General features: G+C 39.8%; 4 protein-coding genes, 1 non-coding gene and 3 pseudogenes across 6 annotated transcripts; 5 read left to right on the top strand and 3 right to left on the bottom strand.

Annotated features, from left to right (window-relative positions):
- The first annotated feature begins 54317 nt into the window (after positions 1-54317).
- Positions 54318-110593, top strand: VIRMA (vir like m6A methyltransferase associated). 2 transcript variants are annotated; one of them, XM_037058742.1, is made up of 24 exons: positions 54318-54434; positions 63193-63308; positions 70363-70449; positions 71818-71866; positions 73554-73722; positions 77387-77509; positions 79455-79727; positions 80870-82010; positions 86023-86514; positions 87479-87633; positions 89826-89908; positions 92225-92318; positions 92456-93000; positions 93528-93763; positions 94458-94710; positions 96653-96870; positions 101381-101513; positions 104038-104190; positions 104627-104787; positions 105587-105683; positions 106920-107086; positions 107841-108172; positions 109506-109649; positions 110248-110593. In XM_037058742.1, the coding sequence occupies exons 1-24, from the start codon at positions 54372-54374 to the stop codon at positions 110400-110402; spliced, it is 5439 nt and encodes a 1812-aa protein (XP_036914637.1). In that variant the 5' UTR covers positions 54318-54371; the 3' UTR covers positions 110403-110593. The 2 variants fall into 2 exon arrangements, with proteins under 2 accessions (XP_036914637.1, XP_036914638.1); XM_037058743.1 differs by lacking the exon at positions 104038-104190.
- Positions 59030-59500, top strand: LOC118995568 (NADH dehydrogenase [ubiquinone] 1 beta subcomplex subunit 2, mitochondrial-like; annotated as a pseudogene).
- LOC118995618 (uncharacterized) lies at positions 68984-69088 on the bottom strand (annotated as a pseudogene).
- A 1167-nt stretch (positions 110594-111760) lies between the features above and the next one.
- Positions 111761-111863, bottom strand: LOC118995642 (U6 spliceosomal RNA). The gene has a single exon (XR_005068337.1). It is a non-coding gene; the product is annotated as a U6 spliceosomal RNA (small nuclear RNA).
- A 6062-nt stretch (positions 111864-117925) lies between these two features.
- RAD54B (RAD54 homolog B) lies at positions 117926-204056 on the top strand. The gene is made up of 15 exons (XM_037058740.1): positions 117926-118015; positions 122526-122676; positions 125726-125894; positions 161975-162169; positions 167037-167318; positions 170382-170544; positions 173450-173675; positions 173941-174148; positions 185401-185540; positions 191341-191631; positions 194244-194419; positions 197005-197266; positions 198618-198684; positions 198874-199074; positions 203705-204056. The coding sequence occupies exons 2-15, from the start codon at positions 122542-122544 to the stop codon at positions 203923-203925; spliced, it is 2736 nt and encodes a 911-aa protein (XP_036914635.1). The 5' UTR covers positions 117926-118015; positions 122526-122541; the 3' UTR covers positions 203926-204056.
- Positions 139844-147137, top strand: FSBP (fibrinogen silencer binding protein). The gene is made up of 2 exons (XM_037058741.1): positions 139844-140287; positions 146487-147137. The coding sequence occupies exons 1-2, from the start codon at positions 139914-139916 to the stop codon at positions 147010-147012; spliced, it is 900 nt and encodes a 299-aa protein (XP_036914636.1). The 5' UTR covers positions 139844-139913; the 3' UTR covers positions 147013-147137.
- Positions 141673-141790, bottom strand: LOC118995622 (uncharacterized; annotated as a pseudogene).
- A 65561-nt stretch (positions 204057-269617) lies between the features above and the next one.
- On the top strand, positions 269618-281527 carry GEM (GTP binding protein overexpressed in skeletal muscle). The gene is made up of 5 exons (XM_037058739.1): positions 269618-269697; positions 271064-271403; positions 277727-277803; positions 278600-278804; positions 280204-281527. The coding sequence occupies exons 1-5, from the start codon at positions 269677-269679 to the stop codon at positions 280479-280481; spliced, it is 921 nt and encodes a 306-aa protein (XP_036914634.1). The 5' UTR covers positions 269618-269676; the 3' UTR covers positions 280482-281527.
- The last annotated feature ends 1246 nt before the right edge of the window (positions 281528-282773 follow it).

Raw genomic sequence — 282773 nt, 5'->3', positions numbered from 1 at the left:
ACTTCAGCTGCCACCACATTCTGTTGTTTAACAGGCTCTGTCTCACGACTTTCTATGCTGATCTAATCCTTCTTATTGCAGAATGAACCCATTTTCTTTGTCTTTTCCTCAGTGAAAGAAGGAGAAGAGAAAGGTCACCATTTTCTGTATAGCAATACTTTCATATACTGCAAGGTTATTCTCAAATAACTTTTCTAGACTAAATTACTGCAAGCACTTTAAAGCTTTCATCGTGAATCATTTCCTCAAACCCTTTTCTTCTTACTACTTTCAGAGAGCAGCTCTTAGAACGGGCGAAAATCAAGTGTCCACTGTGACCTGACCATTGATACAGTGGTGACTATGTCACATTCTTACTCCTTGTGGTTCGTTCCCTTTTTGCAACCACAGTAGCAGCACTACCCTTGCCGGCTCCCACTGGATTTGGGTTTGAGACCTCTAGGCCTTTCTTAGAGTTCTCAATTGCACACACCCAGTTGTTCTCTTGTACCTGTAAAAATAGATGCTTCAAAAGCGAATCAAAGTATGAAAATGTTCTTTAATTAGATAGGGGCAATGGTTGCACAAATGTAACAGTACTAAAAACCACTGAATTGTGCCCTTTAAAAGCGTGGACAGCATGGTATGTAAATTACGTCTGTTTTTTAAAAAGCAAATCAAAATAAAAGCCCGTGCTGTGAGGCTACCACAGGCCCTGACATTTCTCGGTTATTTCTATGAGATGCAGTCGTGAGAGAGATCACGTTTTGTCTGCACTGAACAAGCCCAGGCTCTTTAAAGTGAAGGAGAGCTGGGTCAAGATAGTGAAATACATTACAGTTTTCTGTGAATTACTCTGCGCATTACACATTCGAACAAATTACTGGTCTGCACCTTTACTATAACAATTATGATGGACAGTCTGTGTGGGCAGAGCCCTGACAGTAGCTACCTCATGGCCTTGGGTGTGTTTTCAGCCTCACGGGGACTCTGTTTCTCACCTGTAAAAATGGGGATGACGGACATGTACACTTTGTAGGTTTTAAGGAGAGAAGATACGTGTAAAGATGTGTTTTCCTTAAAGAAAAGAAACCCAAGAACCAGAAAGATTACTACTCCAGAGCAGTGATTTTCTGCTGGTGTGCCACAAGAATTTTAAAGACATGCGATACCTGACTACTTACTTAGTCAGGGGCACTGACCTCTTTTCCCTTAGTTTGTCAAGTAAAGAAATGATGGCAGCCAACACAATAGCTGTCCATTGTGAATGAATCAAAATTACACCTATTTTTCGCCCTGGCTGGTGTAGCTCAGTGGATTGAGCATGGGCCTGTGAAGCAAAGGGTCGCCGGTTTGATTCCCAGTCAGGGCACATGTCTGGGTTGCAGGCCAGTTCCCAGCAAGGGACACACAAGTGGCAACCACAGTGATGTTTCTCTCCCACTCTTTCTCCTTCTCATCCCCTCTCTCTCTAAAAAATAGATAAAAACAAAATTACACCTATTTTTTGTCAGATCAGCGAAAATATATGTTTTTGTTGTGCCACAGAATTTTAGTAGTTCGTTTGTGGGTGTCATGAGATGTAAAAGGTTGAAAATCACTGCCCAGGAGGAATCTCCATGTGGGGAGGGGTTTGGCCACACGCCCCCCTCCCCACACACCCAAACAGAAAAGCCATGAACCCTCCCTCTGACATTAGCTTAGACTAAAGACCCCATCAAGGCAGCCTAAGACATTTAAACAGGACTTCACTGACCATGTGTCATGGGGAAATACACCTGGAATCTGGACAAGACAGGTCTTCTCCGTGGGGAATGTAGAACTGATCCATTAACTGGGCATCCTGGGAAATGTCCCCCTTTACTCCTGGCCTCATGCCCTTTGCTTAAAAGTAGATAACCTGTTCCTCCCAAAATCCAGTCAGAAACTGAAGCAAAATAGCAAACCTTATCTTTGAAGTCAAGGCGGGTTGACAGGAGTGGGTAAAAAAAGATTTAAGAAGTTTTGATTCTCTCAGTAAGTTCCTCTGCTTTCCTATAGTAGGCATACTTGTCCTCCCATTTGATTGTCCCTTGATAAAGGGCCAGTTTTGTTATTCTGGCAAAATGCAACCCATTGTTGTTACCTGCCTTGTGTATGAAGTATTCAGTGTTGTTAAGTTGAGGTAATACATTTGGCAGATACTACCATCTGGAGTCAGTGACGATAAATTTAATGATGGTCCTGTATCTCTTTCATTTGTATGTCAGTGCATTCTCACCTACAGATTTCTAAGTGACTCTGCAAGTCTGTACAGTGTCGCATCTGATGGATACATTCAGTCATTTCTTTAACAAGGACTTATTTGCACTAAACTATGCACCAGGCAGAAAATGTGTTAGCCACTAGAAACACAATAGTGAATAAACACAAACACAGTCTTACCCTTACTGAGTGGGGTACACGACCACAGAAATAGATTGCTATGAACAGTGATAAGTATTCTAAAGGTCCACTGTACACCAAGAGGACATAAAAGCAACCAGGGAGACAGAAGAAAGTTCAGAGGGCAGTGGTATTTGAATTAAAATCCACAATAGAGATGATATGCTTGAGAAGATGAGACCTCTAGATTCCCCCTGGACTTCACCTGTGACCAGTTGCTCACCAAGTCCCTTGGCGTTTTCCCCAGCGACACCATGCTTGGGTCTCTCCCCTCCACTGCTTATGTAACCCGTCTGACCCACAACTATAGAATCTTGCCAATGGTTGCAGCTGTCCTCTGCTGTATGCACTAACCTTTTCCATACACCCAGCAGTTTCTGGGAGCGCTGGATTTCACAGATCTTTTAAACCAAAAAGGAGGGAAGGGCCCTGGCTGGGTAGCTCAGTTGGTTGGAGTGTCAGCCCAGTATGCTAAGGTTGTGGGCTCGATTCCCACTCAGGGCACATGGGAGAATCCCCCAGTGAATGCATAAATAAGTGAAAGAATAAATTGATGTTTCTCTCCCTTTAAAAATCAATTTAAAAAAAGGAGGGAAGGGCAACTGCCATAGAAAGGATTTCATTTTTAATTTTGCCAAGAAGGATATGTCAAAACAAAACCAATTACTATTTACTGTGCTCTTCATTTCATAAAAGAAAGGCGTTTTAACACCAAAAAGAAAAATATATTAATTTCAGAAAAAAAGAACAATTTTTATGTTAGTTCTATGAATCAGCTTTATGCAAAATTTGCCACATTGGCTTATATTTCTTTTTTGTCTCATTCAACCTCCCTTGGCGAAGAAAGTGATCATACGCCAGGGTTTGGGAGCCACTGCCTTGATCCATCTGAAAATCAGCAACAAATTGATTTTCCTAAAGCTCACTTGCGTTCTCTGAAATTTCATATATATTTAGTTAGATCAAAGTCATACTAGTGCAACATTGTATGTCTAATAGTTCTACATGGCTTATAATAAAAAAATTGTAGTCACCTGTCTCCCCCGTGAACTCATTCTTGCTGCCCAGAGGCAGCAAGTTCCTATCTACTTCCAGCTGCCTTTCTATTCTTGTAGTTTCCTCTTCATTTGTAAATAACATGCACTTACTAATATTGAAAACATTGCCCTGGCTGGTGTAGCTCAGTGGGGTGAGCACGGGCCTGTGAACCCGACAACTGCAGTTTGATTCCCAGTCAGGGCACATGCCTGGGTTGCAGGCCAGTTCCCAGCAGGGGACACATGAGAGGCAACGATACATACATTAATATTTCTCTCCCTCTCTCCTTCCCTTCCTCTCTAAAGATAAATAAATATTTTTTTTAAAAAAAGAAAGCCTTTATTAAAAAATTCTAAACCTACTTCAATCCTGTTGCTCTCTTCTAAAATTAAATTGGAGCTATGGAATAAAATACATACTCTTCAAATCTCAAATCCATCTGCAGTGTTTCCCCGATGTCGAGACCTCGGTGATGACCACTGTAGACCATAAATGTAAAGTGCTGTCCTGTGTTAGTTATTTCAACCAGGCCGTCACTTTTTTTTTTCTTAAAATTCTAGACTCTGTCAATTAATGGTCACTTTGCCTATACCTGCTTTCATGTTTATCATTAATGTCCATACTCGATGGACAATTGAACAACCAGTGGAATTTGCTCATGCTTAGAAGTTGGGAAAGGGCTTTGGTGAGGGTATTCATCAATTATGCTGGCAGTTGAGGGAAGAACAAACACTTAAAAGGATTTCTTCCAGTAATAGGGCATCTCTTGTCCAAATCTGTGTTCCTGCCTTAGAAAGTGAAAGAAATATCTGATTTTTAAAAAGATTTTATTTATTTATCTTTAGAGGGAAAGGGAAGGAGAGAGGGAGAGAAATACCAATGTATGGTTGCCTGTTGTGAGTCCCCTGCCAGGAACCGGCCTGCAACCCAGGCATGTGCCCTGACTGGGAATCGAACCGCGATCATCTGGTTCTCAGGCTCGTGCTCAATCCACTGAGCTACACCAGCCAGGGCAGAAATATCTGATTTTAATTAGAGTCCATTTCTGTAAATATTTTAAATCAGAGGATCATTTTGGAAGGTGCTACAAAAAACCATTAGCATTTACTCCCTCTGAGGTGTGGATCCATGAAGCTGATGGGAGAAAGAGGAGCAAAGAGATCTTTCTCTTTATGCACATGCATAACAACAACAATAAATTAGCATTTATTCATTGATTTGACACTATATACCAACGTGCCATTCAAAGCCTTCACAAATATTATTTCATTCTCACAACCCGCCCTCCACACACACATACTTTATAACCAAGGAAACTGAAGGTTAAGGATAACTTGGGCGGCACCGACTCCAAAGACTGTACATTTAGCCACTGCACTGTGCTGAACCTGCACCACTTTTATACTTTAGAAATCTTATTAATAAACTGAAATAGGGCAGACTGTCACAAAGCAAAACATTTCCCTGTGATAGCCTGACTACAGTGTTGTGCACATGGCCACAAAAACAAAACTACAGTCAGCTCAATACTTCAGTAATATCACACCTTCAACTTTGTAACCCACAGTGTCCACCTCAGCCTGCTTACAAGGTAACCACCCCTTATGAAGTATCCTTGAGACCCGTGAAAGAAATGACAGTCTACGATAGTTATAAATAGCGTGGTAGTTAAAATAAGCATTCAATATGTCATCAAAGCTTATTATTTTCACATTTGGAAGAGACCTTTGTACCTTTTATTTCAACTCCCTCTTTTCACAAGAGGCCAAAGAAGTCAAGTGACTTACTTGCCCAACGAGGGTGACACAGCTAATTAGCAGCAGGACTGCACTTGGAGCTCAGGTCTCCTGGCTCTTTCCCTGCTGTATCCATGACTACCCAGATAGTGCGCTCCCTCTGAGAATATAATAGGCTTTCTAGATGGGACTCAGTGATGTCTGTGTGGCTAATTTTGGTTAGCATTACCTTTCTTAAGGTTTTGGTCAGGAAAAGACATCTTGGTTGAGAGGTCTTCACTGAAGCTTGGGATAGAAAGAATAGTTGGGTGTCCCCCTCTGATGCTGAAACACCTTGCTATTTTGGAGTCTGATTCTGGAGCTACTGCCAGATGCATGAGAATTTAGAAGCATTTTGATAGGGGGGTAGAAGCTGGGGGTGTCGATTTGGATGAACCATTGAAAAAATTAAAACTTTTCAAAGAAATTTTAAGGCATGCATTCTTTTGATTTTGGTAAATCTCTATAGAAGATATAGATACATAGGATGGGGTCTCTGCCATCAAGGAGCTTGAAATTAATGAAAGAAAAGCTCAAAGAACTTGCCCAACTGGTGTGGTGTGGCACCTCAGTAGTGTGTCCCCAGCCCAGAGCAAGCTCAAGAAGAATGCTGTAGCAGATGGTATTCCATGGTCTTTATTAGACACTCAGACTTCAACTACACTCTTCAACCTGAAGCATTATCTTTACCAACAATGGTTGGATTAGCAGGGTATAATGACCTCAACTAACTTCCTTACCTCCCTCCACTCAAAACAATGCCAGCAATAACCACAGAGGAGGGGAGGGGTAACAATATGTTTGGTGAGGGTCTGGATCAGTTATTCAGTATCCTGCCCCATCTATCTCCAGTTTTCTATTCTTCATACCGCCAACATATCAGCCGTATAAATGAAACTCTTACTTTGTTTTTTCTTTTTCCAGCTTCCTTACTTTTCTAGGAAGACCTGATCATTTATTCCTCTAGTTTCCCACAACTGTCTATACTTCCAATCATATGGTATTTAATGAATCTATAAGCTCAGATGGCTACACTGGTGAGTTCACCAAATATTTAAAGGAGATTGACACTTCACAAATTCTTCCAAAAAATAGAGGGGGAAGGAACACTTTCCCAACTCATCCTATAAGGCCAGTATTACTCAGATACCAAAATCAGACAAACATCACAAGAGAAGTAAACTACAGACCAATATCCTTTTTGAATGCAGAAAATAAAGCAAACTGAATATAGCAACATGTTAAATAGATTATTATATACTGTGATCAAGTGGCACTTATCCCAGGAATGCAAGGTTGGCTTGACATACATAAGTCATTGTAACATGCCATATTAATAGAATATAGCACAAGAATGACACAAAGTCATCTTAATTAATATGGAGAAAGCATTTACCAAAATCTAACACCCTTTTATGATAATAAAAAAACTAAAACTAGGAATAGGAGGGAACTTTCTCAACCTGATAAAGAGTAGCTATGAAAAAGCTACAGCTACCCTCATACTTAATGGTGAAAGACTGAATGCTTTCTCCCTAAGGTTAGGAACAAGACAGGGATTTCTGCTCTTGCCATTTATTTTCGACACTATACTTAGTGTATACCGAGGTGGCAAACACAAGGCCCACAGGCAGAATCCGGCCCTCCATCTTGTTTTATCTGGCCGGCACCTTGTTTCTACCGGGCGGCAGCGCTGAGCTCTCCCTTAACTGTTAAGGAATAGTTACATTTATACAGTCCTAAAGTTGCATTCGGCCCTTTGAAGGCAACTGCCAGGCTGATGTGGCCCCCCATGAAAACGAGTTTGACACCCTTGCTATACTAGAAGTTCTAGCCCAAGTAATTAGGTAAGAAAATAAGAAGTATCTATATGGGAAAGGAAGAAATAAAACTATTCATAGGTGGCCCTGGCTAGTGTGGCTCAGTGGATTGAGCTGGGGCCTGTGAACCACACGATCGCAGTTCGATTCCCAGTCAGGGCACATGCTTGGGTTGCAGGCCAGTTCCCAGCAGGGGACTCATGAGAGGCAACCATACATTGATGTTTCTCTCCTTCCCTCCCCCCTCTAAAGATAAATAAATAAAATATTAAAAAAAACTATTCATAGGTGACATGATATTATGTATAGAAAATTCTGAGAAATCAACTAAATAAATTACAACTAAAAAAATTCAATAAAGTTGCAGAATATAAGATTAACATACAGAGATCAATTGTACATTTTTATATTAGCAATGAAAAATCCAAAATTGCAAGTAAAAGAGCTTCTATTTAAAGTCACATCACAAAGAATAAAGTAATTAGGAATTAATTTAACAAAAAGTACAAGATTAATATAATGAAAATGATATAGCCCTGGCTGGTGTAGCTCAGTGGATTGAGCTCGGGCCTGCGAACCAAAGGATCATGGTTCGATTCCCAGTCAGGGCACATGCCTGGGTTGCAGGCCAGTTCCCAGCAGGGGACCCACGAGAGGCAACCATACATTCATATTTCTCTCTCTCTCTCCTTCCCTTCCCTTCTAAAGAAAAATAAAATCTAAAAAAAATAAATAAATAAAATTATTTAAAAAAAAATGACAAAACATTATTGAGATAAAGAAGACCTATATAAATGGAAAGACATTCCATATTTATGTGCCAGAAACCTTAATATTGTTAAGATGGCAGTACTGCCTCGCTGGTGTAGCTCAGTGGATTCAGCGTGGGTCTGCAACCCAGGGGCTTGCAGGTTCGGTTCTCAGTCAGGGCACATGCCCAAGTTGCAGGCCAGGTCCCTAGCACAGGGCTCATGAGAGGCAACCACACATTGATGTTTCTTTCCCTCTCTTTCTCCTTTCCTTCCCCTTTCTCTAAAAGTAAAATCTTAAAAAAAAAAAAGATGGCAGTACTACTCAAATTGGTCTATGGATTTAATCCCTATTAAAATCCCAGTGGCCTTGTGGCAGAAATTTACAGACTAATCCTACAATTGATGCGGAAGGGCAAGACACTAGAATGATTAAAACAATCTTGAAAAAGATGAAAATGGTTTGAGTATTCTCACTTACTGATTTTTGAACTTACTACAAAGCTATAGTAATCAAGGCAATATGGTACTGACATATGGCTAGACATATAGACCAGTAGAACAGAATTGGGAGTCAAAAAAGAAACCCTTGGATTTATAGTCAGATTATCTTCTACAAGGGTTTAGACACCATTCAATAGGGAAAGAATAGTCTTTTCAAAAAGAGTGTTGAGCCCTGGCTGGTGTGGCTCAGTGCACTGAGTGCAGGCCTGTGAACTAAAGGGTTGCCAGTTGGATTCCCAGTCAGGGCACATGCCTGGGTTGTGGGCCAGGTTCCCAGCTGGTGGCGCACGAGAGGCAACCACACATTGATGTTTCTCTCCCTCTCTTCTTCCCTTCCCCTCTCTCTAAAAATAAGTAAATAAACTCTTTTAAAAAAGAGTATTGAGACAGTCAATAACTATATAAACAAGAGTTAAGTTGAACCACTTCCACACACTATACAAAAATTAACTTAAAATGGATCATAAATCTAACTGTAAGAAATGTGTTAATTCATACCATGTAATATTATTCAGCTATAAAAAGGAATGAAGTACTGATACAATCCACAACTTGGGTGAAACTGAAAACATTATGCTAAATGAAAGAAGCCAGTCACAAAAGCCCACATATTGTATGATTTTGTTTATAGGAAATGTTCAGAATAGGCAAATCTATAGAGGCAGAAAGTAAATCAGTGGTTATCAGGGCCTGAGAGGTGCAGGGGAATGGGGAATTTCTGCTAACAAACCTAAAGTTTCTTTCAGGGATAATGAAATGTTCTAAATTTAGATAGTGATGTTGGTTTCACAACACTAATATATGAAGAAAACATTGAACTGTATACTGAAAAGGGATGAATTTTGTGGTGTGAACGAAAAGTCAATAAAGCTGTTTTATAATAAAAAACCCTATCGTATAGCATTAAAATTGTGTCTATATATGTATTTCTCCTACTAGATTTAGACTATGAGCTCCCTTTATCCTTACACACTGTGGGTACTCAAAGAATACAAGGACTACTTGCTGAGCCAGTGATTAATTCATTGACATCTTGGAAAGAAGTTTAAGGCTTTGACAGGCAGTTGGGGTTGGGGGAAAGATTATTGGTGGCTGAGCCAACACAGTAAGAAGGAAGAGCACCAGGTTTGAGCAGCCAGGAATTCCCGTCTGGCTAGGAGCCACAGGAAAGGAGGCAGTCCAGATGTGGGTAGTAAGGTTGGTACTACCTGCCCTCTGTCCCATTTTTACTTGCTGTTAAATGTTGTTACCTGGTAGTTTGCTAACTAAAAGTATTTTCAGATGACGTGCTGATTCCACCTGTCTCCCCTATGTCGTTTCCTATCTTTTTAGTTTAGTCAAAAACTACAAGGGAGGTTGCCTCCATTGGAACAAAACAGAAAGAAAACTGTTTCATCTTTGGCTGCCACAGCCAGCTCTGCCCACCCTGGAAATACTGCTTCAAAAGCCTAAGGTAATTATCACGCTTCATTCCCACAACTGCTCTGCCCTACTTTTACACAGTTCCAAAGGCAGGAACCTGCTCTCAGCTACCCGTCCAGCTTCATTCCTTCCTTCCTTTATTCAACAAATATTTATTAAGCACTTACTTTTGCCAGGTCTCTTTGCCAGGCACTGGATATGGCAGCAGATAAATAAACGAAGCTCTCAATATATGTCATAGTATCTAATTGAGCTGAAGCATTTCTATTGCTTACATTATAGGTAGTGTAAACTTGAGAAAGAAGTTCCCTCCAAAAAAATGCTCCCAGAGGCTAACTGGGCTCAAATGAAAAACAAACAAAAACAGAACAAAAAAACACCAGGACCTACCAGCCATCACTACACAGGATGCTCTTATGCAAATTGCACTTAGGAAGCCCGCGTTGAACTGCCTGCCTGCCTGCACTGAGTTTCTACCCTGAGCCAGCCCTTATAAAGGAGTTCCTGGAGTCCTATTTCAACCAATAGGACTGAGATTTTCCCCATTCCATCAGAGCTGCAGAGCTGTATCCCCATCATCTTCTTCACTGACCAATCAGAGTGACTCCATTTTGAGCTTTCAGGAGAGTGCTTTCTGGATCAATCAAACTGAGGATTTGGAGTTTTTACTTGCATGAGGATAAATCAGCGCGGGTGGAGAACTGGGCAGGGACCTCTGTCTATATAAGTCAGCTCCCCTCTGGCTCTGAGACTGCACTTTCCACTGAAGACAGATAGTTTCCTGGCCGAGATGTTTCACTGGAGCAGAGCAGCATGGAGCAGGGGGCCACCTGGCCCTATGGCCACCCCTAGGGCTGCGTCACAGTCCTGCTGTGTAACAATTCAGTTGTTTCACAGTCAAGCTGTGACTAGTACAACTGAGCTGTTTTGCACTGAATTAAGTTTCCTTCTTCACCACACTACCAACTGGGGATTCCTGATGACCTTGAATTGGCACCAAGCCCAATGACCATTGATCATCAGTTGACAGTAGCAACATTTTAGAAAGAGCTTATAAACTAGGCTCTAGTGAATGTGTGAAAATACTGTCTTGTATTTCAACACAATAGAACTATGCAGTATTCAAGGATTTCACGTGCACTGTTCCATTTGATACTCAAGTCTATTAAAAAGAAAAGGAGTAAGACAAGTATTATCTTCATTTTGCAGATGAGACAAATGAGATTTGGATAGGTTAACTGAATCCTTCAAGTTCACACAGTTAATGAGATGAAAAGTTAGCCTGGGACCCTAGCTGTTACTTCTAATTGGTTGTTTTTCTCTAATACCCCTCACTGAGGCTGGAAGGTCTGACTTCTTAGGGGGCAGCTGCCTCCGTCTGTGTGTAAACAATGAAGGCAGCAAGGAACTGTTAGATTTGCTCTTTTTAAATTTTTAATAAACCATCACTCTGCTTTAATCAATTTTATAAACAGGCAGCCATCAAGAAGCAAATCCAGATCACGAAACACCAGCTTTCTGAGTAACAAAAATGAAAATATAAGATACACATCAGATACTGTTAAGTCAGCATTTAGAGGAAAATCTCTGCTCTTAAATGCTTATAGTGGTAGACCCCTTTTTATTTTATATTTTATACACTATCTTCTTTTTTGTAAAAATTATTTTATCTATTTATTTTTATAGAGAGAGGGAGGGAGGGAGAAAGAGAGGGAGAGAAACATCCATGTGTAGTTGCCTCTCAGGTGCTCCCCTACTGGGGACCTGGCCCACAGCCCAGTGATGTGCCCTTTGGTTTGCAGACCAGCACGCAATCCACTGAGCTATACCAGCCAGGGTTATCAAATACTTTTTAATGACAGGAATATTATTTTGGTAGCCATGAAGATAAACACAGCAGAAAATAAAAACAGGCACTTATCAAATGATTAATAGAACAACAACAACAAAGCCACCATTTTATATGCACTGTTGCTGGGAGTATAAAGTAGTAGAACTTTTTATGGAGTACCATTTAGAAATATCAAGATTTTCTGTGGCTACCATTTGACAAAGCAATTGTACTTTAGGTAGTTTCACTAAGGAAGTGTTTGCATATGAATGTTCAAAAAAAAAAAAAAAGGAGTAGCCCTGGCTGGTGTGGCTCAGTGGATTGAGCACTAGCCTCTCAACCAAAGTCACTGGTTCGATTCCCAGTCAGGGCACATGCCTAAGTTGCAGGCCAGGTCCCCAGTTAGGAAGCACAAGAGGCAACCACACATTGATGTTTCTCTTCCTCTGTTTCTATCTCTAAAAGTAAATAAATAAAATATTAAAAAAAAAAAGAAGTAGAAGAGAGATTGTTCAGCACATACTGTGTTTTAAAAGATTTTAAATTTTTTAAAAGATGCCCCTCACCGGGAACCTGGCCAGACATGTGCCCTGACTGGGAATCGAATCGGCAACCCTTTGCTTCCAAGTCTGGTGCTCAATCCACTGAGCCACACCAGCCAGGGCTGCCACATGCTGTTTTTAAGAATGAAAAATTTAGAAACTATCTATATTTGATGAGGCATAGAAAGAGTATAATTCTGTGTTTCAAGATAGTGATGGCCAAAATCTATTAATAAGAGGAAAATGCAGGTTACAAAAGGTATGTATGTATGTATGTATAATCGAGTTTTAAAAAAAGACTGAGAGGATGTACATGCAACTGTTGACAGTATTTATCCCTAGTGAGTGAGATTCAAATACTTCCCTGTTACAGTGACTAAACATGGACAAAATCAATGAAGATACTTTTGTTTGGGGAAAACTGGTCACTTGACTCAAAACACTTTAAGAAACTTTCCCAAACTTTCAAAAAACTATAATCCCTGTATTACATTACATTATATAATCCTCATATGTATTACATTATATTACTATTTTTTATTTATTTCTTCTAAGGTGTTTTTAAAAATATTTCATTTATTTATTTATTTTCAGAGAGAGCGAAAGGGTGGGAGAAAGAAAGGGAGAGAAACATTTATGTGTTACCTCTCGGGGACCAAACCCACAACCCAGGCATGTGCCCCGAATGGCAATTGAACCCAAGACCTTTCACTTTGCAGGATGACACCCAACCCACTGAGCCACACTAGCCAGGGCTATACTACTTTTTTTTAAAAAGGTGAGACATGTTTTACAATTTTGCTTATTTTATGATTATTTTTTCAATTTTATTGGGGTGATTGACAAAAATTGTATATATTTAAGGTATACCATGTGATGCTTTGACATACATACACATTGTGAAAGCGTACTACGATCAAGCTAATTACCATGTCCATCACCTCAGATGGTTATGATTGTATGTGTGCATGGGTATGTGTGAGTATGTGTGTGTATGTGTGTGTGGCGAGAACACTTGAGATCTACTTTCAGCAAATTTCAAGTATGAAGTACATCATGATTAAATATAGTCACTGTGCTATATAAATGAGGTCTCTGGAACTTACCCATCTTGTCACTGAAAGTTTATACCTTTTGATCAATGTGATGTGCGTGTGGTTTCGATCCTAAAAACTTGACAAGGATAATTAGAAAGAACAAAATCTAAAGGTTAACCCTGTTTCTGAATGTGGGTGCAACCCAGCTCAGCTGCACTTGGTCCAGTCCTCCCCACCTCGTCTAAGCAAGCTTGTGCCACAGGCATCACGCAAGGCAAACGGCCAGCGCACTTACCAGTCAAAATAAACAGATCCTTAGCCCTGGCTGGTGTAGCTCAGTGGATTGAGCGCGGGCCTGTGAACCAGACGATCGCGGTTCGATTCCCAGTCAGGGCACATGCCTGGGTTGCAAACCGGTTCCTTGCAGGCTAACTACCAGCAGGGGATGCACAAAAGGCAACCATACATTGATGTTTCTCTCCCTCTCTCCTTCCTCTCTAAAAATAAATAAATAAAATCTTTAAAAAAAAATAAAATAAAAAAAAAAATAAACAGATCCTTATCTCAACAGATTCTGAAAGGCAGGAAATAATATTCACCATTGGAAAACTCAAGCATAATGTGGTTATTTTATTAACATAAAATGTAAGTGTATGCGTATAAAATGTGGCAAAACATTGAGACTTGACAAAGGTGGGCAGCGTACACATTGACATTCATTACATCGTTACACTTTCAGTATGCTTGAAAGATTTCATAATATTGGATTGAGCGTGGGCCTGCGAACCAGACGATCGCGGTTCGATTCCCAGTCAGGGCACATGCTTGGGTTGCAGGCCAGTTTCCGGCAGGGGCCAGTTCCCTGCAGGGAATGCACGAGAAGCAACCATACATTGATGTTTCCTTCCTCTCTCCTTCCCTTCCCCTCTAAAGATAAATAAATAAAATATTTAAAAAAAAAGATTTCATAATACAACAGACCAGATGGCGAAAAATTATATATATGTGTATACATATGTCATTGTATTTTCAAACCTTCTTTGTCAATAAGAAAACCTTTTCTTGGGTTTCTTGGACTCTTGCTAAAGCCTTTGCTCTTTTCAGAGCTTCCAAAAAAAATAGCACCTTTCTCATCCTCCTTTCCCAGTTCCTGTTTCACACCAGCAATAATCTTCTAGGTTTAGGTCCCCACGCAGAGCTGAAACTTACCCCAGTGAGAAGGTGCTAAATCTCACGGCTGCTGTTTTGTCCCTTTGTACATGGTGCATCACTGCCTCTTCTGCTTGGTTTCTAAGGGAACAGTCTGTCCTGGTCCTCCTCTCCCCTCTTTGGTCCGATCTTCTCAATGCCCTTTGCAGATTTCTCACCCTCTGAATGCTCTCTCTTTCCACCTTCTTTCTCCCCGTCCACTGCCAGGACTCCAGCCACAGTTGACTTATTGATGATTCCCGAGTCTCAGGACTTCGGTAGAGACCTCTCCTCCCAATTCTAGTGCTGTATCTTCCAGGTCAGAGGCTGGGCTTCCACCCTAATTCTATTACCCACCTTAGGCAATTCATTTAGCTTATTGATTAGTGGTTTATGTCATCTGAAAATAAGAGCAGCTCTCCAAAAGAGTCGACACATAAGGTTTGTCAAGTACTTACACAGTATCTATCAAAACAGTGCTAGCTGACATCTCCACTCTGCTGTTCCAAATACAGGTTCCAAAGTGAACTCATTACATTCACAGGTAGAACTCAGGTCTACCTGTGAACCTATACTCATCTTTCTAAACACCCTTCTGGGCCATGCTGGTTAGAATCCTGCATCAGGCTGGACTTTTCTTCTTTCCTGTCACCCTTCACATTCAGTGTATTCTTGGTTTTTAAATTTTGTGTCCAGTGCTTCCTCTCCCTCTTTGCTTCCTCTTGCCCTCCTCTGCTCATCTCATCTATTCCAAGAGCCTCTGAATCTGTCTCACTGGCTACAGTTGCCCCCTTAACTTCATTCTCCACCTCCCTGCAGTGACCTTGCTAAAACTCTTCTCTTGACAGTGTCAGCCTGTCTCTAAACCCTGCAGTGCTTCTGAGTTACCAGGAAAACTACGTGAAGGGAAGGACCCTGACCAGTAGTACAGTCCAATGGCTTCTTGCTGAGCTCTCTTTCTCCCCACCGAAAGATATTTTTATTAGTTCTAGAGTTCCTAATGGCAACTGAATTCTTTGTGATTAACTTCACATGCCCCATCAATCTCTCTGAAACTGCAAATATTACAGGGAGTGATAGAATAACTTCGTGATGCTTAGTTGTATAGAGTCAGAGAGAAAGCCATTGTATGGGTCTCCCTGAATGGGGCCACTGAGGAAAAAGCTTTGTGGAAGGCAGGGACTTTGTCTAGCAATGTGCAAAGAGTTTGTAAGAATGTTTTCTTTCCTGATTGGACTATCTGTTTAAAATACATTAGGTCTTAGGGTACTGGTGGCCTTTCATCTGAATACGAGGATAGATGCTGGATTCCCACCTGATGCCACCTGCCAGATTCTCAGGCCCACCCTCGGTGTGGATGGAGAGGGGAGGAGGGAGAGATGACGGCCAAGAGACTGGGAGGAAAAAAAAGAGCCCAAGGTCTGAAGGTTTCGGTAAGACCAGAGAGAGTTCCTTTAGAAGGAAAAGAGGCCTTCTAGGGTCTTGATTAAAAGGCACGCTTGGGAGCCCTAACTGGTTGTGTCCATTTAGCAGCTGTGGGATTTGGAACAAGTCACTTAACCTTTCTGGGCCTAGGATTTCTCACCTGTAAAATGAAAAATAACCATAGAATTGCCATGAGGATGAAATAAGCTATGCTCCCTTTACAGCAGTTAGCAAAATGTCCAGCACATTATAGGTATTTCATTAAACTGTTATTTTCATTAAGAAATCTGGAAAGCTTGTCACTTCTGAAAGAGTTCAGATTTCAGATGTAGAATCTGGGCATGGCGTCCTCCAGGTGCTTGAATCTTGAGAACCACATTAGAATCACCGGGAGAGTCTGTAAGAATTCAATCCCAGACTGCCCCACAGACCTGCTAAACCAGGATCCTAGGGCTGGAGCCCACTCAGGCCTCAGTGTTGCTAGAGCTCCTCGGGTGATTCCAACATGCAGCCAAGACAGCCACCCTGGGCTCATGCTAATATAAGTGAGGGCTATTGTTTATTCAGCACTCGTGTGCCAAGCACTGAGCTTCTCGTTTACGTTTGCATATAACTCTCACAACAACTCTAGGGCTTTAGTGTTACCATCCCCACTTTAAAGAAATTAATATTAAGGTGTAAGGTTTGCATCTTGCCCAGAGGCGCAACGTTAGTAGAGCCAGGATTCTAATCCAGGATTTTCTGACTCAAAATCAGAGCCACAGCTCCCTGCCCACGGCCAGAATACAGCATTCTGAGAGCTGTAGGTGGTGTACGGTCAGTGGCAAGGTGAGACTAGAGAATGGCCTATATCCTCCCCAGATATAAACTCATCCTCCACTTTGACCCTGACCTGTTGGGGCTTAGGAGTAGGGTGTTATTACTGCCATGAGAATTAGCTTTGGGAAGAGCAACTGCTCTTTCTTCAATGTTTTCCACTCTATTTACATTTTCTGTTCTTCACTCGTTCCCTAATGAGAGCCTTCTCCCTCCCACTGTTTAAATCACCCCGTGCAAACTCTTGCCTGGCTGCATGAAATGAAATCACCTCCCTTCCTAGTTTGACAGTCATTCTACACAGGTCAGATCCCTTCTCCACCCCTGATTAATCTCCCCTTCTCTGTGGGCCAGCAAGTACAGGTCTTGCCACTAGTAAGGGCTGAGTATAATTGCATTATTGGCGGGCACAGCAGCCTCGGGTCGGTTTGATGATAATTTCCTGGCCCATTAGAATTCCCAGCCTCCAGGAAAGATGCCAGATGAAGTGTCCTAACTCCTTATCCTCCACCGAGATCGGCCTGTCTTCCCCCAGCATTCCACTACACCTGGCTAGAAAGACTTGTTTCTCTAGGGTCAGACAAAACTGAAAGTGACTTTAGAGAGGGAGTTTTGAGTCCTTTCCTTTTGTTTCACAGGTAAGCAAACAAACTGCTTGAGGTCAAATGGCAAGTTAGTGATGAGCCCAGACGGTAACTGAGGTTTGTTTTTTTCCCTCTTTATACCCCCAGTAAAGTACTCCTGCATCAGGAAGCCCTTTCACCGTGGAGACTGGTCTGGACTAGAATCGCAGTCCTGACCTTCCAGCAACAGCCGTACTAGGCTTTATTGACTGCCTTGCTATTTTTTGTTAATACTTTAAAATTGGGTATTAATTAAAATGTGGTTATATTAGAACAATGTAGCAAAAATAAGAAAAATAACAATCAAGAGAAACAGACTGAATGGAAGTTGGGGTGGGGAGGGCAGAGAGAGAAGCAACCCCAGAGAAGAGACAGGAGAAGGACAGAAAAAGGGAAAGGGCAAATAAAGATTGAGGTAAACCCTAGCTGGCTTGCTCAGATGGTTATAGCATCAGCCCGATACCTCAAGGTTGTGGGTTCAGTCCCCGGTCAGAGCACATATAAGAATCTCTACCTCTGTCTCTCCCTCACTTCCCCTCTCTCTAAAAATAAACAAATAAAAGATTTTAAAAATAAAAGTGAATATATTATTGGTTTTTTTTTTTTAAACTGAGGTGTGGAAAAGTCTTGTGGTCAGAAGCCTTCAGCTTCTGGTTCTATCACACTAATAATTACTTAAGAGAACTTTGCCATTCCCACAATCAACCCTAATTGCTCTGCCCCAGAATACGGCTGTGTTACTCTTCCCTCCTTTCCCAGCCTTCAGCACTGTCCCCCACCAGAAGCTGAGCCCCAAAAGTCGGGGAAATCTCAGGGTATATGTGTTGAAATACCTGGCTCAGAAAAAGAAAAATTTCGCAATGCTCATTATAATTTTAGGCTCTTCTGGTTCTCAGCGTATGAAACACTCTGGGAGTTTAATTATTCTGGAGAACCTATTTTTTGGCCTGATTGAATAATATCTTCCAGGGTCAAGTTTGGATACATACACCTTCATTTCCAACTCATTCAAAGGGTATTGAGTCAAACTGGCAATTTCAAGAACCAGGCCATATTTCTTCCCATTATATTCTGGGGAGGTAAATAATGCACAGGCAAGAACCAGGGACTAGAAACACACCCTGACTCATTCACTTTTTTAATTGAAACTTTTATTGAGATAATTACAGATTCATACGCACTTGTAAGAAAATAAGCAGAGAAATCCAGTGTACCCTTTCCCTGGTTTCTTCCAATGGTATTGTTGTGTAAAACTATAGTACAGTATCATAACCAGGATGTTGACACAGATGTAATCCATTATTCAGATTTCTTCAGTTCTGCTTGTACTCATGTGTGTGTATTTAGAGCAATGCAATTTATTATTTGATAGGGACATATCTACCCACCATCGCATTGGAGATACTGAACAGTTCCATTTCCACAAAGATCCTTTGTGTTGCTCTACTATAACCACACCCACTTCCCTCCCATCCCACTTCCTTCCACCATACCTAACTCCTGGCAATTGCTGTTGTGCTTCTAAAATTTTGTCATTTCAAAATTTTTATACATTGGTAAATGAAATCACGGAGTATTTAAGCTTTTAGTGTTAGCTTTTTTTCACTCAGCATAATTCCATGGAGAGTCATCCAAATTGTTGCATGTATCAGCAGTTTGTTCTTTTTTTGCTGCTGAGTTTATTAATATTCTTTTACTCTGTTACTGTGAGCTGGTCTCTGAGAAGTTTCTACTTTTCAGCCCGAAGGACCCTGGGCATTGTCTTAACCCTTCCAAGCCTCCATGTATTCATCTACTTTTTTCTTTTCTTTTCAATGGTGGGAAGTTGATAAGAGCATAGTTTCTCCCAGGATTGAAATAAAGGTCAAATAAAGGAATAGACATAATGATGCATTGTGAACTGTAAAGTGATTGTACATGTAAGATGGTATTAAAAGGCCTCTTTAAGGGAAGTTAATATTTAAAATTTTCTTTTTCCTGCTTCTTCCAGACAGATCAAATTATTCCCATTTTGGTTTTTTCTTCCAGCTAGCTGAATTTAAGGGGTATGGGAGATTTAGCTCTCAGGTCTTTTTTGGAGGAAATTGCTACCTGAGCAGGGAGAGAGAGAGGTGGTGGGTGTAGGGAGAGAAAATGAAAGGGAGGAAGAGAGAGAATGAGAAATAGAGAGAGGGAGGGAGGCAGGCAGGCGAGGAGGGATAGACATTAAGAGGAGGAGGAGCCCTGGCAGAGTAGCTCAATGAGTCATGCAATACGTGACTGCAGTTCATCCCCAGTCAGGGCACATACAAGAAGCAAGCCATGAATGGATTAATAAGTGCAAAAGCAAATCAATACCTTTCTCTCTGTCTGTCAAAATCAAAAAATAAAAATTTAATAAAAGAGGAGGAGGAAGAGAGGGGAGAGAGAGAGCAGGTAGAGGGTGAGCATGAAGCTTTCAGAGCTCATTTCAACATTCTCAAACCTGTTCTGATGGTGGAGTACCTAAAAGCTACATGAAATTTGTATAATGCTGTCAAAATTACTAAAACACACACACACAATTTCAGTGGCAGAAAACTCCTCCAATTTTGCGTACACAGGATCAAATCTCAGTCATGAGCACACATACCCATGAAAAAGGGCAGGCTGTCTGAGTATGGTGACCTGTTGCTGGCTTTCTCAGTACATATTCATTTCGTTTTCTACTGAAGTTCATCAGAAAAGTGGTGGCAAACTCTACTTTTTCCTATAAAGAAAAAATGTAAGGAAGGGAACTTAAAATTTGAATGTTCTACCTATTAACTTTTTTTTTTAACCAGGACAAAGGTATTGATTCTGTTTTGGTGGGAATGTTCATCTCTAGCTGTTGTACTCTAATTGCCTAAATCAGAATAACTCAAGGAGCTTAAAAAATATGAATTGCATTAGTAAAAATTAAATTGAAAACTAATTACAATAAAAATAACAATTCTATCCACAGTTTTGCTTTCAGTGGTTTTAGCTACCCATGGTGAACTGTGGTACAAAAGTATTCAGTGGAAAATTCCAGAAATAATTCATAAGTTTTAACTTCTGTGCCGTTCTGAGTAGCATGATGAAATCTCCTGCCCTCCCACTCCATCCCACCTGGGACATGAATCATTCCTTTGTCCAGGATATTCCCGCTCCCTCAGTCTCTTAGCAGCTCTCTGGGTTATCAGATCAACTGTCACAGTGTCCAGGGAACCCTTATTTTGCAAAAATTACGGAATATGATCCTTGATGGAATGCCCCATTAAAGTCATCCAGATGGTCACCAAAGGATTACAACCTCTTCAGCAACACCTTGATGAGTTAAAAAGAAACAACAAGTTCTGATTACAATGTTCTTCCAAAAACTAGTGACGAAAAAAGGGGGAAACAAAACAACTTCAACTATTGAGGATCCCCAACCATCATCCTCATCTGGTCCTGACATCCAGTCACCAACATGGTCGTGGCTTGGTGATCTAGAAGCACCCGAAACATATGGCCCCTCGTATATTGTCAGAAGGTCAATACTAGCTTAGTGCTATGTCACAAGACCTGTGTTATTCACCTTTCTCTGTCTCCTCGTGTTGGCATTGTATCACTTCACATCCTCAGAAGAAGAAGGGTGAGTACAGTGCAGTAAGACATTTTGAGAGAGAGAGAGATCACATTCATATAACATTTATTATAGTATATTATAATAATTGTTTTATTTTATTATTAGTTATTATTGTTCCTCTCTTATTATGCCTAGTTTATACATTAAGCTTTATAGGTACACATGTATAGGAAAGACACACACCATATATGGGGGTCGGTACTATCTGTGGTTTCAGGCACCCACTGGGGGTCTCGGAATAGATTCCCCTTGGATAAGGAAGGACTGTTGTATGTGTAACACTCCAGTTCCCATTTCTGCTAATTCAGTAGACCTGGGAAGGGACCCAGAAACTTATTTTTTTGTCTTGGTTTCTAAGCGTCTCAGTGATTCTGACATTCAGCGAGATTGGGAACCTCTTCTACCTGGGATTCGTCTTCAGTGCCCTCAACGGACCTTTTCCAACATATCTGGGTACACTTCTCTTCTGGATGATCTGTTTTCACAGAAGTTTTCCCCATTGTCAAAAGCACGATTCCAGTGGTTTTCAGCTTCCTCAGTGCTTGGAACTACCCTTGTCAAGGGTCATTGTCAAGGTCATCATCACCTCTCTTTCTCATCTCACTCAACAGATCAAGACCCCAACAGCCTCAGACACAGTGGTACACCCTCTGAGCTTGAAGTACACTCCATTATTCATTTCCACGATGTTAGGCTGTCCCATCTCTCAGGTTCTGACTTTTCAGTTCCTTGGCTGGCTCCACTCACCTGCCTCACTCCTCAAGGTCTTGTACTTGGAACTCTGGCTGGGCTTTTTGCTGCCAGGTCTGAACTTTGTCCCTAGGTGATCTCATTTAGGCAGCTGACTTAAATATTATCTTTATGCTGATGGATTTACAGTTTCACCCCTGACCTTCATCCAGAGCTACCTACTTGACATCTCTATTGGATATCCCATAGGCACCTAAAACTTCACTGCCCCAAGTAGAACTCTTGTACCCACTACCCTAAATGACCAGCTAGTTCTGAAGTCTTCCTCATTTCATGTAACGCCACCTTCATCCACAGTCATTTAAGCTAAACACCTAGAAATCATCTGTGCTTCCCCTTTCCTCCCTCACCTGCCTACAAAATGAACTTGAAATCTCTTTGCTTCTCACCATCCCTTGGCTACTTCTCTCATCCATTCCCCATTGTCTCTCATGGAAACTATTAAATTGTGCCCTAACTGGCCTCTTTGCTTCCATTCTTGCCTGCCTTGATGCCTCACTGAGCATTATTAAAATGTAAATGAAGCTCTGACCAGGTGGCTCAGTTGATTGGAGCTTTGTCCGTACGCCAGTAGGCTGCAAGGTTCGATCCCTGGTCTGATCATATACAGAAGGCAACTGATCGATGTTTCTCACAGTGATGCTTCTCTCCTGCTCTCTTTCTCTCCAACATCAATAAACATAACCTCAGATAAGGATTTTTTAAAAATGTAAGTCAGACAACTCTGCTGTTTAAAACTCTCTAATGACTTTGATTGCAAGTAGAGAAAATCCAACCCCTTGTTTTGGAGCTTTAAATAACACGGCCCTGTGCACTTGCACTGCTGTCCCCTCTGTGTGACAGTCCTTCCCATAGATCTTTACAGTGCAGACTTCTCAGCATCTAGACCTCGATTCAAATATCACTCTCGGAGAAATTTTCCTGAGCATCTTATTTGATGATTCTTCTGACCTGCCCAGTTTTTCCCTTTCTTGGTATCTGATTCATTTGCTCCATTGCCCTTTCACTATCTGACAGTTTTACTTATGCATTTGGTTTTTTACTTATGTATCTTGCTTATGTATTGCTGGTTCAGCCGGACTAGAATGCAAACTCCAGCTGCACAAAGCAGATGCTCAAATAATATTTGTTTAATAAGTCACTCATGCCTGGCTGGTGTAGCTCAGTGGATTGAGCGTGGGCCTGTGAACCAGACAATCACGGTTCGATTCCCAGTCAGGGCACATTCCTGGGTTGTAGGCCAGTTCCCGGCAGGGGCCAGTTCCCAGCAGGGGATGCACAAGAAGCAACCATACATTGATGTTTCTCTTCCTCTCTCCTTCCCTTCCCCTCTAAAGATAAATTAATAAAATATTTTTAAAAAAGTCACTCACTTGCCCCATAGTATAAACAACGGGGGTATTTTAAGTATCCCACTTGGGGGGGGGAGCATTTTCACTGGGATCAAAGCTTTAAGATCAGGGAAAAGGAAGCTGAAATTTTAATAATCAATTTACTGACCAGGGAGAATTTTTTCACCATGCCCCTGAAAAATCATACCTCTTACAGGCCACCCCCACTTTCTGTCTGTGCTTACTTCTGGATCACATCCAACTTTCCTGGGAGGTTCCCTTGGAAAACTGTTTTTCCCGCGCTAGACCTATTCCCTCACCCTCAACAGATGTTTAAGTGTCCAGGGTTTCAGATTCTGGCTTTCACCTTGGGTGCTCTCATCAGAGGCGACGCCAGGTCCCGCAGATCAGTGGAGCCTTTCCCAGCCTGCCTCTCAGCAGTTTTCAGAAGCCTGCAGTCACCTCAGCGTTACATCCCTGGTTGTCCACACCCTTATTCCTGTCTACCAGCTCTGCTGAGCCCATGCTTCCTGTGCCTTTTTAAGCCTATATCTTTTCTTGCTTTTTTACTGGCTAGATGCCTAATTCTGCCTCCAGCTTCTCCATTTCTGGAAACATTCCACCATTACATCTGTTGCAATTCTGCCCCCTAGTAGCTGAAACTGAAAACACATTTCTGTATTCAAGTCATCTTCTCTACCACACTCCTTCAATGGTATGGTCCTTTTCCCCCTCCATGTTCCTTGTTTTGGACAGGACGAGCAGTTACTCCCAGGACTGGATTGAGAATTTGGTATCCCTTTAATTTAACAGATATTCTGCAAATGTTCAGTATTTATTTAGTGAGGGTGGAGAGAAATTAGTTTACCAATGAAAATTACTCAGCCCTGGCTGGTGTAGCTCAGTGGATTGAGTGCGGGCCTGCAAACCAGATGATCACGGTTCGATTCCCAGTCAGGGCACATGCCTGGGTTGCAGGCCAGTTCCCAGCAGGGAACATAGGAGAGGCAACCCTACATTGATATTCCTCTCCCTCTCTCCTTCCCTTCCCCTCTAAAGATAAACAAATAAAATCTTTAAAAAAGTTTAATAAAAATTACTCAAATTAAGAGATGTATAACTTGTAATTTTCTGAACCAGAAAACTTTCTGGGAAGAATAATTATTTTTGCCTCCGGAGATAACCACAATTACTTCAAATTAGATTTGCCTGCTGTTGGACTTCATATAAATGGAACTATATGATAAAGGCCATATAAAATGGCCTTTTTTGGGGGTCTGGCTCTTTCACTCAACATGTTTTTAGGGTTCATCTATGTTGTTGCATGTAATAGTTCTTGTTATTGCTAAAAATATATTATTGTATGAATATACCATAAGTGTTTATCCATTCCCTTATTGATGGACATTTAGACTGTTTCCAGATCTTTTCAGGCTATTATGAATAAAGCTACTATGAACATTTGTGTACAATTCTTTTCATGGAGGTATGTTTTAATTTCTTTGGGGAAGTTAGCAGAATTGTTGGGTCATAAGGCATATATTTACATTTATTACAAATTACCATCTTTCCAAAGTGGTTGTGTCATTTTATATTTTGGGAGACACACAAAACTGTGTAAAACTTAGACAATAAAGTAACTCACCTTCTGGTGACAAGCTTTTACACTTAGAATTTCACTGGTTGTGACCATCAGGCTCCAGGAAGCTGTCAGCTGTAAGGTCTTGGGCCTGAAGGCTGATCTTTTAGTTGTATTGTACAAAGTGTGCATTCAGTTCACCAAATTGGTTGCTCAAGATTGGTCAGTTCTAGCAAAGCATGGCTTTCTATTTCTCTAAAAAATGCTGTGTACTTTTGGTCAGTTCTGTAAGGAGTCAGGTAAAACCCCAAGTTAACTGGTACAATATTTCCAATTTATACCAGTGATTCTGGTGTTCCTGTGGATCACTCCTCGGAAAAGTCAGGGCGTAAGGCTGCGTTTCTCATTGTTCTCTTTGTTTTGGGAGATGGGGATGGAAACACCTGTACTGCACCATCAAAAATCGAAAATCTTTTTTGGGTTTAACACAAATAGTTTTAAAAAGCATAAAACTACTAAGTTATTATAAGGCAAGGGCCCTTGTAATCACCCTCCAGGCAAAGAGACTCCATCCAGGTAAAGAGCCAGGACCTTGCCAGCCACTCCAGAAGTTGTTCCTGTGTCCGTCTCAAACACAAATCATGCCTCTCCACAGACAACAGACACTGTTCTGACTTTATGGTCATTATTACCTTTGCTGTTTTTTTTAAGATTTTATTTATTTCTTTTTAGACAGGGAGGGAATGGAGGGAGGAAGAGAGAGAAAGAAACATCAATGTGTGGTTGCCTCTCATGTGCTCCCTACTGGGGACCTGGTCAGCAAACCAGGCATATGCCCTGACTGGGAATCGAACCAGAGACCCTTTGATTCATAGACCTGCGCTCAATCCACTGAGCAACACCAGTCAGGGCTCATTGCTACCTTTTTCTTTTTTCTTTTGAATTTTATTTATTGATTTTGAGAAAGAGAGAGAGAGAAAAACATCAATTTGTTGTTCCACTTATCTATGCATTCATTGGTTGGTTCTTGTATGTGCCCTGACCAGGATCAAACCTGTAGCCTTGGCATATCAGGACAGCACTCTAACCAACTAAGCTACCTGGGCAGGGTGTGTATTGTTGCTTCCTTTTACTTGCAGTTTTTGTATCCAACCATGGATTTCTAAACACTATAGCTTTAGTTTAGTTTTTTTTTGTAAAATATATCTTTTGTGTCTTTTAAATTTCTAGGTTTGCCCTTCATCTATTTTTACCTCTTGCAATTTGTTTGTTGAAGAAACTGGGTTATTTGTCCTGTTGAGTTTCCCACAGTCAGAATTTTGTTGACCATGACCTTAAAATGTAGTTTACCGTTATTCCCTGCCCTCTGTTCTGCTTGCACATGGATAGTTCCATCCAGAGGCTTCATTAGATTTAGGTTTGATTTGGGGGGAGAAGACTCCTTTGTAGGTCATTTGTCTTCATCATCAAGACATACAGTGTCCAGCAGCTTTTTTTTCGTGTTTCTAGAAGGCTTTGAGGCTCAATTCATCAGGGGCTGCAAAATGGTTGTATCCCAATCCCATCATCCCTCCTTCATCTACTGCTACAATGCTTCTACACAGTGCAACTTTCCCTCGTCAGTTACTTGGCTGCCCCATGGAATATTCATGGGAGATGCAAGATATACTCTTGAGTAAATACATTTTTATTTGCCAGTTTTCAAAATGAAGATTTGACAACATTTAAAAAATACTATTGTGCAACATATGGACTTAAACATATTTTTTACTGATATTCAGACTGTCCCATCTTGGCCAATGGGCAACCTCTTCAAATTACCTCTCATCCTTTTAATATAACTGTCAATTTTTAATAGATTATCTTTCTCTCTGTCTTACATGACATGATTTCTTAGGCTCATTTTGCACATTTTCAGCCTTAATCCTGGAATCAGCTTCCCCCTCCCCCAAGAAACTTTGTTTTTATTAGTGGGAAATGGTATTTCAAGCTCACATTGGGGTGTTAGAGTTGTTCATTGTTGTTGGGTTGGTTATTGTTTCTTTTCTCTCTTTCTCTCTTTCTTTCTTTCTTTCTTTCTCTCTCTTTTTCTCTTTTGATATAATAGTTCATGGGTCATACTGGTACTTTCTTTTTTTAATTTTTATTTACTGATTTTAGAGAGAGAGAAAGAGAAAAGAAAAAGGAGAGAGAGACATCTATCTGTTGTTCCACTTATTTATGCATTCGTTGGTGGATTCTTGTGTGTGCCAAGATTATGGAACTGAATCCATAATTTTGGCATATTAGGACAATGCTCTAACCAACTGAGCTACCAGGTCAGGGCCATACTAATATTTTCAATCCAAATTCAGAACTCATCTAAAATAAACTTTTCCTGTAGCCTCTTCTTCTGGTTTAATGCTTCCCTCCTCTCCATCACTCTTTTCTTCCTCACACTTCCTCCTTCTCATCTCTTCTTTCAGCCTATCCTTGATAGTCTGCAGTTGTATTTCTAAATATAAATCAGTTTATGTAATTCTGCTGTCCAAAATTTTTAAACAATGTGTTACTGTTTATAGGATACAATCTGAACATATTTGAATCCTATAAAAGGTGTTTTTCACATTCTAAAATACACTTGCAATTTTTCCAAATAAGCAATGGTTTTTCCTTCTTGCATATGGTTCTCTTTTGTTGATATGTCCTTCACACTCCTCTGTCCATAAATTCCTCCTGCTCCTTCAGGAGACAGAGCAAGAGCTTCCTCTTCTGTGAAGCCTGTCTTGATTTTCCTAGACAAACGTGGGATTACTCTCCTTATACTCTCATTATGTGTTTTACATAACTCAAACATGTTTGTAGATATAATCCTTGTTACTTCCCCACCCATTTGTGGAAAATATACTTCTTCGGAGTAAGAGCCACATCATGTTTAGTTGTACTTTCTCATTGCTAACATGGAGACTGGCTGTATCAGTTAGAGTCTTCTGCTATTTAAAAATGGAATCCGAAGATCAGCCTAAACCAGAAGGAATCCACAGAAGGACTGTCAGATCATAGAATCAAAAGCAAGAATGGAGAGCTACATGTGGAAGTAGGAGGGTCCAGGTCTATTCTTGAGAGACAGAAAACAGAAGTGGAGAAAACAGTCTTGTGGCTGGATGAACTGGATGAAACTTCAACCATTTTTGTGTCTTTAATTGGGCAAAGTGCAAGAAAGGAATATTTCATTGTCCTACCTATCTATGTTCATCCCCAGCCATGAGAGCAAGGCCCCTGATGATGTTCCATATAACAAGCCAATGGGGATGAGGTAATTCTACCCCCCCCTTTCTAAGATAGAGAGAGTTTCAGTTTCTATACTGAGGTCTGTCCAGAAAGTATCCAGTCATGTACATGAAAAATAGATACATTTACTGAGGAAGATTCAAGAAACACTGTACACAGGACAATGACACCTCAGTCCCCTTCAAAGTAGGCCCCTTGGAACCTCACACAGTTCTCCCCGTCCCCATCAGCTACCCCACTGTATTTTCCAATCTCATCAATGGTCTGAAATCTCTTCCCTTTCAGAGGTGATTTTAGTCTTGGGAAAAGCCATAGGTTGCAGGGTGCCAAGTCTGGGCTGAAGAGAGCTGAGTCTCCTGGGTGTTTTGATGTTTCACAAAAACCCCTGCATGAGACATGATGCGTGAGCCCCCATGTTGTCCTGATGAAGTTGCCAATCATCAGTTGCCCATGGCTGTGATCTTCTGAATCATCCAAGTAGTTTCCATGGAGGAATGTTCAAACTTAACGAAAAATCTGAGGCAGACTCGTTGCCCTACTGACTCAGTCATTTTGAATACAACAGCCACACAGTACACATGATTGCTCAGTGGCGTCTACAACCCCCACTGACTAGCACAGTGAAGTCGTCATTATTCACACATATGCATTCCAGTCCACTCTCCTTGGCTGCCATGTTACATAGATGTGGTGCAAACTATCCTTGTTATATTAACAATGGCTGAACTTTTTCTGGACAGACCTTGTAATTATAACAGTACCTATCAGAGAAATATAGATATATAAAATGCCTAAGTCATATAAAGAGAAACATGCCCAAAGGAAAGAAGACAATTAAATATTTTAAATTTCAAAGATTAGGAAGACAAAGGAAAGACAACTCTGAACAGACACTGTTATGTTAATAAATACAATTTTGCCCTGGCTGGTATAGCTCAGTGGATTGAGCACAGGCTGTGAACTAAAGGGTTGCTGGTTCGATTCCCAGTCAGGGCACATGCCTGGGTTGCAGGCCAGGTCCCCAGTAGGAGCCATGCAGGAGGCAACCACACTTTGATGTTTCTTTCCCTCTCTTTCTCCTTCTTTCCTCTCTCTCTGAAAATAAATAAATAAAATATTTTTAAAAAGATAAAATATAAGCCCTGGCTGGTGTAGCTCAGTGGATTGAGCACGGGCCTGTGAACCAGACGATCGCAGTTCGATTCCCAGTCAGGGCACATGCCTGGGTCGCAGGCCAGTTCCCAGCAGGGGACACACAATGCATTGTGTGTCCTCGGCAGAGGCAACTATACATTGATATTTCTCTCCCTCTCTCCTTCCCTTCCCCTCTAAAGATAAATAAATAAAATATTTAAAAAAGATAAAATATCCAACCCACAAAGAAAATTTAAGTGTAGTGATAAGCCAAATAACACAACACCAAAATACATAAGTAAGAACCACAGGTAATACAAGGGGAAAGAACCAGAAACAAAACAGAATTAATTTGCCACTCTTGGCCTATGGTAGATCCTTTAATTTTTTTTAATGGACAAATCTGGAATAATCTGAGCAACAAAATAAAGTAGTATTGAATTATAACACATAGTATAAAGTAATACCCACCATGAATCCACATTGATAAAAATAAATCTTGATCAAGATAAATGTATTTTTCTCTTCTTCAAGAAATTTTAACATTTCTTGTAATACGGGTTTGGTGGTGATGAACTCTTTTAGCCTTTTCTCCTCTGGGAATCTGTTTCTCCTTCAATTCTAAATGATAGCCTTGCTGGGTAAACTAGTCTTGGTTGTAGGTCTTTGCTTTCCATCACTTTGAATATTTTGTGCTAATTCTTTCTGGCCTACAACGTTTCTGTTGAGAAATCAGCTGACAGAGATGAGGTAATTTCTGAAAGGGATAAAGTAGGGTTGGGAAAGGTAAATGGATACCTGATAGTTAAACAGGCTACATTGATTATACTAGCACATAGAAAGCACTCGGTAAACATATTAATGTGACTCCATGAATGAATACTTAAAATTTTGATTTCCTGCTGTACCAAAATGCAGCCATTCACTGGATGCTTCAAATAACCTTTGACTTCTCCACCTTCACCTGGCTGCACCTCTGATTGGTTGGCCTTTTCTCCTCTTCTCTGCCTGGGAAGGGATTTGTCCTCTAAGAGTCACCTTAAAAGAAACAATCTCCTGGACGCTCTTCATGTATCGTCCTCATCTTGTGCTCTTCCAGTATGCTCTGTGTTTCTCCGGCATGCTGCTTCATCAGCTACAGTTCCTTGGGCATAGGCTCCCCGAGAGCTCTCCTACCTTTTATGTTCTAGAAGGGAGACCCATATATAGTACTGAAATGAAGCTTTCACTGTTCTGGGCTTAGCCACTAATGTCCAGTTTGGGCCAGTTGGGCTATTGAACCACCAATTTTAAAAGTTTCTATTGAAGATATTTTGCTGAGTTCCTAAAACTAAGTAATAATGTATAAAACACATGATATTGTAAGTTGTGGGCTGTGTGTGTGTGTGTGTGTGCGTGTGTGAACAAAACTACTGTACTGTGAGGAACTCCTGGAAGAATAAAACCTGCTTTCTGGAGAGNATAGGCTCCCCGAGAGCTCTCCTACCTTTTATGTTCTAGAAGGGAGACCCATACATAGTACTGAAATGAAGCTTTCACTGTTCTGGGTTTAGCCACTAATGTCCAGTTTTGGCCAGTTGGGCTATTGAACCACCAATTTTAAAAGTTTCTATTGAAGATATTTTGCTGAGTTCCTAAAACTAAGTAATAATGTATAAAACACATGATATTGTAAGTTGTGGGCTGTGTGTGTGTGTGTGTGTGCGTGTGTGAACAAAACTACTGTACTGTGAGGAACTCCTGGAAGAATAAAACCTGCTTTCTGGAGAGTTTTTATTCTTGTCATCAGTAATATACATTTCTATTGTAAAGTAGAAAGCATTTAAGTAACTAATTATTACAAAAGGCAAAACATACATACAAAAACATAGGGCACATAACTCTTGTGAAATCTTAAAAGGAAAAAAAATATTACGTTTTACCTCACTTCCATCCCTCACAATGTCTGCTACTGTGATGTTCACAAAAGAGGCTCAATAAACAATTTCATTAATTCTCAGGTATAGAGAAATTTCCTTTTTTAAAATTTTATTTATTTATCTTTAGAGGGGAAGGGAAAGAGAAAGGGAGAGAAATATCAATGTGCGGTTGCCTCTCATGCGTCCCTTGCCAGGAACTGGCTTGCAACCCAGGCCTGTGCCCTGACTGGGAATCGAACCACGATCCTCTAATTCGCAGGCCCGCGCTCAATCCACTGAGCTACACCAGCCAGGGAGAGAAATTTCTTAATAGTGTTGTTAAAAGCCTCAGTAGAGATCAATAAAAAGAGAGGAGTTCAATGTAAATGAATACGTTGTTGAAATGTCATATAGTAATAGAGGAGATGATGCCTACTTGACACCTTAAAAATTTCAGTTTGAGATGACTGCTAATGCCTTATATATCATTTTAAATATAATATCATCTCAGTACTGACTCAGAAGGAAATTTTTTCTTCCTGAGTCACCTATATTGTGTCCCTCCCTGAGCACACTTGGTTTCCTCTGAAGTTTTGCAGATGTGTCTGGTTTAGTTATGCCCAGAAATAAAGTTAGTTTGGAAGAATAGCATTAATAAATCAGGTTCCATTTAGAATTTTTCTATTTTTCATTTAGTTTTTTTCTATATAAAATATTTTTTATATAAAATATTTTTAAAGGATTTAAAATATTTTTGTGTGTTGTATTTTAAAAATCTCTTTTCAGACCACCAAGTTCAGGTGTGAAATGGAGGAAATGAATCATCTAGGAATAGGAGTTAATTTTTGCAACAAAAAAATATTACATATACTTCACAATTTTTATTTGAGGCTTAGAAGTTAATTCTTTACAGTTAAATTAGGATGCTTCTCTCAAAATCTGAGTTCTAGCAAAAAATAGGAAATCAAAAAAATTTTTGCCATGTAAAGTATGGTTTTGAAAAACTTTCATTTATTGACATTTAGAGAGAGAGAAAGGGAGAAAGGAACATCAATTTGTTCCGCTTATGCATTCATTGGTTGATGTTTTTTCAAAAATGTATTTATTTATTTTTAGAGAGAGAGGAAGGGAGGGAGAAAGAGAGGGGGAGACACGTCAGTGTGTGGTTGTCTCTCACACGCCCTCCACTGGGGACCTGGACTGCAACGTAGGTATGTGACCTAATTGGGAATTGAACTGGTGACACTTGGTTCACAGGCTGCTGCTCAATCCACTGAGCCACACCAGCCAGGGCTCATTGGTTGATTCTTGTACATGTCCTACAATGAAAAGTACGTTTTGGTTTACAAAATGCTTTTGTGGGATAGACTGGTGTATGAAACATCCAAGTTTGGTAATTGCCAGATTGCACATACTCAGACAACTACTTTCGAAAACTCGTTAAAGGAGTTTCATTGTGGATGCCTGAATAATTTTGTGGTTATGTCATGCCCAGCTTAATTTCAGAAATCAATTAAAGCATGATAGGGATTAGAAAAGTAAGCAACAAAAGATCAAAATGTAAAAACGTCATGTCCAGATATGTTTTTTAATGCTCAATCCAGAAGCTTTGACTTTTACCCTCTCCTCTTTCCAAGCTGCCAAACTGGCTTTTCTGGAAGCAGACTTGCTCCAAATGAGTGGCAGTTGGTGATATTTCTGTTTGGGTAAATATCTTTTGAATTTTTGTTATCTTGCTCCTTCCTCTCACTCTTTAATCCTTCTCTTTTTAACATTTCTTTTATCTCTTTGTTGTGGTTTCCTCTGGGCTCTGGGCTTGCAGTCTCCAGTATTCCCGGGGAACTCTTCCTGCCCTCAGTTGTCCTGCTTCCCCGAGGCTGTCTAGTTAGTTCTGTACATGTTTTCCTACACAAAGTGTTTTAGGAGGTGTTTGGGAGTGAGAAAGTAAACAGCAAACTTCAGTTTTCAACTGCCCTGGGTCAAAGGTTAATTAGTTTGACAAATCTTTTTTTTTGAATTCTCTGTTTCTTTTTAAAATTATATTGTTGACACTATTACAGATATCCTCATTTTGTCCCCCTTTGCTCCTTTCTTCCAGCCCCTGTACCCTCTTTCCTCTGGCCATCACCACTCTGTTGTCTGTGTCTATGGGTTATACATACGTGTTTTTTGTGTAAGGGTCTTCTTTTATCCAGACCCTCCTCTCCCCACCCATTGACACTGTTAGACTTCCCCATGTATCCACGCCTCTGTTTCTATTTTGTTCATTAGATTCTACATATAAGCAATATCATATGGTATTTGTCTTTCTCTGACTGGCTTATCTCCCTTAGCATAATAGTCTTCGAGTGTGACAAATCTCAACAAACACATACAATTGTTGGTAGTGTGCCTGCTAAGGATACAGAGAACATAAAAGGTGGGTGTCTCTCATACCCAATAGGATGACTATTATAAAAACAGAACAAATGGAAAACAATTGTTGACGAAGATACAAAGAAATTGGAAACTTTGTGCATTGCTGGTGGGAATGGCTAATTTCCATTGTGGCTACTATGGAAAACATTTTGGTGGTTTCTCAAAAAGTTAAACAAAGAATTACCCTATGATCTAACAATTCCACGCCTAATCATATACCCCCCCAAAATTAAAAGCAGGGACTTGAACAGATACTGTATGCCAATGTTCACAGTAGCATTGTTCACAATGGCCAATAGGTGGAGACAAACCAAATGTCCATCAGCTGATGAATTGATAAACAAAATCTGATATATATATATATATTTCACTTTACATATAATGAAGTATTAATTTTTTAAAGATTTTATTTGTTTATCTTTAGAGGGGAAAGGAAGGAGAGAGGAAGAGAAATATCAATGTATGGCTGCCTCTCGTGTGTCCCTGCTGGGAACTGGCCTGCAACCCAGGCACGTGCCCTGACTGGGAATAGAACCGGGATCCTTTGGTTTGCAGGTCTGTGCTCAATCCACTGAGCTACGCCATCCAGGGCAAAGTATTATTGTTATTATTTAATATTTTATTTACTTATTTTTAGGGGGAGGAGAAGGGAGAGAGAAAGAGAAGGAGAGAAAGATCAATATGAGAGAAACATCAATCTGTTGCCTTTCACGTGATCCCCAACTCGGGACTGAACCTGCAACCCAGGCATGTGTCCGGACCAGGAATCAAACTGGCAATCTTTCAGTTTGCAAGACAACGCCCAGACAACCGGGCTGGGCTTGACCAGTCAAGTCTTGGCTGGAACTTTTGCACATGAGATTATCCTCTTGATTCCTCATTTGTAAAGTGGTGGGTAGGACTCAGAATATGTTGGATTTGTCATTTATATTTTAGTGTTGCTTTTGGTATGGCTGAAGCTCTGTTAATCTTTTCAGCATCCAGGGCTCCTATATATTTTTTCAGCCACTTCTGAGAATGGTGTATTTGAAGTGTAAAAGAAGCACACATTTGTGTGAAAAGCTAAGTTTGTATTGTTTTTTGCTACTTGATCTACAGGAGCACATCAGCCCACAAGTAGCGATCAGAACTTAGATCCTTAGGACCTTACCTGTGCTTAGAACACTCACTTTGTCACACTGGCCCCTTAACTACTTTGGTGGAGCAGCAAATAAACATATCATACTCAGGTAGTATATGATATGAGGAAAACAGGACTGGGCTGTCTTATGCAATCTGTTACCCTCATTTAGATACATGTTTGGATTGGAGCCAGTCAATGGTAAAGATTATACCTACAGAACAAGACTGCAGAAGTTCCGCTGACAAAATAGTCTCAACAGTTTAGACTCCCCCCTAGTGGCCACATAAGTCACTATAGTAATTTGGAGAATTAAACTCTACTCTCCTCCCTGCCTCTAGTGTTTTTTAAAAAAATTTCTCATAACTTTACTTTTTTCCCATTTTTAAATCATTTTCATTTTTCAATTACAGTTGACAGATATTATTATATTGGATTCAGGTGTACACCCCAGTTATTACACATTACATAACTTACTAAGTGATCATCCCCATAAATCTTGCACCCACCTAACACCATATATAGTTATGAGAATATGATTGACCATATTTCTTGTGCTGTACTTTACATCCCTATGACTGTTCTGTAACAACCAATTTGTACTTCTTAATCCCTTCATCTTTTTCATCTGTATTGCCAAATGTCTCCCTTCTGGCACCTGTGAAAATGTTCTCCGTGTATAAGTCTGTTTCTCTCTGCTTGTTTGTTTGTTTTGGGGATTTGATTGATGGTAGATAGGTTTTTATTCCCCTTTCTTGTTCATATTTTTGTCTCCTTTTTCTTCTTTGTCTTAAAGAAGACCCTTTAAAGTTTCATATAATACTGGTTTGGTGGTGACAAATTCCTGTTGGTTTTTCTTGTCTGGGAAGCTCTTTATCTGTCCTTCAATACTAACTGATAGGTTTGCTGGATAGAGTAATCTAGGTTGTAGGTCCTTGCTTTTCACCACTTTGAATATTTCTTGACACTCTGTTCTTGACTGCAAAATTTCTGTTGAGAAATCAGTTGACAGTCCTATAGAAGCTCCTTTTTAGGTAACTAACTGCTTTTTCCTTGTAGCTTTTAAGATTCTCTCCTTGTATTTTTTTGAAATTTTCAAAACTTTTATTTATTTATTTCTAGACAGAGGGGAAGAGAGGGAGAGAGACATCAGTGTGTAGTTGCCTCTCAAGTGCCCCCAATGGGGACCTGGCCTGCAACCCAGGCATGTGCCCTGATTGGGAATCAAACCAGCAACCCCTTGGTTCTCAGGCCAGTGCTCAAACCACCGAGCCATACATAAGCCAGGGCTCTCTTTGTATATAAACTTTGGCATTTTAATTATGATGCGTCTTGGTGTAGGTCTCTTTGGGTTCATATTGTTTAGGACTCTGCCCTTCATGGGCTTGTATGTCTATTTCCTTCACCAAGTTACAGAAGCTCTGTCATTATTTTTTTCAAATAGGTTTTCAATGTTCTGCTCTCTCTCTCCTCCTTCCAGCACCCCCTAAAGGAAATGTTGGTACTCTTAAAGTTGTCCCAGAAGCTTCTTACACTATCCTCATTTTTTGGATTATTTTCCTTTTTGCTGTTGTGATCCATTGAATGATTTTGCTTCCTTATATTCCAAATCATTGATTTGATTCTTAGCTTCATCTACTCTACTGTTGAATCCCTGTAAATTATTCTTCATTTCAGTTAGTCTATCCTTTGTTTCTGAAGGTTTTTTTTTTATGCTGTTAAAGTTCTCAGGTCACTGAGCTTCCTTGTAACCAGTGTTTTGAACTTTGCACCTAATCAATCGCTTGCCTCCATTTTATTTAGTTCTTTTTTCTGGAGTTTTGATCTATTCTTTCTTTTGGGACATGTTTCTGTGTCTCCTCATTTTGGCAGCTTCCCTGTGTTTGTTTATATGTTAGGTAGAGCTGTTACACCTCCCAGGCTTGGTAGAATGGCCTAATATTGTAGGTGTCCTGTAGGTTCCAGTGGCACAGCCTCTCCAATCACTCAAGCTGGGCCCTAGAGGTGTACTCCCCAGGTAGGTTGTATACACTCTCCTCTTGTAGTTGAGCCTTGATTGCTGTTGGAATGTCAATGGGGGGGGGGATTTACTTTTAGGCCAATGAGCTGTAAGGCCTGTCTTTGACCACTGACCACCAACCTCCAAGCACCATGGAGGATCAGCTATGTAGGGGCCCACTCCATAGAGCAAGATTTACTTCAGCAGGGCTCAAGCTGGTGATTTACTTCACCAGCTTTACTTACTGGTGCTGAGTCTACCCCTTGTGTTGCCTGTAGAGGTAGTTGGGTGATATTGCTTCCAGGTGGTTAAAGCTGTCCCCTGGGTATGCTGGCTCTGGGGCCTCCTGGGAGGTGCAGACCAAGGTCATCCACCAGCTGTGTTCAAGCCCAGCCACCTGGCAGGAGCTACAAAGCAATCTGCAGATGGCTGCTACATGTGCTGGGCTTGGAGGTGCCCTACTGAGGAGGACGAGCTGTGAACCAAGGCCAGCTGCTGCTAGTACAAGGGCTGGGGCCACTTACCCAGAGATATGGATGATGCTGAGGCCAGGTGCTGCTTGTTTGAGATATTAGGAAATCTGAAGCATAGCCAAGATGAACCATTTGTGTAGGAAGGCCACTGGAAAAAGCTTGCAAGGGCCCGGAAGTTGGGTGGGGCAGGGCCTCAAGGAATCACTATCACAAGGGCAAACAGTGTGATCTAGGCTGATGGAGTCTCAGACATTGCACCCTCATTCAGGTTTTGTGGGTGTAGGGCTCATCAAAGGAACAATGGCCTCTGCCAGCACTTTTTTTTAAATGATTTTATTTATTTATCCTTAGAGGGGAAGGGAAGGAGAGAAGGAGAGAAATATCAATGTATGGTTGCCTCTTGTGAGTCCCCTCCTGGGAACTGGCCTGCAACCCAGACATGTGCCCTGACTGGGAATCGAACCGCCGTCATGTGGTTCGCAGGCCCGCACTCAATCCACTGAGCTATACCAGCCAGGGCTGCCAGCACTTCTGTATGGAAGAAAGTTGCCTCGTTCCTAGTCCTCCCCCTGATACTGGACAATTCAGTTCCTCCCCATATGTCCCTGATGCCTTTCAAGCTGCTCCCCCAGCACTGGAGCTCAGAGGCAGTGAGTCCAAGTAAGTCCATCCCCAGGCCTTGTACAAGAAACTGTCTGGGACTCTAGCAACCCTCTAACTCCCTCAGCCTCAATATCCACTGATTTTTACAGCCAGAAGTTTCAGGGACTTCTCATTCTGAAACTGGAACCCTGGGCTGGGGGGCCTGGTGTTAGACTGGTACCCCTCGCTCTTTAGGGGAGACCTCTGCAGCTGAGATATCCCTCCCAGTTTTCACCCACCACACATAAGTGTAAGACCAGCCTGTTTGGCGTCTCTGCCCTCCCACCAGTCTCAATGTGGCTTCTTCTTAATTCCCATGTTGTAGGATTTCTATTCAGCCAGGTTTCAGGTGGTTTTGATGGTTTTTCTACAGTTTAGTTGTAATTTTGATGTGGTTGTGAGATGAGGCTAGCTGTGTTTACCTGTACCACCATGTTGCCCGGAAGTCTCCTGCTGTTTGTTAAAGTTCCTTTAAATAGACTCCCTACTGAGGAGTTCTTTGTATGAAGGGTGAATAGTTTCTTTAAAGCTTTTGTTTTTGAGTTAAAGAATCCTATCCTAAAAGTGGAAATAATGTCAGCATCTTAATTTGAAGGCAGAAAGAACAATAATAAAACACAAATTACAGGTTCCAGAGAATAAAATGTAGTTAACAGTTGGGGCATGTAGGAACACTGCCAAAATTAACCACAGATGTATGAACCAAGACAAAAAACAGCAGTTCCGGAAGAAAAGAAATGCTATTGCCACGATGTTTTCACATAGTCAACAGATAGGAAAACTGTACCTTTTTATGCAATTAAAGTGTATCAGTGTTTAAATTTGTGCTTATAGGTAGTAAACTCCCTAAGCCCCAGAACAGTGTCAATGTGTGTGACAGTTTTGGGGGCAGAATTGATGCCAGTTGCTCTTTTAAAAGAAAAGAAATACTGAGTTTTCTAGAATGTTAGATCCCTCTGAAGTAATACAGAAGTCACATTTTCCCCTCCTACATAGAAAAACAGACTGTTGGAAGGCGCTGACCAAACTCAAGTACTGAAGCATAGAAGCCTTGGCAGCCGAGCAAAGTTTTGTTTTTTTTTAATAATAGCATTGCTACATGGATCTATCAGAGGGTGTGGCTTGAGCTGTAACCAAATTGGGACAGAGGCTGGTCATAGTTGAATACAGTCTCACCACGGCAGGTCCTCTGTGGGCAAATGAGTTGGCTTTCCTTTGAGAGTCTGCACCTCTAAGAGCCAATCTGTGGCTACGGCAACATTCCTTCTCGGATCGGACACCGAATGCATGTAGTCCAGCCTTAGAGCTTCCGTGCATAGGCTTCCTTCTCTAATAACATTTCCCCCCACTTTGCACAGCACTGGTTTTCTGGCCTTCAAGTTTCAACTTAAGAGTTACTTAAGTTACTTAAGTTACAAAATGCCACTAATCAAAAACAAAACAGCAGATGTGTATCACTGCAGTGGAATCCAGGAGGCTTCAGCTCATATTAATTTACACTTCTAGCCTTTGCTCATAACCTAAGGCTCTGCCACACACCTCTGAGTGGTTCCCTCATAAACTTTCGTTTCAGTTTTACTGAGGTACAACTGATATTCAGTAAACCGCACACACTTAGTGAACACTGCTGAGCGTTCACAATGTACACTGTAAAGCTACCACCACCATCAGTGACATATTTTTACCTCAAAAGTTTTATTAAACATTCTTTTTTTAAAAAAAATTATCATTAAGCCCTGGCAGGTGTAGCTCAGTGGATTGAGTGCGGGCCTGCGAACTACACGATCACGGTTCGATTCCCAGTCAGGGCACATGCCTGGGTTGCAGGCCAGTTCCCAGCAGGGGGCTCACGAGAGGCAACCATACATTGATATTTCTCTCCTTCCCCTCCTCTCTAAAGATAAATAAATAAAATCTTTAAAAGAAATTATCATTAAATATTCATGAATTAAAACTTTTGGATGTGCCATCTCTTTTCTGGGTAAACCCTGATACCTGGGTCTCAAAAATTCATGTTTTCTTACTCTAAGTCCAGTGATCTTGTTATACTATGTTCTACAGGTTTATAAACAGTCGGGTTATCAGTTTTCTAATACTTTTGTTTTATTTCTACAGCTCTGTTAGTTCATTTAATATTACTATAATTCATTTTGTTGCATACATCCCATGGAGCTCAGAAGAACCCTTTGTAAGCAATTGTTTTATCTAGAACTATTCCTTTGCAGGAAATGGAGCTCTACTCAGACTATTTAATTAAATATGAGGGGATCGTAGTAAGAAACATTAATCTCAAACAAGAGCGGTGATACATTGGGCCTTCCTCGGGGAATCTGCTCCTGGACTCAAGGCAGGTCTGGGACCTCAGCATAGGTAATCATCAACACTCATTCTAGTCTAGTCTTTTGTCATTAAATAATTCATCCTTTTATCCTACTTCCAGCTGGTAATTTCACTCTGGTCTCTTTTAAGTCAGGCCACATACAAAGTCAGAGGTTGCTGCCAACTGATGACTCTCTACTACAAGTGACCTTGTGCCAGGTGACCCTCCCTGGAGCTGGGAGACCAGACTGTTGCCACCATACACTCTGAGGGAGATTTAGATGTGGGCAGAATCTTTGATGCTGGGGTGTAAGTGGATCCAGAGAGACAGAGAGAGGAACCTAATTAATACTTGCTCATCAACTAACATAAAGTTTTTATAGAAAAGTAAGTTTTTTGCCAACTCAATTCATTCTACCAGTGATCTTTAAATCCACCTAGCCTTTGTATTTATGCTTGTATTTAAAAGTGTTAAGAGAAAGAATAACCCATAAGGCTGATGCCACTAACCCTTAAGCCTACAGGGGTATCCAACCTCTTTGCGTCTCTGGGCCACACTGAAAGAAGAGCTGTCTTGGGCCACACATTAAATACATTGTGACACATAATCACAAACAAATCTCATAATGGTTTAAGTAAATTAACAATTTTGTGTTGGGCCTCATTCACAACTATTCTGGGCTGCATGTGGCCCACGAGTATAGAAATAATTGAAGTTGTAAAGAGAAAGTTTAGATTAAGCTGCAATTGCTTTTTTGTGTACTTCTCAGATAGTATGCATGTTGAAGCTCTAAGAGGGAGACAAGATATACAGGATTTCCCAAATTATTTTCAATCACAAAATTCTTCTCCCATGGGGCTTCTTCAGGGACTATACTTTGAGGCTTGGGACCTGCCATATACAGTAGAACAATCACAAAAAAGGAAAAGTGCCACATGTAAGGCTGATGGTCTACACAGTGCACGCTCTGCACCCGAGGGTGGAACTGAACCACAGAGTTTTGGCTGTTTGCCTGTCTTTAAAATACACATGATCCCAGAGTGTTTTGCTTTTATGAAGCTGGAAAAACGTTGGAAAATGGCAGGGGTCATTTAATCTTTCACAACAACTGGCACTAATTGGTTGCTTATTTCAAGATAGTTTGTGTAGATAATAGTTTACAATCTGTGGTTCTCACATCTTTAGGTAATGTCATACATCCTGAAGAATGATGGGGAAGTTTCACAGCAAACCCTTGATTGTGGGGCATTATCATAATCCAGTCTCATGGACAAAGGGTGGCAGCTGTTAGTTTTTATCAACTCAGAGAAAATGAAAGTCCTTTTTGTTAGTGCTGGTGGATGGATGTGTTGCATTTGGCAGTTTGCCAGACTCCCAAATCCATTGTTCTTGCATTTGGTCTCTGGAGACCTTGAAATGTCTGAGTTTGCTGAGATCCCTCCTCCTCCTGTATTCTGGAGTGCACTTGGTCACTTTGGTAAGGAGCTCATCTGTTACCAAATGAATGCAACATTGAGTTATTGTGGTGGGATGGCTAGCTTGTTCCACTATCTTTACAAAAATTGCTTCACATTAGAGATAATTTTCCTTTTTCTTCAAATTGTACTCTTCACTGTAGGGTGATGGAAATCAAAGAAGAAAAGACATGTTGGTAAAACAGGGGTAGCTAATATGCACTGTTTACAGAGAACTGTCCCATGGGAAGTTATAGTCTGATGAGCAAACAGTCAAGAGTGGAAGTATAGTACAATCTAAGCATTTGATATATAAAACATGCACAATATATAATTCTATATATAATTTCAAAGTGAAGCTATATATATCTTCATAGTGAAAAAGAAATAAATTCATTCAGGAAACATTTTTGAGTATTTACTATGTGCCAGAAACTAGAGACATATTGGTGAAGAGGATATAATCACTTGCAGGGCACCAAATCCGGGCCGTAGTGGGGCTGAGTCACCTGAGTGATTTGATGTTTTACCAAAAATCTCTGCATGAGTCACCATGCATGAGTGGGCACATTGTCATGATTAAGCTGCCAGTCACCAGTTGCCCATAATTTCGGCCTTCTGAATTATCTAAACAATTTCCAGGGAGGAATGTTCAAACTGAACACAAAATCTGATGCAGATTCATTACTCTACTCAGTCATTTTGAATGCAATGGCCACATAGTGCATATGTTCACAAAACGGTGTCTACTGCCCCCACTGACTAGTACAGTGAAATCATAACTGTTCATGCATGTGCATTCCAGTCCACTCTCCTTGGTTGCCAGCTTCCCTGGATGTTGCACAAACTGTTCTTGTTATATTAACAATGGCTGGACTTTTTCCAGACAGACCTGGTATATACCACATTTTGTTGATCCATTTATTTGTTGTTTATCCACTTATCCATTTATTTGGGATGTTTTCACTTTTTAGCCATTGTGAGTTCTGCTATGAATATGTGTGTACAAGTATTTGAGTACCTGTTTTCAATTCTTTTGGGTCATATGGCAATTCTGTTTAACTTTTTGAGGAACTGCCACACTGCTTTCCACAGTAGCTGTTAACAGTTTACTTTCCCACTAGCAATATACGGATATTCCAATTTCTTTACATCCTCCCCAAGTCTTATTTCTTAAAAAAAATTATAGCCATCCTAGTGGAGGTGAAATATCTCATTGCAGTTTTGATTTACCATTCCCTAATGACTAAAGATGTTATTTTTATTGTATTTATTGGCCATTTGTACATCTTCTTTGGAGAAATGCCTATTCAAATCCCTTTGTCTATAATTGGGTGTTTTATCTTTTCATTGTTGAGTTGTAAGTGTTTATACAGGGGTGGGCAAAAGCAGGTTTACAGTATTCATATGGAAAAAGACATACAGGTTGTAATTCTTACAATAGTTTTATTAACGCAAAAGAATGTCACAATACAGCTGTAAACCTACTTTTTCCCCACCCCTGTATATTTTGGAGTAGACCCTTATCAAATTCATACACTGTGAGGGAAGCCTGGCCAGGCACACGTACCCGCACCCCAGCCCACAGTGGTGACTCTCGGGGAAAGAGGGCTCTCAAATGGACCTGGATTCTCTCGGTAGGGTGCTGGGGAGAGGCGCCGGTCTGGATCTTGGGAGAGTGCTTGTGAGACTGACTGAGTACATCAAGAAGGGAGAAAGGCCACACGAATTGCCCCTCAGCCTGCTGCAGCCAGTGAGACCAGAAAAACTGGATTGGCCAGCTGGAAACCAACAAGAGATGGAAGCGGTGAACACCAGGATACCCACTGGAAGAGGAAACCCAACAACCAAGGAACCACCAACAAATAGCAACAGAAGAAGGTAAAGGAGAGAGTGGAAACCACACAAACCTCAATCCAAGACCTATCTGGAAATACAATTACACAGTAGAGAAACTACCCAGTGCAAACAACTGAACAAGAGCAAAAGAGAATCCTCAAAAACCTGTATACAGAGAAGAACTAGCTTCAACACAACCCACCCTCACCAGCACAACAAATTAAAACGGGTAGTGGACAGAGGGACCAACAGTTCACCCACTGGTGGGAAGGACCCACAAAAGAAAGACCCCCAAACAACCAAAACCCAAAGACAAACTCAGAGCCAACGTAAAGGACAGCCCAAGACCAGTGAACTGGAGAGATCAAGGAGACTACACCACTGAATCTCACAGGTATTATACCACAGAAGTTCACACCATAAACCCAGGAAGCCAAAACAAATCAATTTAAGAAGCTGAAGCTAACAAGAAGAGTCTCACAAACAATGGGAAGACAAAGAAACAATTCCCAAATGAAAGGAAAGGAGGAAGCCTCAGAAAGAATGCTAGATGAAACAGAGGCAAGTCAGCTATCAGATATTGAATTCAAAGCACTGGTTATCAGGAAGTTCAAAGAGCTCACAATGAGCTACCAGAAACTACAGGAGAATTATACTGAACTCACTGCAAATTATATCAACATGAAAAAGGAAATAGGAACTATCAGCAAGGGCCAAGAGGAAATGAAGAATGCAATTTCTGAACTGAAGAACACAGTGGAAGGAATCAAAAGCAGGATCGATGAAGCAGAAGATCAGATCAACGAGTTGGAGGACAAAGTGGAAAAAAACTCCCAGAAAGAGCAAGAAAAGGAAATGAGGCTCAGAAAGAATGAACAAGGATTAAGAGAAATGCAAGACAATATGAAACGTAATAATATCTGAATAATAGGGACACCAGAAGGAGAAGAAGAAGAGTAAGGGATAGAAAATCTATTTGAAAAAGTAATGATGTATAACTTCCCTAATTTGATGAGAGAAAAAGTCACACAAATCCAGGAAACACAGAGAGTCCCAATCAAGAGGAACCCAAAGAGGCCCACTTCAAGACACATCATCATTAAAATGGCAGAATTCTAACACAAAGAGAGAGTCTTAAAGGCAGCAAGGGAGAAAAAGGAAGTAACATACAAGGGAATCCCAATAAGGTTAGCTGCTGACTTCTCAATGGAAACACTCCAAGCAAGAAGAGAATGGTAAGAAATATTCCAAGTAATGAGAACCAGAGGCCTGCAACCAAGGCTACTTTACCCAGCAAGGCTCTCAATCAAGATAGAAGGCCAAATAAAGAGCTTCCAAGACAAAAGAAGTCTAAAAGAATACACCTCCACCAAACCAGCTCTACAAGAAATACTAAAAGGACTGCTTTAAGGAAAGGAAGGAAAAGAGACAAAGAGAAACACAGGTACAAAAATGACAATGAATAAGGACCTATTCATAATAACCTTAAACATAGGTGGATTAAATGCTCCAATCAAAAGACATAGAATAGCTGAATGGATAAGAAAGTATGACCCACACATATGCTGCCTACAAGAGACTCACCTCAGGACAAAAGACCTACACAGACTAAAAGTGAAAGGCTGGAAACAAACTTTCCAAGCAAACAGCCAGGAAAAAAAAGCCAGGGTAGCAATACTCATATCAGACAAAATAGTCTTCAAAAAAAGGGCCATAAAAAGAGACCCAGAAGGTCACTTCATAATACTCAAGGGAAGAATCCACCAAGAAGACATAAACATTGTAAATATATATGCACCCAACATAGGAGCACCCAAATACATAAAGAAAATCTTAGAGGACTTCAAGAAAGATATTGACAGCAACACAATTATAGTTGGGGATTTTAACACCCCACTGTCAAAACTGGACAGATCTTCCAAACAAAATATCAACAAAGATATTGTGGCATTGAACAATGCCCTAGATGAAATGGACTTAACTAATATATATAGAGCCCTTAATCCAAAAGAGGCTAAATATACACTCTTTTCAAATGCTCATGGAACATTTTCAAAGATAGAACACATGATAGGACACAAAATGAGCCTCAACAAATTTAAGAAAATTGAAATCATCCCAAGCATTTTCTCCAACCACAAGGGACTAAAACTGGAAACCAGTCCCAAGAGAAAAGACCCAAAACGCTCAAAATCATGGAGATTGAATAGCATGCTAGTAAACAATGAATGGGTCAAGAATGAAATTAGGGAAGAAATCAAAAAATTTCTGGAGCCCTGGCTGGTGTAACTCAGTGGATTGAGTGCGGGCCTGCGAACCACATGATTGTGGTTCGATTCCCAGTCAGGGCACATGCCTGGGTTGCAGGCCAGTTCCCAGCAGAGGACTCATGAGAGGCAACCATACATTGATGTTTCTCTTCCTCTCTCCTTCCCTTCCCCTCTAAAGATAAATAAATAAAAAATCTTTAAAAAAAAGTTTCTGGAAACAAATGAAAATGAATTCACAACAACCCAAAACTTATGGGACACAGCAAAGGCAGTCCTGAGAGGGAAATTTATAGCAATACAGGCTTACCTAAAAAAGACAGAAACATTTCAAACAAACAGCCTAATTCTACACCTACAAGAACTTGAGGAACAACAACAAAGACAGCCCAGAGCAAGTAGAAGGAGGAAAATAACCAAGATCAGAGCAGAATTAAATGACATACAGACTAAAAGCACAATTCTAAAGATCAATAAATCTGGAAGCTGTTTTTTAAAAAAGATAAACAAAATAGACAAGCCTTTAAGCAGGCTCATCAAGAAGAGAGAGGACCCAAATAAACACAATCAGAAATGAAAGAGGAGAGATTACAACTGACACCACAGAAATAAAAAGGATTGTAAGAAGTTACTATGAAGAACTGTATGCCAAGAAATTTGAAAACTGTATGCAAATAAATTTGAAAACCTTGGTGAAATGGACACATTTCTAGAAAAATATAATCTTCCGAAACTCAATAAAGCAGCAGAAAGCCTGAATAGACCAATAACAGCAAATTAAATTGAAGCAGTAATCAAAAATCTCCCAACACACAAAAGCCCTGGACCAGATGGTTTCACAAGAGAATTCTACAAGCATTGAAGGATGAGCTAACCCCTATTCTTCACAGACTATTCCGAAAAATCCAAAATGATGGAAGACTCCTAAACTCTTTTTAGGAAGCCAGCATCATCCTAATCCCAAAACCAGATAAAGATACAACAAAGAAAGAAAACTTCAGGCCAATATCACTGATGAACATAGATGCTAAAATCCTCAACAAAATATTGGCAAACTGCATCCAACAATACATTAAACACATTGTACACCATGACCAAGTGGGATTCATCACAGGGATGCAAGGATGGTTCAATATTCACAAATCAGTAAATGTAAACAAAAGCAAAGACAAAAATCACATGATCAGATCAATAGATGCGGAAAAAGCTTTTGATACAGTACAACACCCATTTATGATAAAGGTACTCAGCAAAGTGGGAATAGAGGGAGCATTCCTCAATGGGAATGCTCATTCCCTTTATTATTATTATTCCTCATTCCCTTTATTATTATTCCTCAATAATAAAGGCAATATATGAGAGACCTACAGCCAACATCATACTCAATGGGCAAAAACTAAAATCTTTTCCACTAAGATCAGGAACAAGACAACGGTGTCCACTTTCACCATTTCTATTCAATACAGTATTGAAAGTTTTAGCCACAGTGATCAGACAAGAAAAGGAAATAAAAGGCATCCAAGTCAGAAAGGAGGAAAAAAAACTGTCATTGTTTGCAGATGACATGATAGTGTACATGGAAAATCCTACAGACTCTACCAAAAAACTGCTCGAACTAATAAATGAATTTGGCAAAACAGAGGGATACAAAGTCAATATCCAGAAATCAACGGCATTTTTGTATACCAACAATGAAACAGCAGAAGTAAAAATCAAGAAAAAAATCCCATTTGATATAGCAAGAAGAAAAATAAAATACCTAGGAAAAAACCTAACCAAGGAGATAAAAGACCTGTATGCTGAAAACTACACAACACTGAAGAAAGAAATCAAGGAAGACACAAACAAATGGAAACATATACCGTGTTCATGGACTGGAAGAATTAACATCATCAAAATGTCCATACTACCCAAAGCAATTTACAGATTCAATGCAATACCTATGAAAGTACCAATGGCATACTTGACAGACATAGAACAAACACTTCAAAAATTTATATGGAACCATAAATGACCCCGAATAGCAGCTGCAATGTTGAGAAAGAAGAACAAAGCAGGAGGGATCACAATACCTGATATCAAACTGTATTACAAGGCCACTGTAATCAAAACAGCCTGGTACTGGCACAAAAACAGGCACATAGACCAATGGAACAGAATAGAGAGCCCAGAAATAAACCCAACTCTCTACAGTCAATTAATATTTGACAAAGGGGGCAGTAACATAAAATGGACTAAAAATAGCCTCTTCAACAAATGGTGTTGGGAGAACTGGACAGCTACAGGCAAAAAAATGAAACTTGAACACTGACTTACACCATACACCAAAATAAATTCAAGGTGGATAAAAGACTTAAATATAAGTCTTGAAACCACGAAAGTCCTAGAGGAGAACATAGGCAGGAAAATCTCAGATATTTCATGCAGCAACATTTTTACTGATATGTCCCCTAGAGCAAGGAATATAAAGGAAAGGATAAACAAATGGGATCTCATCAAAATAAAAAGCTTCTGCATGGCTAAAGAAAACAGTATTAAAATAAAAAGAGAACCAAGTGTATGGGGTAATATATTTGCCAATTATATCTCAGACTAGGGTTTAATCTCCAAAATATACAAAGAACTTACATGACTCCACTCTAAGAAGACAAGCAATCCAATTAAAAATGGGCAAAGGACCTGAACAGACACTTCTCCAAGGAGGACACACAGAGGATCCAGAGACACATGCAAAGATGCTCAGTTTTGCTAGCTATCAGAGAGATGCAAATTAAAACTAGGAGCTACCACTTCACACCGCTGAGAATGGCCATTATAAACAAAGCAACACACAGCAAGTGTTGGAGAGGTTGTGGAGAAATGGGAACCCTAGTGCACTGTTGGTGGGATTACAGACTGGTACAACCACTATGGAAAACAGAATGGAATTTTCTCAGAAAAGTAAAAATGAACCTGCCTTTTGACCCAGCAATTCCACTGTTAGGATTATATCCTAAGAATCCCAAAACACCAATCCAAAAGAACTCATGCACCCCAATGTTCATAGCAGCACAATTTACAATAGCCAAGAGTTGGAAGCAACCTAGGTGCCCATCAGTAAACGAATGGATTCAAAAACTATGGTACATTTACATAATTAAATTCTATGCAGCAGAAAGAAAGGAGCTCCTATCCTTTGCAACAGCATGGATGGAACTGGAAAGCATTATGCTGAGTGAAATAAGCCAGGTGGTGAAAGACAAATACCATATGATCTCACCTTTAACAGGAAGCTAAACAACAAAACAAATAAGCAAGCAAAATATAACCAAAGACATCGAAATACAGAACAGGCTGATATTGACCAGAGAGGAGATGGTAGAGAATTCCAGGGGAAAAGGGGAAGGACTTACAGGAACTAGTATAAAAGACACATGGACAACAACTAAGGGGGATGGAAATGGGAGGGAGGTGGGGAGCACTGGGGGGTGGGCTGGGATGGGACAGAAAACTGTACTTGAACAATGATTAAATTAAAAAAATTAAAAAAATAATAAATTGCTAATATTTTCTCCCATTATATACATTTTCTCTTCACTCTCTTTAGTCACTTGATACACAACAGTTTTTAATTTTCATAAAGTCCAAATTACACTTTCTTTTGTTGCCTGTGTTTTCTGTGCCAAATCCCAGGTAATTATTCTAATTGCCAAATCCCAGGTAATTATTTACCCCTGTATCTTCTTCTAAGAATTTCATGGTTTTACTTCTTATATTTAGGTTTTTAATCTATTTTGAGTTCATTTTTGTAGATAATATGAAGTATTCTTTTCCATGTAGATATCCAGTTATCCCAGTAGCATTTACTGAAGAGATTTTTCTTTCCCCATTGAATAGCCTTGGCACCCTTGTTGAAAATTAATCCATTTTGTATGTAAAGGTTTATTTCTAAATTCTAATTTCTAAAGGTTTATTTATAATTAAATTCCATTGGGTCTATATGTTTATTCTTATTCCATTACCACAGTTTTGATTACTGTAATGTTTTATTTTATTTTTAAAAAAATTTTATTTATTTATTTTTAGGGAGAGAGGAAAGAGGAAGAGAAGGAGAAAGAAAGGGATAGAAACATCAATTTGTGGTTTTCTCTCATGCACCTCTCACCAGGAACCTGGCCCACAACCCAGTCATGTGCCCTGACTGGGAATTGAACCAGTGAACCTTTGGTTCACAGGCTGGCACTCAATCCACTGAGCCACACCAGCCAGGGTATGATTACTGGAATTTTTCAAAAAAAGATTTTATTTATTTACTTTTTAGAGAGAAGGGAAGGGAGGCGAATGAGGGGAAGAGAAACATCAATCAGTTGTCTCTCACATGCTCCAAAATGGAGATCTGGCCCACAACCCAAGCATGTACCCTGACTGGAAATTGAATAGGTGACCTTTTGATTCACAGGCAGGCGCTCAATCCACTGAGCCACACTAGTCAAAGCTTTGTTACTGTAATTTTGTATTAAGTTTTTAAGTCAGGAAGCCCTGGCTGATGTAGCTCAGTGGATTGAGCACAGGCCTGCAAACTAGAGGATCGCAGTTCAATTCCCAGTCAGGACACATGCCTGGGTTGCAGGCCAGTTCCCTGCAGGCCAACTCCCAGCAGGGGGCACACAAAAGGCAACCATACATTGATGTTTCTCTCCTTCCCCTCTAAAGATAAATAAATAAATAAAATAAATAAATAAAAATAAAATAAATCAGGAGTGTGTATCCTCCAAATTTGTTTTTTTTAAAAATATATTTTATTGATTATACCATTACAGTTGTTCTATTCCCCCCTTCATTCCCCTCCACCCGCACACTCCCTCCCCCACCATTCTCCCCCCCTTAGTTTATAACCACGTGTCTCAAGTTCTTTAGATTCTATATTTCCCCCACTATTCTTGCCCTCCTCCCTATCTATTTTCTACCTACTCTCTATGCTATTTTCTGTGCCTTCTCCCCCCTTCTCCTCCTCCCACCCCCCTGTTGCTAACCCTCCATGTGTTCTTCATTTCTATGGTTCCACTCCTGATCTAGCTGTCCTCTTGGTTTGCTTTTGTTTTAGGTGTGGTTGTTAATAACTGTGAGTTTGCTGTCCTTTCACTGTTAACATTTTTCATCTTCTTTTTCTTATATAAGTCCCTTTAGCATTTCATATAATAAGGGCTTGGTGATGATGAACTCCTTGAACTTGACCTTATCTGAGAAGCACTTTATCTGTCCTTCCATTCTAAATGAAAGTTTTGCTGGATAAAGCAATCTTGGCTGTAGGTCTTTGGATTTCATGACTTGGAATACTTCTTTCCAGCCCCTTCTTGCCTGTAAGGTCTCTTTTGAGAAATCCGCTGACAGTCTGATGGGTACTCCTTTGTAGGTGACTGTCCCCTTATCCCTTGCTGCTTCTAGGATTCTCTCCTTCATTTTAGTCTTGGCTAATGTAATTATGATGTGCCTTGGTGTGTTCCTTCTTGGGTCCAACTTCTTTGGGACTCTCTGAGCTTCCTGGATTTCCTGGAAGTCTATTTCCTTTGCCAGACTGGGGAAGTTCTCCTTTATTATTTGTTCAAATAAGTTTTCCACTCGTGGCTGTTTCTTTCCCCCTTCTGGTACCCCTATAATCCGGATGTTGGAATGTTTAAAGATGTCCTGGAGGTTCCTAAGCCTCTCCTCATTTTTTTGAATTCTCATTTCTTCATTCCTTTCTGATTGGATTTTTCGTTCTGCCTTCTGGTCCATTCCATTGATTTGAGTCCCAGTTTCCTTTCCATCGCTATTTGTTTCCTGTGTATCTCCCTTCATTTCAACTAGTTTAGCCTTCATATGTTCCTCCAATTTGTGACTATAATCAACCAGTTTTGTTAGCATTCTGATAAACAGTGTTTTGAATTGTGCTTCTGAGAGTCTGGCAATTTCTCGGTCGCTGAGAGTTATCAGCTCTGGGACTTTGAGTTCTTCTTGTGCCATCTTTTGGGCTATTCATGCCTGTTAAGTAGCAGGATCAGAGCCCTAAGGTGTTCACCAGAGTAGGGCAACTAAGTCACTGGGTTGTGATGTTGTATGTGGGGGCGGGGTCAACGAGGAACTACGGCCGACCCGTCTGCCACCTCCCTCCGCGGCCCCCAAAGATGCTGCAGTTGCCACTGTTACCGGCCGGAGAGCGTTTGGTCCCACTGCACGTGAGTGTGCCACCGCCGTCAGCCCTCGCCCCTTGGGGCCTGCGCGGTCCGTCTCACTGTGCACGAATGTGCGACCGTGGTCAGTCTGCCCCAACCCCAACTGGTTCCCAGCTGCCTGCGCGCCTAGGTCCGGGGATCTGTCCTGCCTGACCCTGCTGGCTGCTGGCTCCGCCCCTCTTACCGTCCCCTTTGAATGGTTAGTGGTTGTCAGACTTCCGTATAACTCAGTTTTCTGTTTTTTGCTGTGTCTTTGGTCTCCAAACCTTTGTTGTATTCAAACTTGGTTGTGGGAGAAGGCACAGTGTTTCCACCTATGCCTCCATCTTGGCGGAAGTCCCTGGACTGGTTTATATCAGATCCATTTCCCGGCCCCAGAAATCCCCCGCTGTCCTCACAGCGGCTTCCACGGCTGGCACAGGCCACCCGGGGACAGAGATCACGAGCGGAGAACTGCCAAATTTGGTTTTTCAAGATTGTTTCCCTACTTGGGGCCCCTTGATTTCCATATGAATATGAGGATCAGATTTTCCATTTCCAAAAGAAGGGCTGTTAAAATTTTAATAGAGATTGCATAGACTCCATAGATCACTTTAGGTAACATTGTCATTTTAACAATATTGTCTTCCAATCCATAAAAATAAAATGCCTTCTATTTAAGTCTTTTATTTTTTTTTCTAGGAACATTTTATAGTTTTCAGTATACAAGGCTTTCACTTCCTCTATTAATGTTATTCTTTTGGATGCTATTGTTAACTGTATGTAGATTTTTGAAAGCCATATTGAGGGGGTCACAGGCAAAGCAGGGAAAACAAGTAAGCAAGGCCACAATGATATAAAAATACCTCTGTATTAAGGGAGCCATATTTAGCTGGGAAGGGCTGAATCATCAAAATTGCATGGTAGGAACAAGGTAAAAGACTAAGTAAAAAGTGAATTTTGGGCCTTATGCACTATGAGAGGTGATGGATAGATAATCAGGGACTGTGGACTTTCCTAGAAGTCTAGTTAATATGTTCTCCCTTTTTTGACCTCCTATCCATCTTTTTGCTCTTTTAATCATAGTGATCTCAACAGAAACCAATAAAAAGGAACTCCCTTATTTCAAAATCATAATTCCCATGTGCATGTGCAGTACCCATGGGTTCCTTATTGTCTCTGGTTACCAGGGAGCAGGTATTCTTCCTAGCAAAGGTCACTTTCTACTTGTTTATCACGTAAGATGTGCTAAGATGTGCCAAGGACGAAATGTAACCAAATCGATCATTTTTATCGTTCCCTTGTACCTGCAACTTTTCTTTTTTGTTATCTGTAAGAAATAATCACTTAACTAAATGTAGAAATAGTGAGAACCTTCTTTGATGTAATGCGACTGGAAAACAATAAAAGCCTGTCCAGGCAAGGGTCGAGGTGCTCTCCCCTTGAGAGAGTGGCAGTGCAATCCCTTTGTCTCCACAGGACTCTGCAAACCGTGTGAATTTGTTTACCTCATCCACAGCACACAGACTCCGGAGGGCGGGTCTGCATCAATCTGTAATAGTGTCAATAACAAAAAAAAAAAGAAAGAAAAATGTTGGAAATATTGAATATGAATTCAAAAACTAGTTCTTTGAAAAAAAAACAAATAGTAAAAGAGATAAACTGTCAGTGAATGGAGGAAATTAGCTGAGGAAGGGTGTAGATGGAAAATTTACTTAAAAAGATTAATTTATTATTAAATATTTCAGACATACCAAAAGGCATACGTGTGAAACCACGACCAACCTAATTAAATAAATTACCAAAGCATTTGAAGCCCTTGAGCACTTTTGGATTAAATCTCTCTGGTTCACCACTATCTTGAAATTATTGCATTTATCATACCAATGCATTTCTTTATAATTTTATAACATATACCCCTAAAAAGTTATAATTTTTGTATGTTTTTAACTATATAAATGAGATTGTATAATACATATTCTTCAACCCATTTAACTTTGCTAAGTATCCATGTTAGTAGACAGGGCACTAGTTCTTTTCTCCCACATGCTATATACTACTACATTACATAAATATATCACTTTTTACTTATTATTATTATTCTAGTTAGTGACAAGTTTACAGCCTTTTTACAGCTATAAAGTGCTGCCGTGAACATTCTTGTATCTGTATTTCTTTGAGCACCTGTGCAGGAATTTTCCTGTGAGATAGGCACATGTAATTTCACTAGATAATTCTTAATAGCTTTCCCAGCCTTCGTGCCAATATAGACTACCAAACAGTTCCATTTGCTGCAATGCTCATCAACGCGGAGACAGGGAGATTTGCTTTTTATAAGTATAAGTACATTTTTATACTTATATAATTCCTTAAATTTTATTTCAATTAGTCCTCACAAAAAGTCTGTGGGTTAGGTATTGTCAGTCACATTTTGCAGATGAGAGAACAAAAAAACCCCAGATATCTCTGTTTTGAGACAAGTTACTCTTCCTTTTAAAAGAGCGTCTTACTCTTCCACTTGGCTCATTGCAGCTTTTTCCTGCCAGCCCTGGAAAGGCAGCTTCCGGGCGGTTTCACTGGGTACGCTTCCAGAGGTGGGGCGTTCCCCACCCCACCTTCACTCTCTACAAAGCCTGCTCCGCACTCAGCCAACCTGAGGCCGAGGTGGCTTTGTAACGCGGTGGGATGACAGGGTTTGGACCCTTGCAGCCACCGTAGGACCGCCCTCTTCTCTCCGCTGTCCTGAGCGTTCAGAAGGCGACTCCGCCGCGCTGGAGAAGGCGGGGCCGGTGCTTCCGGATAGGTTTGCGGCGCTAGCGCTCCGGTCGCCGGAAGTGCTGCCGTCTATTCCTCTCCTGAGCCGCTGTGGCCGGGGGTGTAGGGCTGCCCCGGAAGTCCTCCCCTGTCTCCCGCCCTCCGCAAACATGGCGGTGGACTCGGGGATGGAACTGCTATTTTTAGATACTTTTAAACACCCGAACGCCGAGGTAAGCCTTCGATTCTTCATTCCAACCCTGCTACTCGACTTTGGGACCCTTACGAAAAATCTTTAGACGTGCCTCGACTTTTCTTCCTGTCCGCGGCCGCTTGGATTCCTCACATACACACCCCCTCCCCCCAGCTGGGTGTGGGCATCGCGTCTGAGAGAGGGCAGAGGTGGCCACCTCATTTCCCTGCATTATCTTGGATCTCTGCGTCTTTGGTTGAGTTGGCTGTACTGTTGCTTTGCTCTTTTTGAGCCACCCCCCCCTCAGCCCGTCAGCTTTAGGCCTTGAAAATGTCTTGGTTCTCAGCTTTACCTCAGGCGGTGACTGGGAGGGGGTCTTAGACAGCCTGTGTTTGACAGTAGGAGATGGTGCAGGTTCCGTTGGCTCCGTAATTCCTAAATTCCTTCTCGTAGGTACCTTTTCTAACGGGAGTTAGGTTACCCAGATGTGACACTCATTCGGTTTAGGATTGCGGCGCTCCCCAGTTTGTCTTGCAACTTTAATACTTTTCTCTCGGTAAGATTTCACAGGTTGGGATGTGAAATATTTGCAAGGAACGGTTTTAGCGAAGAGGGGGAAACTGAGACAGTCGTCAAAATGTAGTACAGTCAGCCAGTCCTTTTGAGGGGTGGGGGTAGGGAATGGTGGAGTAATCTCGTAGTAAACTGGGTGCCCCTGAATGTCTGACTGGCTCTGCAGTACGTAAATTGAGTATAGGTAGATGCTAAAGATTCTCAGAAGCCGGTCAAGAGTGGTCATTAATCAAGTCCACAGAGAAATTAAAAAAACGCAGAACCCGCATTTTCTTTCATTGTAAATGTAATCATTTTAAGGAACTATTCTTTGGAGATAGTGATGATAGTGGGTAGTGGTTGTATCTTAACGTTTTACTTGACAAAATAAAAAAGTCAACTACGTTGTTCTAAGTAACGAATGGTTTGTAAGTCTGTAAAAATAAAAAGTTTGGAAACTTCATATCTTACTAACAATGAACTCATTTGTGTTCTTTCATTTCATGTAGGTCAACTAGCTCTGTTCAGTGGCCATACTTTTCTAATCCTAGCTAGGCTTTAGAAGAATCACGATGGAGGCAGTAATTGCATCAGAACAAACCTATCACATACAGAAATAGAGAACAGTTAAAAATGAAAGCAAGAAGCATGCGATGAATTAGTTTAGTAGTATTTTAGTTTAGGAAAATTGGCTTTCATTCACCTATATACTTAAGAATGTAGTATTTCTTCATTCTTAGACAAACAAGGAGGACCATGAGAGGCCAGGACCACTAGTATGGGTAGTAAATACCTTGTTCTGGCAGTGATTGGAAAAGGCTTAGTAGAGATCACATTATGAACTGAGTCTTAAAGGAGAAGGAGGGATTTGTGGGTAGATATGGAATATTGAGATGTTTGTTCTCAAGGAGTTTATAACTAAGTATTGGGGATTTGGTCCACAACAGTATGATTAAAATTAGAATGTGATGGATGCTTAAAGAGACAGTGGAAATTCCTTGGGGTCTGTCACCTTTATTTCCATAATGCCCATCACTTTCTGACCTTACTAGGACCTCAATCAATATTTTAGTCCCTTTGGTGGTTCAAATAAGGGCTGTGTAATTTTAGGTGAGGGAGAGATCACTTTTCATTTGCGAGTAAGGGAAGAGTCTGTCAAGGCAGTTGGCATAGGAAATTGGCCTTTTGTGGAATAGGATATGTTCCACAGTTACAGACAGGAGGACATTCTCATGGAGTAGTCAATCTCTGTAGTGTACGGTATACTAAAAATAGCAGTGTGAAGTGATACCTAAATGGCAGTTTGAAACCAGATCGTAGAAGTTCTTGAATGCTCAGCAAAGGACTGTGGACTTTATTTTGTAGGAAATGGGTTATTTTGATGTTTTGGAAATGGGAAATTGTATGATTAGTAAAACCCATTAGGTAGATTAATTGACCAGTAATCAGTAATACCTAAAATGGTTCAGAAAAACTAGAAGTGGTAAATGAGGATGAAAAGGTGAGAGGCGTAATGAAAACTGGAGTTAACAACGGGCAGTGATCATTATTATAATTTATTGAGTGATTATTTTGTGCAAGACTGTGCTTTGGCAATTTAAAGGCATTATATATAATCCTTTGATCAATTTTGAAAGATAGTTACTCTTATATAGATGAGGAAACTGATCATGAGAGGTTATGTGACTTTCCTAAAGACACATCGGCACACATTTCTTGACTTTATTTATTTATTTTGAATCTTCACCAGAGGACCTACTTACTGATTTTTAGAGAGAAGGGAAGGCAGGGGAGGGAGAGCAAGTGAGAGAAACATTGATCGATGAGCCCCAACTGGAGACTGAACCCACCACCTAGGCGTGTGCCTTGACTGGGAGTTGAAGCCAAGACCTTTTGGTCCATGGGATGATGCTCCAACCAGCTGAGCCGCATTGACCAGGGCCAATTTTTGTGTTTAAACCAGTGCCATGCTGTGTCCTGTGGAACTAATTAGGAGAGAGGATAGATATAATAAAATTTGGGATGTAAAGTTGACAGGATGGCAAGTGATCCTGTGAGGAAGAATGAGTAGCTAAAAAATGATAGAATTCTTGTTTTAGAGATAAAGAACTGCGGGACCATTGAGAGTAATAGAAAAGTCTGGAAATGGGTTTGAAGTGAGTTTAAAGGGAACAAGTTAATTTTAGTTTTTAGGTTTTTTAAAAACATTTTATTTATTTATTTTTAGAGAGAGGGGGAGGGAAGGAGAAAGAGTGGGAGAGAAACATCAATGTGTGGTTGCCTCTCGTGTGTCCCCTACTTGGGACCTGGCCTGCAACCCAGGCATGTGCCCTGACTGGGAATCAAACCAGCAACCCTTTGCTTCACAGGCCCATGCTCAATCCACTGAGCTACACCAGCCAGGGCTAATTTTAGTTTTTGATATATTTAGTGGTACACCAGATACATTTACACAGTGAAAGTTGGGGATTTGGTTAACATTTATTTATGAAAAACACTTTTGAAGGTGAGGTGTAGCTCTAGGAGGGGCAATACAAGCAGCAGCAACAACAACAAAAAACCATTGCCCTTGCTTTTAAAGGAATTTGTAATTTGGTGGGGAAGACAAACATTTATTCAAGTTTCACAAGGGGAATTCTCTTTTTTTACATTGAAAAACAGAATAGTAATTATCTTTATTAATTGTAACAAAAGGAATTCTTAAAGAGGTTTGAGAGTGCTGAATGAATTGCAAATTGTGTTTGTGATTTGTCTTCCACTTTTTAAGAAGTAAATGTTACGTTAGTAAATTTTATTATAGAAAAATATAAAAACAAAGGCTTTCATAGTTCCACTTAGTCCCAGCTATCATTAGTTTAATTTTTTTCCAAATCCTACAGTAAATATATGTTTAAATGTATACACCCATCACCCACACTAATGGACTGATACTGTAATATTGTCTTGTGTTACAGTTTTTACCTAACAATGTGTTGGCATCTTTATAAATGAAGAAGTAACCCTATGTAACATTTTTAAAAGCAAGTTTCATTTAAAAATTTTTTTTGACTAGGTAATACATGGATGAGATACAAATTCAAAAAGTACAAAAGGTGATACAATAAAAAGCAAGTCTCTCTCTCATCCCTGTCCCCAAGCCATCCTACTTTCTTTCCTAGACAGTCTGTGTAATATCATTTTTACACACTGCATATTATTTTTTTAAGTGGTAATGCTATTTATATATTAAATTCTTATGCATTTAGGCTTCTGACTTTTTACAGTGATGTGATATTGTTGATGCTAAATTATTTTATATATCTTTAATTATTTCTTTATTTTCAGAATGGAATTGCTGGGTTAAAATTAAGTCCTATGAAAGTGGTTGATGCTAGAAAGTCCTACTTCATTTCAGAATTTTTTAAGAAACCAATTTGGAACTCATCTGAACAGAAGTGATCATGAAAATGGTAGGAATAGATGAGATAGCCTTAGTTTACCCTTAGAAAAGAAGGGGAGACATCTGTACTGTGACCTTTGAACACACAATGACTCCTGAATGGATAGAGGTGGCTCAGTGTTGGAATCTGACCAATCTGTTCTTCACAATCCTGTTAGCTTCCTAATCATGTAATAACCCTTCCATGATGTTCAGTCTGTTTCCTACGTTTATGTTTTCTTCTAGATATTTTAAGCTTCTACTTCATTGTAATTTAAACTCTGACAACACAATAAGCTTTTATTAAGCATTAATAAATGTCCTTCAATCATTAAATTAATACACTAAGCACTGTGAATATTGAGTAAATTCAGATTTGAGTCTTGTCTTTTTGAAACAACAGTCTAATGGGAGAGATGAAGGAGGTGACTATAGTTTAGTTTGATAGGAGATTTTGGAAGTATAAAGAAGAAGCACCTACTTAGACTTGATCTGGCTCATCTTTCGGGAGAAAGTTGACATCTGAAGCATTACGACAGAGGAGTGTAGGTGGATTCTAAGTAGGGACAGTAGCATGATAAAGATGAAAAAGAGCATGTTGAGCTATACATTTGGAGTGATAAAGAGCTATACATTTGGAGTGATAAAAGGGAGCCATACTTGCTTTTAAGATCAAGAAATTCTCCTGACTTGCGCAGGCATGTTGGCTGTGACGAAGCTGGCGACTTTCATGCGAGGTGGAGGCAGCCTCTTCAGGGGCCTCTGTGCGCAGGTCTCTGGAAACGGAGTCTGTCTTGCTGGTGGTGGTGTGCACATCAGAGCCCCAGTCCAGACAGTTTCCCCAGCTCACCAGATCCCAGGTGAACCAGGCTGAGTTCTTTAGTGCAACCATGTAGTTCTGGATTCTCGGGCACTTTTGGAACGACTCAAATGCTGTCCTGGGTCACTTTCCATGTCCAGATCCTTCCCAGTGGACAGATGAAGAATTAGGCATGCCTCCTGATGACGAAGACTGAAAATGAGAACTATTTACAAGAGCTAGGTGAGAAGTTCATGAAGTTATGGACTGCAATTCATATTGGATATTGAAGTTGTAAAATAAAGTGTTCTGGTCAAGAATGAGAAAAAAAAAAGAAGAAATTTGGCCTGGGGGTAGTACGGAGCAGGGATAAGATTTACATTCCAAAGAGACCGCGTTGCAATAGGAGAATGAGTTGGAGCAGGGCAAGAAAGAAGCACAAAACCATTTAAAAGGATCCTATTGCTGTTTTTTAGATTAGAGTGCTTAAATTAGAGTGCGTAGTATATAGAACTAGAGGGGATGACAGCAGGAATGGAGGGAATTACATAGATTTGGAAGATAATTTAGAGGTTTAATCTGTAGGACTTGGTGGATGTTTAGGTGAATGATTTAGGTGAGAGAGGACAAGAAAGAAGCCATGGGTGATTTCTGAAGCCATAGTGGTTTCTGTCTTGGCCATTGTATGGATGGTGGTGCTATCACTGATATAGGAGAGTACAGTTTTGGACTTGCTGTGTTTGTGGTGTCAGAGGGCTACTCAATTGGAGATGTCCAGTTGGCAGTTGGATATAGTGGTCTGGGGCTCAGTAGAGAGGTTGTAGATGGACATAATGGATTTGGAGTTGACTTTTGGAAGTGGATGAAAATCTTATTTCTTGTAATTCTATTGATTGTACTTGGCTACTCTGCGCTACTTCACGCCCCTATTTTGCCCTGTAATTGTGGTGAATTACGCTTGCAGTTACTTGACCCTTCCAAATTCTTGCTTGCTTTCCTTTTGTGTGTGCTTCTTCCTTTACCTGGAAGACTCTTTCTTCTCTTCCACTGATTGTTTTCTTGAGGAATTAATTAGCTAAGGTGCTACTTCTTTAGGGGAACCTTCCTGACACTATTTCCCCCTCACAAATTTGAGTTAGGTAAGTACCCCTATGAATTTTCATAGCTTCCTGTGTGCATCTGTATCATAGCAATTTGTCACAACAGATTGTTCCTTAATGGCAGAGATTGTCTTGTCGTTGTATCCATAGAACCTATATAACTTGGAACATAATAAACATTTAATAAACGTGTAGAAATAATTATTGAATATAGTGGTAGTGCCTAATACAGAAACTCTCCTATTTACAGACAAAATAGATTTTGAAAGGCTGTTTTTAAAACCTTAAGTTCATTTCTGTAGGTCCACAATGACTATATCCTAACTACTAAAACCATCCATTAATTAGTGGCGGGCAGGGTAGAGGAGGATAGAATTGATAAACTTTTGTTTTAAGTTCCTTTTGTAAATATTAATGAGACTTTATGACCATTTAAGTAAAATAGCTTCTATGTACAGTCATGCCACATAAAAACATTTTGGTCAGTGACAGACTGGATATGTGATAGTGGTCCTATAAGATTATAATGGAGCTGAAAAATTACCATCATCTAGCTCTTGTGACGTCCTAGTATAACACATCACTCATGTGTTTGTGGTATGCTGGTGTAAATAAACCCACTACATTGCTAGTTGTGTAAAAGTATAGCACAGTTATCTACAGTACATAATACATGATAATAAAGAGTATATAATACTTGATGATAATATTACTGTTTTATGTATTTATTATATTATACTTCTAGTTATTTTAGAGTATACTCTTTCTACTTACAAAAAGTTTGGTGAAAAACAGTATGCTGTGTTATGCCAGCAGGAGATTCATACATGTTGTGTTTATTCATCTCTTGATTGCATCATTTTTTCTTTTGCTTCATTAAATCTCTTATTTTGTTCATCACAGCCCCTAAATGTTCGCACAGTGATGAAATCACATAATAACACATTTCTCAGAATTTGTCCCATCATTAAGTAACACATGACTGCAATAGACTTTTTAAGTAGAGCAGTTCTTTATTGGAAGGACACATAGCACCAACGTTTGAGGCAAAATGCTTTTTTATATAAGTCTATTGAAGTATTTGTTGAATATGTACAGCATATTTGTAATAATTAGGATACAAGTTGAGCTGCCATCACAAGTCAAAATAACAGTGGATTGGATGATAGAATTTTCGCTTTCAATAGTCTGGTTTTAAGTATTCTAGGGCTAATATGACAGCTCTACATTCTTCTGTATTATTCCCCTGCCATCTTTAGGGTATTGACTCCCTTGTTCATGATAGCTTATTATAACTTATATATTCTAGAAAAGCAACAGAATATTAGAAGAAGAGGTGGAAGGAATTTTCTGAAGTCGAAACCTTACCATTAAAGGACATGACCCGTAGTTGTCTGTATGATCTTCATTTTCATCCCATTTATCAGAATTTAGTAATCATGTTCACACTGGTCTTAGGTTCACTTCTGCCAGCTCAGATTTCTCTACAGGAAGAAAAAAATTGGCATTGGAAGACAACTATCAATCAGACACACTTGGAACTCACCCTGTTTCATTTATGTGTTTGAGACTTTAAAGCATTTGAATAGTAAACATTTTTTTTAATTTAACTTTTGTTCAAGTACAGTTTTCTTTCTTGTATTCCCAGCCCTGCACCTCCCCAATGCTCCCCACCCCCTCCCATCTCCGCCCCCATCTTAGTTATTGTCCATGTGTCCTTCATACTTATTCATGTGAGTCCATCCCCTTTTACTCAATAGTAAACATTTTATTAAGATTTCTAGGCCCTATATATTTAATTATAATCTCTGAGTTTAAATTGCAAAATTGGGAAGTCATCCTCTTACATTTTAGGGAAGACAAATTTACCAGTCTTTTGGTCTGTTGATATGCATGATATTCTTTGCAGCTTTAAGAGACTGAAGACTTGATCTGTCTTGGTGCAAATAGTGTATGAACCATTCTTCTCATTATGAACTTTGACCATTGGGTAATGATGGTTGGCTGAACTGCTACGAAAAGTTGATATAAAATAGTCTAAAAACAATGTGAAAAGTTAAAAAATTCTTGATCACAAGAGCTTCTTTTGTTTGATCTTATGTCAAATGATAACAAATAAGTATATACTACATTTATGCTATCCATTTCTTTTGCTTGTGATCACAATACACAAACTTAGTTTGTGTATTTTTTTTCTCTTTTAAATTTCGAAGAGGGTTTACCTCAACTATTCAGTATCTATATGGCTTCTGTTGATATTTGTTGGTATTTTAAGTTTAGTGCAGATCCACAATCCCTTACCTATAATTCAGAAATTCTAAAATGGCAGAGAAATCTGCCCTGAATTCATTTGGCCATGTAGTCTGATCTGAACTGACATGATACTAGTTAGAATCTTTATTTATTTTCAAATTTTTTTATTGTTGACACTATTACAGATGTCCCCTATTCCCTCCACCTTTTGCCTATAGAATTGTTTAAATATGTGATGGCAGAAATATTAATGTTTTAATTATAAAGTATTGTTCCAGAAGCCACTAGGGGTGTTAAATAATAAGCAGCATTTGTATTATATTACTTTTCTAAAAATCTGAAGGGTCAGGATTCGAAAAGGTTTTCAGTAAGGGACTGTAGGTCTGTACTGGCCTAAGCAAAACACCAGGGAGGAAATACGCTGTAAAAAGTGTTGTTATGCAAATGGAGAGATTTAACCAGGTACATTTTAGCATCAGCTATTTTTAGAGTGATTTATATAGCATTATAAGGACTAGAATTGCACTGTTTTAATGATATGGAGAGTATTTTAAGATTATTTGTGACATTCTGAATGAAATAAATTAAAGATAAGTAAATTTTTTGAAGATCAGTAAGTTTTGAATAGACAAAGTATTTTGCTTACAATATGTCCTTCTCCCCCATCTTTTTAAAGCAAAGTTCTCATATAGATGTGGTTCGTTTTCCATGTGTGGTTTATATCAATGAAGTCCGAGTCATACCCCCAGGAGTAAGAGCCCATAGCAGCCTGCCTGACAATAGAGCATATGGGTAAGTCAACTTTCCTTTTAGAAGTATTTTGGACTAAAAGGTTTTCCTTGGAACAGATCTCTTATTTTTTTATAATTTATTTATTTTAGAATTTTAATTGAATTTAGTGAGGTGATATTGGTTAATAAAATCATGTAGGTTTCAGTAGAAACATATTCATAAGTGCAAAATTTTAAAGTAATATTTTGTAAGTTAAAAAAATCCCTAAAACTTTATTCAGTTGTAGTTGCTTTATAAAGTGACTCTAGGTTTTCTGTGTAATCCATGTATCATTATAAACTTGAAAAGAATAATTATTTGACCTAAGTACTAGATTAAATAATTATTTGACCTAAGTACTTTCTTACCCTGGCCTTCGTGGCTCAGTTGGTTGGGTGTCATCTGCAAGACGAAAGGTCGCCAGTTGGATCCCTGTCAGGGCATATACCTGTGTTGCAATTGGTCCATGGTCAAGACTTGTGAAAGGCAACAGAGCAGTCGGTGTTTCTCTTGGATTGATATTTTTCTCTCTCTCTTTCTCCTTCCCTTCCCCTCTGTCTAAAAATAAATATATAAAATCTTAAAATTTTTCTTTTTTTTTTAAATTAGAAGAAACAGGTTTATAATAATTCCAAAATATTCTAGGGTGGCATAATGTAGTAGGTGAAGTATTTTTAACCTTTTTTTTTTCTTGAAAATAGATAAGAATTAGTCTGAATATTTAGAAATACATTTTTGTTGTTACTTTATTACACTGTTTTATAGTAATCAGTTTTCCTTAGTGACAATCTTCTTAGTCTGATACATGTGTCTTTTTGAAAATATGTAGCTACACATTAACCATTGGCCGTATTGAGCTAGTTTATTATTTAAGGCTTTCTCTTTCTTAGGTTCTGTGGGAAAATAAAATGTAAGACATGGAGTTGTTGATAACTTTCTTGTAACTGACTTTATTTATTTATATTCCTCTATTCTATTCCTTTATTTATAATAGAGGAAGTATTATTTCTCTATTATAATAAAATAGAGGAATGAATAATCATCTTTTGATTTTAATTATATATCAGTACCACATTTTCTTATGTGCATGCTGTGATAGCTCATTTTCTATTATGTGAATGAGTTAAATAAACTATTTAGTGTGAGTGTTATGGTACAGATTCAAAATTGAAGGGCTCATTTCTTCATAAATGTGAAAAATAGAAGTAGATATAAAATCTTCAGATGGCTCTGGCTGGTGTGGCTCAGTGGATTAAGTGCTGGCCTGTGAACCAAAGGGTCTCTGGTTCGATTCCTGGTCGGGGTATATGCCTGTGTTGTGGACCAGGTCCCCAGTAAGGGATGTGGGAGAGACAACCACACATTGATGTTTCTCATCCTCTCTCCCTCCCTTCCCCTTTCTCTGAAAGTAAATGAATAGAATCTTTTAAAAAAATGAATTAAAATCTTTAAAAATATCTTAAATGTTTTCAGGTAATTCAAAAGAAAAACAAATGCAAAACAAAGAAATAAGAATGGTTAATATTTATAAGAAGAGATCACGATTGATTTCATATCTTTTTTCCATGTTTAAGGAAATAAAAACTTATGCTTTTTATAATTTCTTTCTATTTTTTAAAGATTTTATTTATTTATTTTTAGAGGGGAAAGGAAAAAGAGGAGGAGAGAAATATCAATGTATGGTTGCCTCTCATGCGTCCCCTGTTGGGAACTGGCCTGCAACCCAGGCATGTGCCCTGACTGGGAATCAAACTGCGATTCTTTGGTTCGCAGGCCCGCACTCAATCCACTGAGCTACACCAGCCAGGGCTCTTTCTACTTTTTTTTATAAAGGGAGATGTGTGTAGAATGGAAAAGGAGAAATGATAGTGCATCCTACAGTCTACTCTAATTGTACTGCTTTTGGTCAAGAAAGTCCTATTCATTATCTCTTGCACATAAAAAATTAAGTGAAGTTAACAGCATTCATTATTTCACACTGTTTTCTTTTTTTAAATTTTTAATATATTTTATTGATTATGCCATTACAGTTGTCCTGTTTCCCCCCTTCATTCCCCTCCACCCTGCACACCTCCTTTCCCATCATCCCCCCCCCCTTTAGTTTGTGTCCATGTGTCAGAAGTTCTTTAGGTTCTATATTTCCCATACTATTCTTGCCCTCCCCCCAGTCTACTTTCTACCTACCATCTAAGCTACTTACTCTCTGTACCTTCTCCCCCCTTCTCCTCCTCCCACTCCCCTGTTGCTAACCCTCCATGTTATCTCCATTTCTGTGGTTCCACTCCCAGTGTAGCTGTCCTCTTAGTTTACTTTTGTTTTAGGTGTAGTTGTTAATAACTGAGTTGGCTGTCCTTTCACTGTTCATATTTTTTGTCGTCTTTTTCTTAGATAGGTTCCTTTAACATTTCATATAATAAGGGCTTGGTGATGATGAACCCCTTGAATTTGACCTTGTCTGAGAAGCACTTTATCTGTCCTTCCATTCTAAATGAAAGTTTTGCTGGATAAAGCAATCTTGGCTGTAGGTCTTTGGATTTCATGACTTGGAATACTTCTTTCCAGCCCTTTCTTACCTGTAAGGTCTCTTTTGAGAAATGAGCTGACAGTCTGATGGGAACTCCTTTATAGGTGACTGTCTCCTTATCTCTTGCTGCTTCTAGGATTCTCTTCTTTATTTTACTCTTGGCTAATGTAATTATGATGTGTCTTGGTGTGTTCCTTCTTGGGTGCAACTTCTTTGGGACTCTGTGAGCTTCCTGCATTTCCTGGCAGTCTATTTCCTTTGCCAGATTGGGGAAGTTCTCCTTTATTATTTGTTCAAATAAGTGTTCCACTCGTGACTGTTTCTTTTCCCCTTCTGGTACCCCTATAATTCAGATGTTGGAATGTTTAAAGATGTCCTGGAGGTTCCTAAGCCTCTCCTCATTTTTTTGAATTCTTGTTTCTTCATTCTTTTCTGGTTGGATGTTTCGTTCTTCCTTCTGGTGCACTCCCTTGATTTGAGTCTCACTTTCCTTTCCATCACTATTGGTTTCCTGTGCATTTCCCTTCATTTCAATTAGGTTAGCCTTCATCTGTTCCTCTAATTTGTGACTGTAATCAACCAGTTCTGTGAGCATCCTGATCACCAGTGTTTTGAACTGTGCATCTGATAGGTTGGCTATCTCTTGGTCACTTAGAATTATTGGCTCTGGGGCTTTGAGCTGTTGTTCTTGAGCCATAATGTTTTGGTCTCTTCACGCCTGTAAAGTATGAGGGGTGGAGCCTTAGGTGTTCACCAGGGCGGGGTGACCCAGTTGCTGGGTTGTGACAATGTATATGGGGGCGGGGTCAGAGAGGGGCAGTGGCGGTCCCCTCTGCTGCTTCCCTCAAGCTGCTGGGGCCTGCACAGTCTGTTTCACTGCTCGCTCCTTCACCTGGTTTATCTGTGTGTGGATGTGTGACCGTGCTCAGCCAGCTGCCTTGCGCCCTCACTGGGTCTATCCATTGCTACCCTACGCCCGGGATCTGCGAACCGCTGCCTTCGCTCCTGGGTTAGTCTGGCTGATTTCTCCTGCGAGACCTCACTCCACCAGCCGCTGGCTCTGTCCCTCTTACAGGTCTGGCTGAGCGGTTCGTTGTTTTCGGACTTCCGTACAGTTCAATTTTCTGTGTTTTGGTTGTGTTTTTGTTACTAAAACTTTGTTGTCTTCAAACTTGGTTGTGCGAGGAGGCACAGTGTTTCCACCTACGCCTCCATTTTGGCCGGAAGTCCATCTCACACTATTTTCAAGGGTCAGGAACGGGGGCGTACCTTAGTTGGCTTAAGTTCCCTCATTAGGTTATGGTCAAGATATGGGCCTGGCTGCAGAGTCAGAAGGTTGATTAGGACTGGAGAGTAGGCTTAGAATCTCACTCTCACTCTCACTCTCACTCTCACTCTCACAGCTGTTGGCAGATTTCAGTTCCTTGCCAGGAGATCCTTTCTATGGGGTGCTCATGTCACAACATGGCTTCCCCAAGAGTTGAATAATCCAAGAGTGAGAGTGCATGTTCAAAAAGGAAGTCACAGTCAGTGTGTTTTATAACTTAATATCAGAAGTGAGTCACTTTTATTATATATTTTTTTGGTTACATTCTACTGGTACAGTGTGTGTGGGGGGAACTACACAGGGCTGTGAGTATCAGAAAGCAGGAGTCTTTTGGGGCCATTTTGGAGGCTGGCTACTATAGCAGGCCAATTGGATCTCTACCGATAGCTGCAATAAGAGTATTAGTTACATTTTCCTTCTTATCTGTCCTTTTTCTTAGCTGTTCTTCAGGGTAAATGGCTGTTTATGTTGAAAAACTGTTTTTAATTGATTTTTTTTTGGAGAGGGAGAGAGGAAGGCAGAGGGGAGAGAGACATCAGTTTGTTGTCCCACTTATTTATGCATTCTTTGGTTGCTGCGTGTATGTGCTGCGACCAGAAATCAAACCCACAGCCTTGGTGTATCAAGATGACATTCTAACCAACTGAGCTGCATTGTTAGGCCTGTTCATGTTTTAATAATTCCAAACACGAAATTGGCAGGAACAACTTTATATACAATATGTTACAAAACAGTAGAATTAAGTATTAATTCAGTTACACAAATGTAAGCTGTCAGGAAGCCTGACATCTGAAAGTTTAAAGTAATGGTAGGTATCAAATAGTGTCTGTGCCGCATACTTTATAACTGTTTCATTATAAAATTCAGAATTATATAGGTAAAATTAAAATTCTTATAAACCCTTTATCCTGAGAGAATCCTAACATGATGCATTGTTTTTTAACATGTCTTTTTATATATGGCTTGTTATTTTTTTGTAAATATGGTACCTTACACAAGGTTAGGTTTGACTCAACAAGCTTTCGGGTTAAAGTCTAGTGCAGTGAAATTACCATTGATTCTTTAAATCACTTTTCAGTGACCAGGACCTGAGTCTTTGGTGCCTCAAAAGTAACGAATTTACTATCAGCCCTTTTCCCTTTTTCAGGATGCTGGAAACCAGGGTCTGGTTGGAAGAGGAAGGGTAGGAGGGAGAGGACTAGAGTTCTTGAGTGTGTAATAGTTGAATTTGGGTGAGGTAAATAAATGTATGTTGCTAATTTGACCTCACTGTATACCATTCTGTGTATTCCTTTATTTCATTTAACATTATGCTAGGACTACTTTTACATCATTCAGTTTTATTTGGAAGTATGATTACTAATGGCTGCATAATCTAATGAAAGTAGTTATTTGACTCTTTCTTCATGTGGGGACCATTAGATGGTTCTAATGAATATCTTCTTTTTTTTTAAGATTTTATTTATTTATCTTCAGAGGGGAAGGGAAGGAGAGAGGGAGAGAAATATCAATGTATGGTTGCCTCTCGTGTGTCCCCTGCTGGGAACTGGCCTGCAACCCAGGCATGTGCCCTGATTGGGAATCGAACCGCGATACTCTGGTTCGCAGGCGCGCTAATGAACATCTTCTTGAAGAAAAATCTTTGTGTGTGAGTGTTTCGATAGATACACTTACTAGAAAAAAAGTATTTCTGGATCAAACATTGTGAATATTTTCTCAGTTTCCTGAATTTTATTTCCATAATTATCTTTGAGAATATCATACTTGTACTTCTGCCAGTAGTGCATGAGGAAATTTTTGTGATAGTACTTTGGGCATTACATTTTTTACCATTTGGAATTTTTTGTAAATTAACAACAAAGCAAGCAGTGTTTAAAATCAAGATTTTATTTTTTAAACTGATAAGAATAGATACTACACTTGATCTTAGCCAAAAGGCCGAGAAGCGATGATTTTATTATTTATTTATTTATTTTATATAAGTGCCATCTTTTTTTTTAAAGCATTTTTTAAAGATTTTATTTATTTATTTTTAGAGGGGAAGAGAAGGAGAGAAATATCAATGTATGGTTGCCTCTCATGAGTCCCCTGCTGGGAACTGGCCTGCAACCCAGGCATGTGCCCTGACTGGGAATCGAACCTCGATAAAATCAAAATTTTAGATGAGCCTAAGGAATTTCAGCTAAGGATTCTGTGTGTGTGTGTGTGTGTGTGTGTATAAAATGTAGCAAGATTTCATTGTAATGCCAATTAAATAAATTTAATTGTAACTGTAAATCTACAAAAAATAAAAATATTTTGTGTAAATTATTGCCATGCAAATTTCAATTTTAGGCTTTAAGTCACAATTTAGGGCTTTGATGCTTAAATTATCAGTTTGTATTAATGTGGATTAAGTTGAAATTGAATTATAATATTCAACTTGAAGTTAGTTAACTTCTGGTTTATTTTGCCAATGAAAAAATAATGATACAAAGAATTGTATAACTTTATAACACTATTACTGGTAATTAGACTTTGCCTTTAAAATAGATTAATTCTTTTAAAAATATTTTATTTATTCATTTTCAGAGAGAGGGGAAGAGAAGGAGAAAGAGAGGGAGAGAAATATCAATGTGTGGTTGCCTCTAGCACACCCTGTCCAGAGAGGACTCAGGCATGTGCCTTGACTGGGAATAGAACTGGTGACCTTTTGGTTCACAGCCCCTGCTCAATCCGATGAGCTACACCAGGCAGGGCTGATTAAAATTTTTATTTATTATTTATTTTTTAAAGATTTTATTTATTTATCTTTAGAGAGGAAGGGAAGGAGAGAAATATCAATGTATGGTTGCCTCTTGTGAGTTCCCTGCTGGGAACTGGCCTGCAACCCAGGCATGTGCCCTGACTGGGAATCGAGCTGTGATTGTGTGGTTCGCAGGCCCGCACTCAATCTACTGGGCTACACCAGCCAGGGCTGATTAAAAATTTTAAAACTTAGGTATTTCAGAATGATCCCAAGTAGCAAGTAAAGGATGCTTGATGATTTTAAAAATGATACTGGCTACTTGAGAATTGGATGTAAATAAAATTACAGAAAATACTACAATTAACTGTATACTTTTGTTATTTAGATCAGGAATATTTTAATTCTAGAATTGATTTTAAATCTATATGTACTTTTTTTTAAAATTTAGGAACTGTTTATTACAAAGGCTGACATTTCAACTTTGTTTCATTTATAGGGAGACGTCTCCACATACATTTCAGTTAGACTTGTTCTTTAACAACGTAAGCAAACCAAGTGCCCCAGTTTTTGACCGTTTGGGAAGGTATGTACCTACTAGGTAATTTCACCAGAAACTCGTGAATTAGTATGCAAGCCTTTTTATTCCTTTTTTTTAATATATTTTATTTATTTATCTTTAGAGGGGAAGGGAAGGAGAGAGGAAGAGAAACATCAATGTATGGTTGCTTCTTGTGCAAAGAAGTGAGTCCCCTGCTGGGAACTGGCCCCTGCCAGGAACTGGCCTGCAACCCAGGAATGTACCCTGACTGGGAATCGAACCGCGATTGTCTGGTTCACAGGCCTGCGCTCAATCCACTGAGCTACACCAGCCAGGGCTCCTTTTTATTCTTTAGATAGAATAAATTGGGTGGTAGACCCAAGAACTCAGGGTTAATTTTTTTCAGTTGGTGGTATTAAAGAAATGACATGCCCCTAAGAAGATGTTGAGTTTATGTACAAAATAAAACTTTAAATGTGTGAAACATTAGCCGTGTTTTGTTTGCTTTTTATGGGTGTATGCATTTCTTATACATATCATGATTTGATGATAATCTAATTTGGAAAAGAGTGCCTTTTGATTCTTAAAGTATATAAATACAATGAGAGCTAATGTTGTGTCTGTCTTTTGTATCTCACTACTGCATAATTTAAAATTCTATAGTCACATTTTGCAAAATGAGAATTTTGTGAGTAGAGATTCCATTTTTGGATTATTTAATACATGCTAAGTATTATTAAAACCAATTATTTTGATATTTGATATTCTTTTTAAAAAAAGATTTTATTTATCTTTAGAGCAGTAGGGGAGGAAAGAGAGAGAGAAATATCAATGTATGGTTGCCTTTCTTGGGTTCCCTGCTGGGAACTGGCCTGCAACCCAGGCATGTGCCCTGACTGGGAATCAAACCAGCGACCCTTTGGTTTGCAGCCTATGCTCAATCCACCGAGCTACATGAGCCAGGGCTAAGCTTGTATTTTAAATGATGGAAAGGTAAATAATCTAAAGCAGCTAATTTTTAATATTATAGAATGTTTTCTTTATGTCAGTACCTACATGATAAAAATAGGTGCCTTTAAAATTTTTTCATCCCAGTATAGTACATTTTTTGAAGACTATGATGCTATGGTTCTCTACTCTGGCTGTACATCAGAATTACTTGGGGCTTTAAAAAAATACTGATATCCACACTTAACCCAAATCAATTATACCATAATTTCTAAGAGATTTGTTTTATACTTTTTAAAAATAACATTTTTGGGGTAGTCAGTAAAACCCAGCCTTTATAGTTTATTAAATCAAAATGAAAATTTAGCATGATTTTATTAAAATGCTTGAATCTAAGAAAGAATTCTTCAAGAACTGTGATGGTCAGTATTTGAACCCACATATTTATCCCTTTTCTTTTGGCAGCCTGGAATATGATGAGAATACTTCCATCATCTTTAGACCCAACTCAAAGGTAATTCTAGAAGTCAGTTTTCACCTTATTACTGTTTGTTTTCACCTCATTCAGGGTTTTTGACCCAAATAAACCAGTGATGCAGGATGTCAGCTTACTTGGTTCTCACTCTGCAAAATATCATCATTACTTGTCTGATTCTTCTTGTGTTCATGAGCAAAGGCATTGTAATGTCATTTTCACCTGTAAAGCTCTTTCTTCTAATTTTATACTTGAGTTAGGAAGAAGAGGGCAAGTCCAGAACATGATAAGCAGGTAAATTACTAGACCCCATTGTGTCCTAGTTAAGGTTTCCTAAGAAACATATGTCATATTTCTTACTTTCATATCAAAAATATGCCTGTTTTTTCTTGATGTATCAAATGACATTCTAGAAGCATTTAGATCTGAATCATGGAAGATCTTAAATCCAAAAATAATTGTGATCTCATAAAGGACTACTCAGCCTGTTGTTTGTTTTTGGTGGGATACAGATATTTAATCTTTTGCATCCTGTTAGGACTAAAATTCTTCTTCCTTATCTCTTATCTTCTTTTTAATGGGATTTCTGTATGGAGTCTGTCACTCCCTGGGCATAGTCTATGAGTGTTTGTTCTAGTCCCCAGTTTCCCTTTACTAGAGTTTGCTAGAGTTAGCAAAGAGAGTAACAGTTTGGTCCTTACTGTGCCTCTAGAAGGGATCTAATTGCCACTTACACTTTTATCTTTACCTAGCATGGTAGACTGTAGAGAGAATTCACAAGTCAGGGGCGCTTTGGTTTCTAGTCTAGGTTCTTATAACTAACACTCCAGTTTCTTATTTGTTGATAATATTTGCTCTGACTACATTTCATAGTTACTGTGAAGATAAAGGAGTAAATGTAGGTAAGTTCTGAGATAACTTCTTATTTTTATTTTATAAGAATGCGTTGCAGGTAATGGCATTGGTAAAGTCTTTGATCTTTTTATAACAAAGTTTTTAACAAACGTTCTGTTTAATGTTTTTTAAGTACAATGTGAGAACAAAAAACATACTTGCATGTTTGAGTTGGGCATGTAAAAAGAATGCTATACAATTTTATGGACTTTATAAATCTTGAGACTGGGCACAATTTGTACTTTTGTTCACCTCCATATCCCCTGTAATTATTGGAGTTTATTTCATTAATTGGCAATTACTCCCACTTAATGTCATTCTCATTTTTATTCCCTTTGTTGGGAATTTGGTTAAGCTTTTTTTTTTCAGATTTTATTTTTATTTATTTTTAGAGAGAGGGGAAGGGAGGGAGAAAGAGAGGAAGAGAAACATCAATCAGTTACCTCTTGCCCATCCCAAATGCCCCCAACTGGGGAGCTGGCCCACAATTCAGGCATGTGCCCTGACTGGGAATCCAACCATCGACCTTTTGATTTTCAGGCTGGCACTCAATCCGCTGAGCCACACCAGCCAGCAGCACTGGCTAAGCTTTTTGAACATGTTTGGCATAAGGTATGGGACTAGGGAGATGCATTGTTGAGACAGGCCTAAGTATTGTAATTCTAGAGGGCCATATAAAAGCTGTGCTTCTGGATGATTTTTCACCAATATTGACCTTTGCATTTTCAGCATACTTTTAAAGACTTAAGTTGAACCACAAAGTAGTTTGATACCAGTTTACTCTGGCATATTAAAACATTAATTTGAAAGATATTTTTCCCTAACAAATCAGGTGAATACTGATGGTTTGGTGCTAAGAGGCTGGTATAATTGTCTGACACTGGCGATATATGGATCAGTGGATAGAGTGATAAGTCATGACAGAGACTCTCCACCACCGCCACCTCCACCTCCACCACCACCTCAACCACAGCCAAGTTTGAAAAGGAACCCAAAACATGGTAAGAATTTGAAATTTGCTTTTGTCAGTGACATCTATGCTCATTATGGCAGGAAAAGATTATTCAAAGAGCTCTTCTACTTCTTGAACCTTGCTTAAGACTTGACAAAATAATCTGTCAGCTTCCCATTCTTTTCTGTTCGAATTTCTTTTTATTTTGATGGGGTTACATTTTCTTTTTTTTTAAGATTTTATTTATTTATCTTTAGAGGGGAAGGGAAGGAGAGGAGGAGAGAAATATCAATGTATGGTTGCCTCTCATGAGTCCCCTGCTGGGAACTGACCTGCAACCCAGGTACATGCCCTGACTGGGAATCGAACTGCGATCATGTGGTTTCGCAGGCCCGCGCTCAATCCACTGAGCTACACCAGCCAGGGCCATTTTATTTTCTTTTTCTACTTTTCTAGAATGCTTTTTAAATTGACCTGAGGTTTTAAAAAATTGAAATATGCAAATGATAATGTAATCTAGTGGTTACTCGTAGCTTACTATCAAAATGATCTCTAAAAGGATTTAAGAATAGTAAATTTAGTATATATTTATTTTTATGCTTATTTTTTAATTTTTAATTTTTTTCTTTTTAATTTTTGATTTTAGAGATAGGGGAAGGGAGGGAGGAAAAGAGCAAGAAACATTGATGTGAGAGACAAACATTGAATTGGTTCCCTTCTGTATGTACTCGCTCAGTCATTTTGAATGCGATGGCCACATGGTACACATGCTCACTCAGTGGGGTCTACAACCCCCATTAACTAGTACAGTGAAATCATCATTGTTCACCTGTGCATGTTCCAGTCCACTCTCCTTGTTACATTGATGCGGCACAAACTATTCTTGTTATATTAACAATGGCTGGACTTTTCCAGACAGATGTCATATGTCATATGCAAATAGTGACTTGTTTTACTTCTTCGTTTTCAGTTTGGAAACCTTTTGTTTCTTTTTCTTGCCTAACTACTGTGGCTAGAACTTTCAGTGCCGTGTTAAATAAAAGTGGCGAAAGTGTGTACCCTTGTCTTGTTTCTGATCTTAGAGGAAAATTTTTCGGCTTCTTACTGTTGAGTATGTTCCTAGCTTGTTACATATGTTCTCTCTGTACCTAGTTTGTTGAGATTTTTACAATAAATGGATATTGAATATTGTTTTAACACTTTTTCTGTATCTATTGATGATTATGTGATTTTTATCCTTCATTTTGTCAGAGTGGTGTATCATATTGATTGATTTGAGGATATTGAACTGTCCTTGCATCTCCAGGATAAATCCCATTAGATCATGGTATATTATCCTCTTAATGTATTACTGATTTTGGTTTGCTAATTTTGATAATTTTTGCACCTATCTTCATCAGTGATATGGGCCTAGAATTTTCTTTTTTTATGGCACCCTTGTCTACTTTTAGTATCAGAGTAATTCTAACTTTATGAAATGAGCTTGGATTGGTTTCCTCTTTTGTATTTTGGAAGAGTTTGAGAAGGGTTAGTATTATTTCTTCTTTGAAAATTTGGTTAGTGAAGCTGTCTGGTTCTGGACTTTTGTTTACTGGGAGGTTTTTTATTACCCATGCAATATCCTTACTAGTAACTTGTCTGTTTAGAATTTCTATATTATCATATTTAATTTTTGATAGGTTGCCTGTTTCTGGGAATTTATCCATTTCTTCTAGGCTCACTTTGTTGGCATTTTTAAAAAAGATTTAATTTTTTCAGAGAGGAAGGGAAAGAGAAAGAGGGAGAGAAACACCATTTGGTTGCCTCTGACACACCCTCAAGTGGGGATCTGGGCCACAGCCCAGGCATGTGCTCTGACTGGGAATTGAACTTGCAGTCTTTCTGTTCACAAGCCAGCACTCAGTGCACTGAGCCACATCAGCCAAGGTGGCATATGATTTTTCATAGTAGTCTCTTAGGATCCTTTATATTTTGGTGGTATCAGTTATAATATTTCCTCTTTTATTTCTGATTTTATTTATTTGAACTTTCTTTTTTCTTGGTGAGTGTAGCTAAGGGTCTGTCCATTTTGTTTGCATTTTCTAAGAACTGGATTTGAGTTTCATTGATCTTTAGTTTTATTACAGTACCTAATGTGTAATAGCTACTCTAAGAATTTTTAAAATTTACCGACTTATTTACAGCTGATACTTTATGCACTGTATGTATATGTGTATATTTTTAACTTTTTATTTTCATGTAATTATAGATTTATAAGAGTTTGCAAAGAAATGTACAGGGACATTTCTGAACTCTTCCCCAGCTTCCCCCAGTACTAATGTCTTTTACAATTGTAGTACAGTGTCAAAAACAAAACAAAACATTGAGTTTGGTATGGTCTGTAGAGTTTGTTCAGATTTCATCAGTTACACATGTACTTTGTGTGTGTGTATGCTCACAATTGTATACAATTTTATGTCATGTCTGACCTTTCATAAGCACCACCACAATCAAGAAACTTGATTATACCATCACAAGATTCCCTGGTGTTACTCCTTTATAGCCATACCTATTTCACCCATCCCTAACTTTGGCAGCCACTAATCTATTTTCTATCTCTATAATTATATTATTTCATGAATGTTACCTAAATGTTTCATGCAGTGGGTATTGTCTTGAGATTTACTTCTTTTATTCAGCATAATTAATTTGAGGTTCATCCATTTTGTTGCATGTATCAGTAGCTCTTTTTTTATTGCTGAGTAGTTTTACATGTAGACAATTATACATGAATGTATAATAGTCTATTTAACCTGTCAGTCATTGAATGACATTTAGGTAGTTTTCAGTTTTTGATTGTTGCACAAAAAGCTGGTATGAACATTAATGTACACCTTCCTGCAGGGAAATAGGTTTATTTCTCTGGGATAATGGTTAAAAGTATATGTACTATATATTTTGGTATGTGGGAAGTCAGAAATTCTTTTTTTTTTTAATAAAGATTTTATTTATTTATTTTTAGAGGGGAAGGGAAGGAGAGAGGGAGAGAGAAATGTCAATGTATGGTTGCCTCTCATGGGTCCCCTGCTGGGAACTGGCCTGCAACCCAGGCATGTGCCCTGACTGGGAATTGAACCGCGATTGTGTGGTTCGCAGTCCAGCGCTCAGTCCACTGAGCTACACCAGCCAGGGCTGGAAGTCAGAAATTCTGTTTCATTAATATAAATTAGCACAATTTCTATTAGACATCAGAACAGAAAAGTAAATCAATAAATCCTGAAGATGAAAAATGCAAATGATAAGCACTGTTATTGTCATGCATTCATTTCTTTGTACTTTTAATAATTTGAACGTTCTTTTTCTGTCTCTAATAAAACTGTAGCTGATGGGGAGAAAGAAGATCAGTTTAATGGANGTTGCCTCTCATGGGTCCCCTGCTGGGAACTGGCCTGCAACCCAGGCATGTGCCCTGACTGGGAATTGAACCGCGATTGTGTGGTTCGCAGTCCAGCGCTCAATCCACTGAGCTACACCAGCCAGGGCTGGAAGTCAGAAATTCTAAGTTTCATTAATATAAATTAGCACAATTTCTATTAGACATCAGAACAGAAAAGTAAATCAATAAATCCTGAAGATGAAAAATGCAAATGATAAACACTGTTATTGTCATGCATTCATTTCTTTGTACTTTTAATAATTTGAACGTTCTTTTTCTGTCTCTAATAAAACTGTAGCTGATGGGGAGAAAGAAGATCAGTTTAATGGAAGCCCTCCAAGACCACAGCCACGGGGACCACGAACTCCACCAGGACCCCCTCCACCTGATGATGATGAAGATGATCCCATGCCTTTGCCAGGTACAAATAAAATCAGTGCTAGTTTTTTTTAACACTCTCGATTAATGTTAATAGTACTTTTTTTCTCCTCTAAGATTTTATTTATTTATTTTTAGAGAGAGAGAGAAGGAGGAAGAAAGAGAGGGAGAGAAACATTGATCTGTTGCCTCAGGCACACACCCCGACTGGGAACTGAACCTGCAACCCAGGCACATGCCCTGACCAGGAATCAAACCAACAACTTTTTGCTTCGCAGGACAATATCCCAACCAACTGAGCTACACCAGTCAGGACTATATAGTGCTTTTTGATGAAAGAAAAACAATGCTAGTAATCAAATCTTGATGAATGTTTCTCTCCCTTTCTTACTGTGCAGTAGTATTTTCTTGGGTTTTTGATGAACTTATTTTTTAAAAAAATCAATTAATTTGTAGCTGTACCAACATTGCCTTGAAAATAAAGGGTTAATGTGCTATAGTGGTATATACAAAAGAGTACCAGTAAAAATGAGCACTATGTATTGAAAGAGATAAAAGTCCTCATAGTTACTTAATAGGTAAACAGTAAAGGACTAGTTTATTGTATATATAAAGTAATATATTTGATTCTCATTGTATATCCTAGCCACTAGGCCACCAGGGAGTCCTGATTCTCACTATATAAAGTTTTGCAATGTATACTCAATATTTTTTAAAAGCAACTTTAAAAAAATAGTATTTTTTAAAAAGAAGCTAAATCATGTAAAATGTTATTATGTAATTGCAATATCCAGTCGTGCTGCCTTATGTTATTTAAACTATTCAAATAAACTCTGCCTTAAAGACCTAAATAGATGTTTCTCAAAAAAGGATGTGCAGATGTTCAATAGACATGAAAAAATGCTCAGCATCACTAATTATCAGGAAAATGCAAATTAAAACCACAATAAGATATTACCTCAGACCTGTAAGAGGATCTGTCATATCATCAGAAAATGTACAAAGTTTGTGGATGTGGAGAAGAGGGAACTGTCATGCACACTTGGTGTGAATATAAATTAGTGCAGCTGCTATGCAAAATAGTATGGAGGTTTCTCAAAAAATTACAAATAAAGCCCTGCCCAGGTGGTTCAGTTGGTTGGAGCATCATCCTGTACACCAAAAAATTGTGGGTTTGATTTCCAGTCAGGTTGTGTACAGGAGGGGGCCGATTGATATTTCTCACATTGATGTTTCTCTTCCTCTCTCTCCCCCTGCCCTTCCTCTCTGTCCAAAATCAATCAACATAGCCTTGGATAAGGAGTAAAAATACATTTTAAAATAGAACTACCATGTGACTCACCAATTCCACTTCTGGGTATTTATCTAAAAAAATCCAAAACACTAATTTGAAAAGATATATAGAACCCTGTTTTTATTGCAGCATTATTTACAATAGTCAAGATGTGGAAGCAATCTAGGTTTCCATTAATAGATAAATGGATAAAGAAGAGATGGTACATATATACAGTGGAAAATTAACAATAAAAAGAATGCAGTCTTAACACTTGCAACAACATGGATGGATCTAGAGGTATTATGCTAAGTGTAATAAGTCAGACAGAGAAAGACAAATATCATGTGATTTTACTTATATGTGAAATCTAAAAAACAACTGAAGAAACAAAATACACTTACAGAGAACAGATGGCTGCCACAAGGGAAGGATTAAGTGGATGGGTACAAACGGTGAAAGGAACTAAGACTTAGAGATTACCAGTTTCAAAGGTAGTCATAGGGATGTAAACTACAGCATTGGGAATGTAGACAGTAGTATTGGAATAAATATGTATGGTGTCAGATGGTTACTAGACTTATCAGGGTGATCACTTTGTAAAGTGTCTAATTACTGTACATCTGAAACTAATAATAATATTGTATGTCAGTTGTAGTTGAATTAAATAAATACTCTGTGTAGTTAGAATTTAAAAAAATAATCAATTTTTCAGTATCCGGTGACAAGGAAGAAGATGCTCCACATAGAGAAGATTACTTTGAGCCCATTTCTCCTGATCGGAATTCTGTTCCCCAAGAAGGTCAATATTCTGATGAAGGGGAAGTAGAAGAGGAACAGCAAGAAGAAGGCGAGGAGGATGAGGATGATGTGGAAGTGGAGGAAGAAGAGGATGAGGATGAGGATGATCGACATACAGTGGACAGTATTGCTGAAGACGAAGAAGAAGACGAAGAGGAAGAAGGTGAAGAAGATGAAGAAGGTGAAGGTGGGTTATATTAGCTAGGACTTTTCAGTTTCAAGTGCCAGAAGCTAACTTGAGGTACCTTTGAGCAGTGCAAACAAATTTATAACAAAGGTAGACTTTCAGGAATCCCAAGGGTTGGAATATAACTGGGCTTGACTAGAGGTGGGATTTCCAGCTTTTCTTTATGTTGCTACTTTATTTTCTGTCAGCTAACTGTTCTTTTTCTATTCACCCCATAATTTTAATCTCTTCTTTTTAATCAGTCACTTACCTGGCTGTGTCTCGGTTCCATTTCCAGTTTCTTGGGAAAGATAGTCTGTTTGACTTGCTACAATATAAGCTGCCCCTTGGTACCCTCAGGTTTGCTCAGGGAAGCAGGGTCATGCAGCAAATACATAGTGACTAGGAATATGGTGGGCTGTTTTCAGAGTTAGGAATGGTGTTGTAAGCTGGCATCTAGATATTTCAACAAAAAGCTATGTTGTTTTTTAGAAATTCAGCGGAGGGGAAGATCTTAGTTTAGGTATATGTGATAGCATGATGCTAAAGCCTACTTTAATTAGGCTTACTTTCTTTAGAAGCAAAAGTGAGAGATATTCAAGCTCTTTGATTCTTAATTTGTCCAAGAAATGGTATATAATGTTTAAAGCATTTGTGCAGAACAACAGTTAGTCTGCTTTGGTTTATTCTATGTGAGTGAGGCTCATTTCAGTATTACAGTGATACTTATTTACATTAGGTGATACTTTTTTAGCATCCCTCTTTACTCTTCCTCTCCTAGATCAAGTCTTCTTTTTAGATGTACTGTATTTGACTGTCAAGTAATAGTAGTTAGATTTCAGGCAGGCTGTTTTCTTAATGAGAGGACATTTTAGAGAGGGGGAGAGGAGGTGGCAAGTTTACCTCTAATTTTATTTAGGTTAGGAAAAGATATCTGTAGCATATTTAGTTGTAAAGCTGAACAGATATGATAGAAGACTTTGCTTATGAAATATCTTCATAATTATTAGAAATGATAAATGTTAGTAATTGGGGAGGACGTTAATTTTGTTGAAGTCATTCTTATTTTTTGCCATACTGTTAAACTGTTTTCTGATTAATCAGATATTTTGCATTAAGTAATAATGATATAATATTTAAATATTACTAAAACTAATTTTCAGGGGATGATGGTTATGAACAAATTTCCAGTGATGAAGATGGAATTGCTGACTTGGAACGTGAAACATTTAAGTACCCAAACTTTGATGTTGAATACACTGCTGAAGACTTAGCTTCGGTTCCTCCTATGACGTATGATCCATATGATAGGGAACTTGTGCCACTTTTATACTTCAGCTGTCCGTATAAGACTACTTTTGAAATTGAAATCAGTAGAATGAAAGATCAAGGTCCAGATAAAGAAAATTCAGGGGCAATAGAAGCCTCAGTAAAGTTAACTGAACTGTTGGATTTATATCGGGAAGACAGAGGTGCAAAATGGGTAACAGCTTTAGAAGAAATTCCAAGTTTAATAATAAAAGGATTAAGTTATTTGCAATTGAAGAACACAAAACAAGACTCCCTTGGCCAGTTGGTAGACTGGACCATGCAAGCTTTAAATTTACAAGTAGCCCTTCGCCAACCCATTGCCTTAAATGTCCGACAACTTAAAGCTGGGACCAAATTAGTGTCCTCCCTAGCAGAATGTGGAACTCAAGGTGTTGTGGGACTGCTACAAGCAGGAGTGATCAGTGGATTATTTGAGCTCCTCTTTGCTGATCATGTCTCATCTTCCCTTAAGTTAAATGCTTTTAAAGCTTTGGACAGTGTCATTAGTATGACAGAAGGAATGGAAGCCTTTTTAAGAGGTAGGCAAGGTGAGAAAAGTGGCTATCAAAGACTTCTGGGGCTCATACTTTTAGATCAGACTGTGAGGGTTGTTACTGCTGGCTCGGCTATCCTTCAGAAGTGCCATTTCTATGAAATCTTGTCAGAGATTAAAAGACTTGGTGACCATTTGGCAGAGAAGACTTCATCTGTTCCTAACCATGGTGAACCTGATCATGACACAGATACTGGACTTGAAAGGACAAACCCAGAATATGAAAATGAGGTAGAGGCTTCAATGGATATGGATCTTTTGGACTCCTCAAATATAAGTGAAGGAGAAATAGAAAAGCTTGTTAACCTCCTAGAAGAAGTTTTCCATTTAATGGAAACTGCACCTCATACAATGATCCAGCCTCCTGTAAAGTCTTTCCCAACAATGGCGCGTATTACTGGACCTCCAGAGAGGGATGATCCATATCCGGTTCTCTTTAGGTAAGACTTTTTTGGTTTGGGGAAATTATTCACAAATCACTGAAGGCAATTTTATGTGATTGATTTTTTTATGTCTGTAGATAATGCTTATCTATGTAAGGGTGCTTGATATTTCAAAATAGATAGTTGTGAAACAGAAGTATGTTACTATGGATGAGTTATGTGAGTATCTAAAGTAGTAACAGCAAGTTAAATATAGTAATAATCAACAACAATGCTTATATAAGCAGATCTGTGAGCAAGAATAAATGAGAAATTGCTGAGTTGCTTCTAGGAAGGTGGTATAAGAGGATGGCATAGGAGGGAGAGCTTTTCTGTGTGAACCTTTTTTTACTTTACCCCTCTAATATATTATAATTTAAACTTATATTTTACTAACTTAATTTTACAGTCCTGCTTAAACATATCTTTAAGGGTCAGTTAGCATTTGTTTCTGCCATCTAACTTGCTAGTTATCTGTTGATACAGTTTTGCCATTATTAGTATCAGCACTTGTAGGAGATTTTAAAATTTTCTGTTAATTTTTTGAGACTTGTTTTGACATTTTGTCTCTAAATAATTTTTTAACTAATGGAGAAATACCATTTTTATTACTTTATTTCTTACATCTGTGATTAAATTGGCCTTTACTTGGGGCATAATGTAGTAACAGAAAATAGGGTATTTGTTCACTCTAAAGACCGTAGAAGACCTACCTGTTCTTATTTTTAGCTGAAACAGATCGGTCCCTAGTCTGAGTTCTTACAGAAGAGGTAATTGCTAGAGCAGTTATCTGGTAGGAGATGAAGTCAAAAGTTCAAGTGTAGGGGTTTGGCTTTGATCAAGAGAGAGGAAACCTTATCAATATACATATATAGATGCATATATAGTGTGGAGGTGGTAAAAGAGCCAAGGCACTTCTCACTGACCATTTTTAGTAAAGTAGGAGGTAAAGCTGTGCACTGAGGGTGACTGAGGTGGTGAGTGTAGGAAGGAGGTGATATTTTGAAACAGTTACTGAGGGAAAACAAGTAATTAACCACCATGACAGTATATTAAATACTGTCATGTCCCCCACCCCCTGCCTTCACCATAACTGGAGGAGGTATGTTTGCGTATCACACTTTGGGAAATAAGGGGTCTGGAATAAGGAATTTAGATTTTGTTTTTAGAATCTGGAAAGATCTTGAATATCTGATATGATCAAAGTCATGTTCTAAGATGATACATTTCAAGATGTATTGCAATGGAAAAGAAATTGGAGTTATTAGGGTAGATAAGCCAATTTGAAGATTGTAGGTAGCAGGTTTTGTCTTAAGCACTTGGCCTAATATAGTGGCACTTACAGGGAAAGGAAAGACAATATTACTGTGTTACTATTGAGAGAATTTGTAAAAGAGCAGTTACTAGGACTTGGCGATTGAACCTGCTAGGTAAAAAAAAGTTAAAGATGTTTTAAGGTTGTTAGCCAGGGTAACTATGGACCTGGTTTTATTGACAGAAACTGGTAAATAGGAAGGAGAATGGATTTTGAAAGGAGACATAATTGCATTTTGGAAGTATTGTTTTGAAATGATGGCAAGGCTCTAATGTTCTCTGTTGTGGTCTCCAAGATTACCCCCAAGATTTGCTAGGACTCACAGGACTCAGTGTTGTACTCACCACTATGATTTATTAAACAGCAAAAGGGTACTAATCACGGTCAACAAAGGAAGAAAGTACATAGGGAGAAGCCTGGGGAACTCGATAAGCTTCCAGAGTCCTTTCCCAATGTAATCAAATAGGACCCAGTTAATTCTCCAGAAACAAATTGTGACAGCTTGTGTGAAATGTTGCCTGCTGACGAAGCTTATTAGAATCTCAGCATCCAAGCTTATTATTGGGGGATAGCCACATAGACACCCAGTACATAACATATACCAGAATTCCAGATTCCCAGAAGGAAAGTTTATGTTCAGTATAAATTATGTATCATTTGCATAAACAGTTTAAGAATACAAAGAGTATTCTTAATCAGGTGGGCAGTGGACACCCTCCCAAAATTCAAGTTCTCAGATGCCAGCCAAGAGCCAAACAGGCAAGCAGTCCTTTCTAAGAATAAACACTATGGGGCCTCCCATGTTAACTGTTTTCTGAATGAATAAGGTGGTTAATGATGTTTTTAGAGCATAGAAATTAGGGAGTTTTGTCTTCCTGAAAGTTCTTTTTGCCTTTATAGTTATGTTTCTAATGGTATTTACTGTCATGAAGTAGAAGCCTGAATTTAAGCAATAACATGAGGGGGAACCCCCAAACTCCAGAATTATCATCTGGAGGTGGGCCCTTTGTAGTAGAGGCTTCCCCAACTGGGTGAGTGTTATAGGAACCCACTGGTATCAGTGTACCACCAGCTGGCATTGTTGTAAGAGGCTGCCTTCGGCTTCAGTGAATTTTTTTTGAAGATTCTCTTACTGTGTTTGCCCATTTCATGATGGATGGTTTACTGGCGCACCTGCCCACACCATGTTGAGTGTTCAGCAGTTTTTGACCAAAAATGCATGACCGCTTCCCATTCACCTGATCTCTCCCTGAGCAGGGTTTTGGGGTGGGGAGGGTGACTTTTTTTTTTGTTTCCCTGGATGAAAAAAAGTCCTGAAAGGGAAACATTTTGCTGATGTGGAAGAGGTTAAACAAAAAATGGCAGAAGGCATCAAAATTGACAAGTTCAAAAACTCTTTTGAGCAGTGGGAAAAAAATCTCAATAGGTATATTGCCTCAGATGGATGGTACTCTGAAGGTGACTGAAGTTTAAACATGTAAGAATAAAACACAATTTTTAATAAATTCAAGGGGTTTTCTTTATTCCCTCCCTTATATGATTGAAGAGGCAATTTTATACTTAAGATTCTAACTGTATATAGCATTCTGGAAAAGACAAAACTATGGAGATGGTAAAAAAGATCAGTGATTGCTAGGGGTTGGTGGTGAATAGGTGGAGTGTAGAGTATTTTTAGGACAACGAAAAGACTTTGTGCCCTGGCTGGTGTGGCTCGGTGGATTGAGCGCTGGCCTGTGAACCAAAAGGTTCCATAAGTTCAATTCCAGCCCAGAGCACATTGCCTGGGTTGTAGGCCAAGTCCCCAGCTGGGGATTGTGCATGAGGCAGCCTATTTATGTTTCTCTCACACATGGATGTTTCTGTCCTTTTTCTCCCTCCCTTCTTCTCTCTCTGAAAATAAATAAAAATCTTTAAAAAAAGACGACTTTGTTTCAGCAGCAGTTATATCTGTCTTGAGGTGTTGAGTAAATTCAGATGTTTTCTACCACTACTCTGTATGCTAAAAAATGGTAAACTAGTTAGTAAAAATTAATAATCTGAATTTTTTTTCTCTAGAGGTATTAAGATAGATATGCTACCTCTAGTAAATCTGAGTGTATTATATATATATTTTATAGTATATGTCCTATGTTTTTCTAGACCTCCTAATTTAAATAGCCTGTGGATAAACTAGGACTGTGGTGAAAAACAAGCATTTGATAAATATCTTGTAAAGAAGGCCCAGAATTTATAGTCAGGGTTTATCCTGGAAAGAGAAACTTGTTAACAGTTATTTGTTCAACATCTGTTGAATGCCAGCTAGGAAAAAGCCTCAGATTTTTCACGCTTGTTTGGTGCAGTGGAGAGAAGACTTGATGCTTACATTATGATTTTTTCTTAATATTTTATTTGTGTTTAGAGAGAGGGGAAGGAAGGGAGAAAGAGAGGGAGAGAAACATAGATTGGTTTCCTGTCATACACCCCCAGCCAGGGACCTGGCCCACAACCTAGGCATGTGCCCTAGGTGGGGATTGAACCAGCGACCTTTCTGTTCCCAGGCTGACGACACTTATTCCACTGAGCCACACCAGCCAAGGCTCACATTATGTTTTTAGTTAAAGCAGTTAATTGCTGAGGATAAGGGTTATGGCCATTAAAGTATTTACCTTTCCTGTCTAATGACTGTTGAGTAAATGAAGAATGTTTTGTACTGAATATATACCAATTTTTCTACAGGTATCTCCACAGCTACCACTTCTTGGAGTTGGTTACCTTGCTCCTGTCAATTCCAGTAACAAGTGCCCATCCTGGTGTACTGCAAGCCACAAAAGATGTCCTAAAGTTTCTTGCACAGTCACAGAAAGGCCTTCTCTTTTTTATGTCAGAATATGAAGCAACAAATTTGTTGATCCGAGCTTTATGTCACCTTTATGATCAAGATGAAGAAGAAGGTCTGCAGTCTGATGGTGTTGTTGATGATGCATTTGCCTTGTGGCTACAGGACTCAACACAGACATTGCAGTGTATTACCGAACTGTTCCACCACTTTCAGCGTTGTACAGCCAATGAAGAAACTGACCATTCAGATCTCTTGGGAACCCTTCATAATCTTTATTTGATTACTTTTAATCCTGTGGGAAGATCAGCTGTTGGCCATGTTTTCAGTCTTGAGAAAAATCTCCAAAGTCTTATTACTCTAATGGAGTACTATTCCAAAGAAGCCTTAGGGTAAGTTCCCACTTACTCATTAAATTTTCCGTTATATTGGAAAACTATATCGTTAATGCGCTAGTTGTTTAGAAGGTGTTACTTGACAGTAGAAGCTATGATTACTTCTTTTCATAACACATAACTTACAAATATAAGGATTAGAATGACAGAAATCTAAAAACAGAAAATTTGGCTATGAAGCAATGAAATGGCTCTTTTATCAGCTTCTTCCTAGTTCCCCATGATGTTGACAAAGATTGATTTGCTAATGCTAAGGCACAGAAATACATATCTTAAGAGTAATGAGGACTATGTTGCTGTCTTCTGCCTCTGAACTATTCATGGTGTTCTGGTTTCAGAAGTACTTTGGGTGGGAGGGATTGAGAATAATACTCGTTTCAAAGGCCTGTCCAACAGGGCAAAAGGTTTTACGTATGAACAGAGAAATGTAACATGCTGCTCTTGGCTTGTGTCACACAAGGTAGTGGCATCCAGGTAACTGGCCTCGTAGTGGGGTCTTGATACAACTTTTTGAGTGATGGGTCTTTTAGTGAAAAGCAGGCAACATTGGTTTCTATGTCACGCTGTATCTTATCAGCTCTGTAGTGGAATCCTGAATAATGATGGCAGTAGATTGATTTATCGTATTTGTTCCTGTTTATCCAGAGTGGACAAACATTTTAAGGGAAACCAATGAAGTGTACTTCCTTATGTTTTTTTGCTAATCAAGTATATTTGTTAATTGCTCTTAATAGAATTTCACTTTCCATTATGGTATATGTGCTTTGTTTGTATACTTTTAAGTAGTGGTTTTAGGTAAGTTGAGGCGAAATTTAAAATCTGATTTGTCATCTGTAGGAAATTACTCAGGTTTCATTGTAAAATTTCTTGGTCTCTTTAAAACCAAGTAGGAAAAAATGTTTAAAATTGTTCCTGAAAAATTGTTTTTGTACTAAAAACTTAAAATCTTATTTTGTTTCAGTGATTCCAAGTCCAAGAAGTCAGTAGCTTATAATTATGCATGCATACTTATTTTGGTGGTGGTTCAGTCTTCTAGTGATGTCCAAATGCTAGAACATCATGCAGCATCTCTCTTGAAGCTTTGTAAGGCAGATGAAAACAATGCTAAATTGCAAGGTATGGAACTTGAGTTATTTTAAGCATTTATGATATGTGAAGGAAAAAAACCTCTGAATGTCTGTAATTAATGCTTTATTATAGTTTGGTAATATACCTAGTAATACTATTTTTTAACTCCCTGAAAGTACCTTTTATGAAGGTGTTTTGTATGGTACTCTTATACAGACTTTTAGGAAATTGCTGAAAGTACCTTTTCTGGAAAGTCATGGAAATTGGATAGTTGAAGTTCTTAATCAAAATGGAAGAAGTATTTTAAAGATGAATTCAAAAATTCAGTTTTGTGTATAGTTTGCACGTGTGTTTTTTTTCTATATATGTATTTTTAAGTACAGCACTGCTGTAAATACAGCTTAGCCACAACTTTACCATTTATGGTTAATTAACACGTGTGCATTTCTTAAAGTGTAGAATAATGAATGTGAACATCATATTCTAAAGTATATAAATATGTGGAATGAAGTTGATGGCAAGCCTTATGAGGGCAGTCTGGAAAAGTTTAAGGTATCTAATTACAGTTGTTTATTATTTTATTTTGGTTCTTGGCTTGCTGATCTTACCAAGTAGAAAATTTGGTAACATTGAGTATATATTATAAATAGCATGTGGTTTTTCTCTTTTTATTCCTAAATTTTTTATGTGATACCACCAATACAAGTTGGGTAGTAAACTCAGCTTCCAATCTGTAAATAGATTTTCTTTTTCTGAAGTACACCTCTATAGAAGGAGGGCACACAGCATCTTCAAAAGTATTGTTAATGCTTTTACTACTTATTCTGGATGATAGGCACACTTGTATTTTTTTTATTATTATTCTTTATATTTTCCATTTGAGCAGCACACTGTATATGAAATAGTATATGAAAGAGTTCATTTTAAAAGGCATAGGAAAAATACTCAGGTGTACACAGTTATAATCCTATGGAGGAGTGTAGAACCAAGGAAGACATTACTGTTTTTAGTTTTCCTTTTGTCATTCCTGTAAAATGTCTGGAATTGGTATATTGCTTATAATAGAAGCCTTTTGTAGCCTTGGCTAGTGTGACTCAGTGGACTGAGTGCTGGTCTGGAAACCAAAGCATCTCCAGTTTGGTTCCCATTCAGGCAGGGTACATGCCTGGGCTGTGAGCCAGGTCACGAGTAGCTTGAGAGGCAACCACACATTGATGTTTCTCTCCCTCTCTCTAAAAATAAGTAAATAATATCCTTTTAAAAAAGGTTTTTGTAAAAATATACTTGGTGATAGGTATAGGTATTGGCCATAGCTTGTATGAGAATTTTGAGTTCAGTTGTAAATGGTACATTTCATTTGTGTTTGTTTTATAAACAAAGTTTCCTGTTATTATTTTGGGTGATAGTGTACTTTTAATTTTATAAGACTGATAGGAAAATGACAGAATTTAAAGTTCATGTTAATGGAAAAGGTACTCAGTAAATGTCTCCCTTACAGGTTTGATTCTGTTAGAAATTCGTGCATGCTTCTCTAGAGTTGGGAGGCAGCAACACCATTTAGTGAATAACCTCTGTTATTTGTTTATAAGCAGTCAGTTTTATTAAAAAGTTTCTTAATATTGCAAAAACAATTTAATTATATTGTCTTGTTCGAACATATAAATGTTCAACTTTTCAGAAACCAAATACTAATATACACTTCTTCTAAATCAGTATTCTAGGGCATTTATATTTTCTTTCAATTTAATTTTCTTTGTGGGGCCTGGGATGTATTGCTACCACAGGGTGATCAGTGGAGCCAGCACTGTTTTTTTTTTTGTGAACCATTTTTTAATTGTATTTTTTCCATGACTATTTATCTCCCTTATACCCTCTTCCACCTGCAACCACCACACTGTTGTCAGTGTCTGTGAGTCCTTTTTCTTCTTTGCTGGCTTCCTCCACCTTTGCCCCCTGCCCATCCCCCCTGCTCTGTATGTATGAGTCTGTCTCTATTTTGCCTGTTAGTTCAGTTTGTTTATTAGATTCCACATATGAGTGAAATCATATGGTACTTGTCTTTCTTATATTTCATTTTAAAGTTTAAGGACTTAGCCATAAGTTCATACCTATGTGAAATTTAGATTACTGAAATCAATTTGTGTCTGATAATGTTTTTCTTTGGAAAAGTAGCTTTGTTTCCTTTGTTATAAAGATTTTTATTTTAAAATATATTATAAATTACTCTTTCTGTTTTTAAGAACTTGGCAAGTGGCTTGAACCTTTGAAAAACCTTAGGTTTGAAATTAACTGCATTCCAAACCTAATTGAATATGTTAAGCAGGTAAGTAAAACTTAAAAGTGCCTGTTTTTTAACTATATGGTAATATATAGAAGTAGTACTTGTGTAGATGTAGTAATTATTAAGTGTATTGCTTGATTTCTTAGACTTTGTAAGTACAGATTGGTATATGAATGTAGGTGGTAGGTGTGTGATTGTGTATATACATGAATGGACATGCACACAACCCCATGTTTTCTGCTTTTCAACACCAGATTTTGTTCTATTTTTTCTCTCAAGTCAGAGTAATATCACCTACCATTTTAATGACATTCACAGAAGTTTTAAAGTTAAATGTTATGAGAATGTAACATACAATTGTTTTCGGTTAAACATAGTGAAAAAGAATTTTCTGTCAAAGTTTTACGTGAAAATTGATGGAGGCAAGTCCAGATAATTGCAGTGGGGGCTAGTTCTATTTTTGTTAATTTGGGATAGTCAAATCTGCCATTGAAATAATTCATAAAAGGTAAAAAATCTTAAAATTCATAATATTACAGTTGAAAAATTTATATACAGTTCAGGTAATTTATAATGAAAAATTCATTAAAATCATTGCATTGTTAGCCCTGGCTGATGCGGTTTTATTGATTGGAATGTTGTCCAGTAAACCAAAATGTTGGAGTTTCTATTCCTGATCAGGGCACATAGATTGTGGGTTTGATCCCCAGTCAGGGCAAGTTTTTGAAAGGCAGCTAATCAGTGTTTCTTTCTCACAGTGATGTTTCTTTCTGTCTCTTCTTCTTTCTCTAAAATCAATAAACATATTTTCAAATTAAAAAAATCATTGCGTTGTTAGTTTTAGAAGTTTAAAAATTTTTCTTTGCTTCTTAGTTAATACAATGTGTATACATACACGTTGGGGGCTAAAAGTGCTCATAGATGCATAAAAAGTTTTATGCTAGAGGTGCAGAATAGACCTTGAGTGATCTTTCATTTAACAGATGAACTGTGTGTATGTGTGTGAGTGTTGATAAACCATCTTGGTCTTGGAATTGAAATGTCTGTAGTATATTGTCTAATCTATTGCTCTTCTGACCTAGCAACAAAGTACCATTTGGGTTTATCTGCTTGGGTTTTCTTTACTGACTTGTCTGCCCTTATCTTATTTTTTTACTCCATCTCTCCTGAGAGTACTTTTATCTCCCATAGCACCATCATATTCTTCTTTGTTCCTTACTCTGTGCCTCAGATGACCATTTATATACCTTTTAATTATATTCAGTCTTTAATTTAGCAAAAGTACAGTAATGTCCTGTAAGTGTAGATGGTCATGTGTTCAGGATACTCATGTGTGGTCAGGAGAATATATAAAGTATCCAGTAAATATCAGATGGCCCAGTTTTTAAAAGCTTTAGTTCTAGAAATTTGAATTCCATGCTGTAATTAAAAGATTTTTAAGTTTTTATGTAAATCTTTATCCCACTAGTTGTTATTATTATTATAAGTGACTCTCATTGCAAGATATATTCAAAACAGTCAACCTAAGACTGAAACTTCACTCTGTGGCTCCCTGCTACCTTATATAATTAGTGGAATTATTGAAAGTCAACAAGGAAGAAATTAGAGAAACCTAAGGTCCAAAACTATGAGGGAAAGGAATTAGTTTATTTTTAAGTTTTTCCTCTGAGTTTTAGAAGTTGAAATAGTACCGTTTTAAAATGTTTCTTCTAAGTTTTTAAAAGCCATCTATATGCTGCTCTGTGGAAACTACAAAAAAAAAAAGAAATTTAGCATTACTATTTGTTGCCAGGAAACATAGCATTGGGTAAATGCTAGGACATAGGAAAATGTCTTTTTTTTTCCTGTAACCATGTCCCAACTGACCATCAAAACTAGACCCTGTGGTATCTGCATTATTAAAAAATTGTATGTTATATAGTTCTAAAACATTTCCTGTTCTTCAGTTTTGAAAGAGGTTTATTACCTCTATGGCTTTGTAAAATTAGAGTCATTGGTTCATTGTTGGGAGAGAGTATGCATAGAAAGAGTATACAAAAAAGGAGCTATTTAAACATTTTAATACAGAGAGTATCATACATTTCTTTATGTTACTTTTGTTTTAGTACTTTTTAATATACTTGTACTTTGCAATTATTCATTTTATTTACATAATATCATATGGTAACAACATGCCAAAGATCAAATAACCTCGATAAACTTTATTAGCCTCTTAAATTTAGTTAAGAAATTTTAAATGACGTACCAGTAAGTATTTAACTTGAAACTCATATTTTTACCTAATGCCCTCTCTGGAATTATTTCTTGATATGATAAGTACCAAGAAATTCAATTTTTTGTTTATTTTTATTTTTAAAGAATATCGATAACTTGATGACTCCAGAAGGAGTTGGCCTTACCACTGCCTTGCGTGTTCTCTGTAATGTGGCATGCCCACCACCCCCTGTTGAAGGTAATGTGGATGATGTACTTTTAAAACTATCATTTTTAAGACTAGTATGAATATCATTTTTTAAATAAAATATTCAAACATCTTAACTATTAACATACAAGTAATTAGTTTTTCTTTTCCTCTTGTCCTGTATAAAGGTCAACAGAAAGACCTCAAATGGAATCTTGCTGTTATTCAGCTTTTTTCTGCTGAAGGAATGGACACCTTTATTCGGGTTCTGCAAAAATTGAACAGTATTTTGACTCAGCCTTGGAGGCTCCATGTCAACATGGGGACTACACTTCACAGAGTTACTACTATTTCAATGGCTCGCTGCACACTCACTCTTCTTAAAACCATGTTAACGGAACTCCTGAGAGGTGGCTCCTTTGAGTTTAAGGATATGCGTGTTCCTTCAGCACTTGTGACTTTACACATGCTCCTGTGCTCTATCCCCCTCTCAGGTCGTTTGGATAGTGATGAACAGAAAATTCAGAATGATATCATTGATATTTTGCTGACTTTTACACAAGGAGTTAATGAAAAACTCACAATCTCAGAGGAGACTCTGGCCAATAATACTTGGTCTTTAATGTTAAAAGAAGTACTTTCTTCAATCTTGAAGGTTCCTGAAGGATTTTTTTCTGGACTCATACTCCTTTCAGAGCTGCTGCCTCTACCATTGCCCATGCAAACAACTCAGGTATCACTTCCATATAACATGAATCTTATAAATGACTGTAGTAACACTTTTTTAAAAGCCAGTGGTTTTGTTAAAACAAAAACAAAAACAACCCTCATCCCCTTCCCCTAAAAAACACAAAGTAACTGGATGAGGGTGAGATAAAACTGACACAAGTTGGTCATTAAGGAAATATGGGGTAATATTTTAAATAAAATTTTGTTAATGTGAATTTTATAATGCTGTTATGTATACTTGTACTTTTGTTATTTTTAAATCCTTTTTTTCCTCCTGTGTTAGAATTTGTCATTAACTAGGTTGCTTCATCAATGGACTCTGCTCTACTGACTGCTAACCTGAGAACAATATTCTTTAGTTACATTGAATTCAAGCAAATGTTTAACTGTATGGTAGATGTTTTAAGCATCTTAAATGTTTTCAGCGTGTAGTAAAGATGTTCTTTTCATAACAATTCTTCCTGAACAGTTTTTGTGACTAAAATAAATATTTCTAAATCTACGAACACATACATTATACTTTTTTAACAGGTTATTGAGCCACATGATATATCAGTGGCACTCAACACCCGAAAATTGTGGAGCATGCACCTTCATGTTCATGCAAAGTTGCTCCAAGAAATAGTTCGCTCTTTCTCTGGCACAACCTGCCAGCCCATTCAACATATGTTACGGCGTATTTGTGTTCAATTATGTGACCTTGCCTCACCAACTGCACTTCTGATTATGAGAACTGTGTTGGATTTGATTGTAGAAGACTTGCAAAGGTATTTTCTTCTTTTTTTAAATCCTCATCCGAGGATATGTTTATTGATTTGAGAGAGAGAGAGAGAAAGGGAGATAGAAAAACATCGATCGGTTGCCTCTTGTATGTGCCCTAACTGGGGACTGAACCTGCAACATAGGTGTATGTCCTGACCTGGGGTCAAACCCACAACCTTTTTGGTGTATGAGCCAATGTTTCAACCAACTGAGGCACCCGGCTAGGGTGGTATTTTCATTTTGCCTAAAATTTTTTTTAAGTTATTCTTGACAACAAGGTACATTTTTTTTACTTAGAATTTGTAAACCAGGGTTTAGAAAGCTCAGATAAGATACATACATACAAATATATACATACACATACGCATATACACACACCTATACATATATTGGTATAGATTATTTTTAATCAGAAGATTTTATTTCATATCTCATGTGCAAATTACCTCGGAGGTCTTGATTTTATGTATTTGAAAGATGAACCATAAAAGTACTTTGATTTGAGAAACTATATTTTTGAAAACCCAAATTTATAAAATTATATAGTAGTTGTAAAATTCCAGAAAAGTTGTCATACCCAAGAAATTAAGTGTTTTATACAAGATTGTTCTGAATTGATATGTGTTGAAAAATAAATATTAGTAAATAATGCCCTAAAATCAAGAACTTTGTTTTCTAAATGTATTGATTTTATTTCAGCACTTCAGAAGATAAAGAAAAACAGTATACTAGCCAAACCACCAGGTTGCTTGCTCTTCTTGATGCTCTGGCTTCACACAAAGCTTGTAAATTAGCTATTTTGCATCTAATTAATGGAACTATTAAAGGTGATGAAAAATATGCAGAGATATTTCAGGATCTGTTAGCTTTGGTGCGGTCTCCCGGAGACAGTGTTATTCGCCAACAGTGTGTTGAATATATCACATCCATTTTGCAGTCTCTCTGTGATCAGGTATTTACAGTTACTTTGTAAATTCTGTGTGTGTGTGTGCGCCTATGTGTGTGTCTAAAAGCTGTTCATGTAACTCTTAGCTGTGAACAAGGATATCACCTGTTTTATCGCTCCTGCTATTGTTTAGGGAGGTGAATTTGACTAGGAACCAACATTAAAATGGTTTAGTGCTTCAAAGCTTCATTTGGGTTTGTACTTCACAGGTGTCTTTGAAGAACTCTCCTTTTTTAATGAGATTTCATCCTTGGATAGTTGCTTTATGTGCCATAGTATTATTAGTTTCAGGTATACAACACAGTGACTAAACATTTATAAAACTCAGGAAGTGATCACCCAGATAAGTCTAAAGCCATACATAGTCATTTCAATACTATTGGGTATGTACCCTATGCTATACTTTATATCCCATGGCTATTATTATAACTGGCAATTTGTACATCTTCATTCCTTCCCCTTTTTCACCCATCACCCAAACTCCCCTTTCCATCCAGCCACCATCAAAATGTTTTCTGTATCTGATGAGTTTGTTCTGTTTTGTTTGTTCCTTTATTTTTTTGATTCCATGTATAAGTGAAATCATAGAGTATTTGTCTCTCTGTCTGACTTATGTCACTTAGCATTTTACCCTGTAGGTCCCATCTATGTTGTTACAAATACCATCAAGGTTTTATTTTTTATGCCTTAGAAATTTTTGTTAGGACAGTTTTTAAAGGCATCACAGGCTACTACAGTTTCAGTGTTTTTCAGACTACTGTGTAGCTGCTGATGAAAAGTAGTAGTATTTCTCCCTGCTGTCTTTATTACTGACTTTCTGCTTATAATTTTGTGATTTAGTGTGAATTGTTTTAACTTTGGAAGCTTATTGTGATTGGGATCTTTGTAGAGTTTTATGCTTAATCAAATCCTAACTTGTCAAAATGCTTCTGCTCTCTAATCATCAGGTGTGGTTCTTTTTCAGGTAGAACATTTTTAGTAGGCTCACATGTTGGAAGGTTACCTTCTTCTAGCTAACAAAAGTTCAGTTTGTATGACTTGTTTTCATGAAAAGGGCACCTGGTGGAAAATAGTTTTGGAACTGGTAGAAAGAATATTTTAAGTTCATATACATCAAAATGTCCATTTGACTGGTATTTATTATATAATCCACGTTAACTTTTATGACTCTGCTGAAAAACACATTAGCATACCAGCTGCTTTGATCACATAGACATTCTTGGCCTCAATTATTATCTTTCCCTTCTGATTCTAGTTTTATAGTTTTAACGTAAGTTGAACACTGGTTTGCAGTGTGTTGAAGTTATTAAAGGATATGAAACATACCTAAAAATGTTCCTGTAAAATACACTTCTATAAAAAGAGTAGTGGCAATTTTTAGTTATTGTTGGCTAAACTTGTTTAATATTGAAAAACTTGAATTTTAAACATATAAAAGCAAGAGGAAGATATTTAGTTGGAGGATTGTGTTCAAATGTTTCATTTGCTTCATCCATCCCTTTTTGTGATCAAAATCAAATAATAGATATATTTATTAAAATTCATTTCTCTGAATGATTTTTATTCAAATGAATGAATAATACAGTGATCTAAAATATTTTAATACCAAAAGTACTTTAGTTAAGCGGTTGAGATTACAAACTATACTTAGTGCAATACAGAAGGAAAAATATTTAAGAGATGTTCTTTTAAAAATAAAAATATTGTAAAGTAAAATATTTATTTTTAATTTCTTTAGGTATGTGTTCTTGTATTAATTTTTACAAGAGGGCATTGTGACTCCTTTGTTCTTAATGTGTTTGAATATATGTTTAGGATGGGCATGTAAATGTTTTCATGTGTTAATTACTAAGGATTAAATGCTATGTGTTTCTGAAATAAAAATGCTAAGTGATGATGATAATTGTTTTTAAAAATTATTTTTTCCTATTTCCCTTCTCCCTCACAGGACATTGCACTTATTTTGCCAAACTCTTCTGAAGGTCCTACTTCTGAAGTAGAGCAGCTCTCCAATTCTCTACCAAACAAAGAATTGATGACCTCAATCTGTGACTGCCTACTGGCTGTGCTAGCTAACGCTGAGAGCAGCTACAGCTGTTTGCTCACGTGTGTCAGAACGATGATGTTTCTTGCAGAGCATGATTATGGGTTATTTCATTTAAAAAGGTAATGTTTTATCATATTTAATATACTCTTAGGTTTAATTTTTTACTCAATTACCCCCATATTAATTAATTCATAGCTCTTGTAGAAGGTTGAAGATGTGAGGTAAAATTTTATATTTATGGAAAAGATTTATCAGCAGTGGAGTGTGCCAATAATGAAATCTTCAGGATTAAAAATACAAATTGAGGCCTGGCTGGTGTAGCTCAGTGGTTGAGCACGGGCCTGCAAACCACAGGATCGCGGTTCGATTCCCAGTCAGGGCACATGTCTGGGCTGCAGGCCAGTTCCCGGTTCCTGGCAGGGGACGCACGAGAGGCAACCATACATTGATATTTCTTTCTCTCTCTCTCTCTCTCTCTCCCTCCCTCTCCTTCCCTTCCCTTCTAAGATAAATAAAATCTTAAAAAATAATAAAAAAATACAAATTGAATAGACAGGCAAATTAATATGGGCATCTTAGAGTATTTAAGGAAATCTGATTGTTTCAGGGATGTTAATTCATGTTTAAGGTAATTTGTTTTGTTGATGTGTTCACCTTAGTCTTTCAAAGGTAATGATAGTGTGATATTATGGACCCTAAAGTTAAAAGTGCTCATTCTCTGTTTTTTATGTTCTAGAGGAATAGCTGAGGTGGAATTAATTTGAAATGATACTGAATGTAAACCTTGTGCCACTTAGTCTCTCAAATGTAATTTCTGCTCTGTCCATGCCTTTCTGTTCATGCTGGCTATTACATAGATTTTCTTGGGAATTTGTAGATGTAAGGTTACGATACAGAAAGGAGGAAACACTATGTACTTCTTATTAATTCTTGTAACATTGGTTCAGAAGTTAAGTTCCAGTACTGTGTTTGATGCTGGCTCTTTCTTTCTCTACCTCTTTGTCCTGATAAAACTGTCTCCTCTCCTGTATTTTCTTAGTTGGTGACACCTTAGAATACCCAGGTTTTTTTTTCCTACCCTCCTTATTTCTTAGTCTCTCACCAAAATCTTTAACTTTACTTCTTGACTGTCCTTTTCCCTGTTGCCTAGATATTTACTCCATGTCCTTTAAAACTCACCTTATACTCTTCCAAGAAAGTGAAAAAATGTTTCCTGATCCGTCCACTGCTGGCTGGCTTAGATGCTCTCACAGATACCCTTTGCACACCTCTGCCATATTATTATATGTGATGTTTTGGCTTTGCTTGATTCAAGTTTCTGGTCCTTTTTTTAAATCTGTAATTTTTTCCTAAGTTATGTTAACCTTTTCTCTTTTCTCCCTTTGGCTCTGCTCATTATGCTAAGCTCCAAGTAACCCATATATCTGTTTGACATCTCTATCTGTTTGACATGGCTATCAAATGGGCTTCTCAAACTGGACAGATCTAATGCAGATCTCTTAATGTGCTTGCTTCAAACATGTTTCTGTCTTGCTCATGCCAGTAAATGTTATCACCATCCACCCAAGTATACTACCAAAACTTCAAGATTCTTGAGTCTTCTCTTTTCCTCACTCTTTACATGCAGTCCATCAGTAAGCCCAGTGGATTATACCTACAGAATACATCCTGAATCTGATCGCTTTTTCCACCTTCATAGTTACCACTCTTGTCCAGTGTTCACTGTCAGTTCTTGCATGAGCCGTTGGGATGGCCTCCGATCTGTTCTCCTTGCTTCCACTATTGTCCCCTTGAAATCCATTTTCTCAGTGCTCAGGCTGAACTTTTTAAACTTAAAACAGATACATGTCATTCTCTGGCATAAATTCTTCTGATGGTGTCCAGTTGCACTGCAAATAAAATCTAACCTCTATGATGATCTTTAAGCCTCTATACAGTTTGGTCCTTGCTCATTTCTTTGTCTTACCTCATAACTATTTTATCCTTTGTTTTGCTCTCTGTCAAGCTAATTTCTCTCTGCATACTTCCCCTTACCCCCCCAATATTTTTCCACTAGATCTTTCTAGAGTTTACTTTCTCACTTTGGTCAGTCATAAATATATTTTTGTCTAAAATAGCCTGTCCTTCACATCCCCATTTCTCCCCGTTTCTTATCCCTTTTAATATATTTCACTGCATTTATACTGTTTGATATTATATAGATTTGTTGCTTATTTGTTTGTCTCCCTCACTAGAACACAGTATACACGAGGACAGGGATTGTGTCTTCTTGACTATAACCTTTCCATCACCTAGAGACCTGATACATGGTAGGCACTCTGAAGGAATAAAACCTAATACTAGATCACTTGGTCCACAAATGTTTATTGAATGCATTCTCTAGGCCAGACAATTTCCTAGGTGCTGGGATTCAGTTAAAAAAATTGTTTGCTTTCTTGGTGCTTTCATTCTACTAGAGGTAGACAGGCAATAATCACATAAGTAATATACATAGTATGTTATAGAAAAGCATGAAGTAGAACAGCGGGATAGTGAGTGTTAAAGTGAAGGTGCAAGTTGTCATTTGAAATAAAGGGAGGTGATTAGGGAAGTCCTCGCTGAGAAGGTGACCCTTGAAGAAAGACCAAGACCTAAAGGAGGCGAGGAGTAAAACATTAATACCTTGGCAGAGAACAATCAGACATAGCATGTCTAATGTCTGAGAAATAGCTGTGAGGTCACAGTGGCTGCCCTTCGAGTGCATAAGCAAGGAGAAAAGTGATAGGGCACAGGGTCAGGGAAGTAATGGGAGGGTAAAGAGGGAGGAAAGGGTAAAATGGGAGGGTAAAGATAGACAGATTTTATCTGTCAGGGGCCTTGAGGGGTTATAACGACCACTGAAAATTCAGTTTTGAGCGGAGGTGTAGCATGATCTGGCTTTTATTTGTGTTTTTTTGTTTGTTTGTTTTTAGTTTTTTTTTTGTTTTTTTTTTGGAATAAGCGAGTCTTTTTTTTTTTAGTTTAAGTGAGTCTGTGTATACTTTTACTAAAAGTCCTCAGAACAACCCTGAATCAGGTGCCACCTAAAAATTCTTTTGAGATAATTGTACACTTTAACGAGAATTGCATAAACAGTAGTATATAGCATTTATTTATTTGTGTGTATGTGTGTGTGTATTGAATCAGTTTGTACTGATAACTTGAATTCCAATCCATATCAGGAAATTGACTAACCTTCCCCCTTTCTTTGTAATCCCATTCATGTTTTATGATATACAGTTCTACGCACATATTTGTAGATTTTGAACATACATATAGATTTAGCAAATGCATAGAGCCGCCCTATGTTTATCACCGTAGTTCTATCTATAAAGAGCAAATTCATGACCCCATATTCCAGTGTTTCCATCCTTTTGTGGAGAACTTCTTTATGAGTTGAGCAACAAAATACCAGAACTTAGTTTTGCTTATTTTTTTAAAGCTATTCCCATAGGTGTGTAGCGGACCATGTTTTTTGATAGACCATGGAAGTTATGTTCGTTTGTTTAAGGTTCTAAGTAGAGGCTATTAATTGGTATAGTCCAGTTTTGAACAAGTAGAGACTATTAATTGGTATAGTCCAGTTTTGAACCCATCCTTTTTTCATTAATCATATTATCTTTGTATTTAATCTTATTTCTGTTTGTTTTGAATTGTCCATTTCATTATTTTATAAAATTCTTAAGAGCAAGAGTCCTATTTTTCTCTTTTTGTATTGCTTCAGCAGAATGTTGTATGATGGCTTGTTTTAGAATTTAGCCACATTTTTCCAATACAAGTACTACGTGTTTAGTGTTAATATACTTATTTTTATTTTGGCCAATTATATTACAAGTAAGAGACATAATTGAGTATTAGAGTACTTTACCCTTGAAGCTCTCTTTTGATGAACTAAGAACTGTAAATGCAGCAGATAATTTTAGCAGGACTGTATGTTGTCATGATTGTAGATACGTATCATCTGGATTGTTGTGCTTGAAATTCCTCTTTATCAGTGGTTGGCAAACTATGGGCCACAGGCCAAATCCAGCCTGCCACCAGTTTTTGTAAAGTTTTGTTGAATGTACCCAACATTTATTTATATGTTGTTTATGGCTGCTTTTTTTGCTACACCAGCAGTTGAATACTGGTGACTGAAGAAATTATATAGGGAAAAACAGACTGATGATACACAGATAAATACTTTGTGTATAGCCTGCAAAACCTAAATTATTTACCATCAGACTCTTTACATAAAAAATTTGTTGACCTCTGCTCTATACCTTTGATTTTCTTAGGTCAGATTATGGTGTCCATATAGTTGTTCTTTATAGTTATTCATATGTTAGGTTTTTAGGTCAGATTTCTGAGACAGCTAAGTTTTATACCTTTATTATTTAGAGGGTGAGGTGTTTTTTTTTTTTAAGAGCTTAAAGTGTATCTTTAAGAGGAGATGTCCACTATAGATAGTGCTTTGTTACATGACTTGTGTAAACAGACACACAAAAGTACTTTTTACATTTTTTAAAATGGTGGACTAAATACTCTATTTGAATTGAAGTAGTTCATTTCTCATACCAGATTTACATGCTCAAATGTTAAGACTTTTCCCTTTTTCTTTCTTATTTGCAGTTCTTTAAGGAAAAATAGTAATGCACTGCATAGTTTACTGAAACGAGTGGTCAGCACTTTTAGTAAGGACACAGGTGAACTTGCATCTTCATTTTTGGAATTTATGAGACAAATTCTTAACTCTGACACAATGGTAAGTATATATATATATATACCTGTGTATTACATGTATTTATATTTCTTAAAGTTACAGACTTTTTGTCATAAGTTAAAAAAATCACTTGGGTTCAAAAATATCTTAAGAATAATGTTGTTTAGAACTTGAAACTTAGAATCATGTTTTCATCTGTGTGTCCTATACTCACTATAAAATCAGATTTTTAATTTATTAAAAAAGATAGATGTTTAAGTGCAGGCTTTATTGAACTCTAATTTATTAGACATTAATTTATGAGTACTACTACGATTTTGCAACTTAAATAGAGAAAAATGCTATCTACAGTGTACTTTTTACATTGAGTTACCTTGCTGGGGAGACCCAGAATAGTCAAGTTTTATCCATCTGTTAATCAAGTATTTACTTAACTGTGATTTAAATGAGCATTTACTGATTGTGTTTTGGCTGCTGTGATTTTGGGTGAATGCAAAGTTTATTATGCTAGACTATTTTGGATTCATCTTAGATATGGATTAAAGATTATTTAACTCTAAAATCTTATTAAGAGTTTCTCTCAATAGTCTTTTCCAGAATTATGCTATATATTGTAGACACAGTTCAAGAAGACATTAATAAGTTTGGAAATATGTACCCTGATGGAACCTGTGTACATTAGTATATTTCAAGCTCTAAAAGGTCCTGGATCAATAGAAACTTGCTTTATTGCAGTCTAACCCAGTTTTGTCCACATGTCCTCTGAATATTTTAAACTCATTTACCTTTAAGTATTTTTTTAATACAGCATGAACTAGACAAACATCAACCTAACATTAACTCCCTACCTCCAAAGAGAACAAATAAAACTCTTGTAGACAATAATGGTTTACTGAATTTCTTATTAAAACTGTAGGCCCTAGCCCTGGCTGGCGTAGCTCAGTGGATTGAGCACGGGCCTGGGAACCAGACGATCGCGGTTCGATTCCCAGTCAGGGCACATGCCTGGGTTGCAGGCTGGTTCCTTGCAGGCTAACTACCAGCAGAGGATGCACAAAAGGCAACCATACATTAATGTTTCTCTCCCTCTCTCCTTCCCCTCTAAAGATAAATAAACAAATAAATTCTTTAAAAAAAACAAAAACTGTAGGCCCTCTTTCTTCCTCAGTCTAGTGTTTTCTGAAAGGAAGCAACAGTGTGCTTTAGGCACATTATCAGTTCGAGTGGGAATCTGTTAAAAAATTTTTTTCTTCTTCTTTTATGTTAAGATTTCATCTACTTATTTTTAAAGAGAGGGGAAAGAAGGGAGAAAGAGAGGGAGAGAAACATCAATGGATGGTCCCCAACTGGGGACCTGGCCCGCAACCCAGGCATATGTCCTGACTGGGAATCAAACCAGCGACCCCTAGGCTCTCAGGATGGTGCTCAATCCACTGAGCCATACCAGCCAGGGCAGTTGTTTTCTTTTTATTAATTTTTTTGTATTTCAGTTACACTTGACATTCAAAAATAAGTTTCGTTTTTCATTGAAATTTGTCCACTTTTACAGGTCAAATGATAGGCGCTCCAAACAAAAATTTTTTTTCCCCAAACAAAAGTTTATTGTTAATGCCTCTTTAAAAAATGCTAAGTCCTGCTTTTGGATTGGTGGGTGTAGTTTCCTAAGAAACCATATTAATTTGGAACCATTTAAAACAGAGCTGTGTTCTAAAGATTTGAAGCTACTAAAGTGTCCTTTCATATGTGACAATATGGATGGATTTATTGTCGTGATTCAAGATTTGCTTTGCTGGATAACTTTCCTAGTATTGAATTATTACCAATTCAAAATTTCTTTTATATTGTGGCATACTTTTGAAAGTAAACTTTGCATAAATGCCCTGGCTGGTGTGGCTCAGTGGATTGAACGTGGGCCTGCGAACCACAGGATCTCGGTTCGATTCCCAGTCGGGGCGCATGCCTGGGTTGCAGGCCAGTTCCCAGCAGGGGACTCATGAGAGGCCACCATGCATTGATGTTTCTCTCCTCTCCTTCCCTTCCCCTCTAAAAATAAATAAATAAATAAATAAAATAAAATAAATGAAAGTAAACTTTGCATAAATGAATACCTACTTTTCTGCATGACAGAATATAATTTTAAATATGATAGTTACTATTTCTTTAGTTGTTTGCCTTATCGCCAGAAAAATAAATTCCATTTTTTTTGAAAAATAAATTCCATGAGTTTTATGTTATAACAGGCATTTTATTAACTTGCGAATCAGTCGGTATATTATGTGTCCTGCATGTACCAGTGTACCTGTCCTAGGATATTTTTCTTAAGAAATCTTGGTGCCAGTAAATTGAGTGCATGTGTTTTTCTATTTATCTTTTAAGTCTTACTTAAAGGAAACTTACTTCAGCTTTGAGCTGACTAAATCCTTCTTGAAACTAGCTATTTATACTAATATAAACCCAAAACATTGAGGGGAAGATTGCAGCAAATGGCTTAAATATCTGAATAAGTTTGGGAGCATCTTTGCAAATTTCATTGTTCTCAAATTTAATTTGATTGTGACATTTACAGGGATGTTGTGGAGATGATAGTGGTCTCATGGAAGTAGAGGGAGCTCATCCATCACGGACGATGAGTATTAATGCTGCAGAGTTAAAACAGCTTCTACAAAGCAAAGAAGAAAGTCCAGAAAATTTGTTCCTTGAACTAGAGAAACTTGTTTTGGTAAAAAAGAAAAATAAAAACAGTACATTTTCCCAAGACATATTCTCTTCCATTTGACTAGCATAAGTTTTTAGTGACTTTTTAAAGACAGTGAACTCCTAGTTGGGTATTTATACCATTTGAAGTAACTCTTTGAATTAATAAGGGGTAAAGTCCTTCATACTCGCTATGAATCTTAAGGAGTAAATGAAGGCAATACTTTTTGAATGATTTATTGTTTGAATGCAGGTGTTCTGTGCCACCATTTTTTAGAAATAAAATGACAAGTGTTTTTGGTGTTTTATTTTAATATGTTAAGTCGATAATTCCATGATGGTGCTCTAAATTTCTAAGTATTGAAATAATACAAACTTTTCTACTAAAGAATTAATAGATTTGGGGTGTAAATGTTCTGGTTTTACCTGCATCTTCTAACTCTGTGTTTGTATGTACTTAGGAACATTCAAAAGATGATGATAATCTGGATTCGTTGTTGGACAATGTAGTTGTACTTAAGCAGATGCTGGAGTCATCAGGTGATCCGTTACCTCTCGGTGACCAGGATGTAGAACCAGTACTTTCAGCTCCAGAATCTCTCCAAAATCTGTTTAATAATAGGTAAAAAACAAAAACAAAAAACCAGTGTTTTCTGGCTGAGTAGATACTGTGTATTTATTGGGTGGGTTCTAGACAGGGCCAGCTCACTTTTTTTTTTTTTTTAAATTTTATTTATTTAGCCCTGGCTGGTGTGGCTCAGTGGATTGAGAGCCAGCCTGCGAACCAAAGGGTTGCTGGTTTGATTCCCAGTCAGGGCACATGCCTGGGTTGTAGGCCAGGCCCCCAGTGTAGGGCATGCAATAGGCAAGCACACATTAGTGTTTCTGTCTCTTTTTCCCTCCTTTCCTCTCTCTAAAAATAGATAAAATCTTAAAAAAGATTTTGACCTTTACTGAAAGGTCAAAATTTGTCACACAGGATTAGTTTCCAAGTAATTGGTTTTTAAGGATACTTAATTTTTTTTAATCCTCACCTGAAGATATGTTCATTGATTTTTGGAAAGAAAAGAAATGGGAAGGGAGAGAAACATCAATATGAGTGGAATCATTGATTGGTTGCTTTTCATACATGCTCTGACCGGGGATGGAACCCACCAGAAACCCAGGCATGTGCCCTCACCAGGAATTGAACCTGCCACCTTTCTGTGTATGGGATGATGCTCCAACCAACTGAGCCACCTTGCCAGAGCAAAGATACTTAATTTTTAAAAAGCTCTTTGAAGAAGTGTACTTAGGTGCTAGTTTTACTAATACATATACAGGGCATCATTTTTAATTGTACCTTCCACAGATTTTACTTAAAATGTCAGCTAAAAATTCAGTTTTGGAATTCTTTTTACCAGATACTTTTTCTGTTCCAGGACTGCATATGTACTAGCTGATGTCATGGATGATCAGTTGAAATCTATGTGGTTTACTCCATTTCAGGCTGAAGAGATTGATACAGATCTGGATTTGGTATACTTTTATTGCTAAATATTTAGAAAAAGTCACTTTTTAGTTTCTTTGTGTATTGTTAGCAAAATAGGTTACATATTACATAGCCATTGAAGTTCATTTGGGGATCAGTACTGCATAATTTTTATGCGAGTCACCTACTTCATGATGTCCAGGACTCAGTTTTTATGCTACTTGTTTTGCTTCTTTCTGGTTAATGATCTGTATATATAAGAATGAGACATTTTAGGTGAAAATCACATTTTTTCTTAAGTACACAAAATTACAGTTATTTCTGTATTTGTGTCTAAAGAGAGGAATGGTGCTGTGGTATCTGCTCTTAACTGGGGACATGTAAAGAATGTGTTTGTTGGAATAACATGGTACTAATGGGAATTGACATCCTTATAATATTGAGTAATGGAAGAGGATATTTGCACTGAGACTGAAAATTTTAATGTAGTGTGTTTCATGCTTCTTAGAGATGTATTAGGGAGGATGATTTCAGCCACACATCTCTTGGTACCGTGTATTGTTTTTTTCTTGATCACAAAAATAAATATGTTTCATATTTTCTGGTCTAAGAAAAGGCTATATGTATCATGTGCAGTGAAACTAAAAAAATTATTCACATTTAAAGTGTATTTAGTTCATTTGAAGTCTGTTTTTCCTTCTTTAAAAGATCACATACAACTAAATTTAGATTTCATTAAAGAATTTATTTCTTTTTTCTTTGTAAATTGGTCATTGATTCTTTAGAACTGTGCTATCCAGTGGAACTAGGCAGTGACAGAAATGTTCTATGTCCTGTGCAGTATAGTAGCTACTAGCCTCATGTGACTAGTAAACAACGAAATGTTGCTAATATGATTAAGGAACTGCATTTTATTTTGATTTAACTTTAATTCATTCGAATTGAAATGAAATAGGCACATATGGTTAGTGGCTACCATATTTGGCATCACGGGTCTAAAACATTTGTGTTACAAATTGTTCTTTTTGTAACTTTGAATTACAACTGTGTTGTGATGGGGATTGTGATCTTACATGGCTTAGGGAAATTCTAGGTCTTTTAGGTTTGATAAACTTGAATAAAATCTAAGTAAATGTAATTTTCATTTTTCTGCAACTAAAACTTAGATTGCATATAAATGCATATAGCTTTGAAATGCATATAGCTCATTAAATGCATATAGCTTTGAAATTTGTGGCACAAAAAAGATCCCTTTTCATTTCATTTAATTTTTATGATGGCAGGTAAAAGTCGACTTAATTGAGCTCTCTGAAAAATGCTGTAGTGACTTTGACTTGCACTCAGAATTAGAGCGCTCGTTTTTGTCAGAACCATCATCTCCAGGGAGAACCAAGACCACTAAAGGATTCAAACTTGGGAAGCACAAGCATGAAACCTTTATAACTTCAAGGTAAAATTTATTCTACCGAAGACCTTGATTGTGGTCATGTAGGCTTATTTATTTTAATGTATTGTAAGGTACACATGTCTATTAAAGGATAAAGGAAGTTGACATAATACTGGAATCATGGATATTGTTTGGCCAAGACATACCCAGTACATTTGTTTATTATATTGCTTTATGAGAGTTTGGAAGGTTTGAACAAGAATAAACTGAATTACTTTAAGTAGTTGTTAGTCACAGTAGTAAAATGTGAGTTCCATTGTTAGCTAGTTTTATTGTATTTCAGTGGAAAGTACAGGTATACCTTGGTTCAGTTCCAGACTACTGCAATAAAGTAGGTATCATAATAAAGTGATTTACATGAAATTTTTGGTTTCTTTGTGCATATAAGTTATGTTTATACTACACTATAGTCCATTAAGTATGCAATGTCGTGTCTAAAAAACAGTGTACATACCTTAATTAAAAAATACTTGATGGCTAAATGATGCTAATTACCATCTGAGCCTTCAGATTAAGCCTTCTTAATCTTTTTGCTGGTGTACAATGTTGCTTTCAATTTGTAAAAAAAATGCAGTATCTGTCAAGTTTAGTAGAGTAAAGCACATTAAAGCAAGGTTTGCCTGTTAACAAACCTGTAAAATTTACCAAAATTGGAATAAGAAATAATTGAAGTGTAGTTCTTAGTATTGCAAAGATTGACTTACATTTTCAGAAATATGAAAAAAAATGTTTTCATGGAGTATTTTTGTTTTAATAGTGGGAAATCTGAATACATCGAACCTGCCAAACGAGCTCATGTTGTGCCACCACCAAGAGGAAGGGGCAGGGGAGGATTTGGACAGGGTATACGACCCCACGACATTTTTCGTCAGAGAAAACAGAACACAAGCAGACCACCGTCAATGCATGTGGATGACTTTGTTGCAGCTGAAAGTAAAGAAGTGGTCCCTCAGGATGGAATACCCCCACCCAAACGGCCGCTCAAAGTATCACAGAAGATTTCTTCTCGTGGTGGATTTTCTGGCAATCGAGGAGGACGGGGTGCTTTTCACAGTCAAAATAGATTTTTCACACCGCCTGCCTCAAAAGGTGATTAATTATGTGTGTTTTCTAGTGGGTTAGAACAGCAATTTTCAACCAGTGTGCCACAAGAATTTTTTAAACATCCAATACCTACCTGCCCTGGCTGGTGTGGCCCAGTGGATTGAGCGCTGGCCTGGGAACCAGAGGGTCGCTGGTTCGATTCCCAGTCTAGGGCACATGCCTGGGTTGTGGGCCAGGTCCCCCCACCCCCCTTCCCCCACCCCCCTTCCCCCACCCCAGTAGGGGGCGCACGAGAGGCAACCACACATTGATGTTTTTCTCCCTCTCTCCTTCTCTTCTCCTCTCTAAAAATAAATAAATAAAATCTTTAAAAATAACAGACATGCATTACCTGACTATTTAGTCAGGGGCACCACCCTCTTTTCCCATAGATTGTCAAATAAAAAGGTGACAACAGCCAACACAATAGTAGCCATCTGGTGTGAATGAATCCAAATTATATTTTTTTGTCAGATTGGGAAAAAATACAGCATATTTTTTGGTGTGTTGCAGAATTTTAGTAACTAGCTTATATGTGCCATGAGCTGAAAAAAGGTTGAAAATTGCTGGGTATAATTTTGTCAATTAGTGTCACCCCAATAAATTTAATTAAAAGGAAAAAAAGAATATTGGAATATTAGAATATTGAGTAGAAGTGATTTATGTGATAGTGATTCAGATAAAGTATTTTTGTTTTACTACAATTAAGCTGCCTCTAGGCCTGTAATACTATTTGCAGAGTACTTAATTGAATAGAAAAAATTTTTAAGTTCACTTTTGTTATCCTTTCTGAATAGTAATTCAGGTATTATTTTCCTAGATATACTTAGCAACCATTTTCTTAAGATTGTTCTTTATGTTCACCATTGATTCTCTCATCTGCTTGATTCCTAATGTTATATTTAAACTGTTTCAAGATTTAGAAACTGAGTTTATTCATAGAAATTATACTTCACTAGTGTTTTCCTGGTCTGAGTGAGGAGGATTGGGAATGAAAGAGAATAGGGGTTTACATTAATAGTAAACACATAACTATGCTAGGAACTGTTATGAGCACTCCATATGTGATATTTGCGCATCAACTCCATGAGGCAGCTCCTGTTGGTACACCCACCAGCTGACCTGCTGACTGGTAAGAGTGATAAAATCACTATACGAAACCTGACAGTTTTGCTCCAGAGCTTCTGCTCCTAACCATGAATGATACTGCCACTGTACAGTATATTTCATCTACAAAAGTTTCCATTTATTTTTTGTTACTTTTGAAGATTATGGAAAACTTGTCAGGTCTTAATCTAACTGAAGTTGTGAAAAAAGATTTTGATTGTGTTGGCTTTAGGAAACTACAGTCGTCGTGAAGGAACAAGAGGCTCCAGTTGGAGTGCTCAGAATACTCCTCGAGGAAATTACAATGAAAGTCGTGGAGGCCAGAGCAATTTTAACAGGGGCCCTCTTCCACCATTACGACCACTTAGTTCTACAGGTATACATTCTTCTAATTGATACTGCTGAGAGAGGAGGGTGAATCCTTATTTTCAAATGGTTGAGTGTCATGTACTCTGATTCTGGGAGAGAATATTTTAGAATGTAGATGTGTAATTCTAAAGTGAATTTAACTTTATGTCTTAATTAGTGCCCGATGTAGATTTTCTATAGAAATAATAAAAATTTCAGATTCTGAACTTTGTGTATAATCTAAGCAATTTCATGCTGATGTGCTCTGTTTTTATATTTCAGTAATAAAATCCTTAAGGTACGTTTTTGACCAGAGTATTTTAATAATAAGAGTTATCTTCATAGGGTGTATTCTGTTTTTGATTACAGTATTGTCTTGTGTATGTAAGCATATAGTACCCCTTAACAGCTTTATTTGAGATGTTATTCTCACAAATGAAACAATTTAGCTATTGAAAAAGGACAATTCACTGGTCTTGAACACATTGACAGAACCTGTACATGGATTGTAAAGGAGTAAAGAGTAACTTCCATCTTCCTTTGAGCTCAGTGTTATAGAGGAATATTCATATAATAGAAAAGGAAAGGATGTTGCAACTAAATACTGTATTTTTTTTCTTTTATAGGTTACCGTCCGAGTCCTCGTGACCGTGCCTCAAGAGGTCGTGGGGGACTTGGACCTTCCTGGGCAAGTGCAAATAGCGGCAGTGGAGGCTCAAGAGGAAAGTTTGTTAGCGGAGGCAGTGGTAGAGGTCGTCATGTGCGGTCCTTTACACGATAAATTCTTCTGGGGACATCTTAAGTATATATGAACATTTTGTGACAACAGTAAACATAAAATAAGACATTGATGGACCAATTTAGACTTAGCAGTTATCTGGAGACATCTGAGAGAGTATTTTTATCTGAAGAAAGCAGATTTTGTTTGATACCTAACACAAAATTTCAATAAAAATCCAAACTTTGTATGTATGTTTTTATATATTTTTTCTCCTTCTTATAAGACTATTTAGAAAATTTCTTAGGTAGAAAATGAATGATGTAATGACTTTTGTCTTCATGTATATCTTGCCTACACCACACATGTTCTCAATACTCCTCAGCTCATGGTGCCCTCGAATGTTTCAGTAATTTTTTTACAGGGCATCTGGGACAAAAGAAATACATCATCATACTTCCATTTATTAAACAGTCTGGTCCAAACAACTTAGTAAGAATTTACATCATAATCACTAATAACTGTGTACACTGCACAGCTTCCCAAACCTTGGAATCAGCTTGGATTGACATTGCTACTATCATTTCCTGTTCCAGTATGCTTTGCACGGTACTTTTTATCATAACTGCTGAAAACCCAGTTTTGCAAAGATACACAGTCATGGAAAGAAATATAGTGCTACCTAATACTGGAAATGTAAACTACCTCAAACTAGTAGTTTGTGTAATGTCCAACAGATCTATTCTAAAAATTTTAAAATAAACTGTGTCACTTAATTTACTAGGTTGCCCTGGTACATAGTTTTGGGAACCTTCTAGGCTGTCACAAAAGAAACACAACACTTTTCTCCTGTATGTTACAAATTTGGAAATGTGTACGTACTTTGTGTTTCAGCTTTATACCTTCATATGCTATTTTATCACATAGTTATTTAAAGCCTAAAATGAGGCGTATCCTAATAGTTATTTTGGGAAACCAAAATAGCTAATAAAATCTGGACTTTATATACAGAAATAAAGTTTATAACAGAAAATAGCCATATTTTTTTCCAAGAGATAACACAGTGAGCCTGTATCACTGCGAAATACAGAATTCTCTTAAACAACAAAGGAGTGTGTGAGTCTCATTTGATTCCTGTATCATCCTATCTCGCTGAACTGTTTGTGAGTCAACAGAAGTTCAGCTCTAAAGACCCTGGAGTTGAAGTGAAACGTATAGGAAATCTTTCCATAACTAATGGCCTCAAAAAACCCAAGATAACCTGAACTTCTTGCAATTCTCAAACCTAATCTCATCTCTAAACATTTTTCATATTAGATTTTGGAGTTTGTTCCTAATATCAGGACACAGACACACAGAAAAATAATTGTTTAAGTAGTTACATTTGTTAAATAATAACACGGCTACATATTAGGTATTTTTTTTTCCTGGAATGCTTCACGAATTTGCATGTTGTCCTTGTGCAGGGGCCATGCTAATCTCTTATCATCCCAATTTTAGTACGTGTGCTGCAGAAGTGAGCAGTATAGGTATGTTTTTTGACTTTTTAAAAAATACTTATTTTTTAGAAGGGAAGGGGGAGAGACATCCATTGGTTGCCTCTCACACACCCCCAGTTAGGGACCCAGTCATGTGCCCTGACGGAATGAAACTAGTGACTTTTTGGTTCACAGTTGTGGTACTCAATCCACTGAGCCAGGGGTTGATTTTTGTTTTTTTTTTAAATATATATTTTCCTTTACTATTTTAGTCCCCAATTTGTTTTTTAGCTTTAAGTTGGATATTATCTTTTTGAGAAATACTGTTTATGCTATTTGACTATTAGTATAATACTGAGGAATTCAGACCAACCAAAGCACTAAATTACTACTACAGTAAAAGCAAATTAATACCAGGCAAATTAAAAATGTCCTGATTAAGAAACTTAGGTAAATGATAAGGGAAGGAATTCAACATGTGGACTATTTACTTTGTGCATATATTAGTCATTTTAAGGATCCAGTAAAGGAGGTATTATCTTAAATTTTAAAAATACAGGAAGCTGAGGAGCTTGACTCAAAAGTGATAGAGGATTTACAACCATGTTGGGTGCCTCAGTCAGTTGGTTGGGCATTGTCCCACAGACCAAAAGGTCACTGGTTTGTTCCCTGGTTGGGGTACATGTGGAAGGCAGCCAGTCAGTATTTCTCACCTTGATTTTTCTTTCCCTCTCTCCCTGTCATTTCTTTCTAAAATCAAGAGTAAAAATTAACTTAAAAAATATGTTGGCTAGCTTATTATTTAAATTTTTTTCTTTTATTGATTCTAAAGAGAGGGGAAAGGAGGGAGAAAGAGGAGTGAAACTGATCAGTTACTGTGACTGGGGGCTGAACCTGCAACTCAGGAACATGGCCCTGACTGGGAATCAAACTGGTGACCTTCCTGTCCAGAGGAGGACGCCCAGCCAACTAAGCCACACTGTCCAGGGCCTAGGTTCTAATTTTTAAAGAAATTTTTACATTTCAGTTACAGTGGAGCAATATTATATGTTTCAGGTATACAACCCAGTGATTACACAATTACATAGCCCACCAGGTGATCAGCCCCAATAAATCTTGGGTTGGCCAAAAGCCCCATTTATTTCCATAAAATAAAAGACATTTTTCATTTTCACTAATAACTTCATTGATTTGGATATTTTGAGCATGCCACCTATCTCCTGAATGGTAGGACATTGACTGTTCTCAATGTCTCAATTTGATCACTATCAACTTTGGTCTACGTGACTGTGGAGTATTATCCAGAGAGAAATCTCCAGCACGAAACTTTGTGCAACACTTTTGACACGTTTGATCAGTCACAGCACCTTCTCCATACACTGCACAGATCATTTTTTGTGTTTCAGCTGAATTTTTACCCTTGAAATAAAGCATAACATGCTAAAAATATGTATTTTCTTCCATCTTCAATATTACAATGCCTACACAAAAATTCACCAATTTTGATGTTTTTTGTAATGCACACTGGTAAGACAGATGTCACAATACAGTCTAGCAAAATTGTTCTGAGTGTAGCATGGCTCTCTGTAGGGAGAGCTACAGAAAAGTCAAAATGAACTTTCTGGCCAACCCAGTAGTACCCCTCTGACACTTTACATAGTTATTACAAGATTATTGACTATTTCCTGTACTGTACTTTACATCTCCCATGATTATTCTGAAGCCACCAATTTACTTCTTAATCCCTTCATGTTTTTTTTTTAAAGATTTTATTTATTTTTTGACAGGGAAAGGGAGGGAGAGAAACATCAATGTGTGGTTGCCTCCTACATGCCCCCTACTAGAGACCTGGCCTGCAACCCAGGCATGTGCCCTGGCTGGGAATTGAACTGGTGACCCTTTGGTTCACAGCCCGTGCTCAATCCACTGAGCTAGACCATCTGGGGCCCTTCATGTTTTTTACTCATCCCCCTAAACCTCCCATCTGGCAACCGTCAAAATGTTTTCTGTATCTTTTTTTCAGTTCTTGTTTGTAGTAGTCATTTTTAGATTTCACATATAAGGAAATCATATGACATTTGTCTTCTGACTTCACTCAGTAAAACACACAGAAGGTCTACCCATGCTGTTACAGATGGCGAGATTTTATTCTTATGGCTGTCATATTCCACTGTATGTGTATGTGCACCACTTCTTATTTATACATTTATCTATTAATGGTCTCTTAGTTGTTTCCATATCTTGGCTAGTGTAAATAATGCTGCAGTGAATAGTATTTTGTGTGTCTTTGGATAAATGTCCAGAAGTGCAATTGCTGGGTCATTCTTTGCCTCTTGTTACAGCCTTTGTTATAACAAGGTACTAAGAATACCATGTTACTTTGGTTTCTCATGGTGTGTGAGGTGGTGTTTTTTGTCCAGCAAATTTGAAATAGTAAAAATAGTGAACACTTTTCTTATTTAGGTACCATTTTCATTTTAACAATTCAGCAGACTGATACAAACAGGTTTCTTCCTTTTCAGTACAGAGTGCTATAGGGTCATTTTTCTTTTCTTACCTGTGTAGTGCTTGTTGTCCCTGGAATTGCTCGTGCCCTGTTGTGGGTGGCAGGTGTTCCTGCCGTGTCCTGGTCACTTAGGTCTTGGGGCACCACTACCGTGGCAGGATGATGTGGCAGGTTGGCGTAAGGGAATGTGTTTGGGGAGCTCACTGCACTGCTACCTGTTTCCCTGCCGTTGCTGGTGCTGCTATGCTGTGGCTGGGAAGCTGAAAATGCATCTTTGCTGCTACTACCAGGCTTTCTGATGGTATCACCACCACAGTTGGGGGTGAGAGCTGGATTCTTAGGTGCCTCCCTTTTGCTGGCCCCCCTTATCATAGTGTGGGGGCCACCTCTAATCCTTTGCCACTGCTATGTTCACTAGGTCTCCAGGCTTAGCCATCCATGGTGGCTGGGAAACCAGGACTGCAGGCTCCATCCTACTCTTCCCCCTCGTCTGCCCCTTCCCCCTAGTATGCCAATACACCCTCTGTCAGCTGTATTGGCTATTTAAGGTAACCCATTATGCTGAGCAGAGGAAACCTTGCTGGATTACAAATGTCCTCCTACTATATGATGCTGATGTTACTCCAAGTAATTGTGTTTTTAAAATAGCTAAATGAAAAAAGATTTCACATTACAATTGTTTCTCAGACCATAAACAACATCTTTAAAAGATTTTTTATAAGGACTAGTTGAAGGGAAAAATTATATGTGTGATATGTATTTTACATTCATGGATTAGGACACAATGTGCCAGATCTTAAAGGGGTGCTATAAATTTGCCAACTAGAGAAGGAGATGCAAATTCAAGTTGTAACAGTGGCCTGCAAAGTAACAGAAATGAGAGAGGAGAACTGGTGAAGAAGAATAGCCAGAGAAGAATTGGCATTTGAGTTTGGCTTCAATGCCAGGGAGAAAACTGGGAGTTGACATCTCTGGGGGCCCTGGAGAGGGCCTGCAGTGGTACACCAAACTAGCCTTCAACTTCAGCTGATGAGTGCCTTGGAAGAGTGCTGGGTCCAATGCTGATGGATCTTCTAACTTCTTTAAAAAGATTCTTTGCCTTAGCTGGTGTGGCTTATTGGACTGAGTGCCAGCCTGTGAACCAAAAAGTTGCTAGTTTGATTCACAGTCAGGGCACATGCCTGGGTTGTGGGCTGTGTCTGTATACAACCCGTTGTTTCTCTTGAACACTGATGTTTCTCTACCTCTCTTTCTCCCTTTCTCTCCCATCTGTCTAAACATAAATAAATAAAACCTTAAAAAAGATTTTTTATGTTTTAAATTTTATTTTACATTAAAATTGTTTATAACGTACAGTGAAAAAACAAATTGTTCCATCTTAACCATTTTTAGTGCACAGTTCAATAGGGTTAAAGATATTCATGTGTATAATCAGCCTGTAAATCTGAAACTCTATAGCCATCAAACAACAACTCTCATTTCCCTCTTTCTCCAACCCCTCCAACAACCATTCTACTTTCTCTCTGTATTTTTATATAACTGGCATGTGTCTTTTTTCCCATTGGTTATTTCATTTAGTATAATGTCTTCAAGATTCATCAATTGTACAACATATGTTGATTTTCCTTTTTTATAGGGATGACTAATATTCCATTGCATGTATGTACCCCTTTTTGTTCATTTCATTTGTTGTTGGACATGAATTACTTTCACTTTTTGGCTATTATGAATAATGCTACTATGTACTTGGATGTACAAATACCTGTTCAGGACCTTACTTTAGTTCTTTGGGGGGTATATACACAGAAGTATGATTGCCGGATCATATAGTAATTTTTTCATTTTTTTAAAGAATCGTCATCCAGTTTTCCATAGTGACTACAGTATTACATTTCTGCCAACAAAGTTTCTAATTTCTCCACCTCCTCACCTACGCTTGTTTTCTATTTTTTTAAAAAATTGTAGTCATCCTAACAGGTGTGCTTTTGACTCTTTAAAGAGAAGCCTTAAATTCTGGATTATTAGTGTGTAAATCAATTTTCAAATATGGCAGTTATTAAAGAACTAAAAACATTATATGAGCCAAACAAAACATGGGTGCAAGGCAAAATGGAGCCAGGGGGCTCCAGCCTGAAGTTAGCATCTATTTTAGAAATTGGCATGGGATTGCTATAAAAACATTTTTATTTGGGGCCGTGACAAGTAAATTTGTGATGAAAAACAAGTGCTGGCAAGGCTGTGGAGAAAAGGGAACTCTAATGCACTGTTGGTGGGAAAGCAGATTGGAGCAGCCACTGTGGAAAGCACTATGGAATTGCCTCAAAAAACTAAAAATGGAACTGCCTTTTGATTCAGCGATTCCACCAGTGGGATTATACCCTACGAATCTTGAACACCGATTTAAAAGAACCTATGCACGCCAATGTTCATAGCAGTGCTATTTACAATAGCCAAATACTAGAAACAGCCTAAGTGCCCATCAGTAAATGAGTGGATCAAAAAACTATGGTACATTTACACAGTGGAATGCTATGCGGCAGAAAGAACTACCTTTCACAACAGAATGAATAGAACTGCAGAGCATTATGCTAAGTGAAATAAGCCAGGTGGTGAAAGATAAATACCATATGACCTCACCTATAAGTGTGACCTAATCAACAAAACAAATGAGCAAAAAAGATCCAGAGACATGGAAATAAAGAACTCACAGTGACCAGAGTGGAGAGGGAAGGGGAATTATGGGGGAAAGAAGGGGAAAGGTAAAGTCAAGGAAGTACAAAGGAGCCATGCACAAAGACACATGGGGTGGGTTGTGGGCTGTGTCTGTATACACGGACACAGCCCGGTTTTTGTCTTTGGGAGCAGGGGTTGGATGAGTCGGGAGAACAATGGGTGGAAAAATGAGGACAACTGTAACTGAACAAAAAAACCCCAAACAAATAAAAAACCCCATGATGCTACAGAGTTTTCGAAAGCCAAACAGCCTGGGTTTGAGAACTAGCTCTTCCCTTATGCAACTTTAATCAATTTTATTTTTTCTTTTTAAAAAAATTTAAAATCTTTTATTGATTATGCTTTTACAGTTGTCCCATTTTTCTCCCCTTTATCCCCCTCCACCCTGAAATCCCTCCCTCCAACATTCTCCCCACTTGGTTCATCTCGGTTGGTCATACATATAAATTCTTTGGCTTCTCCACTTCCTATACTATTTTTAACCTCCACCTATTTTGCACCCATCAATTATGCTTCTTAGTCCCTGTACCTCTTTTTTTCTCCAAAGCAAGTACTGCTAGACAGACCATCAAACTGCAACAACATATCACTGTAGATACTCTCAGATTTAAGAAGTATGCCACTTGTTTTAAAGTGAGGTCTGTAGCCTCAATCTACATTTTCGGACTACATGCTCCGAATAAACTACCTTTTTTGAATTGAACCGAAACCCGAAGAAACCTGTCAGCGCTCTAAGAGAAATGCAAACGGACATGCGCAGTAAGGTCCTCCAATAGGAATCGAGCTGGGGCTGCGGAGGTGGGGAGGTAGTGCGCACGCGCAACGGGCTCTCCCGCGATTGGCTGCACTGAGGCGGGATCCTTGAGCGCCGCTGGCGACTGGGCAGTGCCGGCTACTTCGGTTCCTCTTGCTGGATGTGCAGCTTTTTTCGGATCCGTTGCAAACTGGAGAACTTTCAGGTGAGACTGTGGCCCCCTGTAGATTCGTGGCCAACAGAGTTGGGAGAGGTGCCAGAGGCCTCGGAGGAAGGAGGAAAGGTGATTGCTTCCTGCGGGTCCGGGAGCGGGATCGTAAGTGGGAAGGACGCCCTAGCTGCTGGCCCTGCAGTGGCTGGTGGCGGAGAGCGCGCGGGGTGGGCGATGGGGGTACGCTTGTGGTGGACAGACGGGTCCTCTGGATCTGCTTCTTTGGCGCTTGGATTTCTTTTCCCCATCATTAGTCTAAATACACTCTCCTGTACGGTGTTAATTAATTTAACGGAAGATTTTTGTTCGCTGTTTTTTTTGGACATTTGGGACGATAAAGTGAGAGGAGCTGCTTAAGCCACAAAGTGCAGTAAGAGCAGAGGAGGTCTGTTGCTGGTGGTTTTATTTACATTGTTGCTCCCAGATTGCATCTTTTCGGAATGTTTGGTAAAATTCACATGTGAAGCCAGCCGGTCCGAGGCTTTTGTTTATTGGAAGTTTTTTGATTACTGCTTCAATTTCACTAGCTATAATGTGTCTATTCAGATTCTCTGATTCTTCCTGATTTGTTTTTGGAAGATTGTATATTTGTAGGAATCTATCCATTTCTTCCAGGTTGTCCAGTTGTTGTTCATAATATTTTCTTACAGCCCTTTGCATTTCTTTGGTGTCAGTTGTTATTTCTCCTCTTTCATTTCTGATTTTATTTATTTGGGTCCTCTCTCTTTTTTTTTCTTAATGAGTCTTGGTAATAGGTTTGTCAATCTTGTTTATCTTTTCAAAGAACCAATTCTTGGATTCATTCATCTTTTGTATACATTTTAAAGACTGTTTCATTTATTTTTGCTCTGATCTTTATTATTGCTTTTCTTCTCTTCACTTTGTGCTTTGTTGTTTAAGTGTAAAGTTTGATTGTTTATTTGAACTTTTTCTTGTTTTTTTTTTTTTTGAAATAGACCTGTAATGCTATGGATTACAGGTCTGTTTATCCTTTTAGGGTGGCTTTCCCAATGTCCCACAGATTTTTGGATTGTTGTGTCTTAATTTTTATTTGTTTCCAGGTATCTTTTGATTTTTTCCTTAATCTAGTTGTTGGCCCATTCATTGTTTAATAACATATTATTTAGCTCCATGTCTTCACGTGTTTTTCAGTGTTTTTGTGATTGATTTCTAGTTCCATCACATCATGGTCAGAGAACATGCTTGACATAATTTCAGTCTTCTTAAGTTTGTTGAGACTTGTTTTATGTCCCAATATGTAGTTTATCCTAGAAAACATTAGGCGTGAGCTTGAAAAGTATGTATATTCTGCTGTTTGGGGTAAAATGCTCTGAAGATACCAATTAAATCCATTTGATTTAGTGTGTCATTTAAGGCTGCTGTCTTCTTGATTTTCTGTCTGGGGATCTATCCATTGAAGTCAATGGGGTGTTAAAATCCCTGGCTATGACTGTATTTCTGTTGATCTCCCTTTACGTTTATCAATATTTGCTTCACACATTTAGGCGCTCCTATGTTGGGTATGTAAATGTTTTACTAGGGTTATATCCTCTTGTTGGATAATTACTTGTATTATTATCCTTGTATTATTATATGCTCTCCTTCTTTGTCTCTTACTGTGGTTTTAAAGTCTATTTTGTGGGATGTAAACACTGCTACCCCAGCTTTTTATTCCTTTCCATTTGCATGAAATGACTTTTTCCATCCTTTTACATTTAGTCTGAGTGTATTTTTGGTCTGAGGTGGGTCTGTTGGAGGCAGCATATATACGGGTCTTGTTTTCTAAATGTTTTTTTTAAAATTTAATTTATTTATCTTTAGAGAGGAAGAGAAGGAGAGAAATATCAAAGTATGGTTGCCTCTCCTGAGTCCTCTGCTGGGAACTGGCCTGCAACCCAGGCATGTGCCCTGACTGGGAATCCAACCGCGATCGTGTGGTTCGAAGGCCTGCGCTCAATCCACTGAGCTACACCAGCAAGGGCGGGTCTTGTTTTCTTATCCAGTCAGCTACCCATGTCTTCTGGTTGGAACATTTAAGTCATTTACATTTAATGTGATTATTGATAGGTATGTATTTATTGCCATTTTGTTTTTAGTCTGTTTTCCTCTGTTTCTTTTTTTTTTTTTCATTAAAGCAAGCCCTTTAACACTTGTTGCAGTACTGGTTTGGTGTTAACAAACTCCTTAAATTTTTCTTGTCAGGTAAGCTCCTTATTTTTCCCTCAATTTTAAATGATAGCCTTGCTGGGTAAAGTAGCCTTGGTTAGGGGCCCTTGCTTTTCATCACCTTAAATATTTCACACCACTCCCTTCTGGCCTGCTAATGTTTCTGTGGAGAAATCAGATGGCAATCTAACTGGTACTCCCTTGTAAGTAACTATCTGCTTTTCTCTTGTGGCTTTTAGGATTCTCTCCTTGTCTTTAAGCCTTGCCATTTTGATTATGATGTGTCTGGGTGTAGGCCTGTTTGGGTCCAACTTGTTTGGGACTCTGAGCTTCCTGGACTTGGGTGTCTTTATCCTTCACCAGATTAGGGCAGTTTTCCATCATTATTTCTTCAAATAGGTTCTCGATCCCTTGCTCACTGTCTTTCCCACCTGGTATTTCCATGATGTGGATGTTGTTACACTTTTTGTTGTCCAAATAGTTCTTAAGCGCTCCTCATTTTTTAAAATTCTTTTTTCTTTTTGTTGCTCTGCCTGGCTGGTTTTTTCTACCTTGTCTTCCAAATCACTGATTTGATCCTCTGCTTTATCTAACCTACTGTTTATTCCTTGTAGTATATTATTTATTTCAGATACTGCATTCTTTATTTCTGATTTGTCCTTTTTTATGGTTTCTATGTCTTTTTTATGCTGTTGAATGTCTTTATTTTTATTTATTTAAAAGATTATATTTATTTATTTTTAGAGAGAGGGGAAGAGAGGGACAAGCACATCAATGCATGAGAGATACGTCAATCTGTTTTCTTTCACATGCCCCCAACCGGGACCTGGCCTGCAAGCCAGGCATGTGCCCTGACCCAGAATCAAACTGGTGACCTTTTAGTTCACAGGCCTGCTCTCAATCTGCTGAGCCACACCAGCCAGGGTGCTGCTGCGTATCTTTATAATCATTACTCTAAACATTTATCTGATAAATTGCTTGCCTCTATTTTATCAGGAGAATTCTCTTGTTTTTTTTTTTTTTCATTTGGGGTCTCTGCCTTTCCATATTGGTTGGGTAGATCTGCAAAGACTCTGTCATAGGCCTTTGTCAGATGCTGCTTGCAACCAGCCCTGGGCAATCAGTTGTCTGATCAGTTGTCAGTGATCCACAGTGTGTACTCCCTCAACTGTGCCTGTTCTCGCACAGAAAGAACCGGCTGCACACCAAGGCTGGCTTTTATGAGCACCAGGCTCAGGGGAAGGTCAGCTGAAGTCTCAGAGCTCCCAGGGCTCTGCCTTTAGTTGTTAAACTAATCACTGATATAGCCTCAAGTTGGGCTCAGTGGCCAGCTTAAGCTCCACAGGGTGGGGCAGAGTAATTTCTGCAGGGAGGCCTATTGCTTCCCCTCTGGTTGATGCCACTTAGGTTTCACTGCCTAAGAAAGACTGCATTTGCATTATGGGGAACACCTCAGCACAGGGATCCTGGTGGCTGTCCCTTCAGCTCTCTCCCCAGAGCCACTTGCCCCAAACTCTCCTCACTTGTCTCTAGGCCACTGTGTCCTCCCTTTGCAGGAGCCTAGGGTACATGGCTGCAAATGAAATTTTGTGTGTTGGCCCTTTAAAAGGCTCTGTGCATCTCCAGTGCTCTGTCTCTGGCAGACAGAAACCCTGCTGCTGCTTACAGCTGGATGTTATCTGGCTTCCTTTCCAGGCTCTGGTGCTGTAGGCTGGAGGGCTCAGCTTGGGGTTTAAACCCCACATTTTTCAGGGCAAACCCCCTGTGGAACTTCAGCTGCCACCTGTGGAGACTCAGCCCTCTTGCGTCTCTGCACTCCCTACCAGTCATGTTGTGGTTAAGTGGCTTCTTCCCTGTCTCCATGGTTATAAGGCTCTTCTCCAGCTAGTGCTCAGTTGGTTATTCAGGATGATTTCTGTACAATTTAGTTGTAATTCCAGATTGATCCTGGGAGGAGGCTGGTGTAGTTTCCACTTTCTCCTCTGCCAACTTGGTTCAACAGTAACTCACATCATATCCATTTGCATTTCACTGGGCTAGCTGTAAATTGGTGACAGTCACACTGTCTGAAGGGGCTGGGCTTTTCCAGCTACCAAATTTCTCATGGGTGACATAAGAAGGCGCCACTGCCCCCCTCAGGCCCCTCCCCACTCGTGATTCCTAGTAGCTCTTCTGTGCCCGACTATGTCCAGCTTCTAGATGCCTTGCCACCCTGAGCTGCTTTGGCTTATTCTCTTATATTTTTAAAGATGTCATGGTTGTAGTGATGAGTTATTTTTATATTTGGAGGTGATGCCAATCATATTTATGGATGATTTTTGTTTTTGGTATTTTTCAGGTTAGTAGTGCCGACTATGAGACGATCTGCAGCACCAAGTCAGTTGCAGGGGAAACCCTTCAAAAAACCAAAATTTATACCACCCGCAAGAAGTGATCCAAGTCTGAATGAAGAGATTACAAAGCTGGATCCAGATACGCAATTATTTGAGGTAAAAACAAGTAAAGGCAGCTTAATATAGGGAAGCATGTATTTATAAAAAATGCCATTTAGCTTTGGCTGGGTGTCTCAGCTGGTTGGAGTGGAGCCCCGTGCATCATGAGGTTGCATGTTGCATCCCTGATCAGGGCACCTACCTAGGCTGTGAGCTGGGCCACGTAAGGGCAGCAGCTGATCAATGTTCCTCTCCCTCCCCCTCTCTCTCTTCCTTTCACTCTAGAATCAATGAACATATCCTTGGGTGCACATTAAAAAAGAATGTCATTTAAAGAGTTAAAGATAATTCACTTCCTATAAGATTTTTCAGCATGTCTGACAAAGTCTTTTCAAAACTTTAAAAATAATGACCAAATTTTTAAAAAAGGAATGACACGCAGTTGGGTCCATGAAATAAACTTTTGGTAACAGTAAAAAATACCTGTGTGAGGTTAGGGGTAAAAAAAAAAATGGTCTTTACCAAAAGACCTGGTCTTTAATTGGTATTTGAAGATACAGTACAAATAAGTGAAAACTTTAGATGAGGCTGTTTAAAGAGAAATATGTAAATAATGATTTATTCTGGACATTTCATTTTACTTATAAAAAGTAAATGCTTGAAACAGTCTTAAAACATGCACTTTCCTGCTAAGAAAAAGGATTGTTTTGGTCTTAGGTGTATAGAAGGTATATAGAAGGTATATAAAATGGGCAATCCATATTTCTGCTCTACGATTCTCTGATCCATTTATGATATGGAGATTAAAGTCTGTTAATGTTTTCTCTTTTTTATTGTAAAATATATGTAACAATATTTGCCATTTGCCATTCTCTAGTGTTCAAGTAAGTGACATTAAGTTCACACTGTTGTGCAATAATTACCACTGTGTGTATGTGTTTCCTCATCTGAGGACATTTTTTCATTGCTTTTAGAGAGAGAGGGAGGGAGGGAGGAAGAGAGACAGAGAGAAACATCAACATGAGAGACACATCAGTTGGTTGCTTTCTCATACATGCTCCTACCTGGGATTGAACCTACAACCAGGGTGTGTGTTCTGACTGGGAATCGAACCCACAACCTTTTGTTCTGTGGGACGACACTCCAGCTGAGTTACACTGGCCGGGGCGGGTCTGCATGTGTTTAATCCAACATAATTTTAGAGTTCTGGCTACAATGTAAGGAGAAAACATAGTTTTTCATTTAAAATATTTTTTTACAAAACCAGCTTTAGTTAAATATGGTTCACATTCCATACAACCTAGCTACTGCAATTCACTGGTTTTTAGTCTATAGAGTTGTGCAACAATCACCAAAATCAATTTTAGAACATTTCATCACTCTGAAAAGAAACCTTATACACAGCAGCACTCGTTCCCCTGTTTTTTCGAATTCCTCAGCCCTTGGTCACCACTAATCCACTTTCTGTTTCTATAGATTTGCCTGTTATGGACATTTTATATAAATGGAATCATACAGCAATGTGGCCTTTGGTAAACACTGAAGTACTTAGAGGAAAAGGAGCACAGTGCCTGCAGCTAACTCTGAAATGTGTACACACACACACACACACACACATACACACACATGGGAAGAGGGAGGCAGGGAAAGCAGGAAAGTACATGTAACAAAATGTAAACATGTGCTGAATCTGGTAGAGGGTGTATGGGACTTCCTTATCTTATTTTTGGAATGTTTCCATAACTCTGAAATTATATCAGAATAACATGTTGCAAAAAATAAAATTTATGACCTCCATTAGTTTATTACTGTGACTTACTTTAAAATCTTACCAGATAGGTTTTTTTTAATGTATCTGAAATTTATTATCATGAATATTTATAAAGGTATGACAATGTGAGTTATTGTTTTTTAAAAACTCAGACATATTGTGGTAGGCAGAAAAATGGCTCTGTAAAAATGTCCACGTCTTAATCCTTGGAACTTGTGAATATCTTACCTCATGTGGCACAAGGGACTTTTTGACTAAGTGATTAATGTTAAGGACCTTGAGATGGGATAATTATCCTGGATTATCCGCCCAATATAGTGAAAAATAGAAGAAGGAGATAGAAGAGAGGGTCAGAGAGGGAGATCATGGAGGCAGGGTTAGAGAGATGCAACATAGTTGGCTTTGAAGTGGTGAAAGGGGCCACAAACCAAGGATTGTGGGTGGTTTTTAGAAAGTTGAAAAGACAAGGAAATGTATTCTTCCTTATAACCCCCAGCAAGAAATGTAGCCCATAGCCCTGGCTAGTGTGGCTCAGTAGGCTGAGTGCCAACCTGCTAACTGGAAGGTCACAGGTTCTATTCCTGGTCAGAGCATGTGCCTGGGTTGCAGGCCAGGTCCCTAATTGGGGCTGTGCTAGAGGTGACCTGTTGATGTTTCTCTCACGTTATTGTTTCTCTCCCTCTCTCTTCCCCCCCTTCCCCTTCTCTCTAAAAATAAACAAACAAAAATGTTAATAAATTGAAAAAATAAAAACACACTGACAGTATTATAAAAATTAGCAGTATGTATTTATTTTATTTTTTAAAAGATTTTATTTTATTTTTAGGCTGAGGAGAAGGGAGGGAGAAAGAGTGAGAGAGAATCATCAATGTGCAGTTGCCTCTTGTGCCCCCAAATGGGGACCTGGTCCGCAACGTAGACATGTCCCCTGCCTGGGAATCTAACCAGCGACCCTTTGGTTCGCAGGCCAGCACTCAGTCCACTGAGACACACCAGCCAGGGCTAAGTATTGATTTTAATACTGAGAAATTTAGCAAGAAAAAGAGCGATTGACTGTGAGAATAGCATGTTATAATTTGTTTGAAAGCTCTTCTGATATGTTATTTAAAATACACTATAAGTATAAACACAATTTTTATTCTCATATCTTTCAGCTCTTAGATGTAAATACAACTAATTTAAAATACAGTAAAAATTTGATTTAAAATTTACTTTAAATACCTATTCCCTATTAATATACAGAGAAACTTAACTGGTAGGTCATGTTTTAAATTAGGAATATATTGTGTAAAAATATGGAAAATTAGATATTTTCTGCATATTTCATTCTTATAGGGTGCTGTAGGTGATACTTTCCACCAATCACAGACTGATCCCGAAATATGCAGTTTAAATCTCCTGCCTGCTGAAGAAAGTGCTAGCGAAATGAATCATGGGGATAATTACAGGGGAAAAGATTGTTTTGAAGCATCTGCAATGCCAACATTAAACCTACATCATACAGGTAAGACTGCACTTTTTATTAGTCATGTTTACTCCTGACCGGTTTTATTACAGTATTATTTAAATTGATTATTAGAATGAAAATGTTACATTCGAAAGTTATTGCTATAAAACCAATAGATTGTTGGCAATTTAGATTTTTTTGTTTCATAATTTTTCTTAATGACTGGATTAATGGCCATGGAATTCAAATCTTTTATTTTATAATAGGTATATGTCTAATATTGTTCATTGTAAACTTAATGGTCAAATACAGTCTTTTCCTCAGTTACCAAAATGTGTTTCAAGATGTGAAAAAACATTTCTAAAAAAACGTGTTGAGTACTATAAAATTGGAGAGGTGAACTTGAAAGAAGCAAAATCGTTGATTCATTGTAGTCCATGGAGTAACTCCAGGTTGGTGAGATGGGGATTATGAAGGTATGTACCTTCAGGAAAACCAGGCATTTAACAAACATTCCCTCTCCTGCTTTGTCAACTGAGTTAAAATAATGATTATGGTTCTTTTTGTATCTATAATAGATCAGTATTATTCAGGCAATTAAAAAAATAATTAGGATTGTTCACAGATGTTTATTTGGCCTTGTGAAAGGCAACATCAAGACTACATTTTTCCAAAGTGTATTTCATTAATTTTTGGTTGAATAACCGTATTCAGGGAGAGAGCTCCATCTGCTGGTCTATAGAATTGTAACTTCCATCCTTAAGGTACCAACCAGTGTAAATCAATAAGTGCCTTAAAGTGCTTCCTCCTTTTGAAGGAAGTTCTTGAGCCTGGTGGTGATTAATTAATTTTACCTATAAGTGGGCTCGTTTCTTGTTGAGGCAGAAAGGAATTCTGTGTTTTCTCAAGTGGCCAGGTTCCTTGGTGCCACTTATGTTCCTTGTAACTTTAAATGTTGGGAAGGACTTTGGAGCTGGAACCGATTCAGGGAGCTTTGCAGAGGCAGCTCTGGGCGTGGCAGTGCCGCTGCTGAGTCTCCCTGATTTGCTCTCTGCTTCCTTTCTACCTCCCTTTCCTACCTTTGTTAGATGAATGTCCTATTTTCCTACACTTTCTTCCCTACTCTCAAACCTATAGCAGATAATGTATGGTTTTTTCCTGTCACGGTAACTAATCTCTTCAGAGAATAATACTTGGACTCTACAGTATCACACATGATGTGTTACTTATTTGGGGTGTAGTTGATTTTTATTTGGGGTTTTACTATGGTTTCTTATTCTCTTCCCTGCTAAATATAAGAAGAGAGTTAAGAGTTAAGATACATTAAAGAGGGCCCTGGCTGGTTTGGCTCAGTGCATTGAGTGCCAGCCTGTGAATCTAAGGGCCACCTGTTTAACTCCCAGTCTAGGGCACGGGCCTGGGTTGCAGGCCAGGTCCCTGGTGGGGGGCGTGTGAGAGGCAACCACACATTGATGTTTCTCTCCTTTTTCTCCCTCCCTTCCCCTCTCTCTAAAAGTAAATAAATAAAGTCCTTTAAAAAGATACATTAAAGAGAGAGTTAATTTACTCGACTCTTAATTCCTTAATCCTTCTCTGATTTAGTTCAGTCAGTGGACTGAGGAACCTCTGCCAACCTTCTGATAACCTTCCTGCCTGTCATTCAGAGAGAGAGGTTAACTGGAAAGAACAGCATTGTAAGAAGCATCTTGCTTTCTGTGGTGCTTGTTGGAAAGGGATGTTGTGTATAGGAAAGTATGGAGGTAAAAGACCTACCTGTGTAGTGTCCATTCACCTTTTGATAACCTTTCTTTTTTAAAAAATATATTTTATTTTATTGATTATACCATTACAGTTCTATTTCCCCCTTCATTCCCCTCCACCTTGCACACCCCTCCCCCACCCTTCCCCCCTTTAGTTTATGTCCATGTGTCTCAAGTTCTTTAGATTCTATATTTCTCCTACTATTCTTGCCCTCCCCCCATCTATTTTCTACCTACTGTCTATGCTACTTATTTTCTGTACCTTCTCCCCACCTTCTCCTCCTCCCACTCCCCTGTTGCTAACCCTCTATGTGATCTTCATTTCTATGGCTCCACTCCTGATCTACCTGTCCACTTAGTTTGCTTTTGTTTTAGGTGTGGTTGTTAGTAACTGTGAGTTTGCTGTCCTTTCACTGTTCCTATTTTTTATCTTCTTTTTCTTAGTTAAGTCCCTTTAACATTTCATAAAATAAGGGCTTGGTGATGATGAACTCCTTGAATTTGATCTTATCTGAGAAGCACTTTATCTGCCCTTCCATTCTAAATGAAAGCTTTGCTGGATAGAGCAATCTTGGATGTAGGTCTTTGGATTTCATGACTTGGAATACTTCCTTCCAGCTCCTTCTTGCCTGTAAGGTCTCTTTTTAGAAATCTGCTGACAGTCTGATGGGAACTCCTTTGTAGATAACTGTCCCCTTATCTCTTGCTGCTTCTAGGGTTCTCTCCTTCATTTTAATCTTGGCTAATGTAATTATGATGTGCCTTGGTCTGTTTCTTCTTGGGTCCAACTTCTTTGGGACTCTCTGAGCTTCCTGGATTTCCTGGAAGTCTATTTCCTTTGCCAGACTGGGGAAGTTCTCATGTAGTATTTGTTCAAATAAATTTTCCACTCGTGGCTGTTTCTTTTCCCCTTCTGATACCCCTATAATCCGGATGTTGGAACGTTTAAAGATGTCCTGGAGGTTCCTAATCCTCTCCTCATTTTTTTGAACTCTTGTAACTTCACTTTTTCCTGTTTGGGCATTTCTTTCTTCCTTCTGGTCCACCCCCATGATTTGAGTCCCTGTTTCCTTTCCATCACTATTGGTTTCCTGTGCATTTCCCTTCATTTCAATTAGTTTAGCCTTCATATGTTCCTCTAATTTGTGGCTAAAATCATTCTGTGAGCATCCTGATTACCAGTGTCTTGAATTGTGCATCTGAGAGGTTCGCTGTTTCCTGGTCACTTAGAGTTATCGGCTCTGGGGCTTTGAGTTCTTCTTGAGCCATATTTTGGACTGTTTGTGCCTGTTACGTATGAAGAGCAGACCCCTAGGTGTTCACCAGGGCCGGGACCTAGTTGCTGGGGTGTGACGCTGTATGTGGGGGCGGGGCCAATGGAAAGCAGTGGCGGGCACCCTTTGCTTCCTCCCCCTGCCACTGCGGGCCACGCAATTCGTCCCACTGCTCGGGAATGTGCGACCGTGGTCAGCTGCTGCTGGGTTCGTTGCTGGGAGCTGCTCGGTCCGTCTCAATTCTCACTCCCACCGTTTGGAGCCCTCACTGGGTCCACCTGACACTACCCTGTATGCCTGGGGTCTGGGGATCTTTCCTGCCCAACCCCCTCCACTGCTGGCTCCGCCCCTCTTACCTGTCCAGTCGAATAGTTTGTTGTTGTTGGACTTCCGTATAGTTCAATTTTCTGTTCTTTGGCTGCGTCTTTGTTCTCCAAACCTTTGTTGTATTCAAACTTGGTTGTGGGAGAAGGCACAGTGTTTCCACCTACGCCTCCATCTTGGCGGAAGTTCTGATAACCTTTCAATCCTAGATCTAATCCACCTTGAGTTGAAGGTCCAAGCCTATGTGTTCCAGTTAAAATATATCTTCATTTTTCCTCCAGTGCCTTTTTCTTTTTAAAAATATCCTCCATATGTAGAAGAGAATAATCCAATTCAAAATTGAGTGGTTGTTAACGTTTTGCCTTATTTCTGTTTTCTGTTAAATTATATGAATAAAAGTAAGCATATGCTGAATGCTTTGGAGTATTACTGAACATTTCATGTCTGCAAATAAGAACAGGGCTGGACAGAATGTCTAGGTAGTACACTCCTACCAGACCAAGGTTGCATGTGTTCAGATAGGCTTGGCCAAAGAATCGAGCCATCATATGCTCTATTGCAGAAGAACCTGTGTGATTACTAATTTCAGTAAAGTATCACTACCAAATTAATGCAATTCTTGAATTTTATTGCTTGTATTTATATTTAATTCATGCATGTTGGATTTTTTTGTTATGATAAAATATCCATAACATAAAATTCAGCTTTTTAAAGTGCACACAATTCAGTGGCACTTAGCATGCTTACAGTGTAGTGTAGCCATTACCTCTACCTAGTTCCAGAACATTTTCATCACACTGGAAGGAAAACAGGGACAATTAAGCAGTCAACTCCCCACTCCCCACTCTCTTCCCAGTCCTGGTAACCACTAATCTGCGTTTTACCCCTATGATTTTGCCTGTTCTGGCCATTTCATATGAATAGAATCAATAGTCCCTTGTGAACTTTTTTTTTTAGGTAAAAAATTAGGTAATGAATGCACATGGTAAAAAATTCGGAAGTCATGAAAAATATAGTAAGAAGCCCTCCTTCCTTGATCCCTAGCTGTCTAGTTTCTTCCCCCAGATGCAACCAGTTACCAGTATTTGGGGTATCTTTGAGATATTCTTCATTCGGAACCATTTGTGTGTAGTATATTTGCCCATACAAATGATTTTTCACTAGCCACACTGTTCTGTAGTTTGCATTTTTGCTGTAACAGTCTGTCTGTCTTTGAAATCTTTTTGTCAGTGCAGTTAGAACTACCTTTTTCTATTTAAAAACTGCATGATATTCTATTGCATGGATTTGCCAAATGTATTTAATCAGGGCCTTATTAACGGTTATTTAGGTTGCTTGGCATCTTTTGTTTTGTCAAACAAAAGCATAATGAAGATCTATGTATTATAAATGTATGTGAGAACATACCCATAGGATAAATAAGTTGGAGTCGGGTGCTGGTCTGAAATACGTGCATTTGTTCTTTGGATGGATGACAATGAATTGCCCCCTGCAGAGGTTACTGCCAGTGTACACTCCCACCAGCAGTGTGTAAACAATGTGTGTATCATTTGTTGTGATGCTCAACCTACGTGAAAGTACGTATAGGCATACCCTGTTTTATTGCACTTTGCAGATGGTTTTTTTTTTTTGCGAATTGAAGGTTTGTGGCAACCCTGTGTCAAGCAAGTCTGTTGACTTCATTTTTCAACAGTATTTGCTCACGTCATGTCTCTGTGTCACATTTTGATAGTTCTTGCAATATTTTAAACTTTTTCATTACTGTTATATTTGTTGTGGTCTGTGATCAGTGATCTTTGATGCTGCAATTGAAATTGTTTTGGGTGCCATGAACGACACCTATGTAAGACAGAGGGCGACCCCTGGGGGCTCTGCATGAATTCGGTGTCCTCCTTCCCTGTGAGTTTATGTGACTGTCTGGCCTGTATAGTATCAGGTGTTGACTGTTGGACCATCCCCATAACAGTAGAGCGGGAATTCCTTCCTCACAGTTGGGTGGATAGGAGGCAGTTCAAATAGAATGTTATGCGTACACACATGCATTTTTCTAAAGAGCTTTTCTGAGTTTCTCAGATAGGCCTGTGCCTCTTGCTCTCCTTCCCCCAGTGCTAAAATACTGTCGTATAGACTTTGTGAGGTATGTTCCCCTGGCTATCTTTTGGGAAATGTCTTCACTCGCTAGGATGTTGTTTGGTCTAAGACCTCTTCCTCAGTTTTCTGGGTTGGGTGTGAATGGGAGTATCCCTGTTTGAACAGAGCTGTATGTGGGGGTCTGCTTTGTGCTTTCGGGAGGACCAGCATAGCATCACTGAAACAATGACAGCATTCAGCCTCTACTTTTCTGGGGAAGAATGAACTCTATTCGTATCTTGCATCTTCTTTGAGTTCTCATTTACAAACAAAATGTGAGAGGTAGTGATTTAAGCAAGATAAAATAGGCAAACAGAATAAAAACAATGGGAAGAAAGAAAAAACACAGCAGACTTTTCTTACACTGGTTTCTATGCTTTTGTTTTAAGTATTGATAAAAAGACTGGCTTATCTAATTGATTTTTAGTGGTATGTGCAACTGGAAATTCCAGGCTTCAGAATTGACTGCCCTTGCACTTTAAAGGGTGTCATCATGGGCCCAATTTCTTTCTCTTTTTCCCATCAGGCAGCTGCAGTATTGCCATGGTAGTTAGGTTGGGCTCCCCTCGTGTCAAATGATAGACCTCAGCAACTGTAGGGGCCACATCCTTTTTTCTCATCTTCTGATGGCAAGCAGATGGTGCCTACTAATAATCACTAGATAAGATTTTACAACTCAGTGCTGCTATTGGGCCACTTTGCTGGGACAGGGATTCCTGACCTTAGACCCAGGAGTGCTGCCTGTAAATGGGCAAAATGAATGTTGGTGAGACACCTTCAGCATCCACAATCACAAAGCAAAAAAAAAAAAAAGAAAGCTAAAATAAATTTGAGTAGCTTGGCAACATTTATAGTATACAAAATTTAACTAAAGGCTAGGTTCTTGCCAACCAGCTTCAGGGACACTGGCTCCTTTAGCTCAAAATATTTTTATCCCAAGGAGAAGACTTGGCCAAACTGAGTTTCTTGACTGTTGACTGGGAGCTGGTCTATGCAGATGTGTGTTAGTTTAGATTGTATGGAGTAAATCTGGGATTCAGGTAGCATGCTGGAGTAAATTTTACTCTTTCAGTCTGTGAGATGATTAGGAAATACCTGTATTGGTCTCTCTCCCCAGTTCCTGGCACAGAACTTCTAAAACTCTTGTAATTTCCTCAGTGATGAGAGTGCCAGGAGTGTCTTTGTTCTAGTATTTGGTCATTGACCCCAGTTTCTGACAGAGTTCCTGAATCCCTTGGAATTTCCTGGGTGATAGGAATGTCTTTTATTTCAGTGAGTTGACTTTTGGTGGGTTCCATGATTAGAAGCTTATAATTTTCAACTCTACCCCTGTTTTCCAGAGAGGGGAGAGCTCAGTATGCATGTGTGGTTCATGGCTACTGTATTGGAGAGTGGAGTTCTAGACCTTTTTGGAGTGCGTTTTCATGCGTATGTATGCATCTACTTTCTGTACTGATACAAAGGTGTTACCAGACAGGAGACCTGGCCCTGAGTGGCTCTGCCTAGGGCCAGCTGGTAGTGTGTGGGTGTTTTGTGCAGGAAAAATTTCCCAATACAGGTCCAGGTACTTTTTAGAGGACTATGAAGGTACACTTACTAAAGCTGGGGACCGTGAAAGAGAAAGGGCTTATGGTACAAGAAGCCACCAGAGACAGCCTAGGCCTGGCTGCTTTAACTCACTGGGAAGTCAGAGCAAAGGGGGCCTTGGGGACAGGTTCAGGGCTTAGCCTGGGACAAGCTGCCGATGCTCATTGCTCCCCTGGTTGTAAGTCTCGAGGGACCCCTAGAGTTTAGGGGATGCCTGCCTGTGAGGGAAGAAGAGAGGGAAAAAGAGGGGGAAGGGAATGGCATCGGCTGCCCTCCAGAGGGAGCCTGCGCTCATCTGCCCCTTCTCTTGACTGTTTTCTCTCTCTCTTGCAGGTGGGAATTTAGGGGAATTTTATCTCTCCCTTGCAGGGAAGGTCTCAGGAGAGGGTTTCAGTTGCTGTTTATCATTTTCCAGGTGTGTTCTTTCAGGGTTAGTGACAGGGCAGGGGGTCACTAGTCATTGCAGCTGGTCCTGCTTTTCCCACCTTATTTTGCTGCTTTTCTGGGCCTGTAGCTGAAACACAAGTGAGCCCTAGATGTTATCTCTAGGGAGGTGACCTTTTGTGTCTGGCTGTAAATTGACCTGTCAGTTTGTTCAGCTGCCTGTCTGAGTTTCCCCGACTCCACTGGCCCTGGCTAACTGGCCTGTCTCAAAGGGAGCCCCTTCCAACGGAAGCCAGAGCTATCAGCTCAGAGGAACTGCTTTGCCTGTCTCACTTCCCAAACCTTTGGAATGTTAAAACTGGGCAAAATGACACTTGGACTGAGCCTAAAGCAACACTTCATTCCAAAGAACTGTTTGCAAAGATAACAAGAAAGCAGTTATTATGACTACTGTACTGAAAATTGAAGCCGCTTTTAGAATCAGCATCACTATATTAGCTTATCTGCACCTATAGAAATTTCTTCCTTAGCTTACCACCCTTGCTCCTGTTCATGTAACTGTTCCCCTTTCCTGTCTCATAAATGCCTCTTGCCCTCATCTCCTAATCGGAAGACTATTTGGGTTTCTGCCTGAATCAGTGATTCGTGAATAGCTATTATTTTGGATCTCAAACACTTTGGTCGTTGTGTTACTGGAAAGTGGACCTGGCCCTGAGTAGGTCCGCCTACGGGCGGCTGGTAGTGTGTGGATTCTCGTCTTTGTCAGGAAAGATTTCATGGTGATTTTTACAGGATGTTTATTAAAGCCGGGGGCGGTGAAACAAGGAAGGGCTTAGGACATTGGAAGCAACAGGGGAGCCTAAGCAGAGCTGCCTTAGCTCTTTGGAAACGTTATAGGAAAGAAATGAGCCTTGGCCAGTCCGGTTTAGCTCACTTGTTGGAGGAAAGGGGGGTCAGGAGGTTAGCCCAGGAAGAGCTGCTGCTGCCCATTGCTGCTTGGCTGCAAACCTTGTGGGGCTGGTTCCTTGGACTTTAGGAGGTTCATGGCTGTGGGGGCAGAAGAAGGGGAAAGGCGCAAGGTGAGGGCATGTTCCAGAGCACACGCGTGTGCTGTGCGCTGAGACCTTTGTTTTGAGTGGTTTTAAAGTTGGGGGACTTAGGGGTGGTTTTAGGGGAGGGTCTCAATAAAATATTCATCAGTGTTATGCTGATGTGCCAAAATGAGATTTATTCTTTTGACTTCTTCTGCCCTTGGCCTGGTTGGCAAATAACACTAATTGGGTTTTTGGGTTTTTTTCCAATTTTTTTATTTAATTATTTTTCAAGTACAGTTTTCTGTCTATTACTCCCATCCCATCCCACCCCCGAGCTCCCCCCCTTTCTCCCATTTCCACCCTTCTCAGTTGTTGTCCATGTATCCTTTATATATGTTCCTCTAAATCCCTCCCCTATTTCCCCTGAAATTCCCTCCCCTCTCCCCCCTGGTCACTGTCAGCCTGTTCTCTATTTCAGTGTCTTTGGTTATATTTTGCTTGCTTGTTTGTTTTGTTGTTTAGCTTCCTGTTAAAGGTGAGATCATATGGTATTTGTCCTTCAACACCTGGCTTATTTCACTCAGCATAATGCTTTCCAGTTCCATCCATGATGTTGCAAAAGGTAGGAGCTCCTTCTTTCTTTCTGCAGCATAAAATTCCATTGTGTATATGTACCATAGTTTTTTGATCCATTCATTTACTGACGGGCACCTAGGTTGCTTCCAACTCTTGGCTATTGTAAATTGTGCTGCTATGAACATTGGGGTGCATAGGTTCTTTGGGATTGGTGTTTTAGGGTTCTTAGGATACAATCCCAGCAGTGGAATTGCTGGGTCAAAAGGCAAGTCCAATTTTAGTTTTCTGAGAAAATTCCATACTGTTTTCCATAATGGTTGTACCAGTCTGCAATCCCACCAACAGTGGACCAGAGTCCCCTTTTCCCCACACCCTCTCCAACATTTGTTGTTTATTGCTTTGTTTATGATAGCCATTCTCACCGGTGTAAAGTGGTATCTCATTGTAGTTTTAATTTGCATCTCTCTGATAGCTAGTGATATTGAGCATCTTTTCATGTGTCTCTGGATCCTCTGTATGTCCTCCTTGCAGAAGTGTCTGTTCAAGTCCTTTCCCCATTTTTTAATTGGGTTAGTTGTCTTCTTAGAGTGAAGTCGTGTGAGTTCTTTGTATATTTTGGAGATTAAACCTTTGTCTGAGGTATCATTGGCAAATATGTTTTCCCATACAGTTGGTTGTCTTTTTATTTTAATGCTGTTTTCTTTAGCTGCGCAGAAGCTTTTTATTTTGATGAGATCCCATTTGTTTATTCTTTCCTTTATATTCCTTGCTCTAGGGGACATATCAGTAAAAATGTTGCTGCGTGAAATATCTGATATTTTCCTGCCAATATTCTCCTCTAGGACTTTAATGGTGTCACGGCTTATATTTAAGTCTTTTATCCACCTTGAATTTATTTTGGTGTATGATGTAAGTTGGTGCTCGAGTTTCATTTTTTTACATGTAGCTGTCCAGTTCTCCCAACACCATTTGTTGAAGATGCTGTCTTTACCCCATTTTATGTTACTGCCCCCTTTGTCGAATATTAACCGACTGTAGAGAGTTGGGTTTATTTCTGGGCTCTCTGTTCTATTCCATTGGTCTATGTGCCTGTTTTTGTGCCAGTACCAGGCTGTTTTGATTACAGTGGCCTTGTAATACAATTTGATATCAGGTATTGTGATCCCTCCTACTTTGTTCTTCTTTCTTAACATTGCAGCTGCTATTTGGGGTCTTTTATGATTCCATATAAATTTTTGAAGTGTTTGTTCTATGTCTGTGAAATATGCCATTGGTACTGTAATAGGTATTGCATTGAATCTGTAAATTGCTTTGGGTAGTATGGACATTTTGATGATGTTAATTCTTCCAATCCATGAACATGGTATATGTTTCCATTTGTTTGTGTCTTCCTTGATTTCTTTCTTCCGTATTGTGTAGTTTTCTGCATACAGGTCTTTTACCTCCTTGGTTAGATTTATTCCCAGATATTTTATTTTTTGTTTTTGCTATATCAAATGGGATTTTTTTCTTGATTTCTGCTTCTGCTGATTCATTGTTGGTATACAAAAATGCCTTTGATTTCTGGATATTGACTTTGTATCCTGCTGTTTTGCCAAATTCATTTATTAGTTCGAGCAGTTTTTTGGTAGAGTCTATAGGATTTTCCATGTACACTATCATGTTATCTGCAAACAATGACAGTTTTGTTTCCTCCTTTCCGATTTGGATGCCTTTTATTTCTTTTTCTTGTCTGATTGCTGTGGCTAGAACTTCCAATACTTTATTGAATAGAAGTGGTGAAAGTGGACAACCTTGTCTTGTTCCTGATCTTAGTGGAAAAGCTTTTAGTTTTTGCCCATTGAGTATGATGTTGGCTGTAGGTCTTTCGTATATGTAGGTCTTTATTATATTGAGGAATGCTCCCTCTATTCCCACTTTGCTGAATACCTTTATCATAAATGGGTTTTTGTTATTTAGTTCCCTGAGTAGGGCGATTTAAGCTATTTACCCTCTGGCTGGGGAGGAGAAATGTAAACCATTTCCCCGTACTCTCAGATATCCTTGATTTAGGGATGGTTGGATTTACTATATGGCCTCAAAGTGCTTGTTTAACCATTTGTCTCAGCTTCCCTGTTTTGCTTGTCCTGGCTTACCTGTCTCAATTTATTTTTAGGTTAACAGTTTTGGAAGGTCTTACACATGTAAAGTATTAATGGACACTCCAGATCCATGTCCAGAATGCCATTTTTATACTTCCATCAACAGTATGGAAGAGTGTTCTTTGCCCTGGCTCCTTAATCCACTCTTGACATTTTCTGTCCTTAAGAATTTGGTCACTCTTATGAATGAAAATTATTTTTTGTATATATTTCCTTGATTTAGTGAGATTGAATGGTTTTTAATATTTTTATTAGTATTTCATTTCTTAACACAATATCTGTATTTTTCCCCCAAATAACAAAATATTATTTAAAGGCAGTATAAATTTTGTGTTTTCACTTTTCTTTGAGTATCTGTGATCATCAACTTTTCAATTCCTATCTCTATGGACAAGAATAATTTTCATTACTATTTACTACAATTTACTGAGCAATAAAACTGCCCAAAGGCAAGGCTAGGACTACTACCAAGTCAAGATTACTCAGTAGGGTATGCCAGGCAACACCTAGCGTTCTGTAGAACGCCCTGCATTTTTTCCTGATGGATATACATTTAACGCTTCTTGCACCTGACCTGGCTTATTGTGAGAACTCAGTACATTTAATTGGCTTCTCTTCCATTGAAAGAATGAAAAACAAGCACTTGAAAATTTATGGCATTTCTGCAGAACTACACAGTTTCCTGGTTAGGCGCTGTTTTTAGTTAGATTCACCTTTGATTTCCTTGGGTCTTGCACAGTGCTTGGGAGTGTGGGGTTTTTTTTTTTGTTTTTTTTTAAGATTTTAAAAATTTATTTGCAGAGAGAGGGTAAGGGTGGGAGAAGAGATGGAGAGAAACGTCTCAATGTGTGGTTGCCTTGCACACCCCCAACAGGGAACCTGGCCTGCAACCCACACATGTGCCCTGACAGTTAATCCAACCGGTTTGCAGGCCAGCGTTCAATCCACTGAGCCACACCGGCCAGGGTCAAGGGAGCATTTTTAATGGGTGTTCAGTAATTGTTTGGTTGAGTAGAACTGTGTTCAAGTATGTTCTAATTGATTCTCCTATCTGGAGAAACATGTCGTGCATTGGGAGAAAATCCGCTTATTTTGCGCATGCTTTTATTTATCATATTTTCAGACAGAGATTAGAAAATATATTTATGGATGAAAACGGGGTCACATACTAAACCTGACAAGGTCAGGAGAGGCCTGCATGGCGGCCTGACAAACTCAGAGAGCTAAAGTCACCACACCAGCTGGTCTGAAATTAAAACTTCCTAACTGAAAGCAGTTGACAGCGGGGAGGCATGTCCTAGGTCTGGTCTGAAATTAAAACTTCCTAACTGAAAGCAGTTGACAGCGGGGAGGCATGTCCTAGGTTGATAGTGTTGCCTAACAGAGGTCAGTTTTTACTTTAACCGAGCCAGGGTTTTTTTTGGCATCTATATTAATATATCTGACAATGGTAACTTTAGAATATCAAAATTATTCCCTGGCCCACCCCACAAAGCACCCACCAGAGCAGGGACCACAAATCCCCTCATTGTTATTATGATCATATTAATTGCGAACTGTTAACTATTCTACACCTGTCTAAGTAAAAGAAGTACCGTATGTGCCTTCCTTTTACTTTTAATCCAGTCGCAGAGATGTCCCCGGTTTGCCTTCTCCTGCCTGCCTAATCCCTGGTGAATTTCATGTAGCCCCCTTTCCCTCCGCCTTTGATTTAAGGTATAAAATCAGGCACAAAACTGCCAATCGTGGGAGCGGTTTCTCAATCTATTGGGATCTTTGCTTTCTGGCAGTTGTCATCAGTTTGGCTCAAATAAACTCATAAAAATTCTTAAAGGTTTGAATGTTTCTTACATTGACGTATTCTAAGCAATGCAAAATGGTGGCCTTGCAAATGGCTAGACTAGCCATTTCCTTTCATAGTCCAGATTGTGTGAGTATAGCTAAATAAAAATCCTACTTCTTAATAATGGCGAAGGCGATTTTGTTGTGTGCAGCCTTCAAGTGAAATTATGCTGTTCTCACTGTAGATGGTGATTTCTACACATGATAAAGCAGGCTAGCATATTCACATACATTACGGGTAGAATAACCCATTGCTTTAAAAACATGGTTTTTTATCTGCTTTTTAGGTTCAGTGTTCAACAAAAATTTCTTCGTAAGTAACTGAATAAAAGTACACTGTGGATACTGTCGATTGTCAAATGGAGGAGAAGCTTAGCTTTCCCGTGGAGTCTGAGTCGGGTGTAACCTAACTAGCTAGAGGATATGCAATTCCTGATTGACAGCAGGACCAGCATTATGCAGATTTTGTAAGAGAGAATGCAGCTCATTAACAGTGATTAGGGCCTTGCTCAGTTAGGAATCACTACACTCACCACTCATATTTTCAGTTTTATTTTTTCTGTCTACTGGGTTTGTAAACAAATAGCACAAAACAGTTCCTCTTTTGTTTTTATTAAAGTGATACTGCAGTGCAGCTTCAATCTATCAGCTAGGCACACGTGTGTGGAAATTTGATATTCTCACCAAACTAGCTAATTTTTAGCTGTGTTCCATGCTTATCTCTAGACCTTTGTGTATTAAATTCTATCTTGAGCTGTTCTCTTTATACACAAGTGTGTTTTGCTTGTGCCTTCCTGTCTTTCTCAGTGAGAAGCTTTATGTAGGTCAGGCTTGGCTTAAGCAGATTTCCTGAACCTGCGTCAGCTTAAGCTGGAGGAATTTTAATAAACCCTCCCCTGTAGGCGTGGGCCTAAATGAGGCTAGCCTAGTTAAGCCTGATCTTTTTCCGTTTGTGAAAAGAGCTGAGCAGAGCTGAAGGCTGCATGGTGGTTTCAGAAACTGCCTACTTAATTTGAAAAGAACAATGGTAGGAAAGGCTAGATCTTCCAATTTTACCTTATCTGAAAAGCTTGATTTGCTAAAGCTTGTGAAGCCATATGTGAAAATTCTTGAAGAACACACTAATAAACATTCAGTAATAGTGGAAAAGAATAGGTGTTGGGATATCATAGCAGTTAACTATAATGCAATTGGAGTTGACCGCCCTCCACGAACAGCGCAGGGCCTACGCACCCTTTACAAAAGGCTCAAAGAATATGCCAAACAGGAGCTATTGCAGCAAAAAGATACCCAATCAGATTTTAAAAGCAATATTTCTGAGCCAACCAAGAAAGTTATGGAGATGATTCCCCAGATTTCCAGTTTTTGCCTGGTAAGAGACAGGAACCACATACAAAGGTAAGCTTTATTTTATTTTGTTGTGGAAAATTATGGCGCCTCCTATCTATTGGGCTCTGGCTTAGTTGTGATAGTGATATGCATAGTAAGCATCCCCACACGGGAGCAGTGAATAGTGTCTTTGTTTTGTATTCTAAAAAAAGAAAAGTGAGGCTATAAGGAATTTTTCTGCTGCATTTCATTTAAGCCACTTTTTATTGTCTCCCCTTCCCCCTTCCCTCCCTTTGTAGTTTCTGCAAAGTGAAGGTTAGGGAGGAATGAATGGGATGAAATTTGTAACATCACCTCATAAACTTTTTAAGCTTTAAAATTAAATTATTTAATTAGCTGAGAGGGGTCTTTTAAAATTTCATTGAAGATTATATTTCATTGGAATTCTCAGTTTTGTAAAAAGTTAGTTTCAGGAGAAATGGAACCCTTGCTTTTATTTGAACTTGTTAGTCTCCTTTTATTGAATATTCTTTGAGCTAAAAAACTAAAATCAATAACTATGTAAACTTATCAATGGTATTATTGTATATATTAAAACAGTTTAAATTCTTTTTCTAACATGTTTAAGATAAACACTAGGAGAGGAATTAGTACCTAATTAGGGATTCAGCTACTTAATAAAATTCAGTTTTTGTGTTTTTATTAATTAATGGTATAGTGTCACTCTGGTCTTGGGTCACACAGGAATGGGCAGGATTTCTCAAACTGCTTTGCAAGGATATCAGGCTATGAATTTTACTATACCAGTAAGAGCAACTGGGTTCATTAAGGGTTAGAAACATTCTTTGTTTAAATTTATGTTCCACATAACTACTTCCCTGGGAATCTTAAAAACTCTTATTTTAGTACTGATTGAAATTTTAACCCCTGGCACAAGACAAAAATGGCAGCTGCATTCTTCTGAATCATTTAGGGTAATTTACACGTTATGAACTTACTGTTAGTTGGGAGACTCTCAAACAAAGCTTTGCAGTGTGCTCTCCTGTTAGTGGGAGAGTTATTTTATAAGCAACATTATTGATTACCTGTGAAATCTTTTGAAGTTAAGAGAGAAGGAAGGGGAAAAAACTTTTTAGCAAACGTGTTTATTATTTTGGTAATTTACTAGGATAATTTTTTTCAACCCAGTTTATTTCTAGTTGATAGCATAGTAAAAAAAAAAATCACTAGTGGGAATCCGGGACATGGATCTACAGTGTATTAAATTGTGGGACCACTGCTTAAAATGTTTGCTGTGATTACAAAGGATTAAATTCTAATGTGCTGGATGTCCAAAAAACTCTGCAGTAAGACTATTTTATACTGTCCTACTTATTAAATCCCCTCCACCCTCAAACCATAGAGAAAAGTGGCTTTTGCATTACAGGTATAAAACTATCTTTTGGGTATTAAGTATAGGCTTTTGTAATTTAAAAACTACATATAGAACTGTAGTTTTAGTCAGATATATATATATTAAACTGGTAAGAATGGATACTACATATGATCTTAGCCTAAAGGCTGAGAAGCAATACATACATATTTTAATAATACAGTGAGTATTGAAGAAAAATTATATGCAAGTATCTACTTATATTTTGATCATTTGGGTGTGTGTTACATCTTTTGAGATGTAATCTTTTGTGTGTGTGCAATCTTTTGAGACAACTAAATTTCTGATACAAGTAATTAATTGATTTAATCTATTTTTATACCTACTGGGTAAATTATAATTTTTCAGATTTAAAAAATTATTGATTGATTTTTAGAGAGAGAGAGGGAGGAGATGAGGGGTAGAGAGAGATCGAGATCAGTTTGTTGTTCCACTTACTTATGCATTCATTGATTCACTGCTATATATACCCTGACCAGGGATCAAACCTGCAACCTTGGCATTTAGGGACACTGCTCTAACCAATTGAGCTACCCAGCCAGGGCCAGTTTTTCAGATTTTAAAGTGAAGAATATTCTAAATAAGGCACTTAAATGCTTCCTTATGTTAGTGTCTACACTGCTATTTTTCTATAGTAGCATTTTCATTTAATATATTTATGTATGTAATGTGCTTATACTTGGCCATCATCTTGAATCTTAATTATCTCAAGTTTATAATTATTTTATAACTTTAATTATGCTTTTATATAAATATGTCTGTTAATATCACCAAACTCCCATTCTTAATAAGGAAAATCTCACTGCTTATATTATTTAATGTATTTGAAAATACACACCTGCCCTGGCTGGCATGGCTCAGTGGGTTGAGTGCTGACCTGCAAAACCAAAAGGTCTCTGGTTCAGTTCCCAGTTAGGGCACGTACCTGGGTTGCTGGCGGGGTCCCTATTTGGGGGCATGAGAGAGGCAATCAGTCTCTCTCACATCCCTCTTTCTGTCCCTCTTTCTCTCACCATCCCCCCTCTCTAAAAATAAATACATAAATCTTATTTTTAAAAAGTACACACCTATGTTGTGAGATTGTCTCCATAACACATTGATTTATGCCTTTTTTACTTCTTTCTAATCTCAAATTATATTTTGTGTTTTTGTAAACTATTTGATCTTTAAAATCGATATTTATAAATTTTAGAAGTCCTTCTGTTTATTATTTTTGTGACATTTCTCTAATGCATTTTTTAAAAAGATTTTATTTTTATTTATCTTTAGAGGGGAAAGGAAGGAGAGAAATATCAAAGTATGGTTGCTTCTCCTGAGTCCCCTGCTGGGAACTAGCCTGCAACCCAGGAATGTACCCTGACTGGGAATCGAACCGCGATCATGTGGTTCGCAGGCCCACGCTCAATCCACTGAGCTACACCAGCCAGGGCTCTAGTGCATTTTTTATATAATGACCTTACTTGTAAATGTTTCAACTAAAATGGAATGCAATATTCCAGATACAAGGCATATTTTATTTTATTTTTTTATTTTATTTTATTTTTTTGCATTTTATTTTATTTTTTAAGATTTTATTTATTTATTTATCTTTAGAGGGGAAGGAGAGAGGGAGAGAAACATCAATGTATGGTTGCCTTTCGTGCGTCCCCTGCTGGTAGTTAGCCTGCAGGGAACCAGCCTGCAACCCAGGCATGTGCCCTGACTGGGAATCGAACCGCGATCGTCTGGTTCTCAGGCCTGTACTCAATCCACTGAGCTACGCCAGCCAGGGCTACAAGGCATATTTTAAATTTACATGGGAATATGTTTATGTCTAATTGTGCGTATTATACTCTATTATACATACTAATTTGGAATAGTAATTGTGTAGATTTTAAAAATTAAATTTTCATCTGTAGTTTGAACATTTATTTTCCCATTCTAGGTTTTAGAGATGGTAATAAAAGCAAATCTTACTAATTTGAATTACATTTCTTTTGCTTTGCTTTTGAAAAGCATAAGATGACAAAAAAGTAAAAAATTAACATGAAAATTTATGTGATCTACAAATAGCTTTTTTCATAACATTATATATCTTATTTCATTTCTTTCTATTAGACAAATATTTGATATTTTTGGCAACTTAATGCCATTTGTAAGTAACACTTGGGGATTTTAATTCTTTCCCTATGTTCTACTTCAACTTCAACATATTAATTATCCATGTACAATATATCTTAACCATGTTACTTTTTCATCATCTGTAGATATTCTCTAAATGTTAATATAGTGTTTTCTCATTAATAATCTTTTTCTTCATTATAACTTATTTTTAAGTTAGGCAGGAGCAAAAATTTAAAAAAACCTCAAGAAACAAGATTATATATTCTAAATTAACAGCTTTATATGTGAAACTATTTTTTATAAAACTGGAATCTTAAGGTACATTCCACTTACATCATTACAAATATTAATAAACTATGGTAAAACTAGATATCTAGTAATTTATGGAAATTACATGTAAATTTAATAAACTTTAAATATATCATATATAAGCCATTTAAAAACATTGCATTATAAAAACCATTTCAGGTATATTTAATCATTCAGCATATGATGACCACCTAGCCTGCAATCCAGGCATGTGCCCTGACTGGGAATTGAACCAGCAACCCTTTGCTTCACAGGCCTGTGCTCAATCCACTGAGCTATACCAGCCAGGGCTCAAGTACAGTTTTAAGGTACATGCTGGCGATATAGTGGTAGATATAAATCCTTGGCGGCCTGTGAACTTGACCTGACAATGGTTGAAAAGCTGAGAGAACACCCGAGTCATTCAATTTAGGATAGGTAAGACTAAACCCTGCTGCGTGTGCAAATGGGTAGAAAGGATAATCCTGATAGTTAGGCATACTGAAAGGCATAGAGAATGTTGATTTTTAAAATCTGTTTTTTAAAATATATTTTCTAAAAATTATTTTTCTCATTACCATTTATCCCACTGATTTTTTTTTTTTTGCTAAATACAGAAATCACAGATGGACTTCCATTGTCCTCCTGGAAGTTTTGAGCTTTCATGATTGTTAGGTTGGTTAGGAGAGCACAAGCAGGTCAGAGGTTAAGGTGTGGGGATACCAAAGCCCAGAATGCACTAAGTGGCTTTCTGTGCCATTAAAAAAAATGTCAGGCTTGTAGAACCATTGGTGTCTCTTTGAGACCATTAAAAATGGCTTTAAAAAATAATTGACCTCTTTGTCCTTGTGTAGTATTTGAAATTTCCTGTCCTTTTTTTTAAAGGAGTTTCTTTTTTTTTTAAAGGTTATATTTATTTATCTTTAGAGGGGAAGGGGAGAGGGAGAGAAATATCAATGTATGGTTGCCTCTCATGCGTCCCCTGCTGGGAACTGGCCTGCAAACCAGGCATGTGCCCTGACTGGGAATCAAACCACTATCTTTTTGGTTTGCAGGCCTGCACTCAATCCACTGAACTACACCAGCCAGGTAAATTTCCTGTCTTTTTTAGGAGCCTGATTTTTAAGCTAAGTATGGGAGAAAGCTATATGTATATGTTATTAAGATCCTAAACTTTGTTACCCACCTTTAAAATATTTTTCAGCAGTTCTACTCTGTGTATTTATCCAAAGAAGACAAAAACAGTTTCCAATAGATATATGCATGCCTAGGTTTAATCGCAGAATTATCTCCGGTAGCTAAGATACAGAAACAACCTAGGTTTTTATCAGTAAAAAAATGGATGAAGGTTATATGGTATACACATACATACTGGATAAAAAAGAAAGTAGTTGCCATTTGTGACAATAAAGATAGGCATGGAGGGTATTATGTTCAGTGAGACAAGTCAGAGAGAGAAGGACAAATGCCATGTGAGTTCACTTATATGTGGAATTAAAAAAAACTCCAAACAGCCCTGGCTGGTGTGGCTCAGTGGATTGAGTGCTGGCTTGGACTCTAAAAGGTCACTCACTGGTTTGATTCCCAGTCAGGGCACATGCCCGGGTTCTGGGCCAGATCCCCACTTGGGGGTGTGCGAGAGGCAACTGATCGATGTATCTCTAACATATCTGTTCGTCTCTCCGTCTCCCTTTCTTCCCCTCTCTTTAAAAATTAAAAAAAAAAAAATCTTAAAAAACACTTCAACACAAAACCCACCCAAACTCATAGAAACAGAGTAGTGGAGGTGTTAGGAACAAGTTGGGCTGGACTTTGTTTGACAACCTCAGTACCTGAGTTCTGGCTAAGAAACAATTCAGAGCCAAGACAAACTATAAGGGAAAGTTTATTTAGAAAGTCAGAGGTTGAAGAAATGAGCCATAGAAGAAATGGACTGAGGAAACAAATTATAGAGGCAAAAGAAGGGCTGTGAGGCAAACAGAACCCACCTAGAGAACCACCTGAGAAGGGGACAGGGAAGGGTGCTGGGTGTGAGGGAAGGAGGGAGGGAAAGAGGAAGACTACTTAGCCACTTACTTTTGTTATTCTAAGGGATAAGATTTTAAAAAATATATATTTATTTAGTTTGAGAGAGAGGGGAAGGGAGGGAGAAAGAGAGAAACATCAATGTGTGGTTGCCTCTCATGTGTCCCCAAATGAGGACTTGGCCTGCAACCCAGGCATGTGCCCTGACCAGGAGTCGAACTGGTGACCTTTTGGTTCCCAGGCCGGCACTCAGTCTACTGAGTCACACCGTCAGGGCATGGTTAAAATTTTTTTGTTTCATAATTTTTTTCATAGCTTTCAAGCTTGATTAATGTATATTAAACATGAAAGTATGGCATAAGTATACTCTTGTCTTCATTTGATGATTGACATTTTATAATGCTTTTTTGTGTGCTGTAGTGCAAACTTGGATGAGGAAGCACAGGCTGGTACCAGTTCTCTGCAAGTAATGTTGGATCACCATCCAGTTGCTATTACAGTGGAGGTAAAGCAAGAAGAAGACATTAAACCCCCTCCTCCACTGGTTTTAAATTCTGAACAGAGTTACACCTTTGAGCAAAGAGAAGAACATGAATTAGTACATCTTATGGAAAGATCTGTGTCGCCATCACTTTCCTCTGTTGATGTGAGAATGACATTGTCTCCATCTTCTATTCCAAGGAGAGATGACTTTTTCCATCATGAGAATGGAGGACACTTTAGGTCACAATTAGGGTCTGACCCTCAGATTCTGCAAATGCTGAAAGAAGAGCATCAGATAATTTTAGAAAATCAGAAAAATTTCGGATTGTATGTTCAGGAGAAGAGGGACGGATTGAGAAGAAGACAGCAGCTAGAAGAAGAGCTGCTACAAGCCAAGATCGAAGTGGAGAAGCTGAAAGCAGTGCGCTTACGGCATGATCTGCCCGAATATGATGGCCTCTAGGTTTTTTTTCAGGCTCACAATTTGATCATTTTAATTTTGGCCAAATTACTTTCATTTGGGAATATCTTAAAGCGGAATACATACTCTTTAAAAAGTATTGTTAGTCTCATTAAAAAAACTCTTGACATTTTAAAAAAGATTTTATTTATTTAGTTTTAGAGAGAGAGAAAGGAAGAGAGAAAGAGAGGGAGAGAAACATCAGTGTGTGGTTGCCTTTCACTCGCCCCCTACTGGGAACCTGGTCCACCGCAACCCAGGCATGTGCCCTGACTGGGAATCGAACTGGTGACCCTTTGGTTTGCAGCCTGCACTCAGTCCACTGAGCTACACCAGCCAGGACAACTCTCGACATTTTTTAATTATTTAGTTTTCTTTTGAGATATATTAAAGCTTACTGATTAGATGGCATGGTGGTGTTTTTGGTCTTCCCTCAATTTTTTTTCTAGGAGTTTAATTGTTTGCCTTACAAAAGATGTTATATTTTGATCATTAAAATAAAACATATGTAAATATATACACAAACAAATATTCTTTCAAAGCTGAGTCTTCAACATTTTAAATTAGATCTTGAAGCCTTAAATTAGTTTAAGGTTTGTAAGTCACTGTAGTTTAGAAGCAATGCTAGTCTATTAACAGAAACTTTATGACATTGATTTTTATGCTCTCATTTTTGAAAGGATTAAGATTTACAATTTTAGTGATTAAGGGTATTTGTAGATCACTTTTTCTCCTACCTCTTCAATTTAGAAGCTAATGAAACTGAAGTCCAGGGAGAATTCAACTTACTTGATGTAAAAAGCTGTTTATGGCAGAGCAAGGACCAGCACTGAATCTTTGTAATTTTTCTCCTTGCTACTCCACAGAAGTAAAGATCCACTAAAATACCCTCCATGCAAAAAATTGGAAGTGTTTGTTTCATTAAAATTGTTTTTGGAATTGGGAGGTTATGAAATCTGGGGAATTGTATTAGTTACCCAATCCTCCATTTTTTGTTTTTTGTCCAGCAAAATAAGATATTCTCTTGTAGCTGTTAATATATCTTGGCTGTAAGATTTAATGTCTTAATTCATTTTTAATGTCTTATGGAAAATATTTCATAGTAAAAAATGAACAAAATTTAAATTTTACATAGGTTAAAGATAGCAAAAATATGTTGACACTATAAATGATCTTCTGTAATGTGTTTTGTAAGTATTGCTATTCTAGTATTTGTGGAAATAAAACATTCATTCCTAAAGCACACATACTAAGTTTAAATCTTTAGTATATGTATTACTTAAGGATTTTTATTTTGGCTGGGGCTTTGTTGAGGAAGGATTTTTTAAGCCAAGCTTTCGAATGGGGTAGGTATAATTTTAGCAGTATACTGGAGAAGAGGTTTTAAGTCAAAGTGAACAGGATGGAGAAAGGCTGAGAATGGGGAAAAGTGGATCATTTGTGTACAAGCACAAATACAGTGCTAAGGCAGATGACTTTACCTGAGTGTAGAGGGCCGATGAGGGCAGTGGTAGCCTGAACTAGGTCGTCTCCCTTGACTGAATGGGGTAGCTACTGTTTAGCTCCAGGAGAATTTTTACATACAAGCATTAGCCACATGCACAGACAAAACATGTGAGTGGACCTTATTCAGCCAGGGGGCTTCCAGTTTGTGGCCTTTGGAGTAGGGCAGTGGTTCACCAAGAGTATGGATCCTGACCGGTAGCATCAGCATCGCTTGAGATCTTGTGGAAAATGTAAACTCATACCTTTTGAATCAGAATCTCTGGGGGCAGAGTCCAGCAGTCTATTTGAACAAACCCTATATTTTGGAACCTAGCTCAGTGCTTAAATCCTACTAGATTCTCAAAAAATTTTGTTGAAAAGTAGTAAATGTGAATTAAGGGATATCAATTTGGAAGTTGGTTAGTGCCAGATTATAGGTTACATTGACACTATTTTTAAGAAATCAAGCCTGAATGTACAGTGGAAAGCCATTGATGCCTTTTGATTAAGACAGAGAAATTAGAGCTCCCAGTTACTGTCTTTTAGGATGGGTATTGTAGTGAGAGTAAGTCTGAAATTTAGGTTATGGCTATAGAAATAGAAATAATAAAAATAAAATGGACTGTTAAGGTATTACTTTACATTGTTGAATGCTTAATTTCACTGGCATTTTATACCTGCTATTAAGAGTTCAATATTTTATAAAAATGCCTTGAAAAAATATATTATGACATATCCGTTTGACAATTTTATCATCTTTAATCTGCTGACTTCTTTGAGTCTAATGCATTTTTTATAATTCTAATTTGAGGTATTGTTTTTACAGTAGAGTTCCAGTAAATGCATTCTTATAATAGCTTTAAGTTTTTGAGGTTATTGAAAACAAACTACTATATGTAAAGTAATTCATGTTGCAATATGAGCATGCTACTACTTAGAATTGATGATGAATGTTTAATTTGAATATTGACTTTGTGCAACTAAATCAGAGTTTTCCAGAGTGTGTTCTGTGGAACGTTAATTCTGTGAGATGTTTCTAGGAAAGAATTCTGGGTTCAAAATAGTACAACATGCGCCCTGGCTGGTATGGCTTAGTGAATTGCGTGCCGACCTGCAAACTGAAAGGTCATTGGTTTGATTCCCAGTCAGGACCATGCCTGGGTTGTGGGCTCAGTTGCCCAGTAGAGACAAGTAAGAGGCAACCGTTTAATGTATATCTCTCGCACATCGATATTTCTCTGCCTCTCTTTCTCCCTTCCTTCCCCTCTCTCTAAAGGTAAATAAATCTAAAAAAAAAAAGTAGAGCAGCATACATCTTCTTTGGTGATTCGGTTCTAAAATCAGTGTTGAAGGTAAAAATGTACATACAAAATTGCCCTTGGAAATTCTGCTGCCCTTGAAATAGTTGTAAACATAGTCTGCGACCGTCAGATGGTTTTTTTCCAGCATTGTTCAAGATTGTTTCTTCAGTTGTGTCAGAGGGCAAATTCATTAACATTTAGGGACTGGGTAGAATAAAACAGCCTTATTTTTACATATTTTTAAACCCCAGTAACTCACTCATTGCAGTGAATTTACAATAGCAGTTTTCCCAATGAGTTTGTGTAATTTTAATTTGTAAAAATTTAAGTGCTTGTGATTCTGTTTCATTGTATAACCACTCCTCCACCCATGCAACCATAATTAGTATAATTTATGAAACGTCCAGTATAAAGAAAATTTGACCGTTAAACTTTTTTTTGGAGGTTTTTATTGTCATTTTGTGTAGTATCTTAGGAAAATTCTGAGCTAAACCTTTTTTCTTTTTCTTTTTGATATTTTTTGAGTTTTGACTACTTAGCAACAACTTACATTAGCAGTTTTCACAGAGGGCAACTTTTACTAAGGGGAATGTGAATGGGCAAATTCTGCTAGTACTAGTGGAGTACGACTAAAGCCACCAGACACCCTACATACTGTAGAGAACTGTTGGGGGCCATGAGATTTACCTGTGAAATATGATGCTGGGAGAACATGGGGAAGAGTGATTTGATTTTTTAAATGTAGACTTAATTTTGTACAAGCATATGAAATTTGAAAATCCAAGTCAGATTACTATTTCACCCAATACATTAGTACTTTAAATAGTGGGTAGGTTATTTTTAGCACGTTCCTATATGTTTTCTTACCCATATGAACTTAAATTGTACATTATTTTTACAACTTTTGTTTTCCTAAACTAGGTATGATTTATAATGGCATCCTGGAAAAGATAATGAAGCTCTTCATTTCTGAAGATGCCAGTGGATTTCTTATACTATTCAAATCAAGTACTTTGATGTATAATGAGGGATCAACTTGGTGTTATTTCATTTTTGGAGGATTCATTCTATCCTGTTGAGTCTTAGATAGGAATGTGTAAAATACAAATTATTTTTCACGTGCCTTTTAGAGTAATGTTGAATTTTAAATGGACATCCATTCAAATGGATGTTTGAATAATTTAGAGTGTGATAAAATGTATTTAATATATACTGTCCATGACGGTGGTTAAATGTTTTGTGAATACATGTTCTTTTAAATATAAGGTAATGCATTATACTGATTTGTGTGTACTTCCTTTTTGTGTCATAAGACAAAGAATTCAGTTCTGCTGTGGTAAAATTTTAATGATGAAGCATAATTGAAATAAATTTATCTAGGTGATTATGTTATAGTAGGTACCAAATGTACCATATTTAAACATCATGATATATATATTTTTCAAATATTAAGATTACAAATTCTCAAAATTATTTAAATATTTGATAGTAAATTTAATGGTAAATACTTAAAAATAATTAGATGAAATACGGTTGCAGTGTTTAATACAAAAGATTAGATGCTTAAAATATGCAACCTAGTTAATCATTAATAGTTTGCTAAATCTTTGCATATGATTTTGATTTGATTAAAACTAGTAATTAAAATGTGAATTTTTTAGTTTTCAATTGGTTTCTAAATAGTGGAAAGCAAAATAAATAAATAAGATAAAAATACTACCCAAGTGAGCCCAAACAATGTAAGTCTAAATGTTTTCAGGTTTTAAAATTATGTGTGAATTCACTTATGTTATAGAGATTAAGAAAGTCTTCAAATATATAGAAAAAGTCAGAAGTATTTTACGGTAAACATTCATATGTCTGTCACTGAAATTCCTGCAACTTTTTATTGTATTTGCTTTATCATATATTTATCCATTTATCCATCCATCAACTTATTTTTGGAAGAAAACATAAATAAGTTGCAGAATTAGAATACTTCTAAACACTTCAACATAAATATTACGAATTGGAGTTCAATATCTATTTGTGTATGTATTTTTTTTAAAGGTCAGATTTATAAACAGTGAAATGCACAGAACTTCAGTGATGCTTTTTGACAGTTGAACTACACCTTTGCAGCTTAAATCCCTCTTAAACTCAGAACATGACCCTCACTCCGGTCGTCTTCTCTCCTTTTCTAATCAGTCCTCTGGCACTTTAGGCAACCACTGTTCTAATTTTTAGAGAATTATAAGTAAGCTTTGCCTGTTCTAGAACTGCATACAGTATGTACCCCTCGTTTCTGTTCTTTCACCCACCTTAACATTTTTAATACTCGTGTTCATCCATCTTCTTGTCAGTAGTTCATTGCTTTTTGTTGCTGGGTAGTGTCCATTGTGTAAATACACCACTGTTGGTTTCTCTTTTGGTGTACTTCTGGGCTATTTCCAGATTTTGGCTATTGTGTATAAAGATTCTATGAATATTCTTGTATAAATTAGTTATGGACATAATGTTGGGTTAGGAAAGATATACGGTTAATGTTTGAAGAACTGCCAGATTTTTCCCCAAGTGACTGTACCATTTAAACTTCCATTTACAATGTATGGCTTCTTTTTTAAAATAAAGTTTGCATGTTCAGTGATTGGAATGTCAGAATTGGAATTGGTGAATAACTTTTCTGATATTTAAATGAATTGAAAATTCCTGGCAGATAGGTTAGATATCTGGAAATGTAGTTTTGTGTGCTTTTCTCTACTTTAGCATTCATTGTGTATGCACTTTGACAAGAGGTATTGAAGAATATGATGAAATGTATAGTCCCTGTCGTACCGATAAAGTATCATTCTGAAAATGACCTGTGATGCAAAGAAGTGTCTTCTAGGTTTATTTTATATAGAATGATACATTTACTTAGTTGACATTCAGTCTCTTATTAGGTAAACAATGATTTCCAGTTTAAAGGAATTTATGAATTAATGTTTGTATATTTTTAGTGTAATAAAATGTATGTTTCAAGTCTTAAATTTATATTGCAGTTATGTTAATGCATATTAAACATCCTGGTATGTTTTGGTAATTTTAAACCTAAAAATACACTCTGAAAGTATTTACATTCTTTATTGAATTTGGTTAATGTATAAGACATTTAAATTTTTATATCTTGAAAACAGTATGTTTACGTAGAACTTTTAAAAGGAAAGAAAGAATATTAAAGACTTGGGTGTATGCAGTATACAGTTGAGCCATCCAACCCTAGCGTGACTGTGCTTACAAATCACTAAAAGTATAATGTCCACCACCAATATTAAAACTACATTATTCCCTTCTGTTTTTTCAAAGCGTGGTTTAAAGCATCTTTACCTCGTAAATCTTGCAGATAGGACTTCAGTTCTCTTATTTATGTAGATCATTTTCTTTTTTTTTTTTTTTTTTTTTTTTTTTTATAAAATTTTTATTTAATTATTTTTAAATTAAATGTTTGTTTATTATAAAACACNTTATGTTAATGCATATTAAACATCCTGGTATGTTTTGGTAATTTTAAACCTAAAAATACGCTCTGAAAGTATTTACATTCTTTATTGAATTTGGTTAATGTATAAGACATTTAAATTTTTATATCTTGAAAACAGTATGTTTACGTAGAACTTTTGAAAGGAAAGAAAGAATATTAAAGACTTGGGTGTATGCAGTATACAGTTGAGCCATCCAACCCTAACATGACTGTGCTTACAAATCACTAAAAGTATAATGTCCATCACCAATATTAAAACTACATTATTCCCTTCTGTTTTTTCAAAGTGTGGTTTAAAGCATCTTTACCTTGTAAATCTTGCATATAGGACTTCAGTTCTCTTGTTTATGTAGATCATTTTTTGTTACTGATTTGGGAAGTACATGACAGGGTCAAGGGGAAAATAGATCAAAACCCAGTTTAGAAATAAAAGTTACAGTTATGGTGACATTGTTAGGGGTGGTTAGTCTGGGATGTAGCAAACTAGTCAATACTTTATATAATACAGGTAGGATAGCTATGAGAGATTATGTTCATTATATGCTTAATTTCCAGTTGTTTTCATTCTAATTTTAGAATCATTCCCTGTCCTTTCCCTACCCCAGGCCCTACGTGTAAAATGAACTAAAAACGAAAGGGCAGAATGATGATGGTGGTAGGTAACATTGAGGGAGCACTTATTATACAGCAGATACTAGGGAATTACATTTTGCCCTTGGATAACCTAATAAAAAATGAACAAATTTTAAAAATGCAGAAAGATATTGTCAGCCTTTTGTTCAATGCACAGTAACTGCTACTGGTAGAAATGATGCAAAAAGAAAATGATTTAAAATTGGCTAAAATTTCATGCCACAAGGTCTTTAGAATTCAAAAACTGATCAAAGCATCCTATCTTTTTAGTTTATGCTAAAACCCTGAAAATTTTATCTGGGAAAATCAAGGTGGGTAAAACAACCTAAATAACACATGACAACTGCCAGTTTATCTAAAAACTGGTAAATTTTCTTGACTAAAAACTAATGGAGTGCCCTGGCTGGTGTAGCTCAGTGGATTGAGCACGGGCCTGTGAAGCAAAGGGTTGCATGTTTGATTCCCAGTCAGGGCAAATGCCTGGGTTGCAGGCCAGGTCCCTGGTGGGGGACACATAAGAGGCAACCACACATTGATGTTTCTCTCCCACTCTTTCTCCTTCCCATCCCCTCTCTCTAAAAATAAACAAATAAAATATTTAAAAAATTGGCAGCTTTGAAGAGTATCTATTGTTCTGGGAATATGGTGATGAACACTATCAAAACACCCTCCTCTCAGGACTCTGTAGTTTAGACACGTTAAGTAATTTGTCACATAAAGAATTGCTGAGATAATGCTGAAGTAACAAGGCAGCTTGATCTAGTTTGTCCGTCAGGGAAATTTAAACTGTCCGGAAGGGTAAATAGAAGTTAATTTGTAGCACATGTGGGAGGGAGAGAAGTGGAAGATCCTTGGACTGGAGCTAGCATGTTTTCTTCAAGACCATGAAGACTACTGGATTTTAAGCAGGATAGACATATGATCATCTACATTTAAAAACATAAAATATAGCAAATATGGAAAATGGCATTAAGGAATAGAAGTGGCAGGAGAACATCTCAGTGGACCTATTGGGAAGACCCTACAAGGTTCGGTGGTTCAGAGATGAGGATGCTTGGCTTGTGCTCAAGGTTACAGCAGCTTGAATCCTTTCAGGGACTGATAAAAAGTTCACTGGGCCATGCATTCTGGACACGGTTGATTTAGACTGTATGTGAGTCAATTGTTTTCTTAGAAAAAAATCTAATAGTTCTGACGATAACTTATTGTTGGAAGATAATCAAGGCTCGTTCTAGAAATCCATGAATGCCTAGGATGAAGATATGGATTATCCCTGGCTGGTGCGGCTCAGCAGATTGAGCACCAGCCTGTAAACCAAAGGGTTGAGGTTCAATTCCCGGTGAGGGCACGTGCCTGGGTTGTGGGCCAGGTCCCCGGTAGGGGGCACACTAGAGGTAGCCACACATTTATGTTTCTCTCCCTTTCCCTCTCTCTAAAAATAAATAAATTCTTAACTACTAGTAACTTACTGTTGACTAGAAGCCATATTGATAACCTAGTCGATTAACACATATTTTGTAAGTTATATATATTTTATACTATATTCTTACAATAAAGTAAGCTAGAGAAATAAAATGATTAAAGTCATAAACAAGAGAAAATAAAAATACATTTACAGTATTTATTGAAAGAATCTGTGTATTAGTGGACCTGTGCAGTTTAAACCTGTGTTGTTCAGGGTCAACTGTATTTTCTCCTATGTTTTCCGGTACAGATTTGTAAAACGGCTTTACATGTAGGTCTGTGATCTATTTTGAGTTAATTTTTGTACATAGGTGAGTTAGTTCTTAATGTTCATCTTTTTCCATGTGGATGTACAGTTGATTTATCAACGACTGTCGAAAAGACTTTCTTCTCCCCATTGAATTGCTTTACCAGCTTTGCTGAGTATCATTGGTTGACCGTGTATGTGCGAGCCAGTCCGTACTTTGGCCCACTTTCCTCTTCACTGACCTGTAGGTCTCTTTTCCTTTGTGCCTCTACCAAACTGTCTTCATTATNTTCTAGAAATCCATGAATGCCTAGGATGAAGATATGGATTATCCCTGGCTGGTGTGGCTCAGCAGATTGAGCACCAGCCTGTAAACCAAAGGGTTGAGGTTCAATTCCCAGTGAGGGCACGTGCCTGGGTTGTGGGCCAGGTCCCCAGTAGGGGGCACACTAGAGGTAGCCACACATTTTATATTTCTCTCCCTTTCCCTCTCTCTAAAAATAAATTATGGATTATCTAAATGCTAGTAGTCACAATGGATATTTCAGGATTTGGGGAGATTGGTTTCTTGACTTGAAGATGTACGAGTTTTATTTGGGTGGACTTAGATTTTCTCCTCTGGTGAATATCTTCAGTAGAATGACTAGTTATAGTAGGTATATGTTTAACTTTTTAAGAGTCTCCCAAACTGCTTTCCAAAGTGTTTGCACTGTTTACATTTCTTCCAGCAGAATGCATGATATTTTCTGTGGCTTTACATCTTTGCTAACACTTGGTGTGGTCAGGTTTCTTCACCATTAGCCTAGTGGGCATATGGTATTATTCTGTGTGTGTGTTTTTAAACAGTTTTATTGAGGTATTACTTATATACCAGATAATTCTCCTGTATGAAGTATACAATTCATGGTTTTTAGTATTTTCACATGTATGTGCAATTATCACTACAGCAATTTTAGGACATTTTCAGCAATTCAAAAAGAAACCCTGTATATAGCTTTCACATTGCCCTCTCCTTCCCTCTACTCCTACCCTCAACACCCAGCCCTAAGGCAACCATTAATCTTCCTATCTCTATAGATTTCCCTGTTCTGAACATTTTATATGAATGGAATCATATCATCTGTGGCCTTTTGTGACTGACTTCTTTTACCTACAATGCTTTCAAGGTTCATCTATGTTGTAGCATGTTAGTACTTTATTACTTTTTATGGCCAAGTAATATTCCATTGTATGGCTATATCACATTTAGTTTATCCATTTGTTAATTGAATGGACATTTGGGTTGTTTCTGCCTTTGGGCTATTATGAGTAATCCTGCTGTTAATATTCATGTATAAATTTTATGTGAATATGGTTTTATTTTTCTTGGGCAGTTCCACCTAGGAGTGGAATTGCTGTGTCATATGGTAACTATTTAATATGAAGAACTGCAAGAATGTTTTCTCCAGTGGCTGCACCATTTGATATTCCCACCAGCAGTGTATGAAGTTTCCAATTTCTCCATATTCTTACCGCACTTGTAATTATCTGGCTTTTTTAATTCTGATCATCCTTGTGGATGTTTCTATTGCCCATTTGTGTTCAGGCTAAGAAATCTTTGCCTACTTCAAGGTTATAGCTACAGTTGACCCTCAGACAACACGGAGTTAGGATTGCCAACTCCTCAACACAGTTGAGAATTCAAGTATAACTTCTGACCCCTCCAAAACTTAACTACTAGTAACTTATTGTTGGCTAGAAGCCGTATTGATAACCTAGTCGATTAACACATATTTTGTATGTTATATATATTTTATACTATATTGTTACAATAAAGTAAGCTAGAGAAATAAAATTATTAAAGTCATAAGCAAGAGAAAATAAAAATACATTTACAGTATTTATTGAAAGAATCTGTGTATTAGTGGACCTGTGCAGTTTAAACCTGTGTTGTTCAGGGTCAACTGTATTTTCTCCTATGTTTTCCGGTACAGATTTGTAAAACAGCTTTACATGTAGGTCTGTGATCTATTTTGAGTTAATTTTTGTACATAGGTGAGTTAGTTCTTAATGTTCATCTTTTTCCATGTGGATGTACAGTTGATTTATCAACGACTGTCGAAAAGACTTTCTTCTCCCCATTGAATTGCTTTACCAGCTTTGCTGAGTATCATTGGTTGACCGTGTATGTGCGAGCCAGTCCGTACTTTGGCCCACTTTCCTCTTCACTGACCTGTAGGTCTCTTTTCCTTTGTGCCTCTACCAAACTGTCTTCATTATCGTCGTTTGATAGCAAACCTAGAAATCAGATGGGATGAGTCTTCCAACTTTGTTCTTTTTAAAGATTGTTCTGGCTATCTAGGTTCTTTACATTTCATATAAATTTTAGAATCTGCTTGTTAATTTCTACCAAAAGCATCCTGGGGTTTGATTGGTATTGTGTTCTTTAAGAAATCATTTTGGGGAGAAACTTTTTTAAAATTGAAAATTTCAATCCATGAAATATGTATGGGCTTTATATATTTAGATCTTTGCTAATTTCAGCACAGCTTTTTAATTTTCAGTGTAGAGAGTTTAGATGACTTTGTTAGATATTTTCTTACGCATTTCATTTGTGTTTTTTTGGAGCTACTATGAACAAACTTTTAAAAATGTAATTTTTCAATTATTTCTTACTAGTCTGTATGAATACAATTGATTTTTTTTTTTACTTATATGTGCATGACCCTGTGCAAGACCCTGCTAAATGTGTTTGATTAGTTTTAGTCATTAGTTCTTCCATTTTCTGGGAATTTCTGTTGGGAACTGCCCTGCCTGGTTTCTGAAGGTGTAACGCCCCACGCCCATGGCTAAGGCTGAGTGAGCGACCTTGGGACCACAAGCTACTAAGGAGACAAAAGCTTATCTCCTAGGCAGGGGCATCACCTCTGCTCCTTTTACATCACCTTCTTGCCTGGCTCCCAATGCTTGATTGGTTAGCCAATGAAGGGTAAGATTCCTCAAGGGAGAGATGACCTAAGACAGGCATGATCATGGGGCCCCCAGGAAAGGACTTGCGGGGCTATAGAAAAAGGGGGTGATAGACCTTCGCCCCTCGGCTTTGACATAGCCTGAGTCCTCATTCAGTCTGTGAGTAGTCTCCTAATCTCTTGACTGCCTTACTTCCCAGCCTGATTTAAGCCTGAAACAATCCCTTAACCCCGAAACAATGCTGGAGGTGGGTGCGGCCCTGCACAGGGAAGGGCAGGTTCCCTAGGGCTGTCAGGCCTAAGAAAGAATGCCTAAAATCCTATGAAACCTACTTTGCTAATCTCAATTTTGTTCCCTAGAGTTTTATGGCCCTTTAACTCTGTGACCCTGCCTGACTCAGAATAAGCCCTCAGAGTTCTTTGAATGTTATCTATTGTTTAATCATTTCTGCCTGACAATGATTGATGGCCTTTTCCCCCGTGCAAATTAAACCCAATAAAAGCTTTTTCTCCTCTTGAGAGAGAAGCCGTGCTGTCCCTTTTTCTCCACAGGACTCGGTAGTCCTTGTGAATTCGTCTGGTGTCTTATCCACAATGCCTCGGATCCCCGGAGCTGTGGATCCGTGTCACATTTCTATGTAAATAATCTTATCTGCACAAAAGTACAGTCTAATTTCTTCCTTTCTGATGTTTACGCTTTTTGTTTTTATTGCCTTACTGCAGTGGGTAGGTCTTCCAGGACATTGTTGATTAGAAGTGGTAAAAGGGGGCAACCTTGTCTTGTTCCTGATCTGTGTTTTTTCTTTTCCTATTTAAGTGAATGGTACATTTTTAAAAGGTGATTATTTAGCTTTTGTTTTGTAAAGTCTATTATTTTTAGTTTTCTGGAATGAAGTGCATATTTGGTAAAAGATACAGGGCATGGGGCAATGAGATTTTGTAGTAACTAGCATGCCTGTTCTCTTGCACTGAAAATCCAGCATACAAGTTAAGTGAGAAGCAGGAGCAAGGACTCAGCATGGGCTGGTCTGTATTTCTCTTGGGGAAGCTGGTGTTTTAGCTGTAACAGCAAAGGGAAAATAGAGGAAGTATTAGACCAGGAGAAGGTTTTTGTAGTGCAAAGTGCTTGAATTAGTAGATACATTACAATATTCCTGCTTCAAAACACTACGGGTTTAGAGTATCATGCTCATGTCTTTCAACCTCTTACTCTCATTTTTTGTTTTCTCTTTAAAAGTTGAGGTATATAATTTACATGTAGTGAGATGTAGTAGTCATAACGTGATCAGTGATTATTTTTGTTAATTGTGTACATTCAGAACAAGTTCTTCTCTCCTGTCCTTTTCCATTCAGTCCCCCAGCTCCAGAGGCAGCAACCAGTTTTTGGTTTCTGTTACCCAACGTCAGTTTCCCTGTTGCGCAGTTGCTGGAGAATTTTCTGTTTCAGACTCTTTGGGTATGCGGGAGATACACACACAAACCCACACAGGGAATACCCCAAAAGCCAGAATTATTTATAAATAGTGTATTTATTCTTACATGTTTCAACTTCAGTCACATTTTTGCACACATAATTATAGTAGAAAAGTCTGAATTTACTCAGCACCCCAAAATAAACACAACTGCTCCTGACACAGTATTCCCATTGTCCTAAGAATACTCTACAGTCCACCTATTCATGCTTTCTTCACCCCTCGCAATCACTGACCCTTTTTACTGTCTCCACAGTTTTGCCTTTTCCAGAACGTCATACATAGTTAGAATCGCACGGTATAAAATTACCTCTTTAATCATATGAGGGGGGGCCCTTCCCAAAAATGGAATTTATTTATAAAACATTGTGTATTTATTCTTACATGTCTAAACTTCAGTCACCTTCAAATTACTTTCTATTTGATGTAATACACCTACCAAGACATTTTTCTCACTGCTCAAAATAGTTTTTAAATTTGTTGATTTTGATGCCTTTTAGTGCTTCTGCTGTTTTTTGTTTCTTTGTTTCACCTCTCCCACATTGGCAAAACATTTCCCTTTGAGGACTTTTTTCATCTGGTTCAACTGGAGAATCAAAAAAAGTCCCTCAGGGCAAGATAGGGTGAACGGGGAGGGTGGGGCACAGGGGTTGTGCTGATTTTTGGTCAAAATCTGCTGAACACTCAGCAGGGTATGGGCAGGTGTGCCCATAAGTCACCCATCGTGAAATGTGTACATGCATTGAAAGAGTTCAAAAACAAAATCCACTGAAGCTGAATGCAGCCTCTCACAACAATGCCAGCTGGTACACTGATGCAGATACATTCCTGGGGACACTCATCTTGGGGCAAGGGTTGGGAGGAATCCCGTACTACAAGGGGCTCACCCTTCAGAAGATAATTACATTCTTTTGGGTGCCCCCCCCATATACATATATTTGCTTTGGCAGTTTTTAAATTGAGGTATAATTGTCATACTGATTTCAGTTGTACAATGTAATATTTTATGTGTATTGTGAAATTATCACCACAGTAAGTCTAGGTAACATGGGACGTGTTTTTATGAGGTGATTCTGGAAATGTTGAGAAAAGTACGGGCTTTTGTAAGAAGGAATTTTTTAAGTTCTTGATTATATACTACTGAATTCTTAGAATCTGTGGCCTGGCCTGAGTGCTCTGTAACTTGGACACAAAAGTATTTTCATAAAGTTTAGTCTAATTGCTACTTTGCTGTTTTACATTTCTTTGTTTTTGAGGAAACTGCAGATATTTTTTTCAGACAACTGTGTGATCTTAATTTAGTTTTCCTGACTTTTGTCACTGTTAATGAAATCAGTTGTTCAGTGTGTGATTTCAGATGTTTTCCCAGCGATGTTGAAATATTATTTTTAATCCCTAGAGTTTAAAAATGTTTGCATTGATTATTATGTTACTTTACTTCAACTGAGTTTATATGATTTTGAGATAAAAATTTATATTCAGCCCCAGCTGGTGTAGCTCAGTGGATTGAGTGCTGGCCTGTGAACCAAAGGGTTGCAGGTTTGATTCCCAGTCAGAGCACATGCCTGGGTTGTGGGCCAGGTCCCCAGTAGGGGGCGTGCAGAGGCAACCATACATTGATGTTTCCCTCCCTCTCTTTCTCCCTCCCTTCCTCTCTTTCTCAAAATAAATAAATAGAATCTTTAAAAAAGAAAAAAAGCTGTGTATAAAATTATATTCATTGCACTCATGGTAATGCCAGCACCAGACATTTGAATTTCTCAGTTTATAAAATGCTAACACTATAGGGTCAAATCATGTTACTTAATTTGACTACAGTCTGGCTTTCTTGTGTATTTTTTTATTTGAATGACCTCACTTTTAAATACTAAAGTGATCTTTAGTAATGTGGTTTTTATTTTATTTTTCTATTCTAGTTTATTCAGCCCCCAAAGAAATAACAGTGTCTAAGGGACAAGAAGTGGAACCCAACGATCTGGTTAAATATTTCACTGTTGTTTGGTGTAAGGCTTCAAAGAAAAAACACAAAAAGTGGGAAGGTGATGCTGTTCTTATTGTCAAAGGAAATTCATTTACATTAAAGGACTTGGAAGGCAAAGACATTGGAAGAGGTATTGTGATATTATTTAATGTTTGTGACTTGGCCTACAATTAGGCTATATCTCTGGTTACATAATTGAAATCTAATTTGGCTTTATAAAGGAATAGATTAAGATGTTCTTTCATGGACTTTTATGTCAATTATCTCATAAACATATAATTATCTCATCGTATTTAGTCTTATGTATACTAGCTCAGTGAGGCAATTCCTATCTCATGCTTTCATTTTCTCCAAAAACTGATTTTCTCAAAAAATCGAATGGTCAGCCATGATTGGTAAGGCTTAGTGGGTTAGACATTGTCCTGCAAACTGGAAGGTCCCCTGTTGGGCACCTGTCAGGGCACATGCCTGGGTTGCAGGCCAGGTCCCTGGTTGGGGACTGATGTTGCCTCTTTCTCTTTTTCTTCCTCTCTTCTCCTCCCTAAAACAAACAAACAAACAAGTAAATAAAATCTTTAAAAAAAAATCAAATGGTCAGCCAGGTGTATGTGGTTTGGCTTTTTTCTGAGATTAAGCAATTTGTCTAAGTGCACTCCTCCTCTGCCCCCTGCTTTCTCTTTGCAGAATGCTAAGTGATTAAAAATTTAAAAGGTATTGATACATGGAGAGGAATGAAATCTAATTTCAATAATGCCAAAAAAAATTCTGAAGAGGGGATAATGGTGAGACATGACCTAGATTGTACATTTAAATTGGAGGTTGCTATTATTTCTACTATGAAATGTCAGCAGGATTTGTACTAATACAGATTGGCCCACAGATTCAGAATGCCTAACACCCACCATGGCTTTTTGCATTGATTCTTACTGTTCAATTTTGAATGTGACCCATAATTATAAAATCTGTTCTACATGTTTATTCATTCACTTAAAAATTTAATAGTTGATCGTTTGTTAGTAACTGTTATGTGTCAAGCACTATGCTAAGACTAAACATTGAGAGATGAATATCATTTATAGTTTAGTGGGGATAGGCCAATGTAAATGATAATTACGAAGCAATAAGATAATTGTTTCAGTGAGAATTTTACTAAGAACAATAGGATTACTCATGTAACAACCATTTATGTCTGCCTGGGAGACTAGGGGAAAACTTAGTAGGTGTAATTATTTAAGGTAGTATTTGAAGGATGAACAGTTTTGTGTTGGATATGAGCAAAGGACATGTACAAGAGGAAAGAGCATATGCAAAGGCACACAGGCAGGGGAGGATTAAAAGTAGTTCAGAGTTTCGTGACTGTAGTATCTGAAGGCCACAGACAGTGACAAGAGTGGAGGCAAAACTGCATTATCTGCAGCAGATGTTTTTAAATTATAAAAATTTTGAACAAGTATCTCCACAGTGTCGCTCAGTGTTTAGAGGAATTAAAAAAACTGCAGCACGCATTCATTGCATGGTGTTGGTTAATAGGGGCTGGGATTTTGGAGAACATGTTCATGCTTTTTAGTCAAATTCAAAAGCCAACTAGCGAGGTAAAAATTATCAAAATTACCCTACAATATCTTTTATCTATAAATTATACTATACACGATTCTGTGTATGTATGGTTCATAATATAATGATGTTTTAGTTGCAAGTAGCAAAAATTGCAAATTAGGTTTAAAACAGTGTTTTTCACCCTATCTGTACAAGTTAGAGTCACGTAAGGGGCTTTAAAATAATCCCAGTGGTTAGACCCTGACCCCTGAGGCTGTGATTTATTTGGCCTGAAGGGTGGGGAGAGGGACCGAGTGTCTGTATGTTTCAGGTTTCCAGGTGATTCCGATATCCTGCCGTGGTTGAGAACCACCATTTAAATATTAAAGGTGATTTGATTGGCTTTCAAAGTGAAAACATTCAAATGTAAGATTTGGCTGCTTAATTTATTACAATAATAAGTACTGTCAACCTTGAGAGTTAATAACGCAAGTTTGGGCTCCTAATTCAGGCAGTTTTTCTTTTAAATAAATTGGATATGCAATATTTAAATACTGTTACTATAGGGATAGACACGGGGTGGCGGGGGGGGAGTCCAGAACTGAGGGCGGGCATGCTACAATGGCTAATAGCTTGTGGTGTAGTCAGGCCCAACTGGCCACTTTTACACAATACCCAGAAAAACAGTGTGGGAAACAAAGTTCAGGATGTTGAAGAAAACTTTCTAGAGATTCAAAGATATTTGAGAAAGTTATCACTATGGATCAAAGGTGAAATGAGAAATCCTAGAATTAAAGAGATTCCTAGAGAGGCCTCAAAATTAATTTTATTCTTGTCTCCTATTTCCATAGTGAGATTAACAGTACAGTAGTCCCTCTGTATCTGTGGGTTTTGTATCCCTGGATTTAACCAATTTTGAATTGAAAATATTTGGATGAAAAATCCCAGAAAGTTCCAAAAAGCAGAACTTGAATTTGCCGTGTGTCAGGTGCTGCACGGAATCCACACGGATTAAGTGGAGTGTAAGGATGCCTTGTAGCTTGTATGCCGGGTTATATGAAAATACTGCACCATTTTGTATATAAGGGACTTGAGCATCTACAGATTTTGGTGTCTTGGGCAGGGCGCAGGGGGAGAGGGTACTGGAGCTAGTCCCCCACAGATACCAAGGGATGAATATAATTGGATTCTATAGTTCCCCCTTATCCTTGGTTTCACTTTCTGAGGTTTCAGTTACCCCTGGTCAACCATGGCTTGAAAATATTATCAATAAATGGAAAGCTCCAGAAATAAACAACTTATAATTTTTAAATTGTGCACTGTTCTGAGTAGTATGATGAACTCTTGTGCTATCCTGTTCTGTCCTATCCAGGACGTGAACCATCCTTTTGTCCCGAGTATCCTTGTTTTGTATGCTACCCGCCCTTTAGTCCCTTAGTAGCCGTCTAGGCTGTGGAGATACAGTCGTGCTTATTTTCAGGTAACCCTTGTTTATTTAACAATGACCCCAAAGCACAAGAGGGTGGGTGCTTTCTTTAAGTGAAAAGGTAGAAGTTCTTGGCTTAATAACACATTTTTATCATCTTACATCACCACAAAAAGAAGGGTGAGTATAATACAATAAGATATTTTGAGAGAGAGAGAAAGAGGCCACATGCACATAACTTTAATTACAGTATATCATACTGTATTTTTGGACCATAAGATGCACCTAGGTTTTAGAGGAGGAAAATAGAAAACAAAAACTTTGAAGCAAAAAAAAAGGTAATATGTTTAATAACATAAGTAACATACAATTTCACCAATGTAAATGTAAACAGAACTCAGCAGCAGCATTAGCAACCATTATTCCTCCCAAATTTGGGGGAGGGGTAAGTGCATCTTAGAATCCAAAAAACATGGTAGTTCTAATTATTAGTTATTGTTAATCTTGTACTATACCTAATTTATAAATTAAACTTTATGATAGGTGTATATATATATATAGGTAAAAACATAGTATATGTAGGGCTTGGTACTATGCATGGTTTTAAGCAACCAGAGGAGGTCTTGGAATGTAACCTCCATGGTTACATTGTGGGGAGGCTACCATATATGAAAATAAACCTGTAATGTTCATTAATGTGGAGAGATCAAGACTATGGTTGAATTCAGGTAGTTTGGGGAAGTAGAGAAATTGGTCTTCAGTATTTAGGAACATCAGCTAACTAATTTTTTCTTATATTGGAGCATTAAAATAAAAAAAGTGCTCCGTTATAAATCATTTAGGAATATATGTTAAGTTACCAGTTAGTACAGATTGTAAGTTTTAGCCCGGTTTTAATAGGGCAAATTATGTCCATTTCCAGCTAGTTTAAAAAGGCCATATTTTCTAAAACGTGTTTTATTTTGTAGAGTTTTAAAAAAGTTTGTCGTCTGCCAGGGCAGTCCAACCCGCGGCCTGTGGGCTGCATGTGGCCCAGAATGGCTATGAATGCTGCCCAACACAAAGTTGTAAATTTACTTTTCAATTTACCTTTTGTTTGGGCTTATCAGTTTTCATTAGTGTTTATGTATTTAATGTGGCCCAAGACAACTCTCGTTCTGGTGTGGCCTAGAGATACCAGAAGGTCGGACACCCCGGCACAGTCCTTGCCCCTCTGTAATCATGCTGTAACTGTGTGTTTGATGTACATAGGCTTAGTCATCTAAAGCTGCATCAATGGCTCTGTGGTTAATGGGCTCATTTTAAGAAAATGCTGACTTACTCATCTGCATTCCATCAGCATCTTACACATGGCAGCACTTAATAATGTCTGTTGAACTAATAATAATTCAGACAAGCTTGATATATTAAAATATCCCACTTTTTACTCAGAGCTAGACCTTGAATGATCAGTGGCCTCTTGCCACAGCTGTGTTGTAACTTTCCCATCTCATGCGGAACAGTGTGGTAAAGGTTGTAGCAGATGCTTTCATCACTAGTTATCCTTCACACTTGCAGCTTTTGAAAGTGGAAATAGGAGTATGGGGCCAGTGGCCCAATGGATAACTCGTCTGACTACGGATCAGAAAGTGGGAATAGGGATGCCGTGGTGTTTCTCTATCTTGTTCCCAAGGAAGGAGGGTCTGCCTAGCAATCCAAACTCTTCTTGTCTTAATTTTCTACAGGGACGATGAAGCTGTAAGAGCACATACAGTAGGCTTTATTTTCAACAATTAAAAAACCCTTGCTTTCTCTAAATCTTGGCTAACTTTATAGTTATATTATTTATTTTTTCTGGTATCTTAGTGTTTTTGGTCTTTTTCCCCCCCAAAAATGATAAATTTTATTTTCGTTCTGGCTGATGGGTTGTACAAGGCTGTTTGGATTCAAAGCAGTTTCCATTCTGTACAGTTATGAGAGGGTTACTCTGGTATCATTGATTGCCATCTTAGAGTGTCAGTAAGTTAAATTAACTTTTTTTATTCTCAATTTAAAGGCACTGGATATAAATTCAAAGAGCTTGAAAAGATTGAAGAGGGCCATGCAATGATGATTGGTGGAAAAGAAATAGAAGTCACGGGTGTGATCCCCCCAGACGAGTTCAGCAGTGGCAGGTGTTTTCAGCTTGGAGGGGGAAGTCCTGCTATATCAAGTTCTTCTCAAGCTGCCAAGAAGAGTTTTTCTAACCCTTTAAAAGGCGTCTATAAACCAGGTTCAAAGGAGAATAGGCAGAACAGTTTCCAAAATTGCAAACCACGCCATGACCCACATGCCCCAAGTAAGATTTAAAAAATAGTTTGAATATTCTGTTTTTCCTGTGAAAAGATTTTTGGTATGTGATTTTAAAGTTGAAATTTTCTTAGGAAGTTCTCAGGTGAGTCCTGACTGTTGTGGCTCAGTGGGTTGGGTGTTGATCTGTAAACCAAAAGGTTGGGCTGCTTGTTCGATTCTGGGTCAGGGCACGGGCCTGATTTGCCGACCAGGTCCCTGGCTGGGGGCGTGTGAGAGGCAACCAATCCATGCTTCTCTTGCACATGGAATTTCTCTCCCTCCCCTCACCTCTCTCTAAAAATACAATACATAAATAAAGTCTTAGAATAATGTTTTCAGGTGAAAGTATGTATTATTCATCAGATCTATGGTTTCATTAAGGGGTAATGCTGATGGTGAATAACAATATATAGTTTGAGAATAATTTTATAAGTAAATTCATAATTTCAGGAAATAATAATCAAAATTCTGTACATGCATTGAAGGAAAATATGCAAATTATAGATGTATATACATGAAGTACATGTGTATGATTTTGGACAAAATCTGACATTTAGTAAGGGGAAAATTAGTAAATTCATGAGTCAGGATTATGATTTTTATACTTCCATTTTGAAGACTGTGTCTTGATTACATGTGTTATATTAAAATATTAAATAATAAGATGTCATGTAAAGAATTCACATTTTACTAGTGAGAATTTAGTTTAATCAGTTAATTTTCATATTAATGAATTCAACTAAAAATCACACTAAAAATGAAACAGCCTGTGTTTTAAAACTCTTTTTTCTGTTTATTTATTTATAAAATTTCGTTGTTCACTCAACAAGTGTTTCCTGAGTATCTTTTTGTAATGGGCCCAGAGGTAAAGCTCATTAGAGCTTCTCATGTGGGGAGGAGACAGACAGGTAAATTTGAATATACTTAGTGGAATAGTTGGGGGATAGAGTAGGCTTTTGTCATAATAGTAGTAAAATGAAAGTGTATAAAGTAACAATTATTTTCCCTTTTTGCAAGTATTATGGAAACAGAATTTTTGAAATAAGGGGGCCTTTGAGATCACTTAGATCAATCACTTCAGAAGCTGAGGCCCAGAAAGATGAACTAACTTGTCTAAATCCAAGTAATTGTTGGTGTAGTTGGGATAAAAACCCCAATTTAAAAATCCCCACCTTTATACAAACTTACTGAGACTGAGTGGAAAAATAGACAGTGGAAGTTTATGCTTCTGGCTTTTTTCTTTATCTAAATATTTTGTCACATCTGCTCTTTTAACAAGCTTCCTTCTGTCCTTTATTTTCCTGTTACATAATAGAGGGCGGTGGGGAACGAACAGGAATGCTTATTTAGAGTCGTGAGCTAGAGTCCTGGTTTTGCTACTGAACTAACTGGTTCTTTGACCTCTTAGGGTAGTTATTTTCCTCACTAATGTGTTCCTACTCCTGTGTAAAATGTAGGTTCTGGTAGCTATTGTGCCTTAGAGACTTAGCGTGCCTGATATATACTGTATACAATAAATATTTGTTGACTGAGCGAATGAAAAATTTTGTTGTAATAATTTATATATATGTGTACATGTATGTGTAAATGATATATAATTGATCAATCTCATTTATTTTATCTCGCCAAGGGTAGAAATAGGTTGTACACGTAAAACTAAAGCATGAGAGACTTTGTTAGCACTAAGTGGTGCCTCGCTGAGAAGGTAGAGGGCATCTTAAATATCAGACCGGTGTCCCATCGTCATGGTGGGTTTATCTTGAAGGTGGGCCCTTTGTTAGGTGACTACACACAGTCCCTGTGGCTTGAGCAGTATAGCTCTTTAGCTTCTTCTTTTTCCCCTTTGTCCTTGTTAAAAGATAGAATAAATGGGGCCGTTTTGGGGGGGGGGTTGGAAATCCACAAAGAATACACTCTTGCTTTGCTGCTTGGATATAGAGGAAAGCCAGGGGCTGAGTTTTCCATTTTCTCTTCCTAATCCCCTACCTGCCGGGAATGAACCTCAAAAATGAGAATTCTTTTTACTTGCTCAGAAGCCTCGGAAGATCTACAGAAAACTTTTCTCTGGGTAACTGTTAATGGTAAATGCAACTGAACTTTCATTCCTGCGATCATCTATTTCCTCATTGATGGATATTTATTTAATCTACAGGAACTTGTATTTTATCTTCCCCCCTCATCTCTTGTCTTTCTCTCTTTTTCTTTCCATTTGTCTCTTTCTAAAAATCTATTTCTCTTTTTTAACGAGGGTATAGACATATAAACATATTAAATAACTTTGATGAATTTATTATGTAACATCAGATTTATCCGTTGAGACTTGCTATCTAGTTATATTTGATTTTGTATTTTTTGGTGGTATTTTAATAAATCTTTTAAATTGTATTAGCATATTTCTAAAGAATTACATTATTATTCTATGATTACTTCATGCTGCTTTGCAAAGATTCATAAGATTGACATTCATGAATATAGTAATTAACTTGAAGCACATGATGGTGGTGAAGTCAAGGGAAAATTCTCAGTTCTTCCGATTAGTAGCAGTGGTCATTGTTAGTGTGTACAGTGCTGAACATAAAGGGAGCCTTTGTGTTAAATTTAGGGAGCCTTTTCAGAGTAAGGAGCTGTGAGCATTAGCAAGCGTATCTTGGCAAAATTCCAACTTAGGCTTTTTGTTGGAAATAGTTCTCTTTGCTTTGAGTACTGGCTTAGTGAATTAAATGTCATGGCTTAGTGAATTTCTTCGTAGAGAATAGTGAATTTCAGTGGTTTGAGAGCACTCTGAGTATATGAAGTTTGGGAAACTGTAATTCTTTGCAGGAAATCTTACATCAATAATACATGAGATTTTATTTTTAAATTTTGTACTCCTGCTTAGCATTAGTATTACTAAATTTGAAGCTTTGTGAGTTTTTTTTTCCACCAAAAATGATCGCAAACAGTTCTATCTTATGAGTAATTAAAGCAAGAGAATGTAGTTGTTAACAAAGGGAAATTGCAATTCATTTATAATTACAGTTTTCTTTTTTTAATTTAAATTATTTTCTTGTTGTTCGATCTTTTTCTTAAGACTCCCTCGTTATGCCACGGCCAGGCAGTGACCATCAGTGGATGTTCAATAAGAGCCGTGTCCCTGTCGTGGATGTTGTGACAGACCCTCACCTTGTGTATCATCTTCGGCCACATCAGAAAGAGGGGATCGTGTTCCTTTATGAATGTGTGATGGGAATGAGGTAGGAAAAGAAATCATTTGTTGAGTCTAATCTGAGTTTTTATTTAGCCTGTAATATCATGGTTTTCTAGGGAAAGCCTGATTATAGTGATTCTCAGAGGGTCCATCTTAAATTTAGTTGGAATGGTGAGTGGTGCTTAATGTGTTCCTTTGTTCCAAAAGTGGTCCTTCATGTGTGTGCTAGCCTTGTTGCTAGGAGCCGGGCATACAGGGGTCTGGACCGTAGTCCTCACTCTTTATTTGAAGAAACAAACAAATGCAGTTGACCGTAATGTGGTGCAGTAAGAGCTCACTACTAGTATGATCACGGGGTATGCGTACAAAGTGGTGTGTACTTAATTCTTTTTGTGAGAATTTTAGAAAAAGGTTTTCTTCTTATTTCACCTCTACTTAAAAACAAAAGGATCTCTCTCCTTTTAAATCGAGTTTCTGTTTAAGAATTCTAGTATTCCCTCTTAAAGATATGATAGAAGGCCACCCCTCCACATAAAAAAAAAAGAGGAATAAGAATCAAATGTCCCCGCTAACATCTTGCTATATTTCTTTCCAGTTCTTTTTTCTTTTTCTTTTAAATCCTCCCACGAGGATATGTTTATTGGTTTGAGAGAGAGACAGACAGAGAAATGTAATTGGGTTGCCTACCACATGGGGATCCTACCAGACTGGGGATCAAACCTGCATCCTAGGCATGTGCCCTGACTGGGGATGGAACCTGCAACCTTTTGATGCACAGGAGGACACTCCGAGCAACTGAGCCACCCAGACGAGGCTGTTTTGTTTTTAATGTAGGCCCTTGATTTTTAAATTGGTCACTTAATAGGGAGTTGGGAATGTCAATTCCCTCACACTCTGGAGAACCTCTCAAATGCTGAAAAGTTAAGGGAATGCTGTCTCCAGGAAATTGTTTAGACTCGTTCTCTTGCAGATTTGCTCTTCTTCTCTTTGGAGATCTTATCTCAGTTGGCCTGGGAATCATCTTTGATTTCTTCTCTTTCACCTTCTAAATCTAATCAATCCCAAACTTTTAATTATTTTGACTTTCTAAATATGATTTGATTCTTAATCTTTCCTGGCACCCCACTGCAGCATCTGTGGTAACTGATGTGATAAAATTATATTTTATCTGGATTATTGTAGTGACTCTTAATTTGTGTATCTGCTTCTCATGTTCCTTAAATCCATTCTGCTTATCTCCACCAGCTTGATGTTTCTGAAAACAGTTCTGAACATGGCATTCCCTTGCTTAAGATCATTCAGACTCTCAGAAGTGAGAGCACTGTTTGCTGTTGTGTGATAAGGCACCACCCTGGTGGTGTGTGGAGTCATTTTAGGTGTACGTGAGCAAGCCTTGCTTTTTAATTTTAATAGTAGCATATTTTAGCCAATGTATTATTAGGGAAAAAAGCATATTTAACTCCTGCTTTCACAGACAAATTAAGCCTAGAAAGTTTTCAAATAAATCTAAATTAAAAGTGCTGATTTGAAGAAAAATAGTAAATAAAAACATACGGCAAAAGTTGTGATAGTAGTCATCGAAGACCGGTGTTTGGGAGACTGACCTGCCAGATACAGTCAGAGCTTTCAAGGACAAGCATCCTTGTCCTCTGCCTTCTGCCTGTCTTGCCTGGTTCTTAGCCTTGTGTTTTCGTGCTGGGAGTTTAGTTCAAGTTCCAGCTACACTGAACCACTCAGTTTGTGTAGTGAGCTATTCACCTTTTAGAACTCTGCTCAAGGTGGGTCTTCCCAGTGAAGCCTTCCTTGCTGTCTTCCTTTCACCATGAAAGGATGGATCACTATTTTCTCTCTGTCACTCAACTGGCATTTGGTGTTGCCTTGGCAAATTATTGATCACGAATGATAATAGGGGCTACAGTTCAGGGGCTAAATTACAGTGTATAATTTTATTTCAGTTCTTTGAAATGGAAAGCAGATCCAAAATTGCTTTTTGATTTATCTAGCAATAGGACTAGAATGATTAACAAACTATACTTGTTTTTGATAATATCCTTAATTCCCTTAGACTTTGTAACTTTTTAAATATACATGTCAAAGGGCTTTAAAAACTATAAAGTGGTATGAAATACCACTTATAATATTTCTTATAATATGTAATTTTAAATTGTATTAACTTAGTAGATCTGTAGGATAACATTCTTACCAAGTTATGTATATTAGATTAACTATTTAGCATTTAATATTTCTGTAGTACTGGGAGAAATATTTGCTTGAGGTTTTTGTTTACTATCAGGGAATCATAAATATAGCTTGATAGCTCTTGCTGGTTGAGGTTACAATATATTTTAATTGTTTTGATACATAATATCAAAACTGATAAAAATTGCTAAACTGTTAATTATGAAAAGTACAGTTAAAATATTCAACTGTAGATATGAAACTGATACTCTAGTCTCTCTAAATATATACATGTAATAGTAACATGATTTAGATTCAACTCTCTAGATTTGTTTTAGTAATTTTGTGTACATAATAAATATATAATGAATATAATTATCAAAGATGCAAAAGAGATATGTTGTACATCAGCCGAATGAAAAACTAGAAAAAGTGTTTAGGGGGCAGAATTTTTTTTTTTTTTGAAGATTTTATTTATTTATCTTTAGACAGGAAGGAAAAGAGAGAAGGAGAGAAATATCAATGTATGGTTGCCTCTCGTGAGTCCCTTGCTGGGAACTGGCCTGCAACCTAGGCATGTGCCCTGACTGGGAATTGAACCGCGATCGTGTGGTTCACAGGCCCGTGCTCAATCCATTGAGCTACACCAGACAGGGCAGAATTTGTTTCAATTACAAATTATCAGTTTATGGTTCTTGACTAATAACTAATGGTGTTAGGGGCATAAAATATTTTCCTATTGTGAATAAAGAATTATAATTCCTTTCTAACAGAGTGAATGGCAGATGTGGAGCTATTCTTGCTGATGAAATGGGTCTGGGGAAAACATTGCAATGTATTTCACTTGTCTGGACGCTACAGTGCCAGGGACCCTATGGAGGCAAACCAATAATAAAGAAGACGCTTATTGTCACACCTGGAAGCCTGGTGAAAAATTGGAGGAAAGAATTTCAAAAATGGTTAGGAAGTGAAAGGATCAAAATATTTACTGTAGATCAGGTAAGAGACTTAAAAGTTTAACCTTGGTCATCTTCTAAATCTAGTTTTTCAAATCAATAGTGCAATATTCATTCTCTTGGCACAAGTTTTTTTCCAAGTGCATGTAACTCTCCACCTCCATTGTAGAAAAATGGAATCGTGGCATACGATTTGGCTTTGAGTTAATGTATTCTAGTACTTGATTAATGGCTGTGAGAAATATGCTCCTTAAATTTCATTTCACAGATTCTTCCCATGATTTGTTAAATGTTTTCCTTTTTCTTAGGACCACAGAGTAGAAGAATTCATCAAATCTCCATTTTATTCTGTCCTGATCATCAGTTATGAAATGTTACTTCGTTCCTTGGATCAAATTAAGAGTATAAAATTTGATCTTCTAATCTGCGATGAAGGGCATCGTTTGAAGAACAGTGCAATTAAGACAACTACAGCCCTCATTAGCCTCTCTTGTGAGAAGAGAGTAATTCTAACTGGTCAGTATTTACTTTTGGGAAGATGTGTTGGAATTGTTGCCTAGTGAGCATATAAGACTTGTATTCTGATGTTTGGCATCCAAAGAATCCATGGTGTTGGATGGAGTTCACATTAATAAACCTGTGATCATTGAGGTTTGGTAGGATTGAATTTTCAAATCTCTATGTAATTTTCTGCACCCCAGATTTTTAAATATGTTTTATTGATTATGCCATTACAGTTGTCCCACTTCCTCCCTTCATTCCCCTTCACCCTGCACACCCTCTCCCACCCACATTCCCCCTCTTTAGTTCATGTCCATGTGTCATAACTTCTTTAGCTTCTACATTTTCCACGCTATTCTTGCCCTCCCTCTGTCTATTTTCTACCTACTGTCCATGCTACTTATTCTCTGTACCTTCTCCCCCCTTTTCCTCCTCCCACTCCCCTGTTGCTAACCCTCCATGTGTTCTTCATTTCTATGGTTCCACTCCTGATCTAGCTGTGCACTTAGTTTGCTTTTGTTTTAGGTGTGGTTGTTAATAACTGTGCATTTGCTGTCCTTTCACTGTTCATATTTTTATCTTCTTTTTCTTAGATAAGCCCCTTTAACATTTCATAAAATAAGGGCTTGGTGATGATGAACTCCTTGAATTTGACCTTACCTGAGAAGCACTTGATCTGCCCTTCCATTCTAAATGAAAGCTTTGTTGGATAGAGCAATCTTGGATGTAGGTCTTTGGATTTCATGACTTGGAATACTTCTTTCCAACCCCTTCTTGCCTGTAAGGTCTCTTTTGAGAAATGAGCTGACAGTCTGATGGGAATTCTTTGTAAGTGACTGTCCCCTTATCTCTTGCTGCTTCTAGGATTCTCTCCTTCATTTTCATCTTGGGTAGTGTAATTATGATGTGCCTTGATGTGTTCCTCCTTGGGTCCACCTTCTTTGGGACTCTCTGAGCTTCCTGGACTTCCTGGAAGTCTATTTCCTTTGCCAGACTGGGGAAGTTCTCCTTTATTATTTGTTCAAATAAGTTTTCCACTTGTTGATCTTCCTCTTCCCCTTCTGGTACCCCTATAATTCAGATGTTGGAATCTTTCAAGATGTCCTGAAGGTTCCTAAGCCTCTCCTCATTTTTTTGAATTCTTATTTCTTCCTTCTTTTCTGTTTGATCATTTTTTTCTTCCTTCTGGTCCACTCCCTTGATTTGAGTCCCAGTTTCCTTCCCATCACTATTGGTTCCTTGTGCATTTTGTTTCATTTCACTTAGTGTAGCCTTCATTTTTAAATCTAATTTGCAACCAAATTCAACCAGTTCTGTGAGCATCCTGATCACCAGTATTTTGAACTGTACATCTGATAGGATGGCTACCTCTTCATCACTTGGTTATATTTTTTCTGGAGCTTTGATCTGTTCTTTTGTTTGACTCTTTTTTTTTTTTGTCTTGATGCACCTGTTACATAGTGAGGGGCAGAGTGTTAGGTGTTCCCCAGGGTGTGTCAACCTATGTTGCTGGGTTGTGAGGCTGTATGTGAGGGTGGGGTCCGAGAGAGAACAATGGTGCTTGCTCTGCTCTCTGTTGGTTTTCAGTCTGTTCCGCGCTTCCCCCAAACATACTGCCCTTCTGCTACTGGTTCCCGGGTGTGTGGGCCTGTGCACGTTCTAAGACCCTGTGAGTCTCTCCAACAAACTGTCCTGTGAGGCTGGGAGTCTCTCCTGGCACCTCAGTCCCCACAAGTTTTTCCAATCGGTGCTTTTAGGCTTTATTTCCTGGCCCTGGGGCCCTGGTTTGCGCGGTCCGTCTCACTGCTTACTCCTCTGCCTGGTTTATCCGTGCACGAACACGTGACTAAGGTCAGCCAGCCGCTTTGCGCCCTCACTGGGTCTGCTTGTGTCCTCCCCGCAACCGGGTTCTCCAACCATCGCTTTTTCCTGCCATGACCCCTTTCCACTGGTCACAGACTTCACCCCTCTTAGTGGTCTGGATGGATGGTTGTCAGACCTCCATACAGTTCAGTTTTCTGCCTGTTCTTTTTGTGTTTTTGTTTCTAAATCTTTGTTGTCCTTAAATGTGGTTGTGTGAGGAGGCACAGTGTTTCCACCTATACCTCCATCTTGGCTGGAAGTTGATTTTTGGGTTTTGAGGAATAAACAATGGTATCATGGCAAAGAATGTAGGGGATGGTGGTGGACTGCCCGTGCCTGGTTCCCAAATCTCCCATTTATAGCTGTGCAGCTTTGGGCAAGTTAGTTAACTTCTCTGTGCCTCAGTTTCCTTCTCTGTGAAGTAGGGATAATAATACCATCTACTTTATAGAGTTATCGTGAGGGTAAAGAAGTTAATCCATGTTGAGGTCTTGGAAGACTACCTGACACATGGTGTTTAATAAAATATCTGTTATTTGTATATGTGTATGTGCGCCATGCACATAGTTTACTGCTAGCTGAAGTTTCTGGTCCACAGAATTGGGAAAGGTAGGATGGACTATCCCTTTCTACCCACCCCTTTATAGCTTAAGGCTTACATTAAAACTAGGCCTGAGTAGCTCAGTGTAGCTGTTCTTCCACACCTCACCTTGGTCTTGTGTGGCTTTTTCAATTTACAGTCTGGCAGCAGAAGAAAGAAGAGAGTTCTATTCATTACTAATATTTACAGTCCCTCCATTTTCTACTCAAGGCTTCATTTCCCTATCATCATCTCACCTTGAAACCTTAAGGCCAGATAAGCAAAGGGAAAAAAATATATCAATTTTTTTGGATGGAATGGACAGGGCATGGTTGTCCTTATTATATCACAATCTCTTGTGACATTTTGTCCTTGTGTCCTTTATGCACATCAGTGTGCTATTTGAAGTGAAAGTGAGGAGAGGGAAGAGGTGTGACCAACAGCTTGTTCTTCCACACGTTTGGAGTAGAAGTGTGCCCTGGAGCAGCAGGGAAAACTCCTTCCCTTCTCCCTCGAGTGGGGTGGGGAGGCTGACCCATCTTTAATTCATGGTCATTTGACTTCGTGTAGGAGGATTGTGTTAACCATGACCAAAAGTGACTTTTAAAACTATGCTTTTAAAAAATAGTTTTGTGAAATGTTAAATGATTTAGATTTAGCCACAGATTTAGTCACAAAAGGAAAGTTAGTTATTCATATCCCTGAGTTATTCATATCCCTGAGATTTAGTAGATGACCAACAAATGATCGCCACTGATGATAGTCATGTGGAAACCAGAGGAGAAAAACTAGTGTTGTATATTTATAAAAGGCTATTTTTAAAGAAAAAAAAGGAGTTAAGAAAATGGAACACTTAGTTTAGTGGTTTATGTATGTTTGGTTGTTTGAGGATCTGAGTGGATTCTTCGTATTTGATACCCAAAGTTGCAGTTAAACTTCTCAATGACCTTTTGATTTTGAAACCTTAAAGCCAGATAAGCAAAGGCAAAAAAATTTTTAGTTGAATTTAGTTATGTTACTGGATTAAAGGGGTCCGTTTGCCTGTGTGCATCGGTACCCAATAAGAGATGAACAGTAGTTTGCAGCAAAGAAAATGAAGGGCTTATTTTCAGGAAGTGGCCCACCCTGAAGACTGAGGAGTTAATACTCGAAGGCCTGGCTTCCCAGTGGCTTGCAGGGGGCGGTTCTATAGGAGAAAAACCATCAATCATGGTGACTAAGGGAGGTAGGGCCGCAGTCAGGGTCTTGGTGGTTGGCGCTAGGGTAGGGAGTCATTAGTCATCACATCTGTCCTGATGTCAGCCATGGCTGTTGCGTAGTCTGCCTTCACCACTTTTCTGGGCCTGGAGCTGAAACACAACCGAGACCGAGATGTTATCTCTAGTTTGACTGAAACTCTGTCTCTGGGTCAACAGACCCGAGGCTTTGTTCCTGATTATTTGATGCAGACCAGAACCTCATTTTCCTGAGGGAGTGGACGTGCAAGGGAGAAGGAGGCAGGTGAATCAGAGTGATGGATGAGGCCAGTTTGAGTCAAAAGGGAAGAAAGGAGAAAAGGTCGTACTGAAGAAACGAAGTTGCTGTGTGGTTGCAGTTATGCCGTGCGAGAAGAGAAAACCAGGCACTGTTCCTTCTTACTGCCCAATGTGGGGTCAATATTGTTTATTGGAAGAGTAGTAGCAACTATTAAGTTAAAATGGCATCAGAAGGGGAAGAAAAAGATAAAAAAGAAGAGTGAGAAATAGGGGTTACTGAAAAGTATTGACAGTAAGGAATAAAAATATAATTCCCATTTGATAATCAGATATTTATTTAGTAAACATGGACAATTTTATTAATATTCTCAATGATAAGCAAATTCTAATTCAACTGGCATTCCAAAATAAATTTAATATTTACAGTAGAAAAGTGATTCTGGGACTTCATTCCAAAGGACTGTCCTGACTGGTGAGACAGTTTCACTGGAGGGTATAGAACAGGGGTGTCACACTCATTTTCACTGGGGGCCACATCAGCCTCGTGGATGCCTTCAAAGGGCCAAATGCCATTTTAGGACTGTGTAAATGTAACTGCTCCTTAACTAGGGGCAAGGAGCTCTCCATCCAGCCCTGTGAAGGCAACTGGGAGGCTGATGTGGCCCCTGGTGAGAATGAGTGTGACACCCCTGCTGTAGAGCATTGCCCCATTATTCTTATGTTGTCATCTTTAGCTTCTTTCTGTTTCCCTGTGGTTGTCACTTGCTGCCCCCTGAGCTATGAATTTAGGTTAGAACTAGCACAAACTAATCTCTTACATTTAGAAATACATGTGGTTGGTTTTATCTCTTGAGAATTATCTGAAGGAATTCTTCTTTTTCATAAAGACAAGCTATTTTACTCCCAAGGTGATTTGTTTCTTATTGTGGACATACATGAGTATGTGCAGTGTTGTGTGCATAATAGGTGCTCAAAAACTATCTAAGAATCAAATCAAAATCATTTGGATTTTGTTTCCTGGTATTTTCTTGCTTAGTGCTGTGTAGCAAATTTAGTTAATATTTATTGGAAAGTAGTTAGGATTCACTTTGATTAATAGAGGGGGGTTAGAATGCTAGGCTTCCATAACAAAATTCTGCAGACTGTGTGACTTAAGCAACAGAAACTTATTTTTTTACAGTTCTGGAGGCTGGAAGTTCAAGGTCAAGGTGCCAGGTGGTTTGGTTTCTCCTGAGGCCTCTCGCCTTGGCTTGTAGATGCTACCTTCTCTCCCTGTCCTCTCCTGGCCTATCCTGTGTGTGCATGTCCCTGCTGCCTTTCTCTTTCTCTTCTGAAAAGGACATTAGTCCCCACCCTTATGACTTCATTTAACCTCATTACCTTTTTAAAGGTTCTGTCTTCAAATACAGCCTCATTGGGAGTTGGGGCTTCAACATGTGAATTTTGGTGGGGGGACACAATTCACTCTGTGACAGAGGCAAATGATTATTACAAGATGTTAGATACCCTTTCATATAAAAAAGAGAAATCTGAGACTTGAAGCAACATTCTTACTAAAGACTGAAAGTTAAAAATAAGCCCCCTCACATAGAATATACATGCATATTTCTTTGTTTTTTATATAGAGAGATAAAGTACATATTTATTCATATACACACATGCATATCAAAATACATGTAATGTAAATATTTTCCTATGATAATGCATAATATTGAAAACAAATATGGTGATGAATATCTATAAGTATATACTTTTATATAGCTTTCTAGAAGGGGAACTATAGAACCTAAAGGACAAATGTATGTATGAATGTGTATAAAGAGGGCTTAGAGCTTTTTATCAGGGTTTTAGAGGAGGGTATAGGTGTAGGTTATTGGTAGAGTTCCTCCTTGCACAACCAAAATAAGGACAACAACAATTTAGAAACAAAATAACAACCAGGACTGACAGAAAATTGAACTGTATGGAAGTTGGACAACCAAGGAGGTAAAATTAGACACATTCATCCACACTAGTAGGCGGGGCAGAGTTGGGCAGCCAGGCGGAGAGGGGTGAGGCACAAAAAGCGGTGGCACCGGGTGGGCAAGACACCCTGGGCGCAGTAAATGGCAGAGGGCAGACCCAGTGATTTGGCAATTGTGAAGCTGGGCACTGCATGCAAGGCAGCTGGCTGACCTGGCAATCCCACATTGGCACACAGGTAAACCTGGCGAAACTGGGGAGCGAGATAGACTGCACAACCCAGAGTCCTGGTGATGGTAAATAAAGCCTCAAAACAGTGATTGAAAACATATGTGAGGGTTGAGGCACAGGGAGAGACTCCCAGCCTCACAGGAGAGTTTGTTGTAGAGACCCACAGTATTCTAGAATGTACACAAACCCACCCACCTGGGAACCAACACCAGAAAGGCCCAGTTTGCTTGGGGGCAGTGGTGGAAGGGCCTAAAATCCGAGAGAGAGCAGAGCACTAATGTTCCCTCTTGGACCCCGCCCCCACATAGAGTGTCACAGCCCAGCAGCTGAGTCACGCTGCCCTGGTGAACCCCTACGACTCCGCCACTTATATATAACAGGTGCAACAAGACAAAAAAATGACCCAAACAAAAGAATAGATCAAAGCTTCAGAGCAAATACAACTAAGCAATGAACAGATAGCCAACCTATCAGATGCACAGTTCAAAATACTGGTGATCCGGATGCTCACAGAACTGGTTGAATTTGGCCGCAAATTAGATGGAAAAAATGAAGCTACACTAAGTAAGATGAAGGAAAATGCACAGGGAACCAATAGTGATGGGAAGAAAACTGGCACTCAAATCAATCGAGTGGACGAGAAGGAAGAAAGAAACAACCAAACAGAAAAGAATGAAAAACAAGAATTCAAAAAAATGAGGAGAGGCTTAGGAACCTCCAGACATCTTTAAATGTTCCAACATCCAATTGCTTCTTGGCCTTTTGGCTAAGATCAAGTCTAAACGTTCCAACATCCAAACTATAGGGATACCAGAAAGGGAAGGGGAAGAGCAACAAGTGGAAGTTATTTGAACAAATAATAAAGGAGAACTCCCCCAGGACTTCTGCCAAGATGGAGGCATAGGTGGAAACACTGTGCCTTCTCCCGCAACCAAGTTTGAACACAACAAAGGTTTGGAGAAATAGGACACACCCAAAGACCAGAAAACGGAATTATACGGAAGTCCGACAGCTACGAACCATTCAACGGGACGGTAAGAGAGGCGGAGCCAGCAGCGGAGCTGGGTCGGGCAGGACAGATCCCCCGACCTAGGCGTTAGGCGTGCGGGCAGCCCAAAGCCAGTCGAGGTGTGGGGCAGACTGACCGCGGTCACACATTCGCGCACAGTGAGACGGACCACGCAAGCCCCAGGGGTCGAACCCAGTGGTGGAGGGCTGACGGCGGTGGCACACTCGCGTGCAGTGGAGCGAAACGCGTGGGCCTGGTGACGGTGGTGGCTGCGGTGCTGGTGGGGGTCAAGGCGGCGGGCGGCAGAGGGAAGCCATTGTCCCTCTTTGACCCCGCCCCCACATACAACGTCTCAACCCAGCGACTTAGTTGCCCTGCTCTGGTGAAAACCTAGGGCTCCGATCCTGCTACTTAACAGGCACAAACAGCCCAAAAGATGGCGCAAGAAGAACTCAAAGTCCCAGAGCCAATAACTCTAAGCGACCAACAGATTGCCAGCCTCTCAGAAGCACAATTCAAGACACTATTTATCAGGATGCTCACAGAACTGGTAGATTATAGTCACAAATTAGAGGAACATATGAAGGCTAAACTAATTGAAATGAAGGGAGATGCACAGGAAACCAATAGTGATGGAAAGGAAACTGGGACTCAAATCAATGGAATGGACCAGAAGGAAGAACAAAACATCCCACCAGAAAGGAATGAAGAAATGAGAATTCAAAAAAATGAGGAGAGGCTTAGGAACCTCCAGGACATCTTTAAACGTTCCAACATCCGAATTATAGGGGTACCAGAAGGGGGAAAGAAACAGCCACGAGTGGAAAACTTATTTGAACAAATAATAAAGGAGAACTTCCCCAGTCTGGCAAAGGAAATAGACTTCCAGGAAATCCAGGAAGCTCAGAGAGTCCCAAAGAAGTTGGACCCAAGAAGGAACACACCAAGGCACATCATAATTACATTAGCCAAGACCAAAATGAAGGAGAGAATCCTAGAAGCATCAAGGGATAAGGGGACAGTCACCTACAAAGGAGTACCCATCAGACTGTCAGCGGATTTCTCAAAAGAGACCTTACAGGCAAGAAGGGGCTGGAAAGAAGTATTCCAAGTCATGAAATCCAAAGACCTACAGCCAAGATTGCTTTATCCAGCAAAACTTTCATTTAGAATGGAAGGACAGATAAAGTGCTTCTCAGATAAGGTCAAGTTCAAGGAGTTCATCATCACCAAGCCCTTATTATATGAAATGCTAAAGGGACTTATATAAGAAAAAGAAGATGAAAAATATGAACAGTGAAAGGACAGCAAACACACAGTTATTAACAACCACACCTAAAACAAAAGCAAACCAAGAGGACAGCTAGATCAGGAGTGGAACCATAGAAATGAAGAACACATGGAGGGTTAGAAACGGGGGGGTGGGAGGAGGAGAAGGGGGGAGAAGGCACAGAAAATAGCATAGATGGTAGGTAGAAAATAGATAGGGTGGAGGGGGAGAATAGTGGGGGAAATATAGAATCCAAAGAACTCGAGACACGTGGTTATAAACTAAGGGGGGGAGAAAGGTGGGGGAGGGAGTGTGCGGGTGGAGGGGAATGAAGGGGGGGGAATAGAACAACTGTAATGGTATAATCAGTAAAATATATTTTAAAAAAAAGGAGAACTCCCCCAATTTGGCAAAGGAAATAGACTTCCAGGAAGTCCAGGAAGCTCAGAGAGTCCCACAGAAGGTGGATCCAAGGAGAGCACACCAAAGAACATCATAATTACATTAGTCAAGACTAAAATGAAGGAGAGAATTCTAGAAGCAGCAAGAGATAGGGGGACAGTCACCTACAAAAGAGTTCCCATCAGACTGTCAGCTCATTTCTCAAAAGAGACCTTACAGGCAAGAAGGGGCTGGAAAGAAGTATTCCAGGTCATGAAAGGCAAGGACCTACATCCAAGATTGCTCTATCCAGCAAAGCTTTCATTTAGAATGGAAGGGCAGATCAAGTGCTTCTCAGATAATGTCAAGTTCAAGGAGTTCATCATTACCAAGCCCTTATTCTATGAAATGTTAAAGGGGCTTATCTAAGAAAAAGAAGATAAAAAATATGAACAGTGAAAGGACAGCAAACACACAGTTATTAACAACCACACCTAAAACAAAAGCAAGCTAAGTGCACAGCTAAAACAGGAGTGGAGCCACAGAAATGGAGATCACATGGAAGGTTAGCAACAGGGGAGTGGGAGGAGAAGAAGAGGGGAGAAGGTACAGAGAATAAGTAGCATAGATGGTAGGTAGAAAATAGACGGGTAGGGCAAGAATAGCGTGGAAAATGTAGAAGCTAAAGAAGTTATGACACATGGACATGAACTAAAGGGGGGGAATTTGGCTGGGAGGGGGTGTGCAGGGTGGAGGGGAATGAGGGAGGGGAATGGGACAACTGTAATGGCATAATCAATAAAACATATTAAAAAGTTTTTTCACAACAATGTAATTTTAATAACATAACTGTCATCATACCTCATCCTCCAAAGCAAAGTGCTTTATCTTACTCCACATATTCCCAATACACAACACACAGCAATAGGCATTCACAAATAGAGGGAAGGGAAAGAGGGAGGGAGGGCCTCTGTCACCTTAATAATCTTCTAGACAGTTTCCCTGATTTCATCCTTACCCCTCTGCTTACATTCTTTTTATACAGCATCCTAGAGCTGAGCGAGCCTTTTAAATCTTAACTCATTAGGTTACTACTCTGTGCAAGTCCTTACAGTAAGTTCCGGCTACACTCAGAATAAACTGACTGACAAGACCCAACATAATCAGACTCCCCACAGCATCTCTGATGTTACCTCCCACCAATATTCCTCTGACCCAATTTTTTATTACCAAATGGGTCTCCTTGCTGTTCCAGAACTGCCAAACTCCCGTGCCAGTCTTACACTGAAGATCTTTCTGACAACACGATATAAAATAGTAAAATCCCTCATCCCAAATATCCGTGACACTGCATTGGTTCCCTAATTAACAGTTATTGTCTGATTACTGCATAATTCTGTATTTGTAAAATTTATACCTTCCCTCATAGAGAGGACAGAAGATAGGAGAAGTTCTAGATTAAAAAAAAAAGAGATTAATAAACATGGTCCAACCTGGTATTGACCCATTTAATTTTGAGCGAAGTGATCATTAAACTCTCTGATGTTTTAAAATTCTTGATCACTTATGTTAATGATGTAAGTGCATTTGTTTTACTAATTTTATTATTTATAGCTTTGGACAACTTTTTCTAGTCTGTTATTAAAAGTCATCTGACATACTGTTGGACTATGCTGATTTATATGTTCTTTTGACATTGTAATGACTGAAACATGCTAATTTTTTTGAAAATTAGTCAAAGTTAATGAGTATGTAATATATGCAGGGTGTATTACTCCATCAGTCTGTCAGCCTTTAGGATTAGCAAAAATCCCAAGCTGATCTGATGACTTTGAAAGGCAGTGATAGGTGCCATTCATTGAGTGTCTACTAAGTGTCAGGCACTGTGTTGGTCAGTTCACATATATTGTCTCTATTATTTTTTTTGTAATACCACTGGGAAATTATTATCTTCCCACTTTTATAAGTGAAAAAAATTCTGAGTTTAACATAAAAGATCTGAGGCAATTTGTCCAAAGTCACACAGTTATAAAATCTTAAGAATTACTGAGGGCTATGGAACATTTATTATGCTCTAGACCCTATTCTAAGTATAGTATATGGATTAACTCATTTGACCCATACAACCCTGGGAGCTACTATTATTATCCCCCTGTTGCAAATAATAAAACTGGAGTGAGTGACTTGCTCAGGGTCACTCAGAGAGTAAGTGATGTAGGTGAGATTTGAACCCAAGCAGACTCCAGAATTTACACTCAGCCATTTACACTTATTTACTATACAATACTAAATAAGAATTTAATATACAGTTAAAACTAGAGTTAAAGTTTTGTATAATTATTAATATAATTTTTTCAACTTGATTTGGCTGCTCTTTTGTCCTCAGTTTTAGGGACTTGGCTTACATTTAGTCCTCTAATGGGAAAAAGTACAAATTTCTATTTAGACCTGTGATTGTAAAACTCGAACTTGACCTCATTGCTTTTACCTTTTTAGGTACTCCAGTTCAGAATGATCTGCAAGAATTTTTTGCGTTAATTGATTTTGTAAATCCAGGAATATTAGGCTCTTTGTCATCTTACAGAAAAATATATGAAGAACCCATTATTATATCAAGACAACCTTCTGCTTCTGAGGTATAATTTATTTTAATAAATTTAGGTTGAAAACAGAGCAGTATGAAAAGAGCAATGTGTCTGGAAAATTATCTATAACTTGGGTAATTTCAGTCTAGGAAAAAATTAAATTACTATAGTGAATTTTTTTCCCTCACAATCCTTCAACTCCTGTATTCCTTATTTTAGAAAATAACATCACTTTTTAAAAATGTGTATAAGTAGGTACTTCACAAAGAGTTATAAATGCCAGTAAACATATTTAATGCTCATTTTGACTGGCATTGAAAATTAAACCAAAATAACTGAAATAACTTGCACTTTTCTGTAGATGTTTTAGTTGGTTGGATTTGCATAGTAATAGCAAGTGTAGATGAGAGCAGTGTTCTTTACTGGTTGGAATGTAAATTGGTACAAATGGAGGTAAGTTTGGCAATGTAAACTGAAAGCCTTAAAATTGTGTATATCTTGTGGCTTTCTACAACTTAGGGATTTATTATAAAGAAATAATCTGCTTGTAAGGGTAAAAAATTAGAAACACAATAAAGGAAACAAACTAATTGGAAGTAAACTGAGGTAAGTAAATGGCTAGAGTCTTTATGTTGTATCAACTCAATATTTTATTAAACTAAGATATTAACCATTCTAAAAAGCATCATTATTATATATTCTGACAAGAAAAACATGCCACCAGTTGTAATTGTAATAAGTCACTAATTGTAAAAAGCACCCTATTTCAGAGAATCGGCAGTGTAAAATAAAAAACGGTAATTGTTCAACAGATATTTATGGAGCATTTCCTATGGACCGGGAACTATAAAAGCAATGGTTTATGCAAGTATTTTATGACATGGAAAATGTTTATGATACATTATTTACCCAACATATATATTAAACACTTAAAGTTGGCCAAATGCTAAATACTAGACATTTGAAATGCAATAAGCTAAACTGAAGCTTCATAGCTTGAGATCCTTTTTTTGTTACAAAAAACCCCCAAAGAAACAAATAAAATATTAAATATATTTGAATATTTATGCCAAGAAAAAATACCTGTAGGGGTACACATGAGTGTTTTTTAAGTGATTTTTTTACTTTTCAATTACAGTTGACATACAATGGTATATTAGTTTCAGGTGTACACGCCAGTGATTGGACATTCATGTAATTTACAAAGTGAAAACTCCTATGACTCTAGTGCCTGCCTGACCCCATACATAGTTATTACAATATTATTGACTGTATTCCTTATGCTATGCTTTATATAACCATGGCTATTTTGCAACCTACCAATTTGTACTTCTTAATACCTTTCCCTTGGCAGTCATCAAAATGTTCTCTGTATCTGTGAATCTGTTTCTGTTTTGGTTGTGTGTTTAGTTTGTTTTTTAGATCCCACATTTAAGTGAAATCATAGGGCATTTGTCTTTCTTTATCTGAATTATTTCACTCAACACTATACTGTCTAGGTTCATCCATGTTGTTACAGATGATATTTCATTCTTTTGTTTTTTAAAGATTTTATTTGTTTTTTTTTAGAGAGAGGGGGAGGGAGAAAGACAGGAAGAGAAACATCATTCGAGTGCCTCTTGCATGACCCCAACTGGGGACCTGGCCTGCAACCCAGGCATGTGCCCTGACCTGGTATTTAACCAGTGACCCTTTGGTTCACAGGCCAGTGCTCAACCCACTGAGCCATACCAGCCAGGGCTCATTCTTTTTTGTGGCTGAGTCATAGTTCATTGTATATGTGTACCACTTCTTTATTTATTTATCTATTGATGGACACTTAGGTTGCTTCCGTATCTTGGCTATATCTTGTTCATTATTGTAAATAATGAACATGGAGATGCATATGTCTTTTTGACTTAGTGTTTTGGTTTTCTTTGGATAAATACCCAGAAATAGAATTGCTGGTCCTTCTTTGTCTCTTGTTATAGCCTTTGTTTTAAAGTCTATTTTGACTGGAATTAAGTTTTGTTACCCAGGTTTGTTTTTCATTTCCATTTTCATGAAATATCTTTTCCATCACTTTTAGTCTGTGTGTGTTTTTTTATCTGAAGTGGCTCTCTGGTAGACAGCATGTGTATGGGTCTTGTTTTCTTATCCATTCAGCTATCCTGTGTCTTTTGACTGGAGCATTTAACTATTTACAGTTAAAGTGATTATTAATCAGTGCACAGTTATAGCCATTTTGTTATTCATATATGTGAACTCCTGTAGCTTTTTCTTGTCTGGGAAGCTCTTTATCTGTCTTTTCATTCTAAATGATAGTTTTGCAGGGTAGAGTAATATTGGTTGTAGGTTCTTGCTTGTCATTATTTTGATTATCTCTTGCCAATCTCTGCTGGCCTGTGAAGTTCCTATTGAGAAATCAGCTAACAGTCTCTTGGAACCTCTCTTGTAGTTAACTAACTGCTTTTTTTCTTGCTGCTTTCTGTGTCTTTAACATTTGGCATTTTAATTATGGTGTGTCTTAGTGTGGGCCTCTTTGAGTTCATCTTGGTTGGGACTCTGTCTGTGCTTCCTGGATTTGTGTGTTTATTTCCTTTATCAGGTTAGGAAAGTTTTTCATTATTATTCCTTCAAATAGGTTTTCAGTTCTTTGCTCGCTCTCTGTCCTCCTTTTGGTACCCCCATTATGTGAATGTTTGTATGCTTGATGTTGTTCCAGAGGCCCCTTAACATAGCCTTATTTTGGGGGATTCTTTTTCTTTTGATGTTCTAATTGGGTGTTTCCTGCTGCCTTATCTCCCAAATTGCTGATTTGACCCTGGGCTTCATCTAATCTACTGTTGATTTCCATGTTGTGTTCTTCAATTCGGTTATTGTATTCTTTATTTCTGTTTTTTAATGTTTTCTATTTTTTTGTTTAAAATTTTTATTTCTTAACGTGAGAGAGATGTGAAAACATCGGTTGGTTGCCTCTTGTACCTGCCCTGACTGGGACTGAACCTGAAACCTAGGCATGTGTCCTGACTGGGAATCTAACTGGCAATGTTTTGCTTTGCAGGATGACACCCAACTGAGCCACACCTGTTGGGGCTCTATCTCTATTTTTATGTTTCTTATCTCTTTGTTGACGTTTTCACTAAGTTCATCTACTCTTCCGTAAATTCACTGAGCATCCTTATAACCAGTGTTCTGAACTCTGCATTTGGTAGATTGCATGTCTCCATTTTGTTTAGTCCTTTTTCTGGAGCTTTGTTATGTTCTTTCATTTGGGAAATGTTTCTTTGCCTTTTCATTTTTGGCTGCCTCCCTGTGTTTGTTTCTGTGTATTAGGTAGAGCTGTTTTGTTTCCCATTCTTGGTAAAGTGGTTTTATTATGTACTAGGTGTCCTGTAGGGCCCAGTGGTTCAGTCTCCTTGGTCACCCACATCACTTATTCCAGGTGTGTCCCTCGTGTGGGTTACATGTGCCCTCCTGTTGTAGTTGAGTCATGATTGCTGTTGTTACATCAGTCGGAGGGATTGACCCTCGTTTTTAGGACCTGCCTTGACTGCAGTGGAGGAGCTACTGTGCAGGGGCTAATTCTACCCACAGGGTTTGCGTTAGTGGGGCTCTGGTGCCTGCACACTCTGCCTTTTGTGTGTGTTGTTTGTGGATAGTTGGGTGGTACTCTGGTGGAGTGTGAAGCTAGCCACTGAGTGTGTTGAGAGGTGCAGGTCACAGATAGCTGCTGCCTGTGTCCTGTTAAGGGCCACCTGTACTGGTACGAGCTACAAAGTGATCTACAGATGGTTGCCACTTATGCCAGGCTTGGAGGTGCCTCGGAGAGGCTAAGCTGTGAACTGATTCTGGCAACCACAAGTGCTGGGCTTGGGGCTGCCTAGCAAAAAGTACAGGGCATGCCTGAGACCAGATGCTATTTGTTTTGGATTTCTGAACCTTTGAGATTCCTGAGAGGTTTTTAGGAAGGCCTGCAGCATCAGCCAAGCAAGGCAAGCCATTTGTTTGGCATTTGGAGAGATTTGGGTGGAGTCAGGGAGGATAAACAGTGTTAGCCAAGCTAATGGAAACTTAGATATGGCTCCTGTTTGTGCCTGGGGCGGGAAGGCTCAACAAAGAAACAGTGGCCTCCGCCAGCACTTCTGTCTGGGAGAAAGCTGCCCCTCCAGCCATTGCCCTGGAGCCAGATGTTCATTCCTCCGCACCTGTGGCCGGTGCCTTGGAGCTGCTGCTCCAACACTGGAACTCAGGGGCAGTGACTCAGAGTAAGTGGCTCAGAATGAGTCTGTGGTTCAGCCCTTTGAGAGAAATGCCTGGGAATTCGGCAGCTCTTCATATCACTGAGCCCCAATCTCCATGTGTTTTTGAAGCCAGAAGTTGTGGGGACTTGTCTTCCTGACACTGGAACCCTGAGCTGGGGAGCTTGGTGTTGGACTGGGACCGTTTGCTCCTCAGGGGAGACCTCTGCAGCTGTGATATCCCTCCTGATTTCTGACCAGCACGTGTGTTGCAGAAGCAGCCTGGTTTTTGTCCCCACCCCTCCTACAAATCTCAGGATGGTTTCTTCTGTACATCCTTAGTTGTAGGATTTCTGTGCAGCTAGATTGCAGGCAGTTCTTCATGATGGTTGTTCTTAGTTTAGCTCTAATTTTGATGTGGTCATGGAAACATGCAAGTGCTTGTTTACCTGCCCTGCCATCTTGACTGGAACTCCTCCACGCTTATATTCTTAGTGGTCAGAGCAGGGGCTGTACTAGAAGATCTCGTAGATGCCTCTGGGTCTACCTTCAGCCCCAGGTGCCTGCTGTCTCCAAGAGGACAAATGCCCTTGTCCTTGCCCTGGCTCCCAGCAGAGTACCTAGTGCCAAGCCGATATACATACAAGTCTTGACAATACTAGTTGTTTCGGGTTGATTAAAGCTGGTTTTAATTTTCTTATATTTACCTAGTTGTATTTAATGACTTTTCTTCCCTGAACCTATTTTTGTTATAAAAATTGAAAATAGTTCTAAAATATAAGGGAAATGTTCTTACTTATAAATGAATATATACATATGGGATTAATTTGAAAACATTTTATTTATTTATTTTTATACTCACCTGAGGACGTGCTTATTGGTTTTCCGGAAAGGGAAAGGGAAGGGAGAGAAACATTGATGTGAGAGAGAAACATGGGTCAGTTGCCTTTTGCAACCTAGGTTAATGCTCTGACTGGGAATTGACTTTGTGATCCCTCGATTTATGGGATGACGCTCCACCTAACTGAGCCATACTGGCCAGGGCTGTATGGGATTTATTTTAAGCTTCATTGTAAAGTTCTATATACTCTAAACAGTTTATATAGAGAATTTGAACATACATTTTATTCACACTGATTTTTGATTTTATAACTGTACTGTTGTTTAATGAATAATGTGCAATGATTTTGAAAGAATCTGCAGTACTTTGTTCCAGTAATTTCCTATAGGCTTAATCTTAGGATCAATAACTTGTCAAAAATATTAGCTTACAAGAATTTGCTGTATCAGTTCTTTGCTTTGATTTTGAGACTATGGCATTTGCATAAAAGCTTACTTTCAGAATAATTTTGTTTGTAGATTATTGATTTCTAATGGCGCTCACTGGTGCCAAATAGCCAAAAAAAACCAAAAAAACCCCCCAAATTTAGGAGACTGGCTCCACTTAATTAAATGATTATGCCAAACTTTTGAACAGATGATGGTTGGATTTTCTTTCCCAGACTTGCATTTCATTTATTCTGTTAAATAAAAATTCTGAAGGCAAGTAGCTAATTTGTCATTATAAAATATTTAATGTTCAGTTAAACTGCAATTATCTTATACTTTAAGTCTGCTTTTTTTTTTTATAGGAGGAAAAGGAGTTAGGAGAGAAAAGAGCAGCTGAACTTATTTGCCTCACTGCACCCTTTTTCCTTAGAAGAACTCAAGAAATCATAAATAAATATCTTCCACCTAAAATTGAGAATGTGGTCTTTTGCCGACCAGGGCCACTACAGATGGAGCTTTATCAAAGGCTGTTAAATTCTCAAGCTGTCAGGTTTTGTCTTCAAGGGTCATTGGAAAATAGTCCTCATCTAATATGTATAGGAGCTCTTAAAAAACTGTGCAATCACCCCTGCCTTTTGTTCAGCTCTATAAAGGTAAGTGGTGGGTGAGACTTTGTCAGGATGTGAGCTGGGGATTCTCTGTCATGTGAATCTAGGAGGGCAGATTGGACTAATCCCTGGGGTTGCCTTGTGGCTCTTCCTGCAGGTCCGAGTGTCTTCAGTGTGGTTCTGCCATTGAGCGGATCCAGCCTCCTGTTTGTGGTTCAGAGCATGTCCGCATTCACAGAGCTGCACTAAGGACGAAACGGGTGTGCGGCTCTGCCTTCCAGGGCGTGTGCCCCGTGCCCTTTGGTTCCTTGTCTACTTCTTTGTCATGGTCTCCCTTCCTATTTTATATTAGAAAGCCAGTCAGTTTTGTTTGTTTGGTGCCAACAAACCAGAATTTATGATTAAAAATAATTTACTTTGTTCTTCATTATGAAAGCAATACATAAGTTTTATGTGAAATTTATGAAATTCAGAAAATCACAAAGAAGAGAATAAATGATATACTGGTTAGAATGTTAATTGCTGTAACTGGAAAATAGGTTTGGTAATATGTATCAAAAGTCTTATACTTTTGTGTATTTTGTGGCCTGGCGTATCACTTTTTGGGGTTTGGTATAAAGAAATAAAGCTCTTCAGACAAAGAAACCACACTTTTGTATTAATAATAATAATCTTGGCTAACACTTATTAAGCACTTATTATATATCAAACATGAAGTAGTTTTCTAGAATTATTTTTATAAAATTTTATTTATTCTTTATAAAATAAAATTTATTCTTTATATATTTAGTACTATTATTACCATCCCCAATTTTTTGGTGAAGAAATAAGGACTCAAAGATATGTATATATAATCTTTTTCTAAAATCCATTTTCCACTCAATAAATTATGAACATTTTCCCAAATTAGATATTAGATATGTTCTACAGGTATGACTTTTAATGGCTACATAGTTGAGCTACATTTGGGTATTTAATGAACATAAGGCAGTTTGAAGTGTGTTGAGAGTTTTCTGTTTTGGAGTTGGAACTTCCCCACTGAACTACTTACTATTTCTTTAACCATGGTCAAGTTACGTCTGTGAGCCTTAGCTTCTTTCCTTCCTCCCTTCTTTCTAAGAGAGAGGGGAAGGAAGGGAGAAACAGAGGAGAGAAAAATCGATCAGTTGTCTCTCACATGCTCCCAACTGGGGACCTGGTCTGCAACCCAGGCATGTGTCCTGACTGGGAATCGGACCAGTGACCTTTTTGTTCATAGGCTAAAACTCAACACAGTGAGCCATAGCAACCAGGGCAGCCTTAACTTTCTTAACTGGAATACAGACAACAATAACTGCCTGATAATGTTGTTGGGCTGTTTGATGAAATAATATGGAAAGTTGCACAATAAGTATCAATAGTCTGTCATCTCCAACTTGCGTTTAACAATTTTTATTTTTATATTTTTCTTTAAACAGTAAAGTCATAATTTGCAAACAAAGGAAAACTCGTGGGTGCCATATGATGCTTGAGGTCATTAATTACACACTTGGAAAATGCAGTGTTGTACCAGAATTCTCTAAGTTTATCCTACATTGGGCTATATTTACATAGTTTATCATAGAAGTCAGCTTCTGTAACTCTGCAGTAGACAGGATCGTAACTCTTTATTAAGCAACTTTTTAAGACACAGATTCTATATACAGTGATAAACATTAAAACCTTGGAGCATGATGCACAGCAAAAATAGAAGCTAAAAACGCTTCCTTAAAAGGAAGACCTGATGCTGGTCCAGAATGTATCAGTTAACTAATAACAGGCATGAGACTTTGTAGGATACTACAAATAAGGACCAATATAAAATAGCTGAAATGAGTTGTCCACATATGTAAGTAACAGCGACCCGTTTGGTAAATATGGGAGAGAGTGAGGAGACCAGGTAGTCCCAGAAATTTAACCTAAACAGTGAGGTAGTCATTAATAAACGAAACCTCTGGTTACATGTTCACATGCCAGCTAGACACTTTTGTAGTGGGAGTTTCAGAGGTGCTGATAATTACTTTGGAATAAAATTATTGTAAAAACTATTGGTGAAATAAAACAATACTGTTAGTAAGAATAAATTTGTTAACTTGTTGGGAGAATCGTTCCTTCTTGCAGAAGAAATTGATGAGATTGAGCAAACTACTGTGTGTGTTTGGGGTGTCAGCCGGGCGGTGCTGTGTGAAGCCCTTAAATCAGGACAGAAAAATGATGGCGGGGAGGGGAAAGGGAGGAAGAGTGAGAGAGAGGGTCAGTGATGAGAGATCTCAGTGTTTGGAGAGGGTGGGTCATGCAGCACTGTTTGCATTTGTTTTCCTCTCCCTTATTTTTCTGTTTCTGCACCCCGCCACCCCGGCCCTCCCCCACCCCCGCCCCCGTTACTTCCAGACAATGGCACTGCACTTGTAGGGTGAGGGAGATGCATTCGAATTGCTCTGTAATTAACTCGATTGGATGCATGTTCTGTTTTTTAAAAATTGACCAAATTATAAACAATAATGATTTATGTAATTGATAGCTTTGTTTTTTTCAGATAGTTAGTAATATTTACCAATTTTTACTCATAATTTTAGCATTTTCTCCTTCCAATTAAAAAAAACTAACATAAACCAGTGTGAATCACTTTTTTTTAATAGGAGAAAGAATGTAGCTCAACCTGGGATGAAAATGAAGAGAGGAGTCTGTATGAAGGCTTGGTAAATGTGTTTCCTGCTGATTACAGCCCTCTCCTGTTCACTGAGGAGGAGTCGGGAAAACTGCAGGTGCTGACAAAGCTCTTAGCAGTTATTCATGAGCTTTGTCCTACTGAAAAGTAAGTGGCCAATTTAATAAACTGGCTTAGAGGATGTCCTTACTCCCCACACCTCCCCCCAATTTTTTTTAAAGAAGAAAACATTAAAAACAAGTTGTTTTCTTTGGGGCCAGTCAGCTCCCAGTATTTGTTTTATTAACAGTGTGTCTGTTTTTATTTAAGAAAAAAACTTAATGTCAATACTGATATTAAAAAAAACCCTAGAGATGTCTTTTTTTGTGTAACACCTAACTTGTACCTAATCTTTTTGAAAACCCTTCTTTTACTCTCCCCTATGTTGGTACTCTTTAGGGTTGTTGGTTTAGCCTCCTTCGAACCCTAAATACCCTTCCTGGGCTATCTCTGCCCCCATAACTTTAATGATCAGTCATACAGCGTCGATTACAACTCTGTCTCTCTAGTCCAGCCCTCTCTTCTAGTTTCCATACCCTTCTCTCTGTTTAATGCAAGGTTCCCCCAATGCTCCACCTACTCCCCTTGTTAGAAACCTGGCTGCAAGCAAAAAGCAAAGCTCATCTGAGCTCTGCTTCCTGTCCCCCCCACACCCCTCCCCCCCCATCTCCCAGGAAACCGGTCTGTGGTGCCAAAAAGGTTGGGGGCCGCTGCAGTTTCATGGACATCTAAAGCTCTCCTGATGTCCTACCCCACTTTTAAGTTTCCTGTGTCCCAAAGCAGCTTCATCATTTTGACACTGCAAGCCTGACCTGTTTGCGTTATCCTTGGCTGATAAGTGCTACATAATGCAAACAAGAAACCTTATCATTCTTGATTTACTTTTCTCCTTTACTTCCTTGACATTGTCAGTCACTAAGTTCTACTGATTTTATTTTTTAATTTCAGGAATCCATTTCCTTCTGGTATCAACATTTTTGTTTTGATTCTTATAATTATTTGGGTTATGATAATCTCTTAGAAACTTTATTTCCCTTTTACTTTCAACCCCATTACATATCACCATTTGCCTAAATCATATTCTAAAGTAGAAATGTGACATGTTACTCCCTTTTTACTTTCAAAGACTCCTGGTTGTCTTCCAGAAATTTCTGAGTGCTGTAGCACATTGGGCAAGATTCTTCATGACCTGGCTAATGCCTCCTTTTCCAACCTCATCTCCATTCCTTCATACTTATCCTGTGGTCCAATCGTACCAAACTACCTGCAGAACCCATAATTTGCCTCTGTTCTTACCTGTGGTTTCCTATCCCAGCATTACTTCTACTTCTCATTCTTCTGGCCAGCCTTTTCTCTTAATGATATTCAGCTCAGATGCTTTCTCCTAAGCCCCTGGCCTCAGTTCGAGTTAGCTGTCCCTCTCCTGTACAGCTAATTTCTTTTGGGGGGGAATTTCTGTCAGTCAGGTATTGAACCTCATGGATAATTCTTTTATCTTTTCTGTCCTGATGGTCATTGCATTCCTTTTTAATCTATTTCTGGGCAGACTCTCTTATTTATCTTCTAAATCTCCAGTGGAAAATTTGTTTTGGCTATCATTGTAAATTTATAAGATATTTTTCTTATTCTTAATTTTTTTATTGCTTCCGCTTCTTGTGAATGTTATCTTTTATGTGAGGATATTGTTTTCTTTTTCCTCCATTGCTCTGTTTTATTCAGGTTTCTTTTTTTATTTTTTTGTTTGTTTTGGTTTCTATATTTAACATTGGGAGCTCACCTCAAATAGCTGGTCATCTTTGGTGTCCATTTGTATTTAAGAGTAAGAAAATGCAACGTTATTGAATGTTCTGTGTGCATTGGTAGGGCTTGTTGACTGGTTACCTCACTGGGTAATTAGGCCGTGAGTTGGCTTTGTAGTTTAGGGACTTCCTATCGATGTGGATCTTTTCTCTTGGGTTATTCATGTCATCCCAGATATGAATAGTCCAATGACATCTCTTCTGGAGTCGGATGTAAGAGGGACACCTGGCTGCTGGTGTCCTGGGAGCTGGCAGGAGAAGGGCACTGGAATCTTATCATCCAGAATGCATACTTTCACTTTGATTAGTCATGTCTCTGCCTTTAAAGTCCTCTGACCTAAGGGTCTTTGGTTTACTTTCTCTACACTAACATTTGAAACAGTCAACTGGTGACATGGGGTAGGGCCTGGGTGTTACTTGCCAGTGTCCTTGTAAGAGCTCCAGGTTCCTTCCTTCTGAGATATCTGAAGAAGATTCTATGGGGTGAATGAACTTGCACATATTTGTTATTGGAATTTCCTACTTGGGACACTTAGGTTTCACCTTCTGTATATTCATAAGTAGGTCACTGTTATGTCATTCTCTGTTTTTGTATATAAATGTCTCCTATTTTATCAAAGATAGAGCTCGTATTTCTGTTTGTCATTCTCCTGCTGTTTTTAGGGTGAATTTAGAGAGGTGAAAATGGCAGAAAGGTATTTACTTCACTATTTTAAAACTGGAAGTCTCTTAGATATTGACTTTAAAATTGAATTTGAAGGAGTTTTAATGTATAAGGTCATTGCTGCATGTTCTGTAAATATCAGTGATAATATTACTTTGCATCTTTCTTCAGTTAAAATAATCTAAGGTTGTCTTTAAATTGTATATATCAAGAGTCTTCCTTTTTGACAGGGTGGTGTTGGTATCCAACTACACAAAAACATTGAATATTTTACAAGAAGTATGCAGGCGTCATGGATATGCATATACAAGACTTGACGGACAAACACCTATCTCTCAAAGGCAGCGGATTGTTGATGGCTTCAACAGTAAATACTCTTCTGATTTTATTTTTTTGTTAAGTTCAAAAGCTGGTGGTGTGGGACTTAACCTTATTGGAGGATCTCACTTAATTCTCTATGACATCGATTGGAATCCAGCCACTGACATCCAGGTAGGGCTATATTTTATGCATTAAGTAAACATTATAGAAAGCTTCCTGGGGATGTACCTGCTGGGGATGCAAAGATGATGTATTGTATGATAACTGCTGCATTTAAAGCTCTTATTTTGCCAAGGACTCTGCTAAGTGCTTTACAGCCTTTCAGTCTTCACAGGTGTGGGTATTAGTAGCCCCATTTTGCAGAGGAAGACCTGGAAGCTTGTTCTAGGTCACGTAGTGGAGCCAGCAGATTCTGACCCAAACCTGTATGTCTCTAGGCTAAAGCTTACTGTGCAATTGGGCCTTCAGGATGCTTATGACCATGAGTAGAAGACAGTAAAGTATTACAGATGCTATGATCAATGTTTGAGCAGAGTACAGTAAAGATATAAAATTACCTTATTTAGGGAAATATTTCAGAGGAGCCTTTGGTTTTCTTCAGCATACGGTCCATCTTTATGTCTTCTGAGATTTCTACTTACAGATTTGCACCTGAGTCGGTATCTGTGTTGTTATTACAGTGAAGATGCGCAGACTAAAATCAGTAAAGGCGCATAGGGCAGAGTCCAGAAGAGACCGGGCACGGGCTACCAGTTTTCTTTCCCTTCTGGAGTTGGCTGGACGCTTAGTTCTCCTGGCTTCGATGAGTGACACAACATACGGAGTTTTGTCAAACAGAGATGTTCACTTGCATGTGGTAGCCAGAGTGTGTGTTGGATGTCGGTCATGCAGGCATGGAGTACCCAAGTGACTGACCCTAGTTATTCAGTCTCCAACCCTACCAGAGGTCACCCTGACAGGACATGGCCCAAGGCCCTCACCTAAATCACACTGTTAGCATAAACTGTCTAGCTTGGCCCAAGTTGAACAAAGACCCTTTTATCAGGAAGGATATTCCAAAGGTTTAGGTTATCTCCTAAGAGCTAGTTGGAAGGCTGGGCTTTTCTTTGGAATGTGCAGGGTTTGGCTATCAACCCTTTACTGTACAGTATCATTGACCCTGAAACCACAAGGGCCTGCCCAGAGCCTGACTGATTGCGGGTATCCTAGGGCTTCCTTGGGGATGAGTCACGAGCTGGGAACGAACCCTCCATGCTCAGTGACTCTTTGCATCTTACTTACTGTCTGAACCGCTGTGTTGGACTTTGATGCAGATAGACTGCTCACTTTGCCAACACCCTGCAGTTTCTTTTACTCAGGAAAAAGATATGAAGTGCAGAATGCTTGGGCATGCCTGGGCTTTGTTTTCTGAAGCTATAAGTAAACCTAGAATTCCTAATCTTAAATGTATTAATGTAAATTGCTTATGTGGAAAAGGCTATTCAACTAACAGTACTCTCAGAATTCTCATTTATTTTCTAAGGCAATGTCTAGAGTGTGGAGAGATGGTCAGAAACATCCTGTACATATTTACAGACTGCTAACCACAGGTAATAACTCTTCACTGTGACAAGAAGTGTATTCTCTTCAAATAATCCAAAAAATTTTGTTGTTAATCTGTGCTTCAGTGTTAGGAATTATTTTTTGTTGTTGTTAACTAGTAAGCTAAACATATTTTACCCTTCAGAAATAACAGACATAAATATTTGAAGTAAATTTAATTAATGTTTTCTTTTTAGGTACAATAGAAGAGAAGATCTATCAAAGGCAGATCAGTAAGCAAGGCCTTTCTGGGGCAGTTGTAGACCTAGCCAAGACCTCGGAACATATTCAGTTTTCCGTAGAGGAACTCAAAGATTTGTTCACACTACATGAAAGTTCACGTTGCGTTACTCACGACCTGCTTGAGTGCGAATGCACAGGAGAACTAGATCACACAGGTTTGTTGTCTTTTAACTCTGTTATGATGGTGAAGTTAATTTGTCTCTTTAGCTATTGAAAATATTTAAATACAGAATAAGGAAAATATTTACCAGTCGAATACATTAGTTTTCTTTTTTCCTGAGGTCATAGGGCAACTGTCAGATCAGTATCTGAGAAATGAATTAAAACCTTTGTTTTTTTTTAAAGATTTTATTTATTTATTTTTAGAGAGAGGGGAAGGGAGGGAGAAAGAGAGAGAGAAACATCGATGTGTGGTTGCCTCTCACATGGCCACCACTGGGGACCTGGCCCGCAACCCAGGCATGTGCCCTGACTGGGAATCGAACTGGCAACCCTTTGGTTCACAGCCCATGCTCAATCTACTGAGCTATACCAGCCAGGCTGAATCAGAACCTTACACTCTCAGTTTGCTGCTTATTTTTTAATCAGTTGTGAAAAGTTTAACATAGAGAAATCTTTCAAATCCTGGTGTAATGGCTTCAAAATTACAACAATGTTTTTAATCCTTTTTCCTGTTTCACAAAAAAAACCATACACTTGACAGAATAATGTTAATCTTTGTTCATTTTGTGAAGACCTTAGTCATTACGGGGTCATACTCTCTGAGGTGGTGAGCATGGGCCCCCATACTTGTCAGTACGTCGTGAACTGTTCGTGTTGTTTAAGTGAAGCTAAAATGTCAGTCGTCTAGAATTAACACCATTCGAATGGGAGCTGGATCACAAGCAGGACTTGAGTGAGCCCTGTTCGGGAGTTTGAAATCACTTGGTGAATTATATTGAGTAGGTTTGAGACATTAGACTGTACAAGACTGACACGAAAGAATTTATATGTCATATAAATGATATTTGATTCTCTTCTATGTTTTCTATTTTAATAATGTCTGCTTTTATTTCCCCTTTTCATTGCATTTACTCTGTTTTTTTTTAATTTTTCAAATTAAAAGCTTAGCTTAATTATTTTCAGCCTTTTATGAAATAAGTATTTAAGGCTATAAATTTTCCTCTAAGATGAGTCTTATACTTTTTTTAAAAAGATTTTTATTTATTTTTAGAGAGGGAAAGGGAAGGAAAAAGAGGGAGAGAAACATCAATGTGTGGTTGCCCCATGCACCCCGCACTGGGGTCCCAGCTGCAACCCAGGCATGTTCCCTGACTGGGAATTGAACCCATGACCCTTTGGTTCACAGGCCAGCACTGAATCCACTGAGCCACACCAGCCAGGGCTGAGTCTTATAATTTTGATACAATCTTTTTATTATTCAATTCTAAATACTTCATGTTTTCCATCATGATGTCTTCTTTGACTCATGAATTATTTTAAGGTATCTTTTAAAATGTATTTTAGTTCTTGTTATTGAATTCTGGCTACTGCTCTATAGTCTGAAATACGGTTTGCATGATATTGATCCTTTGATAACTATAGAGACTTGGTGGTGGCCTGGTGTGTGGTCACTTTGTAAACGTTTCTTCTGTGCCTGAAAACCATGTGTATTCTCTTAATTACTTGGTTTTAGAGTTCTGCCATATTGGTCACATTTTGTTACCAAATCAATTTTTTCTTATTTTACAGATTTAAAAATTTACTCTTTTATCTCACAGATTGGTAATATATTTACATGGCTTACCACTAAAAATATAAATTGTAAATGGTGAAAACTCTCCTCCCACACTATTCTCACCTGCCTAATTTTAGCCCTTCTACCCTGTAAGAAACAACTAGTATAGTTTTTTGTGTATCCTTCTATATATATATATATTTTATGTATATGCAAGGGACTCTGAATACTTACTCTTGTCCATTTTTTTACCACAATAAAGGGTAGCATAGTATATGCATACATCTATACCTTTTTCATTAAATATTGTATCTTGAGATCTTTCTGTATCACTACAGAAAGTTTCTTCATATTTTCCCTTCAGCTATATAATCCTCTGTTGTATATTTATCTGTCTCTCACAGATGTACAGTTAGGTTCTTCCCAGTCAGTATATGTCTTCATTTATACATCATTTTTATCGTATGTTCAAGTATATCTGTAAGGTAAACTATCAGTGTTACTGGGTCAGAGAATATATGCATTTGTAATTTTAGTAGATATTGCTAAAATGCCCTTCATGGGGGGTTGTAATCATTCATATCCCACCAACAAAGTACTAAAATGTCTATTTCCCCACAGCTTTGCTAGTTCAGTGCATTATCAAATGTTTGGAACTTTGCCAGTCTGATAGTAAAAAAATGTATAATGGCTAGTTTTAATTTGCTTTTCTCTTATTATGAATGAAGTTGAGCATATTTTCCTATTCCCTTGATATGAACCATCTGTTTATCATTTGCCCATTTTTCTACTAATAACTTAATTTATTGTTAGCTATATCTGTTACTGAAAGTACTATGTTAAAATCTTGCAATATTACAGTGGACTTATCAAAGTTTTTGTTATTCTATTTTTGCTTTATATATTTAATGTCTTCTTTGTGATTTTTTTCTTCATGGTCTATTTTATAATTATGTAGTGATTTCTTTATCCCCAATGAATTGCTTTCATTTGTCTTAAATTAACGTATTACATTGGCTTTCTTATAGTATTGGTCTAGTGTATTCTTTGCCCATAAATATTTCTATGTTATTATGTTTTACGTGTCTCTTATTAAAAACATAAAGCTGGATTTTTAAAAATCCAATCTTCTCTTTTAACAACAGCATTTAGTCATCTACATTTACTATAATTATTGACATATTTTGAATCATTTCAACTGTCTTATGTTCTGTTTTTAAAAAATCTCTAACAGGGGCCTATTAGTGGTTAACTCAATCTTTGATTTTTCAAAATGCATTTGTTTTTTTCTCTTTCAAATGCTGTCTTTGCTAGGTGTACAATTCTAGTTGATGGGGGTTTTTTTGGTCAATACTTGGAAGGTATTCTACTGTTCACTAGATTCTCAAAGCAATTTTGTCATCTCTTTTCTTAAAACCTGTTATTTTGAGCATTGACAGGATTTTGATGATATTAAGGCACTTTTTAGATGTGATTAAATTTAAAGAGAAATCTCTGTCTTTTACAGATGCAGAATGAAATATTTGCAGGTGAAATGATACGCGCTATACATTTAATAATAAGGAAGTGGAGAAGTGGGGTCTAAGTGAAACAGGATTGGCTTTTAGTTGGTAGTTATTGAAGGTGGGGGATATAAACCTGTAGGTTCTCTTTCTATCTTGTCATCTTTTATATATTTTCTAAATTTCTCATAATTAGAAGGTTAAAAAGTAAAACCTTCAGTAGCTTCCATTGCTTTGAGGCTAAAGACTAAAATATTTGAAGTGGGGAGTTAGTTCGGGTAGGGTAAGTGCTGTAACTCAAGAAACTCGAAAACCACAATGGCCTACCACAACAGACAAGTCAGAGGGGACAGCTTTCTGTAAGGTGATTTAGTGATCCAGGCTTCTTCCATTTGGCCTCTACTATCCCCTTAGATGTCAGAGTCCCCTTCTGGGATCCCTGCATCTGACAGCAAGCAGGTAAAGAGAGAAGAGAAACAGTAGAAAACCACGTGGGAGGGGATTTTTATAGGCCAGACCTGGAAATGATGCAGATCACTTCCATCCACGTCCATAGGCTAGACTCAGTGGTTGCATCTGTCTGTAATGGAGGCTGGGAAGTGTGGCTAAGTGCCCCGGGAAAGGGAAATGGATTCAGTGAGTAACTACTGGCCTCTTCCATGCGTGATTTGATTACAGCGTTTTGCATAATTCAGCCTTTGAGAGTGCACTTCCCCTTGCATTACCCGCCTTCTTTTCGTACATTTTCTTTGCCTTTTCTCTCAGGGCTCTAATTGCCTTAGAGAAAGGTAACTCCTTCCTCTTGTCAGTTCCTCCCTCCCTCCCTTCCTTAGCCGTTTTATGCCCTTTCTGCAGTGCTTTGCCTCCCTTCCTCATCTTGTTCTTGCCTTTGTCTCTTTCAAATCTTAAAACAAGTCAGTTTATCTTGTTATGTGTTCACAGGTCCCTGTATCTTATATATCCCCTGTAGCTAACTTCATACCTTTACCTCTGTTTATATCAATGATGTAAGTCCATAGGTCCTTGTCTTCAATTTTGAAATCTAGAAAGCTTGAAGACTAAAACTTGTTTTATCTTTATAAATCTGCAACAAACTCACTGGTGGCAGAAACCTTACCAAAATTGATGTGACTTTATCGGTAGGTAGTCTTTAACGCATTTCATAGGACTATTCATATGACTTGCAGAATATTAATGGGCTTGCTTATGGAGTGCTATCTCAGATTGTTCCAATTATATATTTTTTATTGTATTTTCTTCCATTACTATTTATATTTCCTGTGCCCTCTTCTACCTCCACTCATCCCCCTTCCGCCAGATTATATTCTGAATTTGGAAATATATCTGGTCCCAAAGGTTTTAAGTAAAGGAGTGCAAACCTGTAACATACCTCTTTGGATGATAATTTGTTTACTGTGTGTATTTCCGATTACACCATAAGGTCCTTGAAGTCAGGACCAAAATGGAATAAATTGTGTATGCTTATTATATCATAAAATAAAAAGTAGCATATGTAGTAGAATATTGATTGGGTTAAGGACTCTTTTATTCTTTTACTTATTGCAGGTGATTCATTGGAAAAATTCCCTCTCCCTAGAAATTGCCAGCTTGGTCCATATGACAAGAGGCCCAGCTCCCTGAAACCTCTCTCCATGTCACAGCTGAAGCAGTGGAAACATTTTTCTGGAGATCATTTAAATCTTGAAGATCCTTTTCTTGAAAGAATAAGAGAAAATGTATCATTCTTTTTTCAGAATATAACCAATCAAACCACTGCTGTACAGTGAAAGATTAACTCATGACATTACTTTGTCATGAGTTTAAAAATCTCTTTAAAAATTATAGTAACTAAATGTCATTTTTGAAAACCAATAGAATTGTTTACATTACCATAATACATTATCATAATTTTGATACACAGCCATCTGTTTTGTATATATTCTTTTTTTTTTTTAAAGATGAAGGAAGAAACTTTATTACTGGAAACAAGGAATAACTCAACAGTTTCCTGTTTTGATCAGCCAACAAAGACCAAAGACAATCAAGCTCTCAGGAGACGCCAGCATGAATAGATGACAGTGAGATACACTATCAGCCATACTCAGACCAAAATGCTTTATCATTCATCAACTTCCTAAAACATAATCCCAGTGCCAACACAAACAATTTATTTTATTCTACCCAAAGGGAGGCTTACATTTTGAAATAAGTTGTACTGCAGGGGAAATTTAAAATGTTAGGTCTTCGCACAGTTTTGTTTTGTATATATTCTTAAATATTGAAACATTAAAAGTATCTGTCTTATAACTGTTTAGTAGTAATTTCATAATTAATGCACTTTTATCAAGTACCTACTAAGGAATTTTCATAAGGAATATGAAGAAAGGTAAAATACCTGTCCTGGGGAAATCCAATCTGATTAGGAGTATTAGACAGAGTTGTGTCAGATAATTGAAAAACTTGATAAATTTAAACTGTAGCTCAAGGGAGTAAGAGAATCAGCGACCAGAATCACAAATGCTGAGGACGGTGCTGGTGACAGTTGCTGCAGATGGGCTGAGCGTGGATGGTGGCGGGCTGGTCCGGAGGGTGACAGACACTTCCGAGCACTGGTTCCTTGTCTGCAACTCAGACTCCTGGGGCACTGACCTGGGGGCTGTAAAGCTTTGTCCCCCAAATGTTTGTAAATGGAAAGCATTTTCAGCTATCATGTTGAGGGCATCTACAGTAATTTTGGATATTAAAAAGAGAGTTTTAATGCACAAGCAAGCTTTAGAAGACCGAGTGTACAAAGAAAAAGGTGTTACTTAATATCTAGTTAGGGCTTCTATTTAGGAAAATTTCTTTTAGACTGAATATTGCCTCGAGGTGTTGAATAAATAGGATAATATGAAAAAATGTTTAAAGTATACATTTTGCTTTATGCCACATTTAAAAATTAACGATGCTGAAAAGAATGACCACTTGTGCATTCACAGTGTTGTGCAACTACCACCACTGTCCGTTTGCAGAAGAGAATTCTGCCCTTCCCACGTTCGGTCACGGTCAGCCCATGGCTCCTGGCCTCTGTCCCTCAGGACTCAGGGCCCCTTCCCAGTGACTCCCTAGTGACAGTGCAGTGAACTCTTTTTATCCGTCTTGGCTTCCGTTCACATTAGGTGTTGGTGAACACTTCCTTCCTGAAGCTCTTGCCTTCCTTATTTTGATTAAATTATTTTGTCACTGCATAAATATGTATTGAGTACTTGGTACATATTGAACATTGTCCTAGGAATTGTGCATGAAACAATATATAAAACAGGCAAAGTCCCTGCCTTCATGGTGCTTCCATTCTGGCACACAGAGAATGATACACATAGGTAATTTGGCACACAATATTAAGTTTTATGAAGAAAAATAAGCATACTCAGAGTGGAGATTGTGATTGCTGTGTGTTGATATAGAGGGTAGGTTGATGCAGAGTCCTGAAAAATGTGAGGGATTGAGAACCATGGTCTTCTTTTGAAAACATGTTCCAGACAGAAGGAACCTCAAGTGCAAAGGCCGTCAGATGGGCGAAACAGTGTTTGACATGTTTGAGAAGCAGCCAGACACCACTGTGGGGAGATTAAGAAGTGTGGTAAGAGATGAGGTCCAAAGAGGTGATGGTGGCGGGGGAGGTCAGTTGCTGGAGGGCACTGAAGACTATTTCCAGGGCTGTAGCTTTTACTCAGGAATACGACAGACCACTGGGATTTGAGCTGAGGAAAGACATGATCTGAACTGCTCCTGGAGGAGAACAGACTATGGTGGAGCGTGGGCAGAAGCAAGGAGATGAGATAGGAGGCTATTGAAATGATCTAGTTAAAAGATGAAGGTATTGAGACCCAATGTTAGCAGTGAATTGTTAAGGAGTGGTTGGATTCTGAATGTTTTTGGAGGCAGAGCCAACAAGATTTATGAATAGATTATAGGATACAAGAAAAAGAAAAATCAGCCTGGCTGGTGTAGCTCAGTGGACTGAGCGCAGGCCTGCGAACCACATGATCGTGGTTCAATTCCCAGTCAGGGCACATGCCTGGGTTGCAGGCCAGTTCCCAGCAGGGGACATATGAGAGGCAACCACACATTGATATTTCTCTCCCTCTCTCCTTCCCTTCCCCTCTAAAGATAAATAAATAAAAATTTTTTTAAAAGTTAAAAAAAAAGAAAGGAATGACTTCAAGATTTTTGGCCTGAGCCAAAGGAGGAAAGGTAATGCCAGTTACTGAGATGGGAAAACTGTGAGAGAAGATGTTTACGGGGGACAATCAGAGATTCAGTGATGATTATGTTATGTTTGCTGTGCCTGTTAGAGATGCAGTGGAGATGTCAAGTATGCAGTTTGATCTGTGAGTTGACTTCCGAAGCACCAGTCAAGGCTGAAGATAAATTTGGATTTATATAGACAGTTGTGAGATTGGAGGATATTACCTGGATAGTAAGTGTAGGTGGAAAAGAGATAAAACAATTAAATATTATAGTGACGATAATAATAATGGTTCTTCTCTGTGTTCTACCTGCTAAGTGCTTTTGCTTGCCTTAGCGTCCTGTGGGACAGGGTGAGTAGTGACTTAGATGAACTGACTTCCTATCTGTTCAATGATATGTACAAGGGTAGTTGTGAAACTTAAGTGAAACAATGTATGGATAGTGTGATGCAGAAGTATTATCTTCACTGCTTGTATGAGAATTCCTCTTGGGTTTTTTTTTTAAATTTAGTGTGATGTAGTCTCGTTTCATTCTTTGTTTCCTTGACTGAGGAGGTATATCTGATAAAGTATTGTTTTTTTTAGATTTTATTTATTTATCTTTAGATGGGAAGGAGAGAGGGAGAGAAACATCAATGTGTGGTTGCCTTTTGTGCGTCCCCTGCTGGTAGTTAGCCTGCAAGGAACCGGCCTGCAACCCAGGCATGTGCCCTGACTGGGAATCGAACCGCGATTGTCTGGTTCGCAGGCCCACGCTCAATCCACTGAGCTACGCCAGCCAGGGACTCCTCTTGGTTTTTATTGGAAAAGTACCCTGTTAAAACTTGGGTGAGCTTCTCAAGACCATGGGTGTTGGCTGGTATTAAAGTTTAATAGGAGAAAAATTTGAAAACTTAAAGGCAATCTGAGAGGGAAAGTTGAGAAGAAAGGAAAATGCAAACGGGTTTCAGCTGTACCCGCCCCCAGTTCCTGCTCAGATTGCTCAGACTGACTGTCAATCTCCCGAAACACAATAGGCTGTATCCTGCATTAGGTTTGCTTGTCTTTAAGGAAAGGCTCCAGATAGGCCACAAGGGGGCGTGTATTGCAGAAGCAGAGCAGAAGTTTTCCTGACTCCAGGCCAGGCTTGCAGATGTCCTAGTCATTCTGGCTTTGGGACACGTGTGGCTACAGGAGACAAGACAAGACTCAGTGGCTGTGAACAGCCTGGTAGTTGGGGCCATTGGCTCTGGGTTCCTTCAGCCTTTATACCTTTTGAGATTGGGAAGTAAAACAAAGTAACTATGGAGGCCACTGTATCTATTTTATTATTGATAGCATTAGCTTAGCAATTTTCAACCCTTTTCATCTCATGGCATACATAAACTAAGTACTAAAATTTTGCAGCACACCAAAAAATACATTGTTTGGTAATCTGAGAAAAATAGGAATAATTTAGATTCATGCACACTGGACGACTGACTATTGTTGTGTTGGATGTTGTATTTTTTTTTGACAATCTAAGGGAAAGAGGTATTGCATGTTTTAAATGTTCCTGCGGCCCACTGGTTGAAAATCAGTGCATTAGTTTATGGAGTTGGCTTGACTTCTGTTCCCAAAGTGGGCTGAATACTGAACTCTGTCCAGTCCACCAGGAAACGCCTCCCGGGTGAGCTCTAAGATGTGGAGTCACAGAGGAGAGCTTCAGCTTTCTATGTGCAGGCTCAGGGATCCCTCCTGGGAGTGAGGAGGTGGAGATATTTCATTTTTTGTTGTTGGTCTTTTTATTAAATTGAGGTAAAGTTCATTTAACATAAAGCTCATCTTTAAAGAATAATTTATTGAGGCAAAATTCACATAACATGAAATCAATCACTTTAAAGTGAACAGTTCTGTGGCATTCAGTATATTCACCACGTTGCCTTGCCATCACTACTCCCTTATTCTAGAACGTTTATATTACCCCATGCCTGTAAACATTTACTCCCAGTGCAGAGTAGGCTCTTCCCATCTTGGTTTCTTTTGTCTTCTGCTCAAAACCATCATCCAGGGAAGGAGAGTGACTAAACATTTGGGGTTCTGAGGGGGTTATTCCTCAGGGCTTAGGAGAGAGGAGGAATGGGGAGTGACGATGTGCTGAGCAAGTCTTCCAGTCTGACTTGTCTGTGTGACTGTCTATCCCACCTCCCAGTTGTCAACACACGAATTCCACAGGTTTCTAATGCAGGTCTATTTTAGCTCTGCGGTAGTCAAGGTTCTCCAGAGAAACAGAACCAGTAGGGGGTTGGTGTGTCTTTATCTATCTGTCTGTCTATCATCTTCACATCTCTCTATGTAATCTACCTTATTTTAAGGAATTGAGTCATGTGATTGTAGAAGCTGGCCAGTCTGAAATCTGTAGGGCAAGCCAGCAGCATAGAGAAGCAGGAAGAATTTCTTTGTTGCACTTTTCAGGCAGAATTCCTTCTTAAGGGAACCTCAGTTTTTGTTCTTATGGTTATCAAGCCCACCTACGATATGGAGGGTAACATTTACTTAAAGTCAACTGGTTGTAAAAGTTAATCACATGGAAAAAACACCTTCACAGCAACCCCTAGACTAGCGTTTGACTAAACTACTGGGCACCGTAGCCTAGCCACGTTGACACAAAATAAACCATTATACCATTTATTAGTATTTAGTTTTAGTTGCTAGCAGCCCAGGACTTTTCTAAGTGCCTTAAAATATTAACTCATTTAATGTACTTATGCTTATTAATGACGATGCATTATACACACACACACACAATTCTTCATCCAGGTCCCCTTCATCTCCCCAGTTTCTACTTTCTGTTCTGTTCACCTTTAATCACTTTCCTCTTTTATTTGAGACTTATCCATCTGAGTGTGTTTTTCCTGGGTTGTGCTTCCCCTTGCCCCTGCATTCCTACACTATCTGCTGACGTTCTGCACTGAGATTGTCAGCGAATCCAAATAACAAGAGGTAAAGTGAGGCAGAAGTTTATCTCTGAAGTCAATGTCTAGGTTGGCAGGCCTGGCTGGTGTGCCAATTTCAGTCATCAGGGCCCCGGGGCCCCAGCTGCTCTGTTCGTTCCTACTACGCAGCTTCCACCTAGTAGGCCACACTGGCTCTAGCCTCCGTTTCAGCAGACAAGAAGGACAAGCCCTTTGCTTAAGGGCCCATTCTTGACTTCGCACGCCCCAATTTCAATTACATCCCATTGGCCAGAACTTGCCACATGCCAGGGTGGGGATGTTCTTGGTATATGTACCTATTAGATAAATTACTCCTTTCCCAAGGACTGTGGTGATAAAAGGAGCAAAGGGAGGCCAAGAGTTACATGAATTGAGCTCTCTTCACTGGAGTGACGGCGAAGAGGCACACACCTCTAGGAGTGGGTGGTTGGCACAATCTTAGTGAGCATCAGCAGACGTAGACCTTTCACTAGACAACTGGGATGATGGGGAGTGTGATACCCAAGAAGCTTTAAAAAAGTAGCTTGTAAGAGAGCTTTGTAAAGAGGGCTGTTGGACAGATAGGCTAAGATTTTTTTAGGCGTTTAATTTCCAAGTTTTAGATGGAGGCTGATTATTTGTATGACTACCATTTAATCTGCTATAATGAGAGCAGCTGTAATAGTCTGTAACTTCCAGCAGCACTTAGAAATGTTAACACAGTAATGGCTCTTTTCTACTGTTAGTAATAACCATTGCGAAAGGGTGCCACATTAACCTTTGTTTTCTGAATCCTGTTCATGTTTTAAAATCCAATCACTGGCAAAGTAGACATTGCCAGCTTTATTATAAGAAACCAGCTGCTCTCATCAACCATTAGGGAGAAACCTCATGTTTTCTTCATGAGTCCTTGTCAAACGTGGTCAGGATGGGAATGTAGGTATATTTTCTGCCAGTGTTGGCTTTGGAAATCAGTTTCTAATTCAGAGGTCAGGAAAAACGGCTGCTGTGAGTGATGCTCTTTTCCTTCTTCCTCACCTTTACGCTCTTAGAGACAAAGCTAAGACAGCTCACAGGTATACCAGGTTCACAGACTGTGAGGAGGGGCCCATGGCTCTGGTGTCCCAGCTGGAATAAGGGACTTTAGCTCATCCCAGAGAGCAGCCCCTGTCATGCTCACTCTCAAAGTTGGTGAAAAGTCCCTGAAGCCAAGATCAGGAAAAGCAGGAGGAGAGGGCAAGTGTAAGGCAGCAAAGAGGTGATTGGCAGGGGCCCAAAATCCTTGTTCAGATCCCAGTCCTTGGGCTCATTTGGAAGACGAGGCTTTGGGTGCTCTGAACATTTGGCTCAACCTCGCAGTGCTCGGGGGTGCCTGTGAAGCTGTGATAATGTCCAGGGTAATGGAGCCATAGCACTTAATACCAGGGCACCCAGTTTTAGTTACTGGTAATTTTGCCAACCCAGGGAAGAAACTACCACCTTTTCCCTCCAAACCGCTTTCTTCTCTGACTTAGAGTGTAAGTCAAAATCCTAACAATGGACTATAGGCTGATGTGACCCGGGCCCATTGTCTTTATGACCTCATTTTCCTTTATTAACTGTACCGTGTTTCCACTGTTCCCCTTGCTGTTTCCTCAGTGCACCTGTCCTGGTACCCTGCGAACTGGCTCCTGGTGAGTAGCTATTCAGCCACTGATTGGGGACTTGAAGGAAGGAGTGGCCAGTGGTGTGTAACATTTCTATGGAAACAGGAGGAATGTGCACAGGAAAAGGCCACTGGATGAGTACCAAGACTTATTTGTGGCTTTTGTGCTCAGTTACACATATTCTCCTACTGTCTCTGGAGACAAAATTCATAGATGTGATTATACCCTTGAAAGGTAATTAGGAAAGAATCACACATTTGAGAAGGTTGACCAGATGCCAGGGAGCACTGATGTCCGTTTTCTGCCCCGTACACTAGGACCCACTGTTAAGTGTGGAGAACCAGAGCTTAAAAAATACGGTGAGCAATAAAGAAGGTGCTGGTGTCTGTGTACTGAGGTGGGATTCAGATCAATAAAGTTTTGATTAGAGTTTTCTACCTCTTGTTAACTATCCATGACCTTTAATACAACTCTTTAGTTTAATAAAGTTAGTTTGAGGTGCAAGCCCTGCAAATCCTTTCCCTAGTCCTGGAACTCACTCACTTCCAGTGTTTAATTTCTTTTTTTTTTTTTTTTTTTAGATTTTATTTATTTAGAGGGGAAGGGAAGGAGAGAGGGAGAGAAATGTCAATGTACGGTTGCCTCTCGTGGGTCCCCCACTAGGAACTGGCCTGCAACCCAGGCATGTGCCCTGACTGGGAATCGAACCATGATCCCTTGGTTCATAGGCCTGCGCTCAGTCCACTGAGCTACACCAGCCAGGGCTCCAGTGTTTAATTTCAATGCACTGTTGAATCTTTGGAGATTTTTAGTTAGACAGCATTTGCAGGCATAGGAATAATTAATATATAGTTTAACATTTGATGAGACACCAAATCGTGAATGATTAATGTTCTAATAGAAAAGGAGATATAATGAGGATCTAATTATAGGGTAATGTTTTAAAGATAATTGTGGGAGACTTATCATTGAGGCACAAATGCTTCCCTCCCATAGCAAAGTAGACCTTTGTTGACATTCTGGTCTCCCTAGCTCCTGAGTCCATGAATTTTTTTTTAAGAGTTGATTTATATATTTTAGACAGGGGAAGAGAGGGAGAGAAACATCAAAGTGTGGTTGCCTCTGGCACACCCGGTACTGGGCATCTGACCTGGCCCACAACCCAGGCACATGCCCTGACTGGGTATTGGACTGGAGACCCTTTGGTATACAGGCTGGCACTCAATCCACTGAGCCACACCAGCCCGGAGAGTCCATGAGTCTTTAGCAGCGAGGCGAGACAGGAGTTCGCACTGGCCTGTCTTGTGCCGCAAGGAAGCTCCTCAGTGAAATACCCCAGGACTCAGTCCCAACCAGCATCAAGCACGGAGGCTCTGCAGCTTCGGCTGCTGTCTGGGCCTAGACTGGAAATGATTTGTGCTACGTGCACTGGGGGCGACCTTCGCAGTTACACCCACCGGAAATACATTTCATGGTGTCACGTGACAGAAACAAATAGTGCAGCTGCTTTATTTCTGTGGAGCTCTGCAAACAGGAAATTTCAGAGCTCAGAGAGAAATCACATGTGCTGGATTCTTATGAGAAATATCATCATGGAAACACCACTCCTGTCATCCGTCAGGAACCGCTGTGCTGTGCATGAAACTAATATAACATAACACTGCATGTCAACTCTGACTGACAAATAAAAAAAGGAAGCTGCTATCAGGTGTTGGAAGATGTCCAGTGGACCTGAAGTTGTGTATAATTCTGGGCTTAGGAAGGACTTGACTTTCTAAAAATGATGTGCAGAGCATTTTTGTGCCTATCCCAGGGGAACCAGAGCCTTAATATTGATTGGACAAGCAGAAAGCCCACATCACCACAGTGTGGCCGTCAGAGCTCTGGCTTGGAAGTCAGCGATCTGAAGGTTCTAGCCGGAATTCTCCTGTCGATTTGGCTTCTGACGTGTATGGGAAGTCGCAATTTCTGCACTTTCTGGTAATAGTGATCATAATGAATCTATTATTGATTGCTTACTATGTACCAGTCATTGGTATATGCTTTATACTTATTACTTCATTTATTCCTCTTGACAGTCCTGAGATATACATTTTATTATCCCCATTTTACAGGGAGGAAACTTAGGTCTAGAAAAGTTAACTACTTCCCAAGAGCACAATGCTGGTTAGTGGTAGAAGCAGGATCCAATTCTGGTCAATGTGGCTTTAGAACTCGTGTGTGTGTGCCAGCCTGAAACTTGTAAGCTAGATGAAAATTTAAGGCGTATCATGTAGTCATCCAGCATGAGGGACTGTAGACCTCTACCTTTTATGCCAGTGTCATTTGCCCTCAAATTAACATGCATTTACTGGAAAACCGACCTTAAAAAATAGCCCCATAAGCGCCCTGGCTGGTGTAGCTCAGTGGATTGAGCGTGGGTCTGCGAACCACAGGATCGTGGTTCGATTCCCAGTCAGGGCACATGCCTGGGTTGCAGGCCAGTTCCCAGCAGGGGACTCACGAGAGGCAACCATACATTGATATTTCTCTCCTTCTCTTCTTCCCCTCCCCTCTAAAGATAAATAAATAAAATCTTTAAAAAATAGCCCCATAATTCTGAAGAAATTATGGAAGAAAAATGGAAGAAGGAATAGAAGACAAAGAAAAAGATTAGTCCTATTTCTAAAAGAAAGAAAAGGTTATATATAGTATGTAATTGTTGGTAAGAATACCTATGAAAGAGATTTGTTATTTTATCTAACAACTTGGCGGGCAAGAAATATCTGTAGATGAATTGGAAACAGAACAAAAACAAAAACAAAAACCAAGGGGAAAAATATGTCGTGAGAATGACCTGCTGGTGGCAGCAACGGATCACAATTGTCTCTCATTGTATTAGGCATTCCAGGCACGTCTTAAAGCTCAGAGCTTCTGTTTTCATAAGGCTTCAAACCACAGGCTGCTGTTATGATAGCTATGAAAATGGGCAAATCACTCTAGCTATCAACATGACTGACAGGAGTTTTTTCAAAAGTGTTTTACATTACCAGAGTTTTATACTTACTATTTCCCCATGGGTTGTGGGGGTAGGTTAGGGGGTAGGTATTAAATTGTAAATTAAATAAAGAGTGAGAAAACCTTTAAAAACTGATGGGTTGAGTAGACTGTTGAAAACAGCAACACTTTAGTTACTCACTTCTGATTTTGTTGTGAGGTGAAGACAGGATTAATGAACTGACTTTTGCACAGAATGAAATATGTTCTGAGAGGCCTTCAGTAATGATTTTTCTGTTCTCTTCCATAAATATTACTAAAGAATTCTTGTGACCGTGAGATGGCTTTGAAAACCTGGACACATTAATGTTTATTCCATAAGTAGTAGAAAATAAATGAATGTTTTTGGTTGTTCTATTTATGCCTAAGAAAGTACTGATTTAAAAAAATGGAAAATGTCTGTAGTTTCAGAGCTTCGATGAAGGCCAGTGTCAGGCCCCCGACAGGACCTATCTCATGCCCGGTGGTGTCCTTGGAGGCCTGGGTGGAGAAGGGCCACGTGGTCAGACAGTGATGCTTTGATCTGGATGTCGCTCTCTCGCTGGGTGGCTTAGCCCCACAGGCCTCCCTGCCTTTGAGCCTGGCTTCTAGTTCTTGAGTGCTGCTGAGGAAGAGAAGACAGAAGAGCCACCCCTTTCCCTTAGGACAGTGTCAGCAGACCACACCTGCATCCTCGAATGAAAGGAACAAATCCTGAGGCTTGGAGGATACCGAGGGCCTAGGAAGTGAAAGAGGATCTGCTCATGAGTTGGGTCTGGATGGAGGCCCTTAGCAGCAGAAATAGGGTCGACCAGGAAGCCTTCAGTCATTGCTGAACCCTGAGATGTGGATGGCACCAAGCAAATGCTTAGTATGTACGAATTAAATGAAGAAAAGAATGAATAAGACATAAAATATAATGCAAGCGAATTCATTTCTTTAGTAAGGAGTTCTGTGTCTTATCTCATTCTTTTATTCATCCATTTGCCATACAGTAAATTAAATAAAGTTTAATTTGAGTACTAATTTAGTTAAAATAATTTAGTACTTAGTACTAATAAAGAACTAAGTACTAAATTGAGTACTCTTAGATGAAATAAAGTACTAAGTTTGAGTACTTAGGATCTTCTTGGGTTTTTTTGTTAAACACCTACATTCAGAGATGCTTATTTTCATTCTGCATGTGTGTAATTTTCATTCTGCAGGTTTCATCATGTGTAATTTTGGTGTGAGGAATGTATCAGGGATCAGAGTTTTAGAAAATAGTTGGCCAGTTGTAACAACACTTACATAATCTGTTCTTTCCCCATGAAGGTGATAACACTGTATATCCAATACATTTATTTCTAGATGTTTTATGTTTCCTATTGATTTGTCTGCTCTTGAACTTAGACATGGTATTTTAACTAGTATGGGTTTACAAGATGTATTTATATTTAGTAGATTAATATCCCATTTCTTACCCTTCTTTTTAAATGTTTTATTGGTTATTCTATATCAATTAGTTTTCTAGATGAGTGTTAAAATTATTTTCTCATTGATTTTGGGGAAAAATGTGTATTTACAGTATTCATCAGGGATATGGAATGTCTCTAGATATTCCATGTCTTCTACGTGTTCCTAAGAAGTGTTGTATTGCTTTTCTGTATGTGGAAGAAAACACTAAACTTTCCTGGCTGTCTTAATTAGTGACATATGTTCAGTATGTCATCTCTGCTATCATCATCACGCCTGTCTTTGCTCAGTAGTTACCGCCTCAGAGTGGGCTTCCTAACCTATTTAAATAGCATACCCCCGACACCTCCATAGCTTTTTATTTTGCTTTATTTTCTTATAGCACTTACTGTCTCTCATAAATATTTGTTTTATATTTGTGGGTACTGTGTCCCTGATAGAACGTAAGCTTTGTGTGGGCAGAGAGTTGGATGTCCTGCTAACAGCTGTATGTAACCCTCAGCCGTGCTCTGCACCTTCCAGTGTAAATATTTGTTGGCTGAATCATACTCGTCACCCACCTTTTTCAAATCTTAGTATTTTGCCATATTCATTATAGGTTTTGGGTTTTTTTTTTTTTAAGAAAGAAAATAATATAGATACAGGTAACGTTTGTTCTGGATCTAGCCCCAATGCTATTTCCCTTCTTTCTTAGAGAGTCAAAATTCTGAAGTTTAACATTTTTTAAATAAACATTCATATGCTTTTGCTTTATATTTATGTAACATAAACACTATATAAAACTGTTTGCTCTTATTTTTATGTTGTGTGGTAAATGTGTATCTAAAATAAGTAAATGTGTGTATGTATGTTAGTGTGCATATGCATATATGTTTGCAAGTTGTCTCTTTTCACTCAGTGTTATATTTTAGGGATTTACCCATCCTGACATATGTACCTCTAGTTTTTAAAATTTTAACATTGGGTTGTTTCCAATTTTTCTACAATTATGTATGTTGCTGCACCGAAAATACTTGTACATATTAGAAGTGGATTGACTGCATGTCTTCCTATGTATTGGTTCTTACCAAATTTCTTTGTAGAGTTGGTAAAGTCCATCAAGGTGTGAAGACCCTTTTTTTCCTAATGTGGGCCACCAACTTTATTATTATTATTAAAATTATATTTTGTTGATTATGCTATTACAGTTGTCCTAATTTTTTCCTCTTTGCTCCCCTTCCACCCAGCACTTGCTACCCCCTCAGACAATCCCCTCACTGTTGTTCATGTCCATGGGTCACACGTAGGTTCTTTGGCTGCTCCATTTTCTACACTGTACTTTACATCACCATGGCTATTCTGTAACTATTATTTGTACTTAATCCCCTCATCTCTTTACCCATTCTCCCAAAACCCCCTCCCATCTGGCAATGATCTGGTATCCATGATGCTATCTCTGTTCTTGTTTGCTTAGTTTATTTTTTTTTAGAATCAATTGTTGATTGAATTGTATTTGTTTTCAATTGTATTTGTTGCCATTTTATTGTTCATAGTTTTGATCCTCTTTTTCTTAAATAAGTCCCTTTAACATTTTGTATAATAATAGTTTGGTGATGATGAATGCCTTCAGTTTTTTCTTGTCTGGGCAGCTCTTTATCTGCCCTTCAATTCTAAATGATATCTTTGCTGGGTACAGCAATCTTGGCTGTAAGTCCCTGATTTCATGACTTTGAATATTTCTTGCCAATCCCTTCTAGCCTGCAAACTTTCTTCTGACAAATCAGCTAACAGTCTTATGGGAACTCCCTTGTAGGTAACTAACTGCTTTTCTCTTGCTGCTTTTAAGATTCTCTCTTTATCTTTAACCTTTGGCATTTTAATTATATGTTTTGCAGTGGACCTCTTTGCATCCATTTTGTTTTGGACTCTTTGTGCTTCCTGGACTTGCATGTCTATTTCCTTCACCAAATTAGGGAAGTTTTCTTTCATTATTTTTTCAAATAGATTTCCAATTGCTTGCTTTTTCTCTTCTCCTTCTGGTGCCCCTATGATGTGAATGTTGGGGTCTCTTAAAGTTTCCCAGAGGCTGCTTACACCATCTTCATTTTTGAGGGTTCTTTTTTTTCTTCTTGTTGTTAAGATGGATTGTTTTTTGCTTCCTTATGTTCCAAATCATTGATTTGATTCTTGGCTTCATCCACTTCACTGTTGTTTCCCTGAAGATTATTCTTTATTTTAATAATGTATCCTTTGTTCCTGAATGGATGTTTTTTATGCTGTTGAAGTCCTCACTAAGTTCCTTGAGTACCCTTATAATCAAGGTTTTGAGATTTGCATTTGATAGATTGCTTATCTTCATTTTGTTTAGTTCTTTTCCCCGAGTTTTGATCTGTTTTTTCATTTGAGCCGTTTCTTTGTCTCCTCATTTTGTCAGCCTCCCTGTTTATGTTTCTATGCACTATGCACTAGGTTTGTTTATATGCACTATGATTCCCTGTCTTAGTACCGTGGCCTAGTGTAGTAGGTGTCCTGTAGAGTCCAGTGGCACAGCCTGCCCTATCACCCAAGCTGGGTCCTTGAGGTGTGCCCTTCTTGTGTGCTGAGTACAAAGCTCTCTTCGTGTAGTGAGCTTTGATTTCTGTTGCCATGTCAATGTGAGGGATTTACCCATGCCAGTCAGCTGCAAGGACTAGCTGTGACCACTGACTGCAAACCTCCACTTTCTGTGAAGGATCAACTGTGCAGGGGCAAGGCGGTGGTGCTCCGACATGGTTTGTAGCTGTCCACCAGGTATGCAGGCTCTTGGGTTTGCCCAACTAGGGCAGGGCAAATAGTGTTAGCCAGGTTGATGGAATATCAGATGTGGCACCAACCTGCTGGTTCTGTGGCTCTGTGGGGGGAGGGTTCAGAAAAGGGACAATGGCCTACCTTTCTGTCCAGGAGAAAGCTGTCCCCCAGCTCTTGACTTGATGTCCAACACTTCAGTTCCTCCCTGCATGCCACTGGTGCTTTTCAAGTTGCTATCCCAGAGCAGGAGCTGAGAGGGAGTGAGTCTGATTAGGTCTGTGTATGGGTTTTTAAGAAGAACTTCTTGGGATTCCAGAAGTTTCTTCTACTGCCTCAATCCCCACTGATTTTTGCCTCCAGAAGTTATAGGGGTTTATCTTCCCAGCACTGGAACCTTGGGTTGAGAGGCCTAACATGAGGCAGGGACTCCTCACTCCCAAAATATTTCTCCTGAATTTTTATCTATCACATTTTGATGTGACGCCAGCCCATTCTGCATTTCCACCCCTTCCACCCCCAGCCTGGATGGATGTGGTTTCTTTAATTCCGTAGTTGTCAGACTTCCCTTCAAATCAGTTTCTGATGGTTCTGAGTGATAGTTGTTCTGTATTTTAGTTGTAATTTGGATGTGGTTGTGCGAGGAAGTGAGCTGTGTTTACCTATGCAGCCATCTTTAGAGGACTACCCATGAGAACTCTTGATGCTTCATATCCTTTCCAACACTCAGCACTGACTTCTTAGTCTGTTCAAGCTGCCCTAACAAAATACCATGGATTGGGTGGCTTAGAAGCAACAGAAGTTTATTTCTCACAGTTCTGGAGGTTAGAAGTGTGAGATCAAGGTGACAGCAGCATCAGTTTCTGATGAAGCTCCTCTTGGAAGTTGTGGACTACTGACTTCTCATTCTACAATCATGTGGTGGGGAGCAGAGAACTCTCTGAGGTCTTTCTGATAAGGGCACTAATCCCATACATGGCCTGAATACCTCCCAGAGATCACCCTCCTAATATCAGGGTTAGGATTTCAACATATGAATTTTGGGGGATACAAACATTTAGTCTATAGCACAGACTTGAAGTTTGCAGTCTAATGGATATTAACTGACTATAGATAGCTTCATACACACTTAGTGTGACACTGGATGCTGAATTTTGTCATGTGGTGAAAGCAAGTGTGTTCAGAATTATGGAACACACCTGAGATTTCCCTGTATCATTGGAGATGAGCACAAAGTGACTTAAATTGACTAGGACTGCACATGGGCTGTTACTAATATGGGGAGGAGGTAGAAATCAAGGTGGGCTGCAAACACTAGCTAAAGCTTTAGGACCGATGTGTGACCTGAATTAGACCTTGATGGTTGGGTAGATTTGGACACATGGATCCCATGGCTCAGGATCCAAGGTGTGGGAGGAGAGTGGAAATGTTCCTAAAGAGTAGAAATCCAAGTGTAAGAGGTTGAGTGGGGGAACATATAAAAATTCTTTTTTTAAAAATTTTATTTTATTATTTTTTAAAAATATATTTTATTGATTATACCATTACAGTTGTTCTATTCCCCCCCTTCATTCCCCTCCACCCACACACTCCCTCCCCCACTATTCTCCCCCGTTAGTTTATAACCACGTGTCTCAATTTCTTTAGATTCTATATTTCCCCCACTATTCTCGCCCTCCCCCCTATCTATTTTCTACCTACCATCTATGCTATTTTCTGTGCCTTCTCCCCCCTTTTCCCCCTCCCACCCCCCCCGTTTCTAACCCTCCATGTGTTCTTCATTTCTATGGTTGCACTCCTGATCTAGCTGTCCTCTTGGTTTGCTTTTGTTTTAGGTGTGGTTGTTAATAACTGTGTGCTTGCTGTCCTTTCACTGTTAATATTTTTCATCATCTCTTTCTTATATAAGTCCCTTTAGCATTTCATATAATAAGGGCTTGTTGATGATGAACTCCTTGAACTTGACCTTATCTGAGAAGCACTTTATCTGTCCTTCCGTTCTAAATGAAAGTTTTGCTGGATAAAGCAATCTTGGCTGTAGGTCTTTGGATTTCATGACTTGGAATACTTCTTTCCAGCCCCTTCTTGCCTGTAAGGTCTCTTTTGAGAAATCCGCTGACAGTCTGATGGGTACTCCTTTGTAGGTGACTGTCCCCTTATCCCTTGCTGCTTCTAGGATTCTCTCCTTCATTTTAGTCTTGGCTAATGTAATTATGATGTGCCTTGGTGTGTTCCTTCTTGGGTCCAACTTCTTTGGGACTCTCTGAGCTTCCTGGATTTCCTGGAAGTCTATTTCCTTTGCCAGACTGGGGAAGTTCTCCTTTATTATTTGTTCAAATAAGTTTTCCACTCGTGGCTGTTTCTTTCCCCCTTCTGGTACCCCTATAATCCGGATGTTGGAACGTTTAAAGATGTCCTGGAGGTTCCTAAGCCTCTCCTCATTTTTTTGAATTCTCATTTCTTCATTCCTTTCTGGTTGGATGTTTCGTTCTTCCTTCTGGTCCATTCCATTGATTTGAGTCCCAGTTTCCTTTCCATCGCTATTGGTTTCTTGGACATCTCCCTTCATTTCAATTAGTTTAGCCTTCATATGTTCCTCTAATTTGTGACTGTACTCTACCAATTCTGTGAGCATCCTGATAAATAGTGTCTTAAATTGGGCTTCTGAGAGGCTGGCAATCTGTTGGTCGCTTAGAGTTATTGGCTCTGGGACTTTGAGTTCTTCTTGCGCCATCTTTTGGGCTGTTTGTGCCTGTTAAGTAGCAGGATCAGAGCCCTAGGTTTTCACCAGAGCAGGGCAACTAAGTCGCTGGGTTGTGACGTTGTATGTGGGGGCGGGGTCAAAGAGGGACAATGGCTTCCCTCTGCCGCCCACTGTCTTGACCCCCACCGGCACTGCAGCCACCACCATCACCAGGCCCACGTGTTTTGTTCCATGGCACACGAGTGTGCCACCGCTGTCAGCCCTCCACCACTGGGTTCGTCCCCTGGGGCCTGCGTGGTCCGTCTCACTGTGCACGAATGTGCGACCTTGGTCAGTCTGTGTCTGCCCTGCACCCTGACTGGCTCCCGGCTGCCCGCGCACGCCTAGCGCCTATGTCGGGGGGATCTGACCTGCCCCACCCAGCTCCGCTGCTGGCTCCGCCTCTCTTACCGTCCCCATTGAACGGTTCGTAGCTGTCGGACTTCCGTAGAATTCCGTTTTCTGGTCTTTGGGTGTGTCCTAGTTCTCCAAAACTTTTGTTGTATTCAAACTTGGTTGTGGGAGAAGGCACAGTGATACCACCTATGCCTCCATCTTGGCGGAAGTCCTAAAAATTCTTAAGCATTTGTGCCTGTGTGGCTAGGTAGGAGAATGAAAAACTTCGGTGATGAAGTGGAGGAAATTTTTAGAATATTTAATATCTTAACAGAGTGTTGCCAAGTTATGAAATCCTTATGACAGTACCATAATGTACTGCATAATGATAGTTCAGTGAACAATGGACCGCATTTCCCATGGTGGTCCCATAAGATTATAATAGAGCTAGAAGTTTTCTATCACTTAGTAACGTAGCAGCTGTTACCTGTAGCGTAACACATTATTCCTGTGTTTGTGGTGATCCTGGTATAACAACCCACCAGTCATACAAAAGTATAACCTGTATGGTTACAGTACTAGACTGTCCCATCTAAGTTTTTGTATGATCTTTACGTAATGACAAAATTGCCTAATGCTGCATTTCTCAGAATGTATCCCCATCATTAAGTGATGCATGACTGTAACACAAAATTTGAAGTTTTATTAAAATGAAAAGTGCTATTTGTATTGAGAAATTATTTTAAATTTTGTCTCTGTGACTAGTTAACTTCACATTCCCACTGGCACAGCCTTTGGCCCTAAAGTGACAAAGAAGAGAAAGCAATTCCTTCATGTTGGCAGCAAACCCTTGAGTCACAAGTTTGAGAAGTGACTTAGTCACTGTCATGACTTGCCCAAACCAGACTGGGGATGACTCATTAGTGGATTGTTTTGTTAATAATGGTTATTCAGCTAACAGACTGGGAATGCTTCTCAGAAGGTTAGTGTGTTTAGAAACCAGCTTTAATGGGCCTTGGGTAAGCCTGAGTGTTGGGGAGGGTGTACCTCACCCTCTAGGTAGTTGTAGGCAATTGATGTGGCACCTAAATTCGTGCTGGCATGGCTAGGAGAATGACAGGCTTCAATAAGGGCATGGAGGAAGTTTTTAATATCTAACAAAAATAATCATCTAAGAAGAAGTTCTCTTGTAACTTCTGTAATGATTCAGCCAACTTGAGTTAATGGCCCGGCACAAGCCTGGGGCAGCCTGGGGCTGTTAAATCATGCCCGCATGATTTAACCCCTTTGTAAAGAACAGATAAGCAGAGGGCAGCAGGATAGATAATTACAAGCAGCCTCTAGAGCCAATAGTCAAACATTACGCGCAGGTCAGAGTCTGGGAGAATCCAGCAGGCGAGGAGAGCACAAACCAGACATCCGGCCAGGACCACACTGAGCTTTGTGTTACTGTGGAATAAAGCTGGTCTCTGGTGACTCCATTTGGACCAAGTTTTATCTGTGCTGGCTGACAAAATTTGGGTTTTGTTTGTGTGTTGTTCTACACTGGCTACCACTTGGGGTGTTAGTCATAGAAATGTTACCAGAGTGCATGAGGTGATTAGTTATTCTCTTGAGATTTTAGAATTTTAATCCCCTGGTTTCCTTTCTTCTTTTCCTTTTTCCCCTCTCCTCTTCTTTTCTCTTTTCATCTCATCCCTTACATTTTCCCTCTCTCCCCCATAAGTATAATAAAGGTTTTATACTGTCAAAAGCTGGGCATGCAGCCCTTATGTGGGTAACTCTAACCACATATCCAAAGTAATGAAGTTAAAAGGCCGTGATAAGTTTTGGATATAAGAATAATGGCAAACTGTAACATTCATTATGTGGTTTAAGTGAATGATCTGCATTTTGATTGTGTAAGTTGTAACTCCACCACATTTTTGTGGTATGCACCCCCAAATATAAAATTCATTCATTTACACATTATATAATTTACTACTGTACTAATTGAATTTAAGTTCTAATATTTTCCCATACCCCAAAGGGTCAACTTGTGTACTTTTGGGGATGCTTGCATTGTATCCCCTCCCCCAACCACACCAACTCCACATAATGGTTTAGTTACTTAACTACTTTTAAAAAAGAAGTTTTTAAATATTCTATTAACTCTATTCAGAGGAAAGGAAACAATCTATAAGTTGCGGAATTTAATCTTTGTTGTCAATATTGTGCTTTCTGAGTCTACCCTCTTTTTCATCAAACCAACAAGTAAGATCTCAAGAAATGGTGTGAGATGGAATAGTGGGTGGCTGGGAGGTAGTGCAGGGCAGGAAGGCAGGGACAGAGGGGAGCTCTAATTTTACTATATTATAATTAATTTTATTTTAAAAATTTTATAATGTATCTACCATGTGCTAGGTGCCAGTGACACCAAGCTTTAGAAGATAGGGTCTCTCTGTTTAAGTCATTTATAAAAGTCTTAGTTTAGAGAAATTTATGTTTTTGGAGGAAAGGGCCAGATAAGCTCAACCAGGTAAGCATTAGCTTCATCCATGTGAGAGGGAACAATGAGTAGAAACAGAAAAGTTACTCCACTGATTAATGAATATTAGTTGAATACCTGTTCTGTGCCAGGCTCTTTATATGTTATCGCATTTAAATAGTCTCAAGAATTCTGTACGATGGGTATTGTCATGAAGGAAGAAATGGAAGGTCACATAGGGGAAGAGTTTGTATAAGATCAATAGCTGGTAAGTGGTATAGTGAGGATTCCAACCTGATACAAAAGTTACCATTTATGGAGTGTTTCTTTTTTTATTTTATTTTTAAAATTTTTACCCAAGAACATTTTTTCATTGCTTTTCGAGAGAAAGGAAAGAAATTGGGGTAGGGAGAGAGAGAAACACTGACTGTCTTCTCATACTGGGCATCAAACCGAAACGTGGGTAATGTGCCCTGAAGGGAGTTGAACCGAAACCTTGACCTTTCAGTCTACAGGAAAATGCCCCAACCAATGGAGCCACGTTGGCCAGGGCTATGGAGTGTTTCTTATGTGGCAGGCAGTGACACATACTTTATTTATATTATCTCATTAAATTTTGAAAACAATGAAGTCCTATTATTTTGCAGATAAGGAATTGGGTACTTGGAGAGTTGCTCATAGTGTACAATACAACTACTAAGTGGCTGAACGTCACTTGGCTTCTTTCCTTGATTGTCCTTCTCTTGATGACAGGACAGAAAGATGGCAGGGCCAGGGAGAGACAGACCAAGACAGGCCGAGGAGCAGCCTCTGGTGCAAAGTGAGAGTGAATCCCAGAGGCCTAAATGGGAATCCCTTGCTTATTGGCTTATGTGTGCAAAAAGCAATTAGGATATATGTAAATAGCTGGATATGCTTTATGTTCAGTAAATTTTCTTTTAAACTTATCCATAGATGAGTCTTGCATCTTCCCAGGAAACTTCTGAGTATAAAGGCCCAGTTTAAGAACAAACTGATTGTGTCTGACATAAGTCCTGCTGACACTACCAACCACCTCAGCCCGGCCCTGGTGCCCTGGCTGACTGAGACCTCTAGATTGAATCTCCTCTGCCTCCTTAGAAGGATGACGTTAATAGAATTTATTTCCAGTCTGTTCTTGAAACTTGCCATCCCTATTCATCCTCATGTCTTCCCTGTAGTCTTCTGAGTCATCTCACCTGAAAGACCTAGAGCTCTGCTTCATTTCAGGAGCTGCGGGCAACTACGTAGGCAAATGAGGTTTTTATTCTTCCCCAAGCTCATAAAAGTAGAATTGTGATTCAGTTATAATCTCCAGAGACACAAAGTTATACTCATATGTGTCTAGGCAAGGAATTAGTCATACAAACAGTGCAGGTTGCTAAGCAATATAATACACACCTCTGAGTTACAGCATGACGGATTCGCTCTCAGCATTGGTGATGATGTGGTTCAAGCTACAGACCCGAGGACATGGTACAGTGAAGTCCAGAAGGGCCAGGCATGGCCTCTCTTTAGTTTCAACCCCAAAGTCTCCTTTTTCCTTCACAAAACCCTTGGATTGATTTCACACTTTCTAATCAAGAATGAAATAATAAGATATGTAAGAATGGAGAGGGGACTGATGCTTTTTAATGCTGACTATGTCTATTAGTTGAAATACCAACATATCTGGGCTGTATTTGTGCGTGTGTATACATGAGAAATGAATTAACTCCACAAACACCCATTGCTAACTACTAGTTCTTTGAGTTTCCATTTAAATACCACTTTCTCCCCACAGCTACCCAAGACTGGGATTAGGTGTCTCCTGGTATGGGTATTTTTTGTTATTGTTGTTGTTTCTGGTTGTTAACATCCAGAACCCCTACTGAATTTTGGGATGAAGTCCTCATGTGCAGTGTTTGTGGGATCCCTTACTACTCTTCCTACTGAGAAACCTAAATGCAGGGATTGTAGGGGTGGGTAGATTCTTATTCCGTCCCCTGCCAATCCAAGACTCATCCAATTAGATTCTACTTCCTGAAATTTTGGATCCGTTGTGAGTGACACAAAGACAAAAGAGATGGCTAGAATTAATTTCCTGTTTCCAGTGGCAGGGGCACCTGCTTCCCCTGAGGAATTATTTTTTCCATGTCATGTTGGAAGCCTCCTGGGGTCCTCTCTTTTTTCTCAGCTTCCTCTGCCAGCCCCTGTAGATCCTGGAAGTAATGTATAAGAGAACTCCGTAGCCTTCCAGGGAGTGTTTTGGTCCAAATCAGCCAGACCCAAGCCTGACCCAGGAACCCTGAATGAGTCACTTGCCTATATGCTCCAGAGGGTCTCTATTAATTCGCTGTGATTGTCGTAAGAAAATATCATAAATGTTGTGGATTCAAACAACAGCAATGTATTCTCTCAGGTCAGGAGTCTGGAATCAATCACCGAGCCAAAATCAAAGTGCTGGCAGAGCCCGGATCCCCCCAGAGACGCTGAGGGAGCATCTCTGTTCCTTGCCTCTTCAAGCTCCCAGCTTCTGGTGGCTGCCCTCATTCCTTGGCTTTGGGTTGTGATTGCATCATTCCATTCTCTGCCTCTGGGGTTGCACTGTCTTCTCTTCTTTTGTATGTATCAAATTTCCCTCCCCATCCCTTTTAGAAGGATGCATGCACATGCCTTTATGGTCCGCTCAGATAATCCACAATAATCTCCTCACCTCCAAATCCTTAATTTAGTCACATCTGCAAAGTAGAAGTTAACATTTTTTTGCCATAGAAGTTAACATTCACAAGTTCCAGAGATTGCGCTGTGGCTATCTAGGGGGGCCATTTTCCAACCTACCACGGTATCCTCAACTGACCCCCCTGTAGCTCTGGTGGTTAGTTCACTTCCCCAGCTCCCTTCCTGGACAGGGAACTCCTGGAGCTCAGAGGCCATTGGTCTTGTCCATAATTTATTTCTGGTGCCAAGCTTCTGGGAGGCAGACACAAATATTTGCTGATTGACAGAAAAAAAAAAGTTAAATCTGAGATGTGATTATTATTGCATGTTTTTTTAGCACAAGATTTGACATTTTTAAATTTAGGGGCAATTTTTCTCTAGCAGTAGGCATGTTGATATCAACACTCTCTGTTAAAGGAAGTCGGTTTTGGCTTCAAACCTCTGAGGTGCTCCTTATTCCAAGATGCACTCAGCAGCATGAAGCGCGGGCATCAGCACCCAACTTGCAGGGTAGACATGGCTAATCGATCATGACTCTTTTCTCAGAGGTGCAGACACTGCCCTAGAATCCTTGACTCAGTGTTCCAGGCAGCAGCTCCCACTGAGTGAAGTTGCCCTCGGGATAAAATTTTTCATGTTATCACAGCCAGAAGTTAGAAAGCCAAACTTCTCAGTCCGGTAACCCCTTACTTAACTACTTTCTCATTATTTTCCATGTTAACTCTCTATTTCAACTAGGATTAAACACACTATTACAGTTATTCTCCACTCAGGGTTCACAATGTTATCTCTCTCCTACCCAGGTAGTAGCCCTTCTTCAGGTTCAAGCGCAAGTCCCTCTTCAAATAGGAGAGTTGTTTTTTTTTTAAACCTTGACACATAGAATCTTCTCTTTTCAGGCTGCCAAATGCAATTTGTTTTCTCCCCAGATTTCCAATTATGATAGGTACCTACTTACCACAGGGAGGTTCCTTTTCTTACACTGTCATATTGACTTATAATTTACTATCTGTCCCCAAAGTACAATATGGTGAACACTTCACTTCTCTCCTGGGTTTCTCAGAGGAGACCTGCCAAAAGCTTCCATCAACTGTCAAGTGATGCTGATGCAGCCCCCACCTACATTATGTCTGGTTAGAGGACTGTCCCAGGTGTTTCTGGTTCCGTCCAACTGGAACCTGAACTCTGCTTCTGGGCCAGGGTGGAACGACCCACAAGCCTCTGACCTTTACATTCCCCACAGGGTGATTTCAACAGCAAGATGAATGATAACACTACCAACAGTCTAGTCACCAATCAATACACTCCTCCCTTGCCTTTGCCTTGGAGAATATAGCAGATGATTCCCCACAATGTTTCTTGTTGCCTGTGTGCCACCGAATCTACTTAACCTTGGAGAAATGACAGTGTGCAAATAAATGATCAAGCTGTTGTCTTTCTTCAAAGTTATGGGCGATAGTTGTCAGATATATAACATTAAACAGCCACAGACTGTAATGTACCATCCTTCATCCAGGAAGATAAGCCAGAAGTGGAACGCACACTCCCTAATCCTGCTCTATGAACTAAGCACTTTTGGATGGTACACAGTTAAGCATTTTTTAGTCACTCAAGTCTGCTCTGGTTTGGATGTAGTTATTGTTTTCTTTTTGGTGATCGTTGCAGTCTCTGGGGTTGGTTCTGACAGGTGTAACAAGGCTATTTGTAATGACCATAGATGACAGTATAGTCAGACTTGGCAGGAAATGGCTCTCAGGGCTGGGGTAGTAATCAGGGCTGCAAGAACTCTCACTCATCCTATGTCATAGTTGGAGTGTGTATTTGTTCAAATCTTTGGAAGTAAAAGTAGGGTCATGGGGGATACACCAGGTTTCCTTCATGGTGTGTGGGAGACGTCACGAGGGCCTTAAATCACAGGCCTTCTCTGTGGCTGCTGTATTTGGAGCAGCCTCATCTGACGTCCACAGACAGCCAGCCGTGGTCAGTCTGTCCCAGCTCCAGTCTCCTCCCTTTCTCTTTCTTTCTAGCTTGTGTCTCTACGTCTTTGGCCTTAGAGCCCCAGAGGTCATGAATCTACTTACTTTCTTCTCCCACATCAGCTCTTAATAAAGCCATCCATGGAAAAAGTCTTTCACATTTTTGCATTTGGTTTGGAAACTCCTTTACACTTTTCATTGTTGGAAAGAGTGAATAAATGTTCTTTTTTAAAAAAAAAAGATTTTATTTATTTACTTTTAGAGAGAGAGGAAGAGAGAAAGAAAGAGAGGGAGGGAAACATTGATGCAAGAGAGAAATATCAATTGGTTGCCTCTCGTATGTGCCAGTAAAACCCAGGCATGTGCCCCGGGAATCCAACTGGTGACCTTCCACCTTGTAGGTCGGCTCTCAACCAACTGAGCCACACTGGTCAGGGCATGGATATTCTTTTGTATTCATTTCTAAAGTGTTTTTAAAAGTTGGCTCAAAATTCTCCTGTCACCTATCCCCTGTCAAATCCCCTTGTGAGTTTGACTCCTGCCTTGAGCAAGAGCATCTTGTTGAAGACGGAAATACTGTCTGCCATTGTCCCCAGACCTCCACAGGAAGAGAAACTGAACTAACCCAGCTCTGGTTACCTTTGTTTTTTCTTGCTCCTGGTTCAGAGGCAGTGTTGATGAGGGGAAAATGACCAAAAGGAAGATACCCATGGGGCCAAAGAAAGGCAGGAGTGAACCCTGGGCCGCTTTGAGTAACGGAGCAGGGCAAGACTGCTTAAATGCCTTGCCTAATAAGACAGGATTGTGTTGAAAGAACATAATGTTTCCTAAACAGTGTTGTTCTTTAGAGGCAGACAAGGTCTCTAACACAATTGAGATAATGTTTGTCATGTTTTAGAGTACAAACGATGCAAGGAAATTGCAAGGAAAACTCTCTACTATGTAGACACCTGAGGTTAACATTCAATGCCACTACCTTTTAGAAGAAGGGACAGTGTTTAGCTTCTGTGACTAATAGTCACCAAACCAGCTTCCAAAACCCTGTTTTTGCTTGTCCTCCAGGCCAGCAGGAGAGCAACTAGAAACCAGGCTCTTGCTGTGTCATTCGTTTTGCAGCATCAGAGTGTGGAAGTGTCACTCACGTGGAGGTTGTTTGCCAGTGCCAGTGCCAGTGACCTGATGTTTGTGTTACATGGGATTCTGGAGAGATGTATCACTGGGGGCGGCTCACCAACAGGCAGACTGTGGGGAGGCCTCGCAGCCACAGTAAACGAGCATTTGGATTCTCCAGTGTCCTTGCAGAAAGGGAGGTGAGGGGCTGCATTCCTCGGAATGCGTGATATTTTGCTCTTGGTTGAAGCCTCACATAAACATTCTGGTCAAGGTTTGAGGCAGGCAGGCAATGCTGATGAGTGTTGTTTATGACCAATAATGGATGACCTTAATTGGAAAAGAAGCTCTTTGAGTTTTTCCCCCCAGGTAACCAGTTTCAGGGGGGCAAGAGTGTTCTCAGAGAAAGGACTTTTCCTACGAAGGATGAAGCCATGGCAAGAAAAGACTTCGTGAGGGCAGGACTCTCATCGCTTGTCGAGTGTTCTAGAGCAGTGCTTCTCCAACTTGAATATGCTCATCAGTTTCAAGCCACAATCACAGTTGTGTGGTGGGGCCTCAGATTCTGAACATCAATCAGCTCCCAGGGGAGGGCCAGTGTGGCAACCCCTGTGAATGGCCTGTGAGGAGCAATGCGTGCTGCCATGATACTCCTGTGGAGGCACGGAAGGTATGTAAAGAACCAACTGGAAGAAATTCCTTTAGACTACACGCCCCCTTCTTTCCCGCCAGAAGCACTATTCATTGGGGGTAACAGGAGGCGCATGCAGTTTTTAAAGCATTATTGAGACTTGTCACATGCCATAAAATTCACCCATTTTTAGTGTACAATTCTATGACTTATTATTAGTCATGCAGCCCTCACCACCATCTTATCTGAAATCATTTCCATCACGTCAAGAAGAAACCTCGTCCCTGTGTGCCACATTCCCCATTTCCATCCCCCAGCTCGGAGCAACCACTGATCCACTCCTCATCTCTACAGATTTGCCTTTTGAGGGCCTTTCATAGAAATGAAGGCCTCCAATATGTGGTCTTTTGTGACTGGCTTATTTCACTTAGCATGTTGTTCCGGAGATTAATCCACATCATAGCATGAGTCTGTATTTTGTTCCTTTTTATGAGCACATATGTTTAGAAAAAGCTTCTCATCGACTCCATGGCTGAGGCCCACCATGTGTCCATGGTATCAGTTCGGAAATGAGCATCTTTTGTCCAACAGGAGGAAGAAGGGAGGCTAAACGATTCCTTTCCACAAGTAGTAAATTGAAGCCCATAACTTTTGACTTGGAACCCAAAGCCCTTTCTCGGAGGCTCGCTCTCTGGACCCAGCGGGTAGTGATCTGAGGCAACCTCAGGCATAAAGAAGTCACCAGAATGAAACTGAGGTGCCTGTGCAATAAGTTGCCTTAGCAGAGAGGCATATTCAGAACACACTTCCAACTTCAAGAAAACCTGGTTCCGTAGTCTCTCCTCACCCACGGAGGGTAGGTTTCCTTCCAGTGGATGCCTGACACTGCGGATAGTACTGAAACCTACGTATACTATCTCTTTACTTATGTAGGCGTATCTCGGCAATGTCGGGGTTCAGTTCCACCCAACCACAATAGAGTGAGTATCACAATAAAAAGAACTATAATCTTTTTGCTGGGGGAGGTGTGCCTTCAATTTGTAAAAAATACCCCTGTAGAGCACAATAAAGCAAAGTGCAGTACAATATGCCTGTACATACATACCTGTGATAAAGTTTAATTTACAAATTAGGCACATTAAGAGATTTACAACAATATCTGTTATAAAATAGAACAGAACTTTATACTACTGTGTGATTTTGGCATAATTCAGTAAAATAAGGAGGACTTGCAGCTCCATGATAGCTGATCTGATGACTGATGGGCTAACAGGCGGGTGGTGGAGTGTGCAGTGGAGACGTGCTGGGCAAGGGGTGATTCACATCCCGGCCCAGACAGGGCAGCTTCCATCATGCTACTCAGAATAGTGTGCACTTTAAAGCTTATGAACTGTTTATCTCTGCAATTCTTTTTTTGGCTTAAAAAACACTTTATCATCTTACAGTTCTTTTTTTAGCATTATATATTTATATTTATTTTTAAAATTTATTGTTTTATTAAATTTTTCAGGGGGACATTGGTTGATAAAAATGATATAGGTTTCAATATACAGTTCTACAATACATCATGTTCTGCAGTTGTCCACTTAGTACTTTTGGACCACAGTTGACTGCGGGTAACTGAAACTGCAGGAAGTGGAACAACAGATAAGGAGTCATCCACTGTAAAGGAATTTCAGTCTTTATTAAAGTCCCCCAGAAGAGAAGAGAGGAAATAAGTAAGCAAGCAAACAAACAAACAACACTGCGGGGTGCATAGCAAAGTAACGGTTCTCTTCTGAGTGTCACATCTGCACCAAGTGCAGCCGTTGTCCCCTCCTCTGGGAGAGCCCTCCGTCGTTGCCCTGCCTTGGCCCTCTCCCTCAGAGTCCAGCTTGTGCTCGCTGGCTTGTCTTCTGCTTCCTCCTCCAGGAAGGACTTATTTTCTTTGGTCTGTAGTCCCTGCCCTTTTAGTACAAATCAACTGGTCATTCTTGGCTGTGCTCTCCCTCCTCCATTTGTATCTTTGTCCATTTCTTAAGGTTGTACTCTAAGAATAGGTGAGGGTGAAGAAGGCTATGGCTGCTTTGGAATATTTTTTCTTGCTTTACAAGGGTTGGAGATGGCTAGTGTTTGGGTCCCTCACAGCCCGCTTTTGACGAAGCATCCATGGTCAGGCAGCAACAGCGCTTGGCTCACGTTCAGTTGAAGGAGGAATAAAGGCCATCCGTCTTCTTGGCTGTTTCTCCTTAGGAAGGAGGTGGCTGTTCCTGGCCACCCCAGGCTCCTATTCCCAGTATCAGGCCAGAGTCCCTTTCTTGGTAAAGACCTAGAGACAAGTCAGCTACCTAAAGTACATTGATCCTTTTATCATTTAATAATTATTCTCTTGCCCCAGTATAATAGCGTTCCTCTTGTTCTGGATGTGGCTGAACTGGGCATAGTGTCTCTTGTAACTCAGAGCATTATATTCTGGGCATGGAGCAGAGCAGCTCAGCAAGTCAATGGTTTTAGTGTCTCTGACCTTCACTTTGCTCATTGACCTGGGGGCTTACACCTATCTATGTAGAACCTCAGGATCTCAGAGACACGGACTCTGAAGGGCCCTTAGAACCTGTCTTCATCAACACTCTCATTTTTCAGAGGAGGAAACTGAAATCCTCAGGAGTGAAGTGTCTTGAAATTTTTGTCAGTGTTTTAGTTCCATGTGTGTCTGTGTGTATGTCCAGCTGTGTGACAAACAGAAGGAAAGAAGTGAAAGGGAATGCATTCTACAGAAAGCTGAGAGCAGAAAAAGATATATTGAAAACTGGGAAAAGAATAGCATTTGAAATGGAAGTAAATTCCCCAACTGTCTCTGTTGCCTTGGTTATCTGGGTCAAAAGAATATTAATATTAGGTGGGTAATGTGTTAGTGTTTTTTTATTTTTAAAAAATATTTTATTTGTTTATTTTTTCTAGGGAGAGGGGAAGGGAGGGAGATAAACATCAATGTGTGGTTGCCTCTCAAGTGGTGCCCACTGGGGATCTGGCGTGTAACCCAGGCATATGTCCTGACTGGGAATTGAACTGGTGTCCCTTTGGTTTGCAGCCCACGCTCAATCCACTGAGCTACACCAGCCAGGGCATGTGTTGGTGTTTTAAGGAAGCAAAAAATTCTGGATAGCTTCCAGAAACCACACATCTAACACAGTCCTGGCACAAAGCAAGGGCTGAATAAATTGACTCAAGTAGGTTATAACAAGTGGGCATGCTCCAAAGTGTAGATAACTTTGCAAAGAGTGTGCAAACTTAAGAGGCTCTGATTTCTGCATTTGGTTTACATGTCTCTATGGATACCAGCCAGGGTCATGAATGTCATCCTTTTTTCTCCTGTCCCTCCTCTCTTTGAAGTTTTCCATTAATGAAGAGACATAAGAGTCTACTTACAGCAAATCCAGAAGAACTCATCCACAATCAAGATGTTCTGAGAGCTCTCTTATAAATCCTTCCTGGAAAATGGAATTCAAAGGAATAGAAGCAGAGACATGGGAAATTATATCTTGTGGGTCTGATGTCTAATATTTGTTTAACCATAGCAACTAGTAGTAACAGTACTTTACAGCTTGCAGAACAATCTCACAAAACTTTTCTCATTCAATCATCTCAATACTCCTATCAAGCTCAGGCTGAGAACAAACATCAGGCTGCTCGTGCCCAGGTCAGTGCCTGGTTTCCTGCCTGTTCTCAGTTCTTTCAGCCCTGGTGACCGTCGAGTAAAGTTTTCATGGCACCCTGCCAGATCTATCCCAGCACCTCCAACAGGGCCCTTCCTGGGTGCTTCTGGGTCAGTACACCCTTGGCAGAGCTTCTCTCAGGTCTCAAATGCCCAATGGCCCTCACTTCCTTTAGGAGATGTTCTTTGCTCAGGGACCATGACTCATAAGCTACAGGAAGTTCTTGGCATGCTCCCTGCACACTGAAAGAAAATTAATAGCTCAGAAATTGTGTTTGGTGAAGAAGGATGTGAGCAATGACAGCAGAGTTCCTGGCAGGAAAACACCTGCTGCTCCATGGGGAGGAAGGGTCCTGGTTGGGCAGAGGCCTGCACGGAACTGTGGGCCAGACAGGCTCTGCATGGGGAGGGGTGTCTACCATGCCCCTCTATCTCATTGAACTCGAGTCTCTCGACCTGTCAGGTGCTCTGGACTTTGTACCTCCACTGGGCTTCTCATCGCAACCTGCCTTCCTCAAAATGCTATTGTGGATTTGTTTCCTCTCCTCTTCATCAGATCATGAACCTTATCTTGGCTAGCACTGAGGAAGAGAGTAACTGGTTATACCAAGCCTCATGTGGCCTTACAGGGCTGTGCTATAGGAGGTGCATATCATTCATTCATTCATTCATTCATTTATTTTCAAACAATGACTGTTAAGGTATTAGTAACAAGAGCCCACCGTGTACTAGATTCTGGGATACAATGGCAAGCAAGTAATACCTCTTCTTGACCCTAATGGAGCTTACAAGAAAATCTGTTTGGAGTGCAGGACAGACAATGAAACAGGCAATAACACCACAACACAAAAAGGAGGAAGGGCAGTGTGCCTTGAAGCATTCGACAGGGACATCTAGTTGCTTATAGGCGCAGATAGGGCTTATTAGTTCAGAAAGGGAAATTCTGATGGTGGCATTTCGGGCGCTGCAGCAGACTACTGTGAGAAGTTCATGCTCTGAGCCATGGGTTCCCGGCCCAACCTCATTGCTAATTAGTGGAGTGTCTGTAGAAAGTCACTTTGCTTCTTCACCTTGCTTTTCTTCTCAGCTCAAGGGCATTGGTCTCAGTGGTTGCTAAGGTCACTGTGAAGGCTAAAAATTTGGTAGGGCCTGGCAACATCTGGTGTTTCTTTAGGAGGCTGATAACTTTGTAAATTTTATTTTACTTTTAACTTTAGGAATAATTTACAAATATAATTTTATATATTTCAAGTGTGCAATAGGATGACATGATATATATATATATACATACATACATATACATATGTATATATTTACCTTATAGAATGATTACAAAGATCAAGATAATCAATACAACCACCATCTCATATAGTTAACTCTTTTTTGTGTGCAAAAATGCTTAAAATCTACTCTCAGGTATACAATACCATTTTATTAACTATAGTGGATGTGTTGTACATTAGATCCTCAAAACTTATTCTTACAACTGCAGATCTGTACCCCAATTTCCCCTCCCCTCAGCCCTCCGCTACTACCATTCCATTTTCTGTATCTACAAAGTTGGCCTTTTTTTTAGACTTCCTGTGCAAGTGGTATCATCCAGGTTCATCCATTCATCATGCTATAGCAAATGGCAGGAGTTCCTTCTTTTTATGACTGAATAATATTCTATTACAGAATACAGATACAGATATACTCACATTGCGTTTATCCATTCATTTCCTGTAGGACAGTGAGGTCATTTTCATGTCTTGGCTATTGAGGATAATGGTGCAATGAACATGGGTGTGAGCAGGCTGGTTCTTTCCCTTTTGGGTAACAAGATCTCTTTGAAAACTGTTGTGTTTATCCATAGGAAAAAGTCCTGAAGCTATAGAATATTTTGCATATAATTTCAAGGAACTCTCTTAGCATCAGGCAATACCTGGTGAATTTCCAGTGACTTCGACACAAGGGCAGTAAAAGCATGTGAGTTTGACTTCATGGAACGTAGATGCCAACCCTTAGGCAGCCACAGGGCCACTGGGGTCTCTCAGAAAGACCCCTGGGAACTGTTTAACAGGGCCCTGCCTACCTTTGTGTCGGGGAGCTTTTTGGCCTTCCAGGGCTCTCGAAATTCTCCTCGAAGTTGAGTGGCAGTGCAGAGGAGTCGTTGACGTGTGGGCACTGCTGTTACACTGGGGGTGGGGTGGGGATGCAAAACCTGCCTCTGCCAAGAACTGGCTGGGTGATCTTGAGCAAGGTGTTTAACTTTTCTGTGCTTCGGTTTTCCCACCTGTAAACTATTGAGAACAATAATGCCACTCACGGGGTTGTTAGGATAATTAAGTAAAGTGAACCCAGGGTCTGGCACATAGTAAGAGCTCAATAAATCGGAGCAACCGTCTACATCAAAGCAAGCCTTGTGTGTTGCTCTTCTGTCTCGTAGACAGAGGAAAGCACCTTGACTGAGACATGGAGAACAGATCTAGAATTGTAATCTCCATACTGACTCTCTCAGTATGGAAAGACCATACAAAAGTGTGGAAAGACCCAACAAAAAAATGACTTATACAAATAAGGACATTCACTAGTTCATAGAACCGGAGGTTTGGAGTTAGTGGTTCTAGGGCTGGTTAATTTGGAGCTGATGGGGTTAACAGTGACCTGGTCTTCTCCATCTATCTTCTCAGGGATTTTTGGGCATTGGCTGGTTGTTGAGTTTGTCTCTCCAAGGTCAAAAGATGCCTGCTGCTGCCTTAGGCATCAGGTGTTTTGGGCTGCCTGGCTGACAAAGAAGGTGTTTCCTTCTGTGTATCTCTTTTAATTTGGGAGGAAACACCCTCCCACGAAACCCCTCAGGCCCTGCTTCCCTCAGCAGAGTTCCCTTCAGGACCCTCTGGCCAAGACTGGATCCCAGGCCAGTGCTTGTGTTCCAAGGGAGGCTGCGAGGGTCTCTGTGAACTTCAGCTGCGCCCTTGAGGAGAGGCATGGCTGCGTGGGAGCTTTCGGTGCCATCTGCTTCACTGACATTGGGGTGGCCTTGGCCCAGACGTCTCTCACATCAGCATTCCAACCCCATCCCAGCATGTCTCTTCTACGACAAACCTGTCTTTCTTTTTGGTGTAAAATGTATTAAAAATGAATAGCATCCAGTGAAACTGATGCTTTGGGAAGATGCACCTGGGGTAGCTTGTAGCTTTCAAGTCAGTAGGTCCATGTGGACCTCAGTTTGAGAAATCCAGAGGTAATAAATTTTGGTTAAAATACATTGCAAAATTCACTGAAAAGCTTTAAAAAATGGAAGGATTCCAAGAAAAAACTGTGAACCCCCAGATTTCTAGGTTCTAAGCTCCTTGGATAGAGGTGGTGGTAGAAAGTGTGGTTTTGGTGGCTGGATGCGGAGAGTGCTGGGCACGGTCAGCTCCGGACTGGGAGGTGAGAGTCTGTGTCTCGGAGCCCCAGGTCCTGCTGCAGCGGGAGTGTGGCAGCTCAGAGGCCCAGGGATATGGGCGCAGGTGGCATGCTGGGAAGGCCTCTTTTTTGCTAGCCAGAGAAGGCTGCAGTGCACACCTGGATTTACTCAGCTGTCAAGTGGTTAATACATACTAAAATGCCCACAGAAGATGTCTTCGGCTTACCAGTTTACAGCTGGGTTAGAGGTGCACGTGTTTTGCCACCTGGGGCATCACATTTGATCACGGGAGTGGGGGGTTTGTTTTTCATTCCAGAGATTGGCTGGAGCTGGCTTTCCAGGGGATAACATTTTTTGGACTTTGGACCAAGTGGTTCTTTTCATAAAAGTACCTCCTCATGGCCAGGATCTCTCTCCTCTTGCCAAGGGAATGTCTCCTTCAGGGTTCCTGACAGGCCCCTCCTGTACATGCTGGAGATGAGTCACAGGAGGGTCTGGCTGCAGGGCCAGGAGTTTGGGAGTGTGTGGTGAGGGGAGCTGGGCTGGCAGCTTTTGGGGGACAGGCCAGGCTTCACCCTTCTGCTGCTAAAAGGCCTCTGTCTTATGGTTGTTTCTTTTTTTCCAGATACCTTGTGTGTGTGTGTGTGTGTAGCTGAGAGGGGCCTGATTGCCCAAGAATGTGCTATTTCTCAGTTGTCTTCCTCTCAGTTTTTTCTGGAGTATGTATGGGTACAACGCTGCATGCCATGGGGATACTGGGAGGAGAGGACTGAATCCCTGCCTTCTAGAATGGGATAATCCAGTCCAGAGGACAAGACATACACATCTACAGTAAACAGACAAGACTTAGAGCTAGAACCATCCCCTGCTGGGACGTGCTTAACGGAGGAGAGGCTGGCAACTTGGGAGGGAGGCTGAGCTGACTGTGGGTGGTGGGAAGTAGGAAGGTGGAACAGGGAAGGCTTTCGCAAAGGGACCAACCGTGTGGGGCTTGAGAGACTTCCAGAATTTGGACAGCTGGGTAGAGTAGTGGGGATGAAGACCAGCGAGTGAGCCCCCCAGAGTACAAGCATTCTGCTCAGCATTATACAGATACGGTTAATTCAGTCTGCAACAACTTTGTAGTGGGTACTACTGTAGCTATTTAATGGATGGGAAAACGAGTTCAGAGAAATTAAGAAACATGTCTAAAGTTACTAGTAGGAGAGGGCTCTAGGACTTGAATAGGAGTCTATCACCAAAATATCTCCGTATCTTATGAGGTTAGTGGGAGTTCCTTATGTATATTCTGTGCTTCTGCCTGTCTTGTGAGTGGAAACTGGTTACACTTTGTTTGGTACTATCTTTTTAAAAAAATATATTTTATTGATTATGCCATTACAGTTGTCCTATTTCCCCCTCTTCATTCCCCTCCACCCTGCACACCCCTCCCCCACCATTCCTCCCCTTTTAGTTTATGTCCACGTGTCTCAAGTTCTTTAGATTCCATATTTCCCATACTATTCTTGCTCTCCCCCCTGTCTATTTTCTACCTACCATCTATGATACTTATTCTCTGTAGCTTTCTACCTTCTCCCCCCCTTCTCCTCCTCCCACTCCCCTGTTGCTAACCCTCCGTGTGATCTCCATTTCTACGGTTTCACTCTCAATCTAGCTGTCCTCTTAGTTTGCTTTTGTTTTAGGTGTGGTTGTTAATAACTATGAGTTTGCTGTCCTTTCACTGTTTGGTACTATCTTTTCAAAGCTGTTTGTACTGCAAACAGTCCTGGAAGATAACAATGTTGCTCCTTCCAGAACAAGAGATAGCCTGCTCACTGCTCCCTGTAAGTTTCAGGGTCTTGAAGCACTGGGTTCTTCTCCTGGAGCGCAATACCTGTGTGAGCAAGCGGCCCACTTTATGTTGCCCTCTGGGAGCTAGAGCTTGGGAAGCCCATGCTGAATATGCACATGGTGCCACTTGCTGCACTGTGAGTGATAAAGTCCTTTGTTTCTGACCCAGGAATCTTGTGTCTTGTGCTAGCATCCATAAATCTGCAGTAGACTCAGTTGTTAGCTTTCAAGTAGGACACAATCTCAGACACTTCATAGTTCTTGTTAGTGGTGTGTGTATGTTCTTGCCCGATGCGTGGGAGCAAAGGAAAGCAGTGGGTAGAACTTCGCAGGTCAAGCTGTGGAGGAAGGAAATGGAAGCCTTTACTGAGGGTCAGTATGCATGTGAGTTTGCCCAGCATGGAGAGTTTATGTGAGGGAGAATGAGAGATAAAGCTGAAGGAATAAATATAGATAGCTTGTGAACTTCCTGCAAACTGAAGACACGAGCACATGAGGAAAAACTGCCAGAGACCAGGTTGGTGCTGGAAATGTTTTTTCAGCATTACAGAGGGCTGGATTTTAGGGTAGCCTGACACCAGTCGCTGACAGCACACTCTGAGTACTGGCTACAAGGACACCAGCAGCCCATACCCAGTCCTGCCTTGCTCAACTGCCTCACAGCTTGTGGACCAGAGGAGGCTCTGAATTTTACAGCTTCCTGCTGGCCCATTTCTCTGTTTCCGGACAAAGTTGGGCTTCAGCAGAAAGCACTGAAGCAGCCTCGGCTCCCTGGCTCCTAACACAGGGTGAGTGTTCAAAAAACTTTGCTTTGTCTGGACTGACTGCTGTGTTTGCCTGGACTGTGTCTGAGGATGGCAGCCTGCCTGGTACCCTTTCCCTGGTCAGCCAGGCTGCCCCTTGCCCCTCTGACTCCTTCTAGCCTTCCTCACGCTGTTCACTGACCTAGGCAGGCCCCGGTTATTCTCCCTGCCTGCCTCGTTTGCATGTAACCTGCCAAGCATCACCTGCCAGTACTGGGGTGGGCAGTGACAAAGATGAAGAAGCCTTTGTGTGGCTGACCAGCCAGCAGGAGTGGGAGACAGCTAGGGCTATTTGTGCAGTCTCCGCTGTGGCATAGCTGACCCCTAGGAACGTGTCTTTGCTTTCCCCTTCTTCCTGATCGTAGGTCCATTCCTTCTGTCCCTGAACCTGCTGAAGCCATGACACTTTACCTCAGTGTGCAGATGCACTTGGCATCTCAGTTCACGATGAAGTTCGTGTAGACGCTGCGGAGGGATCTGGAACTAGTGAAAGGAAGGGTTGACACAGAGCAGCCACTGGGGCTCCGCCTGTGTCTCCGTGGCTCCCACCATTCCAATGTAGGTCTTCCTGCTTCCAACAGCCAACACCACATCTCTTGCCTGAGGACTTGCTCTGGCTGCTAAGGCCTACTTTCTCCATTTACCAGACAGCCTGAAAATTCCAGTGCACTGGTGCCTTCGGAAACACAGACAGGCAAGAGTGAGTATCAGTGAGTTGTGGTACGACTCAAGAGGTGTATGATATGCATATAATTGTAGTTTGTGAAAGAAGATGGGGCAGAAAAACATTTGAAGAAGTGACTGCATTGTAGTTCATTGTATTAATGAACTATAATTTGTTTTATCATTCTCTATTGTTGGGCTTTTGGGTTCTTTCCAATTTTATATTATTAGAAATGGAATTCTAATGAACATTTTTGTACATAAATATTTTCATATGTTTCTATTTCCTTGGGATAAATGCTTATAAGTGTGTGTGTTGGGCCAAAGAATATAAACATTTTAGAGGCTTTTGAGACTTATTTTCAGGCAGCTCTGGAAAAACATGGATCCACTTTACTGTCCCACAGGGCTCATGGGGGCCTGTCTCCCTCTACCCACACACACTCGCTGATCTTCACCCATTCCATAGGCAGAGCGGTGTTTCTATTATTGCAAAACTGCATTTCTTTGATTATTGCTGAAGTTGAGCATCACCTTTTTTTTTAACCATTTACAGAGCCTCTGCTTATGTCCTCTGCCCACTTAAGCATTGCATCCACCCTTTTCTCATTGATGTATGGTCTTTCTTTATATGTTGACTTTTATCTCTCATATGTTTGCAAATATTTCAATTTCTCATATTTGTTTTTGGCATTTGGACCAATTGCCATTGTGGTTCATTTCTAGTCATCTTTTGGATGGGTAGCACCTGTTAAAAGATAAATTGAGGCATATTAAAACTTTTAAGAGTTGGCCCTGGCTGTTGTAGCTCAGTGGATTGAGCATGGGCCTTTGAATCAGAGGATCGCAGTTCGATTCCCAGTCAGGGCGCATGCCTGGGTTGCAGGCCAGTTCCCAGCAGGGGACACACGAGAAGCAACCATACATTGATATTTCTTTCCCTCTCTCTTTCCCTTCCCTTCTAAAGATAAATAAAATCTAAAAAAATAAATAAATAAAATTATTTAAAAAAAATTTAAGAGTTCGCTGAGCAACAGCTAGTCCAGATGGGGAAGCATCGGATCTAGCAGATAGGAGCTCTGAGAGCTGTACAAAATGAAAGACTTTTCTAGGCAGAGGGGAGCAGAGACAAGGAAGTTCTACCAGGCAAAAAAAGCAGGTGGTTACTGCAAGGCCGCTCTCCTTAGAGGGCNTAAAATCTAAAAAAAATAAAATAAAATTATTTAAAAAAAATTTAAGAGTTCGCTGAGCAACAGCTAGTCCAGATGGGGAAGCATCGGATCTAGCAGATAGGAGCTCTGAGAGCTGTACAAAATGAAAGACTTTTCTAGGCAGAGGGGAGCAGAGACAAGGAAGTTCTACCAGGCAAAAAAAGCAGGTGGTTACTGCAAGGCCGCTCTCCTTAGAGGGCGGCGGAGCTCCATCAGGCAGGTGACCTACGCAGTTTGTGCTGACGGAGCGACTCCTGGCTGACTGGTTTGAGATCCCATTTCTGGAAGAGCCAAAACTCAGTGAAGATTCAGTGTAATGACATGAGAGTTAGCACGTTCACCCATTTTGGGCCTGCTGTCTTATTATTTTTAAACAATATCGATATAATTTAGAGATAACTGTTTTTATTCATCTGTGTATTTTCAGTACTTAACCATCATAAAGTTTGGTCATTCTGGAATTGTCCCCAGCCCCAGCACTGATTCCTTCCCAGCTGGCTCCTGACACCAGCCAGGCTCTAATTCCACTGTCTCGGGGCTGTTTACCAAGCCAAGTAGAATTATCCCTTAAACAATCTCTTCTTTAAAATCTTCCATAATTAACAATGGAGAGGCTACTGCTGGGGGAAGAACAAACATTCTCAAGGGCTGTGCTTTGTCTTGCCTGTCCTGAAGCCTCATGGTGCAGGGAACGCCAGGAGAACATTGCCGAGACCTGGGACCAAAATGAAGGCAATTACATAAAATCCCAGAATCTTCCTCAGGAGCAGCAGTAAAAAACCCCAGACAAACCTTTCATAAGGGACTAATTGTTAGGCAATCTGTAGGTACTTTGCAAGTCTTAGCTTGGGCTCTTCAATTGTTTCCCTTTGAACATATTGACTGTTTTTACTCAGTCTCCCCTGCCTCCCTTCTTTTTCTTCACCCCAGTAGCTATAGTTGATTCAATTCACTTAAGATTTTTACTGAAAGTCTACAGGATACTAGGCCTTTTGTGGGAACATAAATGTAAGTTGTGGCCTTGCCCTCAAAGTAATGAGTACAACAGCAAATGACTTATTGCTCTAGGCAATATGCTAACAATTTTACGTGCATTATTATATTTGCATTTCACAATGCTTCTAGGAAGTAATAGTCTTATTGTTTTCACTTTACAGACAGGAACACTGGATACAGAGTCCCAATAACTCACCTCAGTCACACAACAGAATTCAAACCCACATGTGCGCAGCCTCAAAGCCTGAGGTCTTAGCTGCTGCATTGCATTCCCCTCTCATGACCTGCCTGGTGATTTACACATGAGTTTTTAGATATGAAACCTTAGAACATAAAGAAGCCATAAAATAAAGTATTAAGTGAATACCTTAATGCAGGACTATGAACAGATACATCTTTATAATCATGCATAGCTATAGGTACAGAAGGTTTTCATTTTCAATTGTTTGTATTTTTTATTTTTCAGTTACTGTTGACAATGTTATTTTATATTAGTTTCAGGTATAGAGCACAATGGTTAGATATTTATATAATTTATGATGCCCTGATAAGTCTAGTACCCACCTGACACCATACAGTTATTTCAATGTTATTGACTATATTCCCTATGCTGTACTTTACATCCTTGTGACTATTTTGTAACTTCCATTCTATACTTCTTAATCCCTTCAACATTTTCACACAGCCCTCAACCCTGTTCTTGTCACTGAACAGAGGTCCAAGGGGGGGACAATACTTGGCCCACTGAGGGATGCCAAAAACTGCTACAGAACAACAGGGGCCCCTCCCAAGGACGGTATACTAATACCTACTGGGCTCTTCTGTCCCCCACCAATTGGAAAGACATCTCTCAATGCCAGAGATTTGTGAAAAGGAAATGAAATGTTTATTTAATGCTATTCAGGCCTAATGCCTTCATTAAAATATCAAAGTCTTTAAGGGTATACACCTACACACACACACACACACACACACACACACACACACAGTGCTCCCTTCTCCCACTGTCCCAACTCGGGGTACCATAAATCAGGAAAAGAGCACACATCCGTTTTTCAGGTCACTGGCACTGTGGGCTGTGTTGCCTGTCCAGGCAGGATCTCCAATTAATCCAAAGCCATGCGGCACCTTCCACTGGCAAAAGTTCTTTGTACCAAGTTCCTGTCAAAGTCTCTCCTGCTTTCCAGGCCACTCGGCCAAAGGGAGCGCCCCAAAGCCCCATGGGCCTCTTCTACCAAAGATGTAGGGGTCCGCACTCCACCAAAAGCGCATGTCTTTCTTCTTCACCTGGCCGCAGGGATCTCCATTCTGGCAAAGCTGCGTGGTCTTCCCTTTCACCTGGGAAAGAGGGGGTCTGCACTCTGCCAAAACCCCATGGCTCTCTCTTTCATGACTGCGAGAGGGGGTCCTAACTCTGCTGAAATCACATGGCTCCCTCTCTCACCTGGGCAGGAGGAGGTCTTAACTCTGTCGAAACTGCGTGGCTCTCTCCCCAATGGCTGCCGTGTCAGGGTTTTAGATACCCTGTGCCCATCTTCTCCTGTACCCCTATTTCTGACTCCTCCCACGATCAGTTACACCTGCCAGTATTTCTGTATTATTACAAGTTTACTGGGCTGCCATTGTTAGTCTGGGCAGGTATGGCCCCATGTCCTACAGCCAATCTTCTTCAAGCTCCCACGCAGGTGCTGTAACTCAGGGGACCTGCCCCCCAGTTATATCTTGGGGGGAAGAGACTTCATTCCCCTAGCTCCAAGCTTGGCCACAGGCATTTAACATATCCAAGTGACCCGCCAAAGGCTATAGATATGTTAAATGACCATGCCATGAATTAGCTGCAAGGCTGTGGCTGTACAAAACAGCCCTGCATGTTCCTGCTCCATGTGTCCCTTCCCCACCTCACACCTGTGGGGGGGAAGGGGTGAGAACATCTTATATGTCTCTCCAATATTCCTATACACCTTGAGTTCTGGACACCATTCCAAATCTTTTTTTTTGCCCCCCCGCCGCCCCCCCCACCGCCCCCTGTATCACCTGGTAGCCATCAGTTTGTTCTCTGTATCAATGACTTTGCTTCTGTTTTGTTTGTTTGTTTTGTTTTTAGACTCCACATATAAGTGAAATTGTTAGGTATGTGTCTTTTTTTGTCTGACTTATTTCATTTAGCATATTATCTTCTAGGCCCATCCATGTTGTCGCAAATGGTAAGATTTCACTCCTTTTTTCGGCCGAGTAATATTCAGTTATATATATGTACCACATCTTCTTTATGCAATACCACTGTTATCAAGAAGAAGCTTGACATGATTTCAATCTTCTTAAATTTATTGAGAATTATTTTGTGGCCTAATATGCAGTCTGTGCTGTAAAATGTTCCATGTGCACTTGAAAAGAATGTATATTCTGTTGCTCTGGGGTGTGATACTCTAAAAATATCAATGAAATCCCTCTTGTTTAATGTGTCATTTAAGGCTGCTATTTTCTTTCTGATTTTTTTGTCTGGAAGATCTATCCATTGATGTCAGTGGGTGTTAAGATCCCCTACTACAATTGTATTATTGCCAACCTCTCTCTTTGTGTCTGTCAATATTTGCTTTATATATGTAGGTACTCCTATGCTGGGTGAATATATGTTTACAAGGGTTTTGTTGTCTTGTTGGATTGATCCTGTTATCATGATAAAATGTCCTTCTTTGCCTTTTATTATAGCCTTTGTTAGAAAATTTATTTTGTCTGATAAAATATTGTCACCTCAGCTTTTTTCATTTGCATTATTAGTGTAAAATATTTTTTCCCAACCCTTTCAGTCTGTTTGTGTCTTTTGATGTGAAGAGTGTCTCTTGTAGACAGCCTAAGTATGGGTCTTATTTTCTTATTCATTCAACTAGCCTATGTCTTTCGATGGGAGCACTTAATTCATTTACATTTAAAGTAATTGTTGATGGGTATGTACTTATTGCTATTTTATTGTTTACATTTATATTCTTTTTCCTTTTCTTTTTCTTCCAGAAGAAGTCACTTTAACATTTTCTGTAATACTGGTTTGGTGATGATGAAATCCTTTAGCTTTTTCTTCTGTGGGAAGTTTTTTACCATTTCTTTAATTTAACTTAATTTTTTAAAAAAAATTTTATTAGATTTTATTTATTTATTTTAGAGAGATGGAAAGTGAGGAAGAAAGAGAGGGAGCGAAACATCAATGTATGAGAGACACATTGGTTGGTTGCCTCTCGCATGCCCCCAACTGGGGACCTGGCCAACAATCCAAGCAAGAATCCTGACGGAACTGAGCAAGCAATGTTTTGGTGTGCAGGCCTGTGTTCAATCCATTGAGCAACACCAGCCAGAGCTCTCCTATAATTTTAAATGATAGCCTTTCTGGGTAGAGTAGTCCTGGTTGTAAACTTTGTTTTCATTACTTTGAATATTTCATGCCAATCCCTTCTGGCCTGCAAAGTTTCTGTTGAGAAATCAGCTGACAGTCTTATGGAGCTCCCTTGTAGGCAATTGATTGCCTTTCTTTTGCTCCCTTTAAGATTCTTTGTATTTAACCTTTGGAATTTAATTATGAGTGCCTTGGTGTGGGCCTCTTTGGGTTCAACTTCCTTGGGACTCTCTGTGCTCCAGGTGAGGGAAGTTTCCCATCATTCTTTCTTCAGATAGGTTCTCAATCCCTTGCATTCTCTCTTCTCCTTCTGGTACCACTAGATGCAAATGTTGTTATGCTCTCTGTTGTCCCACAGGCTCCTTAAACTACCCTCATTAAATTTTTTTTTTCTTTTTACTTTTCCCATTGGGTGTTTTCTGCCACCTTGTCTGACAAATTGCTGATTTCATCTTCTGCTTCATCTAATATGCTGTCAATTCCTTCTCAAGTTTTGTTCATTTTAGTTATTGTATCCTTCATTTCCAACTGGCTCTTGTTTTTATGATTTCTGTGTCTTTTTAAATGCATACTATCTTTCTCTCTCTCTTTTTTTATCCTCACCAGAAGACATATTTTTATTGCTTTTAGACAGAAAGAGAGAGAAGGAGAGAGAGACAGAGAGAGGGAGGGAGAGAAAGAAACATCAATATGCAAGAGAAGCATCAATTGGTTGCCTTCTCTTACGTGGCCCTACTGGGAGTCAAACTCACCACCTGGGTATGTGCTCTGACTGGGAAATGAAAAAGACTGATAGATGAAATGAACCAAAACCTATCAAATACATTTAAATTCAAGGTTTCTTAACTTGCAAATGTATATATTTAAATGTCACTGATAACTATTGGAAGGTGCCAGAGGAATAACCTATGTTGAAAAGTTGCAAAGGACAGGAATAAATCGAGCATTTATCCAGCTCGCTCTGTTAGAGCTGCAGTGATGGGGAACTGTGTAGAAGAAGAGGGATAGAAGCTCTTTACGTATGTACTAAAGCTGATAAATTGAAAAAAGGACAAAATCAGGTTACCATTTTGCAATCATTGATGTATTAATAGCTCCAGGCATGGACCCCCGACATCCTTTGATATCAAAAAAGAGTGAAATCTTGACATTTTGTGTCTCCTGATGAAAGAATACATCATCACTTAGGAACACATTATGCTAAGAAGCCAGTCACAAAAGACTACATATTGTTTAATTCCATTTATATGAAATGTCCAGAATAGGCAACTCAACAGAGACAGAAAGTAGATTAGTAGCTGCCTCCGGATGGTGAGAGGATTGTGGGTTTGGAGGTGATGGCTAGAGGGCATGAGGTTTCTTCCTGGAACTATGAAAAATATTCTAAAATTAACTATAGTAATGGCTGCACAACTATAAACTGCTCATACCCACTAAATTGTCGACTTTAAATGCGTGAACTGTATGGGGTATGAATTTTATCTCAATAAAGCTGTTACCAAAAAAAGAAAGGATGAAAAGAAAAAAAAGAACACATCACCACCTATAGTCTTGCTAGAGCCAGTCTCTGGGCCAGTCAGTCTCTGGATCCAGGAGCCCATTTGCAGGATTAGAGAGAGGCTGAACAGCATGAGTTTGCATTCAGTGAAGTTCGGACTACATGTTCTTCCATGGACAGGGCAAAAAAAGGAAAGGAATGGAGGGGAAACCTTTCTAAATTTAAAATATAAATTTTAAAAACCCTTAAAAATTTTTTAAATTATCAAGATCAAACTATAATGTTTAGGGATGTACCTTTGGGTGATAAAAATGATTAAGAAGCCAAGGAAATGATCACCTATGATCGCCAGGAGTGTTGAGATCCAGATGGAGGTACAAAGGGGTTTCGGTGGTTGTTGTAAAGGTTAATTCCTTGAGCTGAGTGATGCTTAAATTGGCATTGTTCTCATAGGTATTCATGAAGCTGCTTTGGTTTGGTGGGCTTCCTGCATCTTTCTTTACAATAAAATGGGACAGTAGTGAAAAGTGTTTACAATATTTTGATTCATGTACATATGACTTTGTGTAGAACACTGATGTGCAGTTAAAAGGAAATGTAGTCAGCCCTGACCAGTGTGGCTCAGTTGGCTGGGCACTGTCCCGTAAAGCGAAGGGTCATGGTGTTGATTCCTGGTCAGGGCACATGCCTGTGCTGTGGGTTCAGTCCCTCTGGTCAGGGCTTGTACGAGAGGCAACCAATAAGTGTTTCTCTCTCAAATCGATGTTTCTCCCCCCGCCCCCGTCTCTTCTCCTTTCCCTAAAAATAAATAAATAAATTCTTTAAAAAAAGAAGAAAAAGGAAATGTAGTTACATGTCACAAAAACTGAGCTTCGTAAAGTAGAATGCTTCAAATATCAAGGTCAAAGGAAACATTTTTTCCACAATGGCTCAAAATTACCCTGCATTTCACTTAGATTCATATTTGGGTTGTGCCTTTTTTTTTCTTACTTTCATACTCTTCTTGTTCCCCCACCTTCATTTTCTGGGGTTTTTGTTTGTTTGTTTGTGAACAGAAGAGAGATATAACTTCACATTATCACCAAGACATCAAGCTGCTTAATCGAACTATTAATGTGACTTCATTTCTTTTTGAAGCCTTATTCTTTGAGCTCTTGGATTTATTGTTTTAATTTGGGACTGATTGCTTCCTAAGCTTCTGCACAACTGTTCTCCTGGGTGTTTTCTTTTTAAATTGAACTATTGGGTTAGGTTCTCTGTTTACTGTGCTCCATATTTTCCTTTTCCTTTTTTCCCCCCCTGAATTCCTTTTTTATCCTTTTGATTTACTGCTTGCTTTTTAAAAAGTTTAATTTCCAAAAAGATTGTCTAGGAGGTCATTTTTTTGAGTTCTTGCATGACCGACAATATTATTTCAACCTCACACTTTACTGAAATTTTGGCTATGTACAGAATATTAGGTTCAAAACAGTTTTTTCCTTAGAACTTTGAAAACTATTTTCCAATGTCTATTGTTGCTGACAGGTGACATCAATCTAATTCTTATTTGTTTATAGTCAGCCTTTTTTTGGGTCTCAGGACAAAAGGATCTTCCCTTTGTCCTTTGTGCTCAGAAATTTACAATGATGTGTGGGTCTTGTTTATTTCTCTGCTCAGGACTTGCTGAGCCTTTTTAATCTGCAGCCATATATCTTCCCTCAGCTCTGAGACTTTCCTTCTGTTATTTTTCTGTTTTCCACTCCTGTATCTTCCCTATTTCCTTTCTTAAATTCATGTGGAGGATACTTCCTGGGTAAGTCCTCAAGCAGGACAACATTTTGCTTATATTTTCCATTTCTTTGACTTGTGGTTCATCTTCCAGGAAGTCTCTGTGACTTTTTCTTACAATCTTTCTAATACCTTAATTTTTAAAGATTTATTTTTAATTGTTCCTTCTTTTTGTAGAAGCCTGCTCCAGGCTTTTTTTTTTTTTAATATCTCTCTGGGCATACTGATTAAAATTATTTTATGGTTGTCTTCTTGTTACTTAATTATTTTTTTCCTTTGAGGTCTGATGTTTGATCATCAGGGCTCTTCTATTTTGTGCTTCTATTTTCCTACTACTGTGTAGGTCTGTGACTTCTTTAAATGGAAGCTCTCATTGCCAGCCTGAAACAAGTGTGTGTGGACCGGAAGCCTTTGCTATAGGGTAGATGGGCGAGGAGGCAGATGCTACCTGAGAAAGGCTGGATTCCGGGTTTATATGTTAGTCATGGTTATCTGGATTCAAGGGAAATGTAAGGAAGATGTGGAGTAGCATATAAAGTCTGGGGTAACGTGGAAGAACCAGGATCAGGGGAGGACAAGAGCTAGGACCCACAGGAACCAGCACATTTCTGAGGCTTTGCCTCCAGATAAGAACCAAGGTTTAGGAACTGTGGACCCTGAGAAAGAAGCTCCCTATGAAGAAGGGCTTTTTGTGGCTGAGTGGGCGCAAATTTAAAAGCAGAGCCTAGCGGCATTTTCTAAATGGTGGCCTCTCCTGCAAACTGCACTTCAGGGACAGGCCTGCACTAACCTGCCTGCCTTCTGCACTGAGCTATCTGCCTACACTGTGTTTCTGCCATCTAAGTGTGCCCTCCTAAAGGGGTTCCTAAAATCATATTTCAACCAATAGGACTGAGACTATCTCTGTCCAATTGAAGCTGTGCAGCTATATCCCTCCCCCCCACCCTCCCCCAACTAGGGAACCTTCACTGACAAATTAGAGCAGCTCCATTCTGACCTATTAGGACAGTGCTTTTTGGACCAAACTGTGAGGATGGACCAATCAATGACCAGGGGCAGGGACTTCTGTCTGTATAGGTCAGCTCCCCTGTGGCTCTGGGAGCGCATTTTCCCTTTTCATAGAAGAATGTTTCCCTAGTTGAAACACCAAAGAGGTCTGGGGCAGGTAGAGCAAGCCAGAGCAGAGCAAAGCTGTCTGACAGGAAAGGGGCCTGGCCCCAGGGCTGAGTGCCCCCAGGGTCTCTACACAGCTGTGCTGTTTCACAGCCTTGTTGCTTCATAATTGAGCTGTGATACTATTAAGCTTTTCCACAGCTGTGCCGTCCTCACAGTCCTGCTGTATCGCAGTGGAGCTGTTTGCACTGAATAAAGTTTCCTTCTTCACCACACCCCAAGCTGGGGATTCCTGTTGGTGTTGCATCGGTGCCGAGAAGCATCAGTTGAAAGAACCAACAGTTTCTCCTGGTAGCAGGAAAAAGTTGAGTGTCATTTAGTCTTTGTGTAATGTGTTAGAGAGCTGATTTGATTTGCCTCCTTTGGGTCAGTTGTCCACCCCTTCTAAGAGAGCAAGTCCCTAGGTCCAAAGTGTCTTGATTGCCCAGGCCAATGCAAGACGAATGGTTTCCCAAAGTAAGATCAGGGTTCTAAAAGAAGGAGGAATGAATGGAGAGCAGGCAAAATGATGGCTACCCACTGCAGGTTCCAGCACATGAACCAGCTTGGTCCTCCCTAACGAGCTCATTCTCTCTCTTTAGTTCAATGTACTTTTTTTTCAAGTAGTCCTCCAGCTGACAGTTGTTTTCCAAATGTAAGAGTGGGGCTGTTCCTACTCAGCAGCTATCCCAGTGACAGGCCTTCAGTTCCTCATGTTGATTTCTGCTCTATGTCCCCCTTCCCCCTTGACCCTGCTGATCTTGAGTGCAGAGTGCTCCAAAATGGCTCCAACCTTAGCTACAGCTTTCTTTGCTATGCCTTCTGGGATCTTGCTGCTTCTTCTCTGTTTTCTCTGCTAGCACAGTTTCATCTGCTGCCTTTATTTCCAGAAATCTAACAAATGCCTGTCCTATTGAAGGCTTCTGGCATGTGATAAGCTTCCTTTCTTTCCTGATATGTCAATACAATTTTAGTAAGGAAATGAATGAAAGGTCTGTCTACCCTGCCATCTTGTATCAGAAGTCTTAATATATTGATTAATCTCTTCATTTCTTTGAATATTTCCATGGACGCTGGATTTTAAGGGCTTTCTTGTTCTTGGAAAATAATCCACATTTGTTGAAAGTTAGGTGGGAAGCCCCTAGAATTTTCCTGGCTCAAGATGTAAGGAAGACTTACTATTTAAGGCTCCACATTTCATCAGCTGGCACTCCACCGAACCAGGCACAAGGTGCCATTGTATCTCAGCTGTTCCCTGCCAGCTCTACTGAGCTTGTTGCTGACAGAGCTCTCCCCCTGTTCATCTTCTCCTTGGACTTTTATGCTTGCCTGGACACTAAATTTTAAGGACAACTTTCTTCCCTCATCTTTTAAATTCTCAAAAGATTAGGTTCTCTCTATTTTGATAACCTTCAAAAATTTTTCATTTATTTCTGGATGAAATTTTAGCTTTAGGAAATGGGGAGGAGCTTATAATAGCTTTCAAAGAAAATAGAAATTAGAAAACTGAAGATTTTAGCTCTGGCCTTCTCACTTACTAGTGTGTGGCTTTCAGGAGGTCTCTGGAGACTTGGTTTCAACATCAGAAAAGTGCCTTAGTTTTCTTCACCTGGCTGCCATAAAGGTACTATTTTAAATAACACTTTGTAAATATTGTATCAATGAAAGCTATTGTTCTGAAGGGTCAGCACGTTGAATCACATCTTACAATCATTGTAAGCCTGTGGGCTCTTGAAACCAGATTTTGGCATGTTAAAATGCAAGTTCCCGCACCTCAGACTGGAGCGTCTGTTAATTTAGGTCTGAGTGGGGCCCTGGTTATGTTTATATTAATCAGACCACTAGATCCATGGACTTTGAGGAATCTTGACCTAAAATAAAAGTTTAGGCTATTAGACAATGTGGTTATCTACCCAACAACTCCCCCTCCTGCCTTTTTTAAACTTTATTTTTATTGTTGAAACTATCACAGATGTCTCCATTTCCGACCCCCTTTTCCCCACATCCTGCTAGCCCCTACCCCTGCTTCCCTCTGGCCATTCCACACTGTTATCTGTGTCTATGAGTTATGCATGCATGTTCTTTAGCTGATCCCTTCACCTCTTTCATCAAGTCATCCCTTCTCCCTCCCTTCTGATAGCTGCCAATCTGTTCCATGTGTCCATGCCTCTGTTCCTATTTTGTTTGTCAGTCCATTTTGTTCATTAGATCCCATATATGAGTAAGATGATATGGCATTTTTATTTTTCTCTGACTGGCTTATTTCATTTAGCATAATAATCTCCAGGTCCCTCCATGGCGTCACAAAAGGCAAGAGTTCCTTCTTTTTTATAGCTGTGTAGTATTCCACTGTGTAAATAGACAGCTTTTTTTATCTGCTCATCTACTGATCAGCTTTTGTAAACAAAGTTGCTATGAACATAGGCATGCATATATTCTTTTGAATTAGTACTTCAGGTTCCGTAGGATATATTCCCAGCAATGGGATTGCTGGCAAGGCTGTGGAGAAAAGGGAACCCTAGAGCACTGTTGGTGGGAATGCAGATTGGTGCTGCCACTATAGAAAACGGGTGGAGTTTCTGCAAAACTCTGTTTTTCTTTTTAAGTTTCATTTTTTCCCACTACCATTTAGTCCCCTTATACCTCCCACCCCCATAATCACCACACTGATATCCATGTCCATGAGTCCTTTTTTATTTTTGCTCTAACCCTCTACCCCCTCCCCTTCCTCGTAGTTGTCACACTGCTCTCTATCTATGAATCTATCTTTATTTTCTGCAAGATTTTTTAAAACATGCAATACCTAACTATTTAGTCAAAAGCACTGACCTCTTTCCCCTTAGATGGTCAAATAAAAAAATGACAACAGGCAACACAATATTAGCCGCCCAATGTGAATGAATCAAAATTATACCTAATTTTTTTGTCCGAGCGGCAAAAACTAGAATATATTTTTTGGTATGCCGCAGAATTGTCATAATTAGTTTATGTGTGCTACAATGAGATGAAAAAGGTTGAAGATCACTGACATAGGGAGGTGCTTACCAGTGACTGGATGCTTTAGGCCATAAATGAATTGGAAGCTGGGTTCGTATCTAGGAGATCAAAATATTTAGCTCCTTTTGTAAGAGCCTACACATTTTGTGTAACATGATGTATCAGTCTCTTTCCAAAACTCCCATTGGTTCCCAGTGATGTATTTTTTTGTTCTCAGTGATGTTTTTTCCTCTTAGTTCATTTTTGTGTATTACTTTTCCCCCTCATTTCTGGGAAGAGTTGGAACATTTTAACATTTAATATTTATTAGCTCATGTTTCCCAGTGCAAGGCAGGAGAGAGATATACTGCTTGTGTCTACTTGTTTAAATAAGCAATTTACAGAGGATTTTACAAGAAGAATCACAATCTTATCACCAAGATCATAAGATCTTAGTCACCAAGAAATACTATAGCAGTCTTAACAATTTTGTGGTACTGAGGAGTTGTTTTTTTTTTAAAGATTTTATTTATTTATCTTTAGAGGGAAAGGGAAAGAGAGAAGGAGAGAAATATCAATGTATGGTTGCCTCTTGTGAGTCCCCTGCTGGGAACTGGCCTGCAACCCAGGCATGTGCCCTGACTGGGAATCAAACTGCTATTGTGTGGTTTGCAGGCCGGCACTCAATTCACTGAGCTACACCAGCCAGGGCAGTTTTTTTTTTTTAAGCTATCAATTGCCTGCCCTTTTTACCTTAAGATTCTCAGAAGCCAGTAATTGAAGAGTATAAAGCTTATTAAAATACCAGTTGAGGGTACAAAGTGTATTGAATGGTACAGTGGTAATTTTAGTAAATATATAAGAAATACTAAACTAGTTATTGTTTGAAAATTTAAAATGCTCATAGAGATTCCTAAGCAGCTCATTTTATGGCCGAAGAGTATTTGGAGCTAGAACAGGTCTTCTGTGGTTTCAGTCCTAGCAGCTCACTGTACCTGTTGAGGAAGACTGCCAGGGCAGAGCTCCCGTCTAGGAAAAGCAACAGCAGACAGGTCTTTATTCTCAGTTTCTTTTCTGTAGCCGCATAACCCTGCCACCTTGGAGAAGAAGAGTAGACAGGACCGGGGATGGATGCTCTGATGGATTAATGGCTGATCCAAAGAGAGCTACAGGTCAGTTGAGATCCACTCCAATCCACACTTGGCGGGAGTGAATTCCATTCACTTAGAGAGATGCTGGCAGTGAAGTGGCATAGAAACATAGACATGGAGACAGGCGGTAAGTAGAAACAGTTGTAGCTATAGGTAAGCAGAAACCATGAGGCAGAGCCTATGTGACAGGAGAAACTTAGTGAATATAGTGGAGACTGTCAGTTCCCGAGTCACCATAAAGCAGTGCCCAGCACAGGGAGCAAGCGAAGCCTTCTGTGGGGAGATGACGAGATACCCAAAGATTAGGAACTACCTTTTGTGGTATTGCTTAGTTCACAGCAACCCCCTTCATCTGGGACTGCCCTTCTTGCATGCTATTAAGGCTCCTTAGTGGCAGCCATGGTTGTGCTATGTAGCTCCACTTTCCAAGCCTCAGCTGACTGAACCTAGGATGCCAGTTTCATCCAAGCTGACCCAGTCAGGTGCTCTTTTTGGGGATTTTGGAATTGTGCCTGAGAGATTATTTCTGCCTGTGGGGGAAGAAAAGACACATAAAGCTACGGGTGCAAAAGCAAAGCTGGTGTGTGGAGAGAAAAGGAAGAGACGAATGTGCACCGAGAAGCAGACATGGAGAAGCTATGTGGAGAGAGGGAGGAGACAGTGTAATAGTCTTGGTTTCTGATTTCCATTTCCTGGCTCTGAGCCCTCAAAGAAGCCCCTCAGTGCCTTGAGATACCCGTGTTTTTATAATATCTACCACCACTTTTTTTATTAAGGTGGCTTAAAGTAGTGTCCAGTGTTTGCCGTGAAGAGTCTCCATGAAGACAGAGCTGATGCAGTGACCTTATGAAATTGTGTTCCATGAAGCCCAGCAGGGCCACTGTCAATGGTTTCTTTCCTCCCTTACAATAAGCTCCCAGCTGAGCAGTCCTATTTTCTTGCAATCTAGAAGGGACTAGCAGACAAATATACCTGAAGAATCTGACAATGGAATGAATGGAGTTAGATCAAACACCAAATGCTGATTTCTGTTTGAGGCTACTTTTGCTATTCTCTCTTCTCATCACCTTTGCTTTGTATCTGGCTGTGCTCGTGGGAGGTGGGGGCTGGCTTGGTGCAGTAGGGATGAGGAGCCTCTGTTCAATTCCTCAGGCTCAGAGGTCCCTCTTTCCCCAATTAAAGGCTCGCTGTGATCCTGCCCATCCACGCTGACAGGGCTGGCCTTCCTGGTGAACAGGCACTTCCGCACAAAATGTGGGTTCAGTGACTGTGAGTTTGTGGGGCACAAGGATTGTGTTGCTTTCATTTGTTTACCCTGGAGCCTAGCACCTGGCCCAGTACCTAATAGGCCCTCCATCAAAATGTATTGATCGAAAGACTGAATAAATTGCTTTTCTCAGTGGCAATTTGAAGGTACAAAAAATAAAAGAATATAAAACCTGAAACCCAACCATGTAGTAAATTATATTATCTGAGCATGCAAAAGGGTAGATACCTAATAAAATTCTTTAGGGTATTAATTACAATGATAGTATCTTCACTATGCAATTGCTTAATCCTCAAGGTGTTTATGCCTCACGTGGGGAATGTAGATAAGAATATTGGGTGTATGTGTCATCTGCAGGGAATTTTTTTTCTCTACCCCAGACTGGGCTTTAATTTTGAAAGAAAAATGGCAAGCTCAGTTGCCCCTGGGTTATGCTATGTATCACTCCCGCTGAATTCCCCAAGGGAGATGACGTCAGAATTTCTTGGAAGCTTCTACTTATTTTACTTATCAGAGGAACGTTTATATTTTTCATATAAATTTTAATGGGCAGAAACATCTGTTCCCCATCCAGCTGTGATGTTTCAGGTAGGGTATGGACGAGACTTCCCTGGCTGAGCACCTACCACACATGCTGTGTGCTGGACGCTCAGAAAAATAATGTAGACCAAGGACGAAGGTGTGGAGAGGAGCGAGGAGCCTGAGGAGGAGACAGTAGAAGTGGTGAGTAGAAGGTGGGTGTTTGGGCAGGACTCCTGTGCAGCTGTCCCTCCTGGGTGGTCTCTCTGGTTCTGGTGGATCCCAGTCCCCCCCGCCCCTTCCTCAGGGAGCACAGCTAGTGGGCCTTACAAGCCTCTTTGTTCCATTTTATGGAGCTGTTCTCTTTAGAACTTGCGTGGCCTCTTGTCCCATGGATGGGAAAGGGCAGATAGGCAAGAGCTGTTACGGCTCCAGCGCCCGTTTGGCCCTGAGGCTGACACAGCTGGCTTCCTGTTTGCTCCTGTATCTTGAGAGGTTTCTCCTCCCGCCCATCACCTGAGCTCCCGAAGGAACTTTTAGCTCATGAGGTTGGACTAAACAAACAAAACTTTAGGCTTGTCCCTCTATAGTGTAGAATTCAGAGGACCCCCTAGTCACTTTTTGTGCCATCTCTCAACACCCCATCCTCTTTCTATATTTTCCAGCTTCCCCAAATGACTTGTCATTCCCTAAATGCCTATACTCCTGAACTTTTGTGTTGGCTGTTTTTTTAAGGCTGGAATGGTAACAGAGTGAAATGCACAGCTTCTCTGACCCCAGCTCGTTCAAGCCCACTTTGTTCCCATGGCCTTCACATCTCATCATTAAAGGAATTCTGCTTGCTGTTTGAGTATTACTAAGACAGAGTCTTATCAGAAGAATGCCTCTCCTGAAGAGATAAGGGAAGTATGTATTGTTTATCAAACATTGGCAGGAACCTTGGGGCCGGAATCACATCAACTAGGGTCAGAAGACCAACACAATCTTCCTAGACCCGCGCTGGCACCCATTCATTTGTGGTTGTCAGTCACCACTTGCCCTTCCTGTTTCCCCTTCCCCTTCCTTTGACATAAAAGAAGCCTGAGTTCTGTGCTTCCTTCACATGGATGTGAGGATTAGGTCTTCTTGGTTGGCTCCTTCTGGATTCATAAGCCTTTCCTCATTTGCAACGCTGACTTTTTGAGTTTGGCCTTTCGAAGCGTTGGGTCAAGGACTTTGGATGGGTAACAGAATGCTTTCTGTTTCCTGGCCCCTGGCCACAGAGGCATGTGCACAGAAGAGGCATGGGAATACACACACGTGCCACTTGGCTGGATTCTCTTCACTCTTCAAAGCTCAGACTGGAGTTTCTTCTGTGAGGTGTTCTCTGACCCACTCAAGCATAGCTCATCATCTCCCTCTGGCTACCCCACTGTTCTGCACACATGCTCTGTGACAGTGTCTGTCATGTCACTTGGATGGTTTTGGATAGGAGGATTTTGGCTCTGAAGTCAAGTTGATTGGCTACAAATCACAGCTCCATCACTGGGCTGTAGTCCTGGCAAAGTTGCTTAATGTCTCTATGCCTCGGTTTTCTATCTTGTAAATGGGGATGCTATTAATAATAATGAGATGTGTTATTGAAAAAAATTAGATGAGATGATACATGTAAATCACTTAGCAAAATACCCACCCCCAAAATGGAAGCTATTAATGTTGTTAACTCCTCAGTTTTTCTTCCCAACCATCTTGTACAGAGACTATTATGTACCCTGTATTCCTAGAGCCTGGCATGTAATAGATTTTTCATCTGTCCGTTGAGCTGAATTGTAGAATTGATGGCTCCCAAGAGCCTACTGGATTAAGTTCTCTGGAATCAGAAATTGGAGTTAAAATCGTTATTACTTTCTAGTCATTGGGACCTTGGGCAAATTAAACTTTTCATATTTCAGTTTCCTCATCTGTAAAATGGTAATTATAATAGTACCTAGAGCTCATAGGGGACTTGTGAGTATCAGAAGAGGTAATCCACATCCACAGACCCAGAAATATGGAAAGATTTCAATGAACGTAAGCTGACACTCTTTTCGTTCATGTGGTGAGTATATTATTACATTTAAAGGCTCATCTTAAATATCACTACTATGAACTCTCTCTCAATCACTCTAAGTGGAAGTAATCCCACTCTTTATTCAGTCATTCTAAGTAATCATCAGATGTCAATGCTAAGCCTGGCACCTTGGTAGGCACTGGCTGTGCCATAGTAAATGAATCAGATACCATCTCCACCGTCATACAGAAGTTGGGGTTTGAGGGAGCAATAAACCTCAACCTGTTCTAAAGTCTTAAACCCACTGAGATACAGATTCAAGAGACAGATAAATGGTGATCAAAATACCAGCTTTACAGCTGATTTTGCTGCATCGGAGAACACGATGTGGTCTGCAAATTCAGTCTTTCTGTGACTTCCCTTACAGAATTAAACTCACCCGTCTATCTGAAAGTTTGGGTTATATTTAATAGAAAACTTAACGGGTGGTAGCTCATTATCTGACAAAAAGTGTGGAGGCAGGTGCCTCCGGGATTCTCTGCAGCTCAGTGATTAAAGATCCAGGCTTTGCTTTTCATCATCTGCCTGTTGCCTGTGGTCTCACGGTGGCAGCTCCATCTCCAGGTTGAAGCTGTCCTCACACCTGTATTTTCAGGAGGATGGAAGTGCAGGATGGCAAAGAGGGCTATCTCTTTATTAGTGAGGAAAGTCTTTCCCAGGAGCTTTCAAATAGACATCCCTTTACAATTTATTGGCCAGAACAGGATGACATGCTCCTAGCTAGACCAATCCTGGCAAAGAGGGGGAGGTTACCTTGCCTGGCTTAGACCACTCCATCCTCTAGTACCAAGGGGTCCTCTGTTAGAGGGAAGAGGGGAGAAAGTGCTCCCAGGAGGTCATCCACAGCGACTGCCACACTGTTTACAGAGAGCACCTGCAGGCCTCTCCCCACCTCAGCTGTGTGCTGCCTGAAGGACCAGGAGGAATAGAAGCCACCCATCCCATGGACAGCTTGGCCCCAGTGAGCAACAAGGAGGCCTGATTTCCCATGCTCAGTTTCTTTCCTGATTTCACCGATCAGGGGGGTTACACCTTCCACATTGGAAGGAACATGTATGGGGAGGAGACCAGGGCAGAGGTGCTTCCCAGTGCAGTTCGTCCCAAGGGACAGGAGAGTAGAATTAAGATATGTGCAGCCTGGACCCAGGCAGGCAGGTGGGAGGGGAAGGGAAGCCTCCTCTGCAGCACAGGAGCCTGTGCTGGTACCTGAAACAGGTCTGGTACCTGTTTCTCATTCTCTGCACTCACATTTATCATATCCACTCACCACCTTCTACAGCAGCTCACGCTTTGTGTCTTCCTCTTCTTATGGGTTCTGAGCTTTTCAGGGCTGTGGCCTTGTACTCTTGGCTGTGTACCCTGGACAACACCTCACGTATATCCTTGAACACATCGAGGGTTCCCCACGTGGTTGTGGGTCACTCAGCTCCATTGCCTTGGATGGAGGCCCACTGCTTTGAGGAGTGTAGAAGGAGGCATGGCTTGCTGAAGGGTCACAGTGTGATGCCATCGTCAGGGAGGTGGTGGTGGTGCATGTTCTTTATTATTCAGCTATTAGTCAACAGCCACATCAAGTCCCCGCTGCGTGCCAGGCTTGCCCTGTAGAGCTGGATAAAGAGATGGACACGAGGTACTGCCTGTGTTCACACAGCTCCCAGTGCAAAGGAGGCTGACCTCTCTGTGCCACCTCTGCATAAGCTAAAGCGATATTGCCCAATTCTGTTCACTCACTCCCCGCTCCCTGGGGTGTGGGAACAGCGCTATGGCTGTACTGAGGAGCTGTGGAAAACCGCATCACAAGGGCCAGAGGGGTAGATGAGCGTTAGACAGACTGACTGTGCCAATTCCAAGCCATGTAACCTTTTCAGTAACCTCAGTTTCCATATCTGCAAAGTGGGAAGAATAGTGGTACTTGCTTCAAGAATTGTTGTGGGAATTAAGGGAGATACTGCATGTCTGTGCCCAACACACATGCTAGCCACCCTTATCCTTATTCCGTCCATTAGCTTTACCACCTCCAATACCTGCACTGTTTGGGGTTAAAATGATACCTGGATTATGCAGAGAAAACAGCATATGTTTGTGAGTTGAAGACTTGCCAGATTTTAAATTTTGAAGGAATCTTTTAAAAATAATAGTAACTTAATATAACTTTTTATCAATGAAGGGCTTGATTCATTTTTCTTTTTCAAAAACATTCTGGCTAATAATAGTCATTGTAAGGCTGAGTTCAGTGCATCCTACCAATACCAAAAGTCTTGCTCCCTTTTAAAGTGTTGGAGAAACAACCTAGTCAGGTAAGAAGACCTAGTAAATCAGGAGGATGTGAGATTAGACAAGCAAAGCAGGCCAACAGGAGTGCTTATAATCGTGGATGAAAGATGTGAACTCTCGTGTCCTTCACCCAGCTGTTCCTTCTTTGGGCCTTTCTAGATTTATCACTATGGAATTCTTGTATCACTGTAATGGCCTGAATCAAGGCCTGTGTCTCAGTGTGGTTTTGAGGTCTTGGGTTAAATAGCCTCACTATGTTTTCTGTTGCTGAAGGAAGGGACCCCAGGGAAAACATGGTGTTGGCTGGGAAACCAAATACACATTGGGCTGAAGTTGTTAACGCAGCTCTTGGATGATCCTCTCGTGAATTTGGTAGTGTGGGCAAAAGGGGGCTATATCATACTAACCCGACAAGCTCAGGGGAGGCCTGCAAGGCAGCCTTACAAACTCAGAGACCTAAATGGACCACATAGGATGGTCTGAAATGGAAGCTTCCTAACTAAAAGTGAGTCATGTGGATAGTTATGTCCTAGGCCAGTATCTTCCTTGACAAAGGTCAATCTTTACCTTAACTGAGCCTGTCTGTTGTCTTTTTGCATCTGCAATAACATACCTTTGGAATGTCAGAGTGGCCCCCCTTTTTCCAGACATCTCGGGGCACAGTATTTCACTATAGCAGGAGACCCCTGAACCCCTCATTGTTGTCTTGTTATCCAAATACTATCGCTATGTGCTCTAAATGTTCATTGTTAGCTATCTTATAACCACCCATGTAAGAGAACTATTTGTCTTTTCATTTTACTCTTTGTCCAGTCACAGAGGTTTCCCCACTTTGCTTTCTCTCGCCTCCCTAATCTGCCATCAATGAGTTTCAAGTCACTCTCCTTACTCCTCTTCCTTTTATTATAATGTATGAAATAAACTGCAAAACTATTATTCTCTGGAGCATTTTCTCAATCTGTTATGATTTCGCTTCCTGGCAATTGTCGTCAGCTTGGTTTACATGAACTCATAAAAATTTTCTACAGGTGTGGATGTTTCTCATGTCTGAGATAGGATATGTGTCAAAATGACTGTGACCGATAAAGGCTACAGGAATTATCAAGACGACAGTGAACCAACCTCCAATGGATTTATGGCTTAGAATTGACAGAAGACCAGCTCGATCCAACACAGTGACTAATTTCACCTATGGTGACCTGTGGTCTCATTATTCGTTCATTGTAATGCACTAGCATTCTAAGTGACACCATGACCTGAAATGGAAAGCTTTTATAGGGACACAAAATGGCCAGCAAGGCTTTTCTGAGAAGTCTCCACCTCCTTTCTAGAAAATTCCTGAATAATTCTCCCTCTTTTTGAATGCCCTACCCCTCGATTAAATGAGCCTCAATAAGAGAAGTAAATCCCACTGGGGAGGGGCTGCTGTGTCTGTGGAGTAGCCACTGTCTTACTGTTTCACTGGTAAACTCTCCTCCACTTCAAACTCTATGCGGGCTCATCTATGAATGCTTTCCTGCACGAAGCCAAGAACCCACAATGAGTCGCAGACATTTGGGTCCCTGGATCCCGGGGACACCTGCTTCACATCAATAGGAGTTTCGGGGGAAAAACAACACCAGACTTTATGTTCCTTGAGGACAGGAACCGCATCTTAAATAACTGTTTCTGGGGTATTGTCAGACTTCTGGGCGGGCGGGTGCTGGAACCTAACTTTGCACGCCCTCTCCGGAACTAGCATTCCCTTGTTCCAGGTGAGAAAGCTGATGCTAAAAAGTCGTGTGCTCAGGTAATGAGTCAATGCGTGAATAAATATGGTGATACTTTGTTTATTATTTTTGTCAACGTAAAAAACATTCAAACCTGTAGAGAATTTTTGGTGAGTTTATTTGAGCCAACTCACTACAATGGCCGGGAAGCAATAACTTCACTGATTCAGAAATGCTCCAGAGAATGGCAGATTAGCACCTTATTTTACACATTAAAGTCAGAGGAGGAGGCCTAAGAGCGTTACATGAAGTCCATTGGTGAAAGGTTAGGGGATGCAAGAGAAAGTAAAACGGGAAAACCTCTGGGACTGGAAAAAAGACAAAATGATAGATACATACTTCTTTTACAGGGGTGGGGGAAGGGTAGTTAATAATCAACAATTAACATGGTAACAGTAACAATGAGGGGATATGTGGTCTCAGCTTGTGCCCAAGGGGTTGGGAAAAAGGGAGGTTACTTCCACATTCCAAAGGTATGTTATCATAGATGCAAAAAAGAAAATAGACAGGCTTAGTTAAGACTGAACTTTCTTAGAGAAAAATACTGGCCTAGGACATGACTACCCACCATGAACTGCTTTTAGTTAATAAATTGTCATTTCAGACCATCCTTTGTGGTTACTTTAGCTCTCTGAGTTTGTAAGTCTGCGTTGCAGGCCTCCCCTGGCCTTGTCAGGTTAATATGTGCCCCCTTTTCTTCCACAATTTTTCCTACCAGACCCTATACTCTGTGAGTGTAAATAACTTACCTTCACCCCTTAGAACACCTCCTGGCATGAGGTAGAGGCTCAGTAGTTATTGTTGTTTAGTGGATGAAGGAATGGAGAACCTAGGCAAAGTGTCTGCTTTCTTCAAGAGGTTCCCCGTGGCCTTTTGAGATGCATTCTGCACTTCCCTGCAATATTTTAGAAGGACCCCTAATGGCCTGCAGCAGGCTGGGCTAATGGAGTGGAGGAAGGGTGACAGCTACAAATTTTGTCAATGGAAAATTAAATCTCTTCAGCAAGAGTCTGATGAGAAACTGGGGCTGGTGGAAAAGAGGCTGCAGCTGGAGGGAGTGTCCACTGGATTCCACCGGCCTCTGGACGCTGAGAAGTTATTCTTAGCCATCTTTTCTTCAGTCTTTATTTTCTCTTAATCAGGGCTGTCTTGATTTTGCAATTGGAGCTTTTCCCCCCCTTCTGTAAAGCGATGATTTTCCATATAGTAATTCTTTCCTTCTTTAGACTTCCCAGAGCGGGTGGGTGGTTCTCTTTGTGTTCAAATGCTGTGCACATTGCCTCCCGCCCAGCTCCGCCCCAGAGCTTTTGTGGCTGGTAGAGCCCTATTCTTCGTGGTGGGGATATGACCCCGGCTCCTTGTTTGTCTACAAAGAACTTAGCTATACCATTCATGCTTCTTGCAATTACTTTTTCTTACTAACAGCAGTAGGAGTACATTTCTTGCCCTTCCTCCCTCTGCTTCATGTGCCCTGAATTCTGCTGGATTAATTTAACTTCAGTTTTATTTAACAGGCAGCAAAACCCAAGGCAGGTGGCCAAGCTCCAGTCCTCGGCTCCTGCGTCATAATCATAATCATTCACGTTGACACAGTGCCCTGTGGTTAACAGAGCACTTCCACACTCAGTGGCTCTTTAGTCCTCCAAACAAAGCCAAGGTCTCTGGGGTTTGGTGACTTCCCTAGCATCACGTTTCTAGGAAGAGGAAAGGCCTAGGTTTGATTTTGCTTTTCTGATGCTAAGTCCCCCACATTGGTTTTCAGCCCTTTCAGAGGTTACAAAGTCGGATTTGCTTGGGGCTAGGTGGGTAATGTGGGTGAGAGAAGCTGACTGGAGTATCATGCTTCAGCGAGTAGTGAGGATTATGGGGAATTGGAGAACTTGCCTTGACCGAAGGCATCAAAATGCAAGACATTTCAGAGCAACTGAAAACATTTAATACATCCCCTGTTCAGTGCTCAGTCTGTAACCTACCTCTTCGTTGGTGGAAAAGGGAGGACATGTGAATGGTGTCACCTTTATCACTGAGTAGCACTGGTTTGGTGCCATGAGTGACTGTGACCACACAAACCTGGGCTCTGCCACTTGGTGCCTTGACATATGATTTAGCAATTAGTGCTAAAGGAAACAGGTTTTTATTAACAGGGGTCCAACCTTGCCGTGGGGGCAGTGCAAGGGCACTCCAGCTCAGAGCCCTCCTTTCCCACAAGGCTCCGATCTTCCCTTGCTTCCCAAAAGGCTACAAACCAAAACCATGCCCAGAAGTTCCCCGTATCCTTACCTCTCCTTAAGCCAGTCCTGCAGACAGGTGTCCATCCCCTCTGGAATGTGCACTTGTGGGTTTCAGAGTCGCCATCCTCTTGTAGCAGCTCCCTCCTTCAGGATCTGGGGCGCGCTGTTCTCAGCCTCCACAGAGTGGTTCAGAAAAACACATGCCACGTTACACTGGATCGTGGTGGAGTCCAGTGAGGCACACGATCCAAGAGAGGGGCTTCTTCATATGTCCTTCCGAGAAGCAGAAGTACCTCCTGTCTCACTACAGACCACACAGCTTCTCCCCTCTTCTGTTTTAGCCTGCCCCCATTTTAGCGTGTGGCCTGGAACTTCCTGCATGACCGAGTATCCAGCCCTTCCTATGATGTGCGAGTGTCTGCCATTTTTGCCAGTTTCCCCATATCTTTTACCTTCTTTCGGCTGCCATCTTTAGGGCAAAAGTTCCCAGTGACTCACGGACATCCACCCCCCGCTTCTCCCACAGGTTCAATATAAGCTATTCCTCCTCGCTCCCCACCAGGCCCTTTCAAGAATCTCTGAGCAATTTCACAGTCATATATATAATTCACTCTATTCTTCCCTTCCAGAAGCCACAGCTATGAACTTGCCATTGTTATGCAAAGTGTCTTAAACACTGCACCATCAAACTCTTCCCCCAATCCAGGGTTATGGGGGTTTTCTCCTATCTTCAGGGGACCCTGCATGCTGGGTTCTGCATGCTGTTACGTGAATATGATTTAATTTTAATTTTTATTTAATTCTTGTTCAAGTACAGTTTTCTGTCTTATATTCCCGGCCCTGCCCCCACCCCCCAGTGCTCCCCACCTCCCACATGCATATGACTTGGTTGTGTGAGTCTACATGAGCATACATGAGGCAGTATGGCATGTTGAAGATTAAGTGATTGGTTGTAATGCCTTTGGGATAGTATTACAGATGTGCAGATCCTGGGCCTAGAGTTTTCAAGGGGTGAGATTCAAAGTAATATTATATTAATGGTTGTGTGAGTCCCTGATATCTTAACCCACCTCCTTCCTCTCTCTCTCATGCTTTTTAAAAATTTTGTGACCAAAAAAGGGGCTGTGTAATAAACCTGACAAGCCCAGGGGGGCTATGTGGCAGGCCTGACAAGCTCAGTGACCAAAAGGAACCGCGCAGGGTAGTTGGATCCCAAATTGCTGCCTAGACAAGCCATAGTGGGCAGTCACGTCCCACTAGGTGACTACCCACAGGCCTCCAGCTTCCTTAGCAAAGGTCACGCTTTACTTGTGTGAGCACTGTCTACTGTTCCTATGCATCTAAGATAACATACCTGTGAAATGTTAATTTTCTTCCCCAGACCCCTTGAAGGAACAACCGCAGGCCACAGAGCACCAGACCCCAGCACCCTCATTATTATCTTGTTCCCTACATACCATCTCTATGTGCTGTCAGTGTTAACTGTTCTGTACCTACTAATGTACAAAAGAAGTATTGGTCTCTCCATTCTGCTTTTCATCCAGTCCTAAAGATTTTCCTGCTTTGCTCCCTCCCCTGTCCTCATTCTACCACTAATGGATTTCAAGCTACACTCCTTACGCCTTTTCCTTTGATTCTAAACATGGAAAAGGAACTGCAAAATTGCCATTCTCCAGAGCATTTTCTCAATCCACCGAGATCTTGCTTTCTGGTATTTCCTTGGTGCAAATAAATTCTTACAAAGCTTTTCTATAGGTTTGGATGTTCTTCTTTTGACAAATTCATGGGACTCAGTGGCTCAGATCTGTATGTTGCGAGAAAGCAGAACAGTGACAGACTGTAGTCAGGGTCCTAAAGGACACAAGGCCTGGAAAAGAGAAGAGCCTGGATGATGCCTTTAAGGAGGGGAATCTCACCCATTAGTGAATGTGGCCCAGTGAAGGTCATGGGCTTTGGACAACCAAGTAAAAACTTCTCTTGTGAGATGAGTTAGGGAGTTGGCTATGGTGAGGTTAGCGTGGCGACTGGGTTATGGTGTGTCCCCTACTCTAAACAGAACAGTGGTTGAGACTGTGGCCCTGGAGAGCACAGCTCTACTATTTTCCGGCTCTACGGCTTTGGACAAGTTATTTCACCTCGCTGCTCGACATCTTCATCCTTGAAACGTGGGTAAGTGCAGTGATGATGAGAATTAACTGAGTTAGGGCAGGCATACAATTCACAAACAATTCACATAAATGTTTTTGCTCTTTTGAGTTCTGTCTTCTAGCCGTACTCTCCGTCATGTTAGCTAGAACCCAAGGGAGCCTGGAAATGCTGGCAGAAGAATATGAAGAGGATAATTCATAGAACAAGAAACTAAAATATTCTGCCAATTTTTCCCCTTAAGAACTTGCCACTTGTCCAAATGCCCTGATTCCACCTTCCTGCCCCAACCCCCACCCCACGTTCATACCCTCAGATGGTCCCAGTGAGCTGGATCCTGGATGAGGTAGCTGGAACTCCGCTGGATAAGATTTGGCTCTCAAATATGCTCTTTGCTGGGTGTGACTGTGATTTTTGTCTAAAGACTCACTCAAACTTAACTGTTATTCAGTTGAAACTTTCCCTAAGTAGTTGTTTTCTCATTTGGCCTCTTGTGGGACAGAAAATTTAAGAAGAAAGATTCTTTTATTCAAACACAATATGGCTGTACTCACCCAGTCAACACTGGGCTGAATGCTCCCTTCCTCCCCAGTCTTTATAGAGTTTGTTTTCATTGTGTCTCTCACAAACACCAGTGAAAAATAGTTCATAGTGATTCTTGTCTAGGCATAGAATTCGGCTCTTGTTAGTGTGAAGAATTAGGCTCTTGTCAATGGACAAAAGTAGAATTGAGAGGCTATATGATATGCTTATAAACTCTGATTTATCCTTAATCTTTACCCACATAATGCTTCTTTTGAGACCAGTTGGCAGAGTAGGAGGCTCAGCATGGAAAAAGTGTGGATAATTCTGAAATGCAGTTAATTCACAAATTACTTTACCTGTGTTTCAGCATGGAGTCAGCAATATGCTCTTTGGTGATTTCTCTTTCTCTCCCCTCAGCCTCTCCCCTCCCCTCTTTCCCCACATCTGTTGCCATCCCTTCCTGGCTAAGCCTAGAAGGAAAGCTTGATCGAAGTGAAAGGCACCATCCAGGAAATTACCATACCTGTGTTCTAGTTCCGGCTCTGCCATCTACTAACTCTGTGGTGGTCATCCCTCTGGGTCTCAGCTTCTTTTTGTATAAAATGAGCAGGAGGTTGGGGGCAGGGCACCTGGAACTAAAGGAGCCCTAAGTGTGCGGATTCCACCTTTGCCGCTGCCTTAGGGCTTGGACTATCTCAGCAGCTGTAACTGGGATAGTCCCCAAAGCAGGTAATTGCCTGCAGGATAATAAAACGCCTCTACTCACAGCAGTCTGGCCGCACTCAAATAGATGCTGGTGCCTTTGGCTGCTTTTCGGAGCCACCAGCCAACACAGAGATGAAGCTGGCTGGAAAAGGGGATGGACGTGTTGGAAAGGCCAGTGTCTTCTCCAAACACAGCAGCTGGGGGATGCCATGTCTCCCGAAGGCAGTCACTGAAATCCTTCAGCTGGTGGCGCAGTGCACACAGGCGCACCAGGTTTTGAATCTTGACTCTTGCCACTTATACAATCTGGGTGACCTTGGGTGAGCTCTCTGGCCACATGTCATTTTTCTCCTCTGGGGAATGGGGCTACCATAAATCCATCTTGCAAGCTGTGTAAGGATTGAGGGACTGCCTGGGCCTAACAGTGCCTATTGATAACAGGCACTCGGAGGTACTGAGAAAATGGTAGTCGCAGGGGTTGTTACTATTATCCTGTGCCCTTTATGCACAGAACTCGCAGAGGACAGTGGGCCCCAGTGTCTAGGTCAGGGATCCTCCCTGTGGCTAGGAGGCACCGACTGGCTCCATGCCCAGAGGTGGCTCCTGGCACAGAGACATTGCTGGTTTGAATGCTGGAAGGAGACATTGCTGATGTGAATGCATATTCCCTGCTGGAAGGAGCCTCAGCATCCTGGCCCAGAGCAGGGAGGGCTGACATTTAGCACAATCTGGTGGAGCCTAATGAAGTTATTTTTCAAACCTGCCCCTTTTGAGGTCTTGTCACCATTCTTCACCTCTCTCTGGTCTGTTCTCTCTGGATCCCTGTCAGAAAAGAGCAACAGAAAAGTGCGGGGCTCCCCTTTCTCCCCCTTGCCTTGAGAAAGTGAGAGGGACTGGCTCAGGCAGTTTTCCTTGCAGAAGATGCGGCTCACACAGAACTGGCCACATGAGGTGGCTGCAGGATGTCTCCGCGCCCCTGGCTGATCCCTGTTTTCTTTTCCTTTTCTTTTTTTGTTGTTGTTACTTTTGTTTGTTGGTTTGTTTGTCTGTTTTTGGCAAAGCCGGGCGCACAGCTGAAACCTGCCTTTTCCTCCATCCTTTTCCAGGCAGTTCGCAAGTGCTTTGCCAGTAAGCGTAGAGAAGTGGCACTTAACTTGGTGTATTTTTCCATCTCCCTGCGTCCACAAGATAAAATAAAATAAAACAAACTGCCAGCCTGGGACTGCATTGTTATTTTTCAAAAGGGGCTAGCAGTCACATGACTGCGAGTAACTGCTTTTAGCAAAGCGGCTGCAACTTGGAGTTTGCTGCAGACCCGCCCCTCCCGCCTGAGGCTCTGACGTCACGGAAAAGCCCTGCGCGGGCTATAAACGCGGAGCGGAGCGGCGGCTGCGGCCGAAGCCGAAGGCGTCTCCGCGCTCTGTGGCCCTAGATCGCAGCGCGCACCTGCGTGCGGACGCACAGATACGGGGATGCCCACCTGGCCGAGCCAGGTAAGTAAGGGTCGCTTCCGGAGGCGCCCTCTTGCCGCCGCCCAGAGGGAGTGATTGGGTGGGAGTGGGCGTTCCCAGCCCCAAAACTTTCTAAGTTGAGAACAGAGCCCCTGGAACCTGCCCTCCGCTCTAGTTTTTCCGGGCAGAGGCAGACTTTAAGATTCAAAGGAAGCCGTTTGTTATCATCAGGCTCTTTCGTTCAATTCTGTGGGAGGGTCACCTCTTCCCTAGAGGGCAGCCGTTAGTGGTACTCCATGCCTTTGTTGTTTAGATAAAAGCATGCCAACCGAGGCGCTGCTTGTAAGATTAAGAAACCGGCCGGTCATCCTAGCTAGAGGCCGATGTGTTGGGGTGTGGGGCGAAGGTGCAAGGGGGAGTGTCGGTGCTCTTCTTTCATGAGAGGGTCTGGCTGATTAAAATGAGACTGCTTCTGCTTATCTCCAGTAGCCTGGCAGAACAGACCTCTGTGCCAGGGGAGGGAGTCTTGCAAAGGGAAAGCTGTTGCAAGTTGTTGAATGTCATTTAGGAGAGTCTTTGGTCCTTTGGTTTGCTCCAAGGTGAAAATCTGAGTTGAATTAAGGAACTCTGGGAGAGGACATGGTGTAATGAGAGGAAAGCATTTCTGTGCAAATTTGGTAGGTTTGAATGGGAGCAAGTCATTTCCCTGCCGGAATGACAAGGCGTGAGTCTGGGGTTTTTAAAATGTGGTATCTGTGGGCAAGAGGGCAGAGCTGAGGCAATAAACCTCAAACAAATTGTTTATCGCTTCTAAATAATAGCTTATTCAGGCAGTTGGAGAGTATTATGGCAACTTGACTAAACATGGAAGTTCCAATAAGTGCTTGTCGAGTCCAGCCAGGGGGAGTGATGTCATTGCCTCGTGTTTCCCACCAAGGCACAAAAGCCTGCTGGCTGCTGGTGCAATTAAGAGCCATGTTTAGACAAGAGCAGCTAACCTGGCCCACTGGTTCCCGGCTGCATTAGCTCTCGGATTTGCAGGCCATTCCTGGAGGCTGTGGTTCCTTCTTGCTGCCTCTGTGTCAGCTCTGAGTGGGGGTCCCAAGGCTTCCTTGAGGATGGAGGAAGCTCCAGGGCAGTGGATGATGCTAACGGTATTGTTTCTCTTTGCAAATGACAATCTGTTTGAGGAGCTACATACTCATTTTTCGTGTGTATATTTGTGTGTGTGTATGTGTATCCAGTTGAAAGCCTGTTGGATTTGGGGACTGTTTCACTGGTGTTCCTTATGTTAGGGCTATTTGGTTCTCACTCCATTTAAAAGAATGTCACTGATTGCTGATTATGAGACCCCCGGGCTCTTGCTCATGCTTACTACTGCTAACATTTTGGCTACTTTGCTCTCCAGGACCCAACAATGACTCTGAATAATGTCACCATGCGCCACAGCACTGTGGGCATGCAGCCACAGCAGCAGCGCTGGAGCATCCCAGCGGATGGCAGGCATCTGATGGTCCAGAAAGAGCCCTACCGGTACAGCCAGTACAGCTATCACCCAGCTGCCCCTGAGGACCACTGCCGCCAGAGCTGGTCCTCCGACTCCACGGACTCGGTCATCTCCTCTGAGTCGGGGAACACCTACTACCGAGTAGTGCTCATAGGGGAGCAGGGGGTGGGCAAGTCCACTCTGGCTAACATCTTTGCAGGCGTGCATGACAGCATGGACAGCGACTGTGAGGTGCTGGGAGGTAGGTGGCTCAGCCCCAGAAGGCTTCTGTCCGTCAACAGTGGTCCAGGCAGAAAGAGCAAGTGGGTGGGTCATTTATCCATGGAGCTGAGAGCTGCGATTATGCATTCTCGGCACTGGCCAGGAAGCTAAGTCTCCAGAAAAGCCCTGGCACAGGCCCGTGGGACAATAAAATAAAAATACTTATAGATAAAATTCTGGGCCAGAAGGGGGATTTCTTAGATTCCAGCTCTAAAGGGAGTGTGGGGGGGGGGCACTGATTAAAGTGGAAGGAGCTAGTGGGTCAGGCTCCCACTTCAGGCTTTTGCCAACTCTGCACTGGACCTTTCAAGAGATCAATGTAGACGTAGCTTTTTCCCATGGGTAGTCCTAAAACCACACTGAAAAGTGGATGCATCAGTTCATTTCCACCAGTGTTAGAGGTTTTTGAAGGTGTAGGAGAGTTCTTAGTCTGTATTTGGAATAGTACAATATTTTAAAAAGTTTTTTGAATGATAGCAATAATGATAAATATGTTTGTATAGAGTTTTACAGTTTTTCAAGACAATTTTCCCTGTACAATCTCATTTAAAGTATTTACTATTTAAGCCCTGACTGCTTCCAGAAGTGATCTGAGGTGACATGGTCTCCAAAGTGCACGTGTGCTTCAAATATGCGTGATGCGTAGCACGGTATTCTGGGAAGTGATGTGAAGATCCTAGTTGTCAGTGGTATTCATATTGTGTCTTTCAGCCATGGCTTCCATCTCAGCATACATGACCAGGGTGGTTGTATGTCCCTGTTCACATACATGACAGGGAGAATTGCAGGGTGGTTGCAGAATATCCCTATTTGCAGCTGTAGAAAAGGAGAAAGAACCTTCCAGTGCTTGCCCAGATGGCATGGTTGTGTGTACACTCAGTTGCGACTCACCACTGAATCACTGAGTTCTGCCCTGTACTTGTTGCATAGGAATCTTGCTCCATCCTCAGTACTGTCTCCCCACCTCCACAAACTGTTTATTATTCTTGACTGTCTCCAGTGTCAAAGAATTCACTGCTTCATAAGGCAAGCTCCTGAACTGGGCTATAAATGATGACTCATTAGAACATTGATTTCTTAGGCTGGAATCTCAGAACTATAGCTAAATAAGATTCAAGGGAGGGATGGGGTCGGTCTTGTACACTTGCTTTTCTTTCTTTGTGAAGGCTGGCGGATGACTGTGGCCATAGGAGAGAGGGAGTAATCATGTCTAGAGTGCACATGTGCACTGGGAGAGGCACTTGGTTTGGGTGCCTTGTATTTATTTGCTGCTGTTGATTTTGGCCCTCACAAAATTTTGTACTCATGTGAGTAAACCACGTCTCCGGGGTACCAAGTGGGTTAGCTGGGATTAGAACCTAGGGTTTTATCATCTTAGTTTGGTGTTCTCATTCTGCTATTGACAGGGAACCTATGTGCCAGGCACTGTGCTAAGTACTTCCCATAAGTATTTTTGATAATGTTTATAAAATTTGAACCAATTTGCTACTTATTATCCCTGTTTTACAGGTTTAAAAATGGAAGCTTAGAAAGTCAGGTGACCTGCCCAGGGTGAAAAAGCTAGTCCGTGGTATAGTCGGGACTCAAAGCTAGTTGTTGATCCCAAATCTTATGCCCCTTCACTGTCCCCTGCAGCCCTTGGATTAAGCATCCAAATGCTATTAAGTACGACAGCATTTGGGGCTGGGATCCGCCACATGCCTGGCTCTGTCTGAGTCTGTGGTCACTGGTGGTGACCAAGGTATAGCCTACTCTCTTAGGAAGCCATGAAATGTCAGTGGCTATAATTTAGAACAGGGTGAAATTCATGAATACCTTAAGAAGTAACAAAAAATCCCCTTTGAGGATTGATATAAGGAAGAGATTAACAGAAAGCTTTTGTTTTTGTTTTTTAAGAGGGAAGAATTGTACAAGTTAGTGGATAGCAGACTTTCAGAATGTCTGTTGGTTAGAGTGGAGTGGTATTCACATGGAAGGTGCTGTTCCATAGGCATCATAGAGGGTTAAGAAGACCAACTATACCTGGACTATGGAAGGCAGGCTTCTGTTTGGGAAACCTCTTTGTTTAATGGAGGGAGAGGAGGGAAGACTGCTTTTCATATCTCTTCAAATAGAGAATCTTTTTTCCTTTTTTAAATTTGGACGACACTGGTTAACAAAATCATATAGGTTTCAGGTACACAATTCTACAACACATCATCTGTGCACTGTATTGTGTGTTCACCTCCCCAAGTCAAGTCTCCTTCCATCATCAATTATCCCCCCCATATTCTCTGCTCCTTCCCCCCACTTCCCACCCCCTGGCCACAATGTTGTCCAAGTTCATGTATTTTTTTCCAAATAGAGAATCTTTGACAACGAGAAGCTTCTCAGGTGACCTGTCTAATGTGCCCTCCTATTTGAGTAACCTAATTTATATGTATAGGATTGCATTCCTTATTTGTAGATGGCTGTTGGAATCACTAGTTGGCTTTATGTTTCCCAAGGGGAGAATTTTGCAAGGCATACCCTATACTGTTCTTTTTTTCAGCATTAATCTTAAGCAAAAAATCTACACAATACTCTCATCACTACTTCTCCTAATAAAGATGGATGTTGTACAGATATATTGCAATAATCTTATGACTGTGTACACATTTAATGCCGTTCATTCATTTGTTCATTCATTCATTTCCAAACAGTTACTGAACAGATACCATGGACTTGGTGAAGCGTGGTGGAACACGTAGGGTCATGGGGCTTCTTCCCCAATGATGCTTACAGTTTATGCAATGGCGATCATATACACACCAACTATAACTCAGGATAGAGTGTGATAAGTGTCTTGAAAGAGTTACAAGGACAGTGCTGTGGGAATTCAGAGGAGAAAAGGTTACTTCTGGCTGTGGAAATGAGAAAAGGATTCATGGAAGAGGTGGCCTCTAAAAACAACTAGGATGTGGAAGTTTTCAGATAGGTGAGAAGGTACTGCACATGCACACAGGAAGTACCCGAATGAGCACTGGACTCGCCGTCTGATGATGTGGGTTGGATCCCAGCGTCCGCAGTGAATTAGCTGGTGCTCTTGCACGAGATATGCTCCTCAGGCTTCCTCGTTAGTAAAATAGGGACAATACCTACTTCACAGGTGCTAAGAGGATCGAAGGAGATAACATCTTAAAAGCATGTAGCATAGTGCCTGGCACATAGCAAGTATGAAATGAACATTACTTAGAGCTGATTCTGAACCTACCATTCCCTCTCCCTGGGCTGTCTCCCAAAACTGGCACTTTTATTGCTTGTAATCCCCTTCCACTTTGGTCACTCTTAGCAGGGGCCCGTGAGACGCACAGAGGAGACGTGATCCCCTAGAGGGAGGACAGTGTTCTTAGAGCAGGTGTTCCTTCCAGGGTTCCTCAGAATCCCTTGGGCTGTGAAAGCTAAAAGCAGGTGAGAGTTTGGAGGGAGAGGGTTGCTGGAGCCTCGGAACCTTAGAGGGGTTGCAGGGCCCAGTTTGAGAACTGTGCACGTGTTACAGAGAGCACCCGAGCCAGTGTTGGGCAGGAGGGCCCTCCAAGTGCAATGGGGGTCACAGGGGGAAAGACAAATCTAGGTGCACCAGCCTGGGGAATGTGGCTATTGGCCACAATTACCCAGTGATAGGAACTGCATCCCACCCCATCAGTTTGACTAGTCTTGATACAATGAGTGGGAGCACATGCCCGCAGGGGCTTCCATGGAGAGCACTAGGGATGGAGAAATGGGAACATCCCCGACCCAGGTTACTGAAAAGCCTGAGGCGCCAATGGGCTTCCACCTTTTCTCCACAGCCTGAACCCAGGGAAAATTTCAAAGGACTCTTCTAGAATTTCATATTCTTTTATTTTTCCCTCTCCTCACCTGATTAGCACTTGAAAAAGCTAAAAGGGCGTGACTAAGCCAGGAAGAGAAACTAGAGCTTAGCAGGTTAGTGAGAAGGCTGTCTGGCTGGACACTTTGTGTTTTTGAAGACTCCTTGAGATACGTAGCCGGAGGCAGTATTTAAACCCCTGTGTGGGGCAAATGCACAAAGCAGGGTAGAGATGTGTCGTTTTAGGCTCCAGAGTTTCCAACACAATGATTTTTCAGGCAGTGGGAAGTCCAGACAGAATGCTCCTGTCAGGAACCTTCCAGAACAGCAGAGCAGTTTGGCTCTGCTTTTGCAGATGCAATCCTTAGTCCACTTTTCCCTCAACTTGTTCTGATACCTCTCAAACCAAGAGATGATTTGTGTGCTTTTCCCTTAGCTGTTGGAGTGCAGTATTTTTTAAATTTCAACTACTAGGGATTCAAGCGAGTCCCTTGTACCTGCTTTGAGTGGTGGGCGGAGGGCAGAGAAAGCGCTTTTGTGTTTCCTTGGTTTTAGAGAAAGTGCCCCACCTGCCCGCTTGTTTTGCTCAGGCTCTGAGTTACACAGCTATTTGGTTATATTGGTCTGCCTGTTGAGGTCATGAAGCTTTGCCCCCCAGGAAGGAGGTCCCATGCATGCTGAGTATTGTGGGACGCAAACACAGTGGGCGGTGGGTGTAACCAATGTTTAGTGCCCCAATGTTTAGTGGGAAACAGTTACCACTGATGAGGGCAATGACATCTAACTGACAGAAAGCCATTCCTGGTTAACTTTCTTCTCATCTGTCCACATCTTCCTTTCTTTTCCTTTCCTGATTCTAGTTCCGAGAGATGAAGAAACAGTAAACCAGAAACGTTGTTTTTTAGAATCCCTGGTTCCCTCAATGTAGTACTTTTAAGCTAGGATTTACTGACAGCAGGAGTATGGCAAGAGCCAGCTGCTGGCATCTGCAGGAGGGATGGTAACAGCTCCCAGGTAGTGCGTTTCTGTTTTGTATGTAGTTCCCACATAGCTCTAAGGTGGGGATACTTTTATCAGTCCCATTTCACAGCTGGAGGCCCCGAGAGCTTAATTGGTCCAGAACCACATAGTTAATAGGGAATGTCACTCAGATTCTAATTTAGGTTTGTCTGTGCTCACAGCCACAATGCCATACTTATGATTCATTCATTCATTTGATAAGCATTTACCGAGCACTTGAAATACAGCAGGCACTGTCCTGAGTGCTGGGCACGATAGCAGTGAACAGTGCAGGTGCCCATCTATGCCTTAAGAGTCTGGGAGAGAGGGGAACATAGAATAACAAAATTAATGAAATGGGTTGCATGTTGAATAGAGATGAGCACACTAATGAAAATGAAACAGGAGTAAGGACTATGAGTGGAGAAGAGGTGTTGAGCTTTTAAACAGATGCTCAAGGAATGCCCCATCCAGAAGCAGGTAAGGGAACAAGTCTTTTGGACATTTGAGGGAATAGATTCCAGGCAAAAAGAACAGCAAGAAAAAATGGAAAAAAAATCATTGTAGAAATTACAAGTTTCAAATGATGAAATTCAAAATAGGCAGGCTCATTGTGAAAATAGAGTGGGGTGGGCTCAGTTTTGGAGTTGATGGGAGTCCTGCAAAGATTCCAGGTAACGCAGTCTCCTGCCCAGTGCACTGAGTTTTCTGGGCTGGAGCTGCTCTGGCCCGTGGCACCGTGCTCACCCTTCATCTGCACTCAATCTGGGCTTAAGTGTGGAAAGGAAAGTTTCCATTACCAAGTAGAGCTGGAGATTGCCCTGTACTTAGAGAGAAAAACAAGCCTGTTTATTCCGAGGGAAACATATTTTTTTTTTAAGAAGGAAAACTTTAACCAAAACAGGGATAGTCTCAAGATTTTTTTATTGCATGTCTCAAAAGAAGAGAAATGTCTTTGAGCTCAAAGTTCCTGAAATTGCTAGTGAATGTTCAGTAATCACCCCACTGAAAGGTGTACTGGATTTCCTTGTAAGGCTTACGAGCGGGGCTCACAGCTCCACTGGGCAGCCAGTGTTTTCTCGTGGCACCAGAGCTTGAATCTGAGTCAAAAGCTCTAACGTGCATTTACACGCATAATGGTTTTCCTGTATCAAAGGTCCAGGAATGATCAAAACAAGTGCCTTTCACTGCAAGGCACTGTGGTTTAGGGATGCATATCTAGGGGACTTAGGCGTTCTGTTTATGGTGCTAGAGAAATATGTGTAGAATATTGGTCAAGGTGATAAAATGTCATCTGCCTTTATGAATATCTGGATATTTATAATTAGTTACATATTTAGTATATGTATTTGCTAGCATATTTTTTACATTATCCTCTTCTGTAAGGAACAACAGACAAAAGCATATACTCTTATGCTACACTTTTTGTCTGTTATTATCTGTCTGACTCAATATCACTGTTCTTTCTTTTCTAGAAGATACATACGAGCGAACACTGATCGTTGATGGGGAAAGTGCAACAATTATCCTCCTGGACATGTGGGAAAATAAGGTATGAGGAGCCGGAGCTCTCTGTATGCTCCTTTGGGGTTTGCCTTCCAACAGGCTGTTGGGTATGAGGGTGACCTTGGCCTTCTTGGTGTTCCAGATGAGGTAGGCTCATTTTCTTGATTAAAAGCTTTTCCTTCTGAAGTATGAGACTGTTTTCAGGAACGGGTCATTCACAAATGAGCTTTGAATAATAAGCAAGTTGTAGTGATTTTCCCCTAGTTGTATTAAAAAAATACAAAAAATGATATTTGTTTTAGGGGAAGTGCCAACAAGTATGAATGGTAATTTTAAATAATGTAAAACCACATCAGTTGTATGAAGTCGACAGTGTCACTCCTAGCCTTCAGCATTTGCTTTTTAAAGATTTGGGATTCTGTGCATATATTCTTATGCTACACTTTTTGTCTGTTGAGAACTCTCCTATTCTCACAGAGGATTCTTAATTTTACCACTTGGGAAAGACAAAAAGGAGTCTTTTGTAAGCCAGAAAAAGCACATTTTTAGTAGCTTCGGTAGATAATGGAAATAATAAATAATGTTTGATAGAGACATTGTCTAATTTATCAACTCCACCTGTAGGATGGGCTGGACAGTAGAACCTTTTTGGCGTTAGTTCTTCAAGGGCCAGCAGTCTTTACAGCCGCCAGACATCTGCAGACGTGGAAGACCAGTGCATTTGGGGAGTCGAATGAACTTTCTTTCTCATATCAGCAGGGGTACTTTAGGATGCGCGTGTTGTTCCTTTGCAAACTGATGCTTCATTTACCGGGCCAACCTGTGCCCTTTCCTCTCATTAGGGGGAGAACGGGTGGCTCCGAGACCACTGCATGCAGGTTGGGGATGCCTACCTCGTCGTCTACTCCATCACAGACCGAGCCAGCTTTGAGAAGGCCTCCGAGCTGCGAATCCAGCTCCGCAGGGCCCGGCAGGCAGAGGACATCCCTATAATTTTGGTTGGCAACAAAAGCGACCTGGTGCGGTGCCGGGAAGTGTCTATTTCAGGTAAGAGGGGTGGTGCTGATACCCAGAGACAATCTCTGGGTCACCTGCATTTTCTCTCAAACAGCTATTCTTCCCTTTCTCTTTCATGAAGTTGGTACCAGGGACTCATTCAAATGCTCTATAGGGTTTTATGTAAACTCTAAGACTTCTACATCCCCAGTCAGTCACTGCTGCTGGGTGCCGCTCCCTTGCTCATCTGGTCTACCTGGTCTACCTGCAGGGTTCTGATCTCCCCACACCCAAAGGTTTGCCTGGGATTCCTTTAGGAAAGATAACATACTCAGGGGTTCACTGGAAGTCTCAAACCTTTTCCCCTGGTCCTTCCTATTTTCCAGGGAGATCTCAAGGGTTCAAAGAAGTAGAAATAGCATCTTCATGAAAGAGTGATGGGAACTCGGATTAAGGGGAACTGTGAGAAAGAGTTTCATTGAGGATAAAAATTCTACTCAGGTTGCTCCTACCCTTTGCTTCCTAAATTTCAGTTAAGACATCTTTTATTGGGTTTGGTGCAATGATTAAAAATAGAATCCTGCATTGCAAGGCTCTGCTCAGGAGAAAAAAAATCTGTTAAAGGCTTAATGGACACACCTCTTTTGGCAATGTCTTAGGAAATGAGTGTCTACAGTAATCATGTTTTTCAAACTAAACCTTGGACACATGGTCATTAAACTCAATGGGACATTTACAGTGGAGACTCTTCCAGAAAAGCTTGTTTGTATAGTTTGTTGTAACTATTATCATATATTTGTGAATTCCTCAGTATTTTTTCAAAATAGCTCTTCAAAACTTCAAAAAGTGATTTTATTTTTTAAAGAGAGAAAGCCAAGTAGTAGGATTCTTATTTTTCAATTCGGGAAACTGAGTCAGGAGAAAACGTTAAGAATGTGAGCTTGAGACTGAAGCAGGCCTGGTTCCCCACGTGCCTCTCATAGGCCGTGCGGACTGCCTCAGGTTTTCAAAAGACCGCCCTGCTCCCCAGTTTCTTTATCCGAGAGGGGTAACGTGTTTTTCAAGATTGTGATCATTAAAAATATTTATAAAGCAGTTTCCAGCACGTAGTAAGTGCAATAAAGGAAGGCTATGGTTTTTACTGTTATAGTAAATATTACCATTTTGATGACATGGGACCTTCATAGAGTGACTTTGGTGGACCAGGTCTAAAGCCCATCTGTCCTGCTTCCAGGAATCTCCTTGTGAGAGTCTTTGCTTCTGTCTATTCTGTCTATGCCCTGGGAGGACCGTGGGACAGGGGCCTCCCATGCTCACTGCGTGTCTGACTGCCTTAAGCATTATAGTGAGGACCATTTAAAAGTGTGAATCCTCCAGCTTGGCTTTGTGCTATGTGAGGTGACACTCTGCGGCCCCCCTAACTGTCTTCTTCCCTCTGTCCTCCCCTCAGAAGGGAGAGCGTGTGCGGTGGTGTTCGACTGCAAGTTCATCGAGACCTCCGCGGCGGTCCAGCACAACGTGAAGGAGCTGTTTGAGGGCATTGTGCGACAGGTCCGCCTTCGGCGGGACAGTAAGGAGAAGAACGAGCGGCGACTGGCCTACCAGAAGAGGAGGGAGAGCATCCCCAGGAAAGCCAGGCGCTTCTGGGGCAAGATTGTGGCTAAAAACAACAAGAATATGGCCTTCAAGCTCAAGTCCAAATCTTGCCATGACCTGTCCGTGCTCTAGGCACCCAGAGTCACCCAGATGTCTCCCTGATGGACATCGTTGAAGGCCATTGGGACCGATAATCTATATTAGATTGAATCATTGAATATTGTTAGATGTGGCTTCCCCTAGTGCAGCAGGGAATTAATGTGTTAGCCTCATGGGCAACAAAATGCATGGGAATCGAAAGATCTTTGTAAAGAGTCAGTATTTGCAGGAAAGGCCTGACCATGCTACCTGAACACCCAAGACTCATTGGAGGATGTGTTAGGTGTTTCCTCTTTCCTTTGGATGGTAGAGAATTGAAGCATATAAAAAAATGCTTAGATAAAGAACCTCACATTATTAAAATTTTCCCCAGTGTGCTGATATGTGAATTTGAGGCCAGTGGGTCATGAACAAATATAGGAACCTGTCAGAGGGTTTATTCAAATGAGGGAGAACTACTTTCTCTGTACCTTATATTCCTGGAGCTAGGACTGTGGAATTAGGCTCATGGCGACTATTATTGCTCCATCGGGCTGTGAAAAGAAATGATGGAGCTTGCTGGAAACTAAAGCTTGCAAACCAGTTTTGTTCAGTGCCCACAGCTGGGGATCCAAACATTTGTAGAACTGGGAACTGATATATGTACCACTGTGGGTTTCAAAAAAGTATATGTGTACTTCTGTATCCTATAATTTTTTATTTCGGGGAATTTGTTTTAATCAAATTCAACTTAGTTAAACCACCTTTTATGTTTCATTCTTTTTACACTCATAAGGCCATGATAAAAAATATTTGTAACATCTGGATTATTGGTAAACTCAAAGGTCTGAATTTTTATAAAACACAAAACATAAATACTTCCAGAACTTCGAGTTGACACTTGTATGCCACAGCTCTGCTCTATTTATTGTTATTTTGCAAAACAGTAACCATTTTAACATTTGATAAAGCGTATTTATGACATATTTCTTAGTAAGAAAAATGTCCATTTTATTACCATTTTCTATCTTTTTCAGAATATGCAAGTTTTTACCTATATGTCTTATAATAAAAGAAATAAAATCTTTGAAAGAAAGGTATTATTAAATGTTTTTCCTCCCCAAACAAAATGATTATGATTATGTATTTTGATATAGCTTTTAGAATAAGCACATTCTAAAGAAATGTACTTATTGTTTTATTTCTTCTTTTCATTAGCCGTAGCCCAGTGTTTACCTGTTTTAGAGAGTAACCCTGATGTCTCTCCTTTTGGAACCATGAGTCACAGTAATGCACAGTCATTTTTGGCCGATACAGTTGGAAAGTATTAGGGGGAGTCATTTAAATGCTAAGTTACAGTAAAAGCCAGATTGATTTTTTTACTCTTGCAAATTCCTGGCTGGACAGATGGGCCTTGCTTTGCTCCCCGAAGGCTCATGGTCGTAAGCTTGACTAAAGCATTAGAGGAAATTATAAAGGATTAGGAAAAAAAAAGAAACTGATGATTTTCAGCCTGAGATCTAGCCAGGCAAGGGTTTAACCCGGTTCCCCTCTCTGATGGTGTTATGGTGTGATGTTAATTGTGTGACATCTACCCAGTGGTGGTGTGCAGCCCTCTTGCTGAAATGGAATTTACTGGTGTTCCCTTTCCACATCTCTGGCTCTTACATGTTCCCTCTCTCACTCTCACCTCCTGGTCTTCCTGAATTTATCAGATGCACTAACAGTGGCAGTCATGGGGCCTGGCATATTGACTGAGGTGACACAGTTTTAAAAGACGTCTCTGCTGAACTTCATTGGCCCGTTTTCCTCCTTTCCCAAGCTGAGAGCAAGGGTACCCATCTGTGTACTTTACATCTTTGAATTGCAGGAGGAAATGGTACAGGGAAGTGATGAGGAGTGATTCAGGTTACACAGGCCTGGGGGAAGAGCTTGGCTGGGCCACTTAGCACGAGTATCTTTGGAATAGTTACAGGTTAGACTTTTCTGGCCATTGGTGTTTTCAGCCACAAAATGGGGCTGCTAATAACACCTACCTTTTAATCTGCCACCCTGGAAAGAGGTCAAAAGATGGTTTTCATTACTGCCTGTCTTCCATTGTGCATCAGTTGGAGTCTGCCTCCCACCATTGGAGTGGAAGTCCTTAAAGTCAGGGACCACTACTTCCCATTTTCTCTTACTACTCCCTCTTCAGTGCAGTGCCTCACATCTGTCCGGACCTTTATCGTGTTTCACCTTGAATAGCTTCTCTCAATGGGCTCATGGGGTTGGCGGGCCATTTTACAGCCAACATTAAAGAGGATAAATGACTTGTCCAAGTTCGTTCAGATGCTAAGTGTCTGAGTC

Source organism: Sturnira hondurensis, unplaced genomic scaffold (assembly GCF_014824575.4).
Source record: "Sturnira hondurensis isolate 20B ecotype Veracruz unplaced genomic scaffold, ASM1482457v3 Scaffold0010128, whole genome shotgun sequence".
Classification (NCBI taxonomy): domain Eukaryota; kingdom Metazoa; phylum Chordata; class Mammalia; order Chiroptera; family Phyllostomidae; genus Sturnira; species Sturnira hondurensis.
This window is presented reverse-complemented; position numbering and strand designations above follow the sequence as displayed.

Excerpts from the sequence above, each read along its gene's own strand:
- VIRMA (XM_037058742.1), top strand. The coding sequence starts at position 54,372 with ATGGCGGTGGACTCGGGGATGGAACTGCTATTTTTAGATACTTTTAAA. Across the intron at positions 79,728-80,869 it reads AGAAGATGAAGAAGGTGAAG|GGGATGATGGTTATGAACAA; the intron begins GTGGGTTATATT and ends ACTAATTTTCAG. Across the intron at positions 93,001-93,527 it reads TGCCCATGCAAACAACTCAG|GTTATTGAGCCACATGATAT; the intron begins GTATCACTTCCA and ends CTTTTTTAACAG.
- RAD54B (XM_037058740.1), top strand. The coding sequence starts at position 122,542 with ATGAGACGATCTGCAGCACCAAGTCAGTTGCAGGGGAAACCCTTCAAA. Across the intron at positions 167,319-170,381 it reads CCATGACCCACATGCCCCAA|ACTCCCTCGTTATGCCACGG; the intron begins GTAAGATTTAAA and ends CTTTTTCTTAAG. Across the intron at positions 170,545-173,449 it reads GAATGTGTGATGGGAATGAG|AGTGAATGGCAGATGTGGAG; the intron begins GTAGGAAAAGAA and ends CCTTTCTAACAG.
- FSBP (XM_037058741.1), top strand. The coding sequence starts at position 139,914 with ATGGTAGGAAAGGCTAGATCTTCCAATTTTACCTTATCTGAAAAGCTT. Across the intron at positions 140,288-146,486 it reads GACAGGAACCACATACAAAG|TGCAAACTTGGATGAGGAAG; the intron begins GTAAGCTTTATT and ends TGTGTGCTGTAG.
- GEM (XM_037058739.1), top strand. The coding sequence starts at position 269,677 with ATGCCCACCTGGCCGAGCCAG. Across the intron at positions 269,698-271,063 it reads TGCCCACCTGGCCGAGCCAG|GACCCAACAATGACTCTGAA; the intron begins GTAAGTAAGGGT and ends TTTGCTCTCCAG. Across the intron at positions 278,805-280,203 it reads CCGGGAAGTGTCTATTTCAG|AAGGGAGAGCGTGTGCGGTG; the intron begins GTAAGAGGGGTG and ends TCCTCCCCTCAG.